This window comes from Talpa europaea (assembly GCF_964194135.1).
Source record: "Talpa europaea genome assembly, chromosome: 5".
NCBI classification, from domain to species: domain Eukaryota; kingdom Metazoa; phylum Chordata; class Mammalia; order Eulipotyphla; family Talpidae; genus Talpa; species Talpa europaea.
Genome location: NC_140071.1, coordinates 82,754,968 through 83,043,325, shown reverse-complemented (window position 1 = coordinate 83,043,325; position 288,358 = coordinate 82,754,968). Strand labels below are relative to the sequence as shown.

The 288,358-nt window shown below is 36.0% G+C and overlaps 1 protein-coding gene across 5 annotated transcripts; it reads left to right on the top strand.

The window, feature by feature from the left end:
- Positions 1-56,155: 56,155 nt before the first annotated feature.
- Positions 56,156-284,866, top strand: PDLIM5 (PDZ and LIM domain 5; the record flags this gene model as incomplete). Of its 5 annotated transcripts, XM_084233450.1 has the most annotated exons (14): positions 56,156-56,251; positions 126,419-126,570; positions 189,769-189,811; positions 191,385-191,803; positions 197,663-197,677; positions 200,124-200,141; positions 200,400-200,572; positions 200,921-200,957; positions 225,427-225,614; positions 256,488-256,662; positions 277,264-277,444; positions 279,453-279,573; positions 283,764-283,879; positions 284,777-284,866. In XM_084233450.1, 14 exons carry the CDS (start codon positions 56,156-56,158, stop codon positions 284,864-284,866), a joined length of 1,824 nt encoding a protein of 607 aa, XP_084089576.1. The 5 variants fall into 5 exon arrangements, with proteins under 5 accessions (XP_084089576.1, XP_084089577.1, XP_084089579.1 ...); XM_084233451.1 differs by lacking the exons at positions 197,663-197,677; positions 200,124-200,141; XM_084233453.1 differs by lacking the exons at positions 225,427-225,614; positions 256,488-256,662; positions 277,264-277,444; ... (1 more) ...; positions 283,764-283,879; positions 284,777-284,866 and adding an exon at positions 201,500-201,593 and having other exon boundaries at positions 191,712-191,803.
- Positions 284,867-288,358: the final 3,492 nt, after the last annotated feature.

Sequence of the window (288,358 nt, the reverse complement as noted above, 5' to 3'; positions counted from 1 at the left end):
AGGTGAGTTGATCAACACGTGGTATGTACACACATTGGAATAAACAGATAAATGATAAAAGATAACTGATGCCATTTGCTACAATATGGATAGAGCTGGAATGGATAATTCTAAATGAAATAAGTCAGGAGAAAGATAAATACCAGATGGTATCATTGTGGGATATAAAGTAACTACACTAAGAGTTACATAAAGAAAAGCTTAAAAACTAACCTTGAAAGCTGGCTACAGGACTGAAGCACCAAGGTGTGGTGGGAGGGGTGTAAGGGAGATGGTTGAGGAAGAGTAGAGAGAAAGATGGAAAGATTATGGTGGTGGATTATGGATGATTTAGTGGTGGCTGCATAGTGGGGATAACCAAATTTTTTTTTTTTTTTTAACAAATGTTTTTTTTTTTTTCTTTTTTATAAATTTTATTGTTATATTCCCCATATAATTGCAGCCCCCCATTCTGACCCCAATCCCTCCCCTCCCGCCCCCGCCCCCCTAAAAGTGTCTCTGGTTCATAGTTTTTTGTTGATTTTGATTTTCACTTTCTTATAGTTATTCATTTTCCTGGTCCCTTATTTAAGTTTTCTAGATTCCTGCTATGAGTGAGACCATCCGGTATTTTTCTTTTTCTTTTTGGCTTATTTCGCTGAGCATGATCCCTTCCAGCGCCATCCATGTTGCTGCAAATTGCATGTGTTTATCTTTTTTGAATGCTGAGTAATATTCCATGGTATATATGTACCACATCTTCTTGATCCAGTCATCTATTTTTGGGCATTTGGGTTGTTTCCAAAGCTTAGCTATTGTAAACAGTGCTGCTATAAACATAGGGGTGCAGGTGTTCTTTGGAATTGATGTTTCTGTGTCCTTTGGGTAAATACCTAGGAGTGGAATTGCTGGGTCATATGGAAGCTCTATGTTTAGTAGGTCCAGAAATCTCCACACAGCTTTCCACAGTTTGCACTCCCACCAACAGTGCAGAAGAGTTCCTTTTTCTCCACACCCTCGCCAACATTTGTTGTTGCTAGTTTTTTTAATATGTGCCATTCTCACTGGTGTAAGATGGTATCTCATGGTAGTTTTGATTTGCATTTCCCTGATGACAAGTGATGTTGAACATTTTTTCATATGCCTGTTGGCCATTTGCATTTCCTCTTCAGAGAAGTTTCTTTTAAGCTCTTCTGCCCATTTTTTGACTGGATTATTTTCTTTGTTGTTGTTGAGACTCATCAGCTCTTTGCAGATTTTTGTGATCAGTCCTTTATCATTAGTGTTGGGTGCAAAAATGTTCTCCCAGTTGGTGGGGTTTCTCTTTGTTTTTGTTATTGTCTCTTTTGCTGTGCAAAAGCTCTTTAATTTGATATAGTCCCAGCTGTTTATCTTTGCCTTCACTATCACTGCTTTGGGTGATGTGTCTGTAAAGATGTCTTTGATGTGCAAATCACGTAGTGTTCGCCAAATATTTTTAATTAATTTTAAAAACATGTCATAAGAACCACCATTATGAAGGTGGGCTTCATACCACGGATGCAAGACTGAATCAATATACACAAATCAATCAGTGTCATCCACTGGATCCATAAAAAGGAAGACAGCAGAATTTTTTTAAAAGATTTATTTATACAAGAACTGGGGCCATATACAGGCCAGAAGCATGGGAGGATGAAAGGATTCACCAGAGACAGAACAGGGAACAAAACAGGCAGACTGACGAAATACACTGCTGAGGGAAGCAGTGGGCGTGGCAGGAGAATCTGCCACGCCTTGTGGGTTTCTCCCCAGCTGCAGGGATCAAACCTGCACTGCAGAGACTGCGGACAGCTTCACAGTGTTGCATTCAACCGCTTGTGCCTCCAAGGAGGCCCCATAAAAAGGAAGACAAAAACTACATCATTATCTCAATAGATGCCAATAAGTCATTCAAGAAGTTCTAACATTGATTTATGATGAAAAAAAATCTCCAAAAAATGGAAATAAATGGAACTTTTGTATATACTATAAAAGCTATATGTGACAACCCACAGTCAGCATCCTACTAAATGGTGAAAAGCTGAAATCATTCTTAGTAACATAAGGAACAAGTTAGAGATGGTCAGTTACCACTGTTATTTAATATTGTTTTGGAAATACTTAATGTACACTTAAGAACATAGCACTGTTCACAATTGCCAACTCATGGAACCAACCTAAGTGCCCTTTAAAAGACAAACGAAAATATGGAATATACACAACAGAGTAATACACAGCAGTGAAAACGATGGATCTCAAGGTGATTATGTTAAGTGAAATAAGTCAGAAAGTGAAAGACATATAGTGGATAGTTTCACATCTGTGGAATTTAACTAACAAAAAATATACACAGGAACATAACAGCAGATATAAAGTCTTGGACTTAGAGATGGAATTTAATGATTATCAGAGAATACAGGGATGGTGGAGCAGATTGAAAAGAGAAGCAAAGAGGTATTGGTATTGGCATTGGTGGTTTAGCGGAGGGTAAGTAGAACATGTAAATATATGGAGAATCAAAAATGTAACCCCAAAATCAAAATTAAAATGAATATTGGTTATTCCAGACCAGAAGACAGAAAGAAGGAAACCTATTTGTTTAAATAAGAACTTATTTAAAGAAATGGTAGAGAAAAAGTTCCCAAACTTGGGAAAGGAACTAAATATAAAGTCCATGAAGCTACAAAACACATGTAATCTAAATGTAATGAGACCTATTCTAAAACACAGTTCTTAAGCTACCAAGTCTTTAAGATAAATAAAGAATATTGAAGATAATTGGTCAGGGGGGTGGAGAGTAAGCAGTAACTATAAAGATAATCCTATCAATCTTCTCTGAAGAAACCCTACACACAAGCAGATAATGAAATAACATATTCAAAATATTTAAAGATAAAAACTTTCAGTCATTACACAGACCAATGGAATCGAATAGAAAATCCAAAAATAAACCCACAGATTTATGGTCAACTAATCTTTGACAAAGGGGCAAAGACTATGCATTGGAGCAAAGAAAGTTTGTTCAATAAATGGTGCTGGGAAAACTGGATCACTACATGCAAAAGAACGAAGCTTGACTACTACCTCACACCATACACAAAAATCAACTCAAAATGGATTAAAGAACTAGACATAAGACCTGAAACCATAAAATACATAGAAGGAAATATAGGCGAAACACTACGTGATATTCACATCAAAGACATCTTTACAGACACATCACCCAAAGCAGTGATAGTGAAGGCAAAGATAAACAGCTGGGACTACATCAAATTAAAGAGCTTCTGCACAGCAAAAGAGACAATAACAAAAACAAAGAGAAACCCCACCAACTGGGAGAACATTTTTGCACACAACACTAATGATAAAGGACTGATCACAAAAATCTGCAAAGAGCTGATGAGACTCAACAACAACAAAGAAAATAACCCAGTCAAAAAATGGGCAGAAGAGCTAAAAAGAAACTTCTCTGAAGAGGAAATGCAAATGGCCAACAGGCATATGAAAAAATGTTCAACATCACTTGTAATCAGGGAAATGCAAATCAAAACTACCATGAGATACCATCTTACACCAGTGAGAATGGCACATAAAAAAACTAGCAACAACAAATGTTGGCGAGGGTGTGGAGAAAAAGGAACTCTCCTGAACTGCTGGTGGGAGTGCAAACTGGTCCAACCACTATGGAGAGCTGTGTGGAGATTTCTGGACCTACTAAACATAGAGCTTCCATATGATCCAGCAATTCCACTCCTAGGTATCTACCCAAAGGACACAGAAACATCAATTCCAAAGAACACCTGCACCCCTATGTTTATAGCAGCACTGTTTACAATAGCTAAGCTTTGGAAACAGCTCAAATGGCCCAAAATAGATGACTGGATCAAGAAGATGTGGTACATATATACCATGGAATATTACTCAGCATTCAAAAAAGATAAACACATGCAATTTGCAGCAACATGGATGGCGCTGGAAGGGATCATGCTCAGCGAAATAAGCCAGAAAGAAAAAGAAAAATACCGGATGGTCTCACTCATAGCAGGAATCTAGAAAACTTAAATAAGGGACAAGGAAAATGAATAACTATAAGAAAGTGAAAATCAAAATCAACAAAAAACTATGAACCAGAGACACTTTTTGGGGGGTGGGGGGAGGGAGGGGAGGGACTGGGGTCAAAATGGGGGGGTTGCAATTGTTTGGGGAATATAAAAATAAAATCTATTATTAAAAAAAAAACTTTCAGTCATTAATAATATATCCTATGGGCTTCCCCAGTGGCGCAGCAGGTTGAGCGCAGTGCTGAGAAGCTGTCCGCAGCCTCTGTAGCACTGGTTAGATTCCCAGCCAGCCAGGGAGATTCCCACATGGCACGGCAGACCTCTCCTGCCTTGCCCACTGTTCCCCTCAGCAGCGTCTTCAGTCTGTCTGCCTATTCTGTTCCCTGCTCTGTCTTTGGCGAATTCTCTCACCCTCCCGCGCCTCTGACTGTACCCCAGTTCTTGTATAAATAAATAAATCATTAAAAAAATAAAATAATATGTCCCACAAGATGATCTTTCAGATATGAGGAAGAAATAAAGGAAAAACAGAAGCCGAAGGCGTTTGCAAATAATTTTCCTCCCCTATGATACATGTTGAAAGTACTTCAACAGAACTTCCACTTTTATATGGAAATGTTATTTTCTTGTCAGATATATTTTTAAACTCATCAACATTAGACATGGAAAATATGTATCTTTCTGCATACAATTAAGAGATGCCACAATTGCTGGCATTCACAAACTAACACACATGACAAAAGTTTGTATTTAGGTTCCTACACATGTTGTTACTGTGAAGATTTACCAAGGTTAAAGTTTTAAGAACAACAATAAATGTTTGACCTTTCAAAGATGTTAATTCCAATTACAATTTATCTGTACGACCTGAAGAACTTTCCTTGGTGTCTTACTAAGTACGTAACATTTGTTCTTAGCGCAAATGTCCTGTGAGTTTTGACATCATAGATGAACTATCTCCTGGCACTATTAAAAGAGTATCTGGCATCATGTTGCTAGCTCAGCAGAGTCAAGATTCCAAAGCTCATGTTAGTTAACAGTGAAACTCCGTCATTCAATTCTGGGAAAAATCATACCGCATCTTATGCAAAAGTGAAAAAAAAATATGCTCTTTACTCCTGCTTCTCATTAGAATTTATCAACCAAAAGGACAACATTTTAACTAAATCCAGTACCTGATATTCCCATCTATTCTTATTTAATTATTAACAGGGAAAAAATACAAAATACAGTAAAAATCTTAGATGGCACTAACCTGAAGAAAAAAACTTAAAAGACTATATAAAATTACTCTATCAATTAAAATAATTGATTGTGATTTTCAATGCCTCAAGGTGACTTTATTATAGAGTAGAAATTATTATTCTTAATGCTACCAAATATACACGGGGGGGGGGGTGGCGTCTTAGAACAAAATTTTGTAGAGAAAGGTAAAAATTTGTCCATAACACCTGCCCATGTTTCTTGCCCTTTACAATAGTCCTCTTCTTTTTAAATTTTTTTTTATAGAGGCATGTTTTATTTATTTGTTTGTTTGTTTTGTTTATACATGCACTGGGTACAGTCAGAAGCACGGGAGAGTGAGAGAATTCACCAGAGCCAGAGCGGGGAGCAGAACAGGCAGAACGACCGAAGTACACTGCTGAGGGGAGCAGCGGGCGGCAGGAGAGGTCTGTGCGCCATGTGGGACCCTCCTCCGGTGGCCGGGGAGCGGCCGGGGAGCAGCCGGGATCGAACCGGCACTGCCGAGGCTGTGGGCAGCTTCGCAACCCAGCTCTCAACCGCTGAGCCACCGGGGAGGCCCCGACAATAGTCCTCTTTGGAGCATAACAACTCCATAATCTCATTTGTGGTGAAGTTCACTCAGATAATTCCAGGTTGCACGTGCATATGTGCGACCTTGACTGTAGAGAGGATCCTCTGGAAATTGAGACCCAAAGATTGGGAAATACTGATTTGTGCTAAACTTCCCTTTCTAAAGTGCATAAAAGCTAAGCATTTTTTGTACACAATTACGCTAATTCGGACCAGGAAAATCTAAACTAAAAATCTCTTCAATGTTTGTCTCAGACCATATCCATTTGCCAGAATTATAGTCACAGAAAGGGATTCCTGTCTTAATTCAGAACATAGCATTTTCAAGCCAGTCCATCATATAAGTGCTGAGAGCACTACTGGAAACTTAGAATGGTGCTTAGAAAATTTATAAATAGAATGATTGCAAATGGTTTGGCGTCAGTCTTAGACATAAATAATGTTTAGCAGGTGTCAAACTAAGGACTGATTCTGTTTGGTATTTTCATCAGTGACCTAGATAAGACACAGGCAATGCAGACAGCCCAAATTTTAAAAGAATCTTACACTCTAAGAAGTCTTCTATTGTTTCTTGCCCACAGATTCCACTTCTTTTCTTCTCCCATAATCAAGTTCCCTTTCATTCCTGTAACTCAATAGATCTCACCAAGGAGCTAGAGTACTAAATTACCACTAAGTATACATGACTGATATATTAATTCTTAATCTTACCAAATGTACAGGAGGGATCTTTAAGCATCTTTAACTTTTTAAAATGAGTGTATTTATTAAAAAAAAAATACGATTTAGTGGTCGTATTGCTTACAGACCAGAACTTTTCTTGCCAAATAAAACTCCTCTAAAGTTACTGTCATTTTTGAAAAAATTCTTGAAGATTTCAAACTCTCAACACTTTTTTTTTAAGCCTAAGCTAGGCTACAGAACTCTTCTCAATAAAATTCCCCAGGCAGCCACTAGCAATTTATCAATGAGAGTCAATCAGCCCATTTAATGAAACTTATTTGCCATTTCTGATCTGTCTGATATGAACATATTCCTATTTGGAGGTAGACAATGTTATTCTATATCTTTTCAAAACTCCTCTTGCACCGAGTTCATTTTATTTTTATTTGTTATTTAAAAATAAGTATATTTTTCTTTTTTTGCTCACCACTTCTTGTGACTTATAAACTGTGCTGAACACCTAGAGCTTATGTGTTACAATCAATGTTACATCAATAAAAAATATTTTAAAAATTTAAGAAAACATTGTTTTGACACTGAAGAAAAAGAACATAGCACCAGCTTCGGTTTGTATCAAAGAGAAAGCATGTTCTTCTTCAGGATCAGTTGGAAATTATTTCTAGAAATAACTAAAATGCCTGCAGTGGTGTGAAATTATGTAAAAATTTAGCCATATGTAGTATTTTTTTATTTTTTAAAGATCCATTTATTCATCCATACAAGGGCTGGGGTACAGGCCAGAGATGCGGGAGGTGAGAGGACCCACGGGAGACAGAGTAGGGAACAAAACAGGCAGACTGACTGAAATACACTGCTGAGGGGAGCAGTGGGCGAGACAGGAGAGGTCTGCTTCACCATGCGTGTTGACTTCTGGCTGGCCAGGGATTGAAATTGTGCTGTAGAGGCTGCAGACTGCTTCATAGCAAGGTGCTTAACCCCTTGCACTACCAGGAGTCCCCATGGTATATTTTTAATGAAAAAAAAATTAAAATGTCAGTGGAAGTAAAGGACCACAAGCAAATGCTTACAAATGAGCTACATAAAACAGCCATAGGTATTTAATAGATCAAGAAAATTCATCTTCAGCAGACTTTACTGTTAAAAATACCCCTGTGACATATTTTTATAGGCAGGCATAGGAAAATGTCCATAAATAGCCCTAGGAAGTTTAGCCAAGACTTTAAGTTGCCAGTAAAAAATGTTAAATTGAACATCATTAGAAATATTTCAAATTTAGTAACTAAATTATAGCATGTTTAAGTTTATAAACCTTTTTTACCTACTACATTGTTTAATTTGTTTAATTTTTTCATTTCTTTCCTTATTGTGATTTTCTTCATCCTAAATTTTATTTCCATTCATCATTAAATGTTTTATTTCTTTTCTGTATCTAAGTGTGGATATTTTAACTTTATCCCAGGAATTTTCCATTTGAAATTCAAATCTTCACTGCCAGTCAATTTCTTATGAAGAAAATCATTTAAATGGGTGTGGTGAGTTGGAAAGGAACACTTCTCCTTTCTGACGCTGGCAATCCATAGTAATACGATGTTCTTCATCCTGGTATAGGCTTGCCTGGATATCAACTGTCAGCACTGGATCATGAACTATGACTTGGCAGCTATGATCGCTAATCCTAACTCAGGTTGATGAAGTTTCACATTTTTTTCCCTTGAGAACAGCCAATACTAAGCCGGCACAACACCATCAGGCACAGATTTTTGAAGTGAACTCTGCTCAAAGTCAAGTCCACATAGGATTATGGTAAATGGTCATGGCAATTCTTCCTAGTTCAATAATCAAGAGAGTGAGGAACAGGTTTTTTAGCCTCTTTGCGATAGCCTTCTCCCATATCATCTTGAGATAGACCAAAAATAAAATCACAATTTTAGCTGACAACATTTCAGAAGAGTGGCCAGAATTATGGTGACTTCTAACTTACCAAGAAAGATTAATATATACATGTACATAAAAACCCAATTAATTGGACAGTCACTTCACTGGTGATAAATTTAAAAACTAAAAAGCTTCTTAAACCAAAGTCTTTTGCATTTCAACATTCTCCTTTGATAAATTTGGAGGAATTATTTTAGCTCGTCATATTAAGTGTGATTTGGAGTATGAACAAAGTACAAAAAGAAAAGCAGAGCAGACTTCTGAAGCTGGATTAGGGCTTAGCCTGAATGATTTTTCCAGTCATTTAATTTTTGAAGCTACTGCATCTGCATAATATAGAGACACAGACAATATTCTTCCATGTCTTAAAAGTACACATTCTTCTTTTTTTTTTTTTTTAGCCAAAGTACATTGGTTTATATAAGATTTAGGTGTGCAGCATTATAATTTGGCATTTATATATACTACATCATGAATGCCACCAAAAGCATAGTCTCCATCCTCTACCACATATTGATCCCTTTAACTCAATTTATTCACTGTAGGTATATATTATTATCAAAAATAAAAATTTTAATTTCTTAAATTGGCAAGTTCTCTCACATTCCAATTGCCTTTACGGCTCTGCTCTCACAGTTCTTTATTGTTACTGCTATAGAGGTAATCTTAGCTAACAATTTTAGATAATATACTAAATTATCTAAATTTAGCAAATAATATGTTAACGTTACTGATCTTAAAATCCTGCAACAATTGACCCATGTTTCATCTTTTGACACTCTGCCACTAAAAGCTACAAAAGAGGTTAGATAAGTGTCAACACCCTCTTTTCCTGTTTTCCTGATAGTTATTGCAGTTTCAAATACTCACTAGGAGTTTCAATGTAAACAAGCAAGAGTTTGCAGTGATTTTCATAACACATCCCTTGAAATCTCTGAGCCTCAAAAACATCTCTAGGGTTGTGCAGAAGTATGTAGAATTATCACAGCTGGATTTTATTTTTCCCTTTTTTCCTGTAACCTAACTTAACAAGATTGAGGTTAAGGGACATGGAAAATGAGCCTTATGATTTGGAAACACTGCTCAAAGTGACATACACGCAGTTTAAGAAGACCACTTCACAACTCACTGCCAATTATTTTGGACACATTTGATAACTTAGACAGAATAAGGAAAAGTTGCTGGCTTGTTTTGGCAAGCATATTCATTTTATACAGATGACAAGAAGGAAAATAGGTTCAGCGTGGATGCTGATTTTTATGTTTTCCTTTGGCAAGTATATCAAAGATTAATAAAGTCCTTTGGAATTTTAATTTACAAAACACTGTCACAGATAAGCTTAAATACACTATCAGATGATTAGAAAACAGTGCTATGGGTGTGAACACTGCTTGCTTCACACACAAAATGTGTCCAGCAAACAATACTGGGAACAAAGCCAAGAAATGTCATTTCTCTCCCTTCATACTTACACAATAAGTCTCCCTCCCCAAATGCTTTCCTATGTTCCATCCTCTGACTACAATCTACCCACTCCAAATCTTTCCTGTTTACATTGTAATAGAATGGTATTTTAAAAGGACCTCATGCTTTAGACAAAGTGTTCAACAAATAGCCTTGTACAGAGAAATGACATAGATGCTATTTAAAAATAGATATCCCTTTATGAACTTCATGGATCATAAAAAATATCTCAAAGCCAAACACAGTGCTGAGTCTTCATTATAAAAGAGCTACAGTCAGTGAGCACTGGAACCAGAATGCAATATTTCTTTTATTTATTTCTTATTGAATATTATTTATTTATTCATTATTTATTTATTTATTATTTATTTCTTATTGTGTATTTCCAAGTAGGAAAAAAAGAAGTGAAACTATCACTATTTACAGACTATATTTTGTGTGTGTGAATAAATTTCATGTGCACATCACTAAATATTAATGTTTATATATATATATATATACACTACATTATTTCACCACAAAAGTGGAATCTTATCCTTCAATATGCCTCTGACCTTTACCTATCTTTAGATTTTACCTTAATTAAAGAAATTAAATATTTTTAAAGATTTAAATATGGCTCTATTCTAGGGTCATCCCAGAGAGGTCACAGTTTACTCAGTCCTTAATGTACCGTGTCAATATCTGTACTTTGAAAGGTTGGTTCTGATTTGGCAAATCTTTAATTTTCTTAGTAAGTATTGATTTACCCTCTGACCAACATTGTTGAGCTTTGTAGAATATATTATTAGGTATTAGCAAAATTCTAATTCTGAAATATGAATTTAAAAAATAAAATTTAGAGGGTTCAGCAAAATACTAACAGATTGAAGATGCCAGGAGGAGATGAGAACTCCATAACTCACATCTGAATTTTTGCAGAAGAAAGCCAATAACCCTTGAAGGAAAAATGGACAACCACAGCACACATTAGGACTGATGATCTGGTGGAAAGGGATTGGAAAATCTTTAAGTTAACAGTGTTTATTGATGCTGCTCAAGTCTGAGAGGGGGAATGGTGTTTGTTGTACAGAGCCCCTTACACATGAGCACACAATAACATCAGAAACTCTTGAAACCCAACACTTCAATGGATAAGAGGATGTACAGAGATAGTGCCCAGGAAATAGGGTGCATTAATAGAGAACTGTAGGAGCAGGATGAAGAGCAGTGATTACTGGTTTGACCCTCGGACTTCAACACAGAACCTGGAGTCCAGAGGAGAGAAACAGATCAGATCACCTGTGTCTCCTCATAGAAGAGTTTACTCAAAATAACTGTCATTCTCCCTCACAACTAAAACCAAGGAAAAAAGGACACTTGCATAAGTTAGAGTTTAAGCACATGTTAAAAAAAAAAGAGTAAGGCCATAGAAGAAGCCTCTGTGTTAGAAAAGAAAAGACAATAACTCCAGATCCATAACTCCATGGACTATGGTGGAGGAGTATGGGTGTTGTGGTGGTAGTAGAGCTACCATGATCACACCTATACTGTCAAAAAATTAACAAGGACGAAACAAAATGGTTCTTTATTTAAAAAATGAATAAAATATAAAGTGTAAAAAATACCAATCATCCAATAGAAAAAAAGAGAGAAATGGGCACTCTAGTGAAGGAATTAATACAGAAGAAATAACACTCAAATATATATATATATATATATATATATATATGTACCTAAATAGAATGGAGCATGCCATACATAAGTCACTTAACAAAATTAAGGAGAAATAACGACAACAGCAAAATAATGCTTGGAGATTTTAATACCCCACTTACAACTAAGGAAATAGCAAAAAAAAAAAGGGGGGGGCACAGGTGGCACAGGTAGTTGAGTGCAACGCCGTGAAGCTGTCTGCAGCTTCTGCAACATGATTTCAATTCCCAGATGGCCAAGGAGAATCCCACATGGCACGGCAGACCTCTCCTGTCTTGTCTGCTGCTCCCCTCAGCAATGTCTTCAGTCCATCTACTTGTTCTGCTCCCCCCTGTCTCTGTTGAATCCTCTCACACTCCCACGCATCTGGCCTGTACCCCAGTTCTTGTATAAATAAATAAATCTTTTTTAAAAAAAGGAATGAAAGAAAGGAAGAAACAGCAGTTTTACGTAAAGAAATAGGTAAAATTTTTTTAACAGACATCTACAGAACATTTTATCCAACAGTCATGGAATACACATTTTTTAATCAAGTGTTCACAGAATGTTTTCAAGAATAGTCTCTAAACACTGATATTTTAACAAGTACTCACACTGACCATAATGCCATAAATAGAAATCAACTATTAGGGAAAAAAACCTATGAATACATGGAAACTAAATATTAAGCTGCTTGATAGCTATTGAATGAAAGAGGAAATTAAAACAGAAATCAGAAAATACCTTGAGACAAACAAAAATGAGTATACAAGTTACTAAAATCTATGATGTCCAGCAAAAGAAGTCTAAAGCAAGAAGATAATTGCAATACACACCCACATAAGAAGCAACAAAAATCTCAAATAAATAACCTAATGTTACAACTAACACAGTTGAAAAAGAGGAACTAACAAGAACCAAAGTTAGTAGATGGAAGGAAATAATAAAAATAAGAGTGGAAATAAATGAATTAGAGATAAACAGATAATACAAAAAATAAATGAAACCATGAGTGGTTCTTCAAGAAGACAAAATTGAAAAACCTCTAGCTAGATTAACAAAGAAAAGCAGAGAGAAATCATTAATAAAATTAGAAGTGAAAGAGGTAAAATCACACAGTTAACACAGAAATGCCAAGAATCAAAAGAGACAACTATGAAGAACTACCTGCCAAAAATTCAATAACTTTGGAGACATGGTTAAATTTCTAGATCAATGTTGTCTATCAACAGTAAACTCGGAAGAAATAGATGAGTTGAACAAACAGATCACTAGCATGGAAATGGAAATAATTTAAAAATTATCCAAAATAAAAGCCCAGGACTAAATGGCCCTACGAATGATTTTGATCAAACCTTTAAAGAAGAAATAATGTAAAATAATGCTCAAGTTGTTCTTAAAAACAGAAGAATAAATTCTACATTGTATATTTTATGAGGCCACTATTACCCTAATTTTAAAGTCAGAAAAAGACTGCACAAGAAAAGAAAACTATGGATCAATATTCCTCATAAACATTGATGCAAAAGTTCCCAGCAAAATACTAGTAAATCAAATTCAATAATAAATTATAAGCATTATGAATCATTATGGGATATAATGGGACATATCCCAGGGGGAAAAAAAGGTGGATTAAAATGCATGAATCAATCAGTGTAATGTATTAGATCAAAAATAATAGGCAACTATGAATCAGAGACAAACTACAAGGGGGGGTGGGGAAGGGAGTAGGATCAAAACAAGAGTGGGAAGAGCAAAAGGACCATGGTGATAGTTCATGGGTATAGTCCCCATTTTATGGGGACTATAACCAAGATGAAAATGCATACATTGTACAAAAATGGAAAATGATGTAAAAAATATATAAAAAATTAAAAATAAATAAAATAAATTTTAAAAAATATAGATAAAGACTATATGATATCAATTGATGCAGAAAATTCATTTGATAAGATTCAGCACCCATTTATGATAAAAACGTCTAAACAATATGGGAATAGAAAGTACATGTCTCAATATAACGAAGGCCATCTATTGCAAACAAACAGCCATTATAATATTGGTTTATCTGAAACCTTTCTCCTTTAAAGATCTGGAAAAGGAAATGATGTTCATTGTCACCACTTCTGTTTAACTTAGTATTGGAGGTTTGAGTCAGAACTATCAGACAAACACAGGAAATAAAAGGAATACAAGCAGGAAAAGAAGAAATGAAACCATCACTAGTTTTAGACAATATATTATCTATAGAAAATCATAAAGGCACAACAAAAAGTTACTGGAAACAATAGATGAATATAGAAAAGTGGCAGGTTTGAAAATCAACACATAAAAATCCATTGTCTTTTTTTATATACAATGAACAAGAAGTAAAATAATTCAAGAAAATAACCAAATTATAGCAATTACAATGACAGTCTCTGTAATCACTTTTCTAGTATTATCCCTTGCCTAGTTTCATTTGCTTTAAAATATTCTGACCCCTATGCAATAGTAATATTATTATTGGCCCTTTCAAGGTCTACATCATCGGTTTATTACTCCTCCTAAAATACAAAGCAGACAGAAAATAGTGAGTAGCAGAAAATATTGGAACTTCTTTGCAGTTCTGGATTTTCTTTTAGGGAAAGTCTAAACAATGTCCCCACTCCAGTATTAAGCATTCTCCACACTCCTATTCCAACTTCTTTTGTGGCATGTCTTTTTGTTTTCTGTGATGGATTTTTTTTTTTTTAAGTACAAAAGTTTGTAAGTTTGATACAGTCCTATTTGTTTATTTTTGTGTTTGTTCCCTTCTGTTGAGGTTGTATTACCAAAAACATCTTTGTGTTGTCCTATAGTTTATCACCTATATTTTTTTTCAAGGATGTTGTGATTTTGGTTCTTATGTCCAAATTTCTAATCTATTTTGAATGAATTTTTTTGTATACTGTTAAATATGGGTTTCGCTTTATTTTTAGCTTGTGGTTATCAATGCTTCCCAGCACCACTTATTTAAAAATGCTGTTTTCCACTGTGTGGCCATAATTTGTTTTTCAAAAATCAGCTGTCCATATTTGTGTGGATTTATCTCTGGGCATTTAATTCTGTTTAATTGGTCTGAATTTCTGTTTTGGAGATTACTGTTGCTGTTAATATTGTTTGAAGTCGAGAATTGTGATACCTCCATTTATCTTCTTTTCTCTCAAGATTATTTTAGCTATTCAGGGCCTTTTGTGTTTCCATATAAATTTGATGATTGGTCTATTTCTTTAAAAATAGTCATTTTGATAGACATTGCATTAAATCTGTAAAGTGCTTTGGGTACTATGGCCATTTTAATAGCATTAACTCTTCCTACATATGAGCACAGGATATTATTCCATTTCTTTTGTCTCTTTTTATTTCCCTTAATAGTTTTATAGTTCTCATTGTACAAGTCCTTCACCTCCTTTGTTAAACCTATTTCCATGTATTTCACTATTTCTGGCATGATAATAGAAAGAATTACATTTCTTATTTCCCTTTCTTGTGATACCTTTTTTTTGCACATAGAAATTCTGCTTTGTATATTGTATCTTTGTGCATGTGTAGCCTATCACTTTATTGAAGTTTTTTTTGTAGGTTCTTAGGATTTCTGTAAGTATAATAATATGTAATCTGTGAATAGTAACAGTTTCATTTCTTTTCTAATGTGGATTTCTTTTGTCTTTTTTCCTAGCCTAATTGCTTCAGCTACGACTTCCACCACTATGTTGACTAGTAGCCGTGAGAGTGGGCATCCCTGTCTTTTTCCTGATCTTCGTGGAAATACTTTCAGCTTTTCATCATTGAGTATTATATTTGCTGTGGGTTTATCATATATGTCTTTTATAATATTTGCATAGGTTGGTCCCAAAGGTTCTGTCTGCACTAAGCAAATGATTCCTTGTCACTCCCTGTATCACAATATGGAGCTAGAAAATTATTACACTATTAAATGGACTACATTAACAATATAGAGGAAATGAAATAATAGTAGTCATTATTTTTCATTATTACTATGTCAGGCACTGAGAAAAGTACTATCTGTATACTGTCTTATGTAAATCTTTTTTAAAAAAGATTTATTTATTTATGCATACAAGAACTGGGGTACAGGCCTGAGGTGTGGGGGGGTGAGAGGATTCACCAGAGACAGAGTGGGGAACAGAACAGGTGGATTGACTGAAGTACACTGCTGAGAGGAACAGTGGGCAAGTCAGGAGAGGTCTGCTGCTCCAAGTGGGTTACCTTCCTGGCTGGGGATCAAATTTGTGCTGCAGTGGCTGCGGATAGCTTCATAGTGCTGACGCTTATCCTCTCATGCCACCAGGGAGGCCCCATCTTGTGTAAATCTTATAAAAACTTCTGAGTTAAGAATCGATAACTTATGTTTATGAAGATAAGGAAAAATGCAACATGGACCATACCAAGGATTGACTAACTCTAACGTCCATACTTATAACTTTACCCTGTAATCTCTTATCACACTAAATTGTCTCAGCGTCATCCGTATAAAGAAACACAAATAACAGAATCAATACAAACTTTTATGATTTTGGAATTTGTCTCATTTGTGTAGTAGACTGAAAAAGAACTAGGAGCCGTTGGAGGAAGGAAAACTATATTAGTAATAGATTAAGTACCCCAAATCAGTGACTTTTACATAATAGCTTGTTCTCATTTTCTTGCTCACCTAAAGTAAAAACAGGGATTCCTGATAAGTGGACCACTTATTCCTGAAGTGGTTGTGCCATCTTCATTTTGTGACTTTCAGGGACACCAAATATACAAAAGAGTCGGTTGTCAATTAGAGGTTTGTATGCTCCAGGCCTAATAGTGGCACATGTCTCTTTTGCTCATTTTCCTTTGGCAAAAATACAATCTCATTGTTACAAGGAACCCCAAGAAAGGGTAAGAAATATTTTATCAATGTGATCAGAAAAAAAAAAGAGAGAGACCAAGTTTGAACACTTGGCTTTGTGTTCAGGAGTTAAAGCTCTAAAGAATTATAAATAACAACATGGCAGTGGTAAGAAAAACTAATGAATAATTGCACAGTAAAGTCACTGTTATGTTTTTATTTGAAGAATTATTCCTTTATTATAAGATTTTTATTTTATTTTATTTATTTTTGCATAGAAAAACTGGGGTGTAGGCCAGACATGTGGGGGTGGTGGTGAGAGGATTCACCAGACAGAGTGGGAAGCAGAACAGGCAGATTTTATTGAAATACACTGCAGAGGGGAGCAGCAGGTGATACAGGAGAGGTCTGCTGCACCATGTGGGTTAGCTGCCTGCCCAGGGATCAAACTTAGGCTGTTAAGCCATAGGAGGGTCATCCCGGTGGTAGCGATGAGACTTAACCCCAAGACCACCAGGGAGGACCAAGTTACTGTTATCTTTAATTGTCTTTTTAAATGCTCTTCTGTTTTTCAATATTTAATATATATTTTTCAGGTTTGAAAGGAGTCACAAACAGCAATTTCAAAAGTATATACGCATAAAGCCAGTGCATTTGATTACATGTTTGTATATTTGAGTTTAAGTTGCATAAATAGCATAAAAACCCATTTTGTGTTGGTTATAGCTGATCTTTTTCACTGCATGGCATACAAATGAATTGTAAACTTTTTTTTTCCTTACTTCATAACAATAAAAGAATGAAAGCTTTTAGCTATATTAGTGTAACAGGGACTAAATAAATTTCCATCTTAACTAAAAATTGGACAATATATCAGACAATTTCTTTTCAACATTGGACAACTGGCATTGTAGCACTGTTATCCCGATAAAAAAAGAATAAGGTGAGCCCTACATTTGCCTCAGGTTAATGCCAGAAGGCATTATTCAACCATTCACTTTTAGAGCACAGGAAAGTAAGAGTAGAGAGAGCTCAGGGATCTCATTGCATGCAAAGATAAGATTCTGGGAGGGTAGGGCAATTTAATTTGTTAGACAAGAGTTAGTGTCATGGAAAAGAGAGAACACCAGAGATCTTAAGTAGTCTCTCCTGAATTTCCTGGCTGCTTACCATTCTGCACATGTGTGAGAGGGTATTACTCACTCATGACTTCGGAAAAACATCAGAAAGCACTAAACAAGCAAGTCCTAAGGTTGAGGAAGAGCTAGAGTTACTTTCTGTTCCCACTAGTTACAGTGGGAAAATCTTTTAAGACACAAGATTTGTGTATAGTCCTCACAAAAATAACAGATCTAGATGAAAAGATGCTCTGGATACACTTATTAAAAATCTTGAAAAAAAATCAAACAATTCCAAGTAATTTAACTGTACCTCAGAAAAAATTCCTATACTATTTAAAAGAATACAACAATATATAGCACCTAACAGCGTTAAGTTCACAGTGTTTTGCAATCAATAAAAAATACTAGATGTGCAAAGAAGTGGGAAAGTAAGATCCATAACCAGGAGAAAATTCAATTAATAGAAATAGACCCAGAAATGGCAGAGACTCTTAGGTTGCTTCCAAATCCTTGCTATTATAAATAATGTTGTAATAAACATTGTTAGAGCATATGATTTTTCAAACTGATGGTTCCCTGTAATTGAGATTGATACCCAAAAGTGAGATCACCAGATTATATGGTATTTCCATTTTTAGATTTTTTAAGTAGGTCCACTGCTTTCCAAAATGTCTATACAAGTTTACATTCCTACTAACAATATATTTGTATTCCTTTTTCCATATCCTCTCCAAAACTCGTGGTTAGAGATCATTTTTCATATATATATGCAATACCCACAGGTTAAGCTAATAGTTCATTAAGGTTTTGAGGTATATCTCTTATTAAAAGAGATGGCGAGTGGGCCTCCCCGGTGGCGCAGCGGTTGAGCGCTGGGTTCCGAAGCTGCCCGCAGCTTCTGCAGCGCCAGTTGGATCCCCGGCTGCTCCCCGGCCACCGGAGGAGTGTCCCACATGGCGCGCAGACCTCTCCTGCCTCCCGCTGCTCCCCTCAGCAGTGTGCTTGGGTCCTTCTGCCTGCTCTGCTCCCCGCTCTGGCTCTGGTGAATTCTCTCACCCTCCCGCGCTTCTGACTGTACCCGGTGCTTGCATAAATAAATAAATAAATATTAAAGGAAAAAAAAGAGATGGCGAGCATTTTTCCACTTATCTGTTGACCTTCTTGTATTCTCTTTAGTAAATTATCTTTTCAGATGTACCACCCATTTTTAATTTTGGTTTTCTTCTTTTTGCTATGTTGAACAAATTCTTTGTATGCATTGGATATTAACCTCTTGTCAGTTAGGTGAATATCTTCCCTATTAAGTATGGCTTCTTAATCTGCTATCTTTTTCTTTCATTTTGTAAAAGGTTTTTAATTGGATATTTTCCCAATGGTTTATTTTTGCTTTTGCTTATTTTGCTCTAGGGGTTGAATATCCAAATTCATCTCTATCATTGATGTCATGAAATATATAACCAGTGTTTTCGTCTATATATTTTATTGTTGCAGATCTTATATCAAAGTTGTTAAATGCATGGAGTTAGAGTGTGATCCAATTTTATTCTTTACAAGCATCTGTTCAGTTTTGTCAGCATTATTTCTCAAAAAAATAATCCATTATCCACTGTATGGTTGTGGTGTCATTGTCATAAATTAAATAATAATATATGCATGAATTGATATTTTTTCTTTTTTTTAAGATTTATTTATTTTATACAAGAACTGGGGTACAGGCCAGAGGTGCAGGAGGATGAGAGGATTCACCAGAGACAGAGCGGGGAGCAGAATGGGCAGACGGACTGAAGACACTGCTGAGGGGAGCAGCGGGCGAGACAGGAGAGGTCTGCTGCGCCATGTAGGTATCTCCCTGTTCAGCTGGGAATCAAACCCGCACTGCAGAGGCTGTGGACAGCTTCACAGCGCTGTGTTCAATCCACTGCACCACCATTGAGGAGGCTGCATGGACTGATTTTTTTGACTTTTGATTCTGTTCTATTGAATCAGGTGTCTATTTCTAGTCTAACAGCATGTATTAATTACTGTTGCTTTATAATATTTTAAAATCAGGTAATATGATGCTTCCATTTTTCTTTTATCCTTAGAATTTCTTTTCCTATTCATTGTTCTTTATGATTCCACATATATTTTAGTAGTTTTTGTTTTATTTCTTTGAGAATATCATTGAATTTTAATAGAAACTGTATTTAAATTTATATATTGATTTTGGTAAAATAGTTGTTTTGACTACATTAATTATCCCCATCCATGAACATTGAATATTTTTCCATTTTTACATCTTAGTCTACATCTTTTAGCAATGTCTAGTAGTGTTTGTTGTACAAACTCCTCACCTCTTTAGGATAATTCCTAGGTATTTAAATTTGATGTGATTATAAGTGGTGTTATTATCTTAATGTTTTTTTCTTCTCACTCATTTGTATAGAAGAGATTTTGTATGTCAATGTTTTGACAATTCACTGTATTCATTTTTTCTAACAGCTTTTTGGTGAAAACTTGTTTTCTATATATAATATTGTATTACCTGCAATAATGATAGTTTCATTTCTTTTCCAATGTGAATTCATTTAACGTGTTGTTGTTGCCTACTTGCTCTAGCTAAAACTTCTAATACTAGATTAAACAGCATGGTAACAGTGGGCATTCTTGCCTGATATTAAAGGGAATGCTTTTAGTTTTTCACCATTAAATAGTTCCATCTTGTTAAGTATTTTAATCATAAATGAGTGTCATAACTTATCAAATGCTGTCTCTGCATCTACTGATATTATCATATGATTTTTATTCTTACTTTGTGGATATAATGTATTGCATTGAGATTGAGTTGCATATATGAAAACATTTTTGCATTTCCTGAATAAATTCCACTGGGTCATGGTATATAATATTTCTAATATATTGCTGAATTCAATTTCCTAGTACTTTGTTGAAAATTTTTGCATCTATACTCATCAAAAATATGTACAGACAGAACTACAGCAACATGTCTGTAGTTTTCTTTTTTGTAATGTCCTTGTCTGATATTAGGATAACATTGGCATCATAGAATGTGATGTGATGTGATACCTATTCTTAGGTATTTTGGAATAATTTGAGTAAAGTGGACATAAGTTCTTTAAAGGTTTGATAAAACTTACAAAGTTATCTATTCCTGGGCTTTTGCTTTGGAGATTTTTTATCTCTGCTTTGATTTACAGAATTGTCATCATTTATTCAACTCTTCTGTTTCATCCTGGTTTCGTTTTGGTAAACTGTATTGTTTTTAAATTTTACCCTCTTCATGGTTATTGAATTTGTTAGCATATAATTGTTCATAGTAACATCACATAATCCTTTGTATTCCTATGCTGTATGTACTATTTTTTCCTTTTTTATTTCAAATTCTGTTCCTCAATGTTTTCTCTCTTCTGTTGTTAGTCTAGCTAAAGGCTTATTGGTTATGTTTAACTTCTCAAGGAATCAACAATTCATTGATCTTATATATGGTCTTTTCATTTTCATTTTCCATTCTAATTTTTATTATTTTCTTTCTTCAACTCACTTTTGATTTTATTTTTTTCTCTCTTTCAAATTGTTTTACATGAAAATTATACCATTTATTTGAGATTTTTCTTGCTTCTTAATATGGGCCTGTATTGCTTTTGACTTCACTTTTCCCACCACTTTAGATGCATCACATTAATTCTGATAGCTTGTGTTCTCATTTCCAGTGATCTCCAGTATTTTTTTATTTTATTTTATGCTTTAAATTGCTCTTTAACCCAATGGATATTGAGTAGTTTGTTTAAACTGCACATGTTTAAGATTTTTCCAGGTAAAAAATAGTTCATTTCTAGTTTTGTGACACTGTGATCAGAAAGAATACTTGGCATGATATCATTCTCCATAAGTTTATTGACAATTGAATTATGCCCTAACATATGGCCCATTCTTGAAAATGATCCTTATGTCCCTGAGAAAAATGGATATGCTACACTTTTGGTGTGGAATGTTCTGTACATGTCTAGTAAATATATCTGTTCTATCTCATCATTTAAGATTATTTCCTTACTTATGTTCTGTCTTGTAGATCTGTCCATGATTGTAAGTGGAATATTAAAATCCTCTACAATTATTGTATTGTTGTAACTATATCTCTTGAATTCTGTTAGTAATTGCTTTATATATCTTGGTGGTCTATCATTGGGTACATGAATAATTGTCTTCTTGTTGTATTATGCTCTTAATCATAATAATATTATGTTTAACTCTGTCTCTTATATCCTGTTTTAACTGGAAATATTTTATCTGATATCAGTATATTGCTGTTCCTGACATTTTTTGATTGCCATTTGCTTTTAGGGTTATATTACAGCCTTTAACTTTAAGATTAGGCTTGTCTTTAATAGTAAGATGAATTGCTTATAAATATCAGAATGTTGGATTTTGTTTTGTAATCCATTCAACCACTGTGCATCTTTTAATCGATGAGTTCAAGCCAGTGGCATTTAAGGTGATCATTTAAACATATATACATATATACTTATTGCCTGCCTCAATTTCTCAGCTGTGGTTCAGTTTTGATATATGGTTTCTGTGACCATTCAACAGACATAGCACGAAGGGGGCTATGGTTGGGGTAGAGTCATGGGTCACATTTGTTTCCTTCGTCTTTTAAAAGCAGAACCTTACTTTGGTAAGGTTGATTATGATGGTGTTTACCCTTATAAATTTTTCAGAATTATTTTAGTTATACATTTAAAATTACTACTCAACGGGCCTCCCCGGTGGCGCAGCGGTTGAGCGCTGGGTTGCGAAGCTGTCCACAGCCTCTGCAGTGCCGGTTCGATCCCCGGCTGCTCCCCGGCCACCAGAGGAGGGTCCCACATGGCTCGCAGACCTCTCCTGCCTCCCGCTGCTCCCCTCAGCAATGTGCTTCGGTCCCTCTGCCTGCTTTGCTCCCAGCTCTGGCTCTGGTGAATTCTCTCACACTCCCACGCTTCTGACTGTGCCCAGTGCTTGTATAAATAATAAATAAATAAATCTTTAAAAAAAAAATTGCTACTCAACAAAGATGACACTAAATTAAACTAATGATTTGACAATCATATCTTTAAAAATAGCGAGTTGACATTTTAAGTGAGCTAGTGAACGCCCTTGAAATAAGACCCCAGTGTAGAGAGAAGGGTAACTCATTGGAAGAATGTGAGTGGAAAAGATCAGTAGAATAACCCATGATCCAGGAATCTTGGAACTGAGTATATTAATAGAGACCCTAATCCCTTCTCTATAGGAATCTGTTAAAATATCTCTGAGAATTTTGGCTACTCTCTTATCTAAACAGAAAGTGTAACTTCATGGCAGCTAGCATGCTAAATGAGTCCATGTCAAAGGCATCAGGTAATATGGCAAGTTGGAATATTCTTGTATTTGCTACCTAGCTCCGAAGAGCAAACAAACAGACTTCGTTTAGCCAAGCAAAGCCAACTGGTTTTGGTTTTAAGCATTCACTGGATTAGGACAGATGACAAATGCTTTTGAGATAGATATGTATAAACCATTTTAGAGTCTGAGACAAGCATATCATACTACAAGTGGAGCAGTGTACGGCGTAGGTAGGGAAAGAAAGCAAACTTCAAGGAATGAGTTGACATAAATGCCAAATGTAAAGCTATAGGGACTAACAGAAGATGCACCTGTCCATGTTCTAAAGTTTTTAAAGGGTTTGGAAATTGGATAGGTATACATCCTCTTTAAGAAGGTAAATGTAATTAACCTTTCATTCGATCCACTTGGTAGATAATCTGTCATTTAAATAATTATTAGCTTGTTATTGGTACATTAAAATTGTTTAAAGAAAGTAATCCTTGAACAACCATTTTAAAAGTATAAAAAAGAATATTGAAAGCATCTCTTTTCTAAATCCATGCCTACTTCCTTCCAGAAATTTAAGTAATGTGGAAGTCTCCTGACTTTTCTATAAATATGATCTTTATGCAGTAGCACCCAAATTGTTGAGATTTCTTAATTCTTAAACATATTTACATTATCAAGAATAATTACAATTTTCCCTTAAAACCTATGCACTCCCTTTTGCCTTCATCATTCTTCATATTTCAGTCAGTGTCACTTTCATTCATTTATATTCTCAAGGAAAATATGTAGGGGTCATCATTGATTTTATACACATATACACACACACATATGCATAGTTAATCCATCAACAATTACTTCAGATTCAGTCCCAAAATATTTGCATTTTTCCCTAACTTATAACTATATTTTCTATCATAACTAGATTTAAGCCTAATTGATCGCCTTATTTCACTCTTAAAGTCAAAGTTTATGGAATTAAGCTTATCCCTGTTAAAACTATTAACTACAATGTAATGAAATCCAGGCTTCTTCATGTTCTACAAGACATGACATACAGCCTTTGACTTCTTCTCCCACCCAAGAGCAGACTTCTTTCCTTGCTGTTTTGTAACAAATTCAATACTTATCCTTCTGAAGATTGTTTTGTGTTTTTGATATTTATTTTACCTGCCATTCCCAGATAGGTGTAGGATTCTCTTTCATAAAACTCATCACTGTTTTACTGTCACTTCCTTAAAAATCTTTTGCCCTAACCATAGGTCTCCATCCCTTCACACCATTACTCACAGTTCCCTTACCCTGCTTTATTGGTCTTTATAGAATTTATCACCTCTTAAAAATAATGTATGTAAATCTTTTATTGCTTATTAGACACAGTAAATTGTTACCTTCAGGAAGATACATACTTAGTTAACCATGATAGTTACATTTTTAGAAGAGTGGCTGTCAGAGTAAGCACTCAAGTGTTTTTGAATGAATCAATAAAACTGCAGCATTCTTAGCTACCCAGATAGTATGAAGTATTCCTATTCTTAAACTGTGATTACAGACCACAAATCAATTTGTGATTTTTCTGTTATTTCTCTCCATCAGAATTGCAAAGAAAGCACCAACCACAATAACTGAAGTAAGTTCCATATAGGTTTTTAACATATTATCAACAATCTAACACACCAGACCTGGTAATTTATTATGTGTTAGTATCATTACTCAAAGGAGATAAAGAAAATAGTGTTAATGTTTGTGTAATTCAGGACTATTTGTTTGGTCTGTTCTTTTTAGACACACAATCTCATTCTTCAGGAATCATGACAAATCTCTCCCAGTGAAGAAGGTCGGGTCTTACACACTCTACACACAGACGTGTGTTGACTTTCACAAGTCCTCCAGGCTACAGTGTTCTATCTTGAGCTGCATTACTCAGATCCAGCAGAATCTGAAACACAGCCAAAGCAATGGACATCTTCAAAGACCTTTTTTAAATTGCAGGGTGGAACTGTGTTCCTTAAGAGTTCTTGTTTTACATGATGCAGAGACAAGGATTTGTGTGTTAATTTTGGGCAGCATTGTTAATAGATGGTTTCAATTTATATCTAAAAGAATACACAATATAACTAAGAAAGGAAAACTTTAGTCATTTTTTACATTCCACAATTTAAACAAATGAGACATGATATTCAAAAACATTCCCAAGATATGCTAGTTTTCTCTCTGAATAAATAACAATCTAATCCATTACTCTGGTCTCACCATTCACTTGGCAAGATGATAGCTAGTAATCAAGTAAAACAGCCAGTAAAGGGAAAAATTTTACTGTTTATGGTTTTATGGTTTAAATGATTTTAAAATAAGTTTAGTACTTCAGTCTTAATTATCTGAAGAATGTATTCATGAAAAATATGTCTTGATTTGGATATTGCTTGCAAGTTTCATACACTTGAGTGGCCCTCCCTTAACAAGGAAAGCAATATAAATGTCAAATTGTTAGCATTTTATCTAGTAATTATATATTAACATAAAATACATAACTGAAGCCTTTGGACATAAAAGGATAGGAACAAAAGAATGGAAATACAAAACATTAGTCAATTAAAAAATATAAACTACGGGACTCCCGGGTGGCATAGCGGGTGAGCGCTGCGCTGGGCTGCGAAGCTGTCTGCAGCCTCTGCAGCACCGGTTCGATCCCCAGCCGCCAGTGAGGGTCCCACATGGCATGACAGACCTCTCCTGCCGTGCCCGCTGCTCCCCTCAGCAGTGTACTTTGTCAGTCTGCCTGTTCTGCTCCCTGCTCTGGCTCTAGTGAATTCTCTCACCCTCCCACTTTTCTGACTGTACACAGTGCTTGTATAAATAAATAAATAAATCTTTAAAAATATATATATAAACTATTTTTGACTTTAATTGTTTAATTTGATTTGTTTCAATATTCATATAGTAATAGGCTTAATAAAGCTAAGTTTTATTCTACTTATTCCTTTCATTTGGTGTGAAGCGAGTTTAGATGTCTATTTTAATCCATTCTTCTCCTGGTAGTGGCCAATGTAGAATGATTCTTAAATTAGAAAGTGTTCTTTGGTTTTGATAAATTGTAAGAAAATTAGGAAATTTCTCTTGATCTAGGTACATACTAGGCATTCAAATTCTATTTTCTTTCATGTTAAAGTCTGTATTATCTAGGGCCTCCCTGGTGGCGCGGGGTTAAGACGCAACCTATGAAGCTATCTGCAACCACTGCAGTACGAGTTCAATCCCCGGCCAAAGAGATACCCACATGGTAGCTGCCTTGCCTGCTATTCCCTTCATCAGTGTATTTCAGTCAGTCTGCCTGTTTTGTTCCCTACTCTGTCTCTGGTGGATCCTCTCATCCCCCACACCTCTGGCCTGTAACCCAGTACTTGTATACATAAATGAATAAACCTTCAAAAAAATTTAAAAAATAAAGTCTGTGTTATCGAATTTCCAAAATGATGCTTGTTTTCAAGTTTGGATTCTAATCACGATGTCTTATAGTTTCTAGAAAGTACTATGAAATAAATGGAACATACAAAAAATAATTTATTTTTGGATACCTATCACAACATCTTAACTATTTTTAATATTGTGTTTATAGCTTTCAAAGGAAGTGAAAGGAGAAAGTATTCAGTGAGTTGTAGAGTTGTAATTAAAAGATTCTTAGCAATGCAATTTTGAAGAACAGGTATGATTCCATATTAACAGTTCCTTGCATCTGACCAAATAAAAAGCTACTTTCCACAGTACAGCACATTCCCTTTCTTTCAACAAGTTTGTACTTTTCTTTTATCTCAAGGGACATCACAGTTTATAAAGAGAAAGTCATGGGTACAATTTAGAATTCTAAGGCAGACCTCAAAAGAATGAACAGTCTGAAGGAAAAAGAAAAGAATGGGTTTTTCATCGGGTATAAAAAAAACCTTGTGGCAAATATGAAAATGATTTTTTCTCTATGTGTGTAAATATAATTGAACTATATATTAACTTTTTAAACCAATCAACACTGAGTTTTGAAAAAAATATCATTTTTAAACTTTATTCAATCAAGAATTTTACATTAACTCTAAACATATTCTATGTGGTAAATGACTTCCAAGTCCTAGAGATAATAGGTACAACAACAAAACATAACTCTGTCCTGAAGAAGCTCACACTTTGGGTGAGGAAGATTTATTTTGAACCCCACTCAAAAAGACTTTGTTATTCAACCACCTAATGAATTTCTATAAGAATCTTATCAAATAAGCTAGTTTTCTAGCAGAGACTCTGGAAAATAACAGTATATTTCTACAAAATGCACAAATATGGACAATAATTAAAGTGATTCAATGCTATGATACCTGGTATAATATCCTTTAACCCTCTTAAAACAGATTCCAGAAAAAAATTAGATGAAAACCAAAAGATAAAACATGAATATATGAATATGACTGATATGAAAACCACAGATCTTATCACAGACTATGACATTGTGGGACCAAGAGACAGACCTCTGCAAAATGAATTATTAGTAAGAAAGCAACTTTATAAAATTTGAGACTTTCAGCCTATAAAATATTTATGGAAAACCCCTAGGTTACTAATGAAACTTATTTCAAATTAGGGAGAAATGATATTTTCTACAATGATATAATGATCATCTTCATCTTCCTGAAAATATGTTGATGCTCTAAAGTAAGAGCAGAAATTACAGATCTTGGTATACTCTGCTATTTGCTGTTTAAAAATACACACTAATTTCTTGGTTCCTAATTACCTTCTTGGTTTTCTCTACTACTTCATTTCCTATTATTACTTCCTTCCCAGGTTTTCTTTGGACTTCTAACAAAAAAAAAATTATTTCTTTGAATCCATAGAAATTCAGATACCATTTTTAATAGTTATTTTTAAATAGTAACACTTGGACATGGGAATAAAGTTCGAAATCTTATAACTGAATCCAATACATGAAAGTTGAAGTGCCACAATTGAGATTTGTTAAACAGGAATCATGGTGAGAAATTTGGCACTCAATGATTGGTAGGAAAAGTGGGAGTTTCCTTTGCCCACCTGTCCCCAGGGTTGGTGTAATATTTTTAAACCAAAGAGTTTTACTCTTTGTGAGGGAAAAAAGGTATATTGTTTTACTTACCTTTTTTTGCTTTTTAAATCTTACATTAGTCAAACTTCAATCATTAGCTGATAAAACTTGGACAAGTTAATTATTCTTTCCAAAGTTCACTGTCCCCATCTGTAAGTGTGTAAGCTACTTCATAGGGTTGTTGAGGGGAGGGGAAGAGGGATTAGGATCAAAATAAGAGGGTGGTGAGAATTGCATGCGAAATATAAGCAAGATGAAAATGCATACATTGTGCAAAAATGAAAAATGATGTAAAAAATATATAAAGTAAATAAATAAAACAGTTTCAAAAAAAAAAAAAAAGAAAATGCATGCAAAACACCCAACCTATTCACTGCACAGGAGGTATACAATAAAAGGCTTTTTTTTCCTGTTATTCCACTTAAGCCAGATAAGCAAGAATTTATGTGGTTATATTGAGAAACACATTCATTTACTTATCAAATAGTTAATGAACACCTATTATGTGCCAATCACTGTGTGGTAGGTGCCAGGGATACATTAGGGAGCAAGACAAAACAAATTCTGCCACATGGTGCCATTAGTCTGTAAACAGTGACATTAAACAATAATTACTACAATTGCCATGTAATTACTATCATAACAGGCGCTACGAAGGAAAAGTGCAGGTGCTATAAAAGTATAAATATAGTTTGTGGGAGTGGATAACTTTGAAGAGTCACAGGAGGCTGCCCCAGGGAAGTGACATTTAAACTGAGAACCAAGTCAACAAGACAGATTTATAGAGGTGGCACTGATGGAATAAAGTGAAGTAATTCAAATGTAAAAATAAAATCCCAAAAAAGATTTCTTTTCAACTGAAGAGATCTTTATTTTAAAATTACAGAAGAAAATTTCCTAAGTTTGAAACAATTATTGTAAGGCATAATTAGATTATTAGACTCAATATAAAAATTTTATTTAGTGAAGCATATATAAATGGATACATTTGCCACAATTTTAGGTGTTATATACTTAAAAAAGTAGAATTTAGGTGGGCAGTACTGGAGTCAGAGATAAAAACATCTGAACAGTAACTAGTACAGCTACCTCAAATACCTTGGAATTTCAGAATGAATGAAGCTTCTGCAACTGTTCCACATTTTGAAAAGATGTTTGCCACTAGATTCACAAAAGATTTTAAAAAGTACCAGGAAAACTTAAACAGCGTCCTGAGTCCCCTCCAGTTGTGGAGGAATAGAATAGCAGTGCTGATGGGAAACAAAGAAATAGAGGCAATTGCTTGCAAGATCACAGTTTAGAGGTATGGAAAGCAGGTGGGGGGCTAATCTGTCCAGGGGCATAGAAGATCCTACATTAACAACTACCTATAGCACAGATAAGAGCCTCACTACTCAATGACATTTAAACTATAGCTTCCTAGTCTGTGAGAAGGGGTATTACTTACAAAAGTAATACAGAAACTTAGCAAAGGACCACGGTTAGCTGAAGAAATGACAAGGATTTGGGTCAGAAGTTTCCTGAAGCCACATTCTTCTTTTATCTCTATATCTATTTGCTCTCCTTTATTGACTTTGTGACAGGATAATACCAGGAGATAGCAGTAGTTATTGTTATCTGTAATGTAACAAATAACTAGTAGGAGAAAAATTTCCTTTGTGAGTAAAGAGAATGTATGGGTTTTCAATATTTATCACCTCAGTTATAAAGGAAGCTTTTGTCTTCTGGGTGTTATCAGAAATAATCACACCATATACTATGAGAATCGACCACAGTGTTCCTCATTCTTTCAGTTTCTCCCTCTGCAACTTACCCTTCTACCTTCCCCCATCCCATTTTTTATTTTTAGATTTTTTTTGTCCTTTGTTTTCATCCTCTTCTTCTTGCTACTCTTTTCCACTATTCTTTTTCCTTTTCTATTGCTTCAACTCAAAAAACCACAACCATTAAAACCCTTAATGACCACAGTAAAAATACATTCTAATAAAAGCTTTAAATCTATAATCAGTTGTAATAATTATACAGTACAATAGGAAATTTGTCAGTAAGTATCAATTAAATGCCATTCCTCATGTCACCCAGTATTACTTTCAAGGTTCAATATGCAAGAAAGTAGTATGCTTCTACTCACATGGTGGTACTTACAAGTTTGTTATAAGAAAAAAATGTGAAGAATGGTGTAATGCCAGGACGGCACAGGGCTAGCTCTCTATGATCTGAGCAGACAGGTAAAGGAGAGGCCTGGAGCCCTCGGTGGCTTTTTCAGGCTTTTATTGCACTTTTACATGTAGTGTGGCAACCAGGTACAGGGCAGGCAGGGGTTAGGTGAGGTGTGTGTGTGTGTGGGGGGGGATGCTGGGGGGGGCGTGGTGTGCAGGAGGCTGGTAGGCCTCCCAGTTCCGGGAATCTTCACTTTTTTTTTTTTTTTTTTAAAGATTTATTTATTTATTTATTTATGCAAGCACTGGGTACAGTCAGAAGCGCGGGAGGGTGAGAGAATTCACCAGAGCCAGAGCGGGGAGCAGAGCAGGCAGAAGGACCGAAGTACACTGCTGAGGGGAGCAGCGGGCAGCAGGAGAGGTCTGCGCGCCATGTGGGACCCTCCTCCGGTGACCGGGGAGCAGCCGGGGATTGAACCGGCGCTCCAGAGGCTGCGGGCAGCTTCGCAAACCAGCGCTCAACCGCTGCGCCACCGGGGAGGAATCTTCACTCTTTCTGGGCTCTCTGGTGCTCTAAATACTGCAGCCATAGTGCACAGAAGTAAACAATATAACTGAATATGACAATATAACAAAATGCAGGTGCCCATCATCAGGCATGTAGTTCTAATGGCTGGAGGGCAGAAAAGCTTGATAATCATTTACCCTACAAATGGTAAGCCATGAGTATACACTTATTGTGTAGGCACTCTGAATTAAATACTCTGTGTACTGATATTGCCAGATAATTTTATTGCAGATGGAATCTTCAAAGAAAGTTCTTGCCAATCCAAAATGGTTGTAAGTATGTCGATAAGAAAAAAACACAGGGGCCTCCCTGGTGGCGCAAGGGGTTAAGCACCTCACTATGAAGCAATCATACCTCTGCAGCATGAGTTTAATCCCCCCGCTGGCCAGGGAGAAACCCATATGGCGCAGCAGACCTTTTTTTTTTTTTTTTTTTTTAGATAATAAATTTTATTGTTATATTCCCCATACAATTGCAGCCCCCCCATTCTGACCCCAATCCCTCCCCTCCCGCCCCCCTAAAAGTGTCTCTGGTTCATAGTTTTTTGTTGATTTTGATTTTCACTTTCTTATAGTTATTCATTTTCCTGGTCCCTTATTTAAGTTTTCTAGATTCCTGCTATGAGTGAGACCATCCGGTATTTTTCTTTTTCTTTCTGGCTTATTTCGCTGAGCATGATCCCTTCCAGCGCCATCCATGTTGCTGCAAATTGCATGTGTTTATCTTTTTTGAATGCTGAGTAATATTCCATGGTATATATGTACCACATCTTCTTGATCCAGTCATCTATTTTTGGGCATTTGGGCTGTTTCCAAAACATAGGGGTGCAGGTGTTCTTTGGAATTGATGTTTCTGTGTCCTTTGGGTAAATACCTAGGAGTGGAATTGCTGGATCATATGGAAGCTCTATGTTTAGTAGGTCCAGAAATCTCCACACAGCTCTCCATAGTGGTTGGACCAGTTTGCACTCCCACCAACAGTGCAGGAGAGTTCCTTTTTCTCCACACCCTCGCCAACATTTGTTGTTGCTAGTTTTTTTAATATGTGCCATTCTCACTAGTGTAAGATGGTATCTCATGGTAGTTTTGATTTGCATTTCCCTGACTACAAGTGATGTTGAACATTTTTTCATATGCCTGTTGGCCATTTGCATTTCCTCTTCAGAGAAGTTTCTTTTTAGCTCTTCTGCCCATTTTTTGACTGGATTATTTTCTTTGTTGTTGTTGAGTCTCATCAGCTCTTTGCAGATTTTTGTGATCAGTCCTTTATCATTAGTGTTGTGTGCAAAAATGTTCTCCCAATTGGTGGGGTTTCTCTTTGTTTTTGTTATTGTCTCTTTTGCTGTGCAGAAGCTCTTTAATTTGATGTAGTCCCAGCTGTTTATCTTTGCCTTCACTATCACTGCTTTGGGTGATGTGTCTGTAAAGATGTCTTTGATGTGCAAATCACTACCTCACACCATACACAAAAATCAACTCAAAATGGATTAAAGAACTAGACATAAGACCTGAAACCATAAAATATATAGAAGGAAATATAGGCGAAACACTACGTGATTTGCACATCTTTTTTTTTTTATTAATTTATTTATTTATACAAGCACTGTGTATAGTCAGAAGCGCGGGAGGATGAGAGAATTCACCAGAGCCAGAGAGGGGAACGGAACAGGCTGACTGACAAAATATACTGCTGAGGGGAGCAGCGGGCGCTGCAGGAGAGGTCTGCACACCATATGGAACCCTCACAAGAGGCCGGGGATTGAAGTAGTGCTGCAGAGGCTGTGAGCAGCTTCGCAGCCCAATGCTCAATCGCTGGCAGCAGACCTCTTCTGTCTCGCCTGCTGCTCCCCTCAGCAGTGTATTTCAGTTTGTCTGCCTGTTCTGCTCCCCACTCTGTCTCTGGTGAATCCTTTCACCCTCTGCACATCTGGCCTGTGCCCCAGTTCTTGTATGCATAAATAATCTTTAGAAAGAAAGAAAGAAAGAAAGAAAGAAAGAAAGAAAGAAAGAAAGAAAGAAAGAAAGAAAGAAAGAAAGAAAGAAAGAAAGAAAGAAAGAAAGAAAGAAAGAAAGAAAGAAAGAAAGAAAGAAAGAAAGAAAGAAAGAAAGAAAGAAAGAAAGGAGGGAGGGAGGGAGGGAGGGAGGGAGGGAGGGAGGGAGGGAGGGAGGGAGGGAGGGAGGGAGGAAGGAAGGGAAGGAAAGAAGGAAAGAAGGAAAGAAGGAAAGAAGGAAAGAAGGAAAGAAGGAAAGAAGGAAAGAAGGAAAGAAGGAAAGAAGGAAAGAAAGAAAGAAAGAAAGAAAGAAAGAAAGAAAGAAAGAAAGAAAGAAAGAAAGAAAGAAAGAAAGAAAGAAAGAAAGAAAGAAAGAAAGAAAGAAAGAAAGAAAGAAAGAAAGAAAGAAAGAAAGAAAGAAAGACAGGCTCGTAACTTTGAAGGAAAAAAATTAAAAAGATTGCCTTATATTTTCTGTGAGACTAGTCAGGGAAATTTTTAACTTCAAAACAAAGAAACAAATTATTTTCAGTGAAATTATCTATACTCAACATTATATTTGGATATTATACAACCAAATGTCATTGTCATTATTATTTCAGAGAGGTTACTGATAGCTAAGCATGACAGCAAGGAAATTCCTCCGCATCTACCCCATGTTGTTACTACATGGTCTGCTGTCCAACTATCTTGGAACAGACTAACAGAAGAGGAAATCACTCTTCACAAATTCTAAAGTCAGAATGTGTAAGCAATCCGATATGACCTCTCCAATATGACCTCTGTGAGTGGAATTTAATTTTAAGAATTCCTGTCTGTAGACTTGTTGATCAAGTCAAATTCTATGGCTAGGCTAGGGTTGGGTTAGAAAGGAAACCACTTAGAACAAATGAAGGAGTCATGAAAACTGTGGTTCTGTTAATTAAAGCTACTCATTATTTAATATGAAAGAGAACCATGACACAGAAATTGTAATAGTATAATTTGAGAACTCTTGAAATTGTTTCAATTCTTAATCTTTTGATAAAAAAGCTAACATTCTATTAATAAATTGGTGGCATGTACATGCATAAAGAGAAAAAGTGTTTTATGATCTCATAGAGAAACAAATACCAATAGAATTAACAAAAGGAGGACATTTTTTTCCTGGTGGTTCAGGTAGAAAATCTCAGTGAGATCTTCGATTCTTTGGGAAGCCATTCTATAGAGCTTGGATTACAGGTTAGTACTTCTTAAAGAATCCGAGAAAAAAAATCCAAAATCTTATCTCTGAAATCTGGAAAAACAGGAAAAATCCATACTAGTGTTTTGTAGTGTCTTGTAATTTCCAGTATAAATGATCTTAGGGATGGGAAATAGCATGGCCTGCACTCAACAATTTCGAAGTAGATTGCTTTCAAAGGGGCTGGGGAGTTTCTATCAAAATGGAAGACATTAATTTAAAATGCTCTTCAGGTAGGTCTATAATCTTAGAAATTGACTATCTTCATAACAAAGTGTTTTAGAAATAGAAAAATAAATGGATGTTTAAATTTTAAATTTTATTAATAATGTTAATTCTTGAGGATGGTAATAGATACATTGGGACTTCATTCTATTATTTTTTTCTATTTTGTATGTTTAAGAATTCCATAATAAAAAGTGAGACAAAAATATACAAAAAGACATATCAGGAGATTTAAAAACCATCTTCAGAGAACTTTCTAAAATTAAGGTAATGCGATTTGTTCTTTGCCTGTACTTTCCATATACTTGTATCCACAACAAGTACAACTTGAGCTCAAGTTACTTCCGTAGTGCTATCAGGTGTCCCTGGCTCTGCCTCTTGCTTGTGTGCCTTTCTTTTGCCAGGAGCACTATATTTGGATCTATGTGTAATAGCTGATATTTAGGCTCAGTTATAATGAACCAACACATTTCTTTTCCAGCAGGGATTGGAATTTGTGTGCCCCTGCTGATATATTGAAGTATATATGAAATAGATAGGATTTTGATTTTCCTGGGGATGTTTCTGTCCTCCAAATAAAAGAACTGGAGATACCCTTGTATTATAAGGTCATTATCTCCTTGCATACTGAAAGGACAGTATCTCTTGTTCAAAATTTATAAACACCTTTGACTTAGGGTCAGAAACACCTCAGTGATACTGTCTAAGTTTTTTAAAATGATAAATGTATGGGTAATATTCATAACAAAAATCTAAATATTAATAATACAATTTTTTAAAAGATTTATTTATTCATGCATACAAGAGCCAGGGTACAGGCCAGAGATATGAGGGGGTGGGAGGATTCACCAGAGACAGAGTGGGTAACAGAACAGACAGACTGACTGAAATACACTGCTGAGGGGAGCAGTGGGCAAGATAGGAGAGGTCTGCTGCGCCATGTGGGTTGCTCCCTGGTGGGTCAGGGATCAAACTTGTGCTGCAGAGGCTGCGAATTGCTTCATAGTGCCTAATCCCTTGCCCCACCAGGGAGGTCCTAATAATACAATTTTAAGTAATATAAAATTATTTTAAATGTAGCAAACAAGGGTAGAATTTTGGCAGGATCTGAACAGGTAAATACAAAGAAAACTAGTCCTTAGTGTTTACTCCTAAAGACTAAATCCTACATAGGGATACTTACTACTAATCTAATAAATTTCTTTAAAGAAGATATTTAATTGATGTTAATTTGGAAAATGTGTCTCATTTACCTAAATGTGTTATTCGTTTTCGCTATTTTCCACAGTATTTTTTGTCAAATAGACATATTTTTAACAAAGCCCATACTTCATTCAGAAGTTCTTGAATTTTACATAATGTCCTTTTTCTGATCCAGAAAATCAGATAAACATTAATTTCCAACTTTTGGCTTTGATAATGAACTACTTTTTGTTGCTTATTGTGGTTTTTATATTTTATAAATTATTTTTGTTGAGGTAATAATGGTTTACAATATTGTTTTGATTCGGAGATGTAGGATCACGCCTCTTCACAAGCATGTTACCATCCCTCATCTACCACTTACGCACCATAGTCCTCCACTATAGCCCAAGGGGTCCCTTCACATATTTGCTTTCCAACCACCAACCTCCACTGGTAGTGTCAGGTTTCTAGGGTTTGTTTTTGTAAGACTCTTTGGTTCTTTATTACCCCCCCTATATTTCAGATATGAGTAAAACCATCAGGTATTTGTCTTTCTCCTGTCTTATTTTCTTAGCATAATCTCCTATAATTCCATTCATATTGTCGCAAATGGCAAGAGTTGATCTTTTCATAGTCAAATAGTATTCCATTATATGTATATTATATATATATATATATAGGATTTTGTTATATAATACATTATATATACTAAATTATATAATATATGATACTATATATACTATATTATATTGCATATAATATTATTATAAAATGTGGTAAATATAGTATATTCATCTTTATCCACTCATCTGTTGTTGGGCTCTTAGGTTGCTTCCATAACTTGGTTATTGTAAATAGTCAAGATAAGTATGGCGGTTTTGAGAAACCTCCGTACTGTTTTACATGGAGTCAATATTTCCACCAAGAGTGTATGAGGGTTACTTTTAATCGACACCTCCCTGAAATTTGTTGTTTTTGTCTTGATAATATGGGCCATTCTCACAGGTTATGGGGTGGTATCTCACAGTGGTTTTTATTTGCATTTCCCTAATAAGTGATGATGAGCATTATTTCTTGTGTCTATTGCCCCTCTGTGTGTCTATCTGAAGAATTGTATAACTCTTCTGCCCATTTTTTTGAGTTGTATGAGTTCTTTGTAGATCTTGACTTTTAACACCTTTTCAGATATATGATTTGCAAATATTTACTCCCATTCAGTACACTTTCAGTTTTAATGATAGTTTCTTTCACTGTTCAAAAGTTAGTTAGATGTAGTCCCATTTGTTTATATTTAATTTTGTTTTCCTTGCCATTGGAATCATGTCCCCAAATACATTCCTGAAGCCAATGTCTTGCCTATGTTTTTTTCCTATGTGTTTTATGGTCTCAGGTCTTACATTCAAGTCTTTTATCATTTTGAATTGGTTTTGTCATACTGTGCAAGTGATCTAGTTTCTTTCTTTTGTGTGTGGCTGTTCATTTTTCCCAACTCCATTTGTTGAAGACACTTTTCTATATCCAATTTGTAGTCTCAAATCTTTGTTATAGATTTAACTGCCACAAATGTGGGTTTATTTTTGGGCTCTTCATCCTATTCCATAGGCCTCTATCTCTTTCTTCTAATATTGTTATTTTTTATTGCTGCAGCTTTATATTTTTGTATTTTGAGGTCTAACAATGTGATACTTCCATTCTTCTACATTTTGTAGGATTGCGTTGACTACTCAAGGTCTTTTGTGGTTATATGTGAATTTCAGGAATATTTGTCCTATTACTTTTAAGAATGTCATTGAAAGTTTGATAAGGACTGCACTGAAACTGTATATTGCTTTGGGTAGGATGGCCATTTTGACAATGCTAATTCTTCCAATCCATGTGTATGGAATATCTTTCAATTTCTTTGTGTCTTCTTATATTTCTTTTAACAAAGTCTTATAGTTTTCATTGTACAAGTCCTTTGTTAAGTTTACTTGTATGAATTAATACTTTTTAATGCTATAGTTAAGGGAATTTTTTTCTTGAATTCCTTCTCTTCTAGATCATTGTTTGCATATAGAAATAGAACTGATTTTTGTATGTTTGTTTTTTAAACTTGCCACTTTACTGTTCTGATTTAGTGTTTCTAATAGTTTGTCAGAGCTTCATCAGTCTTTTCTAAGTATATTATTATGTCTTCTACAAATAATAATAGTTTTAATTCTCGATTCCCAATTTGGATTCCTTTGATCGTTCCCTTGCCTGATCACTTTAGATAGGAAGTCTAATACCGTGTTGAATCATAGTGGTGAAAGGGGACATTCTTGTCTAATGTTACAGAAAAAGGTTTCAGTTTTTCATCTTTGAGTATGAAGTTAGCTGTGAATACGTCACATATGACTTTTATTATTTTTAGAATAGTTCCTTCTCCCATTTTTTGAATTTTTATCATAAATGGATTTTAATCAAATGCTTTCTCAGCATCTATTAATATGATCATATGACTTATATCTTTCCTTTAGATGGTGTATTACATTGAATGACTTTCTGTTGTTAAGCTGTTATAGCGATGTGGGAATAAATCCCTCTTGGTTATAATGTATAATATTTCTAATATGTTGTTGAATTTTGTTTGCTAAGGTTTTGATGAGAATTTTTGCATGTGCAACCAAAAGGAAAAGGGTGTAATGTTAAGAATGATGAATCAATTAATCAAAATTCTCATTAAGGCATAGAATTATTTTTAAGATAAGGAGTAATTTGAAGGAAAAAATATGGATCAATAACATACTAAGAGTATACTTAATTTTGCTGATAATATCCAATTTATACATCCCATCAAATTCTACTATTCTGTACAATATGTGCATAGTTATTAGCATTTAATTTCATACTATCAGTTATGGAAAATTCATTTAAGCCACTTCATTAAAAGGTGATAAGGTAAGTTACTTTTAAAAATCTATGACTTTCTGTTGTTAACCTGTCCTAGTGTCACTGGAATAAATCCCTCTTGGTTATAATATATAATATTTCTAATGTGTTGTTGAATTTGGTTTGCCAAGGTTTTGATGAAAATTTTCGCACGTACAGTTATCAGGAATATTGGCCTGCTCCTACCTTTTCTGATGATGTCATTGTCTGCTTTGGGTATCATAAAATGTCTTTGGAAGCATTCTCTTTACTTCTATTTTTTGGTAGAGTTGAGAGAAAGATAGATTAGCTCATCTTCGAAGGTTTGGTGGAACTCAACAGTGAAACTGTCTAGTCTGGGGCTTTTATTTTTGAGGAAATTTTCAACTACATTTTATAATATCCTTGCTTATAATTGGTTTGCCCAGGTTTTCTAATTTTTCTTGATTCAGTCTCAGAAGGCTGTAAACTTCTACAAACTTGTCCATTTCTTCTAGGTTATTCATTATTGGCATGTTGGTGTTTATAGTAGTCTCTTACGATACTCTGTATTTCTTAGATGTCTCTTGTAACTTCTCCCCTTTCATTTCTGATTTTATTTATTAGAGATTTCATTTTTTTTTTCTTTGTGAGCCTAGTTAAAGGCTTTTCCATTTAGTTTTCTTTTTTCAAAGAATCAGCTTATGGTTTCAATGATATTTTGGGTTACTTTTTTGATGTCTCTTGTTCATTTCTGCTCTTGGTTTCATTATTTCCTTCTTATGTTTTTGTTGTTTTTCTAGTTCTTTTAGGTATAAGATTAGATTACTCAGAGGGTTTTCCTGTTTCCTTTTTGTGGTTGATTTTTACTTTATACCATTGTGATCAAAGATGATGCTTGATGTGACTTCAATTTTCATGAATTTATTGACACTTTTTTTGTGTGTGACCTAACATATGGTTTATTCTGGGGACTGTTCCATGTGCACTTGAGAATAACGTATTGTCAGTTTTTTTTTTTGTTTTTTTTTTGTTTTTTTTTTTTTGTGGGGAGTAGTATCCTATAAGTATTTGTTATGTACATATGGTTTAATTCCTCATGTAATGCTATTGCTTCCTTGTTGATTTTCTGCTTGCTTCACCTGTTCATTAATGAAAGTGGGGGTGTGAATTCCCCTTTCGGTATTGTATTGCTGACAATGTCTGTTTTCAGATCTGTTAGTAGTTTCCTTATATAATAGTTGCTTAATAGTTTCTCTTACGTTTGGCACATGAATGATGATTTTTATGGCTTCCACATTTATTGATCCTTTAATAGTTTCATAATATCCCTCTTTAGCCAGAAGTCTATTTTTACTGAAAATATAAGTATGGCCATCCCTGTCTTTTATTAGGTCCCATTTTCTTGTAGGATTTTTTCCACAATCATTTGTAACAATATTTGTTTTGGCACTCAAATGAATCTGGTGATAGAAGAAAGTTGTGTTTTATTTCCTGATCTAACCAACCACTCTGTGTATTTTGTTTGGTGAATGAGTTCTGTTAATTTACATTTAAGGTAACTATGATATATGAAAATTTGTTACTGTCATTTTATCTTTATTTTTCTGTTCTATTTCCTTGTTCAGATTTTTGTGAACTTTCTTTTTTTTTTTAATTTTTTTATTTATTTACTTTTCTTTTTAGAGGCATGTTTTATTTTATTTATTTATTTGTTTGTTTGTTTTGTTTATACATGCACTGGGTACAGTCAGAAGCGCGGGAGGGTGAGAGAATTCACCAGAGCCAGAGCAGGGAGCAGAGCAGGCAGAAGGACCTAAGTACACTGCTGAGGGGAGCAGCGGGCGGCAGGAGAGGTCTGCGCGCCATGTGGGACCCTCCTCTGGCGGCCGGGGAGCAGCCGGGAATCGAACCGGCGCTGCAGAGGCTGTGCACAGCTTCGCAACCCAGCGCTCAACCACTGCGCCACCGGGGAGGCCCTGAACTTTCTTCTTATATGAAAGATTTAGTATTTGCAAACTCCTTCAGCTTCTATTTGGGAAGGCCTTTATTTTTCCTTCATATATGAAGGAAAGTCTTCCAGGATGTAGTGTTCTTAGCTGCCATTTTTTTACCTTTAAACATTTGGAATATATCATTCCCTTCTCTCTTTGCTTATAGGGTTTTCTCAGAAAAGTATGATGTCATTCCTTCTTTTTATTTTATACCCTTCAATATTCTTTCTTTGCCTTGAAATCTTGGTAATTTCATGACTATGGGTTTTGGTGTAGGTCTTATTACATTTGAATAACCAGGTGTTCTTTTGGATTCATGGACTTAAACATGAATTACTTCTCCAGGTTTGGAAAGTTTTCTTCTATTATTTCTTTAAATACATTTTTGTTACCTTTTCTCTTTCTCTTCAGAAATAAACATTATATTTGTGTTGCTTTTCCTAATGGAGTTGGATAATTCTCAAAGTATTTTTAATGTATTTCTTTATCCACCTTGTACATTTTATTATCTTCTGTGTCAGTGATGCAGTTCTCTACTTGTTTAATTCTGATTTCATAATTTTCTCCAGATTTTTATCTCCTGTATTGGTCTTTTTACATGCTGTAACACTGTTATTTGTTACTCAAAACTTCTATTCCTATTTTCTATTTAATTTCATTTCTCATGTCATGCATTTGAATTTTCTGAATTTTTAAATCTCTTTGATTAGTTTTTCAGAGTTTTTATGTATCACTTAGATTTGCTTTTCTCCATTCACTTCCAATTCTTTGAATTTTTTATCATGAACATTTTATTTTTTTTAATTTATTTTTTTTTATAGAGGCATGTTTTTATTTATTTATTTATTTATTTATTTATTTGTTTTGTTTATACATGCACTGGGTACAGTCAGAAGCGCGGGAGGGTGAGAGAATTCACCAGAGCCAGAGCGGGGAGCAGAGCAGGCAGAAGGACCGAAGTACACTGCTGAGGGGAGCAGCGGGCAGCAGGAGAGGTCTGCGCGCCATGTGGGACCCTCCTGTGGTGGCCGGGGAGCAGCCAGGGATCGAACTGGCGCCGCAGAGGCCGCGGGCAGCTTCGCAACCCAGCACTCAACCGCTGCGCCACCGGGGAGGCCCATCATGAACATTTTAAACTCCGTCTAAAAGAAAGAGAAAATCTCCCACAGTCTTGTAGTTGGTTTCTGTAGAATTGTTCTCTCCTTGTGATGACATATTCCATTGAGGTTTCAGGTGTCTAGCATTTCATTTTTCCATCAGCCAATTTTTCTGCTTTTGACTTCCCAATTTTTATGAAGTGTCTCTACAAGTAACAGAGATTTTCACACTCTTACACTCTTACTTTTCCAGTAGATGGCAATGTGTTTTTATTTGATTAGGTTTGAGACCTGATCTTCAGCTGCTGAGTCACCATATGTAGGTGAGTCCTGGTGAAATGTAGTTCCAGGTTGAAATGTACTGGGGCAAGCACTGGAAATGTTTGTATAAATGCCAATAGCTCCCCTCTTTAGGGTTTCAGTCCCACATATTTGCTCTCTGGATATTGTCAGCTTAATAAGGTCAGTACCAGTCCTGTGGAGTTGGGGAGGGTGAGAGTGGCCCAAAACACTGTCCTTATTCTTTTCACCAGGGATGTAGTCTTCTGGGTTCTCCTCAGCAAAGGTATATGCCTCCACATCACTCAGCTTTCATTTTTCCAGTACCATAGTCTGGCAGAAAGGCAGTACAGCAGTTTGTGTTTCAGCCTCTGGCCCCAGAGGCCAGCCTCCTGACATTTCTCTTCATCCAACCCTTATTTAATGAAGAATGGAATTCCTGATTCCCCTCTCTCCCTTCTCATGCAGTTGGGTCTGATCTCAGGTGTCCAAGAGGTGCTCCTGTTTTGCTCTAAGTTATAAGACCCTATAGATATAGTTCTTGGCTGGTTAGCTCAGATTATTCACCTGGAAACCAAGAAAGAGCCTTCCATGTTGCCATCTTCTGTCATAGTATTGATACTTAATTGACCTGTTGAAAGCATTTGTTTGAAAGCTTGTCAAAATTATCTTTTAACACTTAATATAGTTTTGCATAAGATTACTCCAATAAGGTGTATGTATATCAAGAACCTATCTTATTAAAAATATTAGGTATTTTAAAATATCTAATAGCTTGATATTATCTAAACCAAGTTTATTCATTATTTTCATATTTAATTTGGATATTTGACTTTGTATTGGTGGAACAACCATATATAAATTGTCAAGTGAGTCTTCCTAGAATAAATTCATAAAGAAAAATAAAATATCATGTAGGAATTTAAATTTGATTTTTTACTTCTTTTCTTCTAATGAAAAATAAATATGATTAAGAGATTCTTTTTTATAGGGAAAGCTATGACTCTTAATTACAAATAAAATTTTCAACTTAAAGTATTCTAAGAAAACACTCCTTACAATCATGAAATCACTTTTATTTATGATCAATCCTTTTTACTTTACTGCAGCTCAGTCACCTGTTGTTGTTGTGAGAGTGCCATAACTCCATCTATATAAAGGATTTAGAAGTGTATTTAGTTATTTGCATTTAGTAAGTAACAGCTAGTATGCAAGTTTCAATTTGTCTCAAAAATATTTGTTTTATCTGTATACTAATGTATATACAGTAATAATATATATGTAGCTAGCATTGCCATGTATATCATATGTATTAAAAATTCCAATTCTAATTTATAGTATATTATAAAAATAAAATATTTTCATAGAAATATGGTAAGTACACAAAACAAATAGAAGTAGAGCAAGATTATAACAAGCTTCATCATACAGGGGTAAATCTTGGGAATATTTATATCTAGATTTTTTTCCCATGGTTTATAAAACATAAGTTTTATTGTCTAAAGTAAAAAATGGGTGGATTTGTTATTTATAAATTGGAAATTAAAAGAATAAATAAATTGGAAATAGCAGTTACTTTGTTAGAGTTTTTAAGTTTTGAGAAGTAAGCATGAAAATTTGGCTAAAATATTCTGCCATGTGAAACAATCAGATTATAGAAATATTTAAAGACTCAGTTTCATATTTCATAGATTTTTAAAGATAACTTACCCTATCAACTTTTAACAAAGTGGCTTGAATGAATTTTCTGTAATTGAGAGCATGAAAGTAAATACTAAGAACTATGCGCATATTGTACAGAATAGTAGAACTTGATGGGATGTATAAATTGGATAATAACAGTGAAATTAAGTATACTCTTAGTATGTTATTGATCCATATTTTTTCCTTCAAATTACTCCTTATCTTAAAAATAATTCTATGCCTTAATGAGAATTTTGATTAATTGATTCATCATTCTTAACATTACACCCTTTTCCTTTTGGTTGGGAATGACATGCTTTAATGCATTCTTTTGTGACCACATATGTGGATAATTTCCAATGAAAATATTAGTTTCCTTGCTTTTCCCAGAGTAAAAATAATGTAAATTATTTTTTAAAACACTTAGTAGAGGTATGGTTTTTGGGTGGGGTGATTTTACTATAAATAAGGCATGTTAAAATTAGATTTCCTTAAGGGTCTTTCCAATCCAAATTATCCATTTATTAAATGGTGTTATTTGTACAACTTTATGAATGATTATATCCTTATGGTTCTACCATTAATGGGAAAATACATGGAAAAGCAAGAGAGATTTTAAACCCAGACAATGAGAAATGTTACCTACCACATCCATAGAGATTATATTAATGATATAGGATGAAAATCACACTACGAGAAATTGAGATTTAAAAGCCAATTTTTAAAAATTTGACCAAATAGAGGTTTATGTTGCCATGATAAATTTAGTAAACTTATGTAGTTTTTACAAGCAAATCTCTATTCTTTATTGACAGTATACATACAATAATTATTCTTTAAAATACAGAAAATTAGAAACTGAAAAATTAATGACATCATAATCTCATCTCCCAAAGATAACTACTATTAGTACTTCACTATACATGCATAGATAAAGTTTAGATTTAGGTAGATTTCATCTGTGGTTCAGAAGAATTACAATCATTACTGTTTCTTTTATTGTTTAGAAAGCTGATAATGTGGAGGAAAAACATTTGTTTCAAGTTTCTAAGCAGCCAAACAGACAGGAAAGAAGCCAGAGGCAGAGCATGGAGATCATGGGGGCTGGGAGGCTCAGTTGCTGCCTGCCTCCCAGCCTTCCTGCCTTCCTGGTTCCTGCCTCCCTGCTCACTAATGTGCTTGTGTGTCCAGTTCCCTGCCTCAGAGTTAAAGGCCTGTCAAATCTACCAAAGGCTCCAAGATTCCTTTTCCATTTGCCCAAATCAACCATGAACCTACCTGAATTGGGATGGTTGCCCGCATGTAGGGTAAAGTGGATCCCTCCGGTCCTGAATGCATGCTTGATGGAGGACACCTGGAGTAGGGTGTGGGCATGCGTAGGTGGGTTCACCTGGGTTGAAACTGGGCTTATAAGGGGGCGTCACCAGGAACCCTGCAGAACTGAACAGCAGACCAGAAGAAGAGAGTGAAAAGAGCGAAAGGAGCAGAGAGAGGCCAGAAAGAGTGAAGATTCGTTGGGGGCTGGGACTCTTGCCAGCCTCAGCGGCACGCCCCCCCCAACCTACCTTGTACTGGTAAATCCTAATAAAAGCCTGAAAAGGCCACTGAGGGCTCCAGGACTCCTCCTTCACCCGTTTACTGCATCATAGAGATCCTGCTCTGGCCTTTCCTGCTGCTACTCCCCAACAAGGGTAATGAAAAACCAGTAGGGAGCTCCAAGTTTGAGATTTCAGAAGAGGACTATTCCCAGTAATCAAAGCAAAATTTAACCAACCTGTTGTTTCATTCAGATAAAGCCACTTCTTTGGTTGTGCCAGTAAATTAATCTCCAGCCTGGGAGGAAGAGATTCTAAAATGCTTCTAAAAACCATAAGATGACTAATATAAAAAATTATCAATTAAAAAAAAAGCCAAAGCAAAAAGTCTAATATATTTTTCCAAAAAATGAATTGTCTTTTAAAATCACTTATTTTAATAGAATTTGGGGGATGGTATGGTAGATCTCAGTAATTGAGCATTCATGGCATTTCAATACTTTATATCAAAAGGTTGATGATGAAAAAAATCCACATCTGTCAGTCAGGGCCCTGAGAGGACATAACTGGTATGTTCAAAGGTGTTTAATTGATAATTTAATAAAGGGACTTTTACAGAGGTGTGAGCACAGTATATTCTCCAAATGACCAAATACCTTTTCAATAACATCTTTCTGTGTGTACAAGTTCATAATGAGCATTCTAAATCTTTATTCACATTTTTCTTATTTAGTACAAATGTACAGTGTCATGATGAATACATGGAAAGCTAATAACTTTTAAATTTATTTCTTTTTAGTTTCCTAACTCACTGCTTCTCAACTCTTTTTATATGAGGGAAAATCTTGGAAACTAGGAAAATAGATAAGCTTTCTCTCCAGCCTGCCTTCTAGGCTGAAGAGATTAATTTACCGACACAATCTATTAATTATTCAAATAACACTTTTTTTCATACACCTATGTGATTTGTGTCTATTGCATCTCCAAAATCACATTCTCTATGCTTTCAACTTTCCACCAAACTCCTCAAAGAACTGGCTTTATCTGAATGAAACAACAGGCTGGATAAATCTTGCCTCTTATCAGTAGGAATATTCCTCCTTTTCTCAAATCTCAAATTTGGAGCTCCCCACTGATTTTTCATTATCCTTTTGGGGCAACCATCCCAGTTCAGGTAGGTTCATGGTTGATTTGGGCAAATGGAAAAGGAATCTTGGAGCCTTTGGTAGATTTGACAGGCCTTTAACTCTGAGGCAGGGAACTGGACACTAGCACACCAGTGAGCAGGGAGGCAGGAAAGAGGGAGGCAGGAAGGCTGACAGATGGGAGGCAACTGAAATTCCCAGTGCCAGTGATCGCCACTCTCTCTCTCTGGCTTCTCTTCTCTTTATTCCCTTTCTCCCCTGGATCCAGGCATCCATATTTACAGGTACACGTGCCTCGTGCTCTCCTGCTACTCAGCCTGGGTGCATGTGCCCCATGGTCAAACTCCTAAGCATTTTCTTACAAAAACATGGTATCATGTGTGGGCAATGAAACTTGGGAGGAAAACAAGCCACAAGTGGCAGCTGTAGAACCTTTCAGTGAGAAGGTAAAAAAGAGCCTAAGTTGCTCCATTTTCTTACAGCCCTTTCCTTTCTACCCTTTCTATTCAGATTCCTCATTTACCAATTGAGGAATTGGTATTTATTTTAGAACTGCCAGGAAATGCATAAAATCTTTAAAACATGCTCTTATTCCTTCAGCATCACTTATTAAGGCCAACTCCCAAATCCAGACTTGAAGCCAGGAAATTAATTTGAAAAACTTTAAACATCTTTTCAACTTCTCCCTCAATCATAAGTTTACCCAGTTACCAAGGCTTTTTTTTTGTTTGTTTGTTTGTTTTGTTTATACATGCACTGGGTACAGTCAGAAGCGCGGGAGGGTGAGAGAATTCACCAGAGCCAGAGAGCAGGCAGCAGAGCAGGCAGAAGGACTGAAGTACACTGCTGAGGGGAGCAGCGGCGGCAGGAGAGGTCTGCGCGCCATGTGGGACCCTCCTCTGGTGGCCGGGGAGCAGCCAGGGATCAAACCGGCGCCGCAGAGGCCACGGGCAGCTTCGCAACCCAGCGCTCAACCACTGCGCCACAGGGAAGGCTCAGTTATCAAGGCTTTTTGGATTTGCTTTTAGAGTCTTTCTCATCCATTTATTCACTGTCATTCTCTTTGCACTTGCTTTAGTTCTGGCCTTTCTCCTAGGATTCTGTAGTAACTTTTAGAGTGACACTAAAACTTCTATTTCTTTATTCCCTACATTATCAAATATTTCCTTAGGTACTATAAAAGTTCTGCTTCTTTCTAGGTTTTAAATATTAAATGCTTAGTAATTAATAGATAAATTGACTTGAATTATGTAGGACTTTTTGAGACTGGCACTTTACAGTATACTGAGTAAAACTGTAAGAAGTTGTCACAGTCATGCCATTTTGTAATTAAATGTTTGTTATTTTTGAAGTACTGAATGTGTATTCTGAGTCATACATTGGATAACAAAATATTAGAGCAAACATTTAGACACTTAGGTAAATACTGTATTTATATGGGATATTCTTAAAAACTCTTCTGGCTGATTCAATTAATCTTTTGATCAACTTTTTTTTTCTATGTTAACTTTTTGTGCACTGGTTATAATAAAGTAGAATTTTTAATTTCTTTGTGGCCAGTGCCTTATGACTTAGCTTGCTCATAGTTAATAAGGCAAAGGACAATGGTCTGATTTCCCAATGGATCAGTTAAAGGCTATCCTTCAAACTCTAGCCAGTCATTTCATAAATGTGAGTCATGACGGAGACAGAGAAAGAGAATCAGAATGGCTCAATGCCAGTTCATTCTAAAACAAGTTAAAGCACATGCTCTACCAGAAGTGGCTCAGAAATTTCATTTTCTTTCATAAACAAAAAAGTCATCATTTATTTAATTTCCATAATTTGCTGCAGGTTGAACTTCTGTGGTCCTCAATAATGTTAGTTGCTATAATTTTTCATCTTCTTTCTCTGGTATTTTTAGCTGGATGGCTTGCCAAATTTTTCAAGAGAAAGCCTGTTGAGAAGAATTGCACATGGATTTGGAAGTCAAAAACCTCTGTTCTACTTCTACTACTCTGTTTTACTTCTATCATTGATTAATTATGTTTCCTTTGTTACATTTCTTAATCCTCAAATATCTGTTTCTTCCTCTGCAAAAGGACCTACTTTTTAAGATTATAAGAATTAAGACAACGAACAAATCACCAAGAACAACAAACATAAATTACATAGTGCATGCATAATGAACCCAAAAGTTCTCTACATGTCCTATGTAAATCAGAAATAAATATAACCAATAGATTAGGAAAGACTCATATGACTACCATTTATAACATCTATTTGGTGCTAAGCATGCTGCATGGTGCTTTGTATATATTACTACTATTCCTCATGATAACTTCAAAAAGCGATAATTATCATTTTCTTTAAAATGAGGAAATTGGGATAAGTTGCTGCTATGTGGGATGTATGGATCTCCTGTAAGCACAGTATTTTATAAATTGGGGATATAGAAATATTTCTAGGGAAATGGATTTTAAGCACTGCAGTTTAATAATTATTTGGAGGCAGGCAGGGAGTGTTTGTTAAAAAGGTAGATTCCTGGGGCCCACATGCTAGGATTCTGGGTCTAGATGAGGCCCAGCAAAATGCAGTTTTAAAAAGTGTCCCGTCATTTTATTTTTTTATTTTTTTTAAAGATTTATTTATTTATTTATACAAGCACTGGGTACAGTCAGAGACATGGGAGGGTGAGAGAATTCACCAGAGCCAGAGCGGAGAGTAGAACAGGCAGAGTGACGAAGTACACTGCTGAGGGGAGCAACGGGCAGCAGGAGAGGTCTGCGTGCCATGTGGGACCTTCCTTTGGTGGCCGGGGATCGAACCAGCGCTGCAGAGGCTGCGGGCAGCTTTGCAGCCCAGTGTTCAACCGCTGTGCCACCAGGGGAGGCCCAAAAAAGTGTCCCGTCATTTTAATGAACTGGTTCCTTGGAGGACATTTGGATAAATATTACTCTGTAAATCATACCTTAGTTTATTTTCCTTGCTTTAAATCCCAGATTTTAAGCTAGGGTAAGAGAAGGAGGATTCAAAAATAGACTAAATTGAATTGAATCTGTAGACTAAAAGTGAATTTTTGTAATAAGCCTACAACTCTCCCCCGACTCTTAGCCCTTTTCAACCTCAAGATATTTACCATTGGTGATACTTCCAGACACTACCTGAAATTCTTGATGTCTCTAATAAACCTTTGTTCATCCAGGCTCAATTTAACTGTACTAGCAGCAAAGCAATAGGGAGAATGGAGACAGGATCCTTACAGGGTAACTATAGTCATGGCTCTGCAGAATTATCACAAGTGTAATGTCTTGTAAGCTACATTTTCTTATCTATAAATATTGTATATGATTTTCTTCTAGAAAAATATGTTGTAAGGATTTACACATTGTCTAGCACATAGTAGGTACAGTTGTCCCTAAATATCTGGGGGGAATTAGTTTCAGGAACCTGGAGATACCAAAATCGAACAATGTGCTCATATTTGCATATACCTATCTTTTCTTCTCCAAAGCACATAGAGCTTTCTCAAGAATAGATCATATGCTAGGACATAAAACATGTATTAGAAAATACATGAAAATAAAAATTATATCAAGCATACAGACCCCAATGCTATGTAACTAGAAAATTAGCTACAAAAGGAATCCTGGAACCAATTAAAGCATGTGGAGACTAAACAAAATGCTTCTAGACAACTCCTGGGTCAATGAAAGAAGAGATCAAAAAATATTTAGAGACTATGAAAATGGAGAGACTAGCTATAAGAGACAATGGAATACTCTGCAAGGAATACTACATGAGAAGTACAAGAATGATCTCAGTTTAATCAACTGCAGCAGAAGAAATTAGAAAAAGAAGAACAAAAGCATCCAAAAACCAGTAAAAGAAAAAATAAAAATTAGGGCAGAAATAAATAGAAAACTAAAAGTCATTTCAAAAGATCAGAAAGAGTTGGCGCTTTGAAAAGAAAACAAACAAAACTGACAACCCATTAGCTATAATAAGGAAAGAAGAGAGAAACCCCAAATAAAAAGAATCAGAAATGAAAGAGGTAAAATTAAAATAGACATGACAGAAATACATTGGAGCATAAGAACCCCTGCGAAAGTCTCTACACAAATTGAACAACCTAGAAGAAAATGACAAATGTTTAGACTCATACAACCTCCTAAGATTGAAAAAGCCTGAATTAGAAGGCTTAAACAACCCAATCACAAATGCTGAAATTGAAATATCAATAATAATAATAATTTTTTTTAAAGATTTATTTATTTATACAAACACTGGGTACAGTCAGAAGCGCGGGAGAGTGAGAGAATTCACCAGAGCCAGAGCAGGGAACAGAATAGGCACTGATGAAATACACTAATGAAATACAGTGCTGAGGGGAGCAGCAGGCGCGGCAGGAGAGGTCTGAGCGTCATGTGGTGCCCTTGCCAGAGGCCGGGGAGCAAGCCGGTGCTGCAGAGGCCGCGGGCAACCCCGCAGCCTAGTGGTCAACCGCTTCGCCACCAGTGGAGGCCCAAAACTTAAAATTTTTTATACCTCAAAAGAAACCATCACAAAGATTAAAGTCACGCTAGAGAATGGGAAAAATGTTTGCATACCATACCAGACCTCTGACAAGGGGTTGATCTCCAATTTTTGCAAAGTGCTTAAATAATCCAATGACAAGGAAACAAACAACCCAATAAAAAAATAGGCAAAGGATCTAAGTAGACACTTTTCTAGTGATGATATTCAGATACCCTACAGATGTATATGAAAAATTGTACAACAGCACTTATTATAAGGGAAATGCAAATTAAAACTACATTGGGATACTACCTCATTCCCGTGAGAATGGCCTACATAAAAGAATGGAATCAACAAATGTTGGTGATGTTGCTGTGAAAAAGGAACTCTCATCCACTGTTGGTGGGACTGCAAGATGATGCAGCCCCTGTGGAAAATGGTATGGAGATTTCTTAAGAAAACAAAAATGGAAATTACATATAATCCACAATACCACTTATTAGGTATTTATGTAAATAATATGAACACTCCAATATGAAAAGATTTGTCTACGCCTATGTAGATAGCAGCATTATTCACAATTGCCAAGTCATGGAAGCAAGTCAAGTGCCCCCAATAAACAAAAAGATAGAGAAATTGTGGTATGTGTACATAATGGAATACTATATAGCTACGAAGAAAGATGAAATGGTGGCATTGGGGACAAAATAGATGGATTGCAAAGTGATTACTTTGAGTGAAATACAGCTATTGGATGATTTCACTTATCTGTGGAATATAAAACCCCAAATATATTCATAGGCAAAGAATAGTAGAAATAAATTTTGAACTCAGCAAAAAGAATATAATGGCTACCAGAGGGAACAGAGGAGAAGGAAGCAGATGTGGTAATTGTGTGGGTGGTTTGGTGGAATTTTAAAAAAAAGAAGAAAATTTAAAAAATAAAACAGAGAGAAGCGCTTATGTAGACACAGATAATTTGGGATGAGGCACTATTCAAGAAATGTGTATTAGGAAAGTAAGAATGATTAATCTGGGAAAAAATTTTATTTTTTATTGTATTATTTTACCAAATATAAAAACTTATTTCAACATATAATCATTGTAAAAAATATTAATGTGGCATTTCACAATATATTTTTCATATTGAATCTTCAAAATCTAGTTTGCATTTTATACTTCCATCATGTTTTAATTTGGGTACTAAATTTTCAATGATAAATTGAAATGTACTTCTACCCACCTCTCCCAAATAATGGTGTTTACAGAAATGTTTCTCCGCTTCAGTTTTTAAATTAAAATTATGAACTTAATAATTGGTGGCGCAGGCGGTTGAGAGCAGCGCTGTGAAGCTGTCCGCAGCCTCTGCAGCTCTGGTTCTATCCCGGCCAGCTGGGGAGATACCCACATGGCACAGCAGACCTCGCCTGTCCAGCCCTTTGCTCCCCTCAGCAGTGTATTTCAGTCAGTCTGCCTGTTCTGCCCCCTCTCTGGTGAATCCTCTCACAGTCCCATCCCCCCCAATCTGGCCTGTATCCTGGTTCGTGTATGCATAAATAAATAAATCTAAAAAAAAAAGTAAAAAAAAATTAAAGTCACACAAAACGAAAAAATCAGTGTCTCGGTCAAGGCAGATGCATCTCATATGTCTGATAGCCGCACATGGTTAATCGCTATTATTTTGGGCAGAGCAGTTTTGGACATTCTCTAGAATTCTGTTTGCATTTCTAGGGGATTCGTGGACCCCATGCGGTTTATCCTTGCTTTAGTTGAGAACTGTCCTTTTCACATGTTGTAAGCCAATTCAGTTTTGAAAAGTCAACACATTACTTTCTGTACGTTCAATGAACCCGATTCAAGTGTGCTTAATGAACCAATTTCTCGGATTAAGTCAAGTGAATCTATAGAAACTGGAAAGTGGCTATTGATTCGACTTAGAAAAATCAGCTGTAGATAGTAGTTAGGCTGCTGCTCTCCTCGTCTTTTGGTGTGATTAGAGGATGTAACTTCTAGACTTTAAGGTTATGAGGATACATTATTGACAAGCCGACTTCAAAGTCTACTTTTCGCAGGGCGCATAGAACTCAAAACCCCACGCATCAGCTGAGGAACTTGGACAGATAAGGATTTCTCTAAAGCCCACTTCTATTTTTAGCCAGAGCAACCGCCTGTCAATTCAAAGTTTTTTGGAGAGAGAGGCGCCTCCACTACTCCACACACGCCGAGCGGACCGTTGCCAGGTACAGCCGCAACCACCCCACCATTACTCCCACCGAAACTCGGGAGCACAATCATTTTCTGGTAAAGGCTCCGGCCCGCCCCGGCAAGCCCGCGCGCCCAGCAGCGCGGGGCCTCCTCCGCCCCGGGGCGCGGCCCTGCCCAGGCCAGGGGCGTGTCCGGGCGCGGGGGCGTGTCCGGCCCGGAGGCGGGGCCGGGCCGAGCCAGGAGGCGGAAGTTCCCGCGGGCGGTGGGGACGGCGAACGCTCGGCGCGTCACTTGTCAGCGCTCCTCTGAGGCGGCGGCAGCGCGGACCTGAGGTGAGTGGCCGCCCCGCGGAGGCGCGTCTCTGACCCCTCGCAGGGAGGAGGCGAAGAAGCGGTCTCTGCGCGCCTGGCGCTGGGAGCGGAGCGCGGCTGGGGAGGAGGAGGGGCGCGCGTGGCGCGCGTGGGCTGCCTCCTCAGGTGCTCCTCGGGCGCGCGCGGCGGAGGTGGGAGAGCCGGGCGGCGCGAGGAACGTCCGGGAAGGGACGCGAGGCCGTGGGCGTCGGGCCAGGGTCTAGCCCTGGAAGTCCCTGGAGCCTGGGCCGGCGGGCACGAGCGCGGCCGACGCTGGGACGCGGGCGTGGAGCGCCTGGGTGGCGAGGGCGGGAGCGGAGGGGCTCCCGGCACCCCGGCCTCCACCTCGGCGTCCGGGAACACCCAAGTTCTGCACTTGGGGGTGTGGGGTGGAAGCCGGAGCAAATGGGAAGGGCATGCTATTTTTCGTTTGCTCTCACGCTACTGAGAAGCATTTATTTCCCTCAAAATAGCTACAGTTGTGTAACCTGTTTTGGGGAAACTTGTGTGCGCCCGGGAATAAAGCTCTTTTAACAGATCAGTCTGTTGAGAACGCCAGATTTATTAGTACGTGAGTACTTGTGGGGATTTTGCAGGGCTGTGCTCTCCGTGCGCTTGACAATAAGTGGAAAAAGGAAGGGCGTTTGGACGGAGCAGAACTTGGAAAGAAAATTCTTGGCTGCGCTGGGCAGGGCAGGTCTAGGGTGTGCTCCCCTGTCCTATCCCTAGTCCGCCTTCCTGACCGCGAGGCTCGGGAACCCGCCTGCCACGGAAACTGCCGGCTCCGGAGCCTTATTTGGCAAACAGGACTAGGCGTGATCCTTGCTGGAGTCTGTTTTGTCCGCTGCTTTCATCTTGTGCCTGTGGCTGTAGTTCTTCAGCTCCACCTCCATTATCTTCCAGTTTGGGGGAAGAGAGAGAATCTTAAGATACTGCTCTTTAATGTGAGGCCCTGCCTGTCGCTCTGAGCAGCTCTCCTTTCCCTCCTTCCTACCCGTCAGAGAAGTTGGAATGGGAGTGTGGGGAATGCCAGACTTCCTTTCTCAGTACTAGAGCGAGGACGTTGTTTAAACTTTGCCTAAAAGAAAATCTAGAACTCTACAGAAGTTCCAATATTTTCTGCGTGTTTGAAAGCAGAAGAGTCTGCTCGCTATTTTCTGTCTGTATTTTAGGAAGAGTAATGATCAGATGGAGTAGATCTTGAAAAGGCCAATAATAATATTACCAGTGCTTAGGGATCAGAATATTTTAAGGCAGATTAAACTAGGAGAGGGATAATACCAGAAATGAGTTGACGCCCAGTTTTATGGTGTGACCTTGACCTTGCCAGCCATACATACTGGGAGAAGTCAGGAAGGGAACTCTCAAGAAAAGGGAAGGTGCATGAGTTGATGTATAAATTAAATACAATTTCCTGTAGGGAAAACAGTGGGGTCAGAGGAAGTTGAACCTAGCCTTCACATTTTCTCTTGACACAAGTTAAAGATTAAAAAAAGAGGGGAGGGAGAGTACGTTGCCTGTGAAATATCTGTTGGCTTTACATGCTCCTGATTTGTATCCTGTTCCAATATCGAGTCTTTCTCTAATAGTTCTATGAGAACCTTCTCTTTTATTATAGTGGGAAAGCAGTGAAATTTTATGTGACTTTATTATCTCCCTACTATTGATTTTTCATGCATATCTATAGTTTATTTCTGACTTGGCTTTTGGGTTCTTTTAGTGCCCTATGCCTATTATATCAGTGCTGAAGTGCAATATAATGTTGCCTCCTACCTTAGTACTTTAATCCAGTAGAAACGCTCATGTAGTTGCAGTGCAGAATGTCACTGATTTAGTTTTTATATAAGAACCAGACTTATTGCAAGTTTTGTCTCATTTTCCCTTTATGAGAAGATGGAATCTGTTTGTTCTTACTATGCCCAGTGGTTTGAATTTCTACATCTGCTACTATTAGTTTGGAGTGATGGGATTGAAATTTTGAATAGATTAAAAAAAATGGAAAAATATTTTAAGACAGGTAATGTAAGTGACAAGTTGGTTAAACAGCAGATTTTCCAAGAAAGTCTGTCTTAAATAGCTTTTTTAAAAAGATTTGGTTTTAAAATTGTTATACATGTTATATTTTTAAAGTGAAAACTACCATGTTTTTTAATATTACATTAAAAAACATCTCATTCCTCTGAATCTCTCCCATTCACCATAACAGCCAATACCAAACTCCAAATCATAGTGTTTTTTCCTTAGTATTTTAGTATGTAAAGTACTACTTTGAGTCAGTATGAGTACACTTATAGCAAAACACAGAAAAAAGAAAGCACAGAAAACACTGGCTCTTTTCTAAAACTCATATTTTCTTTCATGTCTTGAGATTAACCTACATTTCTACTATATTTGGTAGAAACTCATTCACCATGTGGTAAATGCTCACTCTACTTTGCCTGATGAGGTGTGTGTATACAAGTAGTTTCTGACTGAAATACTATTGTGCTAGAGTATTGCTTCCTAATTTCTCTCTGGAGCAAAAGTAAGTATTAAGTGTGGAATGTACCATGTCCCTATAAACACAAATACAAGTTGTAGTTTATGATCAGAGAGATTAGTTCTGTGCATTTAAAACTACCTTCTCATTTTAAAGAATTTAATACTTGGAAGGCACATATGGGAGTCTCTAGATTTGCACTCCCTTTCATATGTTGGAGTAATTTATAACTTAAGTAAGTAAAATTGAAGGACCCTTGTCAACTTAAGGCAAAACAATACATGAGGAGGGAAGGGAGTGTCATTTTGAATTAAACTTGAAATAAAATTTTTTTCTTTCTTACAAATATAATGAAGTGTTGTACTTTGAATTAAACTTTTTATGAAAGAACCCACAGATTGGATGGAAATAATGAGAACTTAATATAGACTTATCCTCTACATCCCCTACCCCTTCAAAAAAATTACTAAACATAATTTAATTAAATTTAAATTAAATGCATTTAAATATGTAATCGGTTTACAGATAAAACATTTTTGTTAACCGTCTAATTTTCTTTCACAGTTTCTTTCACTTCTTGGGATTGGACTTTGAGCCTTTAGAACCATGAGCAACTACAGTGTGTCTTTGGTTGGCCCAGCTCCTTGGGGTTTCCGGCTGCAAGGTGGCAAGGATTTCAACATGCCTCTGACAATCTCTAGTGTAAGCAAACTTTACAGATTTTATTACAGATTTCACCGATTTCAGATGTTCATCCAGTGCTTGGCCCTGGAAACCTTGGGGCTGCATTGTTGAAGTATTTGGATGACCTGTATGCTACTTACTATAAATGCTTATGGAATTTTATCTTTGCAAGCAATTATATATAAAAAGGAAGGGGTTTGTGGGATTTAGTAAGGATAATTGGTTTCAATTAAATGTAGTTTCAGTGTCCCCCTGCCTTCCGTATCTTTAACTGTCATTAATTTGGGGAATTCGCTGGACCTTAGTTTCTTATGTAATATTGGAAGGTTTTACTATGGGATTTTCATTTTCCCTTTCGGCTCCAAAAGCTGCATTTTAAGAACTGCTGATAAATAAAATGACTGTTTTTGGTATTTTCTTGCCTCACTTTCTAGTGAATGTGGTAGCTAACAGTGAAATGACCAAAAGCTGCTTACCTTTGAAGAGGAAAGGAAGTATGTATAGCTCCAACTATTTAGTCAGCCTATGAAGAATTGAAATTTGACCTTTTACCTCATTATGGATTTAGTTTGAGTGTATTCTGTGTATATGTTTTAAGGATGTGTTTTCTTGGTGATGATGATACTCATGAGGGTAGTAATTATAGCTTTTATTTATTGAAACCTGAGTGTGTATCAAGCATTGTTTCAGTTTTATCATCAGTAGGTAATTATTGCTATTAATTAACTCCTGTAACTTCTAGAGAGATTTTTTTCTATAATCAAATAAATGTGAATAGCTGCTTCTCTTTTATGTATATGGTAGCATATTATATAAACTTTTCCATATCTCAGTTTGCCTTAGCAGTTTACCAGGTTCAATTTTCCCTATCAAGAATTTTTTTAACTGTCTAGAATTCTCTTGTAGTAACATTTATTTGTAAATAAATGTAATAACATTAATTTTCCCAATCCCTTACTGAAAGGCATTTCTGTTGTTTCCAATATTGCTTTTACAGTGCCATAGTGGATACCATATATGCATATGGTTTGTGTATATATACATAAATATATATGCATATAAAATTTTGATAGGTTATGCCAATTATACTTTTTGTAATACATGGAAATATCTATTATCTTCTATAGCCTTACCAGCAAATTTTGGGGTTTTTGCCAAGAGCTTTTATATGCATCATTCAGTTCTCGCACCAACCTACAAAATAGTGATATTATTATTGTTTGGACTGGTGCTATGAGCTCACAAGATTGGTATGGAATTGCTGACTTTCAAACAGTATGCTAATGATGAAGTTGATTTTAAATTTAGGTAGATTATTTCTCTAATCAAATGTTTAGAAAGATATTTGCTTTTTGTTTAATTACATATACTTACTATTAAATAGAGTATGTACAATTATATGTACTTATGTACACACTTGCTTCTTAACAATATTTATGCAAATTGATTTTGAAATATTAAAATAAGTTTATAACCTTTAATATATCTGCAAAATACTGCAAATCCTATTTACTAGTGAAGTTTGCCATGTTTCTTGCATTTTTAAAATGGTTAAGTTTTAATTTATTACCAGTTGCAGTCCTAATTCCGGTTTGTCTGACTTCACAAGGAAATGCATACATGTCATCATCCTGCAAGTTTTTAGACTTCATGGTTGGATGACTTTTTTTTTAAAAAGATTTATTTATTTATGCATACAAGAGCTGGGGGACAAGCCAGAGGTGCGGAGGGTGAGAGGATTCACCAGAGCCAGAGTGGGGAACAGTACAGGCAAATTAACCAAAGTACACTGCCGAGGGGAGCAGCACATTGCTGAGGGGAGCAGTGGGCGAGTTAGGAGAGATCTGCTGCGCCATGTGGGTTGCTCCCTGGCCGACCAGGGATCGAACTTGTGCTGCAGAGGATGTGGACAGCTTCATAGATTGCATCTTAACTCCTTGCGCCACCAGGGAGGCCCTGGTTGGTTGACATTTTAATTGTCAAGCATCTGTGTACAAATGTGTCTTGTGATTTGTTCCTGTTTGAGGGAGTCTTTGGCTCCCTCCCTCCCAAAAGATCTATTATAAGGAAAGGAACAATATTTGAATATTGTGCTTTTTATGTTCTGCTAACATTATTTTATATTAAATTGGAATTATCTGCTCTACAATAGTGGATTAAATAACATTATTTTGTTAAAAAACTTTTGTTTTTGCTGGAGAAAAAGGTCCAGAAACAAGTTGACACCCAGTTGAACCAAACTTGATCATTATTTTGTTGTTGGGCATTAGAAGTGAATTTGTAGTATTTAAATTTGGTGGTACCAGACCTTTAAAAAAGTCTTCTGTGCTTCAATTCCCTCACCAAGAACTTGAGACACTAACTTCATGTTGTGAAGCTGATACAACAGAACACTGTGTACATATGTATGTGCCCTCCTCTGGCACAGGAGAGATACTTTCCTTGTGTAGACAGAGTGCTAATTAAAGGACTTTGAACATACTGATTAAAAGAGACCAAGGTAACAAAGCTGCTGAGTTATTTCTGTTCTCTTACAAAAGTCTCTGCCATCTACTGTGACCTTTTTGGGCTTTGTGCAGTGGGGCATGTTATTCATTCTGGACTGAGAGGGTGGGAAGAAGGGGGAGAAAAGAAGGGAATGTTGGCTGAACTGTGCTGGGAGGCTGTTGATCTTTCATTGTAGTTATTTTTAACCCCTTGTGTGGTTCAGTTTAAATATGCCTAGTAACATTGCCTAATAAAGATGTATGCCTACTAACTAATTAAATTGTCATAGTAAGATTACTAATGTTATAGCTCATCTTTATTAGTTCTCTGGTTGTACTTACTGTGCCTTAATTATTTAAAATTATTGGGATATATTTTAGTGGTCACCACATTATTTGACTAATGGTATCAAAAAGCAACTAAAAACTGAAAGCCTGCCTTAAAACATGTAATTTAGTGGTTCTCTTATTTTAATAATGTGCATGACATTCTTAGCAAGGTCTGCACATAATATTGTTTCAGTTATCTTCTACAGTAGCATTATAAAATTGAAAAGAAAAACTGTTTAGAGACTCATATACCCTATATTTGTAGCTAACATGGCAGTTAAATTTTTTACTTACTGTTTGTTGGAATTAAAAAAAATATCACAAGTTTGTGCTTGACTAAGAACCTTCATCTTTACATTCAGAGTTCAAAAGTATACATTTTTTCCTTCAGTCAGGTATTAGTTTGTTGAACTCCAAAGGGCTATTTTTAACGTTGGGACTGTGAAACCTCATTTGAGATGATTAAGCAATTGGCTGGGACTTGAACATTCTGTTTTCTTGAGATTTTGTGTTACCTGCATACAAGTATGCTGAATATGGCTTGTGTCTTAAAGCATACAAACCATAAAGCTATACATTTCACTCAAATTTGTTCATTATCTTTATTGTATGATTTTTACAAACTTTTTTAGTAGGTATATTTCTAAGATAGGATTGGTAATTCTGCCAGACCTTTAAAATATCCTCAGATTGCTGCAACGCATGATCACATGTCATTGTCTTCAATTTCCTGTCCTTTAAATGGGAGTGCTGGCTACAGGAGCTTGCAGGCTCTCTTTTTATGACCCTATATTTATGGAATTGCCTTGAAGCCATGGAATGCAGGGATGGGTTTCATTGTAGCAGTGTGGGTTTGTTGGTCTTCCAGTATATTTTATAAGAAGAAATGGGAGACTGGTTGCACAATTCAAGACCATATTTTGGCATGTGGATTTTCCTCATGATGGAATTAAAAGAAGGATAATATATTTGAATAGCATTTTTAAAATTCAGCATCCTAAAGTAGAAACAGTGCTGTGTGATATTTTCTGATGGTATTCTGTGATAGTTCTGTATGGTATTAGAGTTTTTTCCTCAGCTGTCACTGTTTAGATTTCCTGAAGATGACCTCCCAAATCTTGGTATATACATATCCATAATGTTTCTCTGGCAGATAAGAATGAGGTCAGATAATTCAGGGCAGGATCAGTTGTTACCTGATTAGATAAGATTTGAAAAGCAGTAGAAGTTTACCATTTCCTGGAATATGGATCCTGTTGGGGAGTATAACAGAACAGAGAAAGAGTGGTGAAAACACTTTGCTATGAATTCATGCATTCAGCAATTAAAGGAATACTTTCTAGAAGCATTGAAGTTTATAAAAGGTATTGAGGAGTTGGAGCTGGAAATAAAGAATAGTACTAGACAGATTCACACACAGTAGTTGATGAAATGATAAAGATACAGAGAACTATTGATATTTCTCATTTTTAGTCACATAGCTCTGTAGGGGTTGTCTTCCTGCAGGAGAAATTAATTAAACGCTTCCCTAGATACACTCTGAATTCCTCAAAGTTAACATTTCCTTGTGTTGGTTTTGGTGTAAAGAAGACTTTTCTTGCCAGCTTAACTCTGGGCGAAGCTGTGAATATAGGTGAGTGATTCTCCAGACAGACCAGTTGTAATGTTTCCCACTAGAAGAGGATAGAAAGAGACTTTCAGTCCTCTCAAGCTGAAATGGGAGAACCATCCTACCTTGAATAAATGGAACCATTGTATATTTTAAGCTGTAGACTATTTTCTTTTCTATTCCTTCCCAGCTCCCCTGTCATTATGCCAAGTTAAAAAGTTAATAATTTAGTTTGTGTAATCACACAATGTATAGTTCATGTGTCTGTTCACTCTGTGCTTTTAAATTATTAATGAACTTTTGTATAGGACTCTGAGACCTGTTTTTTCTACTTAACAGTTTTTGATCATTTGTAGTCCCAAAGGACAGGAATTTCAAACTTTTGAAGGTATTTTCCAGGTCTGCAATTTTTTTAAAGATTTATTTATTTATTTATACAAGCACTGGGTACAGTCAGAAGTGTGGGAGGGTGAGAGAACTCACCAGAGGCAGAGCAGGGAGCAGAACAGGCAGACCGACAAAATACACTGCTGAGGGGAGCAGCGGGTGTGGCAGGAGAGGTCTGCGTGCCATGTGGGACCCTCGCCTGGCGGCTGGGGATCAAACAGGTGCTGCAGAGGTTGCGGGCAGCTTTGCAACCCAGCACTCAACCGCTGCGCCACTGGGGAGGCCCAAAATGAAAATCTTATTAGTTTGTGTTATTGCAAATTAACTTTAGAAAAAAGGGACATGCTTATTTAGATTTTAATGAATGTTGGTGATTTTGGAAGTTATTTTTTTTAAATAAGAGAAATTTACTGCTATAGAGATCTTTTTTATTTGATGGAGAAAACTACTACAGAAATTGGGTAAAGAGCACCTTGTAGCCAAGTAAAGATTTGCATACAACCTGTTGCCTACTCACAACTTATGATATCTATTTAACTTGAGAATATTGACGCCTACAAACTTATTTCTAGTTATTTTTGAGAACTTTGAAGGCAAAAGCTGGTGTTTATGATGGCTGTTGGTCAGACTTTAGCATGAATATTAGTTGGTCAATTGTCTTTGAAACATGCTTTTTGCAGTAATTGTTTCTCTGAAGGCACATGACACAGGACCAGTCTTGGTCTTTTCCCCCAGTTACAACTGCATGGAGGAGAAATCTGATACGAGTTAGTTAATCTAGAAAAGCAAGCATTACTCTGGACAAAAGGATTTGTTTCTTTGGTGTCTAAGAGTCTCCTGTTTTAGCTTTAGTAGGTGAAACTCTAAACACTTATTTTTCTTTTTGACATGCAAAAATACCTATAAAGCTTGTCAAAACAAGACACTAGCATGTGAAATATGCACATATATGCGTTTGCAAATAATGATGATGGAATGAAAATAGTAAACATTAACTGAAACCACAGTGAGCAGTGACCATGGTGACCACTAATTTAGGTATTCTAGGTACAGAGCCCCTCTGTTGCCCTCCTGTTGGGAATGCAGATTTGGTTTTTAATTATAGAGTGGAAAGTCACTTTTCTATCACAGATTTTTTTAAAAAAAGATTTATTTATTTATTTATTTATTTATTTATACAAGAACCAGGGTATAAGCCAGATGCGCAGGAGGGTGAGGGATTCACCAGAGACAAAGCAGGTAGTAGAACGGGTAGACTGATGAAATACACTGCTGAGGGGAGCAGCGGGTGCGACAGGAGAGGTCTGCTTTGCTAGATGGGACCCTCACTGGTTGGCCAGGATTGAACTGGCACTGCAGAGGCTGCAGACAGCTTCACAGCAGGGTGCTCAACTGCCTGCGCCTCCAGAGGAGGCCCTTTCACAGATTTTTTTATTCTTTTTTTTTCAGTATGGAGGTACAGGCCAGATGTGTGGGGGGTGAGGTGTTGGGGGGTGAGAAGATTCACCAGAGACAGAGTGGGGAACAGAACAGGCAGACTGACTAAAATACACTGCTGAGAGCAGCAGGCAAGACAGGAGAGGTCTGCCATGCCATGTGGGTAGCTCCCAGCCAGCCGGGGATCAAACTCACACCACAAAGGCCACAGACAGCTTTCCAGCACTGCTCTCAACCCCCTGCGCCACCAGGGAGGCCCAGATTTTTAATTCTTATTAGTACTTTTTTTAGGTAGTAAAATATTTATGAATGGTCAGAGCAGACAATTGAATGAGTTTTTAGTTAGATTTGAGAGAATTTTTTATAATGTTAAAACTGAGTTTCTTCTATCTTATCTTCACTCCCCCATCTTCCCTCATTTTATTTTTCTTTCCTGTTGCAAAAGTGGTGTTATCTATCACCACAATATCAAGTTCAGCAACCTTGTTGGTTGGCATTTAGTCCTCCCAGCAAGGCTGGGAAGAGATGCATATGCAGCAAATGTTTCTGGTCAGTCTAAATGGAGAAAAGTAAAATGTAGTGGGGAAATTTACAAGAGGGAATGAAAAACAAGTTAGGGAGGAGAAAAGAAAGGCAATTTTAAAAAGGCCATGATCGAAACAGCTGTTTTCTGAGTCAGTTTGGTACTCAAGAAATCTTAACCCATCCCATTTTCCCCCTTTTAAAATTTGGTTAATTTATGGTTATCTTCAGTAGGCCACTTAAGTGATTTGGAATTAAAAAGAAATAGGATACAGAGGAAAGAGTCTCCTGCAAGCAACCGGTGTTAGCAGTTTTTCTGTATATTTTAGATATAATCTACACAGTTATGTAAATATAGGTAAATCCTCACTACCCCCTTCTCAACACAGATACCCAATAGTATCTTTAAAAAATACACTTTTTTTTGGCATTTTGCTTTTTTCTATTAATCCAGCATTAGTAAATATATCTTCATTTTGTATATCTGCATTGTTTTGACTTATAATTTATTTAATCAGTTCCTTTTGATGAACTATTAGCTTGTTTCTACCCATTTTCTGACACTGTAGTATAATTGTGTTGAGTATACACACTGAATATATAGGATTATATCTATTAGATAAATTTCTTAAAATGGAATTGTTGAGTCAAGGGGTTTTGTAGGCATTTGCTATTTTGATTGATATCGCTAAATATCTCTGTAGATATATTTTTACCCACTATGAGGATGTTGCTTTTCTCATACCTGTGCTAGGAGACTTTTCAGCAGACTTTGATCTTTTTCAATTAGATGGGCCTGACTAATTGTTGCTTCTCTTACACACATTGTAACCCTGAAAAAAGACTGTCTCCTAATATTACACCATGACATCTGTGCCACCATAGATATGGTGGAATAAAAATTAAAAGGGGGGAATTGTAACAGGGTGGTCCCAGGAAAGGGGGAGGTTCCCTGCCCCACCCAAGGGAGGGTGGAGCTGAGCAGGAAGAAGAGAAGCTGCAGAAGAGACTGAGGAAGGAAGGAGCAGGATGGAGCCAGAAGGAGACCTGGAGGAGGCGCATGGAGCCTAGAGACACGTAAAGAAACTGTGCTTGTCTTTTGGTCGTGGACTGGGTGACACAGATGTGGGTGAGACCCGTGGGGAGGTGACAATGGCAGCTTTTATCTTGATGTTGATTTTGCTCTTTTCCTTCCGGGCTTGTCCGGTTGTTTGTGACCCTTTTCTGTGGGTCCCCACTGGAAGATGCTTTAGACTTGTAGCAGGCTTTGGGGCCTTGTTCTGGGCCGATCCCATATGGATGGAGTTTTACCCACGAGGGGACGGGTAACTTTGGGTGCTTCATTTAGAAACTAGACTCTTTGCCTTACCTGTATTGTTTCCTAGTTTTATTAAAGTTCCTTCCCATTAAAGTCTCATGTGTTTAGTGTTGATGCGGTGGATGGCAGAACCCATTTAGAATAGGCAGGTTTGCGGGGTCTCGGCTGCCCCTCTCCCTGTCCTATAACATTTCCACCTTGCTTCTTTTTTACAAGGCTTTAATCACAAGTATTCTGATGATTTTTGATGTTTTTAAGCCTTTTTCCACCTAGTTTTGCTTGAGAATATGTAAAATAAAAAAGTGTACTCCCCTTTAAATAATACCATTAATTTCAAGGGATGCTGTTATTTTAGTGTTTTCATACAGATCTTTGATTAATAGATATCTCTATCACTTATTTCCTATATCTAAATGGATTTCCCTCTAAGTTAACATAGATAGTACTTCCAATTACATAGGGAACGCTTTTTTTTTTTTTTTTGTTAACAGTTTTTGGCACTGTACCCTGTCATAGATTTTTTTGAAAAGTTAAGCAATTCATAGTGAATAGACTCAAAGTTATCTTCGTAAGTTTTTCTTAGTAACCTGATATATTTTGTAATTTTGAGTCCCTCTCTTTTCTACCCCCTAATCATCAGGAGGTGTTCAGTGTAGTCTGGGAACATAGTCAAATCTACCCTTAAGTACCTGACTATCTTTCCATTATCAATTGTTATTAAGGTATGGGGATTAACTGCAGTCTGCATGGTTTATAGAGTATTCTATAGCATAGTGAGTTAAGATTGTGGAGACTTGCTGGTTTGTGGCACTGGATATTTCTTCATTTTATAGAGGTGTAAGCAGCAGAGTGTATGTGTTGGTACCTTCGTGACAAAAAAAGTAAAAATACCAGGGAACTTTGTATTTATGTGGTTAAAGATGGGGGAAGGAGGAATTTCCCTTTTGTGTGTTGCTATAAAATTTGAACTATCAGCAGAAGAATTAGGAACTATAGATAAGAATGTGCACAATTTGTTATTTGATTTCTGTGAATTGTTAAACACTTTTTCCCAGGAGCCAAAATCTGATTTAACAATGGTTGCTATCCTTCATGATAATTTTCTTAGATAAATTTCCATGTACTAAAAGAGGAAATGATTTTTTTTAATGCCACTGAACAGTTGATTCCGCTGATTCCGTCAGAGTTACATGTTATGCTTTGATTATATTAATGATTCAATTATCCCAGTATGTCTTAAATGACTTAAGAGATATTAACTTCTAAAGATGATGAAATTAAAAAAAAAAAGGTAAGGTTTTTAATGCTAACCATGGAAGATTGTGCTTCTGTTTTAAAAGTATTTTAGTTCTTGAGGACATATGTTCTTTTTTTTAATTTTTATTTTTTAAAGGATTTATTTATGCATACAAGAACTGGGGTACAGGCCAGAGGTGTTGGGGGGGAAGATGAGAGGATTCACCAGAGACAGAGTGGGGAACAGTACAGGCAGATTGACTGAGATATACTGCTGAGGGGAGTAGTATGTGAGTCTGGAAAGGTCCGCTGTGCCTTGTGGGTCATTTCCCTGCCCGGGGATCAAACTCGTGCTGCGATGGCTGCAGACAGCTTCATAGTGCTGTGTCTTAATCCCTTTGGCCACCAGGGAGGCTCCAGGACATATGTTCTTTAGAGAACTGTTTTATTCCTTAACTAGAAATCCTTATAGACATGTTCTAGAGAAAGAAGTGTATATAAATACAAGCTTTGTTAAACTTGTAATTTTCATGATTTTACATTTTCTTGAAGTATCTATACTGCTAACTTTCTAATACTCTACAGATACTTCTTTTGATCTTTTTATTCTAGGTGTTTATGTATGTCCCTGTTCGGGTTGGAACATTCTATTTAGTTGGTATCCAATTCTCAGATACTTTGATATTTTAGCAGACAACGTGTTTCTAAAATTCATTAGTAGTTTATCCTTTCTCAGGTTGGTTCTTCACCTTGCCAGGACAGGGATTCTCAGATTGTACATTTACTATATTACTTGCTCTATAAGATCTGTAAAGATTTGTCATTATCTGTTGAATTACTACTTAACTCCTCTGGCATTCAGGCTGCAAATAAATGACCTATTTAATGAGTGTCCATTTTGAAACCTGGAATCCTTGTCTTTTTATTCTTTTATGCACTTTATTTTTATCTCTATGTACCACTGTTCTTAAAGGCACATTCATATAGCAGGTGCTCTTTGAAATGTTGGACTACTCCAGTTCATTTGGGTCTCATTTCTTTCCTGTATTAAATAATAAGAATGATAACAATAATAATGATGTTGATGAGGAACATATGCCATTTATTGAGGCCTTTTCATTGTCTAGACCTTGTTCTAGGTGTTTTGCACATGTTCAGCTATTACTACCCATACTGACACTTTGATGAAGTATGATTCCAAATTTCTGATTTACTGATGAACAATTTGATGGTCAGAGAAGTTAAATTACATGCCCAACGTTACATAGCTTAGTTAGGTTTAGGATTTGAAACAAGTCAAGCTGAATTATAAGAGCTTTTAACCAGTAGATTCTATTTTCTGAGAATAGAGGACAGCTTTTACTACTGACAGTCAAGTTGTATGTGTAGAGTCAAAGACGTGTAGATACGGGAATAACTGAGATTATTAAGAAAATACTGAGATTATTAAGACAATACAAGACTGATTTCCAAACCAATCATCAAAATCTACTGTGAGGGTTTTAAATTGTAGTTTCTAGGACCTTACCCCAGACTTTAAATTGAGAATTTAGGGATTTTCATATGCTTTCTGGAAGTTTCTTATGTACCACTTGAGTTTTAGTTGTACATTTAAATTTGGGAATCATGTAACTTTGCTTTTATTAGCTTTTTTATTATTATGGAACTTTTATTAATTAGATTTGTGAGCAAGAAGATTAAGTTACAGTGAAACTGCCATTAACTAAATGGAAGGAGTTCAGGAAACAGAATTGAAATTTATTCTGCCTCGTCCTTAAAGATTTCATTATTGTGGGAGGCATGGCTGCCTGCTTGGCGAGGCTGAGGGGCTGGCCGCCGCAGGGCGGGAAGGGATTCTTGAGCCCCGCTAACTTCCGGCGTGGAGTCTTGAACAAATGCTGAGTGTGTGGGAAGTGCTGCTCGCAAGAGGAAATGACATACCTCACTTCATAAGACAGAAGTGTGTTTTGACATTCCACTCTCGCCTGGCCTGCCTGTACCTACATGTGTGTCTAATCAGTGAATCCAGAAAGCCCCAGAGACCCGGCAATGGAAGACATCAAAACAGATATCAAAACAGAAGACTGAGGGCCTCTCCGGTGGCGCAACGGTTGAGTGCTGGGTTGTGAAGCTGCCTGCAGCCTCCTCAGCGCTGGTTCGATCCCCAGCCACCTGGGAGGGTCCCACATGGCGCGCAGACCTCTCCTGCGGCCCGCTGCTCCCCTCACCAGTGTACTTTGATCCTTCTGCCTGTTCTGCTCTCCGCTCTGGTGAATTCTCTCACCCTCCCCGCGCTTCTAACTGTACCCAGTGCTTGTATAAATAAATAAATAAATCTAAAAAAAAGAAAGAAGACTGAAGTGGTGTGTGGGGTCCCCACTCAGGTGGTCTGCACAGCCTTCAGCAGTCACATCTTGGTGGTGGTTACCCAGTTTGGGAAAATGGGTACCCTGGTCTCCCTGGAACCTAGCATCGCCACCAGTGATATCAGCAAGCCCATGCTCACCACTAAAGTCCTTCTCGGCCAGGATGAGCCACTCATCCATGTCTTTGCAAAGAACCTGGTGACATTTGTGTCTCAAGAAGCCGGAAACAAAGCAGTTCTCCTAGCCATGGTCATGAAGAACAAAAGCATGGAGGGAGTGAAGGCATTGAGGGGGGTGATCCAGATGTGCCAGGCAGAGCCAGGTGCAAATAAAACATCATCTCAATGATTTGAAGACCACTCCCCACCCCTTCATTCCCTCAGAAGGCGGAACCTCCTTTGGCTGTAGACATTCAGAAGAAATGTGCACATCTCAGCCAGAGACTCTTTGTTAGGTCACTAATAACATCCATGAATGGAAGGGGGTTGCAGAATGTGTCTTGGGGGTATTGTGAATGGTTCTCACCAGGGTCCAAATCATTGCATGTATTTGAAAATGGAAAGAATGAGTCATCAGACATGAGTCATGGCCCTTGATGTGCAATATCAATTGTTGAAGGAAATTTTTTTATTAAAAATAAATGTGTATCCCCCCCCCCAAAAAAAAAAAAGATTTCATTATTGATATTTATCTTTTAGGAGAGAAAGGTAAATTGTACATACTGCAGCATGTATCTACTTGGTATTATCTTCTATAACTGTCCTTCTGAATGACATGCCACAGCTGTGAGAGGAGACAGTGTTAGTCCACACATGTATTTATTGGTCTCTAACTATATACCATAAATTGTGTATGGAGGATGATTCTCTATTTTTTGACATAAAGGCACATTGAACATGATATGGAATATAGAAGAGCCTGGAAGTAGGAAAGGCCATATTTGTAATCAGATTTAGGCAGTGTGTCCAATGTTAATATCATAGTCTGTCAGGAAAGCAGGGAACTTCTAGCAAGCTCTGTAGAACTTGTGGAGGAGACACAGAAGTAAAGTGACAGTTTGCTATGCTCTGGGCGTATAGTCATTTTTTTTCAGTGTAATTATTGAGCATCTGTTATGTGCTCAGTACTGGTCTAGGTTCTGAAAATACAGACAAAGAAAAACAATGCTTAGTGTTACGGACTTTATTAATAAGGGACTGATAAGTCACATGTATATATAAGTAAGCAAAGTACTTTTATAAGGTGATGTGCTGGGGAATAATTGGGGGAAGAGAATGAGTGTGGGGATAAGGGTTTTTCTTTAAATTGGATGGTCAAGGGTCTCCCCTGGTAGCGCAAGGGATTAAACACCACACTGAAGCAATCCACAGCTACTGCAGCATGAGTTTAATCCCCGGCCAGCAAGGGAGCAACCCACATGGCGCAGCAGACCTCTCCTGGCTCGCCCGCTGTTCCTCTCAGCAGTGTACTTCGGTTAGTTTGCTTGTTCTGTTCCCCACTCTGTCTCTGGTGAATCCTCTCACCCCCCACATCTCTGGCCTGTACCCCGGCTATTGTATGCATAAATAAATAAATTTTTTTTTTAAAGATTTGTTTATACAAGAACCGGGGTACAGGCCAGAGGAGCGGGAGGGTGAGAGGAGTCACCAGAGACCGCGGTGAACAGAACAGGCAGACTGACAAAATACACCGCTGAGGGGAGCAGCGGGGCGAGCCAGGAGAGGTCTGTCCAGCCATATGAGACCCTCACCGGCCAGCCAGGGTTGAACTGGCGCTGCAGAGGCTGTGGACAGCTCCACAGAGCGGTGCTCAGCTGCCTGCGCCACCAGGGGAGGCTCTAAATAAATAAATCTTAAAAAAAAAAAAAAAAAAGGATGGTCAAGACAGTCCTTCTGACTGAGGAGGCAACATTGACTTAAGAATAAGCCAGTCATTAGCGAAGCCAGGATGACAGCCTTGAGTGATGTGTAGTGATGACACACTACACATAGAGTAGTGTGTGCAAAGACCTTGAGGAGAGAGTTTAGTGTATTTAAGGAATAGAAAACTGGCCAGTGGCAGGAGTGCAAAGACCATGAAGGAAAGTGGAGAGAGGTGAAAGAGGGGAGAATGCTTAGTGCCAGAATGAGAAATAGAGGCTCAAGGAGTGCGAAGGATAACAAGTGAGGGATCTGGTAGGATACAACTTCTGGGGATATGAGCAAGAAGGCTAATGCTTCTTGGTTAGAACTGAACTAGAGAGAATGGGTTTCTATTATGATTTTACTTTATCTCCAAACTGCCTTTTATAAATTGGTTTTGAAAGCTATTTCAGGGGAAGAATGCCAGACATATTTTGGGCAGAGGAATAACCATATAGCCTCCCAAGGTGGCTACTTGGAAGCAAAACACTTAAGTATGTTTGTTTTGAAAAGTTATTTGTAATGTATACATTGTTATGTTTTCATTGTTATTTGTACATTGATTACATTTTTTTCTGTTTTGTATTTTCTCTTTAAGCAGCAGCTTGCTTCCCAGATGGCTTCTGTTTTCATTTCCTTGTGATGTTATGACCTTTTCTAGGTTAATGAAGAAATGTTGCATACACATTCAGGAGTTGTTTACAAATTATGCTGGTAACACTTTTGTTAGACTCCTTCCCAAAGATAAAGTGAGTATTAGGATGTTTGTCCTAGATCAGATTTGTGGAGCTAAACAGGTTTTAAAATGTGTATCCCCATTAAAAGAATGTTTTATTCTCTTGGTTAACTATCCAATACTAGGTTATGTTTTATGACTCTTTTATCTTAAGAGGAGGGAGTTTCCAAGATTTAATATTTTTTCACTTTGAAACCTTTCAGAGAGGTCATTTGCATATAGTTAACATTTAATAAGAGAAGACAGTTGACACCAGTAAATTTAGATTTTCATGACTTCCACTGTAAATGAATAAAAGTGGCATTAATCATACAGCTGTAGATCTGTAGTGATACATCATAAAGCCTTATTGATGTCACTTCATACTTCATCTTTAAGGTCAACTTTATTAATTCAGCAAAAAGAATTTTCCTGTGAGTGTTTTGTGTATATTTACAAAACAGTGCTTTATAACCAACTTACAAATTATCTGTATTTCACTAAATGTGATTAATACAGAAGAAATAGTGCTATAGTTTTCTTAATTTTTTCTTAAGGTTTAAAGTAATCTAGCTTTTAAAAAAAATATTTATACATACAAGAACTGCGGTACAGGCCAGAGGTGCAGGGGGTGTGAGGATTCACCAGACACAGAGCGGGGTGCAGAACAGGGAGACTGAAATACACTGCTTACAAGAACAGAGAGAGGGCTAGACAGGAGAGGTCTGCTGCACCATGTGGGTAGCTCTCTGGCTGTCCACGGATTTTAGTGCTGCAGTGGCTGCGGATAGCATCATAGTGCTGTGCTTAACTCCTTGTGCCACCAGGGAGGCCCAATCTAGTTTTTGACTAAAGATCTGAGACACGTAACAGGGAAGAGGAAGGAAAAGGGCCAAAAAGGGGAGGAGAGAGCACAAAGGACTATAGTGGTAAGAGAACTATGGTGACTACACCTGAGGGGAGAAGTTAAATACTGTCCAAAACTTAACAATGATTTAAGAAAATATATAAATTACTCAAAAGAAAATTATGTAATTTAGCTTTTAAAAAAAATCACTTTAGGCAATTATGTGATGATGAGTGCTCAAACACTTAATGTTAATGTCGCATTTTATATTGATTTTTTAATGTCGCATTTTATATTGATTTTTTTTTCCTCCTTACCCTTGATTCTTTTTTTTTTTTAAGCAGTGGTTTTTTAGGGTCTATATTTTTTCCTAACATACCACTTTTGGATTATAGTTTTACTGGTTAGTGTTCCACTTGTTGTTTAGTGTAGTTATTATGAGTGCAAACTCTACAGCTTAGTGCCTGTCAGTACTCTCTCTTACTTGCTAGCTATATAGATTTGGGTAAATTACTGTGCCCTAAGTGCTTAATCTGTAAAATGAGGGTCAAAATAATTTTTATACCATAAAATTATTGACAGGATTAAGTTAACATAAGTAAGATCCCATAGTAAATATTCAACTAAGGTTACCTAGTAAGAACAATAAAGTTTACTTTAGAGTAATAGATACTTACTAGTTATAGAGAGATAATGTCATGTTCAAAGTTCAGTTGTGTTTTTGGTAGGTTTTATATAGGATTCTCAGAACACACACACACACCCCATGTACCCACCCTGTAATTTGAATTAAATCACTTCATGAAGGATCTTTTTTTATAGAAGGTACATAATAAATATTTGTTGAAGGAATGGGTCATTTCCTTTTTCCATCTGTCATAGTCTGGCATAAACTTTCAAAGAGATTTTGATGGAAGGGTTGGCCCCTGTAGTACCTCTAATTAGACATTCTTTCCACAGTGATTGCCATTCACTATGGTTTTTTAAAAAATTCTTTTAAAGTGACAATATAGGTTGTACTGCTGGAGAGATAGTTGCTTTGCAAAATATTTTTTTTCCCAGTGAATGATAAATTTATTATTAGGCTGTAAGAGTGGAATGTGGACTAAATAGGCAAAGCACTATGTCTGCCATTGTAATATCTCCCTTCAATAGTTCTTGCCCTTGCATAGCCTTTCTGGGTATATCTCTCTGCTCCTTACCTTGCCATCCTGATTCTCTGTCTGTAGCCATTGGGAGCTGGGATGGGTGTCTGACTTAAATGTAGCCATTTATAGATAAAGTTAATGGATTTTTTTAAATATAAAATTTAAGCACTCTGAACTTTAACCATGTAAGTAAATGTAAATCATTGCTGTTCATTCATTGATTTATTTACTGATACCATAAGTATTTATTGAACATCTGTTAATATGCCAGGAACTTAGACATTGGGATGCAACTGTGAATAAAACAAAGTCTATACCCTCTCAGGTCTATATTTTAGCGGAGGTGAAGAAGACACAGTAAACATAATTAGTTGATGATAAATATTATGGGACAAAGCAAAAAGTATAAGCAAAGAGTGGCTTTTGAATGAGGGCAACTGATATATAGAAAGTTAAGCAAATAAGTCCTTAGTGATAAGGTGACGTTTGAGCTGAGGCAGGATGAAGTGGGTAGAAGAGCATTTTGGGCAAAGGGTAAAGACCCTGAGATAAACATTGCATGGCATGTTCCAGGAAACAGCAAGACTACAGAGGCTGATATGGATTGAGAGGAGAGTGTTGTAGGAAATAATTTTAGTTTGAGGGTAGTTATTTCCCAACATTAGTTGTATTAAAATTTATAGCAGGTTTGTTGATAGGACAAAATTTTGCTTTTAGATGAAAATAAGATTAAGTGAAAGTGTTTTTGTTTCTTTTCCAAACTGAGTACTCATCACTGTGACACACAGTAAATATTTTTTCTGAGGTTTGAAAAGTCTGCTAATTGCAGTGTTGTATTATTCAGGACCAGTGTTAATTTTTAATAAGATCTGCAGTTTAAAAGATTATAAATATTGGTGCTTTTATTTTTAGTACTGTTGTTTATAAGTAAGAAGAGTAATTATAAATGAAAAGTGGGGTCAGATTAAATATATAGTTCAGTGATCATAACTTTTAAGGAGTTGTGACTAGTTTCATTGCCATCACTCTGATGATTATGTGTTACTACAGTAACTTCACTATTCTTAGAGGCATATTCATATGTAAAATTATAAAGTCTGTTTAGGGATTTGTCAGATACTCTTTGAAAATGGTTGTTTAGCTTTGGTTTCAGAAATATTTCCTCTCAAGCCTTGATTTTATTACAGTGGATGATTGATTTCATTTACACTTGGAAGAAATAATCTTAAGTCAGCTAATTTATAAGGTGAATTCATAACTGTAGTCCAGTTATCTTGGTTTATGTTGTATCCATTAAATTGTGTTCCTGTTGTAATTTTTAATAAGAACAGCTAAATATTTTGTTGCGAAGGGCAGTTCATCATCCAAAGTGCTTTTATTTTATTGTCATTAAACCTTCAGTTTTTTTCAGACTTATCTTTTGACACTAGACAATTCTGTTATCCCATTTAAACGTTTCATAATCAACAGTATTATTACCTTTATGTCAGTGAAATTCTAACTCTTTATTTGCATGATGGAAGGACAAGAAATGTTTTAAACATTTTCTCATTAAAGAACGTTGCTATATAAACTATATAAACTTATATATAAATAGATTTAGTCTAATGGAGAGCTACTTTCTAAATTCAGTCCAATGTTAAATCTCTGAATGTAATGCAGATGATATGCTTCTTTAGAATTGGTTAACATTTTTAAACATTATTTTCCAAGTTTTGGAGAGCAAGTATCTTTTTCGACAAAAATCTTAATTTGACATAGCAGGTTGTTTAAATGAAGTCTTATGCTTGTTTGATTTTTGATAATTCAGAGTTTTGCAAATGTAGTAGGCTGGAGTTTCTTGGTTGATTTTGGATTTTGCTAGAAATGATAATGATTAGTTGCAAAAAAATTTTTTTTAAAGATTTATTTATTTATTTATACAAGCACTAGCGTGGGAGGGTGAGAGAATTCACCAGAGCCAGAGCGGAGAGCAGAGCGGAGAGCAGAGCAGGCAGACTGACTGGAGTACACTGCTGAGGGCAGCAGCAGGAGGCAGGAGAGATCTGTGCGCCATGTGGGACCCTCGCCCAGTGGCCAGGGATTGAACTGGCGCTGCAGAGGCTGTGGGCAGCTTCGCAACCCAGCGCTCACCTGCTGCGCCACTGGGGAGGCCCCAATTTTTAAAATTTTAATGAAGTCATAGTCTCACATTAAAAAGGAAAATAAAAATAAAAATCAGTAGAAGAAAAGTAGAATGGTAGCTACCAAGATCTTTGAGGGAGGAAAATGGGTAGTTGTTTAATGGGTATAGAGTTTCAATTTTGGGACAAGTTCTGAAGGTCTGATTCACAATTTGAATGTAGTTACCACTCCTGAACCATATACTTAAAATTGATTAAGGTGCTTAAAAAATTAGGAGAAATAATAGCAATATATTGAACTCTTAGATTTTTGAAAAGAAATCCATCATATAAATAACAAGACTACACAATTTATGTGACTTTATTAGACTAATAAAATTCTTGGCTTATAAACCCTTATAGATAATACCAAAATATATTTCAAGAGATTTTTTTTTCTTTAAACTGCCAAAAAAATTTATTAGCAGTTTAGGCTGAAGTGAGTAGACACCAAATTATTACTGACTTTTACTGGATTTTGTGAGAACAAAAATTTAACTCCAGAAATTGTTACAGTTATGGTAACATGATTTTTTTTCAGCTTTATTGTATAGATTTATCAAGGAAGATAGCCTCTATATTTAAAAACAGTGGAAGGTTGTCAGTTCAGTAACTTTAAGGCAATTTAATTCTGCCTTCTCTTTAAACACAAATATCTGAGTTATAAGAAATATGATACACTTGGCAATTTAGTATTAGCTGAGGAAAGCTATGAAGATAGATTCTTAACTTATTGGTCAACATGCATTTATAGCATGCACATATGTGGGGAAGGCATTGTGGTGGTCTAGGTGTGAGCAGTTCAGTCATCCCCCTTGTTTCCTTTATGGTATTGTAACACATTATTTCTGTTTGGATATTGCTTGTAATTCAGTTATTTTGTATGTTTTAACTTGGGTGGATAAAATGTCTCATCATACTTCTTTCCTCCTAAAAATACAATGTATAGAATCATTATGAAGAATTGTTGTATTTTAAGTAAGGGTAGTTGTCTCTAGCTGTAATGTTTTCTTTTTTTAATAAATGGTAGTATATCAGTCCTGTTTTCAAGAGGCAAAATGTTTACTTTTGATTTTAAAAATTTTGTATACACACATTTCAGGTTGAAATTTCATAGGAAGTAATGACAATAAAAAAGCTAAAAGAAAAGCAACACATCTCACCAAACCTGAAACCCCACTACCTGGAAAACTGATGTGGACATTTTCATAAATAGCCTTTAAAACAGTTACTTCCCTGATTTTCTTCATGTAACAGTAGATCTTTGGTATTCTTTCACCATCAGTATATAGACTTTTATCATCTCTTTCTTTGATTATTGTACTGTTGTACTGTGTTGATTCTATAGTTTATATGTTGGTGGTTCAGAAGAAATGAGCAAATATAAGAATAGAAGAGAGGTTATCAATAGTGCTTAAGAGTTTGAACTTTAATGTAAGCCATTGTAGGTTTAAATCCTAATACTGACACATTTTTTTAAATTTATGTTTTTATTAATTTTTTTTCTTACGTTGTCACCATAGTTCTGCCACTGTATCACCTGTGAACCATCATCATATTCCCTTGTCTTCATCCCTTCCCTATTTTACCCTCCTCCCTGTCCCTTTGCTGTATGCCTTAGTTCTATGGTCAGCTTGTTAGTTTTGACTTTTTCTTGACCTTTCCTTTGGTTTCTCTTTATTCCACATATAAGTGAGACCATTGGTATTTATCTTTTCCTTCTGACTAATTTTGGCTAGCATAATCACTTCCAGCTCCATCCATGTTGCCACAAATGGGATGACTGTCTTTTTTGATCCCTGAATAATATTCCATTGTATAAATATATCACAACTTTTTGATCCATTCGTCTGTTTAGTGGCATTTGGGTTGTTTTCGTATTTGGCTATTGTGAATAGTGATACAATAAACATAGGAGTGCAGGTTTCCTTTTGAATTAGTGTGTGTGTGGCCTTTTGAATAGATTGCTAGGAATGGAATTGCTGGATGGTATGGTAGCTCGATTTTTAGTGTTCTGAGGATATCCACACAGCTTTTCATAGTGGCTGGACCATTTTACCTTCCCACCAGCAGTATAAGTGTTCTTTATCTCCAAATCCTCTCCAGCATTTGTTGTTTCTGATTTTTTAAATGTGGGCCATTCTTCCTGGAGTGAGGTGGTATCTCATTGTGGTTTTAATTTGCATTTCCCTGATAAAACTGTGATAAACATTTTTTCATATGCCTGTTGGCCATCCTCATTTCTTCTTTGGAGAAGTGTCTTTTTAGTTCTTTTGCCCATTTTTTTTTTGACAGGGTTGTTTGCTTTGTTTTTGTTGAGTTGTGTAAGTTCTTTGTAGATATCTGTACTGACACTTAATTGCTGTATGACCTTGAGTAACTCAAAACTCTGAATCTCTGCTTCCTCGTCTGTGAAATGGAACTATTAATAGTATTCTTATATTGTAGTATTACTGTGATGATTGAGTTTATGTTTTTAAAGTACTTGGAATACCTGGCAGAGAGTGCACATGATATAAATATAAGCTATATTTCTTGTCATTTTGGATTTTATGGTTATTAATATTTTAGGATAAAGGTATATTTCAAGTGATTTTAGATATTTTTAGCATTTATATCCCTTTGACAGCTTCATCTCTTCAAAAGTTTATGCATGATATGTTTTGTGTTTGTTGGATAGAGCTGGTGTGAGGGGAGGGTGATAGAAAGGAGCTTTTGGGTTTTAGAGACCTGGATAGAATTGCAGTTGGCTGTTATCCAGGCTTTTCCTGGCTATATTGCCTTTGGCATGTCTTGGGTGGCCTTTGACTAGTGCTGCTCTAAGTAGAGCCAGCCCTGCTGTATCCTGGAATCTTGGGAATGGTTTTAAAGGTTCTCAAACCAGAGCCAGTAAAAGGCAATTTAATATGAGTTAGTGAATTTTGGTATGTAGTCTAGCCTGGAGATGCACTCTGTAACCTTAATGAACATTTTCTTGATTTGTGTGTTTAAGCATTCTTAAAGCATTAAAAGTAGCTCTGTTATTGAGAGATATTTCCTTTTTTGGAATTGGTCTATGACTTCCTCATGTTTACAGCTTTGTTTTTAAGTTGAAATTTGGAGGTAAAGAGTAAAGCAGTGACTTTAAGTTTTTCATTTTAAATGACTGGAAATAAAGAAAATTTTAAGAAAATTTGACCTGCAGTCATTTTATATTTGTAAAGTTATATTTTAGTATAGTCTTCCATGAATTTCCTTATTAAAATCTGTGAAAAATTATTACTCAACCTATATTCTTATTATAGCTTCATCTTTTGGGGCATACATTTAAAATAGTATTTGATTTCTGACAACTAATTTTTATGTATATTTCTTTTTTTTAATATTAAGTCAGTAATGTGTGAAGTTAAAGAAAGCTACTGCGGCCAGAGGATTATGTTTTAGTATAGTATTATAACTATACCCAGTCATAGTGAGACTTAGTGAAACATTAGGACAGGAGCAGGAATATTAGGCCACTGATTAAATACATAGCAGCAGTGATTTCTAGAGTCCATGGTATCTTTTTTTTTTTTTTTTTAAAGATTTATTTATTTATTTATATAAACACTGGGTACAGACAGAAGTGCAGGAAGGTGAGAGAATTCAGCAGAGCCAGAGAGGGGAACAGAACAGGCAGACCGACGAAATAAACTGCTGAGGGAGCAGCTGGCGGCAGGAGAGGTCTGCGCGCCAAGCGGGACCCTCCTCCGATGGCCGGGGAGCAGCCGGGGATCGAACCAGCGCCACAGAGGCTGCGGGCAGCTTCGCAACCCAGCGCTCAACCGCTGCGCCACTGGGGAGGCCCAGTCCATGGTATCTTTAATTTTGTAAAACACATGAAAACCACTGTTTCAGTATTTTAGTATATTTTTTTCACTCAATTTCCTTATTATTGTTGATTAGTCAAGTGACTAAGAGAGTTTTATGAGAAAAAAAAAAAAACTTTGTATATTGGATTGTTTCAAAGGAACACCGTAAGACACTGTCATTCTTAGATTATACTTTCTTACATTAGGATAAGATACAGCTAAAATATTCCATCATAACTTGTGCTATTTTTTATATATAACTTATTTATCAGTCTCACCTATATTGTTATTTTATGATATTTGCCTTTGTTTTGATTTTGATTTTTAAATTCCGGCAGAAATATATTGGTAGAGTTGTGAATTGTGGAAATTGTGATTTTTCAAGTCTTTTTATAAAACTTTCCATTGCCTTTTAATGAAATTTTGAATTTTTCTTGCTTTTGGAGAAAATCTCACTGGGGGAGGGAAAAGAAGGAGCAAGAGCTTGAAAGCCATCTGGAACTAAAGCTCATTTAGTAGTGGCTTACTAAATAAGCAGATATCTCTTGATATAATTAAGTCATAATTTTTTTGTTCTACTTTTACTCACTGTGATGACTTTATAGATAAATGTCAGCCATAGGGAAATACATAAGACTCATTAGTGTTAAATGATTCTAAATGGGTAAGTTTATACATCTCCATTTCTGTGTTTGCTTGTTTCCTAAAAAGTAAGATTCAGTAAGCATTGCTCCGAATTATCTCCCTCTTATATTAACATATCCCATTTGAGTTCTTGATTTTAGGAACTAAATAAGTCAGGGTTCAGTTGGGAAAATAGAAACACACTAGGTGTTTTAAACAGAATATTTTAATAAAGGAATTGATAAACTTGTTTTGGCAGAGCAGGTAAGCCAAATAGATTATGATGGAGAAATCTAGAAATGAACAACAGCAGGAAAACATTACCATCCCTACGGCCAAGAGACAATGGAAGATGTGGTATTAACAGCACTTGGACACTGGGCTATCTAGTAGGAGCAGAAACCACACAGAGAGAAGTGGTTCAGCTGAGACCATGGGGGAAGGAACTGTGACTGACTAGAGGTGGAGCATAGAGAAAGTAGGAGAAATAAGATTTTTCTCTTCCTCCTACTTTCTAGGCCTCTGCCATTATAATTATTACAGGTGAGACATGTCCAAAAGCCAGAGCAAGGGTCCCTGAGGATTGTAGTAGTTTCTATACGGAAAGGACAAAGAAGGGCAGTCGATTGACTTGAGACCAAATAGAAAATGACCAGCACAGACAATTTAAAAAAATGTTGATTCAAACAGCCCCTTCCCTCCTCTAGCCTGGGAAATGAGGTTATTAGTGCTTTCATATTCTTGTATTCCTTGTATAAGATGGAAATAATTATGAGGTATATGTTCTCAGTTTGTAGGAGCCCTTCATATTTAATGGTATTTAAACTGATTTTACATTTGCCTTGTATATTTTGCCAGTCTCTTTGCATTTTTACATTTTTATATTTTGAAACAGTTTTAATTTTCATGTGCTTAAATCTTTCCTTTATTTTTTTAATGTCTTAGAAATTAGAAAGTCAGTTCCCTTGAGATATTTAATGCTCTGTCCTGTCATCTGCTTTTCAACATTTTCAACATTTTAAATCTATGTATACTCCATCTGGATTTAATTTTCATGTGTGGCTGATATATTATTTTAATTCCAATTAAGACAAAATATTTGTTTTTTTCCCCCTCCCCCAGGACTAAAATGTTGAATTTTATTTTTCAGTGTATTATAACATTGAGGTATAATATTAATAATAATATTAATTAATGTTATAATAATATAACATTGAAGTATAATATTAATTAGCAGCAATGTATGTAATTTAGCCATTTAGGTTTATACTTCTTCAGATGCATGTTACCACACATACCCTCCACTAAAGCACCCATAATTCTCCACCAAGTGCATTCTTCCCCCTCACTTTTTGCTCTCCTAGCCAAAACTCTCCTGTGGTAGTCTCATTTCTGCAGTTAGATTTCTAAGGTTTGTTTGGTTTACTTTTGTCTATTCCTTTGCTTTTTTTCACTATTTGCACATATGAGTAAAAGCATTTATATTTATCTTTTTCCTTATTATTTCAGTTGGTGTAATTCTCTTTTATCCATCTTGTTGCAAATGACAGATTTCATTTTTATTTTATAGCTGAGTAGTATTCCAGTATCTTAATCCACTCATCTGTTCCTGGGCAATTAGTTTGTTACCATAGCTTGGCTTTTGTAAGTGTGCTCCAGTGAGCACAAGAGTGCAGCTATACTTTTGAATTAGTGTTTTTCCATATTTGGGTAGATACTTAGGAGCAGAATGGCTGGGTCATCTGGTAGATCTATTTTTAATATTTGAGAAACTGCAATGCTATTTTCCATAGAAGCTGGACCAGTCTACATTCCTAACAGCAGTGTTTGAGAGTACATCCTTGTTGTTTCTGGTCTTTTTCCTAACAGCCATTCTCATAGGTGTGAGGTGGTATCTCTGTGGTTTTGATTTGCATTTTCCTCATGATAAGTGATGAGCATTTTTTCATGTGCCTATTGACTGTATGTTTTCTTTGGAGAAGTGTCTATTCAAGTCTTTTGCTCGTTCATGGTTGGATTATTTGCTATTTTTTGTTGTTATTGTTGCTGTTATCTGAGCTTTTTGTAGCTCTTGGATATTAGCCTCTTGTCAGCTATGTGATAGGAAAATATTTTCTACCTTTTTTTATGGTGCCTCTTTGCCTTCATGACAGTTTTTGCTGCTGCATAGAGTTTTTCAATTTGATATAGTCCCATTTGTTTAGTTTTCCTTTTCTCTCCCTTGCCATTGGAGTTGAGTCCCTGCAAACACATGCCTGAAGTCAAAGTCATGGAATATTCTGCCTGTGTATTTTTATGTGTATTTTATAGTCGTAGGTCCCACATCCAGGTCTTTAATATATTTTCAGTTAATTTTGTGTATGGTGTGAGATAGTAGTCTAGTTCCATTATTTTGCATATGTCTCTCCAGTTTCCTAGCACCATCTGCCAAAGAGACTTTCCTTTCTTCATTGTATACTGTTGGCTTCTTGTCATAGGTGAAATGTTCATATATTTAAGAGTTTATTTCTGGGCTCTCAGTTCTATTCCATTGATCTGTGTGTCTATTTTTATTCCAATGCCATATAGTTTGATTCTATAGGTAATATATATGTTGGAGTCTGGGAGTATACTGCTTCCATTCTTCTTCAGGATTGTTTTGTCAAAATTGCATCTTTTGTGGTTTCATATAAATATCATTAATGTTTGTTATCCTTCTTTAAAGAATGATAATGATATTGAAACTTTGATGGAGATTTCCTTGAATCTGTATATTGCTTTGGGTAGGATGGCTGTTTTATCAGTATTTACTTATACTATCTACACTCAAGGAATAACTTTATGCTTCTTTGTGTCTTTGATTTCTTTGATTTTTATTTTTTTTAAAGATTTACTTATTTATGCATACAAGAGCTGGGGTACAAGCCAGAGATGCGGGGGGGTGAGAGGATCCACCAGAGACAGAGTGTGAAACAGAACAGGCAGATTGACTGAAATACACTGCTGAAGGGAGCAGCGGCCAGACGGGAGAGGTCTGCCTCGCTATGTGGGTTTCTACCTGGCTAGTCGGGGATCGAACTCAGGCTGCGGATTGCTTCATAGTGCAGTGGGAGGCCCGTCTTTGATTTCTTTTAACAGTGTCTTTAGTTTTTATGGCACAGGTTTGTCCTTCCTTTTGTTAAGTTTACTTCTACCTATTTAATCCTTTTCTGTGGTATAGTAATGGGGTTGTTTTCATGATTTCTTTCTCTACTAGTTTGTTGTTTGTCTATAGGAATGTAACTGATTTTGTAATTGATTTTGTAGCTGACTCTTGACTATAGTGATATATTATTTCTAGTAGTGTTTTAGTGGCTTCTTTAGGGTTTTCTGTGTATATTGTTGTTCATCTACAAAGAGTAATAACTTTTTTTGGTCTTCTTTTCCAAAAGGATTCTTTTTTTTTTTTTTTTTATAAATATTTCTTGTCTAATTGCTGTGGTTGGGTCTCAATACTCTTGTATAATAGTGGTTGAAAGTGGATATCCTTATTTTGTACCTGATATTGCAGGGAAAGCTTTCAATTTGCCATCTGTTTTTCTTACCTTTTTTTTTTTTTGAAGATTCATTTTGCATACAAGAACTGGGGTACAGGCCAGAGGTGCAGGCATCAGAAGATTTACCACAGACAGAGTGGGAAACAGAAAAGGCAGATTGACTGAAATACACTGCTGAGGGGAGCAGTGGGCAAGTCAGGAGAGGTCTGCTGCGCCATGTGGGTAGCTACCTGGCTGGTAATTGAACTCTTGCTGCAGTGGCTGAGGACAGCTTCATAGGCCAAGTCTTAACCCCTGTGTCACTAGGGAGCCCCTGTTTTTCTTACCTTTTTGGGTTACACGTTATCCTTATGTTGCCTTTCCATATGAAGTCAGACATTTCTCAATGTGTTTCTTCTGTTTTTTATCTTTGTGTTCCCCTTTTTTCTCCCACCTGGGCCCTTTGTGCATTATTGTCTCCAGGATAACTGATTCAGTCCTCCATTTGGTTTATTCTGCTTCCATAACTTTCTCTAGAAATTTGTCTCATTCATTGAGTGTTTGTGCCATTAATCTGTTGCTTTTTCATTTAAAACTCCGATTTCTATTTTCTGCTCATTGATTTTATTTCTCAGCTCATTCAGTTGTTTCTCTGAATTTTTTTGCATCTCTGATTTTATGTGTTCTCTTTTATCACTTTGACTTGCTTTTTTGATTTTTCTTCCATTGCTTTTGTTTACTATGGCAATTTCGAACTCTTTATTTGACAAGAAGATCAAAATCTTCCATATATTTGTGGTTGGGTAATAGTGAGGTGTCCTTTTTTTATGGTGTCATCTTTCTCTGAGATGTATTATATTTTTGTCTGCCTGTTTTGCTGCTTTAGTCATTTAGAAAGATGAATTGCTGCTACTTTTTCTAGCATATGGTTTTATAGTTTAGATTTATTTAATTTTTATATATATTTTTAAAGATTTACTTATTTATGCAAGCACTGGGTATAGTCAGAAGCGCAGGAGGGTGAGAGAATTTACCAGAGCCAGAGTGGGGAACAGAACAGGCAGACTGATGAGATACACTGCTGAGGGGAGCAGTGGACATGGCAGGAGAGGTCTGCGTGCCATGTGGGACCCTTGCCTGTGGCTGGGGATTGAACTTGTGCTGCAGAGGCTGCGGGCAGCTTCGCAGCCCAGCGCTCAACCGCTGCGCCACCAGGGGAGGCCCTATTTATATATTTTTATTTATTGGGTAGTATGGGGTCTGAAGGGGTCCACCTGCTGGTGTTTATATTCACATTTGTGGAATCACTGCTTCATATTGTGATATCTCTTCTTGCTGGAGTCCTGAACTTGAGACTGTGCAGTCTGTGGGCTGTCAGTGAGAATCATGAAGAAGGGACCAATCCTAGTGCTGGGGGATGGAAGTTCAATCCAGAGCACAATCCTCTTCATAGATCTGACATTTATGGAGTTCTCTTTGCTCCTGACAAGGGGATATGCCTCCACAGTTTCACTTTCTTTTTCCAGACCCCTGGCTGGACTGGCAGCTTGCCATTGTATTCTCAGCTCTGGACTAAAGTCTTCAGGCAATTCTCTTCACCTCCTGTTCAGTGAAGAGTGACTCTCTTCTCTGTCTCCTATGTTATAGTTTGTGTTGATCTCTTATGCGGAAGGGGTGTTCCTTTTTCACCCTTAGCCATGAGACTCTCTTGGTGTGTGTTCTTCTGTTTAACTTTTAGATGATACTCTTGGAAGCAAAGTAAGGAAGCTGGTCTTGCTACCATCTGGTCTTCCAGGATATTAATATTTTTGCATTGACATTGTGTTGAGAAGTTTGATCTTTTCTCAATCAGTTGAATTGTCTTTGCTGGATTTCTTTAAATTTGTTAGATTTTGATCTATGGTAACCTAATATTTTGAAGTATCATCCATGCTAATCCATTAGTTTATTGATTGTAAGGGTATACATACTTTTAATCATTTCTAAACCGTCTAAAAAATGTTTACTTTTCTAAAATTAAAAACTCTAGATTTCCATTTTGTGGTTTGGGTCAATTTTAAAACTTTTGGTTGTAATTAAATAGGTATTATTTCTATATTAATGCACACATCTGTATTAATCACTTTTGTGCAGGATGGTGACAATTTTAATTCTTTCCTCATTTTATTTATGGGAGATTTCAGTATCGTGATGAGCAATAAGTGTGTAACATGTTTTGAAGCTCACCTGTTAAAGTTATTTGCATATTAATGTGGTCATTGCGGCATGGAACAATATCTAATTCTAGTAGATGATGACATAAAAGTAAAAGTGTCAAGAGAAAGGAAGGGTAGATTATTTATATTTTTCCTTGATGAAAATAATGACTTACAACTTGGTCGTCTGATAATACCTGGACAATAAGGGAATCACTTTTTATTGTATTTGCTTCTGAAATGTAGTATATTACTGTGAAGAATATTTTGTGTAGTGACTGAATACTTAGCTTAGCATTAAAAAAAATTGGTTGTAAAGAAGGGTGAATGAGGAGAAAAGATGTGTTTATAATGTATTTTTTAACAAAAAATTTTGGAAAACTAGCCTCTGGTTTAGCTTTTAAGTAAGAGATTTCATTTTAATTTCTTTCTAGTCACCATTTAAAATTTTGGTGTAATTAGTATTAATGAAAAAATTTATAAAACCTTAAGGTGGAAATTTTCAACATTGTAAAAAATGGAATAGTATAATGAACCCAATATATCTATCACTGAGGTGCAACTTTTTTGGTAGTAATTTTATTTAACCTCTACTCATTTGACTACTCCCCATTGTAGATTATGTCGAAGCAAATTCTAACTATGACATAATTTTATCCAGGTATTTACAAAGGTAGCAAATCTTTTAAATATCATAATCATAATACCTTTATCACACCTGTGATACTGATGACAGATTCTCATTGTGAGATACTCAGGCACTGTTCTTGTATATCTTGATTGTCATTCATAAGTATATGTGTTGTTACTATTTTTTATTTTTTATTTTTTTAATATATATTTATTTATACAAGAACTGGGGTATAGGCCAGATGTGCTGGTGAGAGTATTCACCAGAGACAGAGCAGGGAGCAGAACAGGCAGACTGACGAAATACACTGCTGAGGGGAGCAGCAGGTGCGGCAGGAGAGGTCTGCAGCGCCATGTGGGACCCTCGATGGCCAGCCGGATCAAATCAGTCGACCAGAATCGAACGCAGCCCTAGGAGGCCCCAGTTATTATTTTTAACAATGTTTTAATTTGGATCCAGATAAAGTTCATAGGCTAGGATTGGTTTATAACTTTCTTACCACTTTATAGCTTCCTCCCACAGAGTTCATTATTTTTCACAATGTTAAACGTTTTAAAGTGTGTTCATTTGTGTAATATAAAACATCTTTTGAGGATAACTTTATTATAGAAAAATAAGAGTGCAACGTAAGTATTTTCCAGATTTGTTATTTTCTATGATCATGATTTTTGCTATATCCTAGATTTATTTGCATACTATTTTTGTGATTACTGCTCTTCTTTTATTCATTTATTTATTTATTTAAGACTTATTTATTTATTTATACAAAAACTGGGGTACAGGCCAGATGAGCAGGAGGGTGAGAGGATTCACCAGAGACAGAGCGGGGAACAGAACAGGCAGACTGAAGAAATACACTGCTGAGGGGAGCAGCGGGCGTGACAGGAGAGGTTTGCCTCGCCATATGGGACCCTCGCTGGCCGGCCAGGATTGAAATGGCACTGCAGAGGCTGCTGACAGCTTCACAGCGCGGTGCTCAACCAACTGCGCCACCAGGGGATGCCCTATTTTTTTTTTTAAAGATTTATTTATTTATACAAGAACGGGGGTACAGGCCAGATGTGTGGCAGGGTGAGAGGATTCACTGGAGACAGAGCAGGGAACAGAACAGGCAGAATGACTGTAATACACTGCTGAGTGACAGCGGGCAAAACAGGAGAGGTCTGCCTCACCATGTGGGTTGCTCTGTGGCCGGCGGTGATCGAACTTGCACTGCAGAGGCTGCGGACAGCTTCACAGTGCTGCGCTCAACTGCCTGCGCAGGAGGCCCTGAGCTGCTTTTAAAACCAAAATCTGCCCTTTATTTTCATGCTAGTTATGGTTTTGACGTCGGTTTTTTTTTTTTTAGATTTTTAAAATTTATTTATGCATACAAGAGCTGGGGTACAGGCCAGAGATGCAGGGGGTGGAGAGGATTCACCAGAGACAGAGTGGGGAGCAGAACAGGCAGAGTGACTGAAATACACTGCTGAGGGGAGCAGCGGGCGAGACAAGAGAGGTCTGCTGCGCCATGTGGGTACCTCCCTGGCTGGACTGGGATCAAAGTCATGCTGCAGAGGCTGGGTATTACTTCAGAGTGCGGTGCTTAATCCTTTGTGCCACCAGGGAGACCCTCTGTTATATTTTAAAGGGCCTGTTAAGATATATAATTTTTTTTTTTTTTAAGATTTATTTATTTATACAAGCACTGGGTACAGTCAGAAGCGCGGGAGGGTGAGAGAATTCATTAGAGCCAGAGCGGGGAACAGAACAGGCAGACTAACGAAATACACTGCTGAGGGGAGCAGTGGGCACGGCAGGAGAGGTCTGCGTGCCATGTAGGACCCTCGCTGGTAGCTGGGGATCAAACTTGTGCTGTAGAGGCTGCGGACAGCTTCACAGCCCAGCGCTCAACTGCTGCGCCACCAGGGGAGGCCCTACTTATAGTTGTTAAAATAGAATACCTTATCCATGTAATATTTGAAATCTACTTGACATACCACATTTTAGTTATTACTGTTTTAATACTAATGCTGCTTCTTATTCAGTCTAATTATCTACCACATTGAAATCTAATCTGTAACCACAAAGAGGGACCAATTTGAAACCTTAGATACATTTTCTGCATGTCTTCAGAAACAAGGTACATTCTGTGCAAAGTACGGTGCAAAGTATGCTGGTGCTGTATGTTCCCAGTCTGAGAACATGTTCTTGCCAGCTCAGCCATTTTATTTTTCAGGTTCAAATTCCATTACATGTGATGTGTAGTTTTACAGAGCAAGGGTAAGTGCCAGGAACCTGTTTCTGGATATTTGATAATTTTATTGTTATGAAGTAGAGTTAATTGATATTGGCAACATATTTCTTCTGTTGAATAGTATTTAATTTTTAAGGAATGTTGAAATTGAAGACTTTAAAATTGAAAAGAAAATACAATGATTCTTTTAAACCTTTCTCAAAATTTGTATAGAATGCATTTTAATAAAATAATTTAACACTATGAACTTTGGGGAGATAGAATTTCTTAATTCACTTTATGTGGTTCAATATATTTAACTGTTATATGAAAATATATGTTATCTTGTTTCTATGACAAAATAGAAATGTAAATAACTTAAAGCTCTTTTACATACATTTTTAAATGTATCTCATGGTATTTTACAATGAATAATCCTCATTTTTATAAATTAGGAAATTGTGGAAGGCCAGAGAAGTCATGTGACTTTCTCATAGACACACAGATGATTAGAGGAGATACTGAGAACTATGTAGACATTTATAGTATACCATAGTTCAAGAGCACTGGATGTGAAGTCACATATTCTGGACCTAGTGCTATTTACTTGCTAGGTTAGTAAGATAAACCTTTTGTTGTCTATTTTAAATGACTAACCCAGCAACAAAGAAACAAACAACCCAATCAGATAATGGGCAAATGACCTAGATAGGTACTTTTCTAAAGAAGACATTCAGATGCTCTACAGATGTATGAAAAATTGTTCAACATCACTTATAAGGGACATTAATTAAAACTACCTTGATATACCACACTTCTGTGAGAATGGGCCTTATGAAAAGAATGGAATTAACAAATGTTCACAAGGTTGCAATGAAAAAGGATCTCATCCACTGTTGGTGTGAAAGCAAGTTGGTACAGCCCCTGTAGAAAATGGTGTGGAGATTTCTTAAGAAAATAAAAATAGAAATTCTGTATAATACATCAATACTTCTTTAGGTATTTGTACAAATAATATGAAAACTCTAATACAAAAAAATTTTTCTATGCCTATATACACAGAAGTACTGTTTACAATTGCCAAGTCATGGAAGCAGCCCAAATACCTGTCAGTAGACAAATTGATAGAGAAATTGTGGGATATGTTTTCAGTGGAATACTACATTGCTGTGTAAAAAGATGAAAGGGTGGCATTGAGAACAAAATGGGTAGATCTCGAAGTGATTATGTTGAGTGAAATAAGTCAAAAGATGAAAGACAGATATCAGATGTCTTCACTTATCTGTGGAATATAAGTATCTCCAAAACATTCATAATCAAAGAAGTAGGAATAAATCTTGAACTCAGCAAAATGAATATTATGATTACCAGAGTGAACAAGAAGGAGAGGGGTAGGGAGGGGACCAGATGGGTTATGGGCACAGGTGGTTTGGTAGAGGGATGAAAAAAAAAAAACACTAAGCTATAGTCATTCTTGTACTGACATAATTTGCTGTTAAACTTTCTTGAGAATAAAATTAGCCATAATGTGTAAGTGAAAGCAGTATGAAAGTTTTATAATTTACAAAATAAGTTCTCTTAAGTTTATATCAATGTCATTTTATCCTTAGTAATATGATCCTTAATATGTAGAAATAAGGATTTTTTACCTTTAAAAATTTTTTTTTCACACAAGTCTAAATAATACAACAATAACTAGGAGGCATTTCTGCATGTTTTATAATACAATTTTGTTTCTGTGTGGTTAATTTTTCTATAATTGGGAATTTAAATGTACATCTCATTCATTCATTGAAATTTGATAGACTCTAGGGTATCAGAATGAGTAAGATATATTTCGTTGATGAGATTACAGACTTAAGCAAGTGAATTTCAGCAGGAGCATGAAAATGCTTTATTAGAAGTTAAAAGATGATTATTAGGGGGCTAGAGTTTTGGGGAAAAATGTGTTGTATGACGTCATGTATGGGACAAGATTAGTATTCCTAGTATTTGTTTAGACATGGGACTGTCGTGGCATGTGGGGCTGCTGGACAAGATTTTATGTGTTGCTTTGTTGATGTATCATACTGATTAGTCAGATGACTACACAAAAGGGAGTTTAACTGAGTATAAGGGAAATTCCTCCTCCCACCTTCCTACAGGTATATCTGTACTGTTCAGAGTAGGGGGAGTCATGAAGAAATGGACAGGAAGGGGAAAAGGAGTGTTTTGGAAACACAGTCACAAGGTAAATGTATGCCTAGTTGGCATCTGTTAACTTGATAGATTAATGGAAGAAAGTATAAATCTCTATTTTGGTCTGATTCTAGCCAAATTCTATTTCTCTTCCATTGCTGGTTTCCAAGTTTAATTCTTTGAGGCTTAAGCCATTTAATTATGTTAGCACTCTAGGATTCTGACTGTACTATAATTCCCTTTAGTTATGTATTATTCTTGTTTTTAAGCTATGTTACTAAGTGATAAGGTAAAATACTGCATAAATGAAAGATTTGTTTCACGCACTGCATGGCCAGTGTAATATATAAGCAGTTGGGAAATTCTGTGGTTGTCGTCAGTGAACTAGCGCAGAAACCTTATGCTTAATATTATTACCTCCAATGACTTCTGTTCCCTAAAAAACAAATCATGTGACATTTGTGGTCAAGGCCAATGTATTAAGAATCTGGACTAAGGAGAGGAGGTCTCAAAGGTTTTCCTTAAGGTCAGAAGGGCAGAACTTGGGGCTTATATATTTGAGATCTCTCTTTTTTTTTTAAAGATTTATTTATTTATGCACACAAGAACTGGGGTACAGGCCAGTGGGTTGGGGGGGGGGATGAGAGGATTCACCAGAGACAGAGTGGGGCACAGAACAGGCAGACTGACTGAAATACACTGCTGAGGGGAGCAGTGGGCGAGTCAGGAGAGGTCTGCTGTACCATGTGAGTTGCTCCCTGGCCGGGGATCCAATTCATGCTGCAGTGGCTGTGGATAGCTTCATAGGTTGCATCCCAACCCCTTGCGCCACCAGGGAGGCCCGATATATTTGAGATCTCTTGACTTCATCTGCCAGATGAATCTGTGCTTCTGAGTTTCGCCACCATGATAGTAATTATATTTCTCACTTCCACTCAGTAGATATCTTTAGGTTACTGCCTGAAGTTATCTACTGTAGTGCTACTAGCATTTCTTTCCATACTTTTTACAGTTTTTATTTGAAGCCATAACCAAATGATAAAGGATACTGTTAAAGATTCTTTAACTTTAAAAATTATGCAAGGTTTTATTTGTAGCTCTAGATAAAAATGCTGTGCTTATTTATAGAACTCAGATTCTAGGAGATAAAAGAAAGATCTGTTGTGAGTAGGGTATTATTGATGTTAGATCATGAATGAACTATCTAGATTGAAATTCTAAGATGACTTTTCTCCTAATAAACTTTTGGGTGACAACACTACAGTTTGTCTGTGCAGTGCTTTTCATTCCACTTTCCATACTACAAGTTTAAGTCCCAGACATTGGGGTGACAGTGTGTCAAACTAGGAGATGTGTCTTTGTAGACACATGATACGCAGAATATTTGCTATGACATTTCTATTTCCCTGAGTGAGGGTTTCCCATGACTCTCTGCTTTTTAATTTGCTTCTTTTTCCAGTCAGGAAAATGACTTTCTTGCTATCATTTGTGACACAATATCATCTTAAATGTGACACGTAAATGACACTTAAAATGAAATCTATTAATACATATTTGGGTAACTGAGCAGAAAGAATGAAAGGAGCCTGAGGCAGTGCTATCATGTAGTTGCCTTGAATTACCTGCCTTTGCACTTCTCTTTACATGAGCAAAAAAATAATTCCTTTTTTAAAACTACCGTAGAAAAAATTTCTGGAACTTTGCTACATAAGAAACATTTTGTTTTATTATCTCACACCAGAACTGTTGTTCCTTAGTACCACCAGACAAAGATTTTGTTGGTACAACTAGAGTAGCTGGGATGCATTAGGTTAAGAGAAAAAGAATCTTCAGTGTAATTTGATGATATGTCATCACGAATCGTGTGATTCAAGACCATTCTCTTCCTGAATAATAAGTTGAAGAAAAACACTGGATCCAGATAAAGTTAGCCTCCTGTTCGCGACTTTCTTACTTCTTGTAGCCTGACCTTTGTTTAGAAAATACAGTATACAGTTATGGTGCATACTATGTATCCAAAAACCCCTCTGTGTTTCTTTTTGCTAGTTTAGCAATTCTGTACTCCCTTTAAAATATTCATTAGGAATGGGACTCCATTGTGTTTATTGGTTAGCATGCAGTGGAAATTGCTTTGTTGACTGTGTAACATGGGAATCTTTCCTACAATGATGTGTGGGTATTCAGGCTTTCTTTGAAGTGCGTGTGGATGGGCTTTGTGTTTCTTAAGAAACTTTGGAGGGTGTAGGGAAGTCTCTAGAACAGTTTTTCTTGGCCTGAATTTCTTGTCCACAATTACTTGTGTCTCACTGAAAACTTGAGTTAGAATCTCTGGGTAGAGACTGGGAATCTTTCTAACAATCTGTGCAGGTGATTCAAGGACTCGAATTTTTGAGAAATACTGGTTTTTGAGCCTTCATAGATTTCCCCAACCTCCTACAGAAGACCCTCAAGTTGTGTGTTTATATCAAATGCTGAATTAACCTGTTCTTTTTGATGAGAGCATCCTTCACTATGAGTATTTGGAATGCTGATGTGTTCTAAATTGTAAATGATGGTTTTGTTTGTAAAATCAACTTTATAAGTGTCAGTTTTAAAATCTCACATTCCCTATGCCCTTTAGAAATGGAAATATGTTTTTTAAATTAAAAAAATGGATGCCATATATATTATATATAAATATATATTTAATATATTTAATTCTTAAAATATAAAGATATTGACTAGTTTGAAAATACAGTGTCACTTTTAAATCATGTATTTATAATTAAATGCACAGTATATGTAGTCATAAACAAACATCTTGTTATTGATGCAAAAAATTTCACTTCTAATATATGTAAACAAGTGAATCTATGAACTTGATTCTGTACATCTTTAACATAGATACTTTTGTTCATACTTCGTAGAGTCGCTTCTTCAGCCCTACCAGTTTTATTATTTATTTATTTATTTATTTATTTATTTATTTTACAAATAGCAGTCTTTTATTTATTTTATTTTTTTTAAATAATAAATTTTATTTTTATATTCCCCATACAATTGCAACCCCCCCATTCTGACCCCAATCCCTCCCCTCCCGCCCCCCACCCCCCAAAAAGTGTCTCTGGTTCATAGTTTTTTGTTGATTTTGATTTTCACTTTCTTATAGTTACTCATTTTCCTGGTCCCTTATTTAAGTTTTCTAGATTCCTGCTATGAGTGAGACCATCCGGTATCTTTCTTTTTCTTTCTGGCTTATTTCGCTGAGCATGATCCCTTCTAGCGCCATCCATGTTGCTGCAAATTGCATGTGTTTATCTTTTTTGAATGCTGAGTAATATTCCATGGTATATATGTACCACATCTTCTTGATCCAGTCATCTATTTTTGGGCATTTGGGCTGTTTCCAAAGCTTAGCTACCAGTTTTATTTTTAACAGGTAGATCTTTTGAGGTCTTCTAATTAGGCATATTACCCCTCTGCAAGCCTTGCTACCCCCTTCTTTTTTTTTTTTTTAAAGATTTATTTTTATTTATTTATACAAGCACTGGGTACAGTCAGAAGCGCGGGAGGGTGAGAGAATTCACCAGAGCCAGAGCGGGGAGCAGAGCAGGCAGAAGGACCGAAGTACAATGCTGAGGGGAGCAGCGGGCGGCAGGAGAGGTCTGCGCGCCATGTGGGACCCTCCTCCGGTGGCCGGGGAACAGCCGGGGATTGAACCTGCGCTGCAGAGGCCACGGGCAGCTTCGCAACCCAGCGCTCAACCGCTGCGCCACCGGGGAGGCCCACTACCCCCTTCTTAATTGGCTGTTTTAGTTGTCATAAAATGTTTTAGCCTTTACTGAAACAAATGCCATAAATGATTTGCCTTAAGGGCGATTATTTCTTTATGAGTTAAGGTGAAGTTAAGACTACCAAGGAAGTGAAGCCAACGGAGAGTACAACTCATCTCTTTTTGTGGAAAGTAATTTTGCAGGAGGAATTTCTTTGTATACCACCCATTGACACTCATTCTGCTACATGTTGCAGAATGTGTCCTTTTGGAATGGTCTTTTTTCTTCTATTGATGAAATACAAGTAGTCCTGGATGATTTGGCAGCCCTTCAGTCAGTCTCAGTTTGTGGGCTCTTTTCAGTCATGGGGGGAATAAGGTGAACCATTGAGACAAGTCATCCCAGCAACTGTGAACCAGGTTCATGTCAGCCTGGGACACTCTGTCCCTGGTTCTAGTACTTTACAAACGAATTGGGAATATTTGCTCATCTTAGGTTATATAACATGCAGTTCCTATGAATAAATATGCACATACATTATACATACTTTTGATAAATGTATGTATACAAATGATAACTTTTTTTAAATAAATGATGAATTTTAGAGTTTGGCTATCACAAAGTCAACAATTGCTTTTATGGTTTTGGTCACAGTATAATTCTTGTTAATTAGGTGTAGAATGTTAAAAATATTGACAGATATCAGTTAATATCTCTCTTAAGGCAAATATATGTCTTTATCTACAAATTAAAGTTTAATGATACTTGAAATATATACAAACAACGTGAAGGTATATAAAATGTAAAGTAAAATTTCATCAGCTTCTTCTAGCCTCTGTCCTTCCCAGATGTAATCTTTACAGCATTTGGCTGTTCATTTTTGCATGCTCTTACTAGTCACTGTTCTTCACAAATACTTATTCTTCTGCAACTTTCTTTTTGTTTTTTAAATAACTATCATGGATATGTTCTAGGTCAGTACATATAGGCATTTGTCACTGTTGTTTTCAAATTTGTAATGACACTTTATATCTAGGGTTTTGAAAAGGTTTGCTTATTTTTGCTGAACATGAATGGTTATTGTTTATATTTTATTTTCCATGTCACATTTTCTTTGGTATATTTTTTAATTGAGATAGATTGGCTTAAAACAATATATATGATCTGGTCTCAAATCTTCCAATTATGTTATCACATCATGTGCACCATCAAGGCACTCATAGTCTTAAACCATAATCCATTGGGCCCATTCCACCCTTTGCTACTCTCTCACCCCTCCCTTCAGTGGGACAGGTGCAACAGTGTAGAAAGGGGACACTGCAGTAACATTGAGGGATGTGCTCCATTGGGAGCCCACTATGTTGGCTGGGAACTCCTTGGGCCTCTCTACTGCCTGCAGCTGACTGAGTTGGGCCCCATGCTCTATCTTGCAGTCCTGAATGAAGGGCCATGGGACTAGCTGTTACCTCCTGTTCTGTAGCTTCCTCTGACATAGGGTATCCTCACTTATGCACATCCAGTGGAGCTTTGTGCCCTGGAGCAGCATGGTAGGGTAACCACTGCCTGCTGCCATTACTGCCAGTCTTGGCCTTCAGCCTGTACTCCAGTGAGGCCATTGGTGGGCAGTAAAATGCCTGACCACAAGCAGCTTATGCGGCCTGGTGCCGGAGCCCAGATGTGGGAGTTTAGGGTGTGCTCTAGCAGTCAAACCCTGCTAGTGTTGAGCTGGCCATAAAGCCTCTCCCACACAGGTGGACCTCAGGGTAGCCGTCCTGTAGCAGAGTGGCCTGCAGGAAACTCCCAAAACCTGGCTGGCTGCCTAGGGAGGGGCTGCCCATAGGTGGGCTCCCACAGCTTAGGCATGGCAAAGTGCCAGTCTTGCCCCAGGGCTTGTACTGAGAAGCTCTGGTTTCATATGTACACGATATGCTTTGTGGTGGTGGTGCTGTACAAGCCACCAAGGCAACGAAGTTCACTGTGGCAAGGGTGGGGATAAGGGGTAAATATCATCTGGTACTTTTCAGGGTAGTCACAGACTCCCCTGGGAGCCCAGAGACATTGCAGGGATGCTTGTGGCTCTCTCCACTAAACCCATTATCTAGTCACCTGGGTGTCCCTTGTTGAACTGTGAAACAGACTGTACTCATAGTGAATTGTGCTCTGTCCTTCCCAGGCTAGTGGGAGAGCCGGAGGGTCTGCTGGAGGAAGGGCAGATAAAGCCCTCTCAGTGCACTGCACAGTTCCTGACTTACTGTCTCTCAATCTTTCCTTCCCTTCTTGGTGGTTTCTGACTCTCTATCTTGCTGAGACACTGATTCTCTTTTCCCAGCTCCATTCTAGATGTGGCTGCATGTACACTTACCTTCTGTGTTCCTGAGGGAAGCGATGACTTAAGGATTCTGCCATCTGTCATCTTCTCCCCCTTCCCTAGGATGTTGGCCTTTCCAGGCTTTTGTCATCCCTGCATCACCCAAGATACAATTTTTAATAATAAGAACTCTTTAACCTACTTTGAAAATATTCTCCTTTAAAAATAATTACATAGCTGTGTCAATATGGATACACCTTTTTCAGCTTTAAAATTCTGAATTTTAGCAAATTTAGTTTTAAAAATTGTTTTTTTCCCTCCATTTCCCATAGGACCAAATTAAATTTATGAAGCAGGATCTCTTTTATGTATTTTCTAGCTTGAAAGACACTATGGATCTTTATTATAACGCCATGCTTTGGAACTAAATGATTTTTTATGTTGCGTTGTTCTTATCTACTAGAAGTTTAGAATATTTTTGACAAATTACAAAAACTTCAAATATATCTTTGAGTTTCTATCTTCGGTGGAAATATTTAAAAAAAGAGACTGATTCCAGAGGAAATCTGTACTGCTTAGAAAATTATTTTCTGTGCATATATATTTACTTTTATAATACAGAAGTGGAATTATTTTATAAACTTTGAAATGAAAATTTTAACAGTTTTATTGATGTGTAATCTGTATACAGTATACTGCTCATATTTTAAATGTGAGATTTGGTAACTTTGACATTATCTATATTCTCAAAAAACTATCACCATAATTAAGACATTACCCTGAAAATTTCCTAAGAGGTCTTTGTAATCTCCTAAGAGGTCTTTGTAATCTCTTAGACCCAACCTCTTTCCTCATCCCAGAAAACCACTGATCAGATTTCTGGTACTATAGATTAGTTTGCATTTTTGAAATTTTATATAAGTGGAACCATAGAATAGCTACTCTCTCCTTTTTTTTTGGTCTTAATTGTATCACTGAGTGTAATTATTTTGGAATTCATGCATATGGTACCTAGCAGTAGTTCTTTCCCTTTTATAGCTGAATAATAATTCCTTATTGTAGCGGTAGCAGTTTATTTATTCATCTGTTGATGGACATTGGATTGTTTTCCATTTTTGGCCATTAATTAACAAAGAAAGTTGCAGTGAACATTCATGTACAAGTCCTTGTCGGGACATGTACTCTTATTTTTTCTTGGTGAAGTACCTAGAAGTCAAATGATTGAATTATATGGAATGTATGTTTAACATTTTAGGGAATTACCAAGTGTTCCAAAATTGTACCATTTCACATTTCCATTAGCACTGTATGAGCATGCTAGTTCCTATACATTTTCATCAACAGTTGGTATGATCAATATTTTTAAATTTAATCATTTAAATAGGTATGCACAGTACCTCTTCTTAAAAAAAAAACATTAAAATGCCTTCAATAAGCAAGTTATTTTTAATTGAAGTGAAACTTACATAACAAAATTTACCATTTTAAAATGAGCAATTCAGTTTCATTTTAGTACATTCACAGTGTTGTGTAACTATGACCTCTATCTAGTTTCAAAGCATTTCATCATGGGGGAGGAAACCTTGTACCCATTAAATTGTTGCTTTGCATTCCCTCTTCCCTGCCTCTGGCAACTAGCATTCTGTCTTTTGCATTTACCATTCTATTTCATATTAATGCAGTCATATAATACATGACTTTTGCTTATGACGTCTTGAGCTTTTGTATTTGTCCATATTATATTTTTTTATTTAAAGATTTATTTATGCATACAAGGCCAGAGATGCGGGGGGTGGCAGGTGAGGGGATTCCCCAGAGAGAATGGGGAACAGAACAGGCAGACTGACTGAAATATACTGCTGAGGGGAGCAGTGGGCAAGACAGGAGAGGTCTGCCTCATCATGTAAGTTGCTCCCTGGCCAGCTAGGGGATCGAACCCATGCTGCAGAGGCTGCAGATTGCTTCGCAGTGCGGTACTTAACCCCTTGTGCCAACAGGGAGGCCTGTTTGTCCATATTATAACAGATAGTAGTACTTCATCCTTTTTTATTGTGGAATAATATTCTGTTAAGTGGACATATCACATGTTGTTTATACCTTCATCAGCTGATAGACATATTGGCTATTGTTAATACAGTTACCCCTTTGCACTCCACTGTCCCCTCTCAGGGGACATCGGAATTCTAGCATATCACTCGGATGTCCCCTCTCAGGGGACATTGCAATTTATTAGTGATTACGGGGAATTGAGGTTATTTCAATGCAACTTTTTGAGACATGCATGTTTCCCTGAAGTTTTATCTTGAAATGGCACAAGAAATTAAATCAAAATATCGTAAAATGGTTCGGAGTGCAAAGGGTTAATATTGTCAGTATTATAAGTTTGTCAGCATACGTGTCCAAGGTTTTGTGTAGCTCTATGTTTTCATTGCTTGGATACTTACCTATGATTGAAATTATAGCATCATATCGCAATTCTGTGTTAAACCATTTGAAGACCTGTGAGTCTAGTTTCCAAAGTAGCCTCTATTTTAATTCCCATCAGCAGTGTTGTAGGTCCCACTTCCTCTATAGTCCTATCAGTACTTAATGTCTGTAAGTCATCTCAAAATTGTCTGTAATCATCATAGGTAAGTAAAAAAGTGATACTGTGGTTTCCTGGTAGTCAGTAATATCAAGTGACTTTTTATGTGCTTATTGGGTATTTGTATATTTGTATATCTTTGGGAAATGTTTGTTTGGGTCCTTTGCTCATTTTGAAAGTGGGATATTTATCTTTTTTACTATTGATTACTAAGATCTTTTCAAAGACACATGTCCTAGAGACTGATTTCTTATTAGACACGTGATTTTGTAAATGTAAGTTTTTGCACTTATCCTTTTAAGTATAAATGTTGAAAATTTTCGGGCCTCTCCTGGTGGCGCAGGCGGTTGAGCGCCATGCTGTGAGGCTGTCCACAGCCTCTACAGTGCCTGTTTGATCCCAGCCAGCGGGCTGGCGAGGGTCCCACAGGGTGTGGCAGACCTCTCCTGTCACACCTTCTGCTCCCCTCAGCAGTATATTTAGTCAATCTGCCTGTTCTGTTCCCCACTCTGTCTCTGGTGAATCCTCTCACTCTCCCGCACATCTGGCCTATACCCTGGTTCTTGTATAAATAAATAAATCTTTAAAAAAACAACTTGAAAATTTTCATTGTCCCATTTATCTGTTCTTTTACTGTGTATGATTTGGTTGCCATATCTAAGAAGGCTTTGCCAAATTCCAAGTCTTGAAGAGCTACTATATTTCCAAATTTGAAGAGTTTTATAATTTTAGCTATTACATTTAATTTGGTGATCCACTTTAATTACTTTTTGTGTATGATGTGAAGAAGAGGTCCTATTTCTGTCTTTCACTTGTGGATATCCAATTGTCCTATCTTTTGGTATTAATGTTTTCCTAATGACTTAAATTTTTAAAATTAGTTTTTCCAGCTTGAAATAAGATTGACACATAACATTGTATATGTTCAAGGTATATAGTATGCATTAATGTATACATTCATATATATACACATACATATTTGTGTACATGTATATTGATCACCAAAAGAATGAGTCAACACATTCATCACTTCACATAACTATGATTTTATTTTTGTGGTGAAAACATTTAAGATTTAGTGTATTAGTAACTTCAAAGTATATAATATAATATCACCAGTAGTCACCATGCTATGTATTAGATTCCTAGAACCTGTTTTTCTTTTAACTAGATGGATTAAGTTTGCTATTTTTGTCACATGTCTTTTCTCTAGTCCAATCAGCAATGTTTCATGGACTAAAATTTCAATATATAAATCATGTATTTATTGATGTAAAAAGGTATTGAATTAATTGTCTTGTCCTTTTAATCACTGAATAATATTTACTTTAATGAAATGGTATAATTTTCAAATGGTATAATTTTCATACCGTAAATATGACATTTTATATTATTAAAACTGCCACTCTAAACATCCTGCACTTTTTAAAAAAATTACCTTTATTAAAGTAATGTTGATTTACAGCATTGTGTATTTTAGGGCTATGGAGTCACATCTGTACTCATGTTTGTTTTCTCCACACCCACCATTAAATTAACACCCATAATCTTCTTTTGAACCTTTTTCTCCTTTGCCCCTATACCCCCTGCTCCTCTCTTTCTGGTATCCTCAATTCTATAGTCAGATTTCAAGGACTGGTTTTGGTTTGTTTTTGTCTGTTCCTGTTCTTGATTTTTAACATATATTTCATAGATGAGTTTCTCCTTCTGACCCACTTTAACACAATCCCCTGCAGTTCCATCCATGTTGTCACAAGTGAAAATATTTCATTTTTATTTTACTAACTGAGTAGTATTCCATTGTATAAACATACCTCATTTTCTTAATCCACTCATCTGTCATTGGGCACTTAGGTTGTATCTATAGTTTGGAGTTTATAAATAATGCTACAATGAACATAGGACTGCATGTATCACTTTGTTTTCTTTTTTTTTCACTTATTTTTTAAATAATAAATTTTATTTTTATATTCCCCATACAATTGCAACCCCCCTATTCTGACCCCATCCCTCCCCTCTGGCCCCCCACCCCCCAAAAAGTGTCTCTGGTTCATAGTTTTTTGTTGGTTTTGATTTTCACTTTCTTATAGTTCACTTTGAATTAGTGTTTTGTATTCTGCAGGTAGATACTTAGGAGAGGAATTGCTGGAACGTATAGTAAGTCTATTTTTAATGTTTTGAGAATTGCTGCATACTGCTTTCCATAGAGACTAGACTAGTCTACATTCCTACCAACAGTGTAAGAGGTTTCCTTTTTCTCCATATCCTCGCTAACATGTTCCTGGTCTTTTTAATATGGGCCATTCTTCTAAGTATGAGATCGTACTTCATTGTATTTTTGACTTTCATTTCCCTGATAAGTGATAATAAGCATTTTTCCCATGTGCCAGTTGGCCATTTGTATACTTTCTTTGAAGATAAGTCTTTAGTTCTTCTGCCCATTTTTGATGCAATTTTTTGTTCTCTTTGTTGTTGAGCTACATGATGAATGTATGATATGCAAATGTTCTCTCCCATTTGGTAGGGTTTCTTTTTGTTTCAATGAGTTTCTTTCAATATGTAGAAGTCGTTTAACTCATAATTTCGTTTGTTTATACATTTTTTTTCCATTGCTATCATAGTGAGTCTCCAAAGACATCTCTGAATCCAGTGTTGCAGAATATTCTGTTTATGTTTTCTATGGGGTCTTACATCCATATATTTGATCTGTTTTGAATTAATTTTTGTATATCCTGAGTTAGTGGCCTATTTTCATGCTTTTGGATGTGGTTGTTCAGCTTTCCCAACAATATTTATTGAAGAAAATTTTCTTTCTTTGCTGTTGTGTTCTTGACTACTTTGTTGTAAATTAATATTGTTTAACAGTTAAGGGTGGGTTTATGTCAGGGCTCTCATTTCTATTCATTGGTTTGTGTGTCTTTTTTTATTCTGATACCATACTGTTTTTTTTTTTTTTTTTAAGATTATTTATTTATACAAGCACTGGGGTACAGTCAGAAGCATGGGAGGGTGAGAGAATTCACCAGAGCGGAGAGAAGAACAGACAGACTAACAAAGTTCACACTGCTGAGGGGAGCAGCAGGCGCAGCGGCAGGAGAGGTCTGCACGCCATGTGGGACCCTTGCCTGGCGGCCAGGGAGTGAACCGGCGCTGCAGAGGCTGCGGGCAGCTTTGCAACCCAGCGCTCCACCGCTGCGCTGCCACCAGGGAGGCCCATGATACAATACTGTTTTGATTGCTGTTGCTGAATAATATACTTTGAAGTCTGAGTACATAACACCTCCATTTTTCTTTTATCTCAGTATTGCTGTGCCTGTTATGGTTCCATACAGATTTCAGTAATGCTTGTTCTATTTGCTTGAAGAAAGTTATTGGAATTTTGATAGGAATTGTATTAAATATATATATTGCTTTGGTAAGATGGCCATTTTAACATGCTCATACTTCCAATCCATTAGCTGGGAATGTATTTCTGCTTCCTTGTGTCTTTAATTTTTTTTTTTTAATTGTCTTACAGTTTTCACTGTAATGGTTTTTTTACCTCCCTTGTTAATTCCTAGCTACTTAGTTATTGTGTGTGTGTGTGTGTGTGTGTGTAAATGAGATGGTTTTCTGGATTTGTCTTCTAGTTTGTTGTTTGCATATAGGAATGCAAAAACCTTTTTTATTTTTTTTTTATTTTTTTTTATTTTAATTTTTTTTTTTTTTATGGAGGCATGTTTTATTTATTTGTTTGTTTGTTTGTTTGCTTTGTTTATACATGCACTGGGTACAGTCAGAAGCGCGGGAGGGTGAGAGAATTCACCAGAGCCAGAGCTGGGAGCAGAGCAGGCAGAAGGACGGAAGTACACTGCTGAGGGGAGCAGCGGGCGGCAGGAGAGGTCTGCGCGCCATGTGGGACCCTCCTCCGCTGGCCGGGGAGCAGCCGGGGATCGAACCGGCGCCGCAGAGGCCGCGGGCAGCTTCGCAACCCAGCGCTCAACCGCTGCGCCACTGGGGAGGCCGCAAAAACCTTTTTTAATATTGATTTTGTAGCCTGCCTCTTGACTGTACTGATTCATTGTTTCTTATAGTTTTTTTTTTTTTGGTGTCTTTTAATGTTTCCTATGTTTATTATGTTAACATCTGTAGAGAATGAGTTTTATTTCTTCTTTTCCAATTTGAATTCCTTTTGTTACTTTATCTTGCTAATTGCTCCAGCAGGGACTTCCAATACTGAAAACATTGTGCACTCTTTCTTATTTGATAATTTCTTTAGATTGAGTACTTAGAAATAGAAATCAAGGTATCAAAAGTTTATGTATATTGATGCTTTTTGTTAATTACTATAAAATTATCATTAGGAAGATTATATTCCAATAATGGGAACATTCAGAGTGTCAAAAAAGCTTTAGAAGCATTCATTCACCATAGAATAACATAATCTACTTTTTCATTCTACATATTTCGTTCTTCACATTTCATTCTACACATTTCACTTTTTCATTCTACATTTCATTCTACACATCTATCCTGACTAGATACTATTTCTTGACTAAGTATTTTCATATCTCCTGGTGACTTTCTTTTTTTGCTCCTATAATTGTTTCTTGTGTATTAAGGACTTTGTAACTACATTCTTTGTGATTTTCCACACAATATATGTGGAATTTCTCACACATTTTTTAAGTCTGAAACTAGTACAAACCCTCTCAATAAAATCTTGTCAGTTTCAGCCCTGATTGTTTATTATGGTATGCACTGCATTTTATATTTTCATCTTTGAATTCCAGACTGTATCACTGTGCCTGATGCATGTTTTTTTTCAATTCTGACTGGTTAAATGATACTTGAATCAAATCAGATTTCCTGTCTAATTGTATTTTATAGCATATTATTCATGTTAATGATATATTCAACTTGAAAACCTTATTGCTACACATGCTATATTAAAATAATTTTTTGTTTCAGAATTTAGTAATCTCAAATGAACAGCTATAGAAGCATGGTCTCTGTTTATAATTACAAATTAAATATTTTGTTAATGTTTAGCTTAATATTTTTCTTAAGATTTTCCATTGAGATATGGTAATGGGTAAGTATGGTGCCATTAAGGTTGTATTATAAATTTACCTTAATAGTATTTACTGTTATTGCTGTTAGGTAGGATGTCAGAAATTAAAATGGAGCTTATTATGTTTTTTAAAAAAGATTTAACATTTTAGTTATTTTTTCATCTCTTCTAGATTTACAGATTTTTTTCCATCAAGCAGGGAAACAATTTCCATAGGACTTATTTAAAAATTAGAATCTTTTGAATCCTAAATTGAAATTAAGTAAATCTAGTATTTGCTTTGTAGATAAAAGTAGAAGTAAATTTGCCAGCAATTAAAGTTTTGTAGAAGTCTTACTGTATTGCTGAATATCTCATAGGACTTTTTTCTTTATTATTGAAGTATCATTATTTCACATCCTTACAAGTGTTTTCACAATATAGGATTTTTACCCCTTGCCTCCCCCTACATGGCATAGCCACTGTAGCCCTCCTACCACTGAATCATCCATAGTCCTCCACTTTAGTTTATTGTGTTCTCTCCATTACCCCTTTGTTTTACCCTCTTGCTCTCCCCCATCCACTTTGAATGCCAAAGATCAATGGTCAGTTTTCAAGAGTTGGTTTTAAAGTTTGTCTTTTAATCTTTGCTTGGTTTTTATCATTCTCCTCATTATTTCACTTAACATCAACCCTTCCAGCTTCATCCATGTTGTTGTAAATGGCATGAATTTATCTTTTTATGGTTGCTGAGCAGTATTCCATTGTGTGTCCATTATTACTTTAAATAATTTTTCAGTTCCCTTCTCTCTCCTTCTGGGATTGTTATGATTTTTGTATTTCCTTTTCTCACAGTGTCAGATAATTTTCAAAGTGTTTCTTAATTTTATTCTCTTGCATTTCTTTTTCTGTCTTCATTCATTCCACATTTGTTTCTTGGATTTCACTGATTTGATCATCCATTTGGTCTGTTGTGCTTCCATGGCTTTATCCAGAATTTTTCATCTCTTTTATTGATAGATTTATACCCTACAATTCTGTCACTTTCTTATTCAAAAGTTTCAGTTTCACTCTTCTATCCATTGTTTGTTTCTCTTAGCAGTCATCTGCTTTTCTGAGTTTTATTGCATATTTGTGAATTCTTTCTAATTTTTTCTTTGTATTATTCTAATTATTTGATTTTCATAATTATGGTAATTTTGAACTTTGAATCTGATAAGAAGAGAATCTCTTCCATTTGTTTGTGGTTTGGTTCTGGAGGTTTTTTCTCTCTCTCTGGTGTGTTGTTGCCCTGAGGACTTCCTTGCCATTTTTGTTTTTCCTTCTCTTAATTGTTTTCTTTCAGTTATGCTCTGGTGTAGTTGGGACTTCGTTATGTGTGTCCTCCTTTCCCTCCATTCTCAGTGCTTGCTGGATGATGAGCATAGGAGCTGGTGCCTCATGGGGCCTGGGGTTGTGCTGGGACCTCACCCTGAAGCACTTTCCGTCTGGACCCTGTACCTTGGTAGCTCCATGTATGTGCAGCCTGGAGGAGTTCCGTTGCTGGGACTTTGCTTCAAAGTTCTTCTGGGTTGAAGTCCATTTTTCTGTCACTGTGGCACCTGGATGGATTCCACCAGGACCTTTTTTTTTTTTTTTTTTTTTAATCAAAGCAGTACAAGTTTTTTTCCAAGTAAACTCTGGGTAAATGTTTTAATTTTTGCAGCTTGAACAACACTAATGCAGTAACTTGAATTATTTTGGGACTGCTTTGGTCAGCATCCTGATGCCCAGAAAATGTCTGGGTTGATGAGTTGCCAGATGCACATTTGACCTAATGAAGGAGAATCCAACTGTTTACTCACTGCCAACTTCAGTGACTTAATCCTAAAAACTAGAGCGTAAATTGATGGTAGCTTCCAAATTCATTTAGTTCCAGGTATATCTAAAATTAAATATCCTATTATAGTATAGTCCTCTGTAAGTTTTTATTGATGATGTTAAGTAAAAAGGCTTTAAGCTTTGCATTTTCCTGATTTCAAGTTTTATTTATTTATTTATTTTTGAAGATTTATCTATGCTTCCAAGAACTGGGGTACTGGCCAGAGTTGCGGGAGGGTGGGAGGATTTACCAGAGATAGAGTGGGGGAACAGAACAGGCAGACTGACTGAAATACACTGCTGAGGGGAGGAGCAGGCAAGACAGGAGAGGTCCACTGCGCTGTGTGGGTAGCTCCCTGGCCGGCCCAGGATCGAATTTGTGCTACAGAGGCTGTGGATTGCCTCATAGTGCTCTGTTCAAACCCTTGTGCCTTCAGGAAGGCCCTCAAGATTTATTCTTAATATGTGTGACACTTTCAAGTTCATACCAAATGATTGAGTTATGATTCAAACATTAAGACTATATTTTATTAATAGGGTTTTTCAAATTCGTCTTTATGTATGATTGTTTATCATATGTATTATTTGTCTTACAGGAAAGAATTGTTGATGGATTTAATTGAATTAAATCTTTTTTTGTGATTTTTTTTTTTTCTGTTTCTAGTTAGGGTGTTGAGCATTATGAGGGCAAGTCCTAATAATGTATTTACTGTTAATATCTTTTTGCTTAGTACTTTACAGGTGAGAAGATAAATTTATCTTAATAGTAATTACTAACTTTCATTTTAAGGCTGGAAATAATAATTCAGGCTTCTAATAACAATATCCTAGTAGAGGTAAAAAAAGTAGGTCAACAACTTGCATCCTTTGTGCTACATATAGTATGATGGGATCGTCATAGAAATATGGTTACTGATTTTTTGATACACAGCCAATTTTGGAGAGGCAAATTATGCTCATTTGTTAAAATATATTTTTGAGACTGTCTTGATGGTCTTACTAGAGAGGAAAGGTATAAAACATCTTAAATTTGCTTAGCACTTACTTGTAATATGGTCTGTCTGGTCTACATTGCATCAAAAGATTTATGTAGATGTTACAAAATAGCTTAATTTAATAAAATAGCAATGTTCTGTGTTAATTGTATGTTACAGCAACAGAGAATAGTGTGTATCCTTTTTTTAAAGTTTATTTTAGGTATTATTTAAATAGATATCTTTAACTTTTTCTTTTTTTTTTAAATTTTATTTTTATATTCCCCATACAATTACAACCCCCTTATAATAGTGGGTATCTTATACACAAAGCTCCAGTTAAAATCACAGATTGTGGACCACTGTTAGCTACTAGTACGTTATGCTCTCAGACCAAATGTGTTAGCCGTATGCTTTAAGTGAGTCTTAACACTTAAAACTACATTGCTTTATCTTTTCTTGGACACTCTTTCTTGGAGAATTAAAAGGGTTATTTTGCCACTGCTTAGCTAAATCTAGATGTTTAGGCAGTAATGTGAAAGTGAAGTGGTCTGGGCTTTGGGGTCAGGGCTAAGTATTAAAATCTAAAGTGTGTGATTTAAAAAAGCAAGCATATTTGTATAGTAACTGCAGCGAGTATAGTGTTACATTTAGTCATCACTGTTTCAGTGGTACATTTAAAATTTGGGGACCCCCAGGAATGATTTTAAAAGTATTTCGATCATAACTAAAGATGAAAATTAAATATTTTTTACAGATTCTTCTGTGTTTTCACATATTTCTTTAACATTTCATATAGTTTGCTTGTTAATGAATAATCCCAGCTTTGGGTCTTCACACATATTCTGATCTGTCTCTTTTTTTTAAATCAATTAATTTACTTTTAATGAAGTACCATTGTTTTACATTTTTGTTAATATTTTGAGGGTATAGGATTTCTCCCATCAGTGTGGTCACTATAGGTCTACCACTGCCAACTGATCTCATTTTGAAACTCATTCCCGGACTTTATGAGTTTGACCACTGTAATAGGTGAAATATCAATTTTATCTATTTTTGTAGTTATTTGCATTTTAAAGAGGCAGTGAGTGTATTTATAGGAATTGTATTTGCGTACTGTAAATTTTAAATTAGTCAGGCTAATTTCTGTATTAATATTACAAAGGAAGAGCTTGCTCTTTTCTTGTTCACTGCTGTATCGCACATTTCCTGTTGCTGCCTTGACATTTAATGGATATGTACAGACTGAATACATATGTGCATGCTCCATTGTAGGACTAGGAAGAGGAGACCAAAGCAGGAGAAATGAGCTTTGAATAACAAAGATTTTTGAGGTTTTACATTCTTCAATCCTTAATGTGTGGACTTCTTCACAAGTTTTTCATCAAAGCTGTTTTTTTACTTTATTATGTGACTTTATAATTATAACTTAACTGTCTGATATTTTATTCTCATCTAACAAACAGCCAAACAATAGGTGCAAAGCTGTTAATGATACAAATACTAGAATGAGAAACTTTGCCCATAGGTTTTTATTGCTAATTATTTTGTGAAATTCTTCAGAGTTGGGCTAGTATGTAAAAGGACGTCTCCTGTGAATGAGTACGTGAACGGTATAAAAATAATTTCATTTGGTAGTTATGAAGTGTTAGACTAAATATTAATAAAAATACACAAAAATACACTTTTTTAATACATGTTTCTGGAAAAAGTGAAGTTGTTTCTAAGAAGACATTCCATACAGGCAAGGATCATGTAAATTACTATCTTTTGCTAATGTTGTGACCAAAACTCTTTATTCAATTACAGGCTATGAAATTATTAAAGAGGAGGGAAGTAGTTGTTATCTTGCTGAGGTGTGATTGTCAAATAATTATTTTTTTTTTACAATTGTAATTTCACTGTGCAGATGTCCCATAACTTATTAGCTTTTGTATATAGTGTTACATCCTGTCTGTTTTGAAAATAAGAATCTGTTCAACATGATTGATATATCAAAGAATGACGTGAGTGTAATGTGAATTTGCATTTGCTTACATGTGGTTCAGACTGGGAGAAACATTTGGTCAGCTTAAAAAATTGCACCCAACTGAAGTGAGCTGCTTAGGAATATTCAGAATACACACACCTCAAGCACATTCATCAGATACGAGCTACCTCATCCATCTAATTTCAGATAACCCTCCTTACATCCTGTCACAATAGCCAACTCCCAAGTTGCAGCCTACTTCTACCAGCAAACTTCAGTCTTTTTCAAAATAAGCCCCAAAGTAAGTCTTTAGCCCTCTTAACCATATTTTCCCATAAGGATTTTGCATTTCACATTTTTTTTTTGGGGGGGGGAACAAATATGATGCATTATAGCAGGACTTTTGTATGATTTCATCTGCGTGTGAAAGTATTTTGTAGGAAAAATTCCCAGAGGTGGAATTATTTCTTTTTTAAAGATTTATTTTTATTTATACAAGAACTGGGGTACAGGCCAGATGGGGGGGAGGGTGAGAGGATTCACCAGAGAAAGAGGGGGGAACAGAACAGGCAGAATGACGAAACACACTGCTGAGGAGAGCAATGTGCGAGACAGGAGAGGTCTGCTTGCCATGTGGGTCACTCTGAGGCCGGCGGGGATCGAACTGGCACTGCAGAGGCTGTGGACAGTTTCACAGCACTGCACTCAACCTCCTGTGCCACCAGGGAGACCCAGAGGTAGAATTATTGCATCAAAAAGTGTATGTACACACTTGTAATTTAAATATATATTGCCAGCTGCTTAACAGTTAATTATGTATAAAAATTATAATAATGTATAAAAAGTGTCTTCTCCATCCCTTGGCAACATACTCCTTACAGTTTAACTCTGGTAAGTGAAAATAATCTTAATGCTTACTTATTTTTTGCATGTTTTAGGAGCTTTTAAATTTTTTTTATGCAACAAACTCTTAATATAAAACCTTGTACAAAATTGAGACTTTAAAAGTAGTATTACTTTAGCAGTGGTGACTATTCAAAGCATAATTTTTTCTGAATAAGTTACTCTGTCAGCAAAAGCAGCTTTCTGAGCATCTAATATCTCCTTAAGTCTTTTTGAAAAGTTGTGTATTTTAACATCTGTGAATTCGTTCATTAATTCTCAGCCAAAGGGACATGTGGAATCACAGTAAAAATTTGCGGAGCTTTTTCAAGCTAGGTTATCTATAATCATAGTATCCAACCTCAAGGTATTTTATAGAAATTATGCATGCATTGTTCTTTTCACACTGAGAGGTTTACTGGTAAGGAGGGGGAGGGGAACAAAAAAGAAGCAAAAAAAGGGCAGAAAAGATGTTTGGGGCATTCAGGCCTTTAAGTGTCATAACATAAACTATTGCAGCTGAAATGTTACCTGTTTTCAAACTTTTTATTTATTGTTATTTTTAAAATACAGAGTATAAAGAAGATTATAAAAGTTGCTTATAATACTAGTTTTCTAATCCCTTCTGATAATCCTTCTGAGAATTAAAAATAATTTTCTGAATTTTTTAATGCGCTTTCAGATATTTAGGATATGAAAAAGTTGTTAGTGATATCCTAATTCTGTGCTGCTCAAGTGTTGTTGTCCTTAGAATTGGTCAGCTTGAGGCTACATAGTTCAGAGATTGAGAGCAAGTGTTTACAAATTTTTATAGTACGTGGCTAGTTTTATGTCTGTTGAATCTAATAATAAAAATTTTGGGACTGCATTTTAAAAGATTTATTTTTCTGATAATTTGAGAATTTGTTGTTGTGTTTTATTTTTGCTAAAGCATTGGTCTGAAACAGAGTAGAGATTTAGAAACAACTGATCATCACAACAGATACTTTGAGAAGGGTTTTCTGTATTATTTCCTTTATCAGTCATATGTGAGCTGGTCTTACTCCTCCTCCATCAGTCTCCTCAGACAGAAGTTGCTTTCATTGGTTCACCAAGAACATGCCAGGGAATATCCTTACCCAAATAAAGATGTCGGGAGGGAATAGGACAATTGCTCATTTTGTCAGGTAGAAATTGGGCAAACTGACTTTTCCCCAGATGTGCCTATAAATTGGATTTTGGAGTAAGATATTTCAGTAGGAAAACTGCCAAGATTTGATTTTGGGAAAAGGAGGCTGTCCTTTTTTGTCACTTTCTTTCTCTCCCTTCCTACAGCATCCTCTTCCCTATTTCTTATACTCTTCTCTCCTTCCTCTTCTTCTGTTTCCTCTGTTTAAAGCTGTAGATGTTTAGTATTTATAAATGAGGAATTTTTTTTTAACTTGTATGATGTGGTAGGATGTATATGTCCTTCCTGGGAGTTAAATGAGGCTCAGAGAGTTAATTACTGTAGAAATTTAGAGTTAAGCTTTCAGGGAGAGAGATTTCCTTCCTGCTTTATTCAGTCTAGTTTATCTAAGTAGGAGGAACAGATAAATGGGGTTTAGGGAATAAACAGTTTCTTGCAAGAATAAAACATGTGCATTTGACTGGAGCATGCAATGTGTTATCTCAGGAGGTGCTGGTTGGGAGGGCAGCCCAGCTGGTGTCACATGATAACTTTGGAATCACACTTCCCCGGTTCTAGTCCCAGTCCTGTGATCTCTTAGCTCATGACCTTAGATTAGTAACTTGAAATTACTCTGCCTTAGTTTCCTCATTAATCAATTAGGATGCTAGTACTTACTGCATTGTTTTGGTGAGGTTAAATGAATTAATGTTTGTAAAACATCTAACTCTCCTTTCACTTAATTATTAGCATCAAGCCTATACCAGGCAACATGTTAAAAAAAATAAATACTTTTGTGGGTGTTACCACCTTGTAGATGCTAGCCAAATATTTTGCAGGATTGGCACATGGTGAGGTTCTTCTTTTCTAGTTTGCCATTTTGACAATTTTTACTGTTTTTTATATCAGCTAACAAAAGATTATTATAGTGACTCTGTTTTCAAGACTGGCAATAGTAGATGTCAGTTATTTATTAAATTATTATCCATATCCTCATGGAAAAAAATAGGCACAGAAAGATACATTGTCAGTGTGGCAAGACATCTTAGATTATATAGTCTAAACTGCTCCCCTCTTTTTTGTTTTGAACAGCTGAACAAGCTGATGACAGAGGAGTTCAGTGACAGGTGTACTTAGCTTTAAAAATAACTTGCTTAAAGCTTTGAAAATAACTTGCTTAAATATTAATTTAATATTTAAATTATTGCTACAAGAGGAATCCTTAACCTCTCTTTGGCTAGTAGGATTTATAATTGCATAATGTGGGTGTTTTTCACTGACATCTCTCCAAATGTTAATGCTTTATATTACTTTTCATCATATAAGAGAAAGATATTTTTGATGGTACAGCTTCACATGATACAATGATAATAATATTGTCTAGGTCATATATGGATTTATTTTAGAGATTTGCCAAGTTTTTTCTCCTAGCTCTCTATCACTTGGCCATCAGAAGAAACTGTTTTATACCAGTTAAACCACTCAATATCTGATGATAGTACTTTTTATTTTATTTAAAAACAATGTTTACTGAATTAATATCAGGTTGTAACATTATATAGGTTTCAGGTTTACAGCATTATAAGTCAACATCAGAATATATTGTGCATTTTGTTTGCCACAAAAAGTCTCCGTTCCATCTTATCCTATACCATACAGTAGTGGATAGTGATATTGACCGTAGATTGTGGTATTAACTGTCTAACATTTAGTTATTTGACATGAATTTTTGTATTTATCACATGCTGAATGATTAGGACATTTGTTGCGTTTGGCTTTTACCACATATTTTTTCCCCTTTTTAGGGTGATTCTACTACATCTTTATGGGACAATATAATTGTTCTATATAGAGATCATTTTCAATACTCTGAGAAATCAAAATTGTGACTGACCTTGGAAGCCTCCTACAGTCTTGTTTCTTCCATTTAGGACTGTCTTTTGAATTAAGCTTATTTATTTTAATAATATAAATCCAAATACTATGAGCTCTAGCTAGATTGAAACTCATATTTCATTTTATAGCATACACTTTTATATTTATTTTATGTCATACAATCAGTTTTAGTAAGTAATTCCTGGTGTGATGTAACTTCGGGATCTTTTGCTATTCTGACTGTGGTTGTTTCCCTGGTATTAAATTACACATAATTTTCCTAATTAAGACCTAAACATACACTACAGATTGGGACTAATGTTTTTCCTAATATGGGTAGTGCTCTTTTTTTCTTTTAATTCAGCCAAAGACGATTAAAGTTGAAAAAGTAGAAACTTACTACACTATTGCCTAAATGGCTTGTAATACACCTTTCTAAAGGCTCCTGATTTTCTTTCTTTCTTTCTTTCTTTTTTTGACTTCTTGGTAAACCTAAATTCAATAGAATTTGGATTTTTGATTTTTTTTTAAAGATTTATTTATTTATACAAGAATCAGCGTACGGGCCAGATGTGCAGGAAGGTGAGAGAATTCACTAGAGTCAGAGTGGGGAACAGAACAGGCAGACTGATGAAATACGCTGCTGAGGGGAGCAGCGGGTGAGACAGGAGAGGTCTGCTGCGCCATGTGGGACCCTTTCCAGCTGGCCGGGATTGAACTGGCGCTGCAGAGGCTGCGGACAGCTTCACAATGTGGCACTCAACCACCTGTGCCATCAGGGGAGGTCCGAATTTTTGATTTTTAATTTAAATACTGGCTTATAGTTTTAACTGTATATTTTGCACATCTTCAAGTAAGTAAAGAACTTTAAAAACATTTTTTTTAATTGAGATGATATTTAGATACCCCATCAGGTATTATCACCGTAGTGCTTTTATTCTTTTCTTTGCAGCCCAGCATACTACTCTTCTCATCCTGTTTTTTCACCTCTACAAATCGATATATATATACTCAAGTCCGTTACAAGATTGCTGTACACAAGTATATCAGTTCTGATAAAATGGAGCTTATGTAACTGATTTTTTTATGATTACGGAGTGTAACAAATGATAAGAAAAGGGATTTCATCCATTAAATTATATATCTGCATATAATTTTAGATTTTGTACTGAAGAAAATAAATATGAAAAATGCACTTCAGTTAGGACGGGGGTATATCTAAGAGTTTTGTATGTTTTGTGTCTTTCATTGCTTCAGAAGAAAATGTTTTGGTTTAAAAATAACTTTGGGCAAAATGCCTGTTAAATCTCCTTTATCCTTGTGTCTTCCAAACAAAAAAACAAAAACCACACTTATTTGGAAATATCTTTACTTTTGAATCATTAACTCTTTAGAAAATTCTTAGTAAAAATTTATGGTTGTACTCTATAGATGTTGTCAGAACAGTTTCTAGTCCAAGTGTGCCTGTGATTAAAATATCTGTTGCAAGGAATATGTTTTTCACTTCAGTGTTTCTGTGCTATTAAACATTACCTTGTCAACACTTTAGTCTCTAGCTTATGTCTGTGCTGTTGAATAGCATAGCTGGATAACTCAAGGACTAGTTAGAGGCTTTTGTTCCTTAAATAAGAGTTTGTAATTCAAATAAAATTTTAATATTTTATACTATTTTCCACCTTGCTTAGAAGTTGATGAAATGACTTGCTAAAATTTCCAGTAGAGCATCATAACTAAGTTAACTAGAGGTTTGCCAGATAGATTTCCTTGGAAATATATTTTTAATGTTTAACTTTTTTATATCAAAGAACTCATAATGCAAAACACTAACCTATGAGAGAAAAGCAAATGTGGCACTTTTCATTTGTTTGACTTTTGTCATTTACTCATAGAAATGGAAGGTTTTATAAACATAAAGGTGCCTAGCATCGAGCCTGGTGTGTAGTGTATAGACAACAATGGTAGGTCATGTTGTAAATACTATTAATTACACATACCTTTTACAGTTAAAAAATTACAACTGTATTACTTTCCCTTTCTCATCCACTTTCAACACCTTATGTACTGATATATGACCGTGTGTGTGTGTGTGTGTGTGTGTGTGTGTGTGTGATCATTTGCTTATCAGCCTGGGATTTCAATCTCTCTGCCATTTTCTTCCTATAATGTAGACACCCTTATCCACTCACCATTCCATTCCCTGGGAGTGGTAGTTTTGCCATATCCTTATGTCCTTGGCATGCTTTTTAGTTTTTGACTAGAACTTGCATTTCTCCCTCTTTGCATTTCCAAACTACAGCCTATTCTTCAGCATTCAATGTCTTTATCTGTGAGAAACCATCATGTCTAGGTACAATATATTAGTCATTTCAGTCTTTGTGGTGAAAACTTTACACCTTTCTTTTATTGTTAGTGTCCCAGAGTATTTTTACCCTTGCTTCTCACTGTGCCTGGACTGCCTGCCCTAAGTTATCTGCATGACTCTTTCTCTTACTTCAGCTGGTCTCTGTTCAGATGTTACCTTCGCAGAATGTTTTCCCTTACTGCCCTGCTTTAATAGAGCAGTTCCCTGACACTTTCTGTCTTCTCTGCTTTACTTTTCTTCTGTAATACTTCATCACTTCCTGACATTTTATTACAGGTTTGCATGTTTATTTCTTGATAACTTCTTTCCCCCTGACTGAATTTAAGTTCCTTGAGGGCAACAGCCTGATTTTTGTTTATTGCTTTATCACCCTGCCTAAAATATCCTGGTCCATAATAGATACTTGGCAAGAAATTTTTATATGGTGTAATTCAAGAATGTTTGCTCCCTCCTCCCACTGCTGGCTTAATAATTCATTCTTACAGTTTTTAGCATCTGGTTCATCTGTAATCATAAAATGTATGATGAATAAATTAATGCCTGAGTATTAAATACCAGAGGACTCAGCTATTGCCAGTAGAAAGATCTTATCCTTCGACTAATTAATTAAAAATGTATCATTATGCAAAAATGTCGGTAAGCTAGATTCTCTTCTCTTATCGTTAGATCCAGAACACACAAACTTTTGAGTTCATAATGTTGATGTGATTTTATGCTTTTTGAAATGTAGCCATGTTTTGTAATAGTGATCCACGTATAGTCTATATGAAGTAATTGGAGAATAACACAAATGTAATGGCTGAGTACTAGTTACTAGTTATAATGACTGTTGAGACTAATGAGAAATTGTGAACTCTGTGGTTATATTTATTATGGTTTAGAGTTGAAAGGGACCTTTGAATATTTGATCTGAGTATCTTGTACAACTAAGTAGAATGAGGCCAAATATGTAAATGACTTGCCTAATGTCACAGGATTATTATTTGTTAATGTACAGCAAGAATTGCACTCTTTTTTTTTTTTTGGTAATATCAAAGGTTACAAGACTAACGGACTTTCATATACAGTTTGCAGAATTATTAATGGCTGCAAATACTGTAGTTGGCAGTCAGGTCATATATCAAAAATTTAAATGTGTATACCATTTTAGAAAAATTTTCTAAAAATAGGTCAGATGCCAATTTAAACAAGTTATTTATTAAATTGTAGCTTATTTATTAAATATTTTAAATTTCCAGTATAATTATTAGATGTTTATTATGTATTTTGTTTAAGCCCATGTGCAAAAAAATAAATATTACAGTCACTATCTGGAAGGAATATCCATTTTAGTCTGTAGACCAGCAAACTGCTCATTACAATTTGAGTCATATGAAATACAGAAATAAAGACTTAAGTATATAGAGACCTCTGTAGGTGGACAAAATAATTTTATGTGTATTTAATCTGATGATAAATTTGGTCTTATATTTGTTTCTTTAAATTGTTTTTCCAGTAATTTATCTTTATTATTGTTTACCGAAGAATTGCTATATGGCACACTGACAGTGGGGAAAGCCTAGTCTTTAACCACAAGATAGTGAGGTGCTCTTCAAGGGGAGTTGTACACACCCTTGATAAGTTTAATAGTGTAGAACAATAGATGAGAAAGGACCACGCCTGTCCTTTTATACCTTTTCTCAAAATTGCATATTATTGGAATAGGCCTTTAGTAAAAGTTAGTGATTTATACATGAAGATTTTAAAAGAGTTTTAAAGGAAGTTTCTATTTTTTAAAGCTATACTACTCTCTGGAGCATGTGAAATCATGAATTTTGTGCCATTTTTAATGCATATTAATTCTGCTTTAAGAATTCTTTTTTTTTTTTTTTAAGATTTATTTATTCATGCATACGAGAACCAGGGTACAGGCTAGATGTGCAGGAGGGTGAGAGGATTCACCAGTACAGAGGGGGAGCAGAACAGGCAGACTGACTGAAATACAGTGCTGAGGAGAGCAGCGGGAGAGGCAGGAGAGATCTGCCGCCCCATGTGGAATTCTCACCAGCTGGCCAGGATAGACCCCTCCTCGCAGAGGCTGAGGACAGCTTCACAGCGTTGTGCTCAACAGCCTGCGCCACCAGGGAGGCCCTGCTTTAAGAATTCTTAAATCTTCTTGATGCGAATGGATTTTTTGTTGTTGTTGTTGTTCGAAAACATTTTTAGTTTGTAGGTTTTGAAGGGCTTATCATTTTTTTTTGCTTTGTCAAAAATTGATTGGTGATTTAGGAACCACATTTTAAGAAAGATTGTTCTAAGATTTCATTAAATCATTTTTAACATTTTTGAAAATTTGGGAAAGCTATAGACTGGCTCAATGGAAAATACTTGCATACTTGCACATAATTTGTATACAGTTTTAGGGAATTCAGGTAATCATTGAACAAAACCTAGTGAGGAGGGAGGGTTAAAATGTGTGAATTTCACTGTTAATCTGCTCCCAGGTTACCTATGATTGATTAATTTGTTTTTAATCTTTATAACTACACCATTTCTTACCATTTTCCTCATTATACTGTGAACTACATCAAAAAGTTAATTTTCTCTGTAATTAACATTTAATTTTGAAATGATTTTGACATTTTAATTTATTTTTTTACCTTTATTCTATATAAATTTTTTGCATAAATTAATTTTATTTTTTTACATCATTCATTTTTAAACAATATTTGCTTTCCCCCACCCCCCTCAGGTGTAGTCCCAGTAGAGTTTCCTTCACCAATGCACCCATGTACCATCAACTCCTCCCTCCTTTCCTCTGATCCCTCTCCCTCCTCCTTCCCTGCAGTATGTCTCTACTTTATAATTGTCTGTTTTTGCTTTGTTGTGTTTTGTACTGTTATTATTTTTTTTACACCGGTGTCTTATTTGGTTCCCCTATATTCCTGCTATAAGTGAAACCATCTGATATTTTTCTTTTTCCTTCTGGCTTATTTCACTGAGCATAATTCCTTCTAGCTCCATCCACGTTGTTGCGAATGGCATGAGTTCATCATTTTTATTTTTTTTTTTGTTTTTAAAGTTTTCATGACCTGAACAAGGTCATTTTTTTTTTTTAAAGATTTATTTATTTATACAAGCACTGGGCACAATCAGAAGTGCAAGAGGTGAGAGAATTCACCAGAGCCAGAGCGGAGAGTAGAGCAGGCAGAGTGATGAAGTACACTGCTGAGGGGAGCAGCGGGCGGCAGGAGAGGTCTGCGCGCCATGTGGGACCCTTGCCCGGTAGCTGGGAATTGAACCGGTGCTTCAGAGGCTGTGGGCATCTTCGCAGCCCAGCGTTCAACCGCTGCGCCACTAGGAGGCCCGAGTTTATTGTTTTTGATTGCTGAATAATATTCCATTGTGTATCTGTGCCACATCTTCTTGATCTAGTCATCTATTTTGGGGTATTTGGGTTGTTTCCAGGTTTTACCTATTGTAAATAGTGCTGCAATAAACAGATTTACAGGTGTTCCTTTGAATTAATGTTTTTGTGTCCTTTGGGTGGATCCCTAGGAGTGGAATTGCCGGGTCATATGGTAGCTCCATTTTTAGTAGGCTGAGGAACCTCCAGATAGCTTTCCATAGTGTTTGGACCAGTTTGCACTCCCACCAGCAGTGTAGGAGAGTTCCTTGTTTACCACATCCTCGCCAACATTTGTTGTTGCTTGTTTTTTTTGCTATGTGCCATTCTTCCTTGTGTAAGGTGGTATCTCAGTGTGTGTGTGTGTGTTTTTTTAAAGATTTATTTTTTTATTTATACAAGCACTGGGTACAGTCAGAAGCACCGGAGAGTGAGAAAATTCACCAGAGCCAGAGCGGGGAACAGAATAGGCAGACTGATGAAGTATACTGCTGAGGGGAGCAGCCGCTGCTGCAGGAGAGGTCTGCTTGCCATGTGGGACCCTCACCAGCGGCCGGGATGGAACTGGTGCTGCAGAGGCTGCATGCAGCTTCACAGCCCAGTGCTCAACTGCTGCGCCACCGGTGAGACCCTCAATGTGGTTTTGATTTGCATTTCCCTCAGGATAAGGGATGTTAAACATTTTTTCATATGCCTGTTGGCCATTTGCATTTCCTCTTTGGAGAAATGTCTTTTAAGTTCTGCCCACTTTTTGACTGGATTGTTTGTTTTGTTTTTGTTGAGTCCTGTGAGTTCTCTGTATATCTTTGTGATCAGTCCCTTATTAGTTGACTGGGGTGCAACGATTTTTTCCCAATCAATGGGGTGTCTCTCTGTTTTGGTTAATGTATCTTTTGCTGTGCAGAAACTTTTCAGTTTGATGTAATCCCAGGTGTTTATCTTTTCCTTGACTATCTTTGCTTTGGGTGATGAGTCTTTAAAGATGTTATCACGATGTATGTCTTGTAGTGTTTTACCTATATTCTGTATATTTTATGGTCAGGTCTTATGTCTAGTTTTATCCATTTTGAGTTGATTTTTGTTCACGGTGAAAAGTAGTGGTCTAGTTTCATTTTTTTGCATGTAGTGGTCTAGTTTTCCCAGCACTATTTATTGAATTGTCCGTGTTCCATTGTATATTCTTTGCTCCTTTGGATTTTGACATTTTGAGATGTGTTCTTTTTACATACTTTTCACATTTCTGGTAGAATTATATTCCCACATAACTGCAGAGCACATTAATCTCCTGGGTTTAAACACATAATGAAGGAAATTAGGGCCTCCATGGTGGCTTAAGGGGTAAAGTCACAGCACTATAAAGCTATCCACAGCCACTCCAGAACGAGTTTGATCCTTAGCCAGGGAGGTGACTCACTTGGCACAGCAGACCTTTCCTGTTTTTCCCGCTGCTCCCCTCAGCAGTGTATTTCAGTCAGTCTGTCTGTTCTGTTCCCCACTCTGTCTCTGGTGAGTCCTCTCACCCCCGACCTCTGGCCTGTACCTCAGTTCTTGTATTCATAAATAAATCTTTTAAAAGAATAAGCACATGGATAAAATTAAAGGTGTTATATAATTATATGTGGCATCTTAATAGTGAATTACAGTTCAGGAAGGCATGTTTCTGTTTCATTAGGACACTGATAGAGTAAGATGGTATGAATGAAGAAGGATTTTAAACTACTAGAACAAACAATATTAATAGAAGCCCTGTGTTTGGAGTAGTCAACTCAGTTGCTACATAAAGAGACATAGTTACCCTCTTACTTCTGTTTGGTTTTGCAAGGCATAATGACACATACTTTGAGGTATTCTAATCATTGCTACCATATAAGGTGTATTCTCTGACTTTTGGGAAAAATTGATTACAGTTCAACTCAAAGGTCAAAAAAGAAAACCCACAGTTACAGTAACCAGATAGTGTTAACATGAGTCATGAGCTTACGGATTTATGCACACAGAGATGTCATTGATAAGTGATATAGTGATAGCAAGTTTTAGCTCACCATTCTGAGCCACAAAAAGCCAAATCATTTTAATGGGGCATATTCACTTTAGACATTGACACAAGAGATTGGCATTTTAAATGTTGTTGAGTCACAGTTATAGGCTTGTCAGGGCTGCTGCAACACTATATAACAGTATAAGATAGAACAACATTAAGCACTGAATATGATATTGTAGGGCAGATTAAACAGCACTTGAATGATAGTAAACTAATGGAGATATGTTATAAAAATCCTAAAGGGTATGTTTCAAAAAAAAATGCACTTCCTTAATGTTCTTTATTTCTGTTCACTTTAATAGCTAGCTGCTTTTGTTTATTTGTGATATTTAATGGTAATTCAGTGGACTCATAATTGGTAGGAAACAGATTTGTGTGAGTTCTTTATTTTGGTGTAATGCTCATACATTCTTATATGCTTATTGGGGGTGGCAAGTCATGACATACAGTATTGTGGGAAGTATATAGGAGACAGACATTTAGAGACTTGGAATCATAGGCTCATCTGTCTGTATTCAAATGTTTTATTGTATAGTAGGCTCTGGAAAATGCATTTTAAAGCAAAACCAAAGATTAACTAGGGTTTTTTTTTTTTAAATAAGGCTTTTTACATTGTTTCCTCTGCCGCAAGAAATCCTGTTGATCATATAGATATAATTTTATTAGTGTATTTCTCCAAATTTTGGTAATGGCATTGTTAGAAAAACAAGTTTTTATTTTCCCATGGTTTAGTTCCCATGGTTGGACATGGGAAATTTCTGTGTGTTTCTTATTGTAGCTGTTATATTTATATGTTCCATTTTTACATTTACTAAGTCTGATGGCATTCCTGTCATACCCATGGTGTTAGGGTCATACATTTACAAGCATTACATATTTGTTGAAAATATGCAGAAGGTGTAAAACTTGCACTTTTGGTAGCAGTTCATAAAAAGTACTTGTCTCCTACTTGTTACTCGTTATATATAATTACCAATGTAAATTTATTTTGACTAGCGTAAATTATTCTTAGTTAACATATCTGTATTATAGATCTGTATTATAAAATGACCTTTGTAATGTACTTAGACAAAAATTACCAATAAATCATATCCCTTGCTGACACCTATTTTCTGAGTTTTGTAACTGTTGGCTTATTTCCAAGAGAAGGCAAAGAGAGGTTTTTGTGTGCATCCTGAGAATTCCCTATGATTTGGAATGATAAATTTCATTAGAAAATTCTAACTATAGCTAAACATTTTGTCTTTCTTTGCAAATCCTGTGACAATATAGCAACTGTATTATATGCTCATATTTGAGAGATATCTTAGTTAAATTAATTTAAAATGCTGTCTGCCATAAATGGTATCTGACTTTTAAAGGCTAAAGATTTATACTCTCTGAAGGGAAACCACGATATGGATCTGACTTTTAAAAATGACAGCTGTGTAATGCTTTCATTGACTTTTTTCCCCCTACGAGTTCAGTGGTTAGTCTAACAGTTTATTTCTATTTCTCCTGAATTCCAAATAAATTCTTTTTTTGTGAATAGGCTACAGTCTGTATTTAATACATTTTGAGATCCTTTTCTGAGTATTTGCTATCTTGAGATATTGGTATTTTATTTCATTGCTGTTGATAAAGATGTAGTGCTTCTTTTCTCTTTTGTTAAAATTTTTGAAGAAAAACAGCTGAAACCACACATTTATATGGAGGTTAAGAATTTTGGCTAAGTTAGCTATCAAATTTATTTGAGTACAATAAAGTGAATATATTTAATGACACATAAGTATTACTATGAGATAATTGGCTCTAAATTATAGTTATTAATTGAAGTCATTTTATATTATATCAACAATTTGTCAAAGAATAACTTGATTATGGTGGTTCTCTTCAGTTTTCTAGTACTTTGTGCATGTGTATGTGGTTGTACACCACATCCAGATAGAAGACCTGGATTCAGCTTACCCAACCCGGGATACCTCATGATCCTTTATTCTCTCTTGTTTGTTTTTGCTTGCTGTTCCACTGTCTATACCAGTATCCTCCTTGTGCCCTCTTGCTATGTGTTCTTTTGTCTTCCCTCCTTCCTGTTTTCCCCGACCCCCAGTGCAGGTCTCCTTCACACAGGGAGCCTGTCCTGTCTGCTTACTTTTTACTTTCTTTTTCATGAGGAAACTTCTTGTAATCCACAGCTGATTGATATTACATTCTTATCTAAGTTAATGATGAGACTCAGTAAAGAAACCAATCTCTTGAAGAACATACAGTTGTCCTGGTTTATCTTCATTTCTGAATCACTGAAAGAATTGATCTCAGGGGTAGTCCCAACATGTGTAGCCATATAGGTTTGCAATAAAAGTAGGACCACAAAGCAGTGTTTTTAAGGGAGCATAGAGCTGCAGTGAAGTTTATGGAAAACTGGACAACTGTATTAAAAATTCATTGAAAGATCAAAAGAGAAGCATTTGCTTGTTATTAGTTTGATTTATACTGAGCTTGACTTCCCACTACTGCTTCCTTCCTACACATTGTACATTTATAAAACATACACACACTTACGGCTGCCATATAACATGTACAAGATAAAATGATGACAGAAAGCTATTACTGCTTTAAACAAATGTAAGCTGTTTAGACTTGGAAAGACAAAGGGGAAAAAATGAACTGTGCAAATAATGACTAACCTTGTAGTCTTTCCTTAAATGTTCATAGTACTCCTACATCATACTCAAGTAAGGGAAAAGAAACATTTATCTCTCTAATGAGTGCCTGGATTGAAGGAAGCGATTCAGGGAATAAAATGAAGCAAATAGGAGTATTCAGTGAGATGATGCTGTTGACCTCACATAAAGCAATTAGTTATTTTGACAATGAATAGATTTTATTTGGAAGCAAACAATAGAAGAGAGGGCAGATACCATAGTGTATTCATGGTCAGAACCACATGTACTTCCTGGACTTTAAGTCTCCAAACCCTTATATAACCTCTGTGTAACCTTTGGAGACCCACCCCTTCAGTTCTGCTGGAGGGGTAAACAATGGGAGATGCAAAGCATGGCAAGTCTTGTAGTTTGCTGATTTACCTATTACTGAGTACTCTGACCTCATTTAAACAGGTTTCTGGATTCATATTAATGTTCATACTACTTTTAATGAGTCATAAATTTGTTTCTATACATTGGGCATTTCCTACTGTACATGCAGCATTAGTTCAGGCTCTTCATGCTCTTTCATTTACATCTTCTGAGTATAGAAAGCCTGAGTGTTGAATATTAAGATGGGTAAAATTTTAGAAAAGTTGTTAATATCAAACCTAATGTGATGAGTATTACTTAGCTCAAAAAAATAAAATGGCATTTGACAGTTGAAATATATTTGAAAGATCATATAGATAACAATGAGCATTTCTTTCCATGTCTGGTAATTGAGAAAGCCTTGATTGAGACTAAAGGCAATTATGCTCTTCCTAATACTTGTTAGTTAAAAAGATTGCCAAAGGAGTTGTGATTCTCTTTGCAGAGCCTAATAAAGAATTATATCACTAGCTAGCTAAAATGGATTTACTTTGTTCTATTGGAAATAGAGTTTGATTTTTGACTTTATGTTAGTTTAGCCTAAGGATTAATTGAATATTCTAAGTTTTAGGTTAGAATCTATTTTTCTTGCTTGTTGAATTAAGTATTTTCTTCTAGAATTTAATATATTAAACTGCTATACTGATTTATTGTTATTTAACATGGTCTAATTGGATATTTTTTAATGTCTGTGATATTCAAGGCTTATAGAGAAGAGCAAATTATAGAACATGCTATCTCACCTTTTGGAACTTGTTTTGAAGTTAGAAACAGGTTGGTAACAAATAATAGATGGCATGTATTTAAGGCTGCATTGTAAGAAGCAGACAGTATTTAAGGTTGTAAGTAGTTGGCATGAGTGGGACTCTCCAGTGTAAAGCAATAGTAGGGTCACTATTTTGGAAATATGAAGATGGAGGAAAGGCAGAAGAATATGGAGAATTTTAAGGAAGGAAGGTTTTAGAAAACTGTTGTAGTAAGCAATAGGTAAGAGCAATGTCCAAGATGATCAGGGTATGGACTTATGTGGGAGAGGAATGGGAGGATCAATAATTTAGTAATTTGCCTAGATATGGTACCCAAAAAGAGCTCAAATATCACGGAGACTAGGATTCCTGTACTTCCCAATCTCAAGATAACATGTCAGTTAAGTAAAGGCAATCCTGAAAGATAACTCTGAGAAGTTGGTTTTGAACATCTTGAGATCATAAAAATTTGGTGTACTCCTGACATTGAACTTGACTAGATTATTCCTTTCTGCATTGCTCAGTATCTTTCTGTTACTACCAGACTGGGAGTATTTCAGTTGCTTATGTTAGGTACATTTTGAGAAAATGCCCATAAATTTCATTGTTTCTATTTTAAGGCTACCTATATGAAGAAATGGTGAGATAATTTAGCTGTGTTCTGTTTCTTTTTTTTTTTTTTTTCTTTATACTTGTCCCTCTTGGCTAAAACAAGATCTAAGATGAATTGTGTTTACTCTTTCATTATCAGGATTCAGATTTCAGTTCATTTGCTTATTTTAAAAGGAAGAGACGTCCTTTAGACTACCAGCAAAGTTTTTTGATTAAGCTCTTATTTTAGGATTAGATCTAAACTTTAAAGCAAATAGTTCACAGGTAGATAAATTTAGGAGATCTTAAGAGACTTGAAATCATCTGGTATAGTTAGGACAGCCCCATATTTCTGAAGTTAATATTAGAATTCAAAGGAATAAGTGAAAGCTAAGATTTATTGAACTATTATCTCCTGTAATTATTAAAATAATCCTTTAACATGTACAATAAAAAAGTGATAGCATTGCTGTTTTCTTCGTGAATGTCCTTTACAATTTTTACAATTTAGTTCTGTGGATGAACAATTATTATTTCTAATTCTAATCTAAATCAAATGGACTCCTGACTGTAGAATTGAGGATACCAGAGGGTCAGGAGGCAACAAAGTAGGGAGGGGACAAAGTGGACTTTGGTGAAGGTCTGTGGGTGCCTTGGTGGTGGGTGTGGTGTGGTAATATACATCTGACAGTTGTGGTCCTATACCTCTAAATCATATATTATTCTAAACCAATGTTACTTCAATTTTAGCAAATGGTTTATTTGTTTAAATTAATAGAGAAATACTAATAATTAAAAGACAGCTCATGTCTATCATTTAATATAGCATATCATTCAATGTAGTTATTGTTTTTATTCCCAGACATATGCACACGCATTGTGTTCATGTTTTAACAAATACATCTACTTATACAGTATTTTAAAATATAATTAATAAAGTTCTTTTAATTATTATCTCCTTGATCCTGAAATCCAGTCCCTTTAATTTTCTATGAATTTTGAAACTATTTTGTCACATATAAAAGTATGTATATATACATGTATATACACATATACACACATACAATACAGATATGTTGGTAAATTTAATATGATTTAAATTTTATATTCTAAAGGGAAGAAATGCCTGGAACAGGAAATACTCAGTGTACAAGATATTTGGGCCTGTGATCTAAAAGAACTCAGTCCCCCAATCACTAGATATGAATTGGACTTAACAGGAAGGATTTTTTAGTAGATATTTCATCTGTATTATTCCATGTGCTCAAACAAAAATATAGCTGTTTAAAGAGATTAATTTTTTTTAAAGAACATTAAATACCCTACTCAGTTACTTTTCTTTTGCTAAAATGTTAATGTTTCCTTGGCTACTTTTCTTCCTCATCCATAATAGTCATACAGCACGTGTTATGATAAAGAAATAGAGAACTCAGCAGGGGAATGTTTTTCAGAAAATTATTTTATCTTTTTTTTCCTTTTTTTTTTAAAGATTGATTTATTTATTTATACAAGCACTGGGTACAGTCAGAAGCGCAGGAGGGTGAGAGAATTCACCAGAGCCAGAGGGGAGAGCAGAGCAGGCAGACTGACGAAGTACACTGCTGAGGGGAACAGCGGGCGGCAGGAGAGGTCTGTGTGCCATGTGGGACCCTCAACCCATGGCCAGGGATCGAACCGGCCATCGAACTGGCAACTTCACAGCCCAGCGCTCAACAGCTGTACCACCAGGGGAAGTCCCAGAAAATTATTTTATCTTTTTGTAAAGCACATAACTTAAAACAAGCCTGGAGGTCATCTTAATTTTAATTTTTGCATGTTAAGAAGACTTTTGCTACTTTGTCTAATACTATATTAATATTTTCACATATATTAATATTTTATTTCACATAAAATTATATAATTTTCACATAAGCGAAAGTACAGCTTTATCTGTATTTATTATTCTTTATTTTTAAAGTGTGACACTTCTAATAAAATACATTTATTACAGCTAAAAGATGGCGGCAAGGCATCTCAGGCGAATGTAAGAATAGGCGATATGGTCCTGAGTATTGATGGGATAAGTGCACATGGAATGACTCATCTTGAAGCCCAGAACAAGATTAAGGGTTGTACAGGCTCCTTGAATATGACTCTGCAAAGGTAAGCTGCTATTTGTTCATTTCTGAGAGAGAATACAACACTGTGGAACGTGTTTTTGTGTGTCTGATTCATGGTATTAACTAAGAAACAGTTTCTACTACCATTGTTTCATATGCATCAAGAATGCAATGACTCTTATATTGGGTAATAAAATCACCTGAGAATTGGCTAAAGCTTTGGATTATCGCCTCATAAAAGTACATGTATTTATATACTTATCATTTTAGGTACAGTTTTAGAGAATTTAAGAATTCCTGAAATTTCTCTATGTATTGCAGGGTTAGAATTCTTACAGGGTAAAAGCTTTTGGCCTTATTCCTTTGGATAGTAGTGTACAGGGAGTATTTTTTTAAGGTGTGGTTTGGCTTTATTGCTCTGTCCTTTACCTGTTTTCCCTATAGGTAGAAAAATAATTTTTCAGTAAACTCATTTGTAGGCCAGATTTTCTGAATTTACTGTATTCTAAAGTTATTCTGCCCTTAATTATAAAACAACTAATCATCTTATTTTTTACTATACTGTATCAGACATTTTGAATGTTCTAAAATTTGACCAATATTGAAGTTTACTTGGATTGCTTGTTAAAAATACTGATTCCCATGCTGAATCAGAATATCTAGAAGAACCACGAATTATATTTTAATAGGTTCCCTATGTTTATTAAGAGTTATTAAGCTAGATTCTCTGCAGTTTCTTCAGCTGAACGGAAGAGATGAGAAAAAGGGAATGGGGACAGGGTAATTGAATAAAAGATGTGAACCTTTAGATTTATGAAGGTAAGCAGCTTGATCATTTATCAGGTGGTTAATGGAGGGTTTTCAATAAATATTGTTTTTGAGGATTACAAAACTGTTTTATAATCTTATGAAATTTGGAGAAATCCAAATTTTTACCACAAAATCTCATAATCTTCCATAAATTATTGTGTGTATTGTAAATCTTCAATAAAGGATAATACATGTGTTACCTTTCAAACTTACTTTTTTTTCTTGGAGTAGCTCCTGGGATTAGTATTCTCTAGAAAGCATTTTGGAAATGCTTCTCTGTTCTGTGCTGCTGTTGTACTGAGATTGCTTTATGAAGAATATATTCATGGTAAAATATGTGCTTGTCTAGATGAGTATAAATTTTGTCTTTATAAATGATAGGAAAACATTCTGTGAATTTTAATTTTTAGAACTACTTTGATGTATCATGGCTTTTTAACCAGTTTCCTTTTGGGTCTGTCGTATGTGGAGAAATTTCTTTCAGTGGGACTATTGAGTGTAAGGTTATGTGTATTTAAACTTTGATACCAAGTAGCTTTACATTGGAATGCATTTAAAAGTAATCATTGGGAAAAAATAATCTTTCTAAAAAGTTCAACTTAAGTAGATTTTTCATATAACACAAGAATTGTTATAAATTAAATGAAGATAGTCATTTTTTATTTAAGGCATTATTGCTAAGTGTGAATTTGTACAAGAAGTCAGAAGCTTAATTTGTGTTTTCTGCAAAATAAAACAAATACAGATGATACTGAGCTCTTTCTCAAATTCTAAAATTGAAAGGTTGTAAGTTCTTTTCCTGGGCAGTATATCGTTTCTTTCATTCCAACCCACTTGTTTTCACATTGTGCTCCCTGTTTTATGGCCCAGGGCCTAGTATCTTATTTTCTGTTGAAAATATTTCTGGGTCCCATAAGAATAGATGAAAACCAGATGTTACCCTTCTTGGACGCATTTCAAATTGAAGTAATCTGCTACTGACTCTGATGAAAGATTCTTTTAAGCTACTTAAATACAAAATTTTACAAACCAACTTGTTACAAATACTTAAAGATACTACTTAATATTATCTGCATATTTCTGAATATTGATAATTAGGGACCCAAAATATGAGAGGAAATGTTAGAGTTCTGTTGTTATTCAGTATAATGTTTTTCAATTTTTTGAATATTTCTTGTGCTAATAATGTCAGCCAGAAAGAGATTTGAATTTAAGAGAATTCATGGGATAACACTTAATGCAACTGAAGTTATATATTATACCTTTTAATGAAAAAATAAAACTTTGAAGGGCTACTTTTATACTATGGCTATTCTCTCCTTAAGTTCTCTTTTTTCTCATATTAAAGCAAATACGATTTCTTCCATTTATTTGTGAATTTGAATGGTAGCATCCTTAACTGACTGCAGTTACAGTCTTTATTCTATAACCAACCAGACTGCTCTGCATTCTCCTTCCAAAATGGATGCTATACAATAGTACTTTCTCTATATAACTTTTTTTTTCATAAACATGATGTTTTCCTTATGAATATGTACTCTCTTCACAAACTTGTCTTGGTCCAATTTGCCTGGAAGCAGAACCTGAGTGAGGATTCAGTGAATGATATATTAAGGGAGTTGTTTTAAATGATACTTACATGGGAATGTGTGAATCAGGGTTGGGATCAAGAAACGGAATTGAGCAAGGGTTTGGTCTTAGGAGATTTCTAGCCTTGTTTTGATATACTAGGGAGTCTGGGAACAAAATAGCATGATAGTGTCTATCTTGCCTCCAGCTAAGGCAGTTGGAATTTTACACCTCCCCTGCATTTGATAGTCATTGGCCACCAACTGACTAGAAGAGTCTATGTGTATGAGTGTGTGTATGAAGGAGAGGGTTAGTAAGTAGTTTCTGTTGCTTCCATAATCACCATTAGCAACAGTGCAGGGATCATCTCAGGGATAGGTATATATACCAAAACATTAAAAGGATCAAGAGGACCTCTCTGGGCACTGAAGCACATGTCAGGAGGTTCCAGTCATACCTGAGTTCTCTCTTCAGAGAGTTCAACTCAGAAGTCTTGGCTAACTCAAATTATCTTCCCACATCAATACTACTGATCAGTGAATACCATATTTCTATATAGGATAGATTTTTCACCATCCCTCATATTCCTTTATTTCTTCTTATGAAATTTGCTTCATCCGGAGTGCCAACCACCTGTTTACACTCAGTACATGACTCTTAGCATCCATGAACTTAGTATCTAACCTCATTATTTATCCATAGTATAGTCTTACTATTGCAAAGCACTCATTTTCTCCCCTCTGAACTCCCATAAGCTTATGCCATTTGATTTCACATTTAATTATATACTAAGTATAATCTGGAATAACAAGGCTAATTCTATAAGTCATATACAAATAAACCTAATTTATTAATAGTCATACCTAATGCTGCCTATTTAAGCACTTATCCCATGAATATTAATTTTATTTTTCCAGCTTTTTGGGGGCACTATTTATATTTGATAATATCTTGTTTAGTCTTGTATTTTATTTATATTTTAACTTGAGATAAAAGTTTGCAACATTGTATGTTTTTAGGGGTAAAGGATATATAGGTGCACACCTCCACACCTCATTTATCACCAAAGTACCAATAACCCTTCACCACAGTCCTCGAATATATTTTTAGTGTATAGTTCATATTTGATAGGTATTATTTCCCAAACTTGGAATATTTATGTATTCCAGAAATACTTATTGAGCTTTTACTATTTGTTAGACACTGTTGGCAACAACAATTAACTAAGTAGCATACATAGTACTGGTCTTATAGTGAGCAGATACAGACTATATAATAGACAAGTGAATAAAAATGTATAGTATATATAGTGTGGTAGTAAGTGTGTGTGGGGAAATAAAACACATGAGGGAGATAGGGAATGCAGGGATAGGGAATTACAAGATTGTTGTTATTGTTTTATGGAGGTAATACTGATTTACAACATGTGTTTGATCTAGAGATGTAGGTTTCCACATCTTGTCTTCAGATGTTTGTTACCACACCACACCCACCATCAGCATAACCATTGCCCTCTACCATACTCCATTGCTTTCCCTACCCCTTGGCTCTCAACTTTCTCCTTACTCCTCTCTAGCCTCAATTTTAGTCAGTTTTCTCGCCTTGGTTTTTTTATTTGGTTTGTCTGTGCCTTTGTTTTCTATATTTATATTTCAAGTATGAATGAAAATATCATTGTTTTTTTCCTTCTAGCATAAATCCCTCCACTTCCATTCATGTTGTGAATGTCAAGAATTCATCTTTTATTTATAGTGAAGTAGTATTTCATTCTGTATATACCACATCTTCTTAATCCACTCATCTCTCATTGGGAACTTAGGTCATTTCTATAAGTTAGCTGTTGTAAAGTGTGCTGCACTGAACATAAGAGGGCACATATCTCTTCAAATTAGTGTTTTTGCATACTTAGGTTAAATACTTAGGAATGGAATTGTTGGATCATATGGTAGATCTATTTTTAATAGCTTAAGAAACCTACATATTATTTTCCATACAGCTGAACCAGTCTACCATCAATGTAGAGGGGTTTCTTTTTATAAACATCCAGTCATTTTTTTGATTATGGGCCGTTCTCAGAGGTATAAGATGGTGGTATCTCATTGTGGTTTTGATTTGCATTTCCCTAAGGATAAGTGATGGTGGATAGTTTTTCAAGTATCTGGAGGCCATATATATATGTGTGTGTGTGTGTGTGTGTGTGTGTGTATATGCATATATACACACACGGTATATATGTGTGATACATACAAACACATATATACACATACATACACATATGTCTGGAGAAATGTCTATTTAGCATTTCTGGCCATTTTTTGATTGTGTGTGTGTGTGTGTGTGTTGTATGATTGCATTTTAAAACAGCATATGCTTGGAGCAGAGTGAGTGAAGGCAGGCTGGTAAGGAGAGGCCATAGAGGCAGCAGAAGTAAATAGAGATGGGGCAGAATTTGTAGCGCTTTGTCAATAATTAGTCAGTATATAACCAAGCTTAAGTCTTCCTAAACCTATAAAAATGGTGAGAAAGTTACCGTTGCTTGAACAGATCTACATCAGAGTTTGAGAGAGTCCTGTTCACCTCCTTCCAGTATTCCCTAGGGTAGAATGTAAGAGACAAAACCCTTTTTTGTTTTTGAAATGAAGGTTACCAACTCTTGTGAATTTTTATTTTTGTATTAGGTATTATTGTCATGTATCTGTTCATTTAAATATATATATATTAAGTTTTGTATTGTATAGGTCCAAACTTAATATCCTAAAGTACAATTTCACTAAGACAAAGTAAGATAAAGAAACTTGCTTAACTTATTTTGTAACTTTTTAACATAGCTTGATATGGGTACATGTAATTAATCACATTATCTGTCCTCGATATCCTAAAAAAGGTACAATTTGATTCACTATATTTCTGGTTATCTAGTAAATAAAAAGTTATGGAAAATTTAATTTTCATTTGTCTTTTATCTTTGGAAAGTATTGTAAAGTTTTTTTCTGCAGTTGGAACTAATTCTAAGAGTGTTACAATTGGACAATGAAAATTCCTATTTGAAGTTATTTTTCCTCTTGGGAAAATTAGGCAAATAACAAGGTACTAATTTTTAGATATCAGATGCATTTTGCGTATGCTTTTCATCCAAGTCAAAGTAGATCATTTTAGAAAGAATATAGTTTCAACTAATGAAAGAAGAAAAATTCTTTTCAAAGTTTTGATGTTTAGTGACTCTATTAACTGTATTAGAGTTAGATTCTATGAAGACCTTTTTTAACTATTTTATTTCAATAATTCTTTGCATAACTTAGATAAACTTGCTACTAACTTACTGTATGAATATGGGTAATTTGCTCTTGTTCTAGTTTTTCACCTATAAATGGGTAAATCTTGCTATTAAAATAAACCTGTTTATGTTTGGTTATTTTGGCTTAGAGAATCAGGAAATTGGACTTTCTTCATTGATGCAATCTTAAATTGTGCCAGGTTAGCAAAGCGACTTGTACTATTCTGCTGAGTTTAAGGTGAAAGGTAGGTCAGATGGAGATTCAGACTGCTCGTAATAGTTTAAAAAATACTTTATGTATTTATCTTTATTTGCAGTTTTTAAATTAATCCTCCCAGAACCTCAGAGACTGTATGTATCTTTCTAGTCTTTTTTTTTACATTGTCACTAGTGACACATTTATATTTTGTTTTGTTTTGCTTTGCTTTCTAAGATTTGATTATAACTTGTTATGATTGGAAGTGAAGATCTAGAGGGACTGAGTTTTGAAAAATTATTGACGTGCTTTCTTTCTACCTTTCCCTTCTTTCTCACCCTTTAAATAACAAAAGAATTGTCAGAGGACCAGTAACTACCAACAGATTGTTATAATTTAATAGGCACATAGAGTTAACAAGAAAAATAAAAAGTAACTGCTATACCAGATTGAAGCTGTTAGCCATCTTTTGTTCAACTGGATTGCTTAGCATGCTAATACTGTTAGATTTATGGGTTCAGCTCTGGTATTTCTCTTACTAATAGCACAGTGGAAATATTTTAGAAAGTTTTTATTTTAGTGACGTTTTCAATTTTCTATTTGAGAAATTATAATTCATGTGAATAGACATTTACATTATTATCTTTTATTTTGGTGGTGCACATCACCACTTATTTCCCTGTGTCATTTCACATGCTTTCCTAGTGCTTAGTGTCTATTCTGCAATTTGAGATTTACTGTTTTTTTGTTCGCTTGTGTTGTTTTAAGGCCTTTTTTCCCCCTAAATTCTTTGAAGGATGATTGTCTTTCAGGAGGACTAAGTCTTTTTTCTTTAAAGATCCATTCATTTATGCACACAAGAATGGGGCACAGGCCAGAAGTGCGGGGTGGGGGGGGGGTGTGGGGGCAAGATGATTCACCAGAGACAGAGTGGGGAACAGAACAGGCAGATCCACCGAAATACACTGCTGAGGGGAGCAGTGTGAGAGGCAGGACAAGGGAGAAGTCCCCTGAACCATGTGGGCAGCTCCATGGCTGGCCAGGGATCGAACTTGCGCCATGGAGGCTTCAGCCCCACAGCACTGTGCTCAACACCCTGTGATCAGGGAGGCCCAGGAGGACTAAGTCTTGCTACATTCTTCTCCCCAGCTCAGCCTCCCATTATTAAAACAAGATATTCTGCTTAAAAAAGGGGAAGATGACAAGTATGTATTGACATGTCTTGTGCAGGCCTTTTATTTTTTTACTTTGTAATTGAGATGACATTGGTTTACAACACATATGTATATGATTCAGAGGTAAAATAGGATCACACCTCCTTAGATGTGTGTCACCATACCACATCCACCACCAAGGCAGCCATATTCCTCCATCATATTCCATTTTAGCCCCCTGCAATAATTGCTTTCCACCCTCCCAATCCTCCTAGTAGCCTAACTTGTACAGTTAGACTTCTAAGGTTTGTTAGTTGTTTGACTGTTTTGTTTATAATCCATATGTGAATGAAACCATCCAGAATTTGTCTTCCTCCATCTGACTTATTTTGCTTATTGTTATCCCTCCAGTTCCATCCATGTTGTTGCAAATACACACACACACACACACACACACACACATATAATTCCATAAGAAATGGACCCTTCTGGGCCTCCCCTAGTAGCGCAGCGGTTGAGCGCTGGGCTGCGAAGCTGCCTGCAGCCTCTGCAGCGCTGGTTCGATCCCCTCGCAGGTGAGGGTCCCACATGGCTTGCAGACCTCTCCTGCAGCGGCCACTGCTCCCCTCAGCAGTGTACTTCGGTCCTTCTGCCTGTTCTGCTCCCTGCTCTGTCTCTAGTGAATTCTCTCACCCTCCCACGCTTCTGACTGTACCCAGTACTTGTATAAATAAATAAATAAATCTTAAAAAAAAAAAAAAAAGAAACGGCCCCTTCTGCATTCCCACCAATAGTGGATGAGGGTTCCTTTTTCTCCAAGGGTTTCTTTTCTTTTTTTCCATCAATACTTATTGTTTCTGGTCTTTTTCACATGGGCCATTCTCACAGGTATGGGGTTCTACCTTGTTATGGTTTTGCTTTGCATTTCCCTGATTGTAAGTGATGATGAGCATATTTCAGATATCTGTTGACTATCTATTTCTTCATTAAAGAAGTGTTTGTTTAGCTCTTCTGGCATTTTTTGATTGGGTTATTTTGTATCCTTATTGTTGAGGTTTATCAGTTTTTGTAGATCGTTATTGTTAGCTCCTTATAAGATGTATAAGGAGATATGCTGATATTCCTCCCATTCAGTAGGATTTTCTTTTTGTTTTACTCATAGTTTATTTTGTTTTACTCATAATTTATTTTACTCATAGTTTATTTACTCATAGAAGCTTTTAAGGTTGCTTTAGTCCCAATTGTTTGTATTCTCTTTGTTTTCTTGCCAAGGTCAATGGAGCCAGTTTCAAAGAGTGTGTTGCCTGTGTGTTCTTTTTTTTTTTTTTTAATGGTTTCAGGTCTTATGTCCATGTCTTTAACCCATTTTGATTAATTTTTGTATATGGTGTGATATAGTGGTAGTCTTTCATTTCATTTGTTTTTGGCTGTCCAGTTTTTCCCAACCCCATTTGTTTCCTTTCTTCAACTTATGTTCTTGGTTCCTTTGTCATAGATTAACTGTCCAGTAAGGTTTGAGTTTATTTCTGGTCTCTCAGTTCTGGTTCATTAGTCTGTGTGTCTTATTTTGTTCCAATACCATACTGTTTTGATTTTTTTTCAAGATTTATTTATTGATACATACAAGAACAGGGTACAGGGCAGATGTACAGGAGGGTGAGAGGATTCACCAGAGACAGAACAGGGAACAGAACAGGCAGACTGAAAAACACTGCTGAGGGGAGCAGCAGGTGAGACAGGAGAGATCTGCCATGCCATGTGGGTATCTCCATAGCGGGCCAGGATTGAACCCGCACTGCAGAGGCTGTGGACAGCTTCGCAGCGCTGCGCTCAACTGCCTGCACCACCAGGGAGGCCCATACTGTTGATTTTTATAGTTTGTACTATATTTTTGAAGTATAGGAGTTCGTGATACCACCATTATGTTTGCCAGGGTTGCTTTGGCTATCTGGAGTCTCTTGTGATTCCATATGATTTCATTAGGGTTTGTTCTATTTCTTTGAAGGATGGCATGGAAACTTTGATAGGGTTTAGGTTGAATTTGTATATTACTTTGGGCATGAAGGCCACTTAAACAATGTTAATTTTTGCAGTCCTGGTATCCTAGGCTAGTCCTGTGCATGTGAGCAATGTGAACACTTCTTTTCCAAAATTTGGTGGAAATTCACCACACCTAGTAGTGTTGTCAGTGGTAGTCCCCTAGCCTGTTTTGTAGAATGGGTTTTCCACTGCCACGACCAAAAGCCCCTTCGCTTTCGCCCCCCCCCCCCCCCGCAGGAAACCACCAGCCTCAGTGTAGAATCTCCATGGGAAAGTCCTGGGACTATGTTGGCAATCCTCTGTATCTTCCTTTGAACCTTTTTTTTTTTTTTTTAAATTTTATTTAGAGAAGAAGATCCAAACTTGTCTATTCTGCCATGTTGTGGGTATGTGTTCGTTATTATTTATGCTGTGGGTATGTGATTATTTTAAAAATGTGAAAATTTTATTTCTCTGAAGGAAAAGCATTTCAATCTGTTATCCTTTGGGAAAACATTCTAAGAAAATAATACATTTAAAACCTTATTTGGGGCCTCCCTGGTGGTGCCCCGGTTGAGCACTGGCCTGCGAAGCTGCCTGCAGCCTCTGCAGCGCCGGTTCTAACCCCGGCCGAAGGTGAGGGTCCCACATAGCGTGCAGACCTCTCCTGCCATGCCCACTGCTCCCCTCAGCAGTATATTTCGTCAATCTGCCTGTTCTGCTCCCCGCTCTGGCTCTGGTGAATTCTCTCACCCTCCCACACTTCTGATTGTACCCAGTGCTTGTATAAATAAATAAATAAATCTTAAAAAAAAAACCTTATTTGACTTTAAAGCTTTATAAATTTTAATATAGAGAATCTTTTGTATGTGCAAAAAATTTTAACAAGGCCACAAAAAAGATGGGAATGGTAATAATGCTGGCTTTGAATTGGGCAAGCTTCTTACAGTCTTTGATTCCACCACTTCCTAACTTTGTGACCTTAGGCAAATTATGTAACTGAGTTCAGTTAACTACTTGTAAATGGGCAAAGTTATAATACTGCCTCCTAAATCTGTTATAAAAATGAAATAAAACTTGTAAAGTACTTAGGACATAATAAACATAAGTTGTCTCTTTGCTCTTCTCCAAGGCTGATAAGTGTATATTAATACAGTATCCATTGTAAAAATTACATGTTTATTTTGTTTCCTAGCAACAAAATGGGTGTGACTGCTGAGAAATATGGAGAAAATGAGAGGGCAGTCTGCTAGGTAGTTTTTCTGAGTTCAGGAAGATGATGATGTAAGTTTTAGAGGGAAGTTTAGCCAAATGAATGATTTTGATCATAGCACTTGTAATTAGCTTTAAAAAAGAGTGCAGTGATTAAGGTGTTTTGCTTACTGTCACCTAACCGCTGCTTTAGTTCAAATTATTGTCTTAACCAGTAACTTTAGGCAGCAAAAAGGAATCAGTACACACCTATTGAGTTTATTCTGCTAATTCCTCTTGTTCTCCTTAGACAGCAATGCATGTATAATTGTCTTTGGTTGTGGATTTAATCAAAAAGACAAAAAGAATTATTTTTCTCTCTTTCCCATTCAAACTCTTTGTGTATACCTTTAAAATAATTTGAGTAACATTAAAATCAATTTAAATGACTACTTCTAGGATTATGCGTTTATGATACTTTCAGAAATATATTTTTTAAAAACACTTCATCACCACTACTGTTATTTCCTGAATATAGTTGGAAGAACTTTCAAAATGTCCCAAGATTTTAAAAATTGGAATTTTCTTTACATTCTTTACATTTGCCTTATGACCAACAGCCATAGTGAGATTTTTAAGATTCATTCCTTACCGTATACTAATTGAACACTTACTGTGCTTGTCATTGAGGATCAGGTGGAAGTCCTCATACCTTCTCTTGAGTTCATAGAGGGGAACACTTGTCTCCAACTCTACAGATATTTTTATGTCAAATATTTCGTAGGCAGCCCGTCCCTCACCACATTAAGATAATAATTGTGTTGTTGTAACTTGCAGGTTTTGTAAGTATTGTATCGCAGTTTTATTTATTTATTTATTTATTTTTTCTGTTAGCTGCACCAAAGGCATATCCTAGCTTTATTAAAGGGCCCACGCCGCAGAGTCAATATAAAAACACCGAAAGTCCCATCAGTTTAATATGTATCGCAGTTTTAAATGAAGAGGTAGATTTTTAATTTTTTTTTAGTTTTTTTAAAGATTTATTTATTTATTTATACAAGCACTGGGTACAGTCAGAAGCGCAGGAGGGTGAGAGAATTCACCATAGCCAGAGCGGGGAACAGAACAGGCAGACCGATGGAATGCACTGCTGAGGGGAGCAGTGGGCGCGGCAGGATAGGTCTGTGTGCCATATGTGACCCACGGCTGTGGCCGGGGATCGAACCAGTGCTGCAGAGGCTGCGGGCAGCTTCGCAGCCCAGTGCTCAACCACTGTGCCACCAGGGGAGGCCCTGGTAGATTTTTTTAAAGAACTAACATTTTGTAAGTCCAAATATGCACATAATATAAGCAGACTTCGAACAGTATATAACTACACAAATGAATTTATCACTTTCACAAACTTAACTGTGTTACCTCCAATTAGCTTGGACTGGGAACCACCCACTCAAAACATTTTAAGCCACCCTATAGTAGAGAGACAGGGAAGAAGAGATGCTTGCAAGAAGGGGAAACCAGGGACAGACCACATGATGGTGGGAAGGGAATGGATATAGACGTGGACATATAGAATGGATATAAAAGACGTGGACAGCAGGACAGTTGGAGGACAGTAACATGAGTTTCTCTTCCTCACATCTGCTTATTATTATTAGCATATTCAAAGGAGCATATTTTTGTAATAATTGGATTAACCTAATCTTCATTATCACTTAAAAAATTAATTTCAGAGTTTTAAATAAAAAGCATACAATGTTTCCTTGTATAATAGGAATGGCTGCATACAATGAATCATGTACATGATTAAGTGACAACAAATCATATACCCAGCTCTTCAAGGATAAAAATAATATAATACTACAGCTCCTGTGACCTAAACATAAAAAAAATTAAGTATTTATCCCTTGACTTGTAGAGAATGTTACTTTAAAAAATTAGCAATTTTTACTACTTTTTTCCTAAATGTAGAAATAATTCACAGGAAGATATGAGATAAACTTTGTAGTTAATAGCAGCAGTCTCGTTGGAATTCCCAGTAAACATTTCTGTCCATAACACCAAGAGCTTTTGAAAGGATTGAAATTCAAGTCATTCCCAACTGTTTCCACTAGCTGTTGTTTCTATTATGGTCTCAAACACTAAAATAGCTTAGGCTTTATATGAGTTGAAAAGTCAAATGTGCAAAACACATATGTGGTAGCGCATTTATATTGTCAAACTTTGCAGCTTATTTTTGTCTTTAATGTATTTGAAAGCCTACATTTTCACAGTATATCAGCTTTATGAATGGATTTCCAAATATTACTTAGTCCTAATAATTTCACTTACTGGCCATGATCCTTGTCTTTTTTGAAATGAAAATGCACATGAAAAATATTCATTCAGCTATTATTTTGTGTGTGTGAATTTTAATTTCTTGAGTACTATAGTGTAAGTGTCCATTTCCACATTACAATAAAGATCCACAGAGGATAATTCTGAATTTAGTAACTTTTCTTAAATTTGAGTCAGCCACTCTCTTGATTATTTTAGCAAAAGTTTATAATGCTGTTTTTCTGTGTAATTAATTCATACTGTTACAATTAATCTGAGGGACTTTCCAAATTTTTTTGTTCTACTGGAATTATGTTATAAAGACTATGACTTGCAATAAGAATTATTTATTAGTCCAGAATGTTTTTGTTAATCTTGAGAATATTTTTGGCTACCATATTTTTCTAAAACTAAGGAAAGTGTTTTTATAGTTGAAAAATAAGTTTTTGCTCTTTCAAAGTAGAATTTTATTCTGCTTGACTCCCTGAAAAATAGAATATTATGTTTCCCCCCCCCCAGATTTTATACATCTTACTGTGTTTGTGTTGTTTTCATTTCCTAATGAGAAGTCTATTCACTCTAAGGAGGTAATGAATTAGTTCCAGGGGATCAAAAATGAATTGTTTCTTCAGTCGTACTTTGATGTTTTTTAGTTTTGCACTAATTCCTATTGCTGTATAATATTCACAGTTGAAATTATTTTTATCATTTACAGAAAAGAGTTCCTTCCATATTTATTGCTTTAAATAAGCTCATTGGTTATGACACTTTTCTTGTTTGCTAGAACTTTACTTAATAGTTTTTTCCCTGAGACATCTGGTTACTAAGGAAACAGTTTCAATCTTATTTCTGAGTACACATAGGAATTTAGGAAGTAAAGCATATGAAAGAAAAACTAGCGACTTAAATTCTTACTCTAATAAGTTATGGAGATGTGAACTTTATTGTCTTAGTTATTTAATCTTCATTGCAATTTATTATACTCCACTTTCTGGAAAGGTTAAATAAGTACTCCAGAGTCACATGATTTGTAAATTACCAGAATAATTCAGTTGTTTCCTTTCTAATGTCATATTTTTTTTTTTTACAGCATGACACTGTTTCTTTAAAGGAATCAAATTTTCTTTATTGTACAGACATTGTAATGCCTGTCGCCTAAAAGTTCATTTACTCTTCCAAATATGTCACAGTAAGAATTTTGCCACTGTTTATTTCCATAGGAGACAGAGAGAGATAATTATGGAGACATTGTTTGATAGTCTAGTAATTTTTACATTCTGTAGGAAATACTAGCAGGAGTCAATGCTCTTTGAAAAATTTGCTCTCTTCTGGAAGCTCACAAACATAGCAGTAATATTACCTCATTCATTCCTTTAGCAGCTCCAAGATATGTATTGTCTGGATAAATTAAAGCAGCTCTAATAATATCTTCATCTGTGAAACAGTCTTTCATTCAAATCAAAATGTATGACTAAGTTCAAGTATTAAGAACAGATTTCAGAGATTGATAGTTTGAAGCAACTTCAGCTATCAGCCAGTAAAGAGCTCTTAGCCTACCTGCCCCATTTGTCTATGTAGTTCAAAATTTATTTTAGATTGATGTAAAATAAATGTCTGTGACAACTCTGTACTGTACTATGACAATAGTGACATCGGGGTTGAAGTTGTACAGCAGAATAGGAAAGGAAGGACAGATAGGTATTGCCTGTGATCTTAAACTGCCCACCCTATCTGCCTGATCCCCCTGTCATCTCTTTTCTCCATCTATTTTGTGGTCTAACTACAGTGTTCTTTTAGTAACTCATCAGTATCTTATGGCAATTGTTGGGAATTCTGGATTTGATGGTAGTTTGATTTATAGCAAACACCATAACTATTAAAAAACCAACATGTACTCTATTTAATCTTCTCTCCTACTTCAAGTTGCTCGTTTTCCTGCATTTCTTTCTTAGAGTGTTAAAATCTTTTGACTCTAAGGTATCAAAATGTACATGTCTGGCAATTGAATAAATTATTTCTAACCGAATAACCAAAATAGAAAAAAAAAATGTTACTTTCAATGTGTATAGAGTCCTTACTGAAGTATTATTACTCCCAGTCCCCAGAAATGGGATAAATGGTGATGGTAAAAGGAACAGAGTAGTATAGTTCAGTCTCCTGAAATTTGAAGTTCTGAGAAGGAAGAATTTTTTATACTGGGGCTTTTTTTATACTGGAAAATTGTTTTTTATAGTTTTTTATATATATTTTATATTTTTTATACTGTAAATTTGTTGGGATCTTAGAGAAGAGAGGGAGAGCAATTCCATGATTACAATACAGGACAAGTTATAGCTTAGTTCAAGTGCTCAGTTTTTTCAGGCACAAAATGAAATGAACTGGCTGGAAGTTGGTTGCAAGCATAAATTTGGAAAAGAAACTTGAAAGGATTATATAAACCTTTGCAATCTGTAAATGAGTGACATGTTGAACTGAATTGTCTGTGACTCTTAACTTAGGTATGTGTATCTATAAAATGTAATGTTCATTCCCCCTCCCCCTCAATTCCTTTGCAGTGTGGAAATTGTGCTTTAGGTTGCTGACTGAACATGCTGGCTAAAGACTTACATGAAGAATGGAGAAATTTAGGGGAATGTTGGGGCCACTGAGGCCATGATGCATGAGAGAAAAAAAACTCTTTTCCTTTTTCCCTTTCCTCTGCAAGTCACATGTTTAACAATGACTATGCTAGGTTTAGGGAATATGTAGAAAACAAATATAGAATAGGCACTTGCCAAGTGATTGACAGAAGGAAGAAAGGCCTTGTAGGTAGAGAGAAAAGCCGAAGTAAAGCTACTGTCTGTTCCAAGAGCTTGTTAGGGGTTCACTATGGCAGAAATGTCATTTTTGAGAGGACAGGAAGAGTAGGAGGTTATTAAAAGTTTAAGGGTTCAAAAGATTATAAATGGTCTTGCCTGCCATAGATAAATTTTTCGTAAATGGAAAACTATTGAAGAATTGTTTTCAGTGCAATAGTAACAGATAATGGTAATGATAAATAATAGCAGTTAATATTTAATGAGCAGATGCATATGTTAGGCATTCTTTTAAATGCTTTACACATAACTCATTTAATCCTTTCAAAAGCTCTGTGAGACCAGGTGCTGTCATTCTTCTAAGGTGGCACAAGGGGTTAATAAGCTCAGCACTATGAAGCTGTCTGCAGCCTCTGCAGCTCTAGTTCTATTCCTGACCAGCCAGGGACCAACCCACATGGCACAAGCAGACCTCTCCTGACTTGCCAGCTGCTCCCCTCAGCAGTGTATTTCATTCAGTCCACCTGTTCTGCTCCCCACTCTGTCTCTGGTGAATCTTCTCACTGCCTGCACCTCTGGCCTGTACCCCAGCTCTTGTATGCATAAATAAATGAATCTTTAAAAAAAAAAAAGATTTAATTTGCCTAAGGTAAGCCACCGGCATCACAGGTCCTGGTATTTTGGCTGTGTAGTATGTATAGGGCAGAGACTGTAGACCAGTTAGAAGAACATTTCACAAGTGTAGGTGGGAGCTAATAGGAAAGAGAGAGTTGGGGTGGAGGAGTGAGAGTGCTAATGGTGAGAGCTGAAAGTTCCAAAGCCGGTTGAGTAACTTTGCTGAGCAGCTGTGCTGATTATGTCTTAACTACCTCCTTTCTGTTGCTTAGCTCCCATTTAAAACTCTTCTGTTCCTATTGTTTAGCTTTTCTCTCTTTATCTCTCCTATTAGTAATACTTATTTGTGTATTCTTTTAACATATATTTGTCAAGTTTTTTTGTCGGTGTGAATCTATATTAATTTCTGTATAATTACCAAAAAAAAAAAAAAAAGACCTTATCCCTGTCTTTCAGGGATGTTTGATGTAGTATAACCTGTAATTCAAGTCAGTGTGAAAGAGGCCACCAGAATGATACAACCTTCGGGGAGAGCCATGTTCATATGACTGTGTATTTCATCATACCTTTGTATTTCTAAAGCTATTTTATATAGATTTACCTGGGTTGGTGAGTCTACAGCTCCATCCTTTCCCTCAGGATCAGAGCTGGCAACTTCATAGTCATTACATTTTCTGTCTTTAGAATACTTAGTGTCTCCTAACATAAAACACACATACACATGCACACACACAGACACACACACCCTCCCCAATTTTCCCATCATTTTCACCCTAAGAGGGAATAAAAACTCGTGAGTACAAAACTTCATTCACATCTGCTAGTGAGTTGTAATTTTCCAAGGGCAAAGAATGACCATTTATATCTATCTTATGCTAGTATGTCCTGATCTTCCTGTAGACTTGCCCCCTTGGTGTGGGTGTTAACATATTTGTTGAACTGAATATTGCTTCTGAGGGTGAAAATTTCCTTAAATACATTTACCAAGAATTAGAAAATGAAAGCACACAAAAGTTCAGAAATGAGTGATGCTAGTGAATACAAATGGTGCTAAATAAAACTACAATAAATTATAGGCACAAATTGGAAAGGACACTTTCGTTCATTAGCCCCATATACCATATCCCTCACTTGGGAGTCAGAACTCAGTTTCCATAATTTTGGAGCGTGATTATACACAGCCTCATCTTTTGTCCATCACCAGCTGGGGAGGGAGGCTGTCTGTTCTCCCTTACACTGCCTTTGCCTGTGATGAGAACAGAACTTATATACATATCTTACCTGCCCACCTAGAAAAGGGGCTGGTGGAGGATACTTCTGGACATCCAGATCATTTCCTCCCCTGGAGTTTTAGTCTGTGATTGGACCTAATTTGATAGTCACTGGCCTCCATTTACCAATGAATGAAATAAAATGTTCCCCAACAATAAAATGTGCACTAACAGCCTCTAAATTTCAAGTCTTTATCTTCTGTCCTCAGATGTGGCAGGTACTCTGTGCAGGAGAGAGGTATACTGTCTCCTCTACATTCTTTTTCCTTTTTGTATCTTCTGTTTTGATAAGTGAGTGGGATTTAAAACAAGTAACTCCTCTTTGTTCCACATAAATCAGAAGTCCTGCATTTTGGGCCTTAAGGGAAGCATGCATTTATAAAGGGTTTTCATTTACTTTTTATTTGCCTACCAGACTTCATTGGGCCCTAGCCCTGCAAAAATTTCAGTGATAGTGTTTACCTTCTAGGTAAGAGAAAGCTTGGGAACCCACCAGTCAGCTTCAGAGATGCTTACATGTCTGGTGTGTCTGTTTGAGTTAGAAGAAATATTCACTCACTGAAGTAATGCACTCACTGAAGTAATATTCCCTTGTTGTACCAGGATTTTTTCCTTTTCTTTGTTAGAACATTCACCCTATTTTTATAATTCTGAATATTCCTAATGATTTCAAATGTCTTATATTTTATCTCTTTAATAGGTTAGGAATGAATACTTTTTTCAAGGCTCCTGGCAAATATGGCTTATGCCTATTAGTGAATTAAAAGAGAAAATTATTTGTTTTTCTGAGAAACGAGGTTTAATGGTTACAGTTGCTAATTTTAAATATATATAATTTTTAAATATATGATTTTTAAATATATATATATATTTGCTGGAGAACCAATTTTACATTTAGGTAATTTCACACTGAGCAAAGAAATATGTGACACTGTACACCCTGGAAAAATGTAAAATAGACTTTGCATGTACAATGGTTGCCCTTCATAGATATTCAATCATTAGTAGTAATCAGTAATATTTATTGTATACTTACTGATCAAGGTACTTTGAATACCCTATCTCTCCCAACCCTTTAAACACTCTTTTTTTTTTAGAAAACAATTGTGAAGTATTATTGATTTATAACATTATATATAGGTTTCAGGTATATAGCATTGTAATCTGACATCTATACATGCTGCATTGTGATCTCCACTATCTGCAGCCATGGGACTGGTCCCCTCTACCACATTTGTTCTGTCCCCCTTCCTTCATACTTCTTCCCCTCTGGTAACTGCCCCTTTGTCGTCATAATCTATGAGTTTATTTTTATTTTTTGTTGTTTTTTTTTGTTTGTTTGCTTTTTTTGCTTGTTGTGTTTTAAGTTTCATGTGTACAACTTTTTATTTTGACATCTGCATATAGCACTTTATAATCACAACAGAGGGTTTAGTTTCCATTCAACCCCATTTACATGTTATACTTGCCTCCCCACCTCTTTTCTGATAACTACCATGCTGTTGTCAGAATTTAAAAATTGTTTTTCTAATATTTTGTTTGTTTCTTTACACTGTAAGTTTTTGCTTTGTGGTTACTATGAGGGTTTGTTACAGGGCAGGGAGTGTGGCACCACAGAACCCCACTCTATACAGGTTCTGCCATCCCCGCCATATCAAGACAAAACATATAAGACCTTTAATGGAAAGGGAATTTAGTACAATTACTGTGCAACAAAGAAAAGACAAAGAATATACTTTACAAATCAAGCACCCAAAGTTACCCATCCCTTCGTGGGTAAAAGTCCACCCAAATGGGATTGGCCCAGAGCAAGGACTGAAAGCCTTCCCTAAATCTAAAGCACCTTCCAGTGGGGACCCATAGAAAGGGATCAGAAACAGCCAGACAAGTCTGGGAGGAAAAGGGCAAAAAGATAAAAGCTGCCATTGTTAACCTTCCCACAGGTCTCTCACCCACATCTGTTTCAACTAGTCCAGGACCAGAAGAAGCAAGTGCAGTTTTTTCACATGTCTCGGCTCCTTGTACTTACTTCAGGTCTCCTTCTAGGTGCCCCATCCTGCTTCATTCCTTCATCAGTTTCCTCTCCAGCTTCTTCTCCTCCCATGCAGCTCTACCCTCCTTTGGGTGGGGCAGGGAACCTGGAACCTCCCCTTTTCCTGGGGACCACCCTATTACAGTTTTGATATAGCTTTCTATGTGTTTGATAATACATTTTGCTTTGAATACTTAAATTTGAACACATTCCATATGCATTTGTGCTTCCTCTCTATTGTATTTTTGATGTCTCATTTTAAATCTTATATGTATCCTTTATCTAATTCTTGTGAATTTAATTTCTGCACTTTCATCTTTTCATTGTAATGCTTCCTTTGTAAGTCACTGATCCACTGCTTTTGCTATTTAATATTCCTTTTCTAATGAGGTTTTTTTGGGCATATTTTTTCTTGATGTTAGTACTGTTTCCTCTCAGTTTAGAGAATTCCCCCTAACATTTCTTGCAAAGCCAGTTTAGTAATGATGAATTCTGCTTATCTGGGAAAATCTTTATTTCTCCTTCAGTTGTGAATATTAATCTTGGCAGGTATAGAATTATAGATTGGAAGTTTTTTCAAGTCACTCCTTTGAGTATGTCTTCTGACTACTTTTTTCTGACCTCTAAAGTTTCTGTTGAAAAGTCTGCTGATAGTCTCGGGAGTTTTTCCTTGAGTGTGACAAGTTGTTTTTGTCTTGCTGTTTTTAAGATCCTCTCTTTCACATCTGCTATTTTAGTCATAATGTATCCTGGTGAAGATCTCTGGGTTCCTTTTATATGCAACTATACGGGATTCCTGGCCTGAATGCTGTTTTCCTCCTTAGGTTGGAATTTGAGGCCATAATTTCCTCCAATAATTTCTCTAGCCCTTTCTTTTCTCATGCTAGCATTGCTACTGTGTGAATATTATTTCTCTTCATGTTGTCCTAGAGGTGTCATAACCTGTTTCACTCTTTTTAATTCTTTTTTTTTTCATTTTGTTGAAAAAGAGTGAATACTATTGCTTTATCACCAGCTTGCTTATCTGCACCTCTGCTTTATTCAGTCTGCTTTAGTATCCTCCTACTGTATTTTTTAAAAAAGATTTATTTTTATTTATGCATACTGGATTGTAGGCCAGAGGTATGGGGCTGAGAGGATTCATCAGAGACAGAATGGGGAACAAAACAGGTGGGTTTGCTGAAATATACTGCTGAGGTGTGTGTGAGATTGGAGAGGTCTGGTGCGCCATGTGGGTCAGTTTCCTGGCCAGGGATTTAACTCATGCCACAGTGGCTAGTGATAGCTTGGTAGTGCTAGCTTGGTAGTGCTGAGACTTTAACCCCTGCACCACCAGGGAGGCTCCTACTGTATTTTTTAATTTTATTTTTCAGCTCTAACTGTTTGAATCTTAAAAAAAAAAATCTTTATAGTCATTACTATCAGCTTTAGAATCTTAAAAAGGCATCTTTACAATCATTACTTTGAACTTTTCATCAAGTAGTTTGCCTGTTTCCATTTCTTTGTTTTCTGGGGTTTTGTCTTGCTATTTTGTTTGGAAGCTATTCCTCTGCTTTCCTATTCTGCCTGATTTTCTATGTATCTGGCAGTTCTACTACCTCTCTTGAACTTGGAGGATTGGTGTAGTATAATTGATGTCTTGTGGAGTTCAGGAAAGCAGTCCTCTCTGACTTTCCAGGCTGTGTGCTCAAGGCTACATGTAACTTGTGTATGTCATACTTGTCCACCTCCCATGTCAGTTGCATGGCACTGTTGGCCTAACTCAGTTGTGATGTGATGGTTGGGCTCCATGGAGATTGTGAGACTGTGGTGTGCTGAATAGGATGCACCATGGGCAGGGTACTACTGCTGCCGGTGGGTGGCACTTTGGCACTACTGCTGCCGGTGGGTGGATGGAGCTGCTGGCCTGTTCCTGCAGACTTGCATCTATTGTTCCGTCATTGAGTGGCTGCAGATGCAGTGCACAGTATGAGTTTCTCAGGCACAAAGTTGTTGACATGCTGCTGCTAGGTTACAGAAGTGGGTGGAATTCACATCAGGTTTGCCCACAGGCTGGTAAACTGGATGGAGAGTACCAAAATGGTACCTACCATTGTGGGTATTAGCAAAATTGAAAGAGGCAATGAAAGTGGCACCTGCCAGTGTTATCAGCCTGGAGATCACCTAAGGTTTCCTGTCTCAGTCATATGCTGTAAGGGTAGTTTGATTTCAGCATTTTGTAAGGGTAGATATGATTTCAGCATTTTTCAGACTGTACATGGGTTTTGTAGTGAGTGAGCCTGTGTGCAGGACTTTTGTGAGTAGGTTTTCTGTTCCCTATAGTTGTTTGACTGTTGTGGGTGTATTTCTTGCTGGCAGTTAATGCCTGGGCCCCAGGTACTCATCTCCATTGAGCCTGATAGTGTTGTTGCAGAACCTGATGCAGGGTACAACCTCTCCCTTCTCCTCAGGGAAAAGTTCCACACCTTCAGGACCCCTCCTAACCATAAATTGCTACTCCAGGGCAGGATATTTTCCTTGATGAATGTATGTCTATCTCTTCTCCCAGTTTTGGTGCTGTCATTTTATCTTTTGTTGTGGAAACTCAACTTTCTTGGCTTTCAGGTCATCTTCCATGTGAATTATGTTATATGTATATTTTGTTGTGTTTTTGAGAGGAGGTGAGTGTAGGTCTTAGTAAGTCGCCATCGTAAACTGGAACCCTGAACACTCGTTTTTGGTGCTGTATTAATTTCCTGTTGCTGATGTAACAAATTACCACAAAGTGAGAGAATTCTAGTAGAGTAAGAGAATTTATTTCTTTACAGTTCTGGAAGCCAGAACTGTGAGATCAAGATGGCAGAAAAGTTGTTCTTCTTCTGCAAGCCCTAGATAACAGTCCTCCTTTGCCTCGTCCAGCTTTAAGTAGCTGTCAGCATTCCTTATGGCTGCATCTTTCTAGTCTCTGCCTTCATGGTCACTTTGTTTCCTATTGCTGTGTCTGTGTCCATTCCTCTTCAGTTTCTTATAAGGAGAACTTCTCATTGGATTTAGGGCCTACACAGGTAATCCAGGGTGCTTTTATCTTGCGATTTTTAACTGAATTACATCTGTAAAGACCCTTTCCCAAATATGTCACATTTGTAGGGTCTAGAAATCAGGACATGGGCACATCTTTGGTAGACCACCATTCAATCCATGACAGGTTCATACTCTTTATCAAGTAAGTGAGAATCGTTATGACTAAGAGTCATGGCACCCTACCACCACATGTGATGCCATGCTAATTTATTCTGCTGTATTTGTGGATGATCTTTTGAGGTATTATTTAGTATGATAGCTAGTCTTTTTTTTTAATTTAAAAGTTAACTCAAACCTGTTAAGTTTTTTTCTTCTTGTATAATGTCTGTTTTGGAAATATGTACATAGGATTCACTGATAAATTCTCTTGATGCAGAGACTGAAGTTTCTTCATCATGGCTAACTTAAAGCAGAAGAGACAGTTCAATGCTTTCAAGGTAGCACAGTCTTGTTTTTCTGGTTTAGTGAGGACAGACAGAAACATCAGCATTCTAATCATTACCACTTAGTAGCTATAGGGCTGCGAAGAAGTTGCTTTAATTCTTAGAACTTGAGTTTATTTACCCATATCTTAGGAATCTCTAATTTTGTATACTGGATAAATTAGTTGAAAAACTTAAATTTGAGGCATTTAACTTGCCTAAATTAAGCATATAAATATTCCAAAAAATAATTGCAATGTCTACATTTCTTTAAGCTTATTTTAGGATTCTTTAACTAGAAATAAATTTACTTTTTTAAAAAAATTCTTTGTATCAGAAGTGATAACGTTGTTCTTTTAGTTAAAAAAAATTTAACACATTGGCATCTTTCATCAACCATGTACATATATGGTATCTTTTAAAAAGCCCAAATATCATTTGCTTGGCTTGCTTCGGCATCTCCTCAGCACACTTTGGTTTGGTTGTTTATGTTTCATTTTTCTGTTTTAGAGGATCATTCCTCTTACTCACTGCCTGACATACTTACCAAAAAGGGAAAAATTGTAAGAAAGAATGTTGGTCTGATCACATCATCGAATTATTGTACTTAGAGCATTTTGTGAGGGATGTCTGCTTAAGGTTGGAGGTCACTGTTTCTTTTTAAGAGACTTTTCCAATTCTGAATTATATTCGCTTGACAGGAAACATGAACATTTTTCATTTTATTGTCTTTTTTAGTAGATGTTTATTGAGAATGTTGGATATGAGATAAACTGCCTCAGTTGAGTTGTTCTTATTTATTCTTGTCTGTTTTTCATGATTGTGTAAGTAAGCTTATTGGATAAGGTCATTGTGGTCAGATATGTTTTTCATCTGCTTTCTGATGAAAGGACATATCTTCCTCCCCAATATTGTCTTCTCCAACCATATTAAATTACCAATAATTGAGGCATTTGCAAAAATTATTTAAAAAACAGTATTTTTGGAAATAGCTCTTATTTCTTGACAATTCTAAGATTATAGTTTTAATGTAATCTGTTTTGAATAAATATTGGTTCTATAATGTAAAAATATATTAAGTTGTAAGCCAGACTGAACAGTGTTTATAAATACTTGTTTGCTACTTTTTTGCAGATAATACAAATGGATATACATTTTGTATTGATTATTAGCATTTATGGTGTTTGCTTCAGAAGAATATATTTTCATAGAGCTAAATATAGTAATGGGTTTTAAAAATATTCTGATTCAAATGATACTGCATTACTAATATTAATATCATTAATTTAATATCCTCTTAGAGTGGAAAATGATTTGTTCTTAGTACAACCCATTTAAACATCCTCAGTCACCGCACCACATACACACATGTTTCCCTCCCCTTCTCCCTCTCTCTCCTGTTAAGAGCAGAGTAGTTATCACATTGGAAGTAATGTTATATAGAAAAAGCAGGTAAATTTCCTGTAGAAAAGGATATGTAAGTAGTATTTTTACCTTATTGCATTTATTTTTTTATTGTTATCAAATAAAAGCTATTTGGAAATGTTTAGAATTTATTCTGAAGAGTTTCTAGACATGTTCTGTTTTCTGACATTCTTAACTCTCTAGGGAAATGCATTAATGTTTTTAATTGTTTACTGATAAATATAAATGGAATTCTGTCATAAATAGAAGATATTTTGAAACATTTAGGTATTCTTTATAATATCCTATCTATAATTTGAAGTAATTTTTTAAACAGAAAACTGAGTTTAATATATAGTAAGTGATATGAAAACATCAGGTATGTCAACTTTTTAAACTTAAATGTTTCATATATTACTCAAAATTTTTACTTAATATAGTCAACCCTAACATTCTTAGTCTTTTTTTTTTTTAAGGTTTATTTATTTATTTATACAAGTAGTGGGTACAGTCAGAAGCGCGGGAGGGTGAGAGAATTCACCGGAGCCAGAGCGGGGAACAGAACAGGCAGAATGACGAAACACACTGCTGAACCCTAACATTCTTGTTGGAAGTTATCCATTCCTTTTTCAAATCTAATTATTTAGTGGAATGAACATATTAGAAAGTGCATTTGGATTATATTGTAGTTATTTCAACTGGCAATGCTACTTATAGTTTTATAGTTAACTGTTAAGGATTTTAGGCGTAAGGAAAAAAAGGGTTTAGCCCAACTTAGTGGTCAAACATCAGTTATCCTAAAACCTCAGGGAAAGGCTAATTTTGAATTATAGTAACAGAATAAGTAAATGTTCTAGATAAGCTGACATTAAATGCTTCAAATCTTTGTAATGTTTATTTATTTATTTTTAAAGATTTATTTATTTATGAATACAAGAGCTGGGGTACAGGCCAGAGATGCGGGGGGTGAGAGGATTCGCCGGAGACAGAGTGGGGAGCAGAACAGGCAGACTGACTGAAATACACTGCTGAGGGAAGCAGCGGGCGAGACAGGAGATGTGTACTGCACCATGTGGGTTGCTGTCTGGCCGGCCGGGGATGGAACGCGTGAACTTGTGCTGCAGAGGCTGCGGTTTGCTTCATAATGCGGTGCTTAACCCCTTGCGCCGCCAGGAAGGCCCTGTAATGTTTATTTTTTTTTGGCGCATTATTTTTCTGTCACTGTTCTAACAAATTGTCACAAAGTCAAAATAATTGCCACAAATTACTGTCTCTCATTTATGGATTTTGACAATCCAAAATTTATCTCCATGAGGTAAAATTAATGTGGCAGTAGTGTTGCCTTCCTTTGTGGAAATTCTAGGGGAATCTGTTGTCTTGCCTTTTTTCAGCTTCTGGAAATTGTAGGATGCTTTTTATTTTATTTATTTATTTTTTGACTTTCATTCTTTCCATCTCCAAATGCGGCCAAGGCTAGGGAGTCTCTTAGATCATATTATTCTAATACCATCATTATTGCCTCTCTCTTCCACACATAAGGTCCTTTAATTACATTAGACCCACTAGATAAACCAGGTTAATCTATTTTAAGGTTAGTTGATTAACAGCATCAATTATACTGTAAGAGTACCTTAGAACTCTATTGACACATTTAAAGGTCTGGAGATTAGTACATGGACATCCTTGAGATGCCATTATTCTGCCTACCAAATGTTGCCTTCTAATTGATTATAACTATGTAGATTTCATGAAATGGGAGATCTGACTGATCTATTTTATCATCATTGACTGGACCCAGGAGTGAAATTAAAAGCCTCCTTGCAGCCTCCTCTCAGGTAGGTTGTTGGGCTTTCTTTGTGGCTCTGCAGTACTTTTTGTAGGTGAGTGACTGCCCTTCTACACACACAATACAGGTTTTCTATACTAAAGTCATCAAGGGCTACTGTAAGGTTAGAGATTGGTGCTTGACGCCCCTTCTCACTTCTGGGGTGTACAGTAATATTAATAATCTTTCAGTTGTTCACTGTTTATTACTGATATGGGCCCCTTCTCATCCTTCTCATTATATCTTTTATCATTACTACAGTTGTTGTGTCTGAATTTTAGTTCTTTAGGGTACCAGTTTTCTGACACTTCTAATTTTTATCAGATCCTTGTCCTGCCTTGGATTGTGGTTCACCCTTTGTTTGTTTGTTTGTTTGTTTTTCCACTTTTTTCTTGTGTGTGTGTGTGTGTGTGTGTGTGTGCATGAGTACTTTTTTCCAGAGGAAGAAATAGATATTGGAATAACTTGTATGCAGTTACTCAGAATGACTGATTTAGGGTTTGCACCCAGGCTTCTTAATACAGAAGAGCCCACTCTGACCTTATGTTCCACTGAATTCTATCCAACTTTCATTCCAAGCCCCTAGCCTTTTCTTTTGAAATCCATTTTTCATGATATTTTAATAAATATATATTTGCCAACTTAAAGGGAGAACTCTTTTTCCCTTTTTCATTTTCTTTACTAGATGGAAAAAAAAGTGTCAAGTGGAATGATACCTTCACTCTATCTGCCTAACCCCTTTAAAGGGCTAAACCAGGAAATCCTAGGTATAATGTCTATGTTTTGGAGAGATTTAATAGAAGGAGCTCATATCCATCCAATTTTCAGTTTAAGAGGAGATAAGGATATTGGGCTGTTTTCATGACATTCTTCTAAGGCAAGATAAGAGGAAATAATGGGGTGAACCAAAAGGCATCAGATACAAAGTGCCTGTTTACTCCCTGTGAGTCACTTGCCATATTCTGCTTTAAAAACATGCTAGGAATTCATCTAATCTTCTTCAGGGCACACCTACTTCCCTCTAAACCCAGTAGTGCTCACAGATTAAATTGGTTTTTCTCTACTCAACACTTTTGGTATGTAAAAGTCATCACTTTACCAACAGGTGATTTGATGTTCTGCACAGGCCACACTCTTCTTTCTTCATTTCTTCTTTATATAAACAAGCAATCAACTAAAAAATATTTTACCTAATCCTAAACTTTCCATGCCTTGGAAATATTTCTGTGAACTGAAAAAGTCATCCAACTCTCTGAATAGTGATGGTCAATTTGTCCTTTAATTCATGTTGTCTTCAAATTGGATACTTTTCTATATTTCCTTCATTCTTTGTTCCCACAAATGATTATATGCACAGAACATGCACTTTATGCATATTTGCTTTCTGTCTGAAAGGCTAGGACACTGTGTGTAGAGTTAATTGACCTTCATTTGCATGCCAGTATTCTATTTGCAACAATATAAATGTCTGCAAGCTTCATATTTCCACATACAGAGAGGAAATTTTGTATATTGTATCTAGTTAGTAGCTAAATGACATCTTTAATCTTTTTTTTTATACTGTATACATGAAACTTGGTATGCATCCTCATAAACCAATGTTACCTCAATAAAGAAAAAAACTGAGAACTATGCTCATATTGTTAAATGTATTCATGTTGGTATATTTATACTTTCGGTTACTGAAGCATTTCCTCCTTTCAGAAATCCTTTCTTAAATAACAAGTGAGTCAGCCCCGGTGTTGGTGAGAATAAAAGGTAGTTTCCTTTGATGCAATATCTGAGAGGTTTTATATAATTGAACACCTGGAAATTAAAATGTCTTAATTATATGAATACTTTTCCTTGGTAATTTTATAAAAATGTTTGACCATTACTGCTTTTCTTGCTCTTATGTTTCCTATTTTCTATCACCAATTTCCAATGATTGCTGCTTTGGTGGAAAACAGATATTTGCATCAATTTGTCTGAGGAAATTGTAAACTATCAGATGCTTCCAAAGGAACTCAGTGTCAGATTTTCTTTCTTTTTTTTTTTATAATAAATTTTATTTTTATATTCCCCATACAATTGCAACCCCCCATTCTGACCCCAATCCCTCCCCTCCCGCCCCCCACCCCCCAAAAAGTGTCTCTGATTCATAGTTTTTTGTTGATTTTGATTTTCACTTTCTTATAGTTATTCATTTTCCTGGTCCCTTATTTAAGTTTTCTAGATTCCTGCTATGAGTGAGACCATCCGGTATTTTTCTTTTTCTTTTTGGCTTATTTCACTGAGCATGATCCCTTCCAGTGCCATCCATGTTGCTGCAAATTGCATGTGTTTATCTTTTTTGAATGCTGAGTAATATTCCATGGTATATATGTACCACATCTTCTTGATCCAGTCATCTATTTTTGGGCATTTGGGCTGTTTCCAAAGCTTAGCTATTGTAAACAGTGCTGCTATAAACATAGGGGTGCAGGTGCTCTTTGGAATTGATGTTTCTGTGTCCTTTGGGTAAATACCTAGGAGTGGAATTGCTGGATCATATGGAAGCTCTATGTTTAGTAGGTCCAGAAATCTCCACACAGCTCTCCATAGTGGTTGGATCAGTTTGCACTCCCACCAACAGTGCAGGAGAGTTCCTTTTTCTCCACAACCTCGCCAACATTTGTTGTTGCTAGTTTTTTTAATATGTGCCATTCTCACTGGTGTAAGATGGTATCTCATGGTAGTTTTGATTTGCATTTCCCTGATGACAAGTGATGTTGAACATTTTTTCATATGTCTGTTGGCCATTTGCATTTCCTCTTCAGAGAAGTTTCTTTTTAGCTCTTCTGCCCATTTTTTGACTGGGTTATTTTCTTTGTTGTTGTTGAGTCTCATCAGCTCTTTGCAGATTTTTGTGATCAGTCCTTTATCACTAGTGTTGGGTGCAAAAATGTTCTCCCAGTTGGTGGGGTTTCTCTTTGTTTTTGTTATTGTCTCTTTTGCTGTGCAGAAGCTCTTTAATTTGATGTAGTCCCAGCTGTTGATCTTTGCCTTCACTATCACTGCTTTGGGTGATGTATCTTTAAAGATGTCTTTGATGTACAAATCACGTAGTGTTTCGCCTATATTTCCTTCTATATATTTTATGGTTTCAGGTCTTATGTCTAGTTCTTTAATCCATTTTGAGTTGATTTTTTGTGTATGGTGTGAGGTAGTGGTCAAGCTTCATTCTTTTGCATGTAGCGACCCAGTTTTCCCAGCACCATTTATTGAACAAACTTTCTTTGCTCCAATGCATAGTCTTTGCTCCTTTGTCAAAGATTAGTTGACCATGAATCTGTGGGTTTATTTCTGGAATTTCTATTCGATTCCATTGGTCTGAATGTCTGTTCTTGTTCCAATACCATGCAGTTTTGATGATTATGGTTTTGTAGTATAGTTTGAAGTCTGGGAGTGTGATCCCTCCATTCCCTTCTTTCTTTTTCAGGAGAGCTTTGGCAATTCGGGGTTTTTTGTGATTCCATATGAATTTCATCAATAATTGTTCTATTTCTTTGAAGAATGACATTGAGATTTTGATTGGAATAGCATTGAATCTGTATATTGCTTTTGGTAGGATGGCCATTTTAATAATGTTTATTCTTCCAATCCATGAGCAGGAGATGTCTTTCCATTTCTTTGTGTCTTCTTCTATTTCTTTTAACAGTGTTTTATAGTTTTCTTTGTATAGGTCCTTTACCTCTTTTGTTAGATTTATTCCCAAATATTTGATTTTTTTTTGTTCCAATAATAAAAGGGATGGTTTTTTTTGATTTCTTCTTCTTAAGATTTATTGTTTGTGTATAGGAAGGCTACTGACTTTTGCGTGTTGATTTTGTATCCTGCCACTTTACTGAATTGATTGATGAGTTGAATTAGTTTTTCTGTGGAGTATTTGGGGTTCTCTATGTATATTATCATATCATCTGCAAATAGTGATAGTTTGACTTCTTCTTTTCCTATTTGGATTCCTTGGATGTCTTTCTCTTGTCTTATTGCTCTGGCTAGGACTTCCAGTATTATATTGAAAAGCAGTGGTGAGAGTGGGCATCCTTGTCTTGTTCCAGATCTTAATGGAATTGCTTTCAGCTTTTCACCATTGAGAATGATACTGGCTGTTGGCTTGTCATAGATGGTCTTTATGATGTTGAGGTATGTTCCTTGTATCCCAAGAATTTCAAGGGCTTTTATCATGAATGGGTGTTGCACTTTGTCGAAAGCTTTCTCAGCATCTATTGATATTATCACATGGTTTTTATATTTCTTTTTGTTGATGTGTTGGATAACGTTGATTGATTTTCTGATGTTAAACCATCCTTGTGTCCCTGGAATGAATCCTACTTGGTCGTGGTGAATTATCTTATGGATACATTGTTGGATTCTGATAGCTAAAATTTTGTTGAGGATTTTTGCATCAGTGTTCATTCGGGAGATTGGCCTGTAGTTTTCCTTTTTTGTGTTGTCCTTGTTCGGTTTTGATATTAGTGTAATGGTGGCTTCATAGAACGTGTTTGGTATTGTCTCTTCCTTCTCAGTTTTTTGGAAGAGTTTGTGAAGGATAGGCACCAATTCATCTCTGAATGTTTGGTAGAATTCGTTTGAAAATCCATCAGGTCCTGGACTTTTGTTTTTGGGGAGGTTTTTGATTACCATTTCAATTTCGCTGCTTGTAATTGGTCTGTTTAGGTGTTCTGTTTCTTCTTTATCTAGCTTTGGGTGATTGTAGAGTTGTAGGAATTTGTCCATCTCCTCTAGATTGTTGAACTTCTTTCCATACAACTCTTCATAGTAGTTACTGATTATTCTTTTGATTTCTGCTGTATCCGTTGTGATTTCTCCTCTTTCATTGATGATCCTGTTTATTTGTGCTTTCTCCCTTTTTTCCTTTGTGAGCCTGGCTAGGGGTTTGTCTATTTTATTGATTTTTTCGAAGAACCAGCTCTTGGTTTCATTAATCTTTTGGATTGTTTTTTTAGTTGCAATTTCATTTATTTCTGCTTTGGTTTTTATTATTTCTTTTCTTCTACTGGTTTTGGGGTTTTTTTGTTGTTCTTTTTCTAGATCTTTGAGTTTCGAGATTAAGTTGTTTCTTTGAGTTCTTTCTTGTTTCTTGATGTGAGCTTCTATTGCTATATATTTTCCTCTTATTACTGCTTTTGCTGCGTCCCATACATTTAGGATATTGGTGTCCTCTTTGTCATTCAATTCAAGGAATTTTTTAATTGCCTCTTTGATCTCCTCGTTAGTCCAGTGGTCTTCCAGTAGTGTGGTTTTTAGTCTCCATGAGGTAGGAAAGTTCCTTGCCTTCTTTTTATGGTTTATTTCTAGTTTGATGCCTTCATGGTCAGAAAAGATGGTTGGTATGATTTCAATCTTGGTGTATCTGTTGATGTTTGTCTTGTGCCCCAGTATGTGATCGATCCTGGAGAATGATCCGTGTGCGCTTGAGAAAAATGTGTACTCCATTTTTTTGGGTTTAGTGTTCTATAGATGTCTGTTAAGCCCAAATGCTCTAGGTCCTTATTTAGAGCTTTAGTTTCTTTACTTATTTTTTGTTTGTTGATCTATCCATTGTTGATAGTGGTGTGTTGAAGTCTCCCACTACATATGTGTTTTCTCTGATGTCTGTTTTCAGAGATGACAACAGTTGTCTGATATATTTTGATGCTCCTTCGTTTGGTGAGTATATGTTAATGAGTGTTATTTCTTCTTGAAGTATTGTCCCTTTGATCATAATGTAGTGACCATTGGGATCCCTTTTTATTTTTTTGAGTTTGAAATCTGTTTTATCTGATATAAGTATAGCTGTTCCTGCTTTCTTTTTTTGGTCCATTTGCTTGTAGGATTGTTTTCCATCCTTTAACTTTGAGTCTATTTTTATCTTTTGTAGCTAAATGTGTTTCCTGGAGACAGCAAAAGGTTGGGTTTTGTTTCTTAATCCAGGCTGCAACTCTGTGTCTTTTTATTGAAGAGTTTAGTCCATTTACATTTAGGGTTAATATTGATATGTTAGCATCTGTATTTGCCATTGTGTTTGTCTTTCCTTTGATTTTATTTATTCTTTTAATATCTTTTTTTTTTTTTCCTTGCCTTCTTTCGTTGTTATTCGTCCCTCTGAGGTTCTGGCTTTAGGATTCCTTGTAGTATTTTTTGGAGTGGGGGTTTATTGGTAATGAAGTTCCATAGTTTCTGTTTGTCTGGGAAGGTCCTTATTCTTTCTTCATAGAGGAAGGAAAGCTTTGCGGGATAGAGTATTCTTGGTTGGCATCTGTTTTCTTGGAGTCTGTTGACTATGTCCTTCCACTCTCTCCTTGCTCGTAGTGTTTCTTCAGAGAAGTCTGATGTCAGCCTGTTTGGTTTTCCTTTGAATGTTATTTGTTTCTTCCTCTTGTCAGCTTCATTTTTTTTTCCTTGTCCTGGATTCTTGGGAGCTTCACTATTATGTGTCTTGCTGTATTTTTCCTTTCGTCATGGAAGTTTGGTGTTCTTCTTGCTTCTTGTATATCAATTTTCAGCTCCTTCTTCACATTTGGGAAGTTCTCTTCAATTATCTCCTGGAATATTTTCTGTGTTCCTACATCTCTCTCCTCTCCTTCTGGAATTCCTATAACTCTTATATTTCCTTTCCTCATGGTGTCAGATAGTTCCCGAAGTCTTTCTTCGTTCTTTTTCCTTCGTACTTCTCTTTCCTTTTCTGTTTTGGTTCTTTTTATTTCTGTGTCTTCAAGAAAACTTATTCGTTCTTCCATTTCATCTATTCTGCTTTCATTGCTTTTCCCAGAATTCTTTAGTTTTTCCATTAATTCTTTGATCTCCTGCATTTCTTTTACTTCCCTCTTTAGGGACTCAATTTCATTCTTCTGATCGTTGATTATTTTTCCCTTATGATTGTTTTCCTTTATGAGTCTGTCAGTTTTTTAATCATGGCAATTTTAAATTCTCTTTCTGGAAGGCTCTGAAGTTCTTCCAAGTTACTGTTGTTGCAATCTGGGGGCTGGTTTTCTTTTTGTGGTGTGCTTCTTCCCTGAGGAGTTGCTATGTTGCGTGTTGTTTTTCTACTCCCTACTGTCTGTTTTCTAATTTGCCATATGCTTTGGGACACTGTGTTGCTGGGACTGGCCGGCATCTTGGGTGAGCTTCTCTGCTCCCCTCTGGCTCCTCTGGGAGCCATCTGTCAGTTTCAAGCAGTCTTTACTGAAGAAAGGTCCCTGTTCTAAAATGCCGATGTGGGGACACACTCCCCTGTGCTCCTAGTCTGCTCCGGCGGTGGGTTCCCTCTCCCCCTCTGGGCTTGGACTGCAGGCCAGAGGTGTTGTGGTGTGGGCGAACTTCCCCGACTCACCTCTGGCTCCTGAGGGAGCCTTCTGCAGGCAGTCTTTACTGAAGAAATGTCCCTGTTCTAAAATGGCGATGTGCGACACACTCCCTGCGTGTCCAGTCTCAGGCACACTCTTCTGCGCACCTGAGGTGCCCCGGTTTTGTGTATTTGCTCCCCCAGTGGGCTCAGACTACTGATTGGCAGGGCCCCGGCGTGGGCTAACTTCCCAGCTGGCCACTGGCTCCTCCAGGAGCCTCTGCTGGTTTCAAGTCACTAGGTGGCGCCAGAGACCTCCTCTAGAGCCCTTGGGGAGCTGGTTTTTTTTTTTTTTTTTTTCCGCCCTGTGGGACAGGAAACAGAGCTGGAATGGTAGGGTAAACCTTATCGGCTTTGGGGTGCTGTGTCTGCCTTGTGCCCCACCGTCGTGGAGGACCCACGCCCCGAATTTTGTGCTCCAGATCTCAGTTCCAAAGCCCTCAGGTCCAGGATGCGGGCTGTAGCCCAGTTCAGTGTCCACAGAATGGCGTCTTTTGCACCCCGCTCCCATGCCTGGGTGCCTGGTTCCTGGATACTGAGTGAGGGACTTTCACATCAGTGAGGGTCTTCACGTGCGTCTCCCTGCAAGCCTAGGTCGCAGGCGCGGGGACCTGGGCAGCCGCGATCCCAATCCTTGTTTGCTTTTCAACTGCGCTGCTTTTCCGGGCTATCCAGATCCCGATTCACGTTTGCTTTTCCAGCGCGCTGCTTTTCCGCTCAAGCTTACCGGGCGGCCCAGGGCTGTGTGCTGGTCCTGGCCTCCTCCTGGGGGGGCGGGGTCTCTGTTTAATGGCGCCTGGAGCTCACCGCCGCCGGTGAATCCTGCAGGGTTCTCCGCAGCTCCCGTTCACGGGGTGTGGTGGCTGAAATAGTTTCTTTCCACTCACAGTCCCGCTTGCTGCGTAGTTTGTTCTTGTTGGTCGTTTTGGTTTGTTTTTTCCCTTCCTCTCTGCTGGTTGGAGAGTGCGGACTCTGTGGGTGGGGGAGGGGAGCAGGGTTCTGCGCTTCCCTCCCTTCTAGTCCTCTTTTATGGCAACTTTCTTCTTCGTGTAGTTTGCTGGAGTCGTCCGTTTATCTTCCGTGTCCCAGTTGTCACTGGGACCTGCCGCTTTTCCTCCCTATTAACTTTTTTTAATGGGAGATCTTACTTGTAGCGTCTCCTCTCCGCCATGTTGCTCCGCCCTCCTCCGACATATTTAATCTTTTTCCTCTATTTCAATATATTGTTTCTCATTCTTTTTTTTTTTTGCCTATTTGTATGCATTTCCAGAAAACCCTCGATGGACATAAGTCTGACAATAAGAGTTTCCATTTTAATGTGTTTACATTTTTGTTAGCTTGAATTTTGTTTTTGATAAAAGAACTTATGAAAGTATTCCTTAAAGTAGAAACTACTAGAAGTCAGAATTTATAATTGTAGACTGTATTGGAAACCGGGATTCATACATTTTGCTTTTATTATCAACTTTTCCCCCCAAATTGAGAAGTCTTTTCTGCCTTACTGATTAAATCATAAGAATGTCTGAAATTATTTAAATAGATTGGCATCAGAATAGTCTAAATCATCATCATAATTGCAAGTAACTTTTTTTTTTTAAAGATTTATTTATTTTTTATACAAGCACTGGGTACAGTCAGAAGCGCGGGAGGGTGAGAGAATTCACCAGAGCCAGAGCGGGAGCAGAGCAGGCAGAGGGACCGAAGTACACTGCTGAGGGGAGCAGCGGGCGGCAGGAGAGGTCTGTGCGCCATGTGGGACCCTCCTCCAGTGGCCGGGGAGCAGCCGGGGATCGAATGGCACTGCAGAGGGTGCGGGCAGCTTCGCAACCCAGCGTTCAACCACTGCACCACCGGGGAGGCCCGCAAGTAACTATTGTCTACATCAAAAAATATTTTGAAAAAATATTTATGGTAATTTGGAACTGGAAAATTCAGTTAAAACCTGAAAGACTTTCTTGGGCATAGAAGTTTTTACTAGCTGAGCTGAGTCAGTAGTGCTTCATGAGCAGATGCATGCCCCAGTTCAGGCTGAATAGGGCATCCTTCATCAGGGATCTTCAGCAACCATCGGTAAGCACTCCTGACCCTAGTCTAAACCACCAGCACCTTGGGAGCAGAAGCACGCCACAGCCCAGGCCAAGCAGGGCCTCTTCCTTTACCCCTGGCCCCCAGCCACATTTGAGAAGTGAAACCACCCCACCTCTCAGCCATTAGAGTCTCAGGAGCAGACGCACACCCCAGTCTGGGCAGTGCAGGCCTTGCTCTTCAACATTGCCCCCCCTTCTAGCCACCTTCAGAAAGTGTAAACACCCTAGCTTTCAGCAACTGGTGCCTTGGGAGCAGATGCATGCTATAGTCTATAGTATAGGAGCAGATGCATGTGACAGCCCTCACCCTTCATTGCTGATCCACGGCCATCTTCAGGAATAGCAGTCAACCTATCTTTTAGACACCAGCTCCTCAGGAGGAGACATGCCACAGCTTAGGCCACTTTGGGCCTTGCCCTTTACTGCTGACCCTTAGCCACTTTTGGGAAATGGACCTTATACAGCACTGCCCCACCAGTAACTTGGAAACAGATGCATGCTTAAGTCAGCTCCACACAGGGCCTCACTTCTCATCAGGGACCTTTAAAAACTCTTGGACACTGGAACCAGGTCCAGAGCCACTGCTCTCAGGGAAAGGTCCTCATGATTGGGCTTCTCGACCCAGAATTATCCCAGCCACTGAAACCAGGCCCAAAAGTACTTCAGGGTAGGCTCTAGAATCACCACAGATCCTGCAAGACCCCAGCAGGTGGGCCCACCATCAAGTACATTCCTAGTGGGAAAGAAGGACTTACATACAACAAAGAAGCTCCATTTACAGTTGAGCAAAACCAAAGCAAACAATGGTGAGAAAGAAAAATATAAATTTCAAGCAAGGCCTCAGAGTAACAGTACCATTACAGAGAGAAAACAAAGTCCTAGAACCAAGCCACAAAGATATGGAAGAACTTTCTTCCCTATCAGACATAGAATTTAAAATTGCCATAATTAAGAAAAAATAATTTGAATAAAACAATGAAAACTTAGGAAAACAGTTTAAAGTTATGTAAGAGGACTTAGAAAAATAAATGAATGTTACGAGTAACACAATCAATGACAAAAGATTGATATTGAAACTTCAAATAAGAAAGTAACAAAATTATAGGATGCAAAAAAATCAATGGGGGAGGAAAAATTTTCTGGAGAAAGCCAAGGAAGTAGAATAAACCAACTACAAGAAAAAAATCAGTAATATCAAAGAGGAAAATGAGAAAGAAGCAGGATAGAGAGACAAAGGAAAAAGAATAAATAAACACTTTGAAAATTATCTGATACCATGAGGAAAAGAAATATAAGAATCATAGGAATCCCAGAGAGAGAGAGAAAAGTGAACTGAAAAACTAAAAAAGTAAAGAAAGAAAGCATCCCAAAGGAACTGAACATACAAATACAGGAATCTAAAGAACACAAAGTTACCTAAATAAAATGAGACCTACAACAAGACACAAAACAGTAAATCTTCTGACAGTCCAAGACAAAGAAAAAATAATGAAAACGAAGAGGGGAAACAAATGGATACCTATAAAGAAATCCCAATTGGGTTTTTGGATTTCTCTGAAGAAACACTATAGGCAAGAAAAGAATACAATATTCAAAATACTCTGAGACAAAACATGCCAGCCAGGAATATTTTTTTGTGCAAAGCTGTCCTTCCTGTGTGAGAGAAGAATAAGGACCTTTTTGGACACAAAATCTTAGGGAGATTTCATCCACTAAACCCACCTTCCAAGGAATATTAAAAGGAGCTTTAGTATTTATAAAGATTTATTCATGCATACAAGAACTGGGGTATAGACCAGAGGTGTGGTGGGTGAGAGGATTCACCAGAGATAGAGTGGGGAACAAAGCAGGGAGATGGACTGAAATACACTGCTGAAGGGAGCAGTGGGCGAGTCAGGAGAAGTCTGCTGTACCATGTGGGTAGCTCCCTGGCCAGGAGTTGATCTTGTGCTGCAGTGGCTGCAAATATCTTCATAGGTTGCGTCTTAACCCCTTGAGTCACCAGGGAGACTCGGAGCTTTATGATTTATACCAACGAGAGGAATGAACACAGAGACATGAACAAGAAATTAAATAGAACCACACAGGTAGTAACAAAGTGGCAGTAACAGATACTACGTATCAGTAATCACTCTAAATGCAGTGGACTTAAAATTCACCAGCAAAAACACATGGAGTATCTAGTTGGATTAGGAAACACAACACAGCCTTCTGATGATTCCAGGAAACACACCTAAGTCTCATGAATAAGTATAGACTGAAAGTAAAATAAGTATAGACTGTAAGCACATGGTTCTCAAAGAAGGCAGGACCAGCCATAATTATATCAGATAAAATAGACTTCCAGTTTAAAAAGTAAGAAAAGACAGGGATGGACACTATATTGATGTAGGGAACAATACAATGGGAAAACATAACTCTCATCAATATACATCAAACTACTGTTAGCATATGTGAAAAAAAAAAAACATTGTATGTTTGGAGACTTTAACATCCCACTCTTGCCAATGGACAGATCAACAAGACATAAAATAAATAAGGACATAATCATCCTAAATAAAGACGTATACCACGTGGGTTTATAGGGCATTGCATGGGCATTGCATCTCCCAAGAGCCAAGTACATGTTTCTCAAGATAACATGTATTCATATGGCCACATGCTAGGTCACAATATAAGTGTCAACAAATTCATGAAGATTGAAATCATACCAACTATATTTTCTGACCATAAAGGTACTGAACTACAAATCGACTCATAAAAAGAAAACAGAGAGATACTCTAATACAAGGAGACCAAAAATACACTGTTGAATGACCACAGGGTTAATGAGGAAATAAAAAAAATACTTTGAGACAGGGCCTCCCCAGTGGCGCAGCGGTTGAGCGCTGGGTTGCGAAGATGCCTGCAGCTTCTGCAGTGCCGATTCGATCTCCAGCTGCTCCCCGGCCACCAGAGGAGGGTCCCACATGGCGCGCAGACCTCTCCTGCAGCCCGCTGCTCCCCTCAGCAGTGTACTTGCGTCCTTCTGCCTGCTCTGCTCTCTGCTCTGGCTCTGGTGAATTCTCTTAACCTGCCGTACTTCTGACTGTATCCAGTGCTTGTATAAATAAATAAATCTTTAAAAAAAAATAAATACTTTGAGACAAATGATAATGACAGCATAACTTTTCAGAACATATGGGACATAGCAAAAGCAGTTCTAAAAGAGAAGTATACAGCAAATAAGGATTACATTAACAAACTAGAAAGTGCAAATAAGCAATCTTGTCTCTCATCTGATGGGCCTAGGAAAAAAGAGAACAGAAAATCCAAAACCATTAAAAGAAAGGAAATAATAAAAATTAGAGGAGAGATAAATGAAATAGAAATCAAAAGAAAGTTCAAAACAGAACCAGAAGCTGGTTCTTTGAAAAAAAATAGCAACCCTTTAACTACATGCACTATAAAAAAGATTGAGAAAATTCAAGTAGTGAGGATTGGACATGAAAGAGAAGTTACAGCAGACACTGCAGAAATTCAGAGCATATTGAGAGACTGCTATGAACATTTATATGCAAAAGATTAAAAAAACCTCGACAAGATGGACATATTCCTAGAATCACACAATCCAAGACTAAATAATGAAAAATAGAAAACCCGAACAAGCAAATCCCAAGCAAGGAAATTGAAGCAGTAATCAAAACTGTTTCAATAAAACAAACACAAGCGTCCAGGACCGGATGGCTTCACAAATGAGTCCTACCAAACCTTCAAAGACAAACTATTACCTATATGCTCAGACGATTTCAAAAACTTAAAGAAGGAATTCTTCCAAACATGTTTTATAAAGCTGACAGTATGGTAATAACAAAACTCAAAAAAGACATCACAAACTATAGAAAACTATAGACTAATCTCTTTAACACAGATGCAGAAATCCTCAATAAAACCTTAGTAAACCAAATCCAGTGATTAATGATCAAGTGGGATTTATACCAGGAACACAAGTATGGTTCAGCATCCAAAAATCTATCAATGTAAATCACCATATCAACGAAAAGGGAAGGAAAAACCACATGATCATGTTAATAGATGCTGAGAAAGCATCTGTGATTCAATACCAATCTATAATGAAAACCCTAGAAAAGTTGAGAATAAATCCTAACATAATAAACTCCATATATGACAGCCCCACAGCTAGTGTTATTTTTAATGGTGCAAAGCTGAAAGAGTTTCCACTAAGATCACATACAAGGCAAAGATGCCCACTCTTACTACTATTCAGCATAGAATTAGAAGTCCTAGCTAGAGCACTTAGACAAGAGAAAGCAATAAAAGGAATGCAAAATGGAAAAGAAGTAAATCTATCATTTTTTTGCAGATAACATGATAATATAGAGAACCCCAAAGGTGCCAAAGAAAACCTAATTAAAACAATAAACCAATTTAGCAAAGTGGAAGGATACCAGCAAACAAAAATCAGTTGACTCCTTCTATACAAATGAATTTGTACAAATGAATTTCAAGAAGAAATTAAGAAAGCAGTCCCATTTACAATCTCAGCAATAAAAATTTAAATACCTAGGAATAAACCTAACAAAGCAGGTGAATAAACTATATAAAGAAAACTATGAAATATCAGTAATTGCTAAAAGAAACAGAAGACACAAAGAAATGAAAGATAGTCCCTGTTCACAGCTAGGATGAAGCAACATTGTTAAGGTGACCTTCCTACCCAAAGCAACTTACAAATTCAGTGCAATACTCATAAAAATCCCAGTGGCATTCTTCAAAGAAAATGGAGCAAACATTGCTGAAATTCACATGGAACCACCAAAAAAACCACAAATAGTCAAAGCCGTCCTGTCTAAATGGGCAAACTGGAGGCATCATTCTCCTAGACTTCAAACAATGTTAGAAAGTGATACTAATTTAAATAGCATAGTACTGGGACAAAAACAGGCACACTCTAATGGAATAAAATTGATATCCCAGAGATAAAAACACACATTTATGGACAAGTAATTTGCAACAAAGGACCAATATGTATGCACCAGAACAAGGAAGGCACTTCAATTAGTGGTACTGGGAAATTTGGACTGCCACAATAAAAGAATGAAGCAAAAACAGTGTCTCATACTATACATGAAAATCCACTCAAAATGGATAAAATATTTAGATGTAAGACCTGAAACCATATAGAAGAAAACATAGGGAAAACATTCCATGACATAAACTTCAGAAACGTACTTGAGGACTCGTCTCCAGCAGCATGGAAAATAGGAGAAAATAACTAACTGGGCTACATCAACCAACAACTTCAGTATAGCAAAAATGACACTGAACTTAACAAAGAGGGCCTCCCTGGTGGTACAATAGGTAAGACACAGCCTATGAAGTTCTGCATAGCCTCTGCAGCACTAGTTCGATCCCCATCTGGTCAGAGAGAGCAGCCCACATAGTGCAGTAGACCTCTCCTGACTCGACCGCAGTGTACTTCAGTTGATCTGCCTGTTCTGTTCCCTTTTCTGTCTCTGGTGAATCCTGCCACCCCCCACACCTCTGGCCTTTACTGCAGCTCTTGTATGCATAAATAAATAAATCTTAAAAAAAATAAACAGATACCCTCCTATGTGATATTTGCACATCATACATCTGACAAGGTTCTGATTTTGAAGATGTCTAAAAAGCTCATACAGCTCAACAAAAAGAAAACAAGCAACCCAATCAAAAGAGCTAAATAGGCACTTCTCTAAAGAAGATATGCAGATGGACAATAGGCATATGTAAAAATGTTCATTATCACCTATCAGGGAAATGCACATCAAAGTCCCAGTGAGATACCACTTCACACTTGGCCTATATTAAGAAACAAACAGAAAAACAGAAACAAGTGCTAGAGAGGGTGTGGAGAAACATGAACTCTCTTACACTGTTGTTGGGACTATAGACTGATTCAGCCTCTGTGGAAAGAAGTGTGGTGAATATTCAAAACACTAAAAATGGATATTCCTTAAGACCCAGTAATTTCACTCTTTGAAAATCAACACAAAGAACACAAAAGCACTAATTTCAAAGGAAACCTGCACTTCTGTGTTTATATGAGCAGTATTTGCAAAGCCACAATATGGAAACACTCTAAGTACTCAAGTACACATGACTGGTTCAAGAAGATCTGGTGTGTATATATACAATGGAATACTACTCTGCAGTCAAAAAGGTAAGCTCATGCCATGTGAAACATGGAGCTGTAAGGGATTACATTAAGCAAAATAAGCCAGAAGGAGAAAGGTAAATACCTGATTGCCTCACAGAATGTAGAAAAACCAAACAAAGGGATAGACAAAGACAAATTTTAAAACTAATCCTTGAAAGCTGTCCCTAGACCTATGGCTTTTAGAAGTGGAGCCAGAGGGGCAGTGTGAGAATGGGTGGATGGCTATGGTGGAGGGCTGTGGGTGCCTTGGTGGTGGGAATGCTATGGTGAGTACACCTGAGTTGGGAAGTTCTATACTGTCAAAATGCTACCAACAGTATAAAACAATGGTACTTCAATAGCAATAAAAAAAATTAAGACAATAAATGCCTTTTAAAAGTAAAAAATAAAAATAAGATAGCATTTATTATAAAGTACCAAGATGCCATTGTAGGTGACAATATGACCCTAGTTGGGAAAAATTATATTTGGGTATTAATCCAAGATTTAGGTCTCTGCTCTGCCATTTACATGGATACTTAGGCAAAATTTGTTAATATTTTATTTTTTTTAGTATTTATATAAATATAAATTTAATATATAAATATTAAGCATACAATTTAAGTTTTATAACAGTAAAATTATTATTTCAGTATTTTACTTCTATTTTTCAAAAAATGAAAGACACAGAGCCTCCCTGGTGGCACAGGCAGTTGAGTGCAGCGCTGTGAAGGTGTCTGTGGCCTCTGAGGCGCCAGTTCAATTCCCAGCCTACCAGGGAGAATCCCACATGGCGCAGCAGACCTCTCATGTTGCACCTGCTGCTCCCCTCAGCAATTATTTCGGTCCATCTGCCTGTTCTGCTCCCCGCCCTGTCTCTGGTGAATCCTCTCACCCTCTCGCAACTCTGGCCTGTACCCCAGCTGTTGTATAAATAAAAATAAATCTTAAAAAAAAAAAAGACACAAAGCTTCTGTTGTGAATATTCCTTCTCCTCTTACTGTTCCTTAGCCATTCAGTTCTCCTTAGAGCAACTAACAGGAGACAATTAGATATAAACTACAATATAAACTTCAGCTTATGATGGGACTCTTTCTATATCATTAGTGAAAACATGCTCATTTTCATAGCAGGTCCATAATATTCCATTATATGGATGTAGTAAAACATTTGAACCAATTTCCTATCAGTGGACATTTGGTTTGCTCTTAACAATGCTTTAATGATTTTTTTCATGGTTCTAATGATTTCTGATTGTTTTTTCTAAATATGTTTCATTTCAAACATGTATGAGTGTATATGCACTTACATAAATTTCTAGAATGGAGATGGTAGGTCAGAGGGTATGTCCATTTTTCATTTTTAGAAAAGAGCAGAAGCAGACCCTACATATGTCATAGTGTTGTATGCTCGAAGCAGTATTTTTCTCTTTTATTCCTCTTGTAGCACATATGGAGGATATTGTGGCATATGGGTCAGCTGAATGCAGCTTGATTCTAGCTTTTTGCAGATGCTGCCAGCATTTTGTTTAATTTTCTTCTGCCCCTAAGGTTAGAATGAGCCTTCTAGACATTTGTTTCATGCTTGTCGGTTTTGGAGATGGAAGCAAACATTTCCAAAATATTTTTCTCCTTCAAAAAATTTAATTCTTAACAATTACATTATGTCTTTGATATGTCATCATATCATGCTAAAGTTGAAAACATTGTCTTTGATTTTTTTTTTTCCCCAATCACTAGTAGGATGGAAAGCCGGCACTTTTCCTGTTTCCCCACTCTTCAGTCTTACCTGCAATGTGAATTTTCATAGTCTGAGAGACAACCCTTAGTCAACAGAATTTAAGCTGACCTTCATTTATTCTAGTATTTGTAAATTCTTCTTCCAGCTTCAGAAGATATATCTTCTGCTTTTGACATATGATCATGTCAGAAAAATCTTGAGTTTTTTTCCCCTAGTATTAGCTGAATTCTGGTTACTAGTACATGAGCATTTCACAGTAGTCTAAGAATTTTTGTACTTTACCTGTATGATACCGATCTTGAATGAATTCTTTTGTAATAACATTCATTTTCTGAGGTACAATTCACTACTGGATGCATAGGAAAATAGTGAAAATGAATTCTGGAGCTAGGTACTGGAGTAACTGTCACATAGTTAATAACAGCTAAATCATTGTCCTGCTTTATATATTAGCATATACACAACTTTGTTCCTATGATGCATAAGATATTTTTGTTTGCCTCTTTATGTGTGAGCAAAGTAAAGGACGGAAAGGTGAGATAACTTGCCTGTAGTCACCCCTTTTGTAAACAGCAATGCTTTACTTTGAACCCTGTCTGGCTCTAGAGACCATAGTCTCCCTCTACAGTATATTACCTTTAGCATAACAAATACATCATTGGCGGAATACTCTTAGAGATTACTAAAATCTAAATGAGTATCAGCTTAGCTTTCATCTATTACCTGGCTCTACCTGCACCTCCTTCATGCCCCCCTGCCTCCCCCCACCCCCCATGCACAAATTCCCAATGTCCAAAATGGTATGCTGGCACTCTATTTAGATTGTACTTTGATTCACTTTTCTATTTTTTGGTTCTTTTCTCTTCTCTGTACTCATTTTTTTTAATTGTTTTTGTTTTTTTGCTAACCTGCCCTGTCTTTTTTCACTACCAATAGTGCTTATTATCCTGTAGTACTAGTCTTCGTTTTGAAATCTTTTTTTCTCTGTGACTTGTTACTTACCAGTATTGTACTAGAGGCTATACACCTGTTAGAACACGCCTTTCTTTTGACACAGTGAACAAAGCAGTCACTTTTCTCAGCTATATTTATTTGCTTTGTTTGTCAGTTTCTTTTTAGTATTGAAGAAGGGGATTTGCCAATACTACCCCTTCATTCTTTTTTTTTAAAGATTTATTTTTTTATGTACACGATAACTGGGGTATAGGCCAGACGTAAGGTGGGTGAGAGGATTCACCAGAGACAGAGTGGGGAACAGAACAGGCAGATTGACTGTAGTACACTGCTGAGGGGAGCAGTGGGTGAGTCAGGAGAGTCCTGCTGCGCCATGTGGGTGGCTCTCTGGTCGGGGATCAAACTCGAGCTGCAATGGCTGTGGAGAGCTTTATAGATTGCATCTTAACCCCTTGCGCCACCAGGGTGGCCCCCTTCATTCTTAAACATTGGTTAAGTGTTTCTGGGGCCAGATTCTTTACAACTATTAGGAGAACTAAGATTGATTAATTGTAGTATCATCTGAAGATGTAGTCTAGAGAGGTCTTACTATACATGTCATGATTCTAAAGTTGTGTTTAGTAGTTAATATCTGCCTAAATGTTGGGGGTACATAAAAAAGTCATATTTAAAAATTATTAATGCTTCATTGGTAAAAATGAAATAAAATTGTTCAGTAAATTTTCAGCAAAATATATCTTCAAATGATAATGATACCATATACCTCATAGTTACGTAATGATTTTGAAGAGTGTAAAGTTTCTTATTATATACTTACTTGCTGAAGTCAGTAGGAAGTGCATTGTCCAACATACATGCAAATTATACACATTAATTGTGTGGAAATAATGCAATAAGTAATACTGAAATTATATAATAGCTCAGTAGAATTATCATCTGGATACATTTTAATAGTTTGTTTAATTTATAAAATATTTTGTTTAGTTTTACATCTCTGTATTTGTAAATATTCTAATAGATGTATATGAATTATTTTTCTAATTAAAATATATTTTCACATTTCAGATTTAAAGTTAAGATGTTTTGGAGGGTCTCCCCGGTGGCGCAGCGGTTGAGCGCTGGGTTGAGAAGCTGCCCGCAGCCTCTGCAGCGCTGGTTCGATCCCAGGCTGCTCCCTGGCCACTGGAGGAGGGTCCCGCCTGGCGCGCAGACCTCTCCTGCCGCCCGCTGCTCCCCTCAGTAGTGTACTTTGGTCTTTCTGCCTGCTCTGCTCCCTGCTCTGGCTCTGGTGAATTCTCTCACCCTCCCGCGCTTCTGACTATACCCGGTGCTTGTATAAATAAATAAATAAATCTTTTTTTTTTTTTTTAAAGATGTTTTGGAAAAAATTGCACATTTTCTGTCCAGTTTTTTGGTCTATCACTTTGTAATAGTAAAAGACTGAATAACTCACTGGAAATAAGAAATTTAAAGGAATTTTAGCAATTGTTCACTATGTGCTATTATCCTTGCAAAATTATTTTAAGCTCTGTTGTCACACACTGAAAGATGCAAGGAAACAATGTAGCTTTGGCTAGAGCTTATCATTTCTCAGAATAACTTAGTTGTGTTATCTTTATAGGTATTTTAGCCTAGTTGGCCCACTTCAAAATGTCCACCAGAGACACCACAAATTGATTTAAGTTTTTTGATGACTTGTTGCTTCTTAGTGTTTAAGACATTTAAAGTTTTGAAGTCAAAAACACCACATTTGAACTTCTAGTGTCCTACAGCAGTTCTTTATACTGAAGGGCATAGGGAATAGTTCTGGCATTTGTAATTAATGTTATTTTTATTTCTCTTATTAAAAATGACTTATCGAAATATTTGGTATCTTATTTGTACAAGCCTTACTAGAAAGAAATCTGTGAAAATAATGTGCAACCTTTTTTTGAAATATACTCTACCTGAAATACAAGGTGAAAGTCTTTAGTAGAAAAATAAGTACATATAGAAAGACCTAGGAGACATGAGAAATGCTAAAAAAAAGTAACAAAAAATGATAATTTGATTAACATGTTAATTTTAAAATACAAAAGGCAGAGCACTTGAGCAGTTAAGAACAAGGGAAGAAGATTACCCTTCTATTACATATTGCAATATGAAAAATTAATGATAATGTTATAGTAAAATCATTTTAATGCTTCCACCAAGAGAAATTATTCCTTTTCAGAGTTTTCTGGTCTCTCTCTAGCTCAATTAAATCTACATTTTTTTTAGTGAAACTATTCAATTTATTAACTAGCATTTATTTAGTAAATATATACACAATCCCAAATGCCAAGGACAGAAAAATTAGTAATCCGAAGGTGCTGGACTTAATGTTTACAGGCCCCCATAAATTACTTGTGCCTAAAGCTGGATTATAATGAATTTATACATGTGTGGTAAATTAAAGGGCATCCGTTAGATTCTTCAAAATCAAAGCCTTGAAATTTTATTGAACTTTAAAAGTTTGAAGCAGATTACTGGGGTTCCACCCCTAGAGATTTGATTCTGGATTTAGTGTTCTGCAGCCCATATATTTAATCACTTGTTCAGATTACTTATTTCACCTCCCTAATAAATGTGAAGGAAAATGCTTGAAGGAGGGATTCATTTCTTAGTCAGATGTGGTATTCCTACAATAGCCATAACAGAATTTTCAACACACAGGAGATGCTAAAATATGCATCAATGTGAGGAATTAAATCCAGGTAGCATAATAACGGTTAACTAATGAACCTGGTCTAATGTTTGGTACATGATCCATAAAGGGAAAAGTACTAACAACTAAGGTCAGCTCAGAATGAAAAGTGTTCCTATATTGTTGTGTATCAGTTGTTTTCTAAGAGGGAGTGAAGGAGTAGAAGCCTCCTTTCTTTTGATATAGGTCCATTTTTCCCCTCCTATATATGAACTTTATACTTCTTATATGTTAAATAGACAAAGATATTGATAACAAAGCTTGCTTAATTGAGGCAGATTTTTGACTCTGCCTAATGATGTTAAAACTTGCTTAATTATTGTTCTCAGTAGTTCCCCAATACTTAAGAAAAGTGTGATTCTTTAACTGAGATTACTGGTAGATATGTACTTACGTTTTCCTGAAATGGTAAAACAAACACTTGATGATGATGGATCATGAAAGTAAACTTTTTTAAAAAATCTGATGAGCTTAATCTCCTTTATAAGTCATTCCATTTAGTGACATCTGTCTCTTGACAATGTAGTATACTTTAGTATAATTTAAAAATATCCATAAGTTATGAGATTGAGTGACTCAGAGATTTGTTTAAAGAAATGTGGGCAACATTCTTGTGGTTGGAAAATATGGAGAAAAGGAAACCATTGTTTTTCCAGAGGTTTTTAAAACTTGTATTATGAAATGGATTATATCTATGAGTTTGACTCTGTTTTTAAAATAAAAATGAGAACAGACTAAATTATAATTCCATAAATGTTGTCTAAATAGGAGTTCCTTGAAGAGATTGTATTAATTTTAACTTCTAATTATATATTATGATCTTAGTAAAACATTGTTGACTAATTGAAAATAAATATAAAAATCTCATATACAGCAAAAATATGCTCTAGATTAATCCCATTTTAGATATACTTGCATAGATGAGAGTCAGAATATGAAAATTTCCGTAAGAAAAATATAAGAAAGAAGAAAATCATAGACAAGGCAAAAGATCTTTTTCCAATGTAGATTTTATTTCCTAAAATTGTGCTGTTGATTGATCAGGTTTCAAGTGGTGGCAGTAAAACACTTCAGGAAACATGAGACACATGATATGGTCTTAGAGTCTTGAAAAAAGGACAGAGCAAGACTGGGTGACTTTAGGTTGTCTTACTTGGTTAATACATCTGAAGCAGGAGTAGAATAGGTAGAAATGTACTAAAAGTATTTTTGATGTTGTTAGATACATATTTTTTGTGTTTCCTCTGTTCTCAGAAATCTAATTTTTTCTCATGTGATAGTTGAAATCTTTAACTTATAAATTCTCTGTGTATATACATTCCTAATGTTACTATAGTACTTTACTTCATATTTTGAATCACCAGTATACTTATTTATTTATTTTAAGATTTATTTTATTTATATAAGAACCAGGGTACAGGCCAGATGGAGGGTGAGAGCATTCACCAGAGACAGAATGGGGAGCAGAACAGGCAGACACACTGAAAATTTATGTAAATAGTATAAGAAGGAAAAGGCATAAGAATTAAAAGGCTCAAACAGTTCCTTTTTTATTCCTCTACTTACCTGTTCTCTTTCAGCAGAAGCACCTAATTTTTTTTCTCTGATGTGTGCCTTTGTATTTCTAAATAATAGTTCGCTGACTTTCTGTTTTCCCAGGTCAGAATTTTATGTTAAGTACAGCTCTCTACTTCTTTTGATAACATGTAACACTAGTATTGTTATCCTTTAACAGTAAAATTTTAAAATCCTATTCAGTCTTTTATTCTTAAGGGAATATAAATGTTCAATGCTGAGCCAAAGTTTAGGGAAATTCGTTGCTCAGAATTTTGTAGGAGAGTCCACAGTGTCTCCCAGAGAGTTCTTCTGGGAACTGTGGACCCTGAAGGAGTGTGTGAGCCAGCACATCCCAGATACAGGGATTCACTCAGTGTGCATGCCATTGAATCTAAGTCTCTTCTCATTAGATTCCAGAACTCTACATGTGTTGTGTTTAGTATTTGCATGCTTAATATTCAGCCCGTGTGATCAATAGTCCACAGAGAATATATTCAGACATTGCAATAGAGGGTGAATAGATTATTAAGATTATTAAGTGAATAGATTATTATTAAGAATATATCCATACATTGCAATAGAGGGTGAATAGATTATTAATCTATTATTAATAGATTAATAGAGGGTGAATAAATTATTAATAGATTATGAAGGGAAATGTGAAAATATTTTCTGAAAATAAGTTTTATTAATCTTTATTCATATATTTATATTCCTTTGGTTATCGATACAGATAATATGTCTTTTCAATTGCTTTGTCATCAAAGTCCTTGCTGGGAAAGAGACATTCGTCTTCCCTTTTGTCACTAGACTTTTCGTCTTTCTGCTGTCTTTATATACTTTTTGTGTTATTTTTAAATATTAGTTAATTGCTCTTCTTTGTGTGTCTTCTCCTGAGTGCATCCATATTCCCTTTTAGAGATTATCTTTCATCAAGAGATTATAAAATCATTTGAGTTTAAGTGATTTTCTAATTAATGCTGTTTTCTATGTTATTCTGCTTTTCAAGCATTGTTTTCCTTTAAGAAAATGTTTAATAATTTTGTTTGTAAAACAGTTACATGCATATTGAAGAACATTCCGAAGATACAGAAAATATGAAGCTTGTGCCATCGAAAGAAAACATACTTTGTTATATTTTCTCCTAGTCTTTTTTCCCTGTTTATATGTGTATCTAAGTATTTGTGTATGTATGCATATACACACACATCATATATTCTCTCTCTTTTTTTTAAGATTTATTTATTTATTTATATAAGCACCGGGTACAGTCAGAAGTGCGGGAGGGTGAGAGAATTCACCAGAGCCAGAGCGGGGAGCAGAGCAGGCAGAAGGAACAAAGTACACTGCTGAGGGGAGCAGCGGGCTGCAGGAGAGGTCTGCGCGCCATGTGGGACCTTCCTCCGGTGGCCGGGGAGCAGCCTGGGATCGAACTGGCGCTGCAGAGACTGCGGGCAGCTTCGCAACCCAGCGCTCAACTGCTGCGCCACCGGGGAGGCCCCATCATTTATTCTCTTTTTTAAAATTTATTTTATTTGTTTATGCATAAAAGAGCTGGGGTGTAGGCCAGAGGTATGGGGGGGTGGTGAGAGGATTTACCAGAGACAGAGTAGGGAGCAGAACAGCCAGATCTATTGAAATACACAGCTGAGGGAAGCAGTGCACAAGACAGGAGAGGTCTGCTATGCCTTCTCAGTTAGCTCCCTGGCCTGGGATTTAAGTCATGCAGCAGTGGCTGGTGATAGATAGCTTGATAACTCTGAGACTTAATCCCAGAGCCACCGGGGAGGTCCAACACTTGTCGTATATTCTTTCTACATATACCTCAGGAATACAGAAGTGAATAAAGTGGACTTGATTTCTTCTGTCATAAAACTGGTATACTACCTAATAGGGGAGATAGTTAACATGTAATAATATAATTATTTAATTATAATTTTGACAAATGCGTATGCTAGATGAGCGCAAACTGTTAAGGAAGGAAACAGCATTATTAAATTTGTGATTAGGTTTCTGTCTTTAAAAAAAAATCATAATATAAAATGCTTCTGTAGTATGTTACATATGTGTGTAAGTTTATCAAATGTTATTTCTCCTTTGGAGAGACAGAATTTGTGGCCTTTCAGAATTATATTCTATTGTGAGGAATTGTTCTGATTTTAACTTTATCTTTAGTTTACAGACTTTTTCATTTAAGTCTTTTATTTCAACCACTACAGAAGTGTCAGAGTAGAGATACAGACTGCTTATAATGAATTTGTCCTTGAAAGCACCATATGTTGTTTATAATATTAAACATATTCATGTTACAAAACCATGGATACACTACACAAATCCTAGGTTATTTTATTTATCCACTACAAGTCACAAGTATAGTGCAAGGTAATTTCCATGTAGTGTATCATTTAATCCTCAGAATAACCTTGTGGGATAGTTGGTAACCTCTTTAATAGATAAGGAAGCTAACTCAGAGAAGTTAATTAACTTGGAGTAACTTACTGTTACAAAGGTAGCATTGAGATGTAAGTCTTGTTTAACTCCAAATAAAATTCATGCTTGTATTTTCTTGATAAATACTATCTTTGGTAAATGTGAGGCTGGTAAGTGGGAATTGTGAAACACATTTCTGAAATGAGAAGACTTAAAGCACAGAAAACACTAAGTGTGTGTAATAGAAATGCCATTGAAATATTATCAACGTGTTTTTTCTGAATGTCAGCTTTCCTGTGCTTATATAAGATTCTTCTACGTCAAACTCTGTTCTAAAGTATCCCACAGTAACGGTATCAAAAGGCCAGTGGATTACAATCTGAATTTTGTACCTGTATCTGTACTAAAACCAGAGAAACTGTGCTTTTCTTTGTTTTTTTTATATTGTACTTTGAAATAAATTTATTAATCAAGGATTATAGTAGTAACTTAGTTTGAGAAGAGAAATTTGAACTTTAGGATTTGATTTGCTGTTTTACTTTTAGGTGCAATAATAATGTAGTTCTCTTTTTTGGTAAAATGAACAATTAGTTAAAAAAATTGAAGAATTAAGTAAGAATTAATGTAAGTGTTCCTTGGTATTGATGAATGTTTCTAATAAAACCATGTGTTGAGTTCCCTCTGCAAGTAGGTATGATTTTTTTCTATGTCTGAAACTTTTCAGCTGTAGTGGTTTTGTTTGAGTCTATATATGAAGATAGTCATGTTAGGATTTTTTGTAAACTAAAGAAAATAAATTTGTATTATAGAATGAGGAATTTTGATTATTTTAGTAGGAAATTGTGATAGTTTGACATAGACCAAGTTGTCTATCAGAAGATCTGAAAAAAAATGAGAAAATACTGTATTATGATTTTAAGGTTGATAGTGGGTAATGTCAGCTTAGATTATCTGTTAAGAAATATGTGAGTCTTTTATTTCTCAGGGATTATTTGTGAGAATTATGTCAGATTTCTGAAACTGGCCTACTTTTGTTAGTATCTGATTTTATCAAAGATAAACGATTGCATATACCTAGGTTGCAATAAATATTTTTGGTGACCTTGAAATGGAAAGTTATAATTATCTGACCAGATCTTCTATCTTGTGCAATTTTTTTGTAAGACTGTCCTGCCTCTACAAATGTTCCCTCTAAATAAATTGTATAACAGTAATTATCAATATTCCAGCACACTTGTCTGTTAGTCTTTTTCTTCAGAATTCACATGAAATGCATAATTCAACAAGAATAGCAGTGAGTCATGCTACACCTTGTTTTCATAGGGACACCAAAGCATAAGCACATGCCAGTGTTTGCTTTGGGGTAAGATTTCCTAGAAAATAGGAGATCATTGAGATTGTAAGTTGCAATTTTATGTGACAGACAACTGAAAACAAGGCCATGTTTTAAAGCACCAAAAACCCTTAGATGTTGTAAAAGTCAAAATGGGAACAAAAATTATAATGAAAGTTTAATTTCCTTCAGTATGGATCCCTACATTAATTGACATATGCAGCTCACTCGTAGCCTTGGGTGTAGCTCATGACTTTCAATTCACTTCAGTGAGCATTTGTGTGACTACTGTTAACTCGCCTCATTTTTATTATTTGACAAGATTCCATATCCTTCTGATTTTGTGTTCAATCCCCAGCCAGGAAGTTAACCCACATGCCACAGCAGACCTCTCCTGTCTTGCCCACTGCTCCCGTCAGCAGTGTATTTCAGTAGATCTACCCGTTCTACTCCCTGCTCTGTCTCTACTAAATCCTCTCACCCTCCCCCCCCCCCAACTTCTGGGGTGCATACACTCTAGCTCTTGTATGCATAAATAAATAAAATAAATCTTTAAAAAAAAGAACAGCTTTGTCCCTTCCCCAGTTTTTCTGGTTTATAAAGTAGACTAGAACAGAATATATTTTATTGGACTGCACATGAAAATATGTATTTTGTGGTTTCATATTTGTATTAGGTAGGTCATGGTCCAAACTATATTCCTGACCATTGTGATAAAATGTTTAATAGCAGTGTTCTAGCTCGGTACGTACCTTGTGGTTCCTGGACACTGGGGGCAGTCTGACCTGTGTTCATGGTCAGTGACATGATACATACTCAAATTGAGAACAATTTGACATTGTCATAATTTTCAAACCTTACCAGTGGATTTGTCCCATTTCACAGGGGCATATCAGTTTGTGTGTTGTTGAACTTGCATGGTAAATCATAGATTTTGAGTTGTCTACCTTTAAGACCACCATTGAAGGCAATTTTCTATAATAATGTTTTTGATGGGAAAATTCAAATTAATTTTCTCAGGATAATAACCTTGGCTTTTTGTATAAAAGCTGTTATAGTGCTTTTCTTAGCAGATTTTCTTCCTGTAGTGACAGAGGTTTTACATGTAGACAGTATATATATAATTTTATTTTTAATGTTTTATATGGTTTCTGTTAAAAATACTCATACTGGGCCTCCTCTGGTGGTGCAGTGGTTGTGTGCTGGGCTCCGGGGCTGCCCGCAACCTCTGCAGCACCGGTTCGATCCCTAGCTGCCAGCGAGGGTCCCACATGGTGCGCAGACCTCCTGCCACGCCCGCTGGTCCCCTCAGCAGTGTACTTCGTCGGTCTGCCTGTTCTGCTCCCCGCTCTGGCTCTGGTGACTCCTCTCACCCTCCTGTGCTTCTGACTGTACCCAGTGCTTATATAAATAAATAAATAAATCTTTAAAAAAATACTCATACTTTGTTAACATTGGGAAGATTTAGAATTCTAATGTGGCTTAAATTTTACAACAAAATCTATTAAATTATCAATCAAAAATGTAAGTAATACTGTCATTTTATAAAAATAAATGTGAAATTAAAGGGTCATTTTAGAGTTACTCAAAAAGATAGCTTTGTCTATGTATGGCTAAAATAGCTATATTAGTTCATTAATTTTTAAATTCCTTGACTCTTGAGTAACTCCCTCCAGATTTTATAAAGAATATAAACCTATCCCAAATTATTTAAGTGTTGAATCAATGGAAAAAACTAAGTTGAGACTATAAAGAATGAAAAGTTTTCATTTCATGTGCTGTCCACAAGACATCTGACTGTTTCCTAATAAGGCTGTGCTAAATTCTGGAATGCTTGTCTCCTTGAATTTTATTGAAATAACTCAAAATACCCAGTTTATTAAAAAAAAAAAACTTTTCAATTTAATGTGTTTAGCCTAGACAAGAACAGAAAAAAAGAATGTATTTGGAAAAATTTAGTGGCAAGTTGTGTCTCCAGTATTAACATAGGACATAGAGAATAAAAATGTGAACCGCAGACAGCATATTACACTTTGAAAGAATGGAGAAAAAGTTAGACATTTTGCCACTTTTCTATTTTATCTTGATATATTTAAGATTTTTTGGCAAGTTATAGTCCATTTTTCTTCCCCTTCTGTTACTTAGTAAGTAGGCTTATACAGTTCAAACATCTATACAGGCTAATTTATTGCTGAAAATGTGAGTAATGTTATATTTATATATGTGTACTTGGATTTAACTTTAATTAGATTTAGAGTCTCACAAAATGAAGTACTGTGTTTAGAAATCCTTTTTTTTTTTTTAAATCTCAGCGTGAAAAACTAGATCCCCATAGTGTGCTAAAGTACCTTATCTGTTCTGGCCTTCATGATCTCTGATTCCATCTCTCACTGCTCTCCCAGCTTTTACTCCCACTTTAGACCCACTAACACAGACTTTGCTCTTGCTATATGATTCTGCCTATAATTCTCTACATTATCGGTCTGCTCAGATTTCATACTATTATAGAGGTCTGCTTGATTACTTTATATAAAATAATGTATCCCTGTCCATCTTGCTTATACACTTATTCCTATGTCACATACTTTGCTTTGTTTTCAGTTTTTCTTTCCCAAGTAGAACATAAATATCTTCAAAGTAGGGATTTTTGTCTTTTTAATTTATTACTAGTGTTCCACCTCCTACAACAGAACCTACTGTTAAGGATTCAATAAATATTCATGCAATTAACAAATCAGTGTAATAAATTAGGAAAAAGATATAGTACAGGTGTTCCCCTTGAACTTCGTGTAACATTGCGTGTAACACCAGTTAGTTAGGAATGAGAAGGTGCTTGGTTGAAATAGCTTAAGGTAATGCAAGAGACCATATAATCATAACAAATGTGGTAGTTAAACTAGATTTTGACTCTAACATAAGGGTGTGTTTGTTTACGAAAGCACAGGCTGATACAAAAAGAACACTATCAAAAGTGTATTATTCAGTAACTAGGTATTTAAATATTTTAAATATTTACATGTGTCTCTGTATATATATTCAGTGACTAGATACATATGTATGTATAAGCAAAGCCAAATTGAAAAGGAACCTTCATGTTTATTTCTGTTATCTTGCAAGCTTAATACATACCACTGTATCACAGGTGATTCATTCTGTGTATTAGTAGAATATCACTATCGATGTTGGTAATAGACCACAAAGCCAATGCCTTTATTTTTTCAGAATTGCAAGGAAGAGGAGATACAAACATGAGGTTCTTGACACATGCCTTCAAGGAGCACTTGTGTTGTGCTGTCATGGAATCAGCATGACCACTAACTTCAGAAGTTAGTTGCTATTTTGAAAGACACCCAGTTTAACACCATAGATGATACTCTTAGGTGACCTCCAGCTCCAGCTTGCGGGAAAATGAAATTATTATAAAATTCCTATTTCTCTTCGGGAAAATATTCTAGAAAAACAAGGAAGAGTGAATTATTTACTTTTCATGTTTCTAAAGCTTTCCTTGGGAAATTTTTGAAGAACTTACACACATATAGCTCAACATGATTGAGGGGCCTCCCTTGTGGTGCAGGGGTTAAGCTGTCTCTAGCCACAGCGCATTCATGAGTTTGATCACAGGTCAGGGAGCTGACCCACATGGCGCAGCAGACCTCTCCTGTCTTGCCCACTCACCCCTCAGCAGTGTATTTCAGTAGATCCTCCTGTTCTGCCCCCCACTCTGTCTCTGGTGAATCCTCTCACCACCCCTCTTCCCCTTAGCCTATACCCTAGCTCTTGTATGCATAAATAAATTTTTAAAAATCTTTAAAATAATAGATAACATGATTGAAAAAAATGTTAATAGTTTTCAATTTTTGAAACCATTTCTCTTTGGAGCTCTTTACCAAAATTACTTTTTGTGACTTTTTCTTTGTTTGCTATTCCTAGAGGGTAGAGCATCAGAGCTGTGTTTAAAACATTTGGAGCACCGGGGTTCAAATCCTGGTTCTGCCATTTTCAAATTCTATGTTCAAATTTCTTAACCTGTGCTCACTGCTGCTCTTTTTACATTAGCAACATATGGAAACAACCTACGTGTCCAGTGTCAGGTGAGTGGTTTAGAAAGTTGTAGTATGGTGGACTATGAGGCAGGACTGTGGGTGCATTACCATGACTCCACCCAACCGGGGAAATCCTGTGCTTCTAAAACACATGTAAACCATTGGCACTTCAATTTAAAAAAAAAAAAAAGAATAAAAAAAGAAGTTGTATTATATTACAGAGTGGAATACTATTGATTTCCTAATGTGATGTATGAGGTGTACATCTAAATCACATACAGTGTTGTAAACCAGTGTTAATCTCAGTACAAAATAATACAATAAAAAGAGAGAAAAGGAAGGAAAAGAATAAAACAACATAGCATAAGAGCCAGAATTTTTTGTGATTTTTTTGTCTTTGCTAGGCAACATGGATATATTAGGAAGAGGATCATGTGAACATTGATACTAAACTTTTAGTAGTCCAAGTTATTTAACATTTCTAGTCTTAATTTCTGATACATAAGCAATGTATTATATAAAAGGACTTTAATTCAATGATGAGCCCTAGTAAGGACCCCAGTAAATTCATCTATAATGCTGACTCCAGTGCTCTCATTATTTGTACAATGGGGAAATTAAGAGGATATGTTACCCTGTTAAATTTAATCTATGCTCCCTTCTCTCCTATGCTCTCTTTTTCCTCCTTGGAAATAATGTGGATCAGAGGAGCTCTGTAGAAGTAATGTCCTTCTTCCCTTCCTTCTCTCCCATTTTAGCTTGATGTAGAACTGGGTGATAATTTTTTCATTAACCCCATCAGCAACTATGACCACCTAAAAAAGATCTTTTCAACAAAAGCCCTCACCCTTACTGAGGAAAGTACCATGTGATAACTTGCTCTGAATTTACCAGAGCCATACCTGGTATAAAATCAAACCTACACAAAGAAGTTTGCAAGTACTCATGGTCTAGAGCAGTGCCCCTGTTCTGTCACTTAACTTCTTTTCCTAAGTGTCTGTCAGCTTTGGGTTATGTCTTTTTGACTGGAGGAAAAATACGCTTTATCAGTTTCTATAGTAAGAGAACATGCAAAAAGAGAAAAACTGAAATGTGTGTGTATGAACACGTGAATGTAGTGAGTATAGTCTGTAAGCTAAAAGATGTTGTAGCATGCTGATACCACTTTCATACTTTAATCTGTAAAAAATACAATCATATTTCAAAATTTTTAGGTAAAAATAAATACTGATTAGTTCCTTTCATATTCCCACACATTGAAATGTTTAAAGTTTGAATTTTTAGGAAAGCAGACTGACTGAAAAAACAAAATATAGGGAAATTGTTTAAGGATCTATGTCTGCACACTTCAGTGCTCACTCCCCCCCTCCCCCATGGAGTTGCTTTGTTATTGCAAATTGACAACTTTACAATTAAAGTGATTAATGATGTACCCTATTGTTTATGGGTCCTGAGGTCAGCAAGCCCAAAGTTGACTGTGCTGTGGGAAACTTAGATAGCGCTCATTTCACAGAAGATGAACTGAAATCTGCCTCCTTTCTGTATGATTGTTTATGAGTTAACTATGTTAGATATGGTAGGAGTCACCAAGACATAATGAGTAGTAATACAAATAAACTTTTATCAAAGTTTCTGTTGCTTAATTCCTCTTGTCATGCACTCCTGTTTCTGTTGCTTAATTCCTCTTGCTTATACATTAATTTGATCATTCTTTGGCCACTTTATAATCTTAAAAGCATGTTATTTTATAAAGTGGTATTAGAAAAATGCATTAATTTAAATATAATTTAAATATAACACTATTCATTTTTTTTTCCATAAGATCCAGTTTCACTTGATTTCTTTGAATCAAATCTTTGAAGAGAACTATTGCTTATTTCAGGCATTAATTTTCCTGTACATATTTTAACCAAGGCATTCCAACTCTAGTTTCTACTGTAACTTAGAACTCTTTTCACTGTTTAATCAAAATTCTGAAACTGGTTGTAATGTATCAGAGGTTTTGTATCCGTCAACTTTCAATATAAATTATTGTAGAGGGCCTCCCCTGGTGGTGCAGGCGGTTGAGCGTCGCACTGTGAAGCTGTCTGCAGCCTCTGCAGCACCTGTACTATCCTGGCCGGCCGGCGAGGGTCCCACATTGCGAGGCAGACTTCTCCTGTCTCGCGTCTACTGCTCCCCTCAGCAGTGTATTTCATCAGTCTGCCTGTTTTGTTCCCCTCTCTGTCTCTGGTGAATCCTCTCACCCTCCCGTGCATCTGGCCTGTACCCCGGTTCTTGTATAAAATAAATAAATCTTTAAAAAAATTAATAAATTATTGTAGCCATACTGATAACTTTTATTCTTTGATTTCCACTAGTTGAGGATAGCACTGGCCAATGCATTGGTTTCACTGTCTTGGCTCTGACTGAGTAAAGGGAGAACAGTAAGCAAAGTCTCACACCTATGGCACTAAACCATTGCCGGTGCTTCTGCTGGTATGAGAGGCCACCACACAATAGTGACTTCTGATGCTCACTATGTTGAAGGAGAGAGTGTACCATTATACATTTCTCAAATTTGAAGAGAAAAATGTAGGAGTAAGTTTTTATACTACTACCTCAGTTTAGAGACTGTTTACTTAAAAGTTCTTAAGGACTATTTACTTTTACGTATATATAGCATTTCTAAAGTGAAATAGCAGATCCCTACTATATTACTTTTCTCTTTTAAAAAGATAACTGTAAAACTTTTAATTTTGAGAAATATTTTTCAAATTGTTTTCCTTATTCATATATTAGTATTTCCTCCCCAGGGTATATTAGAACTATGTATTTCAGTTTGGCAAGTGAAGTGGGATCTTCCTCCTTAAACATTGATTAAATTAAATCATAATCTTAGGGTGTTTTAGTAAATGTAATGTTTAAGAAAGCACAAGTTCAATAAGAAATAATCTATAGCAGAAGACTTTGAGTGGTTTATAGATTTTGGTTTTCTTTCCCTTAATTTTAGCCAGGTTTTATTTATTTATTTATTTATTTATACAAGCACTGGGTACAGTCAGAAGCGAGGGAGGGTGAGAAAATTCACCAGAGACAGAGCAGAGAGCAGAGCAGAGCAGGCAGATTGACAAAGTACACTGCTGAGGGGAGCAGCCGGCAGCAGGAGAGGTCTGCGCGGCATGTGGGACCCTCGCCCGGCGGCCTGGGTCGAACCCGCAACTTTGCAGCCCAGTGCTCAACCGCTGCACCACCGGGGAGGCCCTTTAGCCAGTTTTAAGAGATGTAAGTAAACATTTCAGTCTTAATAGAGATTGTTTCCTTAAAATAGCATTTCCCAGAGGATTTTCTTTTCCCCTTCCTAACTTTAGTGTTGAGAAATGTTTTTTAAATAAATGAATATTCTAAATAACTGAGTATTCCATATTTCAAATGGGTGTGGACAATAATTCATAATTTTTTTTCTTTAGGCATTAATGGCTGTGAGAAGTCCTTTGGTTAAGATGTTTATGTAACTTTAACTTCATGTTTTCTGGGAGAGAGAGAGAGAGAGAGTGTGTGTGTGTGTGTGTGTGTGTGGTTTTCTGTGAACGAGTTAAGAAGTAGTCTCCCATATTATAAAACGTAGTAGATGTACAGTCTATAAAATATAAAAAAACACACAAGAGTAAAAACAAATATCATTCATAGAGACCCTCCACTAAAATGTTGGTGTGTTTCCATCCACTTTTTCCCATGTACTGATCATGCTATATATGCTATTTTATATCTTCCACTTTCTATAAACATTATAAAGTAAGCATGTTAGCAATCAACTCAATTATTTCTAGAAACTATTTAATCATTGCATACTGTTATTCATAATGTTACAGTTACCCACATTCTCATTGTATATTTAATCAGTTGTTTCCAAATTGTTACTATTATAAATTATAGTGTATAAAATGAATCTTTTCAAATACAGTATTTTCCATATTTCATATTATTTCCTTATGATAGTTCCCTAAATGTTGATTTTCTGGTCAAAGGGAATGAATTGTCTTCAAGATTTTTGAAAAGTAAATACCAAATAATTTTCCACAAGCACTGTACTAATATAGTCCTTCCAGGAATGTTATTAACATTAAAAAAAGAATTTACACACTTGCAAATAAATGTGATTCTTTTTATTTTGTTATTCCGTGATAACTCAATTGAGTTTTTAAATGTTAGTGTTAATTGCTATTCATTACTTTTGCAGGTTTCATTTGTCATGTACTAAATTTCCTGTACCGTTATAGTTTTAGTGTTATAAAAGTATGAAAAAATAAAAGCATGTAATTACACTTAAATACAAGATTGATGTTACATACTCATCTTTAAAATATGTTATAGATTTTTTATATATGCCATGTCAAAAATATTTTTTCAAATAATTTTATTGTAGACAGGTTAACTTACATTTACTCCAGAGAGCTAAATTTGCTTTTAATTCAATAATAATTTGCATGGCTTATATTGTGAGTTCCTCTAAATATTCAGTAAAGGTCAGATGCATACCTGATGGGCATGTGATAGAATAACCCTAGGGAACCTTCTAGGTTTTTGTGTCTGTGACTTACTTGGTAGTTTTTTAAATATTTAAATCAATAGAAGTTGTTTTTGTTGTATCTAGTGTCAACTACTTACTTTATTTGCTTTTTAATTACAGGTCAGTCTTTTTTTCCCCCAACAAAATGATGTGGGTTATTTTTTTTTTTTTTTAAGTTTAGTAGTCTCAATCCTGGGATTATGAAAGCATGTTTTGTATGCATGCCTTTGTTCATAAAATTGTATTTGTGAGATTTTTTGAGAAAGCAAGGAAGGATAAACTCAAATTTCAGATTTAAATTTTTCTGTGAATTCAAAATTTCAAATAGTATTTCTGTAGACCTTTTAATTCTTAAAGCATGATAGGACTCATTTTTATCAGTGCTTTCTCAGAAAGAGATGAGACTTAAAAATGAATGAAAAATTAGCTCTTCTAGGGCTTTTTTGTTGCTGCTAGCATTTAAATGAGAATATCTAATTAAAGCTGGGGAATGGTTGTTCACATAGACATAGATGATATAATGCATTTTATTTTTAGTTTGGAAAGCAAATCACTTAAATCAACTTAAGATTATTTTTATAAATTCTTTTATGTTGCTAGAAGAGCGCCATACACCTTTAAAAGTCCAGATGAAAAACGATACCATCCACTTTATTATGTCAAACTTTCACTGTCTTGGGTGGTTTAATAAGAGATCCTTTGTGATTATTTCTTATTGTGAAATTTTAATGAAAGAGCCCACTGGTATGTACTTGAACTTGTTTCTTTTGCTGGTAGTAATAATCCTGTAAACTAAAAGAGAAATTGTCTGAGCATTCACATGGAAAGTTACGCAACTGCACAGTATTATTCTGTATTGCATCCATTGTAGCCTCTCATTAGTTTAGCCAATTATTCAGTAGGTCCTTGCTCTAGCTAACCAAATTAGTTATTGGAAAATTCAGTTTCTGCTAAAAACATTGATCAGAGTTCATTACTAGGTTATGCTCCTAGAGACCAAATATTCTAAGCTAGTGTCTTCTCTTGGTGATCTTTCTTTATAAGTAAAATGATCTCTGGTTTTGTAATTTAAAATTGTTATCACTTATTTACCTATGTAGTTTCATTTCTTGAATTCTGCATTTGAAGTCCTGTCCTCAGGCTTGTGTACTATCAATAGTAGAGAAGTTAAACTGCTTCTACAGTTATAAAACATAATATATATGTTAGCGGTTAGCCGAATTATTGGATGCTTTCCCCTTCATTTAGTTGTTATCCTTGACTATAACCAGCCATATAGAACAAATGTTGGTTTTAGCGCCATCCTAGATAATTTTCTTACTCTGACTTTCTCATTTAAAAAGTGGGAATAATGGTAGTTGCTTCTTTGTTTATTTATCTTGATTACATGTGATAAATTGCTCCAAATCAATTATTGTTACTATTAGTTCATGCTAACCAAGGGGCAGTATTAATGCAACAAAAAAGTATACATTAAAATTAAGAAATAATTTGAATTTGAAAATAGTTTAAGTTCTGCACATTGATTTTTGTCCTCCTTTTCTTTTAAGTTTTTCTGCCCAATTCTTGACTGGATTGTTTATTTTGTTTTTGTTGAGCCATGTGAGTCTTTGTGATCAGTCCCTTATCAGTTCAATGGAGTGCAAAGATTTTTTCCCAATCAGTAGAGTGTCTCTCCTGACTGAAATTATAATTTAGTGGAAGACTATATTTATTAGTTTTAGCGTAACAGATACTCTAAATTGTATAAGCCCTTAGAAATATAAATACAAAATAAACATTCTTTTAGTGACCCAATTCAATCAGAATTTATACAGTATCTTCACAGAAACTAATACTCTATGGACATGTTCATGAATGTTAGAAAACTCAGATACTGTTGGTGATAAAGATTGTTCAAATTAGATGTTTCAGGAATCATTAAAGGTCAGAAAATCATTTTTAGTGTACTTTGCCCTTTTATGTGGGGAATAGCTTTTAATTTAAAGATAAACATAAGTTTATCTTAAAGATAAATTAAACATAAGTTTAAATCAAACATAAGTTTAATTTAAAGATAAACATAAGTTCATTTGTGAACAGGATTGATATTTATCTTTCCTCATTTGAATGTGTCCAGAACTAAGGATATCAAGTATAGATATTGGATCTTCAGATATAAGTTACAAAACCAGTAGATTGTCAATGGTAAAAATCATGAATTATAAAACTATACATTTTGATGAATTAGTATATTAAAGTATAGAGTAATAAATAGTCTTTAAATAGGATGTTTGCAAGCTTGCAAATATTCATGATTTTTCCTCCATTTTCTTTTCTTTCTCTCCAGAGCATCAGCTATAACCAAGCCAGAGCTGGTTCCTGTTCAAAAGGTATGTTTCCTATCGAGCATATTTATGGTAATCATTTATAGTCTGTTCCTGAGCTACTGTCACTTCCATTGCAGTCCCATACTTACATTGAGTTTATGTTTCAATACAGTTTTCTGCTAAATACAGAAGGATGGTAATCAATATATACAGTTACCATCTTTATACTTTTAGTAGTAAAACCCCATTTCTGAAGCCATAAATTAATCATTTCTTATATCTAAATTTCTTATTCACATATTCTGAAGAGAATAAATAAGTAGTCAAAAATTGAATATCACAATAATAGGTTCCAAATAACATATTATGCCATGTTATTATTAATAAGTTTTAGTTAGATTTTCAGAGTAATCTTTAATTAGGTAATTGGCAAGTGCACATTTTCTTTCATATAGTTCCTCAAATTGTCCCAAACTATTATTCATATACAACTGGTTTATGCTTTTGGGGGTTTTCTCCCTAATTTTACTTGTGCCATTCCATTGAAATAGTTACTTTATTGAGGTGGTGAGGTTTTAACCTATTTCTGCTCACCCCACCCCCATTCATTAGCTTTATTATTTCTATAAAGTTAATTTAGATTAAGTTTTCTTCTTAGTAATGAACATAATAGAGCCACTATTTTATGCTCTTTTAAAAATTTTTTTTTTCTTTTGGGATGGTGAGGGTAGTAGGCATTTATTCTTGAATGATAAAGAAGCCTCAATTATATTTTTTACATTAAACTTTTTTTGAAAAATGGATTTACAAACAAATTTTGCTAATTTTTTTGAGGAATAGAGTCTTCCTATTGTTATTTTTTATGACAATGAGGAAACAGCTAAGATTAATTTTTTCCTCATGCAGTTATTAAATATTCATTTTGGAAAAGGGGAGAATTTTATTTCATCTCTGAATCATATGTCAGAACATTCTAGAGTCAGCAACACATGAATTATAGTAAAAGTGTTAATTTTATTTGTTTATTTGTTTGATTCTTTGAGGTTTTTAAAAAACAATTTTTAAATTTCTTGATTCAAGGTAGTCACACATTTCTGAGTTAGATGAAATTTATCTTATTCCTTGCTTCTTGTTAATTGAAAAATTAGTAATATGCTATTACTTTTGCATGAATCAAATGATTGTACTTTAGAGAGTAATTAAATATGTTTGAAAGATGGAGTTATAATTGAGACTAGATTTTTTTAAATGAATGTTTCAGTCACAATGTTTTGTTTACTGTGGGGCATTTTAAATTTTTTCCTTTGGAATATGTCAAATTGACATTCATGACGGTCTTTAGGCTTTTTTGATAGTTTTCCTGCTCAATGTTCTAAATATTCTGAAATTTTAATATAAATTTTAATACGAATATATACGTATATGTATACTTATATATGCATCTGTGTCGTGCATGTTGGGACCACTTAGTTTGCATGTTAAACTATATCAACTCACTGTTTTTTCTTGGAAACATAAGTTTGGACTGCTAACAGGATGTTTGTCTTTTTAAAAAACAGCTGTGTACTCTTTCTGCTGACTCTATTTTGCATGCATTTGGTCTGTTTTTGTGTATGTTTATTTTTATTTTACATAGGGAGAACCTAAAGAAGTAGTTAAACCTGTGCCCATTCCATCTACTGCTGTGTCCAAAGTTACTTCCACTACCAACATGGCCTACAATAAGGCACCACGGCCCTTTGGTTCTGTGTCTTCACTAAAAGCCACATCCATCCCATCACCATCGTCTGCCTTCACCCCAGCCCATGAGATCACTTCATCACATGCTTCCCCTCCACCCGTGGCTGCTGTCACTCCTCCCCAATTCACTGCATCTGGACTGCATGCTAATACCAATCTTAGTGCTGAGCAGCATTCATCTGCACTGAGCTCTGGTAAAACTGCAGTTAATGTCCCACGGCAGCCCACAGTCACCAGCGTGTGTTCCGAGACTGCTCAGGAGGTAGCAGAGGGACAGAGAAGAGGATCCCAGGGTGACAGTAAACAGCAAAATGGGTAGGTGGACAAGGGTGCTTTCTGTGCGTATCAAAACTCTTCTTTCAGCAATTTTTAGAAAACTACATCCCACCAGAATCATCTGTTGTTTGAAGGAAAGGAGATAAAGTTTTATTTGCTTCATTAACATGTAACTTTATATTATATACCTAAAGCACTTTCTGCAAGAAAATTATAGGTTAATCAAAACCTAATTATGCATTTTGACTGGTCATGAATCATGTAACTTACTGAATTCTTTCTCCAAGTTCTAGCAAAACATTGAGCAGCTGGCACTTGTAATGCAAGGCAAGTCTTGAATCTTCCTCAAATTTTTAATCTTTTTATTGGCTACCAAAATCTGAAACAGAGTGGCTATCACAGGGAGATACAAAAGCTGTTCAGTGAAGAGTTTGTAAGAGACTTCTTTTCCCTAAAGCAGCCCTTTTTATTTTTAATTGTTTGATTGCAGCAGTCTTTGATAACTTTTATTTTAGAGCAGTTTTAGGTTAGGGAGTAGTTTTAAGACAAAATAAATTCAGTTTTGATTCATGTTTATTTCCTAGTTCATTAGCATAAATCAGAGCTAACATTCTTTCAGATACATTTAAACTGAAATTTAATCTTTAAGAACAAATCTGTAGTGACAGAACAGTAACATCAATGATATTTAAAAAACATTAGAAGCAAATTAGAGATATTTTCATTGTAAAGATTTTTCTAAAGTGGATAAATTCAAAGCGGTAGACACAAAGTATGCAGTGTTATTAGTGTTTGAGAATGTGTTCCTTACAGATTTTTCCTTTTGGGAGCTATATACTTTTTTTAAATGGTTGAATTATGTTTTCAGCAGCTTCCATTTATAGATGGTTCTTTTATTCCTTTTGGAATTCAGTACCATGCTTTAAGCCAGAGTCACTTTTGTGAAATCATTTTGATCGGATTTATTTGACAAAAATGTACTTTAAGAGGAGATGAAGAGAAATAATCTTCATGCGTGATTTTTACCAATGCCAGTTCCCAGGAAAATATAATTAAAACAATTATGTGGATGGCTACTTTTGTGAGATAATTCCTTCCGAATGTTAATTTGTGTAATGAAGGGGGGCTATGCTTTCTGTAGCACTGCTGTCATGGCAACGTTGGGCTTTGGAAAAGAAGGTGGCGGGTTTCCAGTCTGCTGCTGAGAGAAGGATCAGGAAACCTGGAACAACAGCTACTGAGCTGGACATAAATTTTGTGGTTATGGGTGGCTTTCTAATGTTTTCATGTGCATTTGAGGAAATCTTGTGTCTATCAGAGAGAGTTATTTCTTCTTTCATGTGAGGAAAAGAAATAGCATGTAGTATTGGGGTGAGTTTGGTTTTTTTTTTTTTCAGTATTTCTATTTTAATACAATAGATTTGATTTCAAAGTATTCATAGTACATGTCCTGAAAGGCAGATGTTACCTTTCAAATTCTAGCTCCACAGAATGCTAAGTTTACTTTTATTAAACTTGCTGAATTTCAGGTTCAATAGAAAAAAAAAGTCTATTGAAGGAGCTATTTAAACTAAAATCTCTTCTCCTTATTAACATTGCTTGAAATTTTATAGAAGTCTTAATGGAAAACTGGAGAAGTGAAAAGCAAATTGAGGTTATGGAAAAGCACACTGTTGAAAATATGTGAAAATACCAAGCTTGAATTTTGTGTTTTATAAGTTTGGCTTTGGCTTGTAAACTTGAAATGACTTAAAGCTTATTATTTTCAAATAAAATTCTAGGCAGTGGTGTAGTTATAGGGCCTTTATGCCTCCTTGATCGGTTGACAGTGATTTGTGAGCATGTTCCTGGAGTCCTGCACTGTGCAAGATTCAGGAGAAAAGGCATTATTACTTATTTTGTATCATTAGCAAAATGATGCTTTGCATTTGCAAACTGTGTATGTTTTAAAAATCGCTTCATTTCACAAGTTGTTGAGATGTTAGGGTGGTGATAGCTTACTGTCTTTGAAAGCAAAGTGTGTATGAATGCCTTTTTAATGTCAAGTGTCAAATTTTCTCTGAAATAAATGGCAGACTCTTTACTAATTATGTGATTATTGAGGTTCCCCATATTTTTATGTTACACAAGATCTGCAACGAAACTCTTCCGAAATGAGTTTTTCATTTTTATTAATTACTTTTTATTTTAAAAATATCCAGCAGTAATCAAAAATTTAAGAATTCAGAGGATGTAAATTTAAATATGTAAGTTTTCTTTTTTCCTCAAAACAGGACTACTAGTTTTTAAGTGATTTTTGTTTAATAGCTAATAGCCAGTTTGATAGCCACCCTACCTTTTATAGGATTACTAAATATTGGATACAAATAAACACTTATTAATTAAGCCTCGTTACTGAGATATATTCATCCTATCTAATAATGTGAAGTCTCTAATTACATTGATATTTTTAGAATATTTCTTAATAGTATTATGTAAGCATTCCTTTTTATAAATAGTAATGAACAAGGCACTTTAAGAAATGGTAACCTTCCTTCTATATATACAAATTATCTTTTGGGCTTGCTGCATTTATTAACTATTTTCATTATTATACTTAGATCAAAATTCCAAACTGGAAGGGAATCTATTTTGCATCAGGTATTTTAAGTTTTATCTTTTCCCTTTCCTGTGCCCTTGCATTATAATGTGCCACTGCTTTCAAAAGGTAAGTCTTTCATGTGTCCCGTATTAATTTCAGTGTTGTTGGACTGTAGTTTCTTCTAACAGTTCCTTTGTGGTATTTTGAAGACCCTGGCTTAGAAGATACAAACTGTATTGATATGGTAGTAATACATTAAAATATTTTTATTTTTGCAGAAAAAACAAGTGACAAAGTTAGTATCCACATTACTGGAGAGGAAATATGGTGATTTATATATGAAAAAACAGCATGAATGCCCGATCTTTGCAAAATAGTTTAATTTTGCAAAATTGCTATAATTCAGAATAACCACATTTAGTGTTTTCAATAAGTTTGATTTGCACTGCTGTGTTGTGGTGAATTGCTCTGTTATGGTAATAAATAGTAGTATTTAACATTTGTCATAAATATATGTGAGGTTTGCTGTGTCATGGTTTAAAATAGGTAATGCTTGGAGAAATATAATTTGTCAGTCAAGTCTATTAGAAAACAAAGCTAAAGATAGAACAGAAAGCATAGTTTGTGTACCACCAGTAAATAACATGTAAAATTGAGTTGATTTTCAAATTTATATCAAAAACCAGTGTCTAAGGACTGTTTTGATTTTTTTTCAATGTGGTTGGAAGGTATAAATCTCTGTATGTTCAGTCCTATGCCCCTGGTTGATAGACAGTGTATACACCTTTGAAATAAGTTAAAGAAAGTAATTACCAACTTATTAAATGTCTCAGGTAGTTGGCATAGATACTGGGAATCACTTTTGTGTCCTTTGTATCAACAGTACTGGCTGGTGATTACCTACTTTAAAATAGATAAAAATGACCTTAGGTTACAACTTTATAATTTTCCTTATATCATAACTACACTGTAGAATTGGAAATATAGAAATAACTGATTTGAAAATACCCAAGAGAATTATCTATTGAATTATTAGAGAAACTATATTCCAGTGTAACTGATCTCCTTATTGAATAGTTTCATCTTACATGTGCACAGGAATATTGTACAGCAGTATACTGGTGAAATATCTTCAAACCCTGTTCACTGTCTGTTTAAAATTAAATTATTATACACAAATACTTTGACTAGTTATGATTCCAGCATAACAAACACTAACTTAATAAGGGACAAAAGGTGGACTTGGAAAAATAAATTTGTGTTTAAACCACTGAATTCAAGATTCAGATTCTTTAAGCATTATTTGTTACTGTACATTGTGCTAGTTGTTTTGAAATGCCTTATATGATTTAATTTTCATTGAGACTTTGAATGCTGAGAAGTAATTTTCTCAAGCCAAGCAATCTGTCTGTAGTAGAACTAGGAGTTGAATGTAGTCTTTTGAAGCCAAAAATTTGTTGTGCCTTCATTTATATCACCTACTTTTGTGACCTGGGCTTATTTTTGTTACTTTGACTTTGTATTTGTTTTCAATAATTATAGATTTGAGGATATATTGAGTGAACTAAGGCAATACTAGTGAATAATGAGCATGCACTATAATTGAATTTGATTGTACTTTATTTTGAGCTGTTTAGATTTCTAGCCTAAAAGCCAGTATTTATATAGTTTTTATATGTCCTTAGAAGAAATCAAAAAGACAGAAATTTCACTGATGAGAAAATTTAGACTTTTGTGGATTGCAACTTCTCTAAACTATGGAGGAAGTAAGTCCATAACCAGAAAAGAAGCCAATTCACCAGACTGTCATTTGAAACAAATGGCACGTTAGTGTCTAATCATTGTTCCAGTTGGAGTACATTTTCTATATATATAAATTATTTTTTAACATATTCAAATTGACATCTTTAGGTTGAAACCAGTCAACAGTCCACTCGTTGCCCATCATCACACCATAGCACATACCCCCCTAACTTCCTTTTGAGATAAAACTTTTTTTCTTAAACTTTAAACTGTTTAAGTATATATTTAAATTTAATTTTGTTCAGGAGAGGTTGTTTTGAAAAAGATTTTCCCATTACTTACACTGGCAAGGCAGAGGATAAAATGTTCTGCATTGCAGCTAGAGAAGAATAAATATACTTAAGTTTTTGAAATCAACTCACATCTGCAGCCAATCACCATCAGTGCAGCTCAGCCTGAGTTTGTAAAATTGACTTTGGTGTGTGAAAATGTATCTATCCTGAACAGTCTTAGTATTAAAACTGATAGGTGGTTTTCCTCACATTATAATGAATTATTATTAGTTACTCTAAGTGTCATTGCAGAAGGATTGATTCAACAGTGTTGACATTATGGACTTTTTACTTTGGTTCTAATAATGGGATACTAATATATTTTTAATGGGTCTACATTTAATAGGCTCTGTGAATGAATTATATGTAATGTTTTTCTCTCTTTAGATGTTTTTAACCTAGTTCCTTTACTATATGTTGTCAGGCCTTTCAAGGCAATAATTAGGTCACTGATGATATAGAACTCTAGAGTTCCCACAAATCAGCTGTAAACCTGTTGGAATTTGCTTGCAAATGTGGGTATTGATAATGACAGGGGAGAGTATGAAAATTGAGTGATAATCCATTTTTTGTGACTCACTATGATTCCTTTATTTTTCATCACGATTATTACACTTTTAAAAATAAGAAAATGTTCAAATAGCATATAATTTCTTTATACTATATAATTGAAGATAATTTGTATGAGATTATACTGCTATATTAATATGTACTGCTTATATGAGAGTGAATGATTTTTTTTTAATTCTCTGATTTTAAAAATGATTCATAAACCATTTGTTTCTGGATCTTACATCAAATAATTATTTCATGCCACTTGTTAGCAACATAATAGGAATTTAGATTCATGCTAAAATGAATTGTAAATATCTAGACTTTTTTTTTAATAGTGGATCTTTCTCTCTTGGTATTAGTACCTGGATACTTGAAGTAACTTTAATATATAGAATGTTTTTTAGTGGCTTTGGAAAAAGACAAATTCAAATAAAACCATTGTCTAGATATAACAGTGTAACAGAATTTTTACTAACATTTGTTGATTTTTGTCTGATTACACAGTTATTTTGAAGCATGATATTTGTGTAACATTTTTCATGTAAATTCATTGTTTTGAGTTTTGTTATTTCACTCTTTTTTTTTTTTTTTTTTGGACCTTGTCTTTGTCTGTTTTCTATCATCCTGGGAACATCAATATCTTCTCTACTCTGTCACATTTTTTTGTGTGTCTTATTCTTTCATCAGTAACCCTGGCAGCATGTAAGTATCTAATTAATGTTTCCTTTTGTAATTTTTATCACTGTCTTGTCTGTAACTTTTTATCTTGTTTTCAAGTTACCACCACCAGCAAATTTAGCTTCTTCTCATTGCAAGAATTTTCAAATATGTTACAGAGTGTAGGAAACATGTTTTTCATGGTAGAGAACTTTGGGTGAATCAGTGGGTATGTTTTTGAACACCCACACTTCTGCAATAGAAAAACTTAGCTAGATCTTCAGAGAGACAAGTAATTATTATGTACAGAATATACTGGAGTTGAAGATGTAGTTTGGACCTCCCTTGCTTAGTTATTTTTTAAATTTGAATGAAATTGCTAATTTTCAGTGTATTTTGAGATAAATTGTTTGTTCTTGCTGGTTGTTTACATTCCACCCCAAATAAATTTTTTAAAATAAAAGTCACTGAGATTATCCTTTGTTTCCATGATAAAAACATGAAAACAAAAACTAAATGTTTAGAAATTTCGTATCACTTAGCACAAGACTTTAGGCAGTGGTAAATGCCACAAAAGATCTAACATATACTTTGTGCAAGTATGTTGTAGCTAAATAATAATCTTGAGTGGTGTCATTTTTTAAAAAGATTTATTCATTTATTAGTTTGTTTTATTTATACAAAGCTGGGGTACAGGCCAGAGGCGCGGGAGGGTGAGAGGATTCACCAGAGACAGAGCGGGGAGCAGAACAGGCAGACGGATCAAAAGCACTGCTGAGGGTTTTGTGAGCACCACAGGAGAGGTCTGCCGTGCCTTGTGGGAATCTCCCTGGCTGGCCTGGAATCAAACCTGCGCTGCCGAGGCTGCAGACAGCTTCACAGCACTGTACTCAATCCGCTGCTCCACCAGGGAGGCCTTTCTGTGGTGTCATTTTATTTTTATGGCCTTAACTTGACACCGTTGTAGTGTATTTGCATAGAACAAATCTCTTACAGAGAATAAAATAGTTTTATACCTGAAATTGGCACCATTTAAGGGTAAACTACACTCACTGACTATAAGATACTTAAAGGTTTGTCTATTTTACCAAGAATTAGGTTTTGTTCAATATTAGTAAAAAGGTCTTTCAGATATTTTACTTCTGGAATTTTAAAATAATACCATAAATTAATAAATATCACCAATCTTTTGTTAATACTTTGTTCCTGTTCTTTATATATATAATGACATGCATTACAAATAATTTTTGTAGCAATCATAAAGGAACATATGATGATTGATCATCACTATGCCTTAGGTACTTTGGAAGCCACTTTACATATATTACTTATTCCTCAAATACCCTTTAAGGTATATATAATCCCCATTTCTCAGATGAGAGAAATCAAGACTTGGAGAAGGTAAATGACTTGCATGAAACACACACTGAGGAGTGGAAGATGTAGTGCCTGACATAATGTCTTTGTGACTTTAAAATCAGTGCTAACTTTAGTCCTATCATGTTCTTCACTGGGTAAAAACTCTTACAGTGTTCTGGCATAGTTTTGGTAGTGTCATGCTGATAGCACTGTAATTGTCTAACAGTGAGTTATACCTAGCAGGTGTTGCCATCTACATGTGACACTTCTTTATTTGGGTCTTATGCCAGTAATCTGCTCTGCTCTCCCAGACTCATGTCTTTCTCTTCTGAAATTAAACACATTACCTCCAAAAGTTTGCATATATCCTGTTTTGGGGGCAGTTGGGAGAGAGATGGGGAGTATTTATCATGTTCAATAGCTCTTTGCTTAAAGTTTTAAAATAACGTACACTCTAAATTCCTTTATATCTGTGCTTCCTTTGTAGAAAAATGAATGTTCATAGAAAAGTCAGAGCTCTTATTTAAGCACTGTAGTTGCAAATCCCTTCACATGTATTTATGTAATCCTCAGAATGATGCTCTTTTTATGTTATATTCTTGCTTTATAAATGAATAAGTGATTCTTGTGAGATTGACTTTTGCAATGTTTAAAAACACATAGAACCAAGAGTTACATCTTGATCTTTTGAAATTTCAGTATTTAAATATTTCAGTAGTCTTTGATACACTGCAGCTCTTTACTGTGTGGATCCTGAACACAAATTAAAAATGAAGGATATTTGTATACACGAGTGAGAAAACTGTAAAAAATAGCATTTATTACTCTTTTCAAAATTGTGTTTGAAATTGCTGGTTTAGCTTTCAGTAAACCATTTTTGATTCTTGGACCTAGTGAGGCGATAATTTAATTTTGTGAAAATTACTACATTTCAGCAACTTATCAGTAGTTCACAGTAGATGTGAATATAGTTAGCCATGAGGTGAACAATACAAATAATTACAATTTGTTTCATTTTCACTGCTATGGACTTTTCAATTTCTAGTTATCTTCCTTCTTTTCTTACTATTTTCTTTTTCTTTTCTTCATGTTGGAAATCTTTCTGCTGCTGCCTTCTTCTGTTAATTAAAAGGAAAATCCCACCTAAACGGTAAACTTTCTGTTGAATACATATACTATTAATTTGTTTTAGTATATAAGTACCTTTTATTAAAACTTTTTTTAGAGCTTCCTCTGCTCTATTTTGGAAGGATGCTTTTAAAAAAAAGTATTTAGGCTTAGTATACTTGCAAAATATATAAAAGGGATGTTGAGGATTAAAATCTACATTATAGATAATGTGGCAGAGGATATTTTCTTCTTAATGTAATTTGCAAATCTTTAAGTCTTTCTTTACTTTTTAATGTAGCCCACCAAGAAAGCACATTGTGGACCGCAATACAGAGTTTTACCACATACCAACTCACAGTGATGCCAGCAAGAAGAGACTGATAGAGGATACGGAGGACTGGCGTCCAAGGACTGGAACGACTCAGTCTCGCTCTTTTCGAATCCTCGCCCAGATCACTGGGACCGAACATTGTAAGTGAATACTGGGCACTGTAAGAGATGAATGTTCTCTGCCACAGTGTAGAATTAAAATTTATTGGAAGACAGTCATCTACCTGATATAGCTGACTTTTGTATTATGCCGTGCATAATATAGGAATGTAAATAAGAAACCAGTCCAGAAAAGTTTTAATGAAAAGTATAAAGGAGGACTGACTATAGTATATAGCCAGTGAGAGCATGATATGAAACTTTTTAGTAGTTCATTGCAAATTGATCATTTGATATTGATAGGTATAGGTAATTGCTTTAGGTGATTTTAAAGTTAAAAAAAATTTTAAAAAAAAGAAACTAATATTGGATATTTGTTATATATTTCAGTGAAAGAATCTGAAACTGATAATACAAAGAAGGCAAAGTAAGTTCTCCATTTTTTTTTATAAATTGAATGCTTTCCTTTCATGAATGGTCTCAGTTTGGTTTTTCATATTTTCAAGTGTAATGGTATGGCATTTTGTGTTTGCAACTAGAAGCCAAGCATTTAACTTGGGTTCCTTTTGTGGGGCTTAAATGTATGACTTTCAGAATTTTAAATTAGTGGATAGTGTCTGGGATTTATGTCTAAGGCTTATTTTTAGTATTCAAATAAATGGGCAAAAGGTCTGCTTAGCGCGGTGCTTTGCTAACACTGCAGACCACTGTAAATGAGTTCAGTGTTGTTGCCGTCACTTTATTTGGTGCATCAAAATTGATGTTTACATGAGGACTCCATAGACTAATTTTGGTACCTCTAAAAATCTTCTACTCTCAAAGTCATTGCTATTAAATAAAAGTTATGTAAAATTAAGCTTTTTATAAGGCATGTTTTCTGCATGGTGAATTAATTGTAGAATCTTTCTCTTTCTTATGACTTTTCTATCACTTTTTCTTTTCTTTTCTTTTCTTTTTTTATTTCCACAGGGAAAAGACACCCCTTCACGTCTTTAGTCCCAAATACACACAATTACGTGACTGGCATCATGAAGTTTCAGCACGTGCTCTTAATGTACAGTGATTTATGAGTCTAGCCCCCACCCCCCATCCCCAGCAGCCAGCACACATCTTCTCATTCACTTTTTCTTTTTTTCCCACTTTATAGAAAAATCTGTATTAAATTTGCCTTATGAAAAAGTCTAACCTTTTCTAAACTTTTGTAATTTCTGGCTGTTGTGAAAATGAGGAAGATGAATACATTTTGTATTAGTCAGTAACTCACAAATGTTAAACCAAGAAAGCAAATTAAGGGACTAGATCTTTTCAGTGGATTTACATGTTTCCATTGTTCTTAGAGTACTAACCTTGGAAAAGGAGTTCTTTAGTATATTGAATTTTGTTGGTCATTTGAAGCAGAGGTAGATGAACAAATTTGGAAATTATTTCATTTATGTTATTTCAGTTCTAAAATTACTTTTAAGGGTTAATTTTTGCATAATTTTCAAAAAGGGATGTAAATTATTTGAAGTAAGCAAATATGAGGAGACAAGTTAAAACAGAAGGTATTATTAGAGTAGAGTTCATTATATATTTTGGTATCTTTTAAAGCAGGTACTATTCAGGATAGCTATAGAAAGAGAAGGAGACCAAATTTGGTTCCTAAAAGAGGAAAGAAGATAATTCTACCCCTATTTGCTATAGGGAAAAACAGTGTTCTTTTGGTTTGGTTAATTTAAAAAATATTGTTTTGTACCAAAGGAAATATTTCTAAACTTGTAGATGTTTTTCGGCTATAGAAAACTTGTAGTCATTAACTAGTAAAATATAAAACAATCTCATTGCTGTGTTTTTAAAACAGAGGAAATCAACATAAAATAAATTGCAATAGGAATGATTCTTTATGGGACAGACAAATATTTTACTTAGTGATATGAACTGTTCTGCATTGCTGCTATTCTTAGGAAGCTGTTTTAGGCTATGTATGCAAGCTAAATACCTGACCAGAATGCTTTCTGTCTTGTAATATAATGTATTATATATTAGATATAATTCAATAATAATTACAATTAAAAGTTTGGAAAAGTGTTGTAATAAAGTTGCCCGTAACATAGTTTTGTACTTGTTTTCTGTTTTCTTAAAGCTAGTAACAATGTTATAGTATCACATAGGTGGACAGTTCATTTGGAAAACATTTTTGGTTTTGTGAGATTGCTAAGATATGAGTAGAATATGATCAAGGCCTGTGTTCAGTTTTCTTCCCTGAATTGTTTTATTACTTAATATAATCTCTTTCCTTAAATAGTAACATAGACTCTGGCACAACACAGAATCGCAGAATTAATGTTTATGTGAAAATTATTATGAATCTTACCTTCTTTAGAGATTGAATTTTTTTATTTTTCCAGGTTTTCACTTTGTCATCATAGAATTACTGCTTTATAATATAGAAAAACTAATAGTGATTGGTTACTATTTGAAATTTAGCATGCGTATGCATTTTAAAAATAATTCTGGAATTTCTTTATGCTTATTTCTGTTATACTTCATAATATGTCTTTTCTTTTATTGTATCAGTTCTTCACATACTACAAGGTTTTGCCTGCTTGTGAATTTATGATCCTGTCATCAGTCCATTATTTCTCTGTCTGAGGCCTCTATAAGAAAATCTATTTTCTTACACCAGACTTTCCTATATGTTCATTAGTGTCCAAAGATGATGTTTGAATGAAGATAGAATAAAATTCTCTTTAAAATAAATGTGTGGATAGAGTAAACATGGCGTTTTCCACCAAGAATCACATTTCTAGAATAACTATAGAATTGAGAGAGAGAGAGCTACTAGACAGAATTTTTGGTAAATCAAAGAATTTTTCCCTAATAAAGAGAAGAGAACATGGATAGAACTTTATAACTTGAAATAGGTTCAGAAAAAATAATTTAATAGCGTGCCTAGTTAAAAACAAATGATTTAATGTTTCACTGAATTTGTAGACATCAATAAATAAAATGATTCATATTTCAGTGTGAGGGTAAATGTTCAGCGAGGATCACAAAGGACATTCCATTTGACTCTGTCAACAGTTGAATTCCTGCACTTGGTGAATCTCCTGAGATATCTTATATTCCTAGCTTAAAAGCTAGCCAAAAATTGTAAAAGTTTCTTGCAGAAATACTATTCTAAGTCTAATGTTCTAACTTGTTTTTGTTTGTCTCTTTATTATTATAAGCTTGTTTTTAATGTAAAATTGGAAAGTTTCTCTTAAGAATTTTCAACATTTTTGTTAAAAAGTTTTGCCAACCAGGATGTATAATAATGTCACCCAAGCAGTCAATTTTTTGTGTTACTTTGAAAAATATATTATTTGTGGAAATAGAGGTATATTCCTATTACTTCATTATGCCCTTTAGGATGACTCAGATTAAAAACTTAGAGAGCTTATTTAATGAAAATTATCAAATTCAGAGATACAGTAGCAGTCCCTTCTTTTAGTAACATTTATTCAGAAATTTAGAATGAATGATTCCCCTAAACAAATAATTTTACTATGGTGTTTCTGATGTATATTTAAAATCACATGAATCATTGGCAATTCATTCATTGCCCACATTCATGGTTTCACTTCCTGCATTTGTTCCTTCATATGAATCATTACTAAACTTGACATGCCAGCCATTGATCTAGTGCTCTAGACTCACTAGCAAATAAAAAATAAATATATAAACAAGATGAAGTGTCACAATTACGTTACCAAGATAATAAAATAAGTTAATGTAAAGGAAATTTCGCTTAGGAAGGAAAGTTATAGATTGTGTGGTTACCGTAAGAGGAACTCATCGTATCCTTTTTTCTCAAGCTATCCTGTAGGGTCATGTCATCGTGTCATGTCATCGTGTGATGACTTAAGGTCAGTGTTCAAGGCAGAAGAAATGATTGTGGAATCCTGAGGTGGAAAGGTACACAGAACAGAAGGGATAGTGTGACTAAAATGTGCTGGATGAGGGGAAGCAACATAATATACCGAATACTATCTATAGAATTTTAATAGGAAGTTGTTTATTTTACTGTCTTATCACTTTAAAGTAAAAGTAGTAAATGAAGAAGCAGAGAGGTTAATCAACTTACTAAGTATAAAATAGATTCATCTCATTTGTGCCATCCTATGCATAGTCATCAATTTAAGTTTTTTCCCATTAAAGACCATTGAAAACTGACCTAGAAAAAGGAGACATTAATGTCGTTTTTTTTCTTGGTAACATGTATGTAGGCAACAGAGTGCCCCGAAAATATACATAAAGCTAACCAATAATAAAACTTCCATGTAGAACTTTGACATATAATCCTCTGTTCATAATTTAAATCTTCTCTATGAAAACCTGTCTGGAATTCTTTGGATATATTCCTTTTGTTTATCCCATTCAAGAAAATTCTATAAGCCATTAAATATTTCCTCACTCATTCCAAAGTAAACTTCAGCACATTTTGTGATTAAAATACTAAAAAAACTGTGAATGCTAAATTCTGGGTTTCATGTTCCAATTTGTAACTGATAAACTATTTTCTGCCTCTAAGATTCCACTTCAGAATATGAAGTTAGAATCAGTGATGGACGCTGTGTTGCCTGCCTGCCTGCCTACTGCTTCAATACAGGATGTGGCATCTCTGCTGCTAGTATGTGTTTGAGAGCAGGCAGCCTACAGTGGTCTTTCCCGTCACCATCATCTCAACTCAGATACACCCCACTCCATAACCACAACTTTCCTAGCACTGTCCGCATGTAGTGAGTGAGCTGACTGGAGAGAGAGGACTGTGAGAAGCCTTTCAGCCCAGGCAGTGACAACTTGAAGGGTCATTCTAACTCCAGAGATGCTGTAGGGGCAGCTGAGACTGTCATTAAGTTCTGTATGACAGTTCAACTTCTACCTGCACTTGCTGCCTGTTACCTCCTTTTCATTGGTATTAATTATGGAGACACTTAAAAAGTATCCTTCTTTCTAAACTCTCTTAAAGTTTGCTTTCCTGAAAATCCAGTCTTCAACAGAGTCAATCTTTTAGATCCCAGTTTGACTCTCTGCTTCTCAGGTTCTCTTCACCATGGTCCTCTTCTTCTTCTGATCATTCTCTCTGTTTTTGTCACTTCTCACTCTGGTCTCCTTAAATCTTCAATTTAGATTACAATGCCATTTAGGAAATCCTCAAAGTGAAAGATCAGGTAAGTGCTGCCTGAACGGTGTATGGAAGTAAAAAGGTATATGAAAAAAAAAAAGATACATTAATTTTTTACCTCAAGTAAAGGTTATTTATTTATCGGTCATATCAGGGGTGTCCTGACATAATAAGTAGGTAAAGGCATTTAAATATCAAATATAGTTAAGGCTGTATGAACCAATGAGATGAAGAACTTCAAAACAGAAAATTACAATTTGCTCTGAGCAAATATATAGTCAATACTTGTAATTGGGTAGGCAACACAATAAAATTTTATTATAATTTTATGTTATAATTTTTCATATGCAGCATTTTAGAACCCAATTTACTAGCCATTTAATCAGTCACTTTATAAATTTTATTTGAATATATCTGCTATGTAAAGGTCTACTTCTTATCGTCAACTTATGAAGATGCTGCTGCCAAGTAGCCTTTGAAAATACTAGGAGGATAAATACAGATCTTACAAGGTCAGGAGGGTGCTGCTGGGGGACGAAGTCTGCTAACTGTCTTGTAATGCTCTGAATAATGCCACAGAGTGAAGAACCATCCTGCCCAAAATGCCAGTGGTATGCCACTGAGAATGATAGGCCTTAGCACTCTTGCTTCCACGGTTTTCTTATTTTTGCTAGTTCTCCAACCACATTTCTTGTCCTGTTGTACTACTCCACAGTCCTTGAGGGAGATAATCTGGTCATTGCTGAAGTAACTTGTTTAATTATTTTTATCCTCTTTGTGACCTCCTTTTCTAATTTGTATTATGGATATTTGTCTACATGTCTTAAATCTTAACTGAGTCTGAGTGCTTATGTAACAAAAGTCTTAGTGTAGTCATCAAAATTGGGAAATAAGCTATCTCATATGCATGATATTTCCTCCTAGATGCATCTTGGCTATGTGAGTGAAGATCTGCACATTCAATGTGTGAATCTGTATATGCATATGTAAATGGACATTTATATAGAAATGTATGTATAAATATAAATTCATAAATATACAAATTTAAGTTGATATGGGTCTCTGAAGATTATAAGGTTCATCTCTGATGAAAGACTTAAATTAAAAGTATACTGTATACTGATTTATTTAGTCCAGGCTATCATAACAAAATACCACAGACTTGATGGCTAAAACAGCAAAAGTTTATTTTCTAATAGTTCTAGAAACTGGAGTTAAGGGACAAGGTGCTAACAGGGTTTGTTTCTGATAGGGCTACTCTGTCTACATTTTAGATATCTTCCTTCTAGCTGTGTCCTCACATGAGCTTTCTTTTTTGTACACATGAAGAGAGAGAATGCCCGTGGCTCTTCTTTTTCTTTAAGGCCTTAAACTTAAAGGAAGCAAGAGTATATTATTAATAACATAATAATAATGAGTAGCTAATGTTAAACCTAAGAGAACAGAGAATTTCAGGAAGCCAGAGAAACTTTTACTGAATGATAATTCTTTTTAAAACATAAATCTGAAGTATGTTATTGTGTGTAGCACCATACAATATATATTTTTTAAGTTTAAGGGTGATTTTCTTGATCTCAGTTTACCCTATATAGTAAAATAGCTAATCATTATCTAAGTTTTCATGCTTATATAGGTTGATTAAATAAGTATAAAGTAGCATTTTAGTTTAGGAAAAAGTCATCTGAAACTATCAAGATCAAAATTATTTTATTAGTCTTATTGCTCTTGCTCAGGGAATTTTGATTTTCATAAAATATAGTTAAGAATTAAAATAATGTGATATGGGTTCCCAGTATTCAAAGATTGAAGGGGAGCGTGATTGCCTCTACCGACTGTTAAAAAAAAAATGCTCATATTCTGGTCATCACATTACACAAAACTGAAACAGTTATTGGAAGAAAAATATACTCTCCTAGAGTATCCCATAGCACTAAATAACATTCACATGATTTCTGTCTGATAGGATTTTAGCAAATAGAAGAATAAAGCTTAAGTTACTTGAAGAAAAACCTTCATTTATGTACATCCATAGAAAACTTAGAAAACAGAAACTGAATAAATATTTCCACACATGATTTTTTACAGCATTTTTTAAAAATTTTATTTTGTTCATATGATCCATAAAAGGTAGATTAATGAAGAAGCAGTTTGTTGACCTATGCCATGTCTTCATTAGTGCTGTTTCACAGCTATATTTCACAGATAAACTGGACTCTTGTATACACACTAACTAAGACACATGTAAATTACCACCCAAAGCTTCTACTTTTCATAAGCTTTGCAAAAGAATCAAGAATCAGTCCCTGATTCTTATCTCACATATTTTCATGAGTTAGGAATAACAGTTGGATTTCCTCCCAAACACAAAACTCTAATACTTCTACTATGTGTAGTAGATTTCCACACTAAGAGCCATGTAGAATCTCTTAGCTGTAGAATCTCTTAGCCATGTAGAATCTCTTAGCCATGTAGAATCTCTTAGAATCTCATGTATATTTCTACAAATTATGTTGGTGAACTTAGAGAAAAAAGACCACAGGTACAAAATATAAGTACATAACCAACTTTTTTTCTATTGAAAAATATGCAATATTTTAATTTTTCCTTTTCTGTTAATGAATTATACTGTTCTATGCGAATACTGGTTTGGTGACTATAATGTGAAGGTCGCCATCTATTGAAGAGAAGTAATTACTACACTTTAAAATTTTTGAAGGAATGTAGTTCTTTATCATTGCTATTCTATATATTTTCACAAAGATTATTTCTCTGTTTAATCTGGAAGTAATTAAACTTGGAAGTCTATAATTTATAAAAGATTTCCCCCAAAAAAAATCGGTGTTTGTAATATGCAAAAATTGACTTTCACGTCCAGAATATGCACTAATGTCCTTAGAAGTATATTTGGCCTGTTCTTATGATGTGGACTGGATAAATTATTCCACTTTACTTTTAGAGAGGTAAATTGCACCATAAAATTGCTTTATTCAATTAAACCAGAAAATAAACCAGTTTTCTTGATTAAAATTCAATATTGAACATACTGCTGGAATTGACTGGTTTTTTAATTCAAAAGAAATTACAACTTTAAAAAAATATTTAAGACCATTATATTAGGCGGTCTTTACAATGATGGAAGGTCTAATTTTCTATCTTTTGATGCTATTTAAGTGAAGCTATTTAACTTCATGTATTTCAGCCACATTGAAGGTTTCGGAAGACCAGGTTTTTCTACCATTGTGTTACATGAAAGTGTTTTCATTATGATGGCTTGATTTTATTTAAAAAAAATTGAACAAACATTTAATACAGTATAAAGCATGTGGCTAGTATGGCTATTTAGATATAATTTTACTTATACTTTTCTTGGTCAAATGAAAGAACTACTTTGAAATCATATTACTCCTAAAAGCAGCCTCAATTGTCCAAGTTTCCTCTTTTGCACTTCTTTATTTCAGGTATTTGTTGAGTGCTTCTTCTGTATCCAACCTTGTGATAGGTATTTATCTCCTAAATATACCTAATTAATGATTCCTGAGTCTTTATCGATTTTTTTGAATATGAGAATGTGTTGAAGCTAGCCTGACACCTAGTTGAGTTAGTTAAGTTAGTTGTACGTATTTCATTAGTCTTTTCACACACTTAATTCTTTATCCTGATATCCTAATGATTCATAAGACAAAAAAGAATTGAGAGTAAATCTCTGAATGAACTGGTAGCTGAGACAGCTGTCTGTCGCAGGTTATATAATGGTTGAATTTGAGGTTTTACACAAAACACCTGTAAACATACTTGGTCAACTCAAAAATACTCTTTGCTTACGGAAATGGAATCAAATACCTCTTGTTAAAATCAGTAAATCTCTTAGCAGGGATCTTGGGGCAGCACCACATGTATGTTAAGAAAATGTGTAGCCGTATATCCCCTCCCCAAATCATTTAAAGTGAAAATAAATCAGCCAGCATGTTAATTCAAGAATAAAAAATAAACTGAAGTGACATTCTGTTATTGTGACATCAATATATACCCATAGTTAAAAGAGATAAACAAGAAAACAAAAGTCACCCAAACCCAGAGATACAGAAAAATTTTGGTACATTTACATTCTGGAGAAAGTTGAAGCACCAGGTACAAAGTGATTCTCAATGAGATCTGTAGTCTCTTTTTCTCCATAATTTATACCTCAAGTATTTAGAGAACTTATATGGCATTTGCTAAGTAAGACTGTTTGCATTAAATAAAATCTTGGGGAATGGTAAAAGTAGAAAACTAGATCAGCTTAATACAGTACTGATTTTCACAAGAGAAAAAGATTAATTTCTAAAATTAGTTTGAACTTGTGGTTACCAGAAAAAAGGTCTAAAAGACATCCTTAATTTTTTTAATGGTTGTGTTTTTTATTACTTTTTTAAAATTGATATAACTTTGGGACACTCCCATCAGATATTACTAGTATAGTATACCTATCATCAATTCCTCTGTATTCCACTATCATGAACCATTGTGGTTTAGAAGGCATTCTTAATACCACGGCTAAAGAGCACAGAGTAAAGTAGAGCAGGAATTGCCAAGAATTATATTCACAAGAAATAGATTACTCCCAACTTAACATATTTTGGGTAAATTGGAGGAAATGATAGTTTTAACAGGTCATCAGAGAAAAACTTATGATCCCGTTGAGTTTAAAATAAGGTGAGGCTAATGATTATTGAGTTTTTTAAATCATGACAGGTTGAAGGACTTTTTTTTTTAATACAAGCACTGGGTACAGTCGGAAGCGCAGAAGGGTAAGAGAATTCACCAGAGCAGAGCAAAGCAGACAGACTGATGAAGTATACTGCTGAGGGGAGCAGTGGGCATGGCAGGAGAGGTCTGCATGCCATGTGGGACCCTCGCCCAGCAGCTGGGGATCAAACTGGCGCTGCAGAGGCTGTGGGCAGCTTTGCAACCCAGCGCTCAACTGCTGCACCACCGGGGAGGCCCAGGTTGAAGGATTTTAACTGATGGCTATGGTATAAAGAATCAGTAACTTGGATGAGGACTGCTATGGCCTGCCTAAATTTATCAGTTTTATTATTAGAGGAGGATATAACATACATGTTCCATAAACATATCTTTCAAAAAAAATGTACCAGTAACTATCAACGAAGATCAAATATGTGCGAAAAATGTATTACGGTTTTTTGAATGAAATATGTTCTATCTATCTATCTATCTATCTATCTATCTATCTATCTATCTATCTATCTATCTATCTATCTGTGACCACTGTATCACAGCCCACAAGACTCCTAAAAAAAATATTAGGAGTTTTGGGAAATGGACCATTTCTAGTAAGAAGAAAAAAAAAGAAGGTAGGAAAAGATATTTAATATGATATGCAGTATGAGTCTATTCATTTTGCTTTTCTGAGACTTGCTGGGAGTGTGGAATGTTAGCAAGAACAAGTATTTTAAAAATCAGATTTTAAAATAAAATTAGTATGAGTTAGTCTTATATGGCTCTTAAAATTTTAAGGCAAAAAATAGTTACATTCTGCACATGAAAATTTCACCTTGAATGTTATCGTTAATTCTTGTCATTAATTGCTATTACATAGATAATCCTTAGAAAGTCAACTAGGACAATTAAACTGTTTCTGAGTGGTTGGATTTATATGATAATATGGTCTAGTTCCTTGTTCTAAGTCCAAAGCTATATTTTTTCTTCCCCATTTTACAACCTAAGCCTCATGCTTCATAGATTTTTTTTTTTTTTTAAACATTAGGGACGTTTAGAGTAGACAAAATGGGAGACATGTCACACATGTCTATCAGGACCTTAATTAAGGGAATATTATTCAGAAGAGAGAACAGTTCTGTAGAACCCAGCCATAATGACATGGAAGATTAAAAAATCTATTAGTTTAAAATTGATACACTATGGTAAAGCAAAAAACAAGAAAATTTAGGAAGGCAAGAGAACTCAGAAAAGTTCAACAGAGATTCAACAAAATTCCGAATGAGCTGAGAAATTAATGAACAGAGGGTAGAAATTTCTTATTTAAATAAGAAAACTAACAAATTCAGGATGTAAAGAGCTCGGTAAGTGAGATCAGGAACTTTAGGGAAAGCTTTAAAACAGAAAAGACCATGTGGGGGATTGAATAAGTTTTCTCAAAGATGATAGTGCACAAAGGACATGGGGAAAGGAAAGAGTAAGGATGTAAAATTAAAAGAGGAAGAACTATTTGACTCCTGAGGGGACAAATAAGTATACTGGGTGTTCCAGAAGAGAGAGAAATTAAAGGGAAACAGAGAGCTTATTTTTAAAAAAATGATAGTAATCGAAGAAAACATAGCAAATCTGGGGAAGGAATTAACAAATCTATGAAGGTAAAAAATTACCTGGTTGTCTAAATGCAATGAGTCCTACATCAGTTCACATAGTAGTGAAACTACCAAGATTTCAAGACAAAAAAGAAAATAAAGGAGCCTAGGAGAAAAAAAGCAGGTAACTTATAAGGATATTCCCACTAGGCTTTTATTAGATTTTTCAGCTGACATGCTACAGACAAGTCAAGAAATGAGTGACATATTTAAAATACTTAAATACTGCCGTTCAAGAATATTTTACCTTCAAGACTATTTCTCTCTCCTCTCTCTCTCTCTCTCTCTCTCACACACACACACACACACACCATGAGCAAGGACATAGGACCAGAAAACTAAAGACAAAATGGATGTGGTAAGCCCGCCATCTATCAATAATCACCCTGAATGTAACTGACTGAACTCATAACTGAAAAGGGACAGAATGGCTGGTTGGATCAAAAAGCAAATCACAGCATTCTGTTGTATCCAGGAGAGCCAGCTGAACTCCAGTAATAAACACAGACTCAAAATATTGGAAAGCAATCACACAGATAAATGGTAGGCAGGGAAAGTGATATTTATATCAGATAAAAGACCTGTAGCTAAAAAGTAATGACACAGTGAACATCTTATATTATGATGTGATCAGTACATCAGAAGGACATAACACCCATCAATATATATGTGCCATGTGAAGGAGCATCAATATATATGAAGTATCTATTAAGATTTAAAAGGAGACATGGACAGCACTACAGTACTAGTAGAGACATCAAAACTCCACTACATCAGTGGATAGGTCAGCCGAACAGAAAATCAACAAGGAAACAACAGCCTTAAATAAGGAATTAGATCAACTGGGTTTAATAGACATTTATAGACCACTGTGCCTGAAAAAACATGAGTACATATTCTTCCTAAGTGCACATGAAACATTCTCCCAGATAGACTACATGTGGGTACAGTGCCCAATGACAGATGAATAGATAATAAGATATGGTACATGTACAAAATGTAATACTAAGTATAAGAAAGATGAAGTCTTGACATTTGCCACAACATGATGGAATTGGAGGGGATAATGCTAACTAAAACATGACAGAAGGAGAAAGTCAAATATGGTATGATTTCACTCATATGAAGAATATAGTGAAATAAAGGAATAGTCAAAACTTTTGGGAGAAAAAAGTTTTTGTATTATGCAGAAATCTTGAATTGGCAAAAAGCTTGACCTATTTCAAGAAGAGATAGAAGACCAGTTGGACTGGAGTAAGCAGAGGAAGAGCTCCATAGTTAATAATGCAGAATAGGTAGCCGAGAACCAGTGTCAGATAATAAATACACTAAATTTTGTGGGCTACACGATCTGCTACATTATGAAAGTAGACACAGTAATATGTAAATGAATGAAACATTGTTTTTTATTTAAAAATATGAGAACCACTTTAAAATATAAATATTTCCTAAAAATATAAAAATGTTTATTTGCTAACCCATACAAAGACATATTGCAGGGAGAATATCACTGAAGAATTACAGTTTGCTATCTCCTGCAATGGACTTATATTTCCTGTTCTTTTTAAAACTCTTTACTCTCTTCCTCTTAAATGATATTTAGTTTTGCCATCACTTTTTTCTTCAGTTTTCAACATCTTTTTCAATATTCCGATAAATTTCAGAACCACAAATCTAACGTTCTGACTAGAAAGGGAATTTCTAGTTACTTTCTTGAAGTGTGCCATTCAGTCAGCTTCCCCACGAGATGATGGAAAACGTTATGTAGTGGAAATAGTACACACACAGCCGGTTAAAATTTCATCTGACACATACTAGTATAAAGATATTGTGCAACTTAATATGTTGGAACCTAAGTTTCCTTGAAGCGTGCCAGATACTTAATGTATGGAAATTCCCATCCACCCCTTTTCCTCTTAAAGTATTACCTTTTATCACACAAAAGGAGCCATGTTTAGAAGTTTGGGAACAAACATAACACATTTGGTGATGGTGAGGGTTTTGGTTTTGGCTTTAATCTTATGCAGATAGGAGTTAAAATAAAAATCATTATTCCCAAAATGAACCAATATATATTAAAAAATATATATATTTAAAAAATAATATAGACCATAAATAAATATCTGTACTTTTTTCTAATATTTCCTTTGTCTTATTTATTTTACTTCTGGAAACTTAGGTCTGACAGTTCTCTGCAAGATCTGCTTCAGAGTGGACCTCACCCACCTGCAACTTCTCAGGTTTTACATACTGGTAGCCCAGTAGCCACACTTTCTAAAGTAATTACTAGGTAGGGTTTTTCCTTCCTGGTATGCATAAATTTTAATACTGGTGGTGAAATTAAATACTAAAACTGTCTTTTTAGTAAAAGGAAAAAGTAAGCATGGATTAAAACACTGACATCATTAATATATAAATGAAAAAGTTTGGCACCCCATCTCAGAATTTCTTTACACTGTTTTTATGTTTTTTTTTATTATTTGTTTAGATTCTCAGTTCCAATATAGAGTCAGGAAATCTGGCCTTTTATTCCCTGAGATTTGGAACGTCAACTTTCTTAAGTTTGTCTTAAGTCTTCTTTCCTGAATTAGAGCATTCAGCTCTAAAAAAGTGGCAGTAGAAATCATGTCTCAGGTACCCAGGCATATTCTAAAGGTATTTAAAGGTAAATAATTCTTAGCAGATTTTGCTGGACTCTGCTATTATTAAGTTCTCTTATATTATCATTGTGAAATTCAGTATTATTTCCTTTTTCCCTACAGGAGAAAAAGGTAATTTAGCAGCTTCATTTTTTTTAGTGGCTTTTCTTACAGACTGAAGTTTCTGGATATTATTTGCCGGTTTAGTCATTTCTCAATAACTGCAGGGGATTGGTTCCAGGATTCCCTATAGATAGACCAAAATCTACAGATATTGTCCTTCATATTAAATGGAATAGTATGTGCATATTATCTACATATATTCTCTTGTATATTTTAAGTCATCTCTAGATTACTTATAAGAGAGATCAGAGCTACTGTGGGTTCAGTTCTAGACAAGTAGAGTAAACTTAAATATCTCAATAGAGTTACATATTTACATTACACAGAGGCTTGTTAAGTGTATGAAAGCAGTATGTCTGAAAACAATATACCTACCTTCATTAAAAATTACTTAATTGCTAAAAAAATGCTAACTGCCTCTGACCCTTCAACAAGTTGTAATTTTTTTGTTGGTAGAGGTTCTTGCATCAGTGTTGATGGCTGCTCACTGATCAAGGTGGGAGTTGCTGAAGGTGGTGGTAGCCATGGCAACTTCTTAAAGTAAGACAATAAAGTTTGCTACATCAGTTGACTCTTCCCTTTATGATAGATTTTTTTGGCACATGTGATGCTGTTTGATAGCTATTTTACTCATAGCACTTCTTCCACAATTTGACTCAGTCCTCTGAAACTCTGAAACCCTGCTGCTGTGTTTTCAACTAACCTTATATAATAATTTAAATTCTTTGTTGGCCTGTCAGTGAAACAGAACACACTCACTTATTAAGTCTGCTCTCTTATATGGGCACATTTCATGGCACCCCCACCCCAGCCAAGTAATTGCAATAGTAACATAACAATCACTGATTACATATCACTGTAACAGATATGATAATGAAGAAGTTTAATACATTTCTAGAATTACCAATATGTGTCACAGAAACACCTACTCTGTACATACATAGTGTTGGAAAGTGGTGCTGATAGACTGCTCAACATGGGGTTGCCACAGACCTTCAATTTGTATAAAATGTGATCACTACAATGCACAATAAAGCAAAGCACAGTAAAATGGGTATGCCTTATATAAAGCTGATGCTATGTGAGTAGTTGTTACACTGTGTGTTTAGGGAATTAAGACAGGTAATTACAGATGATCACTGCAGATGCAACTGTCCTGGGCCTGACTACATAGTAATTCAATCTTTAGTTGGTTGAATCTGCAGAATGTAACCTGCAGATAATGAGAACCAACTATACTTCTCCCGTACAGCCATTACTTCAAAGAGGCAGAGTTAATTGAAAAACTCAAAACTGAATCACTTATAGACTCCCTTCTTCCTCTGGCATCTCATTTGTCTTCCCCTTCTCTGATACTAATAGTATCATTTCATTCTTTTCTCTTTCCAACCCCCATTCTTCTCTGACCATTCACACAGCTGTTAAAACACTGTCATGATTCAATTAATTATATATATGCAAAAAATATAGTTAAATCTGTATAATTTTTGATAAAATGATTTGCCAGTGTGTCTTTAATTTGTCTTCCAAACTATAAAATTATAGCATATAGAACTAGGAATAATAGATTATCAAATTCTGCTGACAGGGACAAAAAACTTCGACAACTTCGAAAGTTTCATTAACTTAGGTTGAGCTTGGCACATAATTAGTTTGTGTTGGAGGTGGCTACTATCACAAACTTTGAAGAAAGTCATTAAAGTATAGTGAAGATATTCATTAATAACCTACATGTATAAATGAGGGAGACACTGCAAGTTTACACTGTATTTTAGACTTTTTTTACTTAATAAATTCTCAATTCCAATTTGATAAACTAACTTGGAAATTATTACAGTCATAGTGACGGAATGTTAGTTTCTGTCTAGGTGCCCGATCGTTCATAAATTAACCACAGTAATTAATTACTGTGAAATTAAGAAATTTAAGAAATTAGAGTTCTGAAGATAAAATTTCATACCAGCCTTTTTAAACCTTATGCAACTAACTGAAAATAGAATACAGAACAGCAGAGAAAGTGATGTTGTGGTCACATTCACTGTAACTACTACTAATTTTACAAAAGTACTTGCCCTCTCCAAACAGCTTTTTTCCCAATATTTTCAGTAGTTATTTCCTGTTCATATCAATAGTATTTCTGCTGCTCAATAGGCAGCTGATTGAACCTGCCCTTGAAAATCACATGTCTCATTAAAATGTCAGATTCTGGGTATATGTACCCTTAAAACACTTTTATATAAAAGATATTTTGAAAAAAAATCTAACTTTCCTGTAATCTTCTTAGAAATTTAGACTTCATGTTTAGATTTACATTCTGCTTAGTTGTTGACAAATTAATCTTCAAATGTTTATCTGATTTTGATTTAATTTTAAAAGCACTAGAGATAATGAACTTACATATATTCAAAGGTATTTTTGTCTCAAAAATCATTTTTATAATGGATATCATTTTAATTTGTGAGAAATAATAACAGTAATAAATAACCTGATCTATTACACTTCTGATATTTTGTAACTTAATATTTAAGTATTATATATAGGATGGTTGTTCTCATCTTTATTATGTTACCTATTCTTACTGTCCTTTTGTTCTGTTTTCCTTTCCTACCAACTTAAGTAGCCCCACAAGAAATATGGTGACAAGTTCTTTGGAAGGTTTTCGCAACTTTTCTACCTTCCCTTCTCCTGCCAGATACAGTGCTGCCGTCCTGAGCAGTGCAGCTGCTACTGTGTCTGCTGTTATTGCTGCAAAAACCAGGTAGAACTACATGTGCACTGTGTGTCTGATGGGACCCGACAGTTTCCATTGTCTCACAAGTCACTTCAAAGAAAATCTAACCGTTTCAAACAGTCACTGCTGTAGTATGAGGTCTTAATTGTATTGTGGCTGTTTTATCCTGATTATGAATATATATCAGTGATAAGTACTGATTTTTCTTTAAATCATCCTTCTATTTCTTTTCATTGCTTACCATTTATAATTCAAGGATCAGTGGGTATTTTAAGTTGCTGTATTTTTTTTCCCTCTCACAACCTGATTAGATTTGAGAGTAATCTAAAGTCTTCACTGTTTTTGGAACACTGCTCCAAGCCCCCCCACCCCAATAAAATCTTTTTATTTTTGTGGGTTTTGTCTTTACATGACTCTAATGCTTTCTAAAAGGTGCTCTGATCAATCTTGGTGAAAATTTAATCACTTCTGTTGTTCATGAGTGAAATAGCATGATTTTAATAGTCTTTGACCTTTTCATTCTCTTATTACTGCTTTGTTCTCTTTCAGTCTGTCTCTGTCACCCTTTCTCTGGAAATGTTTCAAATCATATACTATAAAAACTACTTTCTGCTATTATTGTGATTTTCTGACTTGAAACTCTTTCTAAATGCTCACCAGGCTGTCCAGCCCTGAAAATTATCACTCATTCCTGGATGCGCTTTGCATCAGCCCTGTTTCCAAGCCTCTAGCTTTTTCATATCTCCAGTCCGCAAGGAAATCAACTGGTTCTATCGATGTTAAGGAAACAAGGTACTGTGGGGTTGATTCACAAGTGGTGATTTGCTGTTAAAGATGTTGCTTTTTGTAATAACCACCATATTAACAAGCCTGATAAGAAAACCCTTGAGCTGATTTGTGTCCAGTTTTAAATTACTGTAATTTCAGTATAAGGCATCTGTACAAATTTGTTTACTTTGTGTGATTATTAACTCATCTTTTAACCCTTTGTAACAGCTTTTACTATTGCACTTGGTGTTTGGTAAATAATTCTGCTAGTGTTCAAATTATAATACAACTCTATTTTGTATTATATGGATGTAGCTATAAGTAGTAAATGTTTAGTAACATTTTGAAATGCTGAAAAAGTAATAATGGCTTTGATTGGCTGCTATCTTGTTTTTTTTAATTTTTCATTGAAGTAGCATTGCATTATAACATTGTGTAAGTTACAGGTTTGTTTGTGTCATAAATCAACATCTGTATATACTACATTCAGTTTACACTAAAAGTCCGGTTCCTTTTTTCTTTCATTCTGCAACTGACCTCTTTTACCTCGTTAATCCACCTCCCTTTTCCCTTTTCTTTGGTCATCACTAATTTCATCTTATCTAAAAGTTTGCTTTTGCTTTATTTAGTTTACTTGTTTGTTTTGTTTCTTTCTGTATCACTTAGGAATGAAATCATGTCATGTTTATCTTTTTCCTTCTGAGTCATTTCAGTAAGCATAGTTCCTTCAGCGTGCCTCCCTGTTGTTGCAGAGGGCAAGATTTCATCTCATTTTATAGCTGAGTAATATTCCGTTGTGTATGTATGCCACATCCTCATGACTGGCTACCGTCTTATTCTTAAATGTGAAGATTTTACTGGGTCAGACAACTTAATTTCCACCTATCTGGGAAATGCTGAAATATTAAAATTGATTTTTATACTAAATTTAATTATTAGACCAAAAGTTATTAGGCATAATATAAAAGCAAACAAAAATCCCAAGTGTTTACTAGAGGTAAAATCTTACTAAAATAATTGTATAAAATCATTTCTGCAGAGCATAAAATTATAACTTAGATTTTTATCTGTTTTTTGAGTATTCTACTCTGTCCTATCTAACGAGTTCTGTTTAAGGTTTATATGTAAACATTCTGTCATTTGCTTCGCATAATAAAAATTGGTATATTGTAACATCAATCAGGTTTTAGTCTTTCATTAAACCAACTGAAAATGAATAAAAAAAGGTGATATCTTTTACACTTGTATTGAGAGACTAGAGAACAGTACTTAAAGAGAAAATGTAATACAATTTTTCAAAACTCTTTACAGTGAGAGGCGTTCTAAGACCAACTCAGCATATAGTTGTTCCCATGACCAAGCTTTATTTTAGTGAAAGAATACTAGGCCAAAGGGGCCTCCCTGGTCGAACAAGGGGTTAAGTCTCAGCGCTATGAAGCTATCCACAGCCACTGCAGCACAAGCCACTGTAGCACGAGTTAGGTCCCCACCCAGGGTGCTAACCCACATAGCACAGCAGTCCTCTCCTGTCTGGCTCAGCAGTATATTTCAGTCTGTCCGCCTATTCTGCTCCCCATTCTGTCTCTGGTAAATCCTCTTACCCCCCACACCTCTGGCCTGTACCCCAATTCTTGTATGCATAAATAAATCAATCTTAAAAAAAAAAAAATACAAGGCAAAATCAGCAAAGGGAAAAGTTATGTGGAATCATGTCCAGAAGGAAAGAGTGTCAAGCTTCTGAGTCCTCTCCTTGTGGAGTCACAGAACAAGTTTAACTCTGTAGCTATAATTTTTACAAAATGTGCTAAGTGTTATCTGTCAGAGAAGCACATTAGAAATTCAATGTATAAGACCAGGGTTTTTTTTTTTTTAAGCAGGGGGAAGAAAGAGGAATCCTTGACATAGATGCCTGCCAAGTTCATATCAAAATTCCATATTCAGAAGGAAAGCAAATGTTTAGCATTGGCACAGTGCACCACCAGCAAGTTTCCAAATGCCAGTCACTGGCCAATCTTGCAAGCAGGCCTTCCAAAGGATACTCACCCTCAGGCCTGCTTTGGCAGGTTTTACCCCAATTTCCAGAGGCATTGGAGAAATAGGAACTTTTGTTCATTTGATAACATGGTGGACATGAGAGAATTTAAAAACCATTTTCAATTAGATAATCTCAACCTAAACAGCAAATTAAGAGTATTTACTGAAGTAATTAATATAATACTCTCTTTTTTATTGATCTGTTACCTCAACAATGATTTCAGTCATTCAGAGCAATTGAGCTTCTGTGCATGGCATTATTTGAACAACTAGTTTAATATTGGTTTGTATTATTGTTGTATGTGTTTTATTTTACTTGATAGATATACAGTTAATCCTTGAAGAGCAGGGGCTTAGCCTGTGAAGTTTCACTTTTATGTGGATTTTCTTGTAAGCAAACAGTGTAAATTATGGTATGAATAAATTAAGTATAGAATTATGAATATATTTTTGAATTTTTTTCTCTAGCTATTTTTTTAATTTTTTTTTAATTTTTTTTTAATAGAGGCATGTTTTATTTATTTATTTGTTTGGTTGGTTGTTCTGTTTACACATGCACTGGTTACAGTCAGAAGTGCGGGAGGGTGAGAGAATTCACCAGAGCCAGAGCGGGGAGCAGAGCAGGCAGAAGGACCGAAGTACACTGCTGAGGGGAACAGCGGGCGGCAGGAGAGGTCTGCGCGCCATGTGGGACCCTCCTCTGGTGGCCGGGGAGCAGCCGGGGATCGAACCGGCGCCGCAGAGGCCGCGGGCAGCTTCGCAACCCAGCGCTCAACCGCTGCGCCACCGGGGAGGCCCAGCTACGTTATTATAGGAATACAGTGTACAATATATGTAACATGTAATACAATACGTGTTAATTGACTTTGTGTTATTGTAAACCTTCCTAATTAATACAGACTATTGTAGTTAACTTTTGGGGACTTATATGTGGACATTTTACTACATGGGGTGGTCAGTGGTGAGTGCCTTAACACCACTTTTGTTCAAGGGTCAGCTGTATCCATTGCTGTTGCATCATTACAAAATGCTTGTATTATAATTTGAGCTACTAAATTTTTTTTGGTTTTGGGGGTGGGGTGGGAGGTTTGGAAATGACAGTATATAATTATGAATAACAAATAACTGGGTGGTAAAAGCTATTTGATCATCTTAATCTAAATCAAACATCTGTGCAGTGAAGCAGCACAAATAAGGCCTCCAGGTAAGCAAATAACTAGTTGAGAGAGGAGAGTGGCAATTTGGCTCTTGTTTTCCTGTCTTACGGACCCAGAATGCCTGCCATTCTACTAGGCTAGGGAAGTTGACTCTTGTTTACCACTATGTGGCCAGTGCATAGCACCTTTATGGCATATACTGTGTGCTTAAGTATTTATTGAATGAATGAATGACTGAGTATGTGAATGAACAGAGTAACTGATGAGATGCACCAGAGGAATGTGAGGGAGAGGAAAGGAACATTAATGGCATTTCAAAGAGATTATCGGGATTCACCAATAATTAATCACTTTATTCTTTTGTTATGTTGAGATAGGAATAGGGAGACTAAATTAGTTTTTTTTTCAATTGTGATAACATTGGTTTACAACACTGTGAGTGATGCAGAGGTATAGGTCCATACCCCGTCCAATGTCTGTTATCACACCACACCCTCCACCTAGGGACTTAATAGTACTCCATCATATTTCATTGGACTACCTCCATACTTTGTTCCCCACACTGTCCTTACCCTTCTGATAGCCTGAATACCACAGTTAGAGTTCTAGAGTTTATATTAGCTTGGTTTTGTCTATTCCTTTATTTTGTTCTCTGTGATCCACAAATAAATGAGATCATCTGGTATCTGTCGTTCTCCTTCTGACTTTTATTCACTCAATAGTATTCCCTCCAGAGCCTTCTACATCACGAATGGCAAGAGTTCATCTATTTTTTACAGCTGACTAGTATATTATTGTGTATATATACCAATCTTCTTAATACACATCTGCCATTGGCCACCTAGGTTGTTTCCATGACTTGGCTGTTGTTAGTGGTACTACAGTGAACATAGGAGTATATATATATATATATATATACCTTCATGGTAGTGTCTTAGCATTCTTCAGGTAGATATCTAGGATACCTAAAAGTGTGATTGGTTGATCACATGGTAGATTTATTTTAAATATTTTGAGAAACACCCATATTGTTTTCCATAGGAGTTAGGCATTCAGTCCATTCCCACAAATAATTATGCATGTTCCTTTTGTGCCACATCCTTGAGAAAGCTTGTTTCTGATCTTTTTGATATGGGTTGTTCTCACATGTATAAAGTATGTTAGTTTTCATTTGCATTTCCCTGATGATCAGAAACAAGTATGCATTCATGTGCCTGTTGGTCCCCTGTCCAATTTTTTGGTTGGGTTATTTGTGTTACTGTTGTTGAGATGTATGAGTTCTTTGTAGATTTTGGATTTTACCCTTGTTGTATGTATTATGTGCAGACATTTTGCCCTTTGGTAGGATGTGTTTTCATTTTAATGATAGTTCCCCCCACCACTACCACTGTGCAGAAGCTTTCTTTTCGTTTAGTCCCATTTATTTTTGCTTCTGTTTCCCTTGCTGTTGGAATAAAGTCTGCAAAGATATTCCTGAAGCCAATGTTGTGGAGTGTCTTGCTTATTTTAAAGGTTTGGCTATACAAATTTTTCAACATCCTAGTATCTCATGATCTTTTAAAAAGGTCTTCCAAAGTATTGAACATATGTAACCTCACTCCTTCACCAATAACCAAAACTCAGTTTGTCTTTTTCCCTACGTATTATATGGCTTCAAATCTTCCATTCAAGTGATGAGCTTTTGTATGTTGTATGAAATATTGGCATAGTTTCACTCTTTTGCATGTGGCTGTTCAGTTTTCCCAACACCATTTTGTTGAAAAGACTTTATTTATTGTATACTCTTTGCTCCTTTTTCATAGGTTAAATGTTCACATAAGCATTGGTTTATTTCTGAGCTTTCTGTTGTATTCCATTTATCTGCATTTTTTTTTTTAATTTTGGCATCTATTTTGATTCCAAAATCATACTGTTTTGATTACCATAGCTTTGTGTTATAGCTTGATGTCTGGGCATGTGTTAGCTCCTTTCTTATTTTTTGTCAAATCCCTTTGACTGTTCAGGGTGTTTTATGGTTCCATAGAAATTTCAATGATGTTTCTTTGTTTTAACAGTGTCATTGAGTGATTGATAATGATTACTTTGAATCTGTTTATTGCTTTGGTTAAGTTGGCCAGTTTGGCAATGTTATTTTTTCTAATCCTTGAACCTTTCCATTTCTTTATGTCTTCTATTTCTTTTAATGCGTCTCATTTTTGTTGTAGTACAACTCTTTCACCTCTTTTGTTAAGTTTATTCCTAGGTGTTTAATTGTTTTTGATGTGATCAGATAGTTTTCTCCCTTTCTCCCTCTTCTACCTTGCCTAGCTAGAATTTTCAATACTATGTTGAATAGTAGTGATGAATGTGGAAATCCTTCTCTTGTACATGATCTTAGAGGAAAAGCTTTCAGTTTTCTCCATTAAGTATGATGTTAAGTATGATGTTAGCTCTGTGTTTTTACATGTAGCCTCTATTATGTTGAGTATTTTCCTTCTATTCCCATATTTTGAGAGTTTGTTTTTTAAGATTTATTTACTTATGCATACAAGAGCTGGGGTGCAGGCCAGAGACACAGGGGATGAGAGGATTCACCAGAGACAGAGTGGGGCACAGAACAGGCAGACTGACTGAAACACACTGCTGAGGGGAGCAGTGGGCGAGATAGGAGAGGTCTGCTTCGCCATGTGGGTTGCTCCCTGGCTGGCCGGGAACGAACTCTGTACTGAAGAGGCTGCGGTTTGCTTCATAGTGCAGTGCTTAACCCCTTGTGCCACCAGGGAGGCCCCTATTTTGAGAGTTTTTATCTTAAGTGGCTGTTGAATATTCATTGCCTTCTGTGCATCTGTTTGATATGATCATAGGATTGTTTTTTATTGAACATATGTAATCTGACTTCTTTCCATTGTTGATGTAGTGAGTTACAGTTTAATTTTTGAATGTTGAACTACCCTTGCATCTCTGGAGTAAGTCCCAATTGGTCATGGTGTGTGATCCTTTTAATGCACTATTGAATTTGGTTTGCAAATACTTTGTTGATGATTTTTACATTCATGTGATCAAAAAGAAACTATAAACTAGCTTATTTTAAAGATTTGACTATGTAATTTTTTCAACATCCTAATATCTCATGATTTTTTTTAAGAGGCATGTATTTTTATTTATTTATTTATTTGTTTGTTTGTACATGCACTGGGTACAGTCAGAAGCGCGGGAGGGTGAGAGAATTCACCAGAGCCAGAGCGAGGAGCAGAGCAGGCAGAAGGACCGAAGTACACTGCTGAGGGAAGCAGCGGGCGGCAGGAGAGGTCTGCGCGCCATGTGGGACCCTCCTCCGGTGGCCGGTGGCCGGGGAGCCGCCGGGGATCGAACCCGCGCCGCAGAGGCCGCGGGCAGCTTCGCAACCCAGCGCTCAACCGCTGCGCCACCGGGGAGGCCCTATCTCATCTTTTTAAAAGATCTTCCAATGTATTTAACATATGTAACCTGATTTCTTTTCTTTTATTCAGTCATGGTTTTAGAGTTTGTTGTTTTTTTTTTTAAAGATTTATTTATTTATGCATACAAGAGCTGAGGTACAGGCCAGAGGTGTGGCGGGGGCTGGGGTGAAAGGATTCACCAGAGACAGAGCAGGGAACAGAACAGGCAGATCGACCGAAGTACACTGCAGAGGGGAAGAGTGGGCGAGTCAGGAGAAGTCTCCTGCACCATATGGGTTAGCTCCTGGCTGGCCGGGAATCAAACTCTGCAGAGGCTGCAGACAGCTTCATAGGCTGCGTCTTAACACCTTTCGCCACCAGGGAAGCCTGGTTTTAGAGTTTTTTAAAAAAATAGTCATTTAGTTGTTATTTTTGTTTTCCTTAGAGATAAAATAAATTGAGAAAAGAAAGTATCATTGTGAAATTAGATTGCTAGCACTCCCCCAAAAATGTTTCCTTATTTTATTTCCAGCAACACCCAGGAGCCTTCTCAGCAGTTGACTCCAGCAGTAGCTTCAGCACGTAGCATGCCTGAGAGGTCAGAGAGTCCAGCCTCCTCAAGACCAGGCGTGGCTGGTCTCCCCACTGCTGCTGCCTTCAAGCCTGTAGGATCCACCAGCATCATCAAATCACCAAGCTGGCAACGGCCAAATCAAGCAGGTATGCCAAAGAAATCTCTTGCTTTTTGTTTTTCAGAAGCATAGCTATGAAAATGTATACTGGGATATGATAGAATTCACTGGTGTAACCAATTCTCAACCATATAAATTCAAAAAGGGCTGCAGAAAGTAGCTAGAGCAGGGCCTTCCTGGTGGCGCAGCAGGTTGAGTGCTGAAATATGGAGCTGTCTGCAGTTTCTGCAGCGCCAGTACGACTCCCGGCCGGCCAGGGAGATTCCCAGAGGACGTGGCAGACCTCTCCTGTTGAGCCCACTGCTCCCCTTAGCAGTGTGTTTCGGTCCTTCTGCCTGTTCTGCTCCCTGCTCTGTCTCAGGTGAATTCTCTGGCCTGTACCCCAGTGCTTGAATAAATAAATAAATCTTTTAAAAAAAAAAGAAAAAATAGCTAGAGCAGTTTTCCTCTTTATGAAAAGTGTTACTACATTCTCAGTGTGTTTGATAAAAACACTAATTGCATTATAATTATGGAACTGTACATTTCCAATTCAAAAGGCATATGTTGAATTGTAAATTCTGGGTTTTATTAACTGACTATATTATTAAAAGGTTATCCTTGGAAATGCAACATTTTAGTTTTGATTATATATATACAAAATAGTAATAAATGATTTATTACTGTCAAATAATTTATTACTGTCAAATAATTATTGATGAAAGGTTCTTTTACTCCTTGTCCTCTGAAGATTTAAGAGGCAGGAGTATAAGAAGAACATAGTAGCAGTGAGGGAATATTTCAGTGGTTCTTGTTCAGTTCTATGGATAAACAGCTTTACATAAGTCTCTTAATTTCTTTAACACCCTCAGTTTTCTTTTTTTTTTTTTAAGATTTATTTATTTATTTATACAAGCACTGGGTACAGTCAGAAGCGCGGGAGGGTGAGAGAATTCACCAGAGCCAGAGCAGGGAGCAGAGCAGGCAGAAGGACCGAAGTACACTGCTGAGGGGAGCAGCGGGCGTGGCAGGAGAGGTCTGCGCGCCATGTGGGACCCTCTCCCATTGGCCGGGGAGCAGCTGGGGATCTAAACAGCGCTGCAGAGGCTGCCGGCAGCTTCTCAAGCCAGCACTCAACCACTGCGTCACTGGGGAGGCCCAACACCCTCAGTTTTCTTATCTGTAAAGTGAACACAAATTAATTGATATCCTGTTTTCCAAGAATGAACAATCTCTCATCATTCTCCCTGGGTAGTCTTTCATCCAAATTCTTTTTACTACCTAGCCACTGATAGTTTACAATAATCTCTCTCATCCTGAACTCCATGACCCAAGCCCATTGACCTAGTTGCTGCTTCTTGGTGGCACCTCAAATGCAGCTTGTCTGAAAATATTACTTGTGTCTGGTAATGGTGCATCCATCCAGTACCAACACTAGAATATAAGCTTGAGACCTCCAGTGCACATTCTCACAGAACTAACCCCACATGACTCTACTTCTGGTTTTTCTTTTATCCTCTCTCTGTTCAGAACCCTTGCCATGCTCAGGCCTTTGCCATTATAAACAACTTGTAACTAATTTCCCAATCTCCTCACCTCTTCCATCTGATCTCCACACTTCATGATTCATTAAAGTCATTACCTTGCTGCCAATGCTTTCCTGTGTCTCCTCCCATTCCTTAATGTCTTATTTGAGTCCTTCATTCTGGCCTCTATTAAGTTCTTTTTTTTTTTTTTAAAGATTTATTTTATTTATACAAGAACTGGGTTTGGGCCAGAGGCGCAGGAGGGTGAGAGAATTCGCCAGAGACAGAGCAGGGAGCAGAACAGGCAGATGGACCGAAAACACTGCTGAAGGGAGCAGTGGGCTAGACAAGAGAGGTCTGCTGTGCCATGTGGGTATCTTCCTGGCCGGCCGGGAATCAAACCCATGCTGCAGAGTCTGTGGACAGCTTTACAGCGCTGCACTCAAACTGCTGCACCACCAGGGAGTCCCCCTGTTAAGTTCTCAATCTCATCTGCTTGCTCCGCCTTAGTGACCATCTGAGCTCTGGTCTTACTAAAGCAACTTCAGTTATTGAGACATGCCATGCCACCAGTTTTTTTTTTTTTTTTTTTTGGATGTTCTTGTCCCTTAATAGAGCAGACACTTCCATACCTAGCCCTTTTTGTAATTCTAGTCATTCCTTACATGTATTGGCGTGTTGATTATATATAGAGAGTTGCTTTTTAAAAGATGTTAACTTCAAATGTTTATCATTTGATATGGTAAGAATATTTTTTAAAGTTCTAAAAGTGAACTTTTAATTAAGAAGCTTATTTATTTTTGTTATATATAATGTTTTTTTAAAATTCATTTTTTACTTAGGTAATATTTGGATACCCTCATCAATTGTTGCCACTGTAGTGCACCCACCACCCAGTCACCCAGAGATCAGAGTCTATTGTGCTTCCTTATGGCCTTATCTCCCTCTTCTCTGTAAACTTCAGTTCTGTAGTCAGCTTTCAAGGGTTAGCCCTTAAGCTTGTCTTTATCTGACTCTTAGTTTACTTACTCCATATTCCACATATTAGTGACACCATCCAATATTTATATTTCTCTCCCTGACTTTTTTTCACTTAGCATTATCCCTTCCAGCTCCATCCATGTTGCTGCAAATGACATGGGTTTATCTTTTTTGGTTGCAGAATAATATTCCGCTGTGTAAATATATACCATATCGTCTTGGTCCACTGATCTATTTGGGGGTACTTTCCAAAATTTGTAAATTTTATTATAGTAAAGAGCTCTGCAGAGAACATGGGAGTGCAAGTTTCCTTTTGAATTAGTGATTTTGAATTTTTTGGGTAGATGCCTAGGAGTGGAATTAGTGGGTCATATGGCAAATGCATTTTTAATGTTCTGAGAACTTCCATATGCTTTCCATAAATTGTGTTCTGAAGATTTGTTCTCTGGGTGTTGTTATTATTTCCCTGAGGACTCATGTGCTGTTTGTTTGGTTTTTTCTTCTCCCCAGTATTTACCTTGGGTTCCAACTGCTGTAGGCAGGACTTCCTCTGGGCATATCTCCTTACTTCACTACTCAGTGGTCTCACCAATCTGGGCAGGTAGCTACTTGGATCTTATGAATGTTGTGGAGCTTGGGGCCACACTTGTTACCTCCCTTGACATGGGTTCTAGATACCAGCTATCTAGGCAGGTGCTGGTGGAGTCTCACAGGAGGTCACGTGGCCCGGGGCCACTATGGCACCACCCCAGTTTGGGTCGAGGGCTCCAGCTCTCTGGGTGGGTACTGGCAGAATCTCACAGGAAATCACAGGCATCTGGCCACTCTGGCACTTTCCCTGGCAAGGGTACTAGGTTTCAGGGTCTGAACAGGGAGTGTACATAATGTCTAAATTTATTAGACACTACTCTTTGCCTAATGTTAATAAATTGTTTTTAGAAATATACTCTATATAACTTATTTCACATTGTCAGTTCATATAGTTTTTATATTATTATTACATGTTACTATTTTCAAAAGGCCTAGTAGTTTTGTTCTAGAGGGAAAGGGAATAATAGGCTGTTACATGTGATCTAGGCTAATTTAAAGAAAGTACTGTTTTATTACTTAAAAAACTTAAAATATTTAGGCTGATTAGCATCTGAATTTCTGAACTGTTAGATGACTAAATGCTGACACCCTAACCCCATATTTTTGTGTATTTGCATTTATGTTAAGATTATCTGTGATGATAGAGATTTGCTGTAGTTGTTTTGTATGCACATAGTTATTTTGTTATTTTGTTATGCATAGTTATTTTGTAAGCTTTTGGTAGGTAATTGGAAGGGAACAAAAGAATATTTCCCACAATAACAAGGAAAAGAATGAATTCATGGAATAGAAAGTAAAGGGAGAGCATAAAGTACATGTTTTGCTTTTGGAAATTAGGAATTTAAGGGAAATTCAGGAACAAAATACTGACTTATAAAGGGAAAAGGAAAAAATTCCTTAATGTGAAACTCCTGCAGAGTACAGTTACGCAAAAGAACCACAAGAGGGCGAAAGAACCCTTTCTTCTCAGTCAAATTTAATTTATTAAAATAATCAAAGCAGGCAGCTATAATATGATGTACGTGGTTAAAATTTTAAATGTTACACTTTTTTTTTAAAGATTTATTTATTTATTTATACAAGCACTGGGTACATTCAGAAGCGCGGGAGGGTGAGAGAACTCACCAGAGCAGGGAACAGAACAGGCAGAACAGGCAGACTCTGCCAAGGGGGGCAGAGGGCGTGGCAGGAGAGGTCTGCGTGCCATGTGGGACCCTCACCGGTGGCTGGGGATCAAACCGGCACTGAAGAGGCTACGGGCAGCTGGGCAGCTTCACAGCCCAGCGCTCAACCACTGCGCCACCAGGGGAGGCCCTTAAATGTTACACTTTTTAAAGAAAATTTAAGTGCTCTTAATTTTAGCAGAACTATAAAAGTATAAATATTATACATTAGTTAAATATAAAAAAGAAATATATTTTGCCATTGAAGTCATACTTGAATTACATCATGATGCTTAGTTCAAATCAGAAAATATTTATATAACTCCTCTGTTCTTGCTACAGGTGATATAAAATAGCATATAATGAATTTTGTGACGAGTAATCATATGAATACAAAGTTTCCAACTACTCGCATTCTTACTCTACCCAATAATATACATACCATATTTAATAAACAAAGCAAAACCACCTCAGAATCTACTTTCATTCTTTGATAGTTTTAAGAGCTTCTTAATGCAGTGGTAAAGCTCTTTGATTTAGTGCATGATAAGTGTCTCCTTATGAGTCCTTATGTTCTTCACAATTTACCTGTGAAAACTACAGTGCTAACAAAGGAATATAAAAACTGGAAAAGTAAGTTGCTGGACTAGTGTAGATAAAGATTAAGGTGGGTGGCATTGCTTCTTAAATTGAGTACTTCTGGACTTTTTTCTTTTAATAATGTGCAGCTGTGCTCTAGGGTAGACAAAGGCCAAAAACGATTTTTGACCCCTCACCTCCAATCACCAAAGAGTAGCTATTATTGGTAATATCACAAATAATACCTACAGTTGGTGGGGTCAAAATCACTGAAGTGCTACTGTGACTCACTGAGTTGGTCCTGAAATCAGTTTACTGGCTCATTTCTAGCATTTTGTTTAAAAAAAAAAATAGAATATAAAATATAAGAATATTTTAGTATAGTATTTTAACAGGGAGGGTAGGTATGTTATACAAATGTCTTCTTATTTTACATATGTATATAAATAAGTGTAAGTTTTTTGGGTCAGTATGTAAAGGGATTTTTTAAACTATATTTTCTAGTTTAAAAAGTTTGAAAATAACTTATTTAAGTATGTAAGTTTGTCTATTGGGGATTACATAGTTTTGAAATGGTAGGCAAAAAAGGGGAAAACTTCATTGAAAGAACTAAATTGAAATTTTAAGACCTGTAGTTGTATTTTGAGTTTGTCATAGATTTCTAAATTCTCTACTAACATTCTGACTTTAAATCTTACATTATTTTGCTTGTTGTGGATAACAAGCTTGTTGCTTGTTATCCAGAGGTCTTTCAAAAACAGAATAATGCTATACTAAATGATAAGTAGGATCCAGGTAAGCATGTAACAGTATTAGAGTTCAGGTCGATCATATTTTTCTCAAATATATAGTATCTCAGGCATGTGGACTGGCCAGGAACTAAATATTTTAGATACAAAATATTCATAAATTCATAATCTGCATGGAATTATTAAGATAACAAAAGAAATAAGAATCCAAGCTTGAGTTTTATGTAAGCTAGCAATAATACTTCCTATTCAGTTTGCCCCATGTCTTTGGTAGTTCTTCCATAATTCATAGTTCTTCAGAAACATTCACTTGATATAGTAAAGTACATTAAAAAGTAAGATCCTTCTTGTTACTTTCCAGGACTAGGAATTTGTACTTTATAACTTATATTTGAATGCACTATGTATGTCTAAAAGATATTTTGATGCATAAAACCTCCATCTTGTATTTAATTAATAAGAGTATTTTTAAGATCTTTGTAAATTTGTTGGTTTAAATATTAAAAAAATGTTCCTGTGTGTATGTAAGTGACATAATTTGCTTTGTAAAAATTCTTCTAGATTCTCTTTATGGTATAGATACCAGATTAGGCAAGTTTAGTTCATTAGACACAAGTATGTGAAAATACACACACACACACACAAACACACAATATTTGTATTACTGTCTTACCAAATAAAGTCAGATGTTTTTGACAAATTCAATTTTAAAATCATGAAGAACCATTATATGTTGGAAGCACATCAGTTTTCTAACTTCAATTTTATGCAAAATGAAAATGACTAATTATTTAGAATGTAAGCAGTGTATTACTAGATCAGACCTATTGCTCATGGAACCCTGTTTGCCGACTAGCGGTGGCTCTGAGGAATAGAAATGCAGGCTCAGTGAGGTATGAATTCAGAAAGCTAGAGATGGTCCCCCAAAGGAGCATTTTGAGCCTTTAATTTCTTTATATATTAAAATGAGGGTCTAAAACTTCCCAGTATTAACACTATTGTGACGCTCAAATGATCTAAAATGCTGAAGTGTCTTATACAAAGATGGTACTCAAGAAAGGTCAAGCTCTTACCCCTTAATTCATTTTAGTGACAGCATTAACAACTTATACAAAATGAAGTAACTTCCCTAAATGAGAATGTTTTGGGCCTTCTGTTGCCAGCACATTAAATGTTTGACTTCCTAATAGGTCTTCCTGTCCCTGTATGACCTGTGACAACCATATTCACCCTTATATTGGAATATTGTTCCTTATAAAGAAGACACACTAAAGCTTATGAGTTCATGCCATCTCTTGGGTATATACCTCTGTGCTTTGTACAAGCTCTCCTTTTATTTGAAATCCTTTTCCACCCTTCTCCCCCTGGCAATTTTTCATTGTCTTTAAGACCAGATTTCATCTTTGTGAGCCTTTCCTGAGTCCTTCAAATAACACCTATTCTCTTTCTATGTTCCTACAAATTTTTGGTGACTACTTATTATAGAATTCATCATGTTCATTTTAATTGTTTACACTATTTTTAGATCCCCATAAGGACAGGGGCCAGGTCTTATTAATCCTTTTTATAACAGCATCTATACAATACCTGCTATAGTTTTTGGGCCTTCTATAAAGGTCACTGAGTAAGACAGTAAGGTGGATAGTTCACTTTGTTTTATTTTGGATATCTCTCTGTGATTTGAGGGTTAACATGGTTTATTTGCCAGGATATTTTCTTTCCCCTACCAGCAATAAAATTCCCACCACAGGCATTGAACAAAGGTAGACCATTTACCAAAGCCTGCCATTAAAAACTACATGTATTACTTAAGGAGACTCCATTATCCTTTGTCATTAAACTCCCATAAGACTTCAAAGTTGTGAACCTAAGCAGTCTTATAACTACATTGTATTATATATTTCCAGCAGTTAAAATTAGTAATAGATTGGTTATCCTAGGTACAAAATTTTTAAAAATATGTGGGATTTTTTGGCATATAAGCAGCATAGCAGTGGAGCACAGAGAAATTAGTAGAACTATTCATTTTTTTTGTCACTGTGTACAAATTAACTTGGATGAAAAGAGTTAGAAAATAATAGAAATAGGAATAACAAAGGTGCAAGGAAGAGTAAGATGAGATTGTGAGGCTCAGGTTAGGTGTGAAGAATTTGGATCACTGGAAATGGAAAGGAGACAAAGTAATTACTTGAGGTGGAATATGTATTTGTTTATATTACAGTCACATTCATGCAGGAATAAAGTGTTAATGTTTGTACCTAAAGTAAATTCAGTAAGCTTCCTTGAGTATGTTTAGGAAGAGGCCAAGTTGGAGAGGAACAACATGCAAAAGCATAAGAATGCAAAACTGCTCAGAGAACTTGATTTCTTGAAAGAAAAGGTTGTAGTTTGGTATGTTCAGGATTTACTGATCAGAAAGTAAACTGGACCAAATAATAGGGACTTGTTCTGAAAGGACTTTGAAAGTAAGGGAGTGAGGACTGATCCAGAAAGAAAGCTATTAATAGATTTGTACTTGGTAAGTGACAGGAAATTTGCATTATTAAAAGAGCATTGACTTCATTATAATAATTAACATTGGAGTCCTAGAAACTATGTAAGAGGTTGTGGAGGCAATCCAGTATAGAGAATGTGATAATGAATATTACTGTGGGTACTGGTAGTTGTGATGGAGGAATTCCTAGGAGAAGAGAATATATTGTGCTTAAACATGTTAATCTGACTGGGTTCCCAAGGATCTTGGTTCCCCATAAAGTATTTATGTATCCTTTGTTAAAACACAGCTAAGTAAATGGTTGTATTTGGCATGGAGAACTTTACTTTGTTCTGACTAAGTCAAAGTAAGGCACACAAAATTTGTTGAGTAGGTTTAGGTGTTTTATTTAATGTGTAATTACAAAATATAAATCTGAGTGAATTGCATCTTGTGTTATATATGAGAAATAAATTAAAGTTTATTTTTTAACAAAATGGTTCCTGGCAAGTACATTTATTATCCCTAAATCAGTATTTTCTAAATTTTGATTTTTTCAGTGTTTTCTAGTTAAAGTGCGATTAATAGCTTTGTCATCATCCTCATTGCATTGCTTTGCAGGAAGCACACGATTCATGTTGTGATAGATTTAAACATTTTAAGATGGAAAAGGGCTTTTTCTTAGGCAAAAAATTCTTGAGTCATTTCATTACTTACATGCAGTTCAGAAAGCTTAAAGTCCACATAAATAAGCTTTAATTTCTTTTTTTAATTATGGGGATTTTTTTTCTTGCTTGCTGATTTTGAAAGCATCCGTAATGATATTTAACAAATAGCTTACAATTCCTTATTAAGAAAATCATAAAGCTATATAATATTGGCTAATACTCAATTCTGTAGAAAACAATATATCTTTATTTCATAGAACCTAGGAAAATAAAAAAACTTTGTTAGGTTTTCTTTCACAGTAGTTTGTGTTTTTGCTGATATTTTTCCCTTCGCTGTTTTTCATTAGCAGTTACTATATTCCATTACAATAATGCCACTCCAGCCTTTCCTTAATTGTATGTGTACACAACACCCTGCTTATTTTTGTAGCCACAGATTTTGGCCAGATGTTATGGAATTTCTTTGGTTTACTTTTATTAAATGTGACCAAGGAAGCAGACATTGTATTGAGGAAAGTTATGGCATTTAGTTGTTATTGTGGTGACATACTCAGTACATTGGTAGTATTTTGTCATATAATACTAGATAATCTTCTGATACTCTTGAACAGTTATCAATTTCTTTGCATTGTACTGAACACACCATTTCATTCATATGTTTCAGATTATATATAATCTGTATATATGTGTACAGACATGTAATATAAGGTTTTTATTAGTGAGCTGTCTTTTTCTTTGAGTTAGTTTAAAACATGTAGTAAAAGTACAGCTCTTAATTGACAATCAGATTTGTAAAAATTGATGATTCTTTTGTAAAACAAATTATTTTGTGTTTTGAAGAAACATAGTGTAAGTCATTTATAAACAGAAAAGTTGGAATCATTGGATGAGCTTTTTGGAATGTGGTAAATTGCTTTTGTTCAAATCCAAAAGGGGAAAAGACACAAACTTACTTTTCATATTGAATTATTGACTTTAGTGTGTTAAACTCATCTTGGTGATTCTCACCATTACCATTTGGGCAATTGAAAATTATTAATATAAAAAGGCTTGAAGGGAAGAAAAATCCTCCTTTACAGTGAAACAGTAGGTATAACTGAGTAGTAATAGTAATTGTGTTACTTATGTACTTAGAGTTTGGCTGGTTCTTAAAAATTTGTGTTGCAGTTACTGGTATATATTATGTTCTGCAATACTTTTAATTTTTAATAGTATCTTTTTCTTCAGAGTATATAAGACAATGCATTAAGATTTGAAAATTACATCATTTTAGCAGAGGTAGTGTCTGAGAGAAGTCAAAGAATTCCACAGTATTGTAATAATTTAAACCCAGTTATTTTTACTAAATTATACATTTTCCTATATCACAACAGCAGTAAATATATTTATGGAGTACTAAATATCCTAGGGATAGTGGAGAAAGGATTCTTACCTTGCATAAGGAGAATAACTGGCAGCTACTAAGATCTAAGTATTGATTCCTTGCACCTAAACTCCATTTTTAAAATTTAGCTATGATTCTAGTTAACATGGCCCTTTATTATAGCCTGCTTCTGGTGTGTGCTACATTTTAACAGTAAGGAAAAGCTTATTTATTTATTATGGACAGAGTTTTGGAGAAATCTGATGTATTTATTTTTTGCCAAGGAAGACTCAAGTGAGATCTCATTAGATCAAAGACTGAATGATGTGCATTATAGTTACAAGTGGATGTATAAAAATCTGTCTTTTATTTGAAGTCTGAAAGAGATAGGAGTGAGAAAGGAAATTACTGTTTCTACAACCATCACAAATTTCATTTGAGGCTTTATGTTACAGTAATAAATTGAGATAACTAGATTTGCTTAGCTAGGATGTATAGATTTATTGGTTCCATTTTTAAATTTTTATATGAGTATGTAAACTGCTACCAGTTGCATATGTTTCAGCTTTTCTAATAATGTTTTATTGCCATCTGTTCCTCTGCATTTTGACATCATTAAACTCAACAGTGGTCTGTTCATAAAGGCCTGACCAGAGCTGTCCATTGTTAAAACCATGGTGTGAAGCATGTAAATATGCTCTATTTATATAACAGATAGATTTTTTTTTTTTGTTTAGAATCATGATAGGATTCAGAGAGGAAAAAAAAAATAAAAGTAATAACTATTAGCTGCCTTCTTTTCTTCAAAATGTTCTTTTATTGGGTTATTTCCATGTTTAAAACTTCCCAGTGTTGATGAAATGCACAGTTGTGAAAGAGCTTCTTTTTCCCATTTCCTTTCATGCTGAGATTCAAATAAATAGACTTTTTATAAAGAAAGATACCAGGACTTACTCATATGCTTTACATAAATAATAATTATTACATCTGCCAGCCTTTTGAATTCACATGTAGGAGGACTTCCTCCGGTACCTCCACGCCACTGAGGTTCACAGCAGTCCTATGGAGTTCAGTCCCAACTTCTTGGCGTGTATGATACTCAAGAGGGAGTGGGCGGTGCCTCTGGAGGTGGCTAATACCTTGCATCTGTTTGAGGTCCCCTAAGGGCTGATTCAGGAGTATGAGTGTGTTGAGAAATATCTGAGGGGACCTCCCCCGTGGCGCAGCGGTTGAACGCTGGGTTGCAAAGCTGCCCACAGCCTCTGCAGCGCCGGTTCGCTCCCCGGCTGCTCCCCGGCCACCGGAGGAGGGTCCCGCATGGCGCCCAGACCTCTCCTGCCACCCACTGCTCCCCTCAGCAGTATACCTCGGTCCTTCTGCCTGCTCTGCTCCCCGCTCTGGCTCTGGTGAATTCTCTCGCCTTCCCATGCTTCTGACTGTACCCAGTGCTTGTATAAATAAATAAATAAATATTTAAAAAAAAAAAGAAAGAAAGAAATATCTGAGGATGATGCATCATGTGCTGCTGGAGGTCTATGTCTCAGAGGGGACCCCACAACACCCGGTGTGTGGATGTCTGTTCCTTATCCGCTGTGGTATACTCAACATGCTACTGAGTGATGAGGAAACCAAGATTTAACTGTGCCAGAAGCCACTTTTTTTTTGTTGTTGTTCTGTGACCTTGTTTATCTTGTTTATGTATATCCCATTTGCTAGTCTTATTACATGTGTTCCCAACCCTTCATCCAGTGATATGCCAAACACACAGTGTTTATGAGCTTGGTGTTATTTTTTTTCTTATTAAAGGTTTAAGACCAAATATATATTCAGATATATATTAATTAATACATATAATTTAAACTAGGGCTTGGCAAACTGTGGCCCTTGTTCACATCTGCCCACACCACCTGTTTTTGTAAATAAAGTTTTATTGTAATATAGCTATGCTCATCTGTTTCCATGTTCTCGATGGCTCGGCAGTGTTGAGTAGTTGCAATATAAACCATATGTCATACAAAGCCTAAAATCTTCTCTCTGTCCATTTACAGAAAAAATTGCCAACTAACCAGTTCTAAACCATAGCAAAGAGAAAAAAATATCTAATAATTCTGTACAGTAGATGAGGTATATGAGCACCCTTGACAGCACCAATCTTAAGGCACTCTGATGACCTCTTTGCTTATGACCAACACTGAAAAGAAGATAAACTCTTTGGGGGAAGGTGTCTTATCATTGGGTTTCTCTTTTCATACTTTAGGAGTTCCCAGATCTAAAACATTGTGTGTTTTCTCTAGGTAGTTGTGGAATGAATGGATACTTTATTTTTGTTTCCTTTTATTGACATAACATTGCATTATAACCAGGAGTAAGTTTTCATACCAAGTGTCCAGTGATATCTATCATCAACCATTTGGCCTCCCTCTACCTATTCCCTCCCCAGCCTTCCCTCTGGTGAACACTATTCTGTTGTCAGAATCTAAGTTTGTTTATTTGTTCATTTACTTTTTTTTTCTTTATATTCCACAAATGAATGAAATTATATTGTATTTGTTCTCTTTGACTTATTGTACTAATAAGCCTCATCTCCTTAAGATTTATCTATGTTGTCACAAATAGCAAGATTTCATCCTTTTTTTTTTTTAACAACTGAGTAGTATTCCCTTGTGTGTATATATACCATATTTGCTTTTGGATACTTCTCCATGTTAACTAGGTAAGATCTTATGCCAGAATGTATAATAATTCACATTTATGAAACATTTTACACATTCAAAGAACTCTAAGTAAACTCTAAGTAAACTTACATTGCTCATTTAACCTTCTCACACTTTGAGGTATTGTTATTGCAGATAATAGATGAGGAAACTAAGACCCAGAATATTTCTGAGGCTACACAGCTAGAGGAGGTCGAATTAAGACCCCAGGTATAGCTTAACATTAGTTCATGCTAGATACACTGTTTCCTACAGCATTAAATAGCTGATCAGTGGTTTATTTTTTCTTTTAAAAGATATAAAATGCAAATATAACTGTGGATTATGACAAATATTTTATTTGAAGATCTAATGACTTTAATTGAGAGAGATTTTCTGCAGAACTAGTAGTAGCTGTAAAAATATAAGGAGTACCCAATTTTTAAATCTTCCAGTAACTTGTAGTCTTCATTAGAGAATATTGTTTACATCTTAAATTTTCCTTTTCTGCCTCATTTTATTTTTTTAAATTACATTAGATGAATTCTATTTATATGAACAATTCAAACTTTCCTTTTCTGCTTCATTTTGTTTTTTTAAACTACGTTAGATGAATTCTATTTAAATGAACAATTCAAACCTAAGATACATTTCTCCTTTATTTTTGAGAGTAGGTTACTTTCTCTAAGTGAGAAAGAGATGAAATTTTGTGGGAAAATAGTGAAAGTCAACCTCATTTGTATTTCTTTGGAAATAAGATATGCCAGAACTCTGGATACACTGTCAGTATAAATATATCTTATGAAGAAAACTATACAAATATAATACTTTAAATAAATTCATAGTTTACAGGGTCTATATGATTTACCAATGATCTTCCATAGTATTCTTGAAATATGAATTGTACCTGAGGTTGGTTTTTGTTTTAAAACATATTTTGGGGCCTCCCTGGTGGCACAAGGGGTTAAGTCTCAGCACTCTGAAGTTATCACCAGTCACTATTGCACAGCGTCAATCCCCAGTCAGGGAGCAAACCCCATGGCACAGCAGGCCTCTCCTGTCTCTTCTGTGCATAAATAAATAAATCTTTTTTAAAAAAACATTTTATCTGAGTTTTTTCTTTTTTGTTTCTTTATCTTTTTTCTTTATCTTCTTCCTCTTAAGATGAAATACACTGATTGAGTCCTCACAATTGGAACAGTGATACTGAGATTATTTAGAATATCCTATATATAATCTGATAATTTATTTTTAATTCAACAATGTCAAAACTAGATATTCTTAGATTTTATAACTTTATCTTCAAGGTTCAGGCTGGGTTTTTTTAACTCCTAACTCTTACCAAATGGAAATTTTGCAGTAAGGTCCATTAGTGGGGAGAAAGGCAAGTCTGTGTGACCAGATTTTGGCATAAGCAGTATAACAAATTAAAAAAGAAGTCTCCACATGCCCTTTAATTAAGACACTCTAGATCCAGCTTAATCTAGCTTCTTAGAGTTGAAAGGCGGGTTGCTAATGGAAGAAGCTAACCTCCTGAAGTTGCAGAAATATTTGATACTTAGCCTTGAGTGCACCTGTTCCAGTGCTTTATGGCCTACATACCAGCATTCTCCACTGCTTAGAGAAATGATAATAGTTTAATCTGTCAATTTTTTGCTTTTAATTATTGTATAAAAATAATCGTTGATTCCATTTAATAAAATTTGCACAAACCTCAGTAGAAAGTACTTTCCTCTGATTTTAGATCTTGGCTTAAATTTAAACTTATCTGTTTCCACTGGATATGATTTCACGCCTGGATTATGAAGAGTAGACTATTGTTTTTTGCTTTCAACATAAAGAGCCTGACAGACGGAATACACAGATTTGATGCTTCTTGCCACCATCTGTTTGAGATCATTGGAAGGGGGTGGGAGGAAGTACTTGCTGTACACAATCATAAGCAAGTGTTGCCATATTGCTACCCAATTTAGTATGTGTAAAATTTCTACCATACCTTTGTGAACACATCCACTGAGATGTTGAATACAGTTCTTATATCCCCCAGGGTGCCAGCCTGTCACTTTCATGTGGCCCAGTTATTTATGAGTTCAGCATTAACCTCAGTGTTTGTAACAGGAACATCCCTACAGTTGAACCAGTTGTTTTTCACACCATAAAGCCATTCATTTGATTTCTTTCTTGGGCTGTAAACATTGGTCTTTTTCTTGGGGGTAAGGGAGAGGAGTAGAGAGCCTTAATCTCAGCCCTATCTCTGACTAGGAACAAAAATCACAACGAAAAAAGAGAAAATAACATTTTATGGTTATCCCTAGATTTGCTGCTGTAACTCTCGCCACTATTTTATTTTAATTCAAGTGTAGTAGTTGAAATATTTACACAAATGCAGAATTTATACAACAAAATAAATTAAAAATTCTAATGCTTCCAGCCTGTTTGCTCCTAGCAAGAGTATTAGATCCATGATTATCTTTTTTTCTGAAGCAGTTTATATAAATCCTTTTAAATTTTTCTCAAAATATGAAGAATTTAGTCTTAAATCATGTTTTATTTCAAGAATTTTGCAACTGTAAATTATAATGGCTAAAGGTATGGGCAGTCAGGTTTAAGGAAAGAAAGTGACATCTTTGTAGGAACCTAATTTTTTACAGAACACATGAAGGCCTTAAAAGTGATAATCTGAGTTATCTGGCACCAAGATAAATTAAGAAAAGTAATGCTTTCATACACTATTTCTAAATTTATCCTAGCAGGATCATTAAAGGTATCAAAATAGCAGAAAGTAATCATCCGTCTCAATTATCACTAGTCCCGCTTTCTAAATTGACTCCCAAGTTACTACTACTAGATTTAAAGAGACCTGCCTTCATATTTTCATGGATCAAGGCAGTAACAGGAAAAGAATTTAGCACACAGTAGGTACATAACAAATACCTGATAAATGGATCTACAGGGACATACTGTAGCTAAACTATGGAAACAACTTATGTGTCCCAGAACAGATGAGTGGATCAAGAATATATGGTATATTTGCACAGTGGAATACTACTCAGTGATCAAAAAGATAAACTCATGCTATTTGCAGTAACATGGATAGAGCTTGAAAGGATAATGCTAGGTGAAATAAGTCAGAAGGAGAAAGTAATACTGTATGGTGTCACTAATATGTAGACTGTAAAATGCCTAAATTAATAGACAAAGACAAGCTATAAAACCCTTGATAGCTGACTACGGAACTGAAGAACAAGCTTGGGGAGTGGGGAGGAAGTGTTAGAATGAAGAGAAAAGGAAGACCAGTGATCTGTGGTATTGGAATATGGTTGAGTTGGTGGTAGGTACACTACCCGATGGGAGTTCCCCAATATTACCGCAATTAAAAATAAATTAATTTTAAAAATAAAATAGGGGTAGAAGAGGGAAGCAGAGAGATGATGCAATGTGGAAAGGAACCTGGTGTTGCTGGAGTTGACAATAGCATAAGGCGACATGAAGTGGAATTTGGGCAGCTTCTAGAAACTTGAAAAAGCAAGAGAGTGGATTTTCCCTAGAATCTTCAGAAAGAAACAGCTCTGCCAAAACCTTGATATCTACATAGGAAAATTATAAAATAATAACTTGTGTTGTTTCTAAGCCAATTAGTTTTTAGTAATGTGTCACAGCAACAATAGAAAACTTATATGAGTAATCAGAAGAAAATTGTTTACTTGACAGTGTTAAAGATAATTTTTGTTTTACTTTAGGTGTGATAATGGTACAATGCTTATGTTTTGTTTGGTTTTGGTTTTGTGTTTTGTTTTTTTTTTAAAGAGTAAGCTTTTAGAAACCATACTGAAATATTTTGGATGAAATAGTAGAGATGAATTTGCTTTCAAAATAGATATGGGCTACAGATGAAACATGATCACTTGTAAGGTGATAGATTATTAAAACTTGATTCTTTTGGGGGCCTCCCTGGTGGCAGAAGGGGTTAAGTGTCAGTACTGTGACTCTTTCTGCAGCCACTGCAGTATGAGTTCCATCCCCGGCCTGGGAGCTAACCCACATGGCACAGCAGACCTCTCCTGTCTCACCCACTGCTTCCCTCAGCAGTGTATTTCAGTAGATCTGCCTATTCTGCTCCCCAACCTGTATGTGGTGAATCCTCTCAAACCCCTGCACCTCTGATGTGCACCCCAGTTCTTTTATGCATAAATAAATAAATCTTTTTTTAAAGGTTGATTCTTCATTAAATTTTACTCATTTTTAAAATAGTAAGTTGGTTCTTTAGCATCCTGTAAAGGTTCAATGTGGTTTTAAACTTCTAGAATTACTGTGAACTCATGGATTTAAACATACTTTGTAATTTGTTATTAATGCTCAAACTGTCCCATCTGTTTTCTCAGGTTCATTTGATACAAGTCTAGTAGTGTTTGATAACTCCCTTGCTTTCTGATTGGACAAGGGATTCTAGACTTTCCTTGTTTGTTTTTTGTCCCAAATCTAGTATTAGCAGTTCCCAAAAGGAATCTGATTCTTTTTGGTAGAAAGACAATAGATTTAGTGCTACAGTTATAAATAATCTGAGCAAGTATTTATAAGTTATAAATAATCTGTTATAAATAATCTGAACAAGTGTTTACAGACCGTCCCAGGTTCTAGAGACATAGCAATGGATGTAGTAGACAGTGTCCTTGACTTCAAGATATGGTAAGAGATAATAAAAAGCAATATGAAGAATATAAAATGTTTTTTTTATTTTTTAATATTAAATTTTATTTTTATATTCCCCCATACAATTGCAAATGCCCCATTCTGACCCCAATCCTTCCCCTCCCGCCCCCCACCCCCCAAAAGTGTCTCTGGTTCATAGTTTTTTGTTGATTTTGATTTTCACTTTCTTATATTCATTTTCCTGGTCCCTTATTTAAGTTTTCTAGATTCCTGCTATGAGTGAGACCATCCGGTATTTTTCTTTTTCTTTTTGGCTTATTTCGCTGAGCATGATCCCTTCCAGCGCCATCCATGTTGCTGCAAATTGCATGTGTTTATCTTTTTTGAATGCTGAGTAATATTCCATGGTATATATGTACCACATGTTCTTGATACAGTCATCTATTTTTGGGCATTTGGGCTGTTTCCAAAGCTTAGCTATTGTAAACAGTGCTGCTATAAACATAGGGGTGCAGGTGCTCTTTGGAATTGATGTTTCTGTATCCTTTGGGTAAATAGCTAGGAGTGGAATTGCTGGATCATATGGAAGCTCTATGTTTAGTAGGTCCAGAAATCTCCACACAGCTCTCCATAGTGGTTGGACCAGTATGCACTCCCACCAACAGTGCAGAAGAGTTCCTTTTTCTCCACACCCTCGCCAACATTTGTTGTTGCTAGTTTTTTTAATATGTGCCATTCTCACTGGTGTGAGATGGTATCTCATGGTAGTTTTGATTTGCATTTCCCTGATTACAAGTGATGTTGAACATTTTTTCATATGTCTGTTGGCCATTTGCATTTCCTCTTCAGAGAAGTTTCTTTTTAGCTCTTCTGCCCATTTTTTGACTGGATTATTTTCTTTGTTTTTGTTGAGTCTCATCAGCTCTTTGCAGATTTTTGTGATCAGTCCTTTATCATTAGTGTTGTGTGCAAAAATGTTCTCCCAGTTGGTGGGGTTTCTCTTTGTTTTTGTTATTGTCTCTTTTGTTGTGCAGAAGCTCTTTAATTTGATGTAGTCCCAGCTGTTTATCTTTGTCTTCACTATCACTGCTTTGGGTGATGTGTCTGTAAAGATGTCTTTGATGTGCAAATCCCGTAGTGTTTCGCCTATATTTCCTTCTATGTATTTTATGGTTTCAGGTCTTATGTCTAGTTCTTTAATCCATTTTGAGTTGATTTTTGTGTATGGTGTGAGGTAGTGGTCAAGCTTCATTCTTTTGCATGTAGCGACCCAGGTTTCCCAGCACCATTTATTGAACAAACTTTCTTTGCTCCAATGCATAGTCTTTGCTCCTTTGTCAAAGATTAGTTGACCATAAATCTGTGGGTTTATTTCTGGATTTTCTATTCGATTCCATTGGTCTGTATGTCTGTTCTTGTTCCAATACCATGCAGTTTTGATGATTATGGCTTTGTAGTATAGTTTGAAGTCTGGGAGTGTGATGCATCCATTTCCTTCTTTTTTTTTCAGTAGAGCTTTGGCTATTCGGGGTTTTTTGTGATTCCATATGAATTTCACCAATAATTGTTCTATTTCTTTGAAGAATGCCATTGAGATTTTGATTGGAATAGCATTGAATCTGTATATTGCTTTTGGTAGGATGGCCATTTTAATAATGTTTATTCTTCCAATCCATGAGCAGGGGATGTCTTTCCATTTCTTTGTGTCTTCTTCTATTTCTTTTAACAGTGTTTTATAGTTTTCTTTGTATAGGTCCTTTACCTCTTTTGTTAGATTTATTCCCAAATATTTGATTTTTTTTGTTTCGATAATAAAAGGGGTTTTTTTTTGATTTCTTCTTCTTCAGATTTATTGTTTGTGTATAGGAAGGCTACTGACTTTTGCGTGCTGATTTTGTATCCTGCCACTTTACTGAATTGATTGATGAGTTGAATTAGTTTTTCTGTGGAGATTTTGGGGTTCTCTATGTATATTATCATATCATCTGCAAATAGTGATAGTTTGACTTCTTCTTTTCCTATTTGGATTCCTTGGATGTCTTTCTCTTGTCTTATTGCTCTGGCTAGGACTTCCAGTATTATATTGAAAAGCAGTGGTGAGAGTGGACATCCTTGTCTTGTTCCAGATCTTAATGGAATTGCTTTCAGCTTTTCACCATTGAGAATGATACTGGCTGTTGGCTTGTCATAGATGGCCTTTATGATGTTGAGGTATGTTCCTTGTATCCCAAGAATTTCAAGGGCTTTTATCATGAATGGGTGTTGCACTTTGTCGAAAGCTTTCTCAGCATCTATTGATATTATCATATGGTTTTTATATTTCTTTTTGTTGATGTGTTGGATAACGTTGATTGATTTTGGGATGTTAAACCATCCTTGTGCCCCTGGAATGAATCCCACTTGGTCGTGGTGAATAATCTTATGGATACATTGTTGGATTCTGATAGCTAAAATTTTATTGAGGATTTTTGCATCAGTGTTCATTAGGGAGATTGGCCTATAGTTTTCCTTTTTTGTGTTGTCCTTATTCGGTTTTGGTATTAGTGTAATATTGGCTTCATAGAACGTGTTTGGTATTGTCCCTTCCTTCTCAATTTTTTGGAAGAGTTTGTGAAGGATAGGCACTAATTCGTCTCTGAATGTTTGGTAGAATTCATTTGTAAATCCATCAGGTCCTGGGCTTTTGTTTTTGGGGAGGTTTTTGATTACCATTTCAATTTCGCTGCTTGTAATTGGTCTGTTTAGGTGTTCTATTTCTTCTTTATCTAGCTTTGGGTGATTGTAGAGTTGTAGGAATTTTTCCATCTCCTCTAGATTTTTGAACTTGTTTCCATATAACTGTTCATAGTAGTTTCTGATTATTCTTTTGATTTCTGCTGTGTCCGTTGTGATTTCTCCTCTTTCATTTATGATCCTGTGTATTTGTGCTTTCTCCCTTTTTTCCTTTGTGAGCCTGGCTAGGGGTTTGTCTATTTTATTATTTTTTTCAAAGAACCAGCTCTTGGTTTCATTGATCTTTTGGATTGTTTTTTTAGTTGCAATTTCATTTATTTCTGCTTTTGTTTTTATTATTTCTTTTCTTCTACTGGTTTTGGGGTTTTTTTGTTGTTCTTTTTCTAGATCTTTGAGCTTCGAGATTAGGTTGTTTCTTTGAGTTCTTTCTTGTTTTTTGATGTGAGCGTCTATTGCTATATATTTTCCTCTTATTACTGCTTTTGCTGCATCCCATACATTTAGGATATTGGTGTCCTCCTTGTCATTCAATTCAAAGAATTTTTTAATTTCTTCTTTGATCTCCTCGTTAGCCCAGTGGTCTTCCAGTAGTGTGGCTTTTAATCTCCATGAGGTAGGATAGTTCCTTGCCTTCTTTTTATGATTTATTTCTAGTTTGATGCCTTCGTGGTCAGAAAAGATGGTTGGTATGATTTCAATCTTGGTGTATCTGTTGATATTTGTCTTGTGCCCCAGTATGTGATCGATCCTGGAGAATGATCCGTGTGCGCTTGAGAAAAATGTGTACTCCGTTTTTTTTGGGTTTAGTGTTCTATAGATGTCTGTTAAGCCCAAATGCTCTAGGTCCTTATTTAGAGCTTTAGTTTCTTTACTTATTTTTTGTCTTGTTGATCTATCCATTGTTGATAGTGGTGTGTTGAAGTCTCCCACTACGTATGTGTTTTCTCTGAAGTCTGTTTTCAGAGAGGACAACAGTTGTCTGATATATTTTGGTGCTCTTTCGTTTGGTGAGTATATGTTAATGAGTGTTATTTCTTCTTGAAGTATTGTCCCCTTAATCATAATGTAGTGACCATTGGGGTCTCTTTTTATTTTTTTGAGTTTGAAGTCTGTTTTATCTGGTATAAGTATAGCTGTTCCTGCTTTCTTTTTTGGCCCATTTGCTTGTAGGATTGTTTTCCATCCTTTGACTTTGAGCCTATTTTTATCTTTTGTAGCTAAATGTGTTTCCTGGAGACAGCAAAAGGTTGGGTTTTGTTTCTTAATCCAGGCTGCAACTCTGTGTCTTTTTATTGAAGAGTTTAGTCCATTTACATTTAGAGTTAATATTGATATGTTAGCATCTGTATTTGCCATTATGTTTGTCTTTCCTTTGATTTTATTTATTCTTTTAATAACTTTTTTTTTTTTTTTTTGGTCTTCTTTCGTTGTTATTCATCCCTCTGAGGTTCTGGTTTTAGGATTCCTTGTAGTATTTTTTGGAGTGGGGGTTTATTCGTAATGAAATTCCGGAGTTTCTCTTTGTCTGGGAAGGTCCATATTCTTTCTTCATGGAGGAAAGAGAGCTTTGCGGGATAGAGTATTCTTGGTTGGCATCTGTTTTCTTGGAGTCTGTTGACTATGTCCCTCCACTCTCTCCTTGCCCGTAGTGTTTCTTCAGAGAAGTCTGATGTCAGCCTGATTGGTTTTCCTTTGAATGTTATCTGTTTCGTCCCTCTTGTCAGCTTCATTATTTTTTCCTTGTCCTGGATTCTTGGGAGCTTTACTATTATGTGTCTTGCTGTGTTTTTCCTTTCGTCGTGGAAGTTTGGTGTTCTTCTTGCTTCTTGTATATCAATTTTCTGCTCCTTCTTCGCATTTGGGAAGTTCTCTTCAATTATCTCCTGGAATATTTTCTCTGTTCCTACATCTCTCTCCTCTCCTCTGGAATTCCTATAACTCTTATATTTCCTTTCCTCATGGAGTCAGATAGTTCCCGAAGTCTTTCTTCATTCTTTTTCCTTCGTACTTCTCTTTCCTTTTCTTTTTTGGTTCTTTTTATTTCTGTGTCTTCAAGAGAACTTATTCGTTCTTCCATTTCATCTATTCTGCTTTCCTTGCTTTTCCCGGAGTTCTTTAGTTCCTCCATTAATTCTTTGATCTCCTGCATTTCTTTTACTTCCCTCTTTAGGGACTCAATTTCATTCTTCTGACCATTGTTTTCCCTCTTTAGGGACTCAATTTCCTTCTTCTGATCTATCACTTTTTTAATCATGGCAATTTTAAATTCTCTTTCTGGAAGGCTCAGAAGTTCTTCCAAGCTGCTGTCGTTGCAATCTGGGGAGTGGTTTTCTTTTTGTGGTGTGCTTCTTTCCTGAGGAGTTGTTAGGTTGCATGTGGTTCTTCTACTCCCTACTGTCTTGTTTTCTAATTTGTCGTATGCGTTGGGACACTGTGTTGCTCGGACTGACTGGCATCTTGGGTGAACTTCTCCGCTCCCCTCTGGCTCTTCCAGGAGCCATCTCTGTCTTCTGGGGGAGCTTTCTGCTGGTTTTAGGCAGTTTTTACTGAAGAAATGTCCCTGTTCTCAAATGGCGAAGCGGGATGCAGTCCCTGCGCCTCCGGTTTCAGGCACACTCTTCTGCGCACCCGGTCTGCCCCGGACGTTGTTGCCTGCTCCCTCTGTGGGCTCAGACTGCTGGTCGGAAGGGGCCTGGCGTGGAATAACTTCCCGGCTGGCCACTGGGTCCTCCAGAAGCCTTCTGCCCTTTTCAAGCAGTCTTAAGAAATTTCCTGTTCTATGGGGTGTTAGTGACTTTTTTTTCCTGGTCGCTAGGTGGTGCCAGAGATCTCTCCTATTGTCCTTGGGGGGCTGTTTTTCGCCTCCCCCCACCCCGTGGGACAGGGAACAGAGCAGGAATGGTAGGGTACACCTCAACAGCTTTGGGGTGCTGTGTCTGCCTTGTGCCCCACCGTCGTGGTGAATCCACGCCCCGAATTTTCGTGCCCCGGGTCTCAGTTCAAAGCCCTCAGTTACAGGACGCGGGCTGTAGCCAAGTTCAGTGGCGCGGGAATGGCGCCTTTTGCACCGCTCCCGTGCCTGGGCGCCTGGTTCCTGCTTACTCAGGGAGGGACCTTCACCTCAGTGAGGACCTCTGTGCGTCTCCCTGCAAGCCTAGGTCGTCTCCCCGCAAGCCTAGGTCGCAGGCGCGGGGACCTGGGCAGCCACAATCCCGGTCTGCACTTGCTTTTCAAGCGCGCAAGCTTACTGGCAGCCCGGGCTGTGTGCGTGTCTCCCGGGGTCTTTGTTCTTCTCTAATGGTGCCCGGAGCCGTTTGCTCACTGCCACGGAGAATCCTATAGGGTTCGCCTCAGCTCCCGTTCACGGGGTGTGGTGGCTGCAATAGTTCCTTTCCACTCACAGTCCCGCTTGCTGCGTCGTTTGTTCTTGTTGGCCGTTTTGGTTTGTTGTTTTCCTCCTCTCTGCCCGTAGGAGAGTGCCGCCTCTGTGGGCGGGGGAGGGGAGCAGGGTTCTGCGCTTCCCTCCCTTCTAGTCCTCTTTTATGGCCACTTTCTTCTTCGGGTAGTTTTCTGGAGTCACCGGTTTATCTTCCGTGTCCCAGTTCTCACTGGGACCTGCCGCTTTTCCTCCCTATTAACTTTTTTTAATGGGAGATCTTACTCACAGCGTCTCCTCGCCGCCATGTTGCTCAATATAAAATATGTTAAATGGGTATGGACATTATGGAGAAAAAGATAAACCCGTGAAAAATTATGGGTGATGCTTTGTTTGGGAAGGGTTGCCTTTTTTTTTGTAGGATGTTCAGAGAAACCTACATCTTGGAATAGCCATTGAGCAGCAAATTGCTGAAAAGAAGATTCACAGGCAGAGGGAACAAAAAGTACAATGACCCTAAATCAAAAGCATACTATATATTTATAGGAATATTAAGAAAACCAGTGTGTCTCATATGCAATGGGAAAAAAGACTGGCAGATCACTTGAGAGCAGGAGTCTTAATCTATAGAACCTTTGGTTTTAGTTCTGAGTTAAAAGGGAGCAATTGAAGGTTTCTGAGCAGAGGGATTAGCATGATCTAATTTTTTACTAGCCTCTGTTGTTGGCAAGGGAAGAAGCAAGACCTATAGATCATCACTGTATTAAGTTAAGCAAGAGATGATAGTAACTTAGAAGATGTTATATAGAGGTAGTGATAAGACATCAGATTATGTGTTTCTCATATTGTGAGTAGTTCATTCTCTAATGCTACACTTGCTTTCCCACTGAATGATATGTTCAGCAGCTCAAAAGCACATCTAGTAAGAACAATCTCTACCTTAGAGGGCACTAACAAATATCTGTGAAGACCTAAGTTTGTTTTTTGGGATATCATCCCCAGCTCTGACTGATGATGTTAAGTTTCCAAATTAGTTTTAATATACTGTGGTATTTTTTACACTTAATATATACCAGCAATAAGGATATTTTATTGGCAGTTGAATAATTTGATTTGAACCAAATAAGTTAACTTACAGATTTTATGCCTGTTTAAGTACAGTCTGGCCAGGTAGTTTAATACATACATTATAATCATCACTAATTTTTTGAAAACAAATAAGTATTCATTTAGAGCTGACAGCAAAAATATCTAATAACCTACCTACCTTTTTCTTAATACAGTTAGAAAACATCTGTTTTCAGAGAATTCATACATTGTATTCACACATATATTGGTTTTAACCTATGTTTTCTCTTTGGAAATTATTTTTGTGAACAAATGTCTTCTAGTGGGCTCAGCTATTTTTGAAGAACACAATAAATAATTATCTAATTTCTATTTTTTATGTATTACATATGTAATAGTATATCGTAGTATTTTTTTAATGACTTTTTTTTTAAAAAAGATTTATTTATTTATTTATTCATATAAGCACTGGGTACAGTCAGAAGCGCAGGAGAGTGAGAGACTTCACCAGAGCCAGAGCGGGGAACAGAACAGGCAGACTGACGAAATACACTGCTGAGGGGAGCAGCGGGCACGGCAGGAAAGGTCTGTCATGCCATATGAGACCCTCACCGGCAGCCAGGGATCGAACCGGCGCTGCAGAGGCTGCCGGCAGCTTCGCAGCGCAGCGCTCAACTGCTGTGCCACCAGGGGAGGCCCATATATCGTAGTATTACACAAATCTCCAGTAATATATTTATGTGGTCCCTTTGTGCTCAGGTTACTTTGATAAATTTGATGATCACTTGGTTAAAGCCTTATAATGATTAGAAAAGAAAACTAAATCTAAGGTTACGGTTGCTTAAAGCTTGTGTTGACTCATTTGCTAAATAACACAAACCTATATCATCTGCTTGGGGAACAATGTAATAAAGATCTTCCCAGAGTAAAGAGTTTCCACTTTTTCTTTCCAAATGATTTTTACTAAGTTTCCCCCAGTAACAAAGATAAGTATCCAACTAAATGAATATGTGGTTCAATTTCTAAAAATTCCTTATCTCCACAAGAGAGGCTTTTTCTGGTAGCAAATTAAATTCCATGTTTAGTAAACCAGGTACCAGTTTGCTTTTTAAAAAAGTATTGCCCGTAGGAATTCTCAGATATCTATCACTGACAAATATTTTACAAACTGGTAACTCTTTGTGGGTTGGATATCTTTTCCATGATTAACTTGGCCACTTTATGTATTATATATTCAGAAGGTATTCTAATGTGCTGCTTGGTTTTCCCTATAATATATTTATTACTTATGCATTATGTTTAATGATAATCTTCATACTCTCAGATTACTATCATAGTGCTATAAAACCAAAGCATCCAATAAGTATGAATGTATGTCATTCTTAACCTTTAGAAGACTCAAATATCCAATTTAAATTTAATAAAAGATACTGTCACCAATACCATTAGTTTGAAAAGTAACTAAATTTCCAGATGAATTTTGTGGTGCTGAAATGTATCATAGAAAAAGAAAAATATAATTTTCAAATGCTCACCCGGTGGTGTAGAGATGAATCATAAAAGAAGTCAGATTTAATGAAAATTGCCCAAGATTAAGACTAAAAAGAAAAATTGAGTCAAGAACTAAGTTTCTACTTAGTACTCTCATTGTGACACTTGATAGACTCTTTTATTATTCAGTTTGAATAAGTCACTTAAATTGTTTGTGACTTACAGGCCTTGATTATTAAATGGGGATAATTCAGTGCTCCTATTTAATAGCTGACTAGACTTTTAAAAACCTTTTTATTGCAAAGTAGATTGTCATCTTTAAACTGCTATTGCTAAAGAGATGTATATATTTTTCAAATTAAATGTGATTTTTATGATGGAACAAATTTGAAGTATTTTACTCACTGTACTGCCCATGCAAGACTGTTTTTCTCTGTATGATAGTACAGTTCTCTATAGAATTATAAAAATATTAGGGCAGAATTATGGTCATTCTCCTCTCCCAAGGCCTCACCTTCTTATACGTCCCTCTCTCTAATAAACCAAATGAAGAGGAGGCCAGGGGTTGGTACTTGATGACTCCAACATGACCCATTCCTATACTAGCATAATGAAAAACTCAACCTAAAGAAATGAAACATCACTTTATTCATTCAGGAAGTAACTGTGTCTTGGAAATATTTAGGGCTTTCTAATGAATACAGCTTGTATAGCTTTGTGTGCAGGAGCGATGCTAACATTACAGAAACAGAACAGAAGTGTGAAGATTTCTGCCTTTTGCAAGGTGGTTAAAATGGGGCAGTTACGCAGAACAAGGCTATTCATCCCAAAGAAGGAATAGTAGTGAGCTTAGAGCCATTTTAAATGTGATTAAGACATAGTCACATGTTTCATGTTTAAGAATGGTTCTTATGTTGTTAGTTTCCTGTGTACCTTCTCCTTGAGGCATGGGCCAGATGGATTATGTCCCATTTTACAATGCCTGATGGAGAATTATTGTATGCTCTCTATTACTGAAAATGTCTGTGACTCAGTACTTTAGGGTTTAGGTATAGATAATGTGATAAAATAAAGGCATATGGTAGATGAAAGCATTTGACTCTCTTTGAGGTCTGATTTTCAGATTTTTTCATTGGTAACCTTCCCATTATTTGAAATCCTGAGCCTAATCTACTTTTGAAAATGTATCTATGGTAGACTTCAAAAAGGTAAAATGAGAGTGATTTAGAATTTTCCCTTTTCATTTACTTGAACAAATATTAACGTTTATTTCTTTATTTTTTGCCTTCTATTCATAAAACAGTTTTCCTACAGTGGCTAGAAAGAAGTATAGAGATTGTTCCCATTTTTTAAAAAGTTTATCGTTGATTGAAGGAGGAAAGACTTTAGAATTTTGATAAAAAAGGGCCTCCCCTGGTGGCACAGCAGTTGAGCGCTGGGCTGCGAAGCTGCCGGCAGCCTCTGCAGCGCCGGTTCAATCCCTGGCTGCCGGTGAGGGTCTCATATGGCAGGACAGACCACTCCTGCCGCGCCCGCTGCTCCCCTCAGCAGTGTGTATTTTGGCAGTCTGCCTGTTCTGTTCCCCGTTCTGTCTGTGGTGAATTCTCTCACCCTCCCGCACTTCTGACTGTACCCAGTGCTTGCTTGTATAAATAAAAAAATAAATAAATAAATAAATAAATAAATAAATAAATAAATAAATAAATAAATGAATGAATAAATGAATAAATAAATAAATGGGAAAAAAAGTGCCAAACCAATATTTAAAAAAAAAAAGAATTTTGATAAATAAGTTATAGGGGTATTTAGAGTGAAGCAAAAGAAAGCTTCTAGGGCCTCCCCGGTGGAGCAGCGGTTGAGCGCCGGGTTGCGAAGCTGTCCGCAGCCTCTGCAGCACTGGTTTGATTCCCAGCTGCTCCCCTCAGCAGTGTACCTCGGTCCTTCTGCCTGCTCTGCTCCCCGCTCTGGCTCTGGTGAATTCTCTCACCCTCCCGCGCTTCTGACTGTACCCAGTGCTTGTATAAATAAATAAATAAATCTTTAAAAAACAAAAAAAGAAAAAGCTTCTAGCTGTGATGATCAGGCAATACTAGAGAAAAACGTAGAGCTTTTTTGAGCTTTCCAGATAGGAAAACTATGGCTAGCAGTGGGGAAAGGGTCAGTTCATTGGCTGAAGCTCATAGAGGCAAGTTCTAACTTGGCATGTTCAAGGAAGAGTGAGGATAGACTATAGCATGGTGTTAAAGAGCTCATCTCTGGACCCAGACTGCCTCAATTCAGTATTGTTCTTTAATTGCTTGTGACATTGGACAGGTTTCTTAACCTCTCTTAGCTTCAGAGAGAGTAAAACAGTGGTACTAATTATACATAAATCATAGGGCTGTTATGTAGAATTTGCAAAAAGCACCTTCAAATACCGATAGCACAAGTTAAGTACTAAGGGAGTATAATCTGGCATGATGATGAGGTTAAGTATGAGGGCAAGCATAAAAGACAAGGTTGTAAAGAAGATTGCAGTGAGCTTATGGAGGGACTGGGTTACATATCGTTTGCAGCAGGGAGTTCAGGAAGCTCTAAGAACTAGAAAATATCATCAGAGTATTTACAAAAATAATCTAGCAGAATAGGTTAAAGAAGAGACAAGCAGCATGGAGACTGATAATAGTCCAGAAGATGAAGCCTTTCAAGACCATGACTCAAGTGAGAAAGGATGGTTTTGGATTAGAAAAAGTTATAGACCTTGGAAACATTTACCATGAAATAATTGTTAGTCTGGGGACTGTCCTACAAGGACATAGAGGGTGTGAGCCAAGCCTGAGTCGTGGGAGAATTCAAACATACAGTATTCTTAGGAAGAGCTGGTAGTAATGGGTGCAAGAAATTGAAATCTCATTTGAATGTCTGGGTATTTGGAAACCCCGGGGTTCTGGATCTGTAATTGCACATCATAGTAAACAGGATGTGTTCTGATGAGAGAGATTTAGCCTTCCAATTATCCTAATTAATTTTATCCAATTCTAATGACACCTTTAATATGGATCCTGTCAACGGTATTTGGCACTGAAAATGCATATCTAGTGCTCTAAGAGAAATGAGACCTGCATATAGAACCAAAGACACAGAGGAGAGAGTTTACTGTGAGAGTAAATAAGGTAATAAAGAAGAGAATACACAAAGTGAATATATTATAGTAACTTTTTTCCCTATCTCTAAGAGAAAATATGATACCATCAGAATGAAAACATGTTCCTATAGTGCAGTGGACTCAGTGAAACATGGGCAGTGGCAGAACTTCGTAGCTCTGCTAGGATAATGTAAAGTCCCATTTCACTGCTCAAGTGCCAAGCAGAGTTTATAAGAGATATGCTGAGTATTTAGAAACCCTGGGGTTCTGGATCTCTAATTGCACATCATAGTAAACAGGATATGTTCTGATGAGAGAGATTTAGCCTTCCAATTATCCTAATTAATTTTATCCAATTCTAATGACACCTTTAATATGGATCCTGTCAACACACACAGAGTTAATTTTTATTATTTGTATACTTTTCTTGAACAATGTTCCTTTTTAATCTGTGTCTTTTCTATTCCATTACATTCTAATTGCCTGTAGCTAAGGAACAGGCCTTCTGTTGGTTTCACTCCCTTGCAGTTTTCACATTTACTCATGGATTGATTTCAATGATTTATGCAGTCAGTGAGTCCAGCCACTGTATAATTCTTACCCACAGTGAGCTTATTATCTAATTGGGGAGGAAAAGACAGATACATGTAGTAGAAGCAACAATAAAGTCACTTATAGAAAATGATGAGATGATGGAAGAGGAACATTTAATCATGGATATGTAAAGGGACAGTAAGGAGAGGTAGTTCAGGGAGGACTTGGGGACATTTGCTTACAAGTATATTAGGGAAGATAGGAAAATAACAGTGAATACAGTATGAGCATAAATACATAAGAAGTGGTTTGGCAGATTGGTATTGCTATAGCACAAAATGTGAAAGGCAGAGTGGTGAAAGATAAGCCCATAGGGAAAGACTGCTGGAGGGACTTTCATGCAGTGCTTAGAAGGCCAAAGTCCATTCAGTTGTCATAGATTAGAGAGAGCCTTAAAATAGTTTTCTCAGTTGTGGTGGGGTTAAATTTCACATTTGATGGCTGTAGGGAGGATGAATTTAAGGGCAAAACATTTTGACACTATTCCATATGGGAGAAGTTGAGAACCTAAACCAAGACATCACTGTAGAAATGGTGATGGAGTGGCAAAATTAAGAACACTTTGTGATATAAAATCAGCCCTATATGTAATCAAGGCTGAGGAGAGAAAGATCCTGGTATAATTCTTATATGACTGGGTGGCTGATAGAAGTCTATTTAGAAAATACAGGAAGAGAGAATAAAGTAAGTTTATTTTTGATTTTCTTATCATTAACATGTTGAGTTTTTTTTTTAATGTGCCTATGTTATATATGAAATTAATAAATAATGGTTACCAGAGATATTTAAATGACTAGAAACATTGTGTCATCAGTATTCACCTTCGCCTTGTTTCCTCTTTGGAAGCAGCAGTGTCTTGACTGAAATTTTTTACAATATCCTGAGACATCATCTGTCATGACTCTTGCACTGTGTTGTAATCCTTGATTTTTTGTTGTGTGTATCCCTGTAATCACAGTTCAGTGTTTGATAACACAGTCACTCCATTAAATGTGAGGTAGTAAGTGGGTGAATAGATTATTTTAAAATGTAATATTATTTGATTAGGAAAAGTTTTTGTGGCTTTTTCTCATTCTGATTCTTCTGTTCCAATCTCCTAGCGCCTTCTACTGGAAGAATCTCAAACAGTGCAACTTCTTCTGGAGCATTGGCTCCGGCCCACTCAGCAGTGGGGCAGCCCCAACCCACTGACCAGGACACGTTAGTGCAAAGAGCTGAACACATTCCAGCAGGGAAACGCACCCCTATGTGCGCCCACTGCAACCAGGTCATCAGGTGGGTCATTTGCTTTTGAAATTTTCTTAAAAGTACTTAATGCCAATGTTGATTTTTTTTTTTTTTTTTTTTTTGGTATTCTGAGAGATCTGAAATTTTATTAGTGAAAATAAATCTCACTTTATTTCTGTGAAATAGTTACTGTTGAAATAGGTAAATATAAATATGCATTTGCTAGAATATATTTTAATAAAAAATAAGTCTGGCCTCTGAAAATACCAGTGCTGTCAGTTACAAAATCTGATTAAAGCTAAGGAAAAATAAAGATCATTTTTTATTCCTTGATTTTTTTTTTCCAAGAAAAATAAAAGTTTAAGTCTTGAAAGAACCTTAAGGATCATTTATGCCAACTTAATTATTATATAAACTGCAAAACTGAGGATTTTCATTTAGATGAAAATAGCTAGTGACATAAAATAAAAATCTGACCACAGAGAAAAGGTTAGATTTTTGAACATGTAAGCACTTAAAAAAATAACTTTGATCTGTTCATAAATGCTTTAAATTTTAGTTTAGGTCATAAACTGCTTCTTTAAAATTCTTTTTATCCAAGTCTTTTTTCATTGTCTCTTAAATTCGAGAAGGGAAAAAGATCCGTAGAACCTAAGTGAGCACATGGCTGGCACTTAGTAACTATATGAACATTTCTTAGTAAGTGGCTTTTTTATTTATTTAAAATCTTACGAGGTTTCTATATGAATTGTGACTGCAGAGATCCCACCAGCAAAACCTTGGTGATTGTGAATTATCTTATTGGCAGTAACAAATGATCATTTGAAATGACTGCTCAATCCTCTGCTTCACTTTTATTTTTGTTGTTTTGAGATAGTTGAAACAGTGCCTTCTCAAACGTTGAATAAGGTTAAGAGTTGCATTTGCATTTCCCCCTCCCCTGTTACATAAGTTATATCAGTATTACTTAGGATAATGTTTCTAGTTAATACTTAAAATGGAGCCCAAGGAGTCACAGTAGTTCCTTGTAAAGAACAAGATATAATCTTAACCCATTTCTCCTTAACCCACTACTAAACAATAAACATGTCAACACAACGCAAAGTATGTGATTTCAAATAAAATAGCTTTTGTATTTTAAAGGTATTCTGTGTTCATTGTGACATTTCAAAAATATAGAAAAACAGAAAGCAGAAATAAGAGTTTTTATGTAATTTCACTTCCCAGGTAACTGCTATTGGTATTTTGGTTTACACTTTTAAAACACACACTCATCAGAACAGATGTTGACTTACAGAAGTGGAATCATAATACAGTGTTTATAAACTATTACTTTTCACTTAAATTGTATTTGGAGTAAAGAGTACCTGTGTAATAAGAATTAGCTAATAGTTGCGGCTGTGGGGAAAACTACTCATTACTCGGAATAATGTCATTTTGGTTAGTCATTTTCCTGAAAGTACTACTATTGGGCTACTGCCTAACAGGACCATTTAAACTGTTACAAATTCTAGTGTAGTACTGCTTTGTCCTAATAAAGAAAACATTTTTAATTACTAACTACATTTAGTTGTTATATTTTTAAGTTTACTGTTAATAAAATAAAAATAGCTCTGAGTTGTAACATTGCTTCTTACAATATTTTGGTTACTTAGATTTGTGTTCAGGGTATTATATTCTGAATTAAAAACACACCCGTTTTGGAGTCACAAAGGAGTTACAATTGTTATTGGTGTGCTGTTACCAAGTAGTTACTGATGAATTAACAAAACATCAAACCACATCACGTGCTGGTTTATGTTGTCTGATTATCGAATTCTGTGTCATCCTAAAAAAAATCACCTCTGCCAGCATTTCTGACAAATTTGAGCATAGAGAAAAATATGAAGGTCAAAATAGAAATTACATTTTCTACCCCTGTCTGTCTTGGTTCACATGTAATGATAGACCAGGAGGTAATTTTAATGCAATTGTCCTGCCACATAAAATAAATATATTTTAATTACATGAGTGGTCACCACTTATTGCTCCCTCATCTGTTAAATTTTATACTGCTTTGGATTATCCCAGCTCTTGTAATCAGTTAAACATTAAAGCTTCATTTACTAGGAAGTTAATAGGAACAGGGATTAGTCACGTCAAGATCGTATAACAGTAATTAACATAGCACATTCATTCGGTGCTCAAATGTTAAAGCAGCTTAAATAGATTGTGGTCAGTTCAGAGAGCTAGTCAAAGCATAATTCTAGTTCCTGGCCTCAGTGTCAGTATCACTTACCAAAGCAAGGAGGCATTAGATCAAGTGACATTCTCTTGGACACCTGTTTTAAACAAGCTGCAGTTGCAGTCTTGATAGTTTCAATACAGAATATTGTGACCTGGCAAATGCTGAGAAGTTTAAGATTTGTTTTATAATTTCAATTGTTAGTTTTCCAAAGTCTGTCATTTATTTTGTCTTGTTTTGATTCACTTATATTTTCTAAATCAAATTTTCCCAAACATTTTGGTAAAGGCAAACTAAGGCAAATTTTGAGTTTTATTTTATTGGTTTTGTAAACATAATCATTATTTGGAAAACCTCAGAAACCTGAGTCATTAAATATTAGTACTGAACTGGTTTTCTCTATATGGCACATACTTAGTGTAAAACTTCATGAATTACTTTATGTGGATATGATGTTTAAGTTTTTTGATTTATGTGAATCTTGAAAAGATTCTAAATGTTTTTCCCCAGTTGTAATATTTAACCATTACTTTAGTTAGTTGCCTTTTATCCATATATCTTTTCAGGATAGGAATTATATTAAGAATTGCATTTTAGGGAATTCTACTGAAGTTTTAAGTTTGCTGTGAACATTTCCAATTCATTTGAAAGAAGTCTCTCTATTTGACTCTTTATATTTGTGAGTAGATTAACTCTTGGAGTGCTGGCATAATAGGAAACAGAAAATTAGGTTAATGTAGCCAAAGCCAGTTTAGTTTCCTTGTAATTCAAGTACCATAAAATCCCTTACTTCTTTCACAAAGATGTTAAATGTGAATTTTCCATTCAACTCCAAGTAATACAAGTGATCAGTAGATTTTAATGCTGTTACATGTAGCAATCAAGTAATAATTTCTCAAAATTTGTTGACCACTTCAGAAAATTGAGGCAATGAAAATATGCATATTTGCCTGAACTCATGGAGATAGTGAATGGTAGTCCCTGAATTTGAGCCAAGATCTGTTGACTTTAAATTGTGTTCATATATTACTACTACTTAGGACAATGTTTTTAATATTAAGAAGAAAAAAAATAAATATAGAACTCTAAATGAAGTATGGCTATAATTTTGTGTAAAGCAAATACAAATCCCAAAATATAGAAATATATAGTGCATAGCTCTTATGAACATAAATACATACAGTAACATTAAATTGAATTAAATTGGGGGAGGCAGAGAAACAGTTTGAGCAGACCTGCCATAACATGATGTGTGGCAGTGTCCTTTTCTTAATAGTGTTTCAATATATAAGTAAGAAAGGGAGGAAATAGTTGATAGGATGCATAATTAAAAATTCCTACCTCCCTGCCAGAATGATTTTGTGCCACATGCATTCTTAGAGGGCTGCATATAAATGCTTGGATTTCACTTTTCCAGTTTCTCATCTAATGTAGAAATAAAGGTTTTCTATAAGAAATACTCATTGCATATTTTCTTTCCTTACCCCCAGACACCAGAGATACAGATATCAAGACATACTCTTTTTCTTAAGGGGGTTACTATTATAGACTGACTTGTGGTCCATCAAAATTCATATGTTGAAGTCCTAACTGTCCATTACCCTGGGAACTAACCCTACTGACACCTTGATCTTAGACTCCTAAACTCCAAAATTGTGAAAAAATTAATTCCTGTTGTTTAAGCTGCCTCATCTGTGATACTTTGTTAGGCAACTCTAGCAAACTAATGCAGTTAGACTTTCATAAAAAATACAAACAAATGGGCCTCCCTGGTGGCACAAGGGGTTAAGACACAGCACTATGAAGCTCCTCACAGCCACTGCAGTATAAGTTCAATCCCCAGCCAGGAAGGTGACCCACATGTATAGCAGACCTCTTCTGACTCGCCCACTGCTCCCCTCAGCAGTGTATTTCACTCAATCCTCCTGTTCTGTTCCCCACTCTGCTTCTGGTGAATCCTCTCACCCCCCCCCCCACCCTTCTGGCCTGTACCCCAGTTCTTGTATGCATAAATAAATAAATCTTTAAAAAAATACAAACAAATGATTAGCCATATCAGTGTGTTAAGTCTATAGTAAAAATACATCAGAATCCTATTGAAGCAAAGGGGAGAGCTAGGGATTATCTTACTTCAGCAAACCAATTTCTTTTATTAGAAAAGAATGGCAAGCAAAACAATTTAGAAGTGTACTTATAAAATCAACACTTTCATGCAACATATATCCATTGAAAACTTAGCAAGTCTTAGCTAATGCTAAGGTGGTAATCATATTACAGTATATAAAGGTATCAAATCAACACATTGTACACCTTAAGCTGACAAACTCTTATGTCCATCATATTGCAATAAGAATATTTTTTTAAATAGGAAACTTCATGCAAGTTGCCATACTGGCACCATAGTATATAAAGATAAAGAGGCATTTCCTTTTTCCATGTATTTTACCATCTGATAAATGTCAAAGCTCTGACACAATAACCATAAATTAATAACCTAAGTATTTTGAGAGGCACATAGTACCACTACAATAATATAAGAAATATATAGGAACTATATCCTTTAAAAAGTCCTAACTCGAGGAGAGGGCAGATCAACATGGCTGCGAGAAAACAATGCGAGTAAGATCTCCCATTAAAAAAAAGTTAATAGGGAGGAAAAGCGGCAGGTCCCAGTGAGAACTGGGACACGGAAGATAAACGGGCGACTCCAGCAAACTACCCAAGAAGAAAGTTGCCATAAAAGAGGACTAGAAGGGAGGAAAGCTCAGAACCCTGCTACCCTCCCCCACCCACAAAGTCGGCACTCTCCGACCAGCAGAAAGGAGGAAAAAACAAAAAAAAACTGAAACAACCAACAAGAACAAACTACACATCAAGCAGGACCATTAGTGGAAAGGAACTATTTCAGCCAACACACCCCGTGAACTGCAGCTGTGAAGAACCCTGCAGGATTCACCTTGGAGGTGAGCTAACGGCTCCAGGCACCATTAGAGAAAAACAAAGACTCCTGGAGACCTACACACAGCCCCAGGCCAGCCGGTAAACTTGTGCGGAAAAGCAGCACGCTTCAAAAGGATACGCTGATCGCGGATGCCCAGGTCCCTGCGCCTGCAACCTAGGCTTGCGGGGAGACACACGGGGCCCTCACTGAGGTGAATGTCCCTCACTGAGTAATCAGAAACCAGGCGCCCGGACACGGGAGCTGGGTGCAAAAGGCGCCATTTCTGTGGACACTGAACTGGGCTACAGCCCGCATCCTGGACCTGAGGGCTTTGGAACTGAGACCCAGGGCACAAAATTCGGGGTGTGGGATTCCCCACGATGGTGGGGCACAAGGCAGACACAGCACTCCAAAGCTGTTGAGGCTTTCCCCACCACTCCCATTCTTCCCCTGTCCCATGGGGTGAAAAAAAACAGCTCCCCAAGGACACTAGGAGAGATCTCTGGTGCCACCTAGCGACCGGAAAGAAATCACCAACACCCCATAGAATAGGGACCTTTCTTCAGTAAAGACTGCTTGAAACCTGCAGAAGGCACCCAAAGGAGCCAGGGGTGAGCTGGGAAGTTCGCCCAGGCCAGGCCCCTTCTGGCCAGCAGTCGAAGCCCAGAGGGAGAGCAGGCACCCACGGCCTGGGCAGACCAGGTGTGCAGAAGAGTGTGCTGTCTCCAAAGTGCCATTTTAGAACAGGGACCTTTCTTCAATAAAGACTGCTTGAATCTGGCAGAAGGCTCCCCCTGGAGCCAGAGGGAGAAGGCTCCCTGCAAAGTCAGAAGTGAGCTGAAGGCCCCCACAAGCCCGGTCCCACCTGGCAGGAAGTCGGAGCCCAGAGGAGGATCTAGAGATTTGGAACCCAGAGTGCAATACAGCTGCCCCACCTCCAGGGAAGTCTGTGGGACTTCAAGACGCACATTTGTAACTAACACAGAAGGAGGAGAGATTCTGTGACAGTGACTATTAACATACTCAAAGTACCACTACCTCACTAGACTTCTGGCATAACAGTTTTTGAATCTTTTGGATTGCCAGTTTCTGAAACTCCCAGAAGAACACACCAAAAAGATGCCAGCCAGTACCAGCGGCACAGTGTCCCAACGCATAAGGCAAATTAGAAGACAGGCAGCAGGGAAAAGAAAAACTATAAGCAAAGTAGTAACACCTCAGAAAAAAGACACACCACAAAAAAAAAAAAAAAAAACAGCCCCCAGCTTGCAACTATGGTGACTTGGAAGAACTTGTGAGCTTTCCAGAAAAAGAATTCAAAATTGCCGTGATGAAAAAACTGATGGAAGTCATTAAGGAAAAAAATGCTCAAAAGAATGAAACTGAGTCCCTAAAGAGGGAAGTAAAAGAAATGCAGGAGATCAGAGAATTAATGGAGGCACTAAAGAACTCTGGGAAAAGCAATGAAGCAGAATAGATGAAATGGAAGAACGAATAAGTACTCTTGAAGACACAGAAATAAAAAGAACCAAAACAGAAAAGGAAAGAGAAGTACAAAGGAAAAAGACCAAAGAAAGACATCGGGAACTATGAGACTCCATGAGGAAAGGAAATATAAGAGTTATAGGAAGGAGGAGGAGATGAGAGAGATGTAGGAACAGAGAAAATATTCAAGGAAATAATTGAAGATAACTTCCCAAACGTGAAGAAGGAGCTGAAAATTGATACACAAGAACCAAGAACACCAAACTTCCACGATGAAAGGAAAAATACAGCAAGACGCGTAATAGTAAAGCTCCTAAGAATCCAAGACAAGGAAAAAATAATTAAGCTGACAAGAGGGAAGAAACAGATAACATTCAAAGGAAAACCAATCAGGCTGACATCAGACTTCTCCGAAGAAACACTACGGGCAAGGAGAGAGAGGAGGGACATAGTCAACAGACTCCAAGAAAACAGATGCCAACCAAGACTACTCTATCCCGCAAAGCTCTCCTTCTTCTATGAAAGAAAGAATAAGGACCTTACCAGACAAACAGAAACTCCGGAATTTCATTACGACTAAACCCTCATTCCAAAAAAATACTACAAGTAGTCCTAAAGCCAGAACCTCAGAGGGATGAATAACAACGAAAGAAGGCCAAAAAAAAAAAGTTATTAAAAGAATAAATAAATAAAATCAAAGGAAAGACAAACACAATGGCAAATACAGATGCTAACATATCAATATTAACCCTAAATGTAAATGGACAAAACTCTTCAATAAAAAGACACAGAGTTGCAGGCTGGATTAAGAAACAAAACCCAACCTTTTGCTGTCTCCAGGAAACACATTTAGCTACAAAAGATAAAAATAGACTCAAAATTAAAGGATGGAAAACAACCCTACAAGCAAATGGACCAAAAAAGAAAGCAGGAACAGCTATACTTACATCAGATAAAACAGATTTCAAACTCAAAAAGGTAAAAAGAGACCCCAACGGTCACTACATTATGATCAAGGGGACAATACTTCAAGAACAAATAACACTCATTAACATACATTCACCAGACAAAGGAGCATCAAAATATATCAGACAACTATTATCATCTTTGAAAACACACATCAGAGAAAACATATGTAGTGGGCGACTTCAGCACACCACTATCAACAATGGATAGATCAACGAGACAAAAAATAAGTAAAGACACTAAAGCTCTAAATAAGGATCTAGAGTGCTTGGGATTAACAGACATCTATAGAACACTAAACCCAAAAAAATCTGAGTGCACATTTTTCTCAAGCGCACACGGATCATTCTCCAGGATTGATCACATCAACAGCTACACCAAGATTGAAATCATACCAACCATCTTTTCTGACCATGAAGGCATCAAACTAGAAATAAACCATAAAAAGAAGGCAAGGAAATCTCCTACCTCATGGAGATTGAAAACCACACTACTGGAAGACCACTGGACTAATGAGGAGATCAAAGAAGAAATTAAAAAATTCTTTGAATTGAATGACAAGGAGGACACCAATTTCCTAAATGTATGGGATGTAGCAAAAGCAGTAATAAGAGGAAAATATAAAGCAATAGAGGTTCACATCAAGAAACAAGAAAGAACTCAAATAAACATCCTAATCTCGAAGCTCAAAGATCTAGAAAAAGAACAACAAAAACAACCCAAAACCAGTAGAAGAAAAGAAATAATAAAAACCAAAGCAGAAATAAATGAAATTGAAACTAAAAAAACAATCCAAAAGATCAATGAAACCAAGAGCTGGTTCTTCGAAAAAATAAATAAAATAAACAAAACCCCTAGCCAGGCTCACAAAGGAAAAAAGGGAGAAAGCACAAATAAACAGGATCATAAATGAAAGAGGAGAAATCACAGTGGACACAGCAGCAATCAAAAGAATAATCAGAAACTACCATGAATTATATGGAAACAAGTTCAATAATCTAGAGGAGATGGACAAATTCCTACAACTCTACAATCACCCAAAGCTAGAGAAAGAAGAAATAGAACACCTAAACAGACCAATTACAAGCAGCGAAATTGAAATGGTAATCAAAAACCTCCCCAAAAACAAAAGTCCAGGACCTGATAGATTTACAAATGAATTCTACCAAACATTCAGAAACGAATTAGTGCCTATCCTTGACAAACTCTTCTAAAAAATTGAGAAGGAAGAGATAATACCAAACACTTTCTATGAAGCCAACATTACACTAATACCAAAACCGAACAAGGACAACACAAAAAAAGAAAACTACAGGCCGCTCTCGCTAATGAACATTGATGCAAAAATCCTCAATAAAATTTTAGCTATCAGAATCCAACAATGTATCCATAAGATAATTCACCACCACCAAGTAGGATTCATTCCAGGGACACAAGGATGGTTCAACATCCGAAAATCAATCAACGTTATCCAACACATCAACAAAAAGAAACATAAAAACCATATGATAATATCAATAGATGCCAAGAAAGCTTTCAACAAAGTGCAACACCCATTCATGATAAAGCCCTTGAAATTCTTGGGATACAAGGAACATACCTCAACATCATAAAGGCCATATATGACAAGCCAACAGCCAGTATCATTCTCAATGGCAAAAAGCTGAAAGCATTTCCATTAAGATCTGGAACAAGACAAGGATGTCCACTCTCACCACTGCTTTTCAATATAATACTGGAAGTCCTAGCCAGAGCAATAAGACAGAGAAAGACATCCAAGGAATCCAAATAGGAAAAGAAGAAGTCAAACTATCACTATTTGCAGATGATATGATAATATACATAGAGAACCCCAAAAACCCCACAGAAAAACTAATTCAGCTAATTAATCAGTTCAGTAAAGTGGCAGGATACAAAATCAGCACGCAAAAGTCAGTAGCCTTCCTATACACAAATAAATCTGAAGAAATAAAAAAAAAATCCCTTTTGTTGTCGAAACAAAAAAAAAATCAAATACTTGGGAATAAATCTAACAAAAGAGGTAAAGGACCTATACAAAGAAAACTATAAAACACTGTTAAATAGAAGAAGACACAAAGAAATGGAAAGACATCCCCTGCTCATGGATTGGAAGAATTAATATCATCAAAATGGCCATCCTACCAAAAGCAATATACAGATTTGATGCTATTGCAATAAAAATTTCAATGTCATTCTTCAAAGAAATACATCAATTATTGATGAAATTCATATGGAATCACAAAAAATCCCGAATAGCCAAAGCTCTACTGAAAAAAAAAAGAGAAGGGAATGCAGGCATCACACTCCCAGACTTCAAACTTTGCTACAAAGCCATAATCATCAAAACTGCATGGTATTGGAACAAGAACAGACACGCAGACCAATGGAATCGAATAGAAAATCCAGAAATAGACCCACAGATTTATGGTCAACTAATCTTTGACAAAGGAGCAAAGAATATGCATTGGAGAAAAGAAAGTTTGTTCAGTAAATGGTGCTGGGAAAACTGGGTCACTACCTGCAAAAGAATGAAGCTTTACTACTACCTAACACCATGCACAAAAACCAACTCAAAATGGATTAAAGAACTAGACATAAGACCTGAAACCAGAAAGTACATAGAAGGAAATATAGGCAAAACACTACGTGATAGCATATCAAAGACATCTTTACAGACACATCACCCCAAGCAGTGACAATGAGGACAAAGATAACAGCTGGGACTAAATCTACTTAAAGAGCTTCTGCACAGCAAAAGAGACAATAACAAAAACAAAGAGAAACCCCACCGATTGTGAGAACATTTTTGCACAGCACACTAATGATAAAGGACTGATCAGAAAAATCTACAAAGAGCTGATGAGACTCAACAAAAACAAAGAAAATAATCCAGTCAAAAAATGGGCAGAAAAGCTAAAAAGAAACTTCTCTCAAGAGGAAATGCAAATGGCCAACAGGCATATGAAAATATGTTCAACATCACTTGTAATCAGGGAAATGCAAATCAAAACTACAATGAGATACCATCTTACACCATTGAGAATGGCACGTATTAAAAAAACTAGCAACAACAAATGTTGGCGAGGGTGTGGAGAAAAAGGAACTCTTCTGCACTGTTGGTGGGAGTGCAAACTGGTCCAACCACTATGGAGAGCTGTGTGGAGATTTCTGGACCTACTAAACATAGAGCTTCCATATGATCCAGCAATTCCACTCCTAGGCATTTACCCAAAGGACACAGAAACATCAATTCCAAAGAGCACCTGCACCCCTATGTTTATAGCAGCACTGTTTACAATAGCTAAGCTTTGGAAACAACCCAAATGCTCAAAAATAGATGACTGGATCAAGAAGATGTGGTACATATACACCATGGAATATTACTCAGCAATTTGCAGCAACATGGGTGGAGCTGGAAGGGATCATGGTCAGTGAAGTAAGCCAGAAAGAAAAAGAAAAATACCGGATGGTCTCACTCATAGCAGGAATCTAGAAAACTTAAATAAGGGACTAGGAAAAAGAATAACTATAAGAAAGAAAATATCAAAAACAACAAACAACTATGAACCAGAGACACTCTATGGGGGGTGAGGGGCGGGGAAAGGAGGGCTTGGGGTCAAAATAAGGGGGTTGTAATTATATGGGAAATAAAAAAAATAAAATTTAAATTTAAAAAAAGTCCTAACTCAGGGTAGTTAGGAAAACTCATGATACAGCTTTTGAGTCCCATATTGACACATTATAAAGTTGAAAAATTAATCCTGCCTCAGCAAAATATATTAATAATGAAATCCATCCTTGTTATTTCATTATCTGTTTGTCTATCTTATCCTTCTACTAGCCAGGTCTCTCAATTCCTTGATATCTTGTACTTTAATGACCTTCTAACCACTTCAGCCACCAGTTTTCTGTCATATCCTAGCTGTTGTCTGTACCATTAAGTACACTTTCTCTCATAATATCATTTCTAAGCATCCCACTATGCTTCAAGAATACCATCTGTATTTCTGCTCTCTATATATCTCAACTCCAGCAGTCCTTTTTGACTACCTCCCTGCAGCCTCAAATTTCACTGCCTAGTCTGAATTGCATAATCAGTCATGTCACTTTACATTAATGACTAATCTCAGGTGTGTTCTTAATAGCAATAAAAATCTGCCACATTTATCCAGTATATTTACTTTCTCACTCTCCCAGAAAGCAATTTTGTGTCTTCTTTCTCCTTAAAACTTTAGTACATCCATTCTTGTTCTTACTCTCTGCTAATTAGCTTGAATCCTCTTTCACTCTCCTGTAGGAAAGAACAAAAAAGACTTGTGGTAGAGAGAGTACAAATAACAAAATGGCGTTTACAAATCCTACCTATTTACATTATATGTAACTAGATTAAGGACTTCTAATTAAAAGACAGAATGGCAAAAGTAGATAAAATTATGATCTGACTATATACTGCATAAAACAGACACGCTTTATTTTTTTTAAATTTTGTTTGTTTTTTGTAAGATTTATTTATTTATGCATACAAGAGCTGGGGTACAGGCTAGAGTTGTGGGGGGTGAGAGAATTCACCAGAGACAGAGTGGGGAACAGAAGAGGCAGATCTACTGAATTACACTGCTACAGGGAGCAGAGGGTGAGACAGGAAAAGTCTGCTGCGCCATGTGGATTGCTGCCTGGCTGGCTGGGGATCAAACTGGTGCTGCAAAGGCTACAAATTGCTTCATAGTGTGGTGCTTAACCCCTTGCGCCACCAGGGAAGCCCAACAGACACACTTTAGATTAAAAGATACAAATAGATTGAAAGTAAAAGTATAGAAAAAGAGAGCATGTAACAGTAACCAAAAGAGAGCTGGAGTGATATACTACTGTCAGATAAAATAGACTTTAAGATAGAAAGAAATTACTAATAGAGATTAAGAAGGACATTTTATGATAAAAAAAATTCAGTCTATCAAGGAGAGATGATAATTTAAAAATATATGAAGTGAAAACCGGCAAAGTGGAAGGGAATAATACAAGTGATTCAGTAATCACTTTGTAAATTTCTATACCTCACTTTCAATATAAGGACTGGAAAGAAAATAATTAAGAATTAGAAGCCTGGAACAGCACAATATATGCTCAATAGATTTACAAGACATTTTATAGGACATTTATCTAACAACAGTAGAATACATATATTCTCAAGCACACATGAAACATTCTCCAGAATAGACTATATGTTAAGCCACACAACTTTTTTCAGTAAATTTATTTTTTTTTAAGATTTATTTATTTGGGCCTCCCCAGTGGCGCAGCGGTTGAGCGCTGGGTTGCAAAGCTGCCCGCAGCCTCTGCAGCGCCGGTTCGATTCCCAGCTGCTCCCTGGCCACCGGAGGAGGGTCCCACATGGCGCGCAGACCTCTCCTGCCGCCCGCTGCTCCCCTCAGCAGTGTACTTCGGTCCTTCTGCCTGCTCTGCTCCCCGCTCTGGCTCTGGTGAATTCTCTCACCCTCCTGCGCTTCTACTGTACCCAGTGCTTGTATAAATAACAATAAATCTTTGAAAAAAAAAGATTTATTTATGCATACAAGAACTGAGGTACAGACCAGAGATGGGGGAGTGGGGTAAGAGGATTCACCAGAGTGGGGAACAGAACGGGCAGACTGACTGAAATACACTGCTGAGGGGAGCAGTGAGTGAAACAGGAAAGGTCTGCTGCATCATGTGGGTAGCTCCCTGGCTGGGGATCGAACTCTTGCTGCAGTGGCTGCAGATAGTTTCATAGGTTGCATCTTAACCCCTTGCACCACCAGGGAGACCCTTTCAGTAAATTTAAAGGAATTGAATCATACATAGTATGATAGTATGTTTTCTTATGAGAATAGAATAAAATTATAAATTAATAGAAGAAAATTTGGGAAATTTATAAGTACGTGGAAATTAATATACTCCTAATTAACTAATGGATCAGATTACATCTCAAGGAAAATTAGAAAATATGTTGAAATGAATGAAAATGAAAATATAACATACCAGAACTTATTAAATGCTGCAAAAGCAGTGTTTAGAGGGAAATTTATAACTGCACATGTCTATTTAAAAAGGCGGGGTGGCAGGAAGGTACAGGTTCTCTATGTATCCAGGCTGACAGGTAAAGGAGAGTCCCGGAGCCCTCAGTGACTTTTTTAGGCTTTTAATGATCTTTTTATAGCATTTGTAGTGAGGCAACCAGGTGCAAGGCAGGAAGGGTGGCTAGGAGGCAGGATGCTGGCAGGCCTCCCAGCTTCCCAAAAATTTACTCTCTACAGGCTCTCTGGCATTCTCTATGGTCTCTCCACTGCTCTCCACTCTCTGTGATGCTGCCCTCATATGCTCAGTCTCTTAGCTCAGGTGTGCCCACTTACGCATGTCCATGCCATACTGCAGGTGTCCACCATTAGGCATGAGTCCCCTGATCCCACATTCCCATGCTCATTTACCCTATAGGGGATAATTTGCAAATCGATAACATAACTTTCCACCTTGTGACACTAGAAAAAAGCAAACTAAACCTAAGAAAGTAGAAGGAAATAAAGATTACAGTGGGAATTAATGAAATAGAGATTGTTTTTAAATAGAAAAATCAGTGAAGCCAAAAGTAGTTTCTTTGAAAAGGTCTATAAAATTGACAAACCTTTAGCTGAACTACCAAAAGTAAAAAGGGAGATTCAAATGTCTTAAAAAACAACACAAATATATTCTCTGACAGTTGCCGTGAGTTTAGGTTAGCCAACTCATGCTCAGAATCTCACCAGGCTGAGATCAAGGTGTCATCTAAGCTGCAGTTCTCATCTGCTCATGTAGATTGCTGGTCAAACTCAGTTCCTTTAGCTATAGGACTCTAGCCCCCAGATCCCATAGAATCTCCACCTTACACAGTTCACAGTCTGGCTGCTCTCTTCCTCAAGGCCAGCAGAAGAACATTTACTGTTGCTTTTCATCTGTTAAGGGCTTGCCTAATTAGATCACTCCCATCTCTCCAGACTAATCTTGACTGATCTCTCTTGACTGTCAGCTGATTAGGGAACACAATTACATCTGCAGAACCCTTTTTGCCACTTAAAGTAATCTAGCCACAGGATTGATAGCACATCATATTCACCTGTCGCACCCATAATGACAGGGAGGGAATTATCCATGTGATCTTTGGCACATTATTTTGTCTCTAATATCTTAATATATCCAGTATCTGAACACTTTCACTGTTTCTATTACTACTACTATTGCCTTGATCCAAGCCACTGTCATTTCTCCCTGGGATAAAACAAGTGATTTTTGCTCTTGCTCCATGTCTGGTCATTATCAACATAGTAGCTAGAGTAACCCTAAATATAAAACAGACCATGTCACTCCTGCTTGAAATACGATAATGGTCCCACGTTGGGTGGGAGCCAGAATCCTTACAGTGGCCTAAAGGCCCTACACAGTCATCCCCACATCATTATCTCAATTTCCTTATTGCTTCCTAATTTCTTCCTGGCTTCCTCTACTCCAGACACGTTGGCCTTCCTGATGTTTCTTAACCACTCCAGGCCACTTCTTCAGGCCCTTTCTTCCTGCTGTTTACTTTGCTTGTGTTCTTTTCCCCTAGGTATTTTTATAACTTTCACCTTCATAGGGAAATGAAGTTAAATCAGGCTTTTCCCATTACTAGCTTCTACCTACACCTTGCATTCCTCCCAGGTTGCACTGTGCATGTGTATGGACACCTGGGGCAGAGAGGCTGGTCCATGAGTGCCTTTGATTCCAGACACTTGGGCTGAGAAGCCAAGGGGCTGGGGTGTGCGCATGTGTGAATGAAGACACCTGTGCCCAAAGACAAAGGCTAAAATGTAGGATAATTCCAGTTTTATAATTCATCATCCATCTGATTTCAGGAAAACTGGTTAACTTCTTTGACATTTTCTTGATCTATAAAGTTAATTTCTGTTGCTGAGGGTTATTGTGAGATTTAAATAGCAAAGGGGAGCAAGAAATAAGCATTGAATTTTGAAGCTAAAGCCCATTTAGATTGTGCCTGTTGAAATTTGTAATTCTGGCCATTTGTAAGCTTTTTTCCTCTGAATTCTCCCTTGGCGTTCTTCACCACCTTTCCTTTCTGTTTTGTTTTGCTTTGCTTTGCTTTGTTTTGTTTTGTTTGGTGTAAGTCTCACAGAAGATAAACAGGGTAAAAAGTTTCATGGCATAGCTCTTCTCTCTCAGCCAATCAGTGGTTTAACTTTCCTTGTCCTTCCTTTGTCAGTCAACAAATATTTAGTAAGGTCTGAACAGATAGGAAGTCCTGCAGGAGGTAGCTGAATACTTAATTCCACTTTGCAGTTATCCAGGCCTGTTGTTCCATTTCACAAATGGAAACTGTAGAGGCAGAACTGGACGCGGTGCAGGTTTTCTGATCCCATGCAGACCGGGTAAAGGAGGAGTCAGAGTCCTCAGTGGTTTTGCAGGTTTTTTATTGGGGTTCACCAGGCATATGGCAGGCAGGGGTGCTGGCTGGGGGGCTGGGAGGCTGGCAGGCCTCCCAGTCCCCAGCAAGTCTTTACTCTATCTGGGCTCTCTGGCGTTCGTTCTGCTGCTTCTCGGCTTCTGCTTCTGCTTCTGCTGCTGCTCCTGGCGTCCCCGTGACGCCGCCCTTAAAAGCACAGTCTTAGCTCAGCTGAATCCCATCCACCCATGCCCACACCCTGTTCCAGGCACCCGCCATCAGGCATGCATTCAGGACAAGGATCCATCATCTATCCTGATGGCGGAAGGGCAGAAAAGCCTGATATTTTCTTTACCCTACAGAAACTCAATCCTACCTGAAACAAGAACTTTTTCAGTGTTAATCCTGTGTTAATGAATTTCTTAAATTAGTCTCTGCTGACACAGAAGAGAGTGCTGTGTTATATGTGAGAGAATTTATTGTTTAATCTTATACATAACTTTGAAGGTATGGTGGGTTGGCTGGGGACTAAGGGGTGGTGGAGAAGATGCTGTTTCAGTGTAGCCAAGGAGTATCAGGTTAGACCAGTGTCTGCAACTGAGTGTGTTTGTTTAAGAAAGGAGATCTGGCAGGAGCAAGGGTCATTTCAACTCAGTTTTTAAAGGTGCAGAAGGAGTTTCTTTATTGTCATTAAGTTGTTTTACTATTCTAATTTGATAAAGAAGCTAAGGAAATATCTTAAAGTACTTTCAGTGGGCAATAGTTATTTATTTGTAGTGGACATTCCAAAGAACTTTCAAAAAGGCATAAGAATAAATGCAATGTAAGAAAATCTTACAAATTACCAAAGAAAATTAAAAAAAGAAGAATGAAAATCATGGATGGGATCATTGAGACTAGACAAAACAATATAACTTACAGTTTACTTTCCTATGGATAGACTACATTTGGCTTTGGGCTCCCTAGTGGTTACCAAAGAAGGAAGTTAATTTTGTAATTTCATATACAGTAAGATAAAAATAAACTGATCAGAAAAAGCAAAATGTGCTGATTAGAAAACATGAAAGGAATTTCTCCAAGAAGACCATGTGAAAATGACCCTTTGTGATTTTGAAACTTTTGAATGGCAAGAAGAGCAAGGGTGGATTTCATTAAGCTAATTTCTATTGCAGTGTCAGTGCAGACTGATGGCATACTGAGCACTGGCCATCCAGCATCTCTGATTTACAGACCTGGTTCTCTACTTGGATCTCAACTCCTATTTTAGAAAATGGTCTGTATATGGCTCAATCAATTCTTAAATGTCATATTTTTTCATTGAGATAACATTGGTTTAGGTTCACATCTCTTCAGATGTATCTACCACACCACACTCATTACTACTCATTACTACCACCACGACACCCACAGTTCTCCACCATAGTCCATTGGGCCCCCTCCTACTTTGCTCTCACCTTCCCCCTCCCGCCTGCTAGTCTCACTTTCACAGTCAGATTTCTAGGGTTTGTTTTTTTGGCTTGGTTTTATATGATTCTTTGTTTGGTTTCTGGTATTTTTCTTTTCTCTTTCTGGCTTATTTCACTTGGCATAATGCTCTGCATTTCCAATTCATGTTGCTGCAAATGGCAAGAGTTCATCTTTTTATTTATATATATATATTTAGTTATATATAGTCAGTTATATATATAGTATATATACTATCTATAGTATATGTAGTATAGTATTCTTTTTTTTTTAAAGATTTATTTTTATTTATTTATACAAGCACTGGGTATAGTCAGAAGTGCGGGAGGGTGAGAGAATTCAGCAGAGCCAGAGCAGGGAGCAGAGCAGGCAGAAGGACCGAAGTACACTGCTGAGGGGAACAGCGGGTGGCAGGAGAGGTCTGCGTGCCATGTGGGACCGTCAGTCCTGCTCCGGGGGCCAGGGAGCAGCCGGGCATCGAACTGATGCTGCAGAGACTGCGGGCAGCTTTGCAACCCAGCGCTCAACCGCTGCGCCACCGGGGAGGCCCTGTAGTATAGTATTCTGAATATAGTATTTCATTGTGTATAGCTCCCACTCTTAGTTCACTCATCTGTCCTTGGACATTAAGGTTGTTTTCATAACTTGGCTATTATAACTAGGGGTGCAGTAAGCATAGGAGTGCATACTTAAAATTAGTGTTTCTCCATTCTTCCAGTTGATACTTTTGAAAGAAATTGCTGAATTGTATGGTAAATCTGTTTTTAATGGTTTGAGAAACCTTCACACTGTTTTCCATAGGGCTGGACCAGTATGCATTCCCACTGACAGTGTAGAAGGGTTCCTTTTTTCCCACATTCTCAAGAACACTTGTCATTTCTGGTATTTTCCATATGAGCCATTCTTACAGGTGTGAGATGGTATTGCATTGAGGCTTTGATTTTCATTTACCTGGTAAGTCATGAATCATTTTTTTATGTGCCAAAATGGCATCATAGTCTTAAGTTTATTCTTAATAAACAGTGAGTCTAGCAAATAGCCTCTTATTTTACCTCACAGAAAACCTGTTCCATTATTCATTAATCACCTTTCTGCTTTCCTCATACAGATTAGGTGCTTGATTGTTCTGAGTTAACATCAGTGTATTTACAGGAAACTTCCCAGTGGGAGATAGTTATGGAATACTAAAGTTTACATTATTGTCATAGACTATAAAAAAATGCTTCAACTTTATGCTACTCATTACTACAACTTTTTCTCTTCATCATCTGTTCGGAAATCCGGTATCCGGTGCTTACTAAACATGGTAATGCGATCAAAGGAAGAATGTCAACTGACTAGAGCAGATTACTTGAAATCAGAAAATTCAGCTTCTAGCCATCACTCAAGCATTGATTTTATGACAGTTGTCATGTCTTTTGAGCGTTCTAAGCGTCTTCATCTGAAGCCAAGTTTGCCCTGGTCAATTTCACAGAACTGTTCTTGGACAAATTAGATAAGGGTAAAAGTGCCTTGAAGGTAAAGCCACTCTGAATAAAAGTTAGTATGAATAGCTACTGAAAAGTATATTGCAGAGGCTAGAATGGTTGACCTTTGCAGCTTTCATGACTAGGTAATGCTTCATAATGAATCTCTGTTGTAGTGCCAGGAAGGCACAGTGCAGGTTTTCTGTGATCCGAGCAGATGGGTAAAGGGGAGTCCTAGAGCCCTTGATGGCTTTTTCAGGCTTTTATTGAGCTTTTACCAGGTACATGGCAGGCAGGGAGATTGAGGGGCCAGGAGGCTAGCAGGCCTCCCTGCCCCCGGCAAGTCTTCACTCTTTCTGGGCTCTCTGGAATTCTTGTTCTTCTCTGCTGGTGCTGCTCTTGTTCTGCTTCTCCCTTCTCTTGCTCTTTCTCTCCCTTCTGCTCTGCTGGTAACCCCGTGACGCCACCCTTATAAGCCCAGTCTCTCAGCCCAGGTGCACCCACCTATGCATGCCCACACTCTACTCCAGGTGTCTGCCATGAGGCATGCATATAGGACCACAGGGATCCATCATTAATCCTAATGGCGGGAAGGTGGGAAAGCCTGATACTTTTTCACTTACCCTACATCTGTCAAAGAAGCTAACTCATTAGATTATGATTATATAATATTTAATGGGGAAAAAATCCCTTTGTAAACATTTTTTACCTTGATAAAAATGTGCATTAAAAATCATGTCTAGGGCCTCCCCAGTGGCGCAGCGGTTGAGCGCTGGGCTGCGAAGCTGCCCGCAGCCTCTGCAGCACCGGTTCATACCCAGCCACCAGCGAGGGTCCCACATGGCGTGCAGACCTCTCCTGCCACGCCTGCTGCTCCCCTCGGCAGTGTATTTCATCAGCCTGCCTGTTCTGCTCCCCGTTCTGGCTCTGGTGAATTCTCTCACCCTTTCATGCTTCTGACTGTACCCAGTGCTTGTATAAATAAATATTAAAAAAAAAAATCATGTCTAAATTAAATACAATCTTTATGTGACCTCAACCTATAATCAGTTTATGGTGTCTGTAGTCATTTTGTAGGGTGAGGATTTTATATGTTTAATAAATTGATAAATTATTAAACATTGTGTGGGAAAGAGAAATTGACTAGAATGTTTTCTCAGATAATAATTATTCAGGTAATTACAATTATTTTGAAGATGGACATAACTAAATTGAGATTTCCCTTTTGTTAATTTAGTAGAAATGTCATACTCTTATCTGTGCTTAAGCCTTATATTTTTTCCTGATTCCTTCTTTTTCTATCAAAATTAACATCCTCATTCTCAGTCCTAAATCATGATGCAGGCCAACTAACTCACTGCTGGCTCAGAAAATAAATAATGTCTTAAGGTAGGAACAAAAGTGGAGAAATGTTTTTTCTTGCAGGGAAATCCCTTTTGTGCTCTTATTCCTTTCCCCCTTTATCTGCCCACAAACACACAGAATTCCTCTGTAATTCCTAGCACGCTGTGTTCAGTCCTTAAGAAAAGAGAAGTGAGCAAATATTTGATTGTTTGGACCTGGCCTGGAAAAGTTTCTATCCAAGCTAACTTAAGAAATTTTTATTCCTGAGTCAACTTGATCTGTTTTCTTCTGTCAGGGGGCCATTCCTCGTGGCACTGGGGAAATCTTGGCATCCAGAAGAATTTAACTGTGCACACTGCAAAAATACAATGGCCTACATTGGATTTGTAGAGGAGAAGGGAGCCCTATATTGTGAGTTGTGCTATGAGAAATTCTTTGCTCCTGAATGTGGTCGATGCCAAAGGAAGATCCTTGGAGTAAGTATTGGAAACCTTTTTATTATGAGTTTTAGAGAAGAATAATTTGTTGTTATAAAAACCTTTCATCATTTTTACTTTTTGTTTTCTTCTTGCTTGATTCCCTCTGCTTTCATCACGATTTATTTTCTTAGAGCAAAACTAAATGGACCTCTATAGAAGTATATCGGACCCATGGGGTTAAGTTGTCTTTAGTTTTATCTTACTGAGTGTTGGCTTGTCTGGTGAAAGTCTAGCCACTGTGGGGAAAAAATAATTTACTGTGGGTGTGCTACTTCAACAGGACCCTGTTTGCTGAGGAATGAAGAGGTCGCACAGACCACACACAGCAGAGTTCTCAAAACTGACACCTTCACTGTTTTAAATTAAATTCCATAGCTTTTATAAGAACAACTTTTCCCCACTTGTCAGGGTTCAAGCATAGGGCGCAGCTCTTATGAAATATATAAAAACATGAGCCTTATAAATGATATATTTTTCTTGAATGCATACAATGTTTAAAAATATAACCTGTTTTATGAGTGTATACATATGATAGAAAAATAATCAAACCACAACTTTTTTATTTTTAAGGGAGTAATTTAGGAGTCAGGTACATAATAAATAATAATGAATGAATGAATTTCCTACTCTGGAATACTCAGTCTGCAATCATGAAGTAAGAGTTAGGCATTTCCTAGCTATAAGTGACTAGGAATTGGAATTTTATTTTAGAGAAGCGGGTGAAGGTTCCCATTATCATACAAATTATACAGAAGTTGGAAATGCCATTGCTGTAGTCTAGTATTTTCAGTATGAAAAATAATAATGAAATTTAATTCAAATCAATTGAGAGAAAAGTTAGTATAAATTAATGAGTTTAAATGGGTCCAAAAATTCAGGACACTTAAAAGTTATAAGTATACCACATGAAATATATCTGTATTACTAATTTGTACACTATGTTGGGAACAAAAGAGTAATGATTCAGACTACATACCCTTCTACATGATGACAAAAAATAAATAGAGCATGCATTTATAAACTTTATAAAACAATGTCAAGTAGAGTCTTAGGGTCAAGTAAGGTTCTATTTTTTTACTCTAAACAATTAGAAAATATAAAACGTATAAAGAATAAAATAAAATGGCCTGTGTATTTATCAAATTTTCATCCAGTTTGCTCTTTACACATAATCTATTTACAAAATTGTAACTATGCCTTATGCATATAACATTCTCGTTTTTGTGTGGTAAATATAAAGGAAAGAGAAAATTCCTGTGTTAGCTGCTCTTCAAAGCTGGTTTTTGTATTCTTTTATTGAGGTGACAATGGTTTGCAGTACTTTAGATGAATCAGAGGTATAGGTCATACCATATAATGATATTATATTACCACACCTCTTAATTCAAAGAAATGATTCCTTGCAAAGCCAACTTCCCAAAATTTATTTTAATAATTAAATCTGGCCCCAAGTCTTTGATACTGGGTATATTTAGCCCTAGAGCCACTGTTGACTAGAATCAATGTTTTATGGTTAAAATTGTAGACACTCATTTTAATGTGTGCTTAGTACAGTCACAGCTAATTTCCAAAACCCTAAACATGTGTTAAACTGGTCAGATTACCTTGATTGTGTTAACTACTTCCATAATACACCAAAATAAAAGTTTGTTTTAGTTTTTGAATGTTTTTGCCCTTATTCCGAGACATTGTCAGTACTATGAAACCCACCTTTTGAGAGAAAGCAGAATATATTGTAGTAAGCACTTACGAAATGTTTATTCACTGCACGCATAATGTTTAAATAACTCAACAGTCATTCTTCACATAAGTTTATTGATGTGTATTTGTGAAAAACAAACATATAGTACATCAGTTTACATGATTTGTAAGTCTGTCCTGTTGCTTAGATGAAAAGCTCAAGACAGCCACAAAACATGTGTGTCTACTTTGGGCCAGTTTCACTCAACCATATTGGTACAGCTATTAGAATAAACATTTGCATTCATCTACCTTTCTATAACAGGAAGTCATCAATGCTTTGAAACAAACTTGGCACGTTTCCTGTTTTGTGTGTGTGGCCTGTGGAAAACCCATTGGTAATAATGTTTTTCATTTGGAGGATGGTGAACCCTACTGTGAGACTGGTAAGATATAGAAGCCATTAGATAAAAAGATAAAACATTAACCCTAATATTGCTGTACAGGTAAAAGGAAATTTTGGGCAAAATAGTTTCCCTAATTGTTTAGGCTCATTTATTGTTACTCTCAATATATAGCAAATGTGAAAATTTTATCTCATTTTGTCCAAACAGTCCCAACACATTAAGACAAGTGAGCTTGTAAACATTACTTTAATGCAAACATATTTTGCTTGACTCCACAATATTTTACAGATATAAATTCTACCAAATCTTGTAGTTTAAAGCCACCCCTTAACACTCCAATGGGTGAATTTTGAATGACTATAAATGAGAAATATTCAACTTTTGAATTGATTTGTTCTTTAAGGCAACTGCCTTGACAATATTTTAGAAATCCTTTGTTACTTTACTGCATGAGAGAATAAACCTGGTTTGGATTACTCCCTTGATAAAATTATTTTTTAAAAACTAGGCTTTAAGGAAATATCTACTACCTTTGTCTTATTACCTGACCTAGATACCTAGGAGTGGAATTGCTGGATCATATTACAGATCCATTTTTAGTCTTTTGAGAATTTCTCAGCAATTAAAAAAAAAAAAAGATAAACTCATGCCAGAGAACTCGCTTTTCCTTCCAAAGGCTATAAATGAACTTCCATAAGACTTATTTATTAATATTACCCTAATTTAGATACTACCACCCATATATTTTAGCAGTAAAATATTTTTCCTTTATTCTTCCCTTCACTACCACTGCATTGTGACCATGTAATTTTATTACTGTTCTACCTTGAAATTCAAAATGTGGTGCAATAAGAAAGGAATATTCTATGGTGATCAAGTTAAAGCAGCAGTCAGCTTCTTGAGATGGTCAACCTCATTCAACCCTTCTTTGCCAACTCAATATTCTCTTATTTTCACCTTTCTTTTAGGTCCCTAGTTAGGACTAATCTAGATCTATACGAGACTATCCACAAGAAAGCCCTGGAAATTCTGTCAACTACGCCATGGGCTGTTTTGTGACAGGTTGACTATAAGCTGCCTACCCTCATTCAACCAGCATAGTTCATATTTTATAATTCCATTTAACTCTACTGAAGAAAGAGGTGTTTGTTTTAGATGCTTTGCAAGATGTTTTGACTGTTTGGCAAATAGTCCTTATCTAACCAAAACACATAATAAACTATCTTAATATTATATTTAATTTGTCTGTGTCATATTTAAAACCCCAAAAGCGCCTCACAAAGGGAAAAATATTATTAAAGATTTCTTTAAATGTCACTTCTAATCAACTTGTTCTGTTTGTTCTCTTTCTTTCTTTTTTATTTAAATATTTATATATATATTTTACATCATTGTACATTTTTGTACCATGTTTGATTTCTCCTCTCAGGTGTACTCCCTGTAAAATTCCCACCACCAAGTCACCCGTGAAGCATTACCATAGTCTCTTGTGCTCTTCCCGCCCCTGTTTTAATCCCTCTCCCTCCCCCTCCTCCACTGAATGTCTCCTATTTATAGTTGACTGCTAGTTTTGTCTTCCTTTTTTTCCCTATTCTTTTTCTTTAGCCTCCTACACTTATTCTTAAGCCAGTCTCTCTCAGATCAGTGATTCCACTTTCCCCTATCCAAAAACCTAGTGACATCTTGGATTCTTCTCTATCCTTTGTTCTCCCAATTAGCAGTCTAATGAAGTAAATTCTGGTAGTTTCATCCCCAGTGCATTTTGAATTCATTCATTTTTCTCTACCTCAATTATCACCACTAAATTTAATTCAACTCTCCCTTTCTCTTAACATTATAATTGTCAACTAAATGGTCTATCTTCTTTCCCCCAAACCTCAAATAGTAGCTTTGGTGATTTTATTTTATTAAAGTGAATCAGATTCTGTCTAAAATCATGGTTTCCACCAGAGTGAAAATTATTTTCCTTTCTGGGGCCTGCTTTGCCAGCCTTTCCCTGCCACCTTGCCTTCTGTTAGTGGATTCATATTTTCTACCCTTCACTCTTTCTAAACCTGCCAAGAGCCCTCCTGCCTCTGGGCTTTTGTATTTGCTGATTCTTCTAACTGAAATATTCTTCTCCAGTTTTTCTATAACAATTCCTCCTTTTTTTTATTTCAAGTCCCCTCACAACTATTACCTCCTCAGAGAGGACTTTCCTGACGCCTCTATATTGAGTTGTCCTCCCCTCCCCCAGTTATTCAATAATGCATCACAGTTTTCTTTCCCTTACATTTACTAAATCTGAGATTATTTATTGTTATTTACTATTATTTGTTTATTTTTCTTAGAACAACTGGGATGTAGACCTGATTTGTGGGGGGTGAGAGGATTCACCAGAGACAGAGTGGGGAGCTGAGCAAGTGGATTTACTTAAATACACTGCTGTGGGGATCAGCGGACAAGACAGTGACATATGCCATGCCATATGTGGGCTAGCTCCCTGGCTTGGGATCAAACTCAGGCCATAGCAGTGATAACGCTGATACTTAACCCCTACGCCACCAGGGGGATCCCCATTTATTTATTGTTAATGAAATACCATTGCTTTAATCTTTGTTAATATTTAGGATTTCTCCCCTCAGGTATCATTGTTGCTCTCCCACCACCAAAGCACAAATAGTCCTCCCCTACAGTCCATCGTGCCCTCCTCTCCTGCTTCTCATCTCTCCTTGTCTTCCTCTCCCACCTCCCCTTTGGATGCTGCCTCAGATCTATGTTCAGTTTTCAAGGATTGGTTTTATAGTCTGTCTTTGTTTTGGTTTCTCTGTATCCCACAAATAAGTGACGCCATCTACTATTTATCTTTCTCTCTTTCTGACTTATTGCACTTAGTATAATCCCTTCCAGCACAATCCATATTGCTGCAAATGGCATGAGTTTATCTTTTTTTTTATTGCTGAGAAGTCCTCAAAAGATAAAAATGGATCTGTCCTATGTTCCAGCAATTCCACTGGAAACCTGTACTCCTATCATTACACTTTTTTTTTTTTAAGATTTATTTTATTTATACAAGTACTGGGTACAGTCAGAAGTGCAGGAGGGTGAGAGAATTCACCAGAGCCAGAGTGGGGAATAGAACAGGCAGACTGACGAAGTACACTGCTGAGAGGAGCAGCGGGCGGCAGGAGAGGTCTGCGTACCATGTGGGACCCTCGCCCGGCATCCAGGGATCGAACTGGTGCTGCAGAGGCTGTGGGCAGCTTCGCAACCCAGTGCTCAACCACTGCGCCACCGGGGAGGCCCCCTATCATTACTCTTTAACATAAAGCAAATTATAACTGAGAATACAAGCCCCATGAGAACAACCTCATGTGTCTGCTTCATCACTATACCCCTACCAGTGTCTGGCATACATAGGGCTCTGTGCATATGTGTTAAGCAAAGAGGTGGGAAGGAATTCCAAAGGTTGCTAAGAAAAATAAATCAAGTTGCTTGTGATAGCCTACTTTCTCCTCCGTCCCTAGTTGAACTGAAAATGTCAAAGATGAAAAAGTGAACCATGAGTAAACATGGTAGTGAAGGTAGCTGCATAAAAGAAAATAAAAATGCTCATAAGTTCCACTTTTGTAGTAATAGAGAAGCATCTTATTGAAAGTGCTTTCTACCAAAGGAAATCCAATTTGTATTTTATAACCATATCTGTGTATTCTCTGGCTAAGGATTTTCAACATAAAGTCATAAAATTGAAAGAACAGGAAAAGAAATAGTGGCTGATATTGTGATTCAGTCCAGCTAGAAACTTAGTCATGGTACTTATTCATACAAGTTTCCCGTGACTGTTTTTTCCTTTATTACGTCAGATTCAAATGAAATTTTGTGGTACCAGAGATTTCTTCTTGATTTATATTCACTGATCTTATTGTTGCTAGTCATTGGAAGTTGTCTGGTATTTTGTTGAAACTGTCATGTCTAATGATAAGTTACCAGAGTACAGTGTTGTTCTTCATAATACATATTAGGTGTCTAAGCAGTTGTTGAGAATGAAAAGTATTACATAAAAAATAATAAGGAATGTGATGTAAATAATGCTTACCAAGAGAAACCTGAAACTCTTAATTACAAGTAACTTTATCTCCGCTAATTCTAATTTTGTTGCTGCGCACTAGGAACTGACGTTCTACAGCTTTGTCATGTTTGAATTACGTCTCTCTCTACCCTCACTCTGCTTTCCCCGCTACCCCATACAGATTATTATGCCCTCTTTGGCACCATATGCCGTGGATGTGAATTTCCCATAGAAGCTGGTGATATGTTCCTGGAGGCGCTAGGCTTTACCTGGCATGATACTTGCTTCGTGTGCTCAGTAAGTATGCTCATTTCCGAACTGAAGGGCACAGTGTGGCCATTTCTGGCCTAAATACTAGATGGAAACCCTTCAAATGCAGAAAAAATTTACAGTGGTTTAAAAAGTTATTTAGTAAAATTTTGGGCACTTTGTGAAATTTTGGGGCACACAGTAAGACACTTGGTCCTTAAGAGAAAGTCCTGTTTTCAATATTCTTTTTTTAATAAGGAGACTCTATATATATTCCTTGAAACAGTATGAGTCCTTTACCTTTATTTAATGCTTTTTTTATTGCAGTGCTTTCAGTAGTTTTTAGAAATATTAGTACTTCTCAAAAAAAGTTATAAAAATCTGTTATTGAATTACACCAAGTAAACTGTATCCATGCTCTTTCTCAGTCCGTGAATATTCTTTTGTGAAACTATAGTAAACATGCAGTAATCTATTTGTATATTTCATTTGATATTTTAATATTTGGGTCTTTTTAATCAGGAGGATAAACTCAGAGATTATCCTTGACCTATGATATATATTTATACATAGATATCCAAAAAAAGGTACTCTGGTCAGATGTTTGCTTTTTTAAAATTAGACTTTAACCAAACTATATACAGTAGTTTTCATTACCTGTTGTATGAAGAAGGGAAAAAGGTGTGTTAATTTTTTCATTGGAAACAAATGCTTCATTCCCCATAGAGAAAAATAATGATTCATGATTCAAATTAATTAAAATACATTCCAGAAAAAGTCATTCTTTATTGCTTTTGAAAGATTATATGAAATGTCAACTAACTTATTCAACAACCAACTATAAAGTGCTTTGTCATTTTATCTATTGATTGAAAAATCATTTTCTGCTTCTTAAGCATACTTGATAAGATGATAATAGTCACTTAAATAATGTTTATTTTTCAGGTATGCTGTGAAAGTTTGGAAGGTCAGACCTTTTTCTCCAAGAAGGATAAGCCACTTTGCAAGAAACACGCTCATTCAGTCAATATTTGAAAGTTAACAGGGGAAGAGAAGAAATTTGAAGAGAAGAGGAGAATTAAAATTACCAACTAATTTTCAGATTAAATATTTATATGAAGTTTTGAAAAATAATTGTGGCCCTGAGGGATAAATTCCAGCTTTTAAAACCAATTCTATGAGGAAATATTTGGCTTCATAAACTAAAGAGACAGTTTGGCATTTATTAATACTTTTTCCTTGTAATTTCTGCCTATAAAATAACTTTTATAAAAACCAATTTCCTGGTTGGCTGTTAAATTCATCTAAGAATAAATTAGTGAAGAATTAAATTCTAGAATTAAAAAAATTCAGCCTTTATGCTGAAATAACTACTTTCCTTATTAGATAGTTATAAGTCTTTCTATAAAAGACAATGAAAATGCCTCACACTTTATCATAAGTGAAGCATTGTATTTTTTAAAGTGTTCTTTAAAATAGTAAATAGGAGTTTAAACATAATTTTATCAGTAATTGGTGTCAGTTTTTTTAAATCACATATACATTTTTTCGGTCCTATAGTTGACTTTTCTAGCAGGAAATATCAATGATGTTATAAAAATATGTCATGCCAATAAGTAAGTCTTTTTGTAATTCTCCCCCACCTTCCAAGGCCACCATATAGCTTATAAATCTCAAATTTTAACTTTTATTAAAATATGGTTATTTCTATTCAATGTGTATGTTTCATCCCCATATTGGTCAAACTCCATTTTTCCTTTCCTTCATCCTGAGTAAAGAACTAATTGAACAACTTTGGATTCTGATAGTGTTCTCTAAGTTTAAAGACACTAAGTAGAGAATAATGTGGCTAGGAAATAAGGTAAATCAGTATTGTATTCAAAAAAAATTTAATTTCCCCCATTTCTGGACAGATATAAATAGTTTAGATCTGTTTCAGAGCTGACCTGCTGACATATGAGGTTTTAGAACTCTCTTTTCCTGGCATTTTTTTCCCCTTTAATTCTACATTAGAAAAATAAAAGAATGCCTGGAGATGTGAGAATATCTATGTTATTTTTCTCCTGCTAGCTCTCTATCAGTGATAAATAAACCACCTCCACATAGATCACAAAGTTTGGGAAGTTTATTCACGGAGGTTGGTTTGTTAGTAGGAGACCATGATTACTCAACTGTTTTCGTTTTCTTCATTTTCAGAAAAAAAATATATAGGTAACACATGAAGACAGAAACAAAGATGGTAAAATTGTGGTTCCTATTGATACTAGCCCAGTGAGGAAGCATAATGGCATTTGATAGTTTTTGCCTTTATTTCCAGAATGGGTGAAAGTCCATGATCCCTTTGTGTTAGAATTTAAATTTGTTTGGGACAAGGTGCTTCAAAAGTTAAGACAAAGACCAAGTCCTTCCTGCCCATCCCTCACTAATAACTTCATTCAGTTGTAGACATGTTTGTTATAAAGAGAGTTTAAGTTACAGTATTTGCCTAACTTCCTTAAGAACTTTTCAAGGCATCTGCCCGGAAGCTGTTAATTTATGGTCTAACAGATTTATATTATATACAGATAATAATTAACTGGAGATAGAAGAATGAGAAGGGTTGACACAAAGTGGCAAATGGAGTGCCTCACCAGTAGCAACCCGACTACCTCCTCACCCTCTGACTTGTAGGGAAGCAGGAAGTGGTTTTGAAATAAAGTCCTGGAACTAAATTGTACATTATTTCTCATTGCTGCTGCAACCACCTTTAGAGGGCATACTGGCTAAGGTGCACTGTCTCGTATCTTGATGCCAGTTTTTTGCTTTACACAATATAAAATCAGTGGGTGGTTTTGTTTTTGGTGTGGTAGAGAATTTTTTGTTATATAGTTATGCTTTTTATAGTTTATATGCCAAGATAATATTTGATAAGTCAGTGGCATTTGGATATTTTCTTCAAGGAATTGTATTTGACCTGGACTTCTTATAAAATTGATTTTACATTAAGGATACATTTTTACTAAACTTTTTCCTACATATTATTCAAGGAGCTTCATGTTGCATTTCTCCAAATCTTATCCCTAAAAAGGTAAAATTGCTTCTTAATTTATCATTTAGTCTTTGTGCTTTGTCTTTCTGTTCTGTGACAAAGTTTTATATCTGTTGGTAAAACTGTTAATTCTGTGAAATAACTGATTGTAACCCAGAAGAATCTGTGTTTTCCAATAGGGGATGCCATATTTAATATACTAGCATTAACATTTTAATAACTGACACAGCACTTTATTCTTCTGGTGAGCTCCCTGAATATTTATTTTTCAGATTATAAATATTCCATGTCAGTGGTATGTTTTTAATTTTACCTCTTTTCTGTAGAGCATTTAAGTCTCTCTAGATGTATATTTTGGAAAGCTGTACTTGGTACACTACAGATTAAAATAAAAGTACATAACTCTAAAGCATCCCCTACTTGAATTTCCCAGCCCCAAAACGTTAGTGATAAGCTCAAATTTACAGCATTTCTCTAGACTTAAAAAACAAATGCCATTTGTTTAAAAAACAAATAATGCCCTCTGCTTACGTTCATTTGGAACACATTTAGAATCTAAAGCTAAGGCCTAATCATTTGATCACAACATTGACAAATAGAAATGAGTTTAACTTTTCAAAATGTTAGTATAATGTTACGTTTAGAAATCATCTACAACAAAAATATATTTATGGTGTCATTTTCAAGGGATATTATTTCAAGGGGGGCCATTTTTATAGAAAATAGTTCATTCCTCTTTCCCATTCAAGTATGAATCTGGTGTTATATTAAATTTTATTTTGATGTTTGGAGTTTAGCCATCCCTATTGAAAGGAAAGGCTTTGCCAACATAAAGGGAAAACATACTGAGTAGTTTTACACAAATGTAATGTGGCTTCAGTTTGTCCATTTTCATTCTCCAAATGTTGAGGTGTTGGGTTGGGATTCTCAATGTATCATTTGCTCATCTATTAATCTCTCAGCTGGTTCTTTATATTTTTAAGTTTGTACATGTTTCTTCTATTTTGTATACATTTCCTAACTCAAACCACATGAGAAATATAATCAGTAGAGTAATACCTTAATGTGCACATATACGCTAAATAAATGGCTGCGGTAATGTAGACAAATCCTCCTGGTTTTTCTTTTTTGGGGTGGCAAGAGTTTCCACTGAGAAATCATGGGAAAAGTATCAAGGATAGGATCAGATGTGGTAATCCTTGGGAGAATCTCTGTTTTATGATTTTTGCCTGTTATAATGTCTGCCACAAAACCAAGCATTTAAAAATGCTGTCAGATTATTCATCTTTAATCCATGGTTATATTCTGTATGTAGCATGTACACAATAAATGTTTGTGAATAGATAAGTAAGCTCTATTGTCTTTAAAAAATTCTGGCTGAAGTTATTGAAATAACCTATTATATCAGATATTATGTTCAAACAATGCAAGTTCTCATCTGTAATTCTTACATTTTTTCGTTGACCAGGGTACTTTGCTACTTCATGCTTAATTCACTC